The 288358-nt window shown below is 43.7% G+C and overlaps 7 protein-coding genes and 4 long non-coding RNA genes across 17 annotated transcripts in view; 4 read left to right on the plus strand and 7 right to left on the minus strand.

The window, feature by feature from the left end:
• Positions 1-1298: 1298 nt before the first annotated feature.
• Positions 1299-3927, minus strand: LOC309692077. The gene is made up of 5 exons (XR_014272200.1): positions 3587-3927; positions 2744-2890; positions 2534-2642; positions 1596-1720; positions 1299-1412 (listed from the first exon to the last, which is right to left on the minus strand). It is a non-coding gene; the product is annotated as an uncharacterized lncRNA (long non-coding RNA).
• LOC309692076 lies at positions 3086-8554 on the plus strand. The gene is made up of 3 exons (XR_014272199.1): positions 3086-3404; positions 5254-5355; positions 5967-8554. It is a non-coding gene; the product is annotated as an uncharacterized lncRNA (long non-coding RNA).
• A 1056-nt stretch (positions 8555-9610) lies between these two features.
• LOC309692637 lies at positions 9611-146734 on the minus strand. The gene is made up of 3 exons (XR_014272382.1): positions 146242-146734; positions 10237-10309; positions 9611-10092 (listed from the first exon to the last, which is right to left on the minus strand). It is a non-coding gene; the product is annotated as an uncharacterized lncRNA (long non-coding RNA).
• On the minus strand, positions 24318-32218 carry LOC309691947 (uncharacterized protein). Its single transcript, XM_082510027.1, has 5 exons — positions 31923-32218; positions 30378-30446; positions 30213-30261; positions 24980-25072; positions 24318-24707 (listed from the first exon to the last, which is right to left on the minus strand). Exons 1-5 carry the CDS (start codon positions 32060-32062, stop codon positions 24396-24398), a joined length of 663 nt encoding a protein of 220 aa, XP_082366153.1. The 5' UTR covers positions 32063-32218; the 3' UTR covers positions 24318-24395.
• Positions 94630-107734, plus strand: slc26a5 (solute carrier family 26 member 5). 2 transcript variants are annotated; one of them, XM_082511279.1, is made up of 18 exons: positions 94630-94864; positions 95819-96086; positions 97102-97241; positions 97432-97542; positions 100914-101095; positions 101261-101425; positions 101505-101740; positions 101842-101989; positions 102455-102568; positions 102680-102757; positions 102847-102942; positions 103197-103303; positions 103414-103483; positions 103558-103650; positions 105043-105147; positions 105313-105474; positions 105597-105651; positions 107006-107734. In XM_082511279.1, the coding sequence occupies exons 2-18, from the start codon at positions 95914-95916 to the stop codon at positions 107152-107154; spliced, it is 2184 nt and encodes a 727-aa protein (XP_082367405.1). In that variant the 5' UTR covers positions 94630-94864; positions 95819-95913; the 3' UTR covers positions 107155-107734. The 2 variants fall into 2 exon arrangements, with proteins under 2 accessions (XP_082367405.1, XP_082367404.1); XM_082511278.1 differs by having other exon boundaries at positions 94631-94864; positions 105274-105474.
• On the minus strand, positions 107682-111927 carry psmc2 (proteasome 26S subunit, ATPase 2). Its single transcript, XM_082511281.1, has 12 exons — positions 111758-111927; positions 111466-111503; positions 111294-111375; positions 110175-110274; positions 109864-109995; positions 109699-109771; positions 109523-109618; positions 109262-109426; positions 109085-109172; positions 108774-108976; positions 108597-108693; positions 107682-107941 (listed from the first exon to the last, which is right to left on the minus strand). Exons 1-12 carry the CDS (start codon positions 111825-111827, stop codon positions 107784-107786), a joined length of 1302 nt encoding a protein of 433 aa, XP_082367407.1. The 5' UTR covers positions 111828-111927; the 3' UTR covers positions 107682-107783.
• On the plus strand, positions 112025-120989 carry dnajc2 (DnaJ (Hsp40) homolog, subfamily C, member 2). Its single transcript, XM_082511280.1, has 16 exons — positions 112025-112374; positions 113638-113828; positions 115232-115307; positions 115399-115497; positions 115581-115803; positions 115891-115956; positions 116032-116123; positions 116251-116372; positions 116955-117104; positions 117188-117276; positions 117768-117837; positions 117932-118110; positions 118184-118284; positions 118376-118486; positions 120549-120709; positions 120833-120989. The coding sequence occupies exons 1-16, from the start codon at positions 112320-112322 to the stop codon at positions 120899-120901; spliced, it is 1854 nt and encodes a 617-aa protein (XP_082367406.1). The 5' UTR covers positions 112025-112319; the 3' UTR covers positions 120902-120989.
• pmpcb (peptidase, mitochondrial processing subunit beta) lies at positions 120928-129474 on the minus strand. The gene is made up of 13 exons (XM_082511283.1): positions 129345-129474; positions 128910-129047; positions 128604-128690; positions 128266-128395; positions 127969-128167; positions 127796-127875; positions 127530-127642; positions 122877-123020; positions 122556-122716; positions 122371-122456; positions 122211-122299; positions 121501-121576; positions 120928-121099 (listed from the first exon to the last, which is right to left on the minus strand). The coding sequence occupies exons 1-13, from the start codon at positions 129426-129428 to the stop codon at positions 121035-121037; spliced, it is 1452 nt and encodes a 483-aa protein (XP_082367409.1). The 5' UTR covers positions 129429-129474; the 3' UTR covers positions 120928-121034.
• Positions 129820-131767, plus strand: phax (phosphorylated adaptor for RNA export). The gene has a single exon (XM_082511282.1). The coding sequence runs from the start codon at positions 130174-130176 to the stop codon at positions 131401-131403; it is 1230 nt and encodes a 409-aa protein (XP_082367408.1). The 5' UTR covers positions 129820-130173; the 3' UTR covers positions 131404-131767.
• Positions 146735-149346: 2612 nt separating the features above from the next.
• LOC309692627 (uncharacterized protein) overlaps positions 149347-288358 on the minus strand; it is a 185167-nt gene continuing 46155 nt past the window's right edge. Inside the window, exons 1-7 of one of the 6 annotated variants that reach the window (XM_082511299.1) lie at positions 157544-157607; positions 157269-157356; positions 156527-156597; positions 153308-154042; positions 152532-152924; positions 151864-151980; positions 149347-151354 (exon numbers count right to left, since the gene is read on the minus strand). In XM_082511299.1, the coding sequence (XP_082367425.1) occupies positions 150278-151354; positions 151864-151980; positions 152532-152924; positions 153308-153811 (2091 nt within the window). In that variant the 5' untranslated portion in view covers positions 153812-154042; positions 156527-156597; positions 157269-157356; positions 157544-157607 and the 3' untranslated portion in view covers positions 149347-150277. The other 5 variants (XM_082511300.1, XM_082511301.1, XM_082511302.1 and 2 more) reach the window with 5 other exon arrangements.
• LOC309691964 lies at positions 159705-161309 on the minus strand. Its single transcript, XR_014272173.1, has 3 exons — positions 161196-161309; positions 160985-161080; positions 159705-160723 (listed from the first exon to the last, which is right to left on the minus strand). It is a non-coding gene; the product is annotated as an uncharacterized lncRNA (long non-coding RNA).

The following is a 288358-nucleotide window of genomic DNA, read 5'->3' on the forward strand; positions in this document are numbered from 1 at the left end:
CAGACTTATACTATAAACACACCACAATACCCAGCTCTTTAAATTTATAATATACTGGCTTTTATTAATACCAATACTTTATTAACATTAATTTCCACAGAAATGTTAACAAACTGATGATAAAACAGGAAAAATGTGATGTAGTTATCATTTTCTGATGCCCATTTTAAAGCCTTTTACTTCTGTCATGTCAGGACTGCCATCTTGACTCAACATGCAGGTATATTTGTTTTATTTTTTTATGATGACCACACAGTTTGTAAATGTAAAGTTGAAACTCACCTTCTAACTCACTTGTTTTACTGGCCGACTCTGGGCTGCTCCTCCCTTCTGTGGACAGATCCAGAATGATTGTTGAGTCACTTGAATCCATTTCTTCTACGTCACTTGGCTGATCAAGACGTCGCCTCTTGGCAGAGCTGCGAAGATTAGTCAGTTAATCAATTAGTTATCAACTATAAACTCAATCAATTCATATCTTTATTGTACAGCCATTTTCAAATATACAAAGTGTAACACAAAGTGCTTCTTCCTTTCATGCTAAAACAGGTGAGGAAACTAAAGGCAGGTCACCAAATACTTGATTAATCACATTGGATCACTTCTTTCTTTCCTTAATAAAATGCCCAAACATGATTTTAGCTTTTTTGTTTGTCCTCTATCGTTGAAATTAAAATTGTCAGGTTGTGGACAAAAGAAGACTTTTGGGGAAAAACTTTCACAACTTTCAAACATCGTACTGACTAAACAACTTATCAATTAATGAGGAAAATGAATAACAGAATTATCATAGTTAAAATTAAAATTAATTAGTTGCAGCCTTACCTCTTTGAATGTCTCCCATCTGGAGTGGCTTTTTGTGGGGATCTCACATTTTGCAGTCTTTTGTTTAGCTGTGTGTACACAGTAACCTGTATAGGACATTTAATACATTTTTCCAACCACTACTAAAATGTCCAACATGAAACACTTTGGTATTGAAGTGGATGCATTTCACTTACCCATGTATTCTTGATGCCTTGGTCCTGTAGCATAGGGTAGTACTGCACTATTCTCTTTGCCATTGCTGTAATTTCTGGTTTTGATGGGTATCTATGCGATTCTCCATCCCCTTTTGCCCTCAGGATTGCAATCATACTAGTCATGGTGTTTCGGATGAGCCGAGATCTGAGCTCCTTTGACATTTTGCAGCTGCGCTCTTCACCTTTCTTTGACAACTCAAAGTATTGTTGGCGGACTTGCTCAAGCTCAGTGTCAGTGTGCAATACATATTCTGGATAGAATAACTTCACAACCTTTTCAGGGCTTGTGCATTTTGCAGCAGTTGCATTTACAGTAGTGGATGTCTGTTGCTTGGGTGACTCATTAATGGAGGAGCTGGTTGAAGATTTTGAGTCATCTTGGCCAGATTCCTATAAAATAAATAATAATGAATAAAAGCAAAACGCAATTTTTGTGTGTGTGTGTGTGTGTGTGTGTGGAGAGGGGGGAATAGTGAAGAGCCATTCAACTCTGCCCGCGGTTAAACTAGTTGTAATCGGACAAAAACACGACGATGCCAATTTTAAGCGGTGGTGAGTGACTGAGAAACTGACCTCCAGTACATCCTGACAAGCACGTCAGACAGCTTTTCTCCGTAAAAAGTTCTCTGGGCCTGGGAAAAGATCCTGCAAGTCTTCACGAGACAGGGTGCCCATCATTCCCTCGCTGATGTTTGCAGCTATGAACACATTGGAAGAAAAACATAGCAAGATGAAATTATGCCCTACAAAGGAAACTGCATGAGAGATGAGACTATGAAAGTTGACACTTCATTAAAATTGTGTTGCTATTGCTAACTAGTTTAGTATAGAAATGTGGATACCTCATTGTCTGCTACTGTTTTTTGTATAGAGCTAATGATCAACATGCTAAAAAGACTGTACTTAAGTAAAAGTAGTGTTACTTCAAAATAAAATGAAGTAGAAGAAAAAAGTATTCTCCTCAAAAAAATTACTTAATTAAATTAAAAAATATATATCTGCTGGGCTAACTGCTGTGGAAAAATTCTGTTTACAGACAAATTGTCACACTACTTTAGTAGCATTGTTGACCTCATTTTTTATATATTGGACACTGAATTTTTATCCAGCTTTAGGTATTAATAAAGGAACTGAGCTTTTTGGAATGTAGTGGAGTACAGTTACTTCTTTACAAATCTACTCAAGTAAAAGTTTAAACTATAGTGCAGTAAAACTACTCTTAAGTACTTTTTTTCCCCAAAAGTTAATCAATTAAATGTAAATTGGTAAATGTTACTGAGAATTATCCACCTCTAAGGATGAATAAATACACTTGCATAAGTAAAACAAATAACTACAAATGTTCCTAAAATGAGGAAATGATCACATGAAATGGAAGGTAAAAAAAATTACTTAAACATCATCAACGACATTATTTATAAAATAATGTAATTTGCACACTTCCGTGTTCATACACCTATGTAAAACATAAGTCCATTTAATCTGTTTAAAAATAAATTTGCATACATTACCCTTTAAAACCGACACTGTGACCTCATCCAGTCCTTCCATGCTGTTTGCCTACTTAGCACACTAGTTAGCTTTTTTGGCGTTAGCTTGCCTCGTCCAGTCACTGTTCGGCTGCAACGTTACACAATATAAACACACCAAAACATTTAGAACTTTCGAAAGGAGTGTAATATGTACAAAAAATGAGCACTGTATAATACATTTTAACTTACTTCCAATGAAACGCGAATGCAAAGAACTCTGGGACAGTAGTGGCAGGCACGTGTCTACATGAACTTAAGATGTCCACCAGATCATTCACGACAGCCAGAAACGAAGTTCGTCTTCAATTTGCCTGACATTTCTTTGGCCCAAAAATCCTAAAAGGATGATTGATTGGTGTGCATTGCAAAATAACGTTAATTATTATAGGTTAATAAAATTTTTTTTTACTTTATCCCCCACATTTACGACAATTTAGCAGGCGCGTTTAACCATGGTAACGAGTTATTTTACGGCACAACTGCAGCCCGCGCTACCGAATGAAACATACTAGCTTCCAAAATGACTTGGCGTTGCTTTATATGCTACGTGTTTGTAGCATTGAGTCTGAGACAACTTTTGAGTCACATTAATACCATGCACAGCCGCAGCCCTGACTTTCGCGTGGTGTGTGGAATTGATGGCTGTCCGAGTGAGTACAGAGTATATAACTCTTTCTACTATCACGTAAAGCGGACACACGCGCGTCACCTTCTCGGAGTGGAAGCGGATGAGGAGGATGGATCAACCCGCCACGGTTTACCTGGAGCAGGTGAAAGGACGGCCCCAATCAACCAAACTAACGCCAGTTCTTCAGTAACTGACGAGGGCTCAAGCATCCCCGCACTAACGGTAAGTTATTTTAACAAAAGCCAGAGAAACGAGCTGCAGAAGCTGTAACATAATGTTAGCATTTACTTTGGCTGATCCAAGTACGTCCATTAAATGTGTTGTTTTTGACAGACTCATGTTGTACTTTTATTTTAACAGTGATGAGTGTCGAACTAGTTGTTTCGCTAAATTAAGTAACTCACCTGAAACGTAAATGAGAGCTGTGGCAGAAACGCAAAGCTGCAGTCTTGTCAGACTGTTTTTTTTTTTTCAGTCATCCGTTCGTTCGCTCCGGTGAATGCATCCAAACTTTGCAGAAAGTCCTATTAGTTTAAAAAAAGTTGATATATTGTTGAAATACGTGTTGAAATCAGCTGGTAAAAGCCAGTCAGCTAACTGAATAGGTCGCTATCATGTTTACATATGTGTTCAAGGTCAATTTAAGCCATGTCCACACGTACACGGGTATTTTTGAAAACGGAGATTTTCCGTTTTCGTTTTAAAAAATAATCCCGTCCACACGTAAAGGCAGAAATGAAGGAAAACACTGCTAGGAACATGCCAAAGCAACAGGTGGCGATATATTCCTAACCGTGCAGCAATGTTGGCCAATCAGAAGTCTAGAAGCCTCGGTGGGAAAAAGTAAACAAAGCTGGGGCATAGAAGCAGAAGCAAGTGGTATGTGTGGAGGGACAGTAACTGTGTGTGTATATGTAAGCATTTAAACAGTGCAGAGAGTAGAAGTAACAGTATTGTAGAAATTCATTTCACCGAAATAATAACGTGGCGCACAGTGTGACGTCAAAAAATGAGCACACCTTTGACACTGCGTTTTCTCCATTTTTATGTCCACACGTAAATGCAAAAACGGAGTTTTAGAAAATATCCACCCTGGCCGGAGTTTTTAAAAATCTCCGTTTTCAGTGACCAAAAACGCCGTTTACGTGTGGACGAAAGGTGCAAACGCATAGAAAAATCTGCGTTTTCAAAAATACCCGGGTACGTGTGGACGTAGCCTAAGAGAATGACTATTAGGCAAAGCAAACCAAAATTACATGATTTGTTCAGAGTTACTGTCAAAAAAAAATTCAAACACACAAAAAAATACTCATCTTCACATTAATAAGAGCATTAAAGTCAATATTACTTTTATTGTCAGTATTGGTCATTTTTTTTAAAGGTGAAATTACTAAATATAACAGATTTCAAATTGTCAGTAACTTGTCCAACAGTAAATAACTGACATAACTAATTAATAAAGTACAATAAAGTAAAGTAAAGTAAAGTACTTTCATACAAACCAATCAGTAAGTTATTTTGTATATTTTTTAAATGAGTAATCAGTTATAAATAACTATTTGCATTTCTGAAGTAACAGTAAGACTACTGACAACATTAACTGTTACTTTTTTTTCTAAAACTATCTTTTGTTTTTCTTTTCTTTACCTTTTTTCTTAGTAACTCAGGATGTTATGTTTTTGGTGGCATTTGTCTGACTGTTAGCAAAATAACTCAAAGTTATGGACAGATTTTAAATTTTCAGGAAATGTCACAAATGGGCCAATAAACAAGTAATTCAATTTTGGGGGTGATCAGGCATGATCAAGGAATTTAAATTATACTGTACTGAACTCTCCATGTGCTTTGCTAGTCTTATTAATCTATTATCAAGTACTGCTTTGTTTGTCATTTTAGTTGTCATTTTAAAAGCTCAAATTAAAGACATCAGTCAGTAAAAATACATCTACCTTGTACCTTATGGGCATGAATCTAGCTAACTAATGAATGCAATATTGTTTGGTGATTGCTACCTATCAATGCAATTATTTATTTCTGTTTTAATAGATATGTTTTTGTTATTCTGTTTCAGAGTGGATTTCAAGAAGATGGAGAGGGTCACCTGAATCTTGACATTTATAAACATGCAACTGCATTTCTTCTTCAAGCCAAGGAAACCCATCGACTGACACAGGTAATTTATGCCATTAATTTTCCATTGAATTGTATTTCATTGTTAGAGAACCTAAAAGCAATATGCTTAACTTATGCTTAACAGTGCTCAAGCTATAACTTGGGCACTGTTCAGACCTGGCATCTTGAATGATCTGATCATAAATGGACAGCTATAGGTATGTGAGTGAAACACCTGACATTCGAATGTGTCTCCATGTAATTCATGGGTGACCACTCAGATCTCACTCCCCCACTATATATGGAAATAGACATGTATGTTGCATCCAAAATCTGCCTATCACTATATTTCCTTAGCATGAGCTAAGAATAGAGACAACATAATACACACAACACAAATTTTCAATTTGCATTTCCACCTATGATCCGATTCCTCAAAATGCATTATAATTAAGTGAAAACAAGGTTTTAACGTTGCATAAGACAATATTATTCTTTACAAAAAAAATTGGGTGGTGGGGGTAACTTATTTTGCTCATTGCATCTCACTAACTTTATGTAACTGAAGGTTTCATTTTTCAAAAATTGTGTCTCTGTGAGTTTGCATGTTGACTGTGTTCTCATATGAATTTTGTAATTAAGGATTTTCCTTTGTTTTTTCCTCTTCCACAGAGAGCTGTTAACCACATCGTGAGTGGAATCCAGCAATATCAGGCCGTATTATTGGAGCACCTAAAACAACAAATGAGTGACATGATTGAGAGACATTCTGGGGACCTGGATCAACTAAAGAGTGATGCAGTGGGGGTATTTGACCAGTTTGTTGACCCTTTCACTCAAATTGCTTCCACCCATTTGCAGGACAAGACCATCAAAGAACTGTTAAAACCAGTTGAACCAGAGATTATTGTCACAAAACAAACAGTCTGTTATTCGAAGCGTGGAGACTCCAGAGTTCTTGCCATTAAAGACCATTGTTTTCATTACATACCGTTGGTGAAAAGTTTGGAGCAGCTGCTATCACATCCAAGAATGCTTGCAATGATTGATGAGAGGCCAAAGCCATGCAAGGATGGCTTTCTTCATGATTTCATTGATGGAGACATTTTTAAGTGGCACCCACTGTTTATTAAAGTCCCTACAGCATTACAGTTGATTTTATATACAGATGAAATTGAACTATGCAATCCTCTTGGATCTCGGGCAAACAAGAACAAGCTGTTATTGATTTATTACACCTTAGGTAACATCAGCCCTAAGTACAGATCAAGACTTCCTGCTATTCGTCTGCTTGCCATGGTAAAATCAAAAGATCTTTCCCGTTGTGGTATAGATGAGATATTTGAGAGGATTAACCGTGACTTAATTGAGCTGTGTGATGGTGTCCAAGTTGTCACTGCAAGTGGTGAGAGGACAATTCATGGGGCACTCATATCTGTGTGTGGAGACACTCTAGCTCAGCATGAAGTGGCTGGATTTAAGGAAGGAGTGGGTTTTGCCTACAGTAAATGCAGGCACTGCGAATGCCACTTTGAAGACATGCAGGAAAAATTTAATGAAGATTTTTTTGTTAAAAGGACCATGGCCAGTCATAACAGGCAATGTAATGACATTGAGAAGGCAAGTACGGACTTTCTGAAAGACAAACTAAAAATAACGTATGGTATAAACAGGAGAAGCAAGTTAACAGAATCTCCTCACGTTGATATAATCAATCAAACCCCACAAGACATCATGCATGTTATTCTTGAAGGCGTTGCCCCATATGAAATCAAATGTGTTTTAAAGAATCTTGTGCTTTCAGGGCAAATGAACTTAGATTCATTCAATAGTGCAATTTTGTGTTTCCCTTATTCTCCTGTTGATGTGAGGGATAAGCCTTGCCCCATATCTGTCAGTACGCTGTCATCAAATGACAATAAATTGAAACAGTCAGCTGGGCAGATGCTGGTTTTGTTGAAGATCCTTCCATTTCTTATGGACAAAATTGGAGAAAATCATTACACACAAATGCTATGTAACATGTTAGAGATCATAAAAATTCTGTTTTCACCTATTATTGCTGTCTCAACTCTCTCCAGATTGAAGCTTTTAATAGAGCAGCATTTAAAACATTTCAAACAACTGTTTCCAGATGAAAATATTATACCTAAACAGCATTATTTACTGCATCTTCCTTCTCAGATTAAGGCTCTTGGTCCTACAGTGAGGCATATGTGTATGCGTTTTGAGTCAAAACATTGTTTCTTCAAGCAGTGGGCTCTGAAAAGTAGTTTTAAGAATATTTGTAAATCTCTTGTGAAGCACAACCAACTTTATGAATGTAGTCAGAACGTGCATGAGAAACATCCCATTTTTTCAAGTGAAGTCGACATGGGTCCAGCCAAAGAGGTGAAAAATGTTCATTATGTAGAAGGCAAGATTAAAGACTTCATTGAGCAAGTTGAACATGTAGTTTCTGTACAGTGGATTATGCTACATGGAAATATACATTCATGTGAAAAATCTTTGGTTATTTCTGATGTCATAAATGATGCTCCAGAGTTTGCACTTGTTAAAAACATCTATATTGTAAATGCATCTGTGTATTGTTTTGAATGCCAGCCTCTCTCTACAGTTGGGTGGAATGATCAATATTTAGCTTATGAGGTAGAAGTTCCCTGTCTAGCTCAGGCAAATATTTTTGTGGATGCTGGAAATCTTGTTGATTATACAGCATACCACTATGTAAACTTTAATAACAGCAAGTACATTCCAGTGAAGTATGATCTAACTGACATCATCAAACATTATTCTTGAGTCTTTTGTGAATATGTGGGCTGAAATAAGGTTTTTAAAGACTGGCAAAAAAATTGTTCTATTTACTTTTTATTTTACTTTTGGCGCAATCTGTTCAGTGAGGGAAACAATTTCAGTGTTTTGCCTCTTTTTCAATGTCACATTGATATGGTTTGACTGGTATGTAAGAAAAATAAATACACTGTGCTTAAGATACTAAGACTCATAATAATGCAATGTTGGGCATGATATTAACCTGCAGTTCTCAATAAAGTAGATTTGATGTCCTGATTCAAGTTAGGTCTATTTCTTGAAACAAGATGATACATCTTTTACAAATAACACAGCAGCTTAAAACGTTTATGAAATGCCAAAAAAGCTTGTTTCGTGTGAGATATGACTCAAAACAATATGTTTTCAAGAGTTTTTCACTTAACAAGATATCCAAGATGCACTGTCTAAAAACAAGTTCCTATATCTCACTGAAATGTTACTCTTTAGCTGATTATGGCTTATTTTAAGTGTGATTAGATATTTTGACTTGAAATAAGACAAATATACTTGGTAAGATTTTGAGTTTTTGCAGTGTGATGTTTGATGTGTGTTGGCGCAGTAATAAATAGCTTGATCACAGCTCTTTCTGTGTTGCAGACTTTATTTTAAAAATTCCACGACCCCCCCCCCCCCCCCCCCCCACCCTCCCACTGTGAACATGAATTGAATATTCACTGCCAAATACAGGTGACACTTTCGCCTCTGCTGTTACTGCCCTAGAACAATACTTTTCACCCAAAGGTGAATGTTGTTGTGGAAAGACATGCTTTCAGACAGCGAACACAAGCTTCACACAAGACTGTTATCCAGTATGTGGCCAGCTTGTGTGACCTTGCTTCTAAATGTGAGTTTGATGACAGGACAGAAGAAATGATCCGTGATCAGCTAGTGGAACATGTGTCTAGCCCCAGCATAAGAGAAAGACTCTTGCTGGAACCTGATTTGACACTAGATAAAGCTGTTACACTGGCAACGCAAATGGAATCTGCAGTCCAACAAGCTAAATCCATAGCTGCAGACAGCAGTACCCCAGTCCAAGCTGTGCAGTCTCACTCACACTCCATGCAGAGGAAACATAAATACAATGCTCACCCTGCAAAGCCATCTCATGCAACAAAAACATCTAAGAACTGTTTTAGATGTGGTTCAAACAGTCATGAGGAGCTTCTTCCCGCAGGCGATACGGTCTCTCAATCACAAACACACCACCACACAGTACTGACCCACACATATAGTTCTTACACACACACTGGACATTCTGGACATTGTTTTCACTTCATCACTTAAATCACTGCTGCTGTTATTGTGTATATATTTATTTATACTTCTTGTGTATTTTGTTCATACATTCTTATATAGTTCTATATTGTGTATTTTGTTGTACAGTTATTTTATTTTCAATTTAATTTATATATTTTATCTTATTCTTTCCCTGTGTGTTGTACAGTTATTTCATTTTTAACCTTAATTTATATTTTATTCCTTCCTAGTTAAATTTACTCTTTTTAATTTTTCATATTTATTTCCTATCTTATTCATAGCCTTTTCCTTTTTTGTTTTCTTTAGGTCACGAGCAGTTGTCCAAGCATTTCACTACATATCGTACTGTGTATGACTGTGTACGTGACAAATAAAAATTTGAATTTGAATTTGAATTTGAAAAATGATTAATGCAATGCTTGTTATATGATTCTGGTGCAATAATAATGCTGATGCTGAAATAACAGTAAAACACCCCCTTTTTATCCCTTTTACTTCACATATAAACGTATATAAATGTATCTTTTACCAGCCTCTTTTAAAACTTATTTCCCCCCCATTTTTTCCCTCTGTGACCACAGCAGGGGAAACTTAGTTTTGCTTCAGCCATGAGTGCAGCTCACCTGATTCATCACTGAGCCCCACCGGCACTGGCGTCTGACGGGGTGGCACCGCATGCTTTTCCTTTAATGTAGCTATTTTCAATCTGTTAATTAGAGTGCTTAAACATGAAGTAGACTGCGTCCACAACAAGTCAATACAGCTGTAAATGTGGCTAATTATCAATCTATTACCAATCAATAATGAAAAATAGCTTTTATTTTATGCATGCTTTTAGTCAACCACTCACCCAGAGGATTTCCAATCCCAGAAATTTCCTTCTCCTCATTTAATGAGTCTGTCCTCCTTCCATGCCCTGGTAACTGGTCCATCCAGAGCCATATGATCATGAAATATACATAGAACAAGCCAAACCACACCTTGGTCACACCAACCTTTCTCCGCCCTAAAGATGCTCAACGCCATCTTAGTCTGGACTGTCAAAGGTAACTTTAATGCTCACTGCTCCGACAATCCATTTCATAACATTATCTGGTCAGATTTACCAACATCTGCACCAGGGTTTTAATAGTATTGCAATTTTCATTAGTTTATATTTTTATTTAGCTTCGACTTCAGATGTTCAATGTTATATCCGTTTCTAATTAGTTTTTACCAACTATTTGCTAGTTTAGTTTAGTTTTTATTATTTGATATTTTGAATCACAGCAGAGAGACGAATCTGGCATTGATATTTGACATCACAACAGAGAAGCGAGTCTGGCATTGATATTTGACATCACAACAGAGAGACTGGATGTGATGTCAGAAGGATGACTGTGATGTCAGAACCCTCTAAATGTTGTAATTTACAGATAGTAAATGGCCTGTAAAAAAAGAGGCAAAAATTAGTTCGTTTCTTTATTCAACTTTTGAACAGTGGTGCTAACCCTAAGCCTATGATCATAACTCAAAGACGCAATGATGCAGTCAAATCATTTGGAATTAAATATCTCTGTCAGGGCGCCCCAGGGTGGCTGTGGCTACAATGTAGCTTGCCGTCACCGGTGTGTGAATGGGTGGATGACTGGATGTGTAAGGTGCTTTGGGGTCCTTAGGGACTAGTAAAGCGCTATACAATTTATCATCTGTAAATTACAACATTTAGAGGGTTCTGACATCACAGTCATCTTTCTGACATCACATCCAGTCTCTCTGCTGTGATGTCAAATATCACTGCCAGACTCGCTTCTCTTTTATGATGTCAAATATCACTGCCAGATTCATCTCTGTTGTGATGTCAAATATTAATGCCAGACTCGACCTCTCTGTTGTGATGTCAAATATTAATGCCAGATTCAGGTACTCCACTCCTTCAGACGTACTCAGACTAGAACTTCTGTCCAAGGAGCTTTAGACCTTTATTTTATTGCTGCAGCCACCAGTGTCGTCCAGTTGGGTGGTCCTTTGCTCTTCTTTCTTCAACCTCAGGGGTTAGACAACCCTTCAGTCGTTGCACAGATCAGGGGATTATTCTGCCCCGATTTCAAACAACAATCTGTGTATCCTCCGGTCCGGTGTATCCTCCAGAAAAAGGAACAGGAACGTGTCCCCCTTTTGCCCAAGAGCCTCTCGAACCTATATTTATCCAAACAGATGGGACCAATAATGCTTCACTGAGTCAGAGACTTTAATGTCTCTTCTATGTAAGAATGTCTCGTGCTGATATACCTGCAAACTTGACAACAAAGGTTTTTCAGACTACATGTAGCTGTCCTCTATGTCAGCTAACACATTTACATTTATGTCACACTTATTTCTGCTTTCCCATTTTATAATTATTACTTACATTTTGATTAGATACCTTGAGTTTGTAAATGATCAGATTACATAATTGGAATACAATGTATCCAATTCAGGGTTGCGGGTGGATGAAGCCTATCCCAGCTGATACAGGACAAAGACAGGCTGCCAGTTTATCGCAGGGCTAACACAACATGTGTAACAGAAAATCCACTTAAATGTTTGATATTTCTTATAATAATCATAATTATGACTATTATTTAAAGGTTTCTTTATAAATACATTTTGATTTTTTTATAACCTCTAAAATATAAACCTGAGCTGTTTCAGATTCTGACCTCTGACCTCACTGCAGCTCCCTCTTGGAAGTATGTCTGCTTCTTGTCCCCAGTGTTGACCGCCTGCCCTTGATATCACGTACTGTACCTGAGGAACAAAAAAGGACAAACACTTGCCTTCATTTAAGAAGTACATTCATACAGAGGTAATCTATGGAAACACACTAGTTCAACCTTTGGGAGAAATCAGTTCCTGTGAAACATTTCTGTAAATGAACATCATGTGGAGAATGAATGAAATGAGTTCTTCAGGTGACTCAGCAGTCCTACACTGACAAATGAAATCTAGTTAAACTATTAAGCATATTTGCTCTTCTGAAATCCGTGTTAAACAACAACAAACATAAATTAGTAACAAAAATACAGCTGAGTAGAGGCTTTACAAACCACCAGCAGCCATAATGCTAAATTTTAATCTTCAAATGTTTCTGAGCCGTCTTCAACCTGCTTTTAACACATTAAAGTCCCACAGTCAATGCAGCCTGACTCAATCCTAGATGTTCAGCACACAGAGGTGCTGTTTAAAGTTTAGTGATAACCTGAGTCACTGATCATTTGCAGTATTACAGAGTCTGGCAGTCTTTGCATGATTTCCACGTCACTGTAAGTTTCTAGCTGACTCTCAGGTGTGACAGGTGTGCCAGCAGGAAAGAGTAATAATAACCAGCATCCTGAGGTTTGTCATACAGGATTAAATTTACAGTGGCTTTGTTCACACAGCTGGGATTGTATTTTACACTGACCCTGGGTCAGTATAAGTATCATACAGTTTAAACGAAGCAGTGAAACTTGCACATATTTATTACAGATGCACTGAAGCTAATCGAGATATTTGCTGTCAACCTCTTTTTTTATTAAAACCACCTTATAGAACATCACATCAGTTACAATGTAGAATCAATGTCATTTATAGTTTACAAATGACAAAATGTTTACACAAAATCATGACAGTGTTTACATGATATCACCCACTACTAACATTACTTTATTTACTGTATCTTTTGAAAAAATACAGCAATTTTAACAACACAAGACTTAAGAATATTTAACAGGAGCAGGTTTCATTTTTCCCTGGTTTTATTATCACACTGTTCACCAAACGCAGCAAACCTTCACCATCTTATCCAAAGCTACTTGTAAACTGTGTCATAAAATTGGACATTTTGCTTGTGTCTGCTGCTCATCCAAGACAAGAGATGTACGGGAAGTCCATTTGCCAAAACTCACAGTCCTTTACTTAACAGATCCTTCTCATGCATCAAAAGGATTGCAATGCAGCATAAATGTGAGCACACCTACGTCATCAGCTAAGGACATTGAACTGATTGTGGACACAGGTTCTGCAGTTTCTATCCTGCCTAACCACATCTACGAAGAGCACTTCAGTGGTACGCCACTAAAACCACCTGACCTTCAACTAGCTACTGACTGAGTACCACTGTTCAAAAGTTGAATAAAGAAACAAACTAATTTTTGCCTCTTTTTTTATTAAAACCACCTTATAGAACATCACATCAGTTTTATTATCACACTGTTCACCAAAACGCAGCAAACCTTCACCATCTTATCCAGGAGGGTCACCTCTTCACCCTCACATGGAAGAAGTAATCTGATTGGCATGGTGGTATGTTTGAAGCAGGTCCCTTGTGTAGCGCTGGAACCCAGTCATGATGTGTTTCACCCATTTCATAGGCTGGTTTACTACAATAATGCCAAATAATTAGCAACTCTATAAATAGAAGGTAGTTCTGCAAAATCACTCAGTAGGATGTTTGTTCTAATTTGCTATGAGCTCAGAGCGCATAGAAAATAAAACTAATAGGCTATAAAGAGTGATATGAACATATTTAGAACTTACCGGAATGAAAATGTCAGGAGCATCAACAGATATTTGGAGATGGAAGAGAACTCTTCACCTTTCCAAGCCCACCCCCGTGACATCACGCTCCAAAGCCCTATAACTGTGTCCAGGTGTTAAATTCATCCATGTGATTCAGCAACACTGTAAAATAATATTCATTTCTTCGGTAAGAAGTGTGTGTTTCTAAAAAAAGCTAAACAATTCTCAGTTATCGACTGGGAATGAAGAGATTATAAATATATTCGAGAATGCATATAGAGATGGACCCTATCAAAAAATCATTTACAAATTATATTGTTCACTGATCAATCTACGGGGTCATGATACAAGATATGTTAAAGGAAGATGGGAAACAGAGAGCAATCTATTCTTAACAGGAGAGGAATGGGATGGGATTTGTAGGCAGCAGTGGTCAGTAACAAGCTCCCCCTCGTGGAGGGAATTCAGCTGGAAGAATGTATTTCGTTATTTTATTACCCCAGCCCAAAAATCCAATTATTCTCAGAACACAACATGCTGGAGGCATTGTGGACATGCAACAGCAAATCATTTTCACATTTTTTGGGAAGGTCCCCGTGTGGTTCCATTTTGGAAGGAAATACATAAGGTCATGGAAACAATCTTCCAAAAGAAAATACAATTTCATTTTGCATTATTGTACCTAGGCAACCTAGAGAGTCTTAATCTATGCAAACCGGATAAGTATTTGTTCAGTGTGCTGTCGGTAGCTTGCAAAAAGGCCATAACTCGCCTTTGGATTAAAGAGGATATTCCTACCATAGATGAATGGATTGATGTGATATATAATATTTTTGTTATGGAAAGAATAACTTTTAGGCTAAAGTGCCAGGCGGACTCTTTTGAAGAATATTGGTTGAAATGGTTGAAATATGTACAAAATGGGAGGCCCGATTTTGTATAATGTCATTGTATTTCTTGGTTTGTTTATTCTTGTGTTTTGTTTGGTCTTGTTTTGGTCCGTTTGTCTCTTCTGTTGTTGTTCGGTTTGGTTTTGCTTTCCCCCTCACGGTGATTAAATTGAATTTGTTGTATATGTTGTTGTTGAATCGCTACCTTATCGTGGTGGAGGGGTTTGTGTGTCCCAGGGATCCCGGGGGCTATGTTGTCTGGGGGCTTTTGCCCCCTGGTAGGGTCTCCCATGGCAAATTGGTCCTGGGTGAGGGACCAGACAAAAAGTGATTCAGAAGACCCTTATGAAAAGGACATCGAGGGAACAGTTTACCCTGCCCGGGATAGGGTTACCGGGGCCCCGCCCTGGAGCCAGGCCCGGGGAGGGTGCTCGAGGGCGAGCGCCTGGTGGCCGGGCCTTAGTCCATGGGGCCCGGCCGGGCACAGCCCGAAGAGGAGACATGGGCCCATCCTCCCGCAGGCCCACCACCCGCAGGAGGCGCCATAGGGGTCGGGTGCATTGTGTGTCGGGTGGCGGCCAGGAGCGGAGGCCCTGGCGGACTGACCCCCGGCTGCCAAGACTGGCAATAGGGACATGGAATGTCACCTCTCTGGTGGGGAAGGAGCCTGAGTTAGTGCGTGAGGTTGAGAGGTACCGGCTAGATATAGTTGGGCTCACCTCTACGCATGGCTTGGGCTCTGGAACCAGTCTCCTGGAGAGGGGCTGGACTCTGTCTCAGTCTGGAGTTGCCCCTGGTGAGAGGCGGCGGGCTGGGGTGGGTATTCTAATATCCCCTCGGCTTGCTGCCGGTACGTTGGGGTTTTTCCCGGTGGACGAGAGGGTTTGTTCCCTGTGCCTTAGGGTCGGGGAACGGGTCCTGACTGTCATCTGCGCTTATGCGCCGAGTGGCAGTTCAGAGTACCCAGCCTTCTTAGAGTCCCTGGGGGGGGTGCTGGAAGGTGCTCCACCTGGAGACTCTGTTGTCCTGCTGGGAGACTTCAATGCTCACGTGGGTAACGACAGCGAGACCTGGAGGGGCGTGATTGGGAGGAACGGCCTCCCTGATCTGAACCCGAGCAGTGCTTTGTTATTGGACTTCTGTGCTAATCACAGTTTGTCCATAACGAACACCCTGTTCGAACATAAGAGTGTCCATAAGTGCACGTGGCACCAGGACGCTCTAGGCCGTAGGTCGATGATCGATTTTGTAATCGTATCAGCAGACCTGCGACCATATGTTCTGGACACTCGGGTAAAGAGAGGGGCTGAGCTGTCAACTGATCACCACCTGGTGGTGAGTTGGATCAGGTGGCGGGGGAGGACACTGGACAGACCTGGTACACCTAAATGCGTAGTGAGGGTGTGCTGGGAACGTCTAGCAGAGGCCCCAGTCCGTGAGATCTTCAACGCACACCTCCGGCAGAGCTTCAATAGCATTCCGAGGGAGACTGGGGACATTGAGTCCGAATGGACCATGTTCAGCGTCTCCATTGCCGAAGCTGCTGCATTGAGCTGCGGCCGCAGGGTGGTTGGTGCCTGCCGTGGTGGTAATCCCCGAACCAAATGGTGGACACCAGAGGTGAAGGGAGCCACCAGGCTGAAGAAGGAGTCCTATCTGGCTTGGTTAGCCTGTGGGACTCCGGAGGCAGCTGACAGGTATCGACAGGCCAAGCGGAATGTGGCTCGGGCAGTGGCTGAAGCAAAAACTCGGGTGTGGGAGGAGTTCGGAGAGGCCATGGAAAAAGACTTTCGGACTGCCTCGAAGAGATTCTGGCAAACCGTCAGGCGTCTCAGGAGGGGAAAGCGGTGCTCTACCTGCACTGTGTATAGTGCTGGTGGAGCGCTGTTGACGTCGACTGAGAAAATTGTCAGGCGGTGGAAGGAATACTTTGAGGACCTCCTTAATCCCACTGACACGTCTTCCGAGGAGGAAGCAGAGTCTGGGGATGAGGGGAATGACCCGCCAATTTCCGGGGGCGAGGTCACTGAGGCAGTTAAACAACTCCTTGGTGGCAGAGCCCCTGGTGTTGACGAGGTCCGTCCCGAGTTCCTGAAGGCTCTGGACGTTGTAGGGCTGTCCTGGTTGACACGCCTTTGCAATGTTGCGTGGAGATCAGGGGCAGTACCTGTGGACTGGCAGACCGGGGTGGTGGTCCCCATCTTTAAGAAGGGGGACCGGAGGGTGTGTTCCAACTACAGGGGGATCACACTCCTCAGCCTCCCTGGGAAAGTCTATGCCAGGGTGCTGGAAAGGAGAGTTCGTCCGCTAGTCGAACCTCGGATACAGGAGGAACAATGCGGTTTTCGTCCTGGTCGCGGAACACTGGACCAGCTCTTTATCCTCTCGAGGGTACTTGAGGGCGCATGGGAGTTTGCCCAACCAGTCTACATGTGTTTTGTGGACTTGGAGAAGGCATTCGACCGTGTCCCTCGGGGTGTCCTGTGGGAGGTGCTGCGGGAGTATGGGGTGTCTGGCCCATTGCTACGGGCCATTCGATCCCTATACAACCGTTGCAGGAGCTTGGTTCGCATTGCCGGCAATAAGTCGGACTCGTTCCCGGTGGGTGATGGGCTCCGCCAGGGCTGCCCTTTGTCTCCGGTTCTGTTCATAATTTTTATGGACAGGATTTCTAGGCGCAGCCAAGTGGCGGAGGGCTTTCGCTTTGGTGGCCTCAGAATCTCATCTCTGATTTTTGCGGATGATGTGGTTCTGTTGGCTTCATCAGATGAGGGCCTCCAGCTCGCACTGGAACGGTTCGCAGCCGAGTGTGAAGCAGCGAGAATGAGGATCAGCACCTCCAAATCTGAGGCCATGGTTCTCAGCCGGAAGAGGGTGGAGTGCCCTCTCCGGGTCGGGGATGAGTTCCTGCCCCAAGTGGAGGAGTTCAAGTATCTCGGGGTCTTGTTCGCGAGTGATGGGAGAAGGGAGCCGGATATTGACAGACGGATTGGGGCTGCAGCTGCTGTAATGCGGACGCTGCACCGGTCCGTCGTGGTGAAGAGGGAGCTGAGTGTAAAAGCGAAGCTCTCAATTTACCGGTCGATCTACGTCCCTACCCTCACCTATGGCCACGAGCTGTGGGTAGTGACCGAAAGAACGAGATCGCGGATACAAGCGGCGGAAATGAGCTTCCTCCGAAGGGTGGCTGGCCTCTCCCTTAGAGATAGGGTGAGAAGTTCAGCCATCCGGGAGGGGCTCAGAGTAGAGCCGCTGCTGCTCCACATCGAAAGGAGTCAGCTGAGGTGGTTCGGGCATCTGACAAGGATGCCCCCTGGGCGCCTCCTGGGTGAGGTGTTCCAGGCATGTCCCACCGGGAGGAGGCCCCGGGGAAGACCCAGGACACGCTGGAGAGATTATATCTCTCGGCTGGCCTGGGAACGCCTTGGTATTCCCCCGGATAAGCTGGAGGAGGTGGCTGGGGAGAGGGAGGTCTGGGCCTCTTTGCTTAGGCTGCTGCCCCCGCGACCCGGCCTCGGATAAGCGGTTGAAAATGGATGGATGGATGTATATGTTGTATAAATAAGAAAACTAATAAAACATAAATTAAAAAAAAAAAGTGTGTGTTTCTGTCGTCATTATTTTACGCGTCGGGAGTGAGAACGGGTTGATTTCACTCACATGTGCTGTACCAGTGTACCTGCACATGTGATGTGACAATAAGTGATTTGATTTGAGAGTTCAAACTCACTGCTGTAATAACTTATAATGATTAATATAGTAACTAGAATATTGGCCACATATATTTACACTGACTTTAGTCTCATGAACAACATTAGCTAATTGTTCAGGGCCCTAGAGTGCGACCAATATGGTCTTGTGATAATAACAGAAACAGATGCATCTATGTCATTATCTTTGAGCTTTTAAACTTAGCATAATTATAAAAACATGAGTATAAAAGGTGTTAAAACTCTGATGCCATCTTGGAATACTGCACTTTGTTCATGTCATTACTCATTACAACATTTCTCTCTTTCTAATCATACATCTAGATGTTATGTCAACACACATTTAATCTACATTATAAGAGTGCCTTTGTGATAAATGTGTCTTTCATTCTTGAATTAACTGGTTAAATATTTAATCTAACTAAACCATAAAGATGGAGTCAGAAGACAACAGTCACCTGAAGGGGCTGAAAATTGTAAAGACCCTACAGAACAATCAGTAAATGTGAGTAAATCTGTGATTCTGCCAGTAACACACTGGGTTCAGTTTGGAGGTTGAACTCTCACTCACCAGGATTGACAGCTGTCTGTGCCACAGTTAAACTCATGCAGTGCTAATTTAAAAACTCTCAAATGTTTTGGACAATTTATATTTTTCTATCACAAAAAATACACGTCTTCATTGAAATAAACACACAGAGCAATTAATATATATTTTTAAATATAATTTTTCTTTATTTTAATTAGCAAATTACAAATAAAAAAACAACCCACCTAACAAGCCCTGCTCAACCCCTCACTTGAATTTTTGATTTTCAGTTTAAGGCAATTAAATTGAATTCAAAAATCCAACCCCAACAATCAAGTGATTCCCTATGAGCAACGGTGGACAGGAAAAACTCCCTTTTAACAGGAAGAAACCTGTGACAGAACCAGGCTCGGTGTGGGGCAGTCTTCTGTCATGGCTGGTTGGGAGGTGAGGGCAAAATAAAACTTAACATAAATGAGAGCAGAGTATAGTTATTATGTTATAAGCAGCCAATCAAGGTGGACAGGTAAGCTGCACCGAAGATGGTGCCCGTTATGGCAAGACCTAGACCTAGACCTAGACCTAGGTTGCCAAGGGCACTCTGTGGTGCTTTCTCACGCCTCCTTTCACGCCTCTGTTCCTTTCTCAACTCCCATTCAAGGTTGTCCATCCTAGCACTAATCGTTCTATTTTCCTCTATGAGGAACTCTAAACACTGAGCTATTCTCTCCATTGGCTCACTTTGGAGCTGCTGCAGGGACAAGGTCCAAAACAGCGGTACCTGTTCCACGTCACGGGTTCTATTTATGGACTAACCTGGCAACTTTAGTGATGTCACTGCTGATGTTGTCACTGTTGGTGTGACCTCATGACTCATTCATGCTATCTGAATTGTGGTGTAATTATGAGGTCACAGGGGGACGTGAATTTATTCACAAAGTTGATAGAGAGTTTGGGTCATAACTCAAAGACGCAATGATGCAGTCAAATAATTTGGAATTAAATATCTCTGAATCTGGTGTCCTTAGGGACTAGTAAAGCGCTATACAAATACAGGCCATTTACCATCTGTAAATTACAACATTTAGAGGGTTCTGACATCACAGTCATCTTTGTGACATCACATCCAGTTTCTCTGTTGTGATGTCAAATATCAATGCCAGATTCGCTTCTCTGTTGACATCACAACAGAGAGGTCGAGTCTGGCATTGATATTTGACATCACAGCAGAGAGATGAATCTGGCATTGATATTTGACATCACAGCAGAGAGATGAATTTGGCATTGATATTTGACATCACAGCAGAGAGGTGAATCTGGCATTGATATTTGACATCACAGCAGAGAGATGAATCTGGCATTGATATTTGACATCACAGCAGAGAGATGAATCTGGCATTGATATTTGACATCACAGCAGAGAGATGAATCTGGTGTCCTTAGGGACTAGTAAAGCGCTATATAAATACAGGCCATTTACCATTTATACTGACCCAGGGTCAGTGTAAAATACAATCCCAGCTGTGTGAACAAAGCCACTGTAAATTTAATCCTGCATGACAAACCTCAGGATGCAGGTTATTATTACTCTTTCCTGCTGGCACACCTGTCACACCTGAGAGTCAGCTAGAAACTTACAGTGACGTGGACATCATGCAAAGACTGCCAGACTCTGTAATACTGCAAATGATCAGTGACTCAGGTTATCACTAAACTTTAAACAGCACCTCTGTGTCTCTGTGTGCTGAACATCTAGGATTGAGTCAGGCTGCATCAGCTGAAGCTGTTATTTGTATATATCAGTATTTTTTATTCAGGTGTGGGGAAAATACTGCAAAGACTGCAGTGAAGCGATGCACCAGATTAATCCCTGGCCAAAGGTATCGTACTTAAATCAGACTACTGATCCAGCCACATCAGCCTTTTGTGAGGTCTGTTTAAAGTTGACTAAAAGTGAACTGCAGGTTCCTGAGAGGTGGACTGTGAGCACAGAAACACATGTTCATACATACAGCTGCAGCAAACTTACATTAATTTTAAATAGATTTGTTACTCTGATGTCTGTCTCTGTGTTAGTCCTCTGACACACTGGTGACCTGTCCAGGTGTGCTCTACCTATGACTACTGGGACAGGCTCTAGCCTCTGTAAAAGAAATCGTCTGTTATTCTCATTTAAAGTATTTAAGTGCTTATGCATATGCTTAGTTGTGACACTGTTACTGTTCAGTGAAAGTTTCTAAAACTAGATGAACTTACTTCAGCGTCAGCAGTTTGAGAAAACAACTCCCTTTACAGGTGCTGATAAGGCCAAGGGCACCAAACAGCATAACCATTGATCCGTTAGGTTTCATAGCGAGACACGTGAAGTGTGGTAGGATCAGTTTGTAACTTCCTCCCTCTTCCTTGGAATGCATAAATGAGCAGGAGCACCACTTCTGTGGCAGCGCTGACTGTGAACTGTGATGTTTGATGTGTGTTGGCGCAGTAATAAATAGCTTGATCACAGCTCTTTCTGTGTTGCAGACTTTATTTTAAAAATTCCACGACCCCCCCCCCCCTCCCACTGTGAACATGAATTGAATATTCAGAAGACATTTGTTTAAATAGTTCTACAAATCTGAGCTGTTGGTGTGTCCTTGGATTGTGTGGTAATAATATTAGAGCCTGCAATCTTTCTTACTGAATCTCTACTATGAGTCATGTTACCTGAGATTAATTCTATGTTTACCTGTCAGCCTGGACGAATGTGCTGTGTGAAGGAAATTAAATTAAATCAGATCTGAACTGCGCACATTTAAGGAGCAAATCAAAGTTGGCATTCAGCGGTGAGTGAGAGGAAGGACGCTAGCATCAACTAGCTAGCCAGTCGTCACGGCAAAGCTACAAGAGCGTCTCTCAGCATGGGCCCGAAAAAAGTTCTGTCAGCCGAGGAAGGAGACGATATTAAGAAGTCGCTGGAGTTTATGACAGAGGAGATTTCTACTGTCAAACTGCAGCAGAAAGCCATCCTGGACCTGGTCGAGGAAGTTAAGGCTCTCCGCATCCAGAACCCCGAGAAGGATCGGCGGCTGGCGTTCCTGGAGAACAGAGTGGCGGATTTGGAGCAGTACACCCGGATGAACGATGTTATCATCACGGGGCTTCGCATCAAACCCCGGTCATACGCCCGGGCGGTCGCCACTGACAATGTAGGAGGGCCAGGAGAGGAAGATGTCAACTCCACGGAGCATCAAGTGGTTACCTTTCTACGGTCCAAAGGTGTGGAAGTGGATTATAACAACATTGAGGCTTGCCACCCTCTACCCCGAAAAAATGACAGTGACAAACCAGCCATCATTGTGAGATTTGCAAACAGAAAACAGAAAACAGCACTGTTAAAACAAGGAAAGAAACTGAAAGGATCCGATGTCTTCATGAACGAACATCTGATAAAAAGAAATGCGGACATTGCCAGGAAAGCACGTTACTTGAAGAAACAGGGAAAAATTCAAAATACATGGACCACCAACTGCAAAGTATTCATTAAACTCAATGGAACACCGGAACAAGCCAAAGTGTTGGTCATCAGAAATATGGAAGAGCTGGACAAATACTGAGGTCAACTTACTCTGGAGGTATGAATACACATGTGACGTGACACACAACACAACACATGGCACAGTCCAAAAGAACTTCATCTGCATCCGGCAACAATATCAACATAACTCATTGGAATTCTCTTTATGATAATCTGGAACTGAGAACATTTTGATACACAGACCATAATGTTCTAGACTTAGAAAAGGATATAGACCCGGAAAATAATTTCTTCTACAACATCAGCTGTAACTGCTGCTACTTCACTGATGAACAGTTTAAGCACACCATCAACACGGAAAATAAATTATCAATAATCCATTTTAATAGCAGAAGTCTGTATGCCAACTTCAACAATATAAAGGAATATCTAAATGAGTTGACAAATCCATTTGGAATTATTGCCATTTCTGAAACATGGATCAATGCGGAGAAAGGAATGGACTTTGGACTGGAGGGATATGAAGTGAATTTTGTAAATAGAAGGAACAAGAGTGGAGGGGGAGTAGCTGTGTATGTGGATAAAAACCTAAACTACAAGGTGGTAGAAAGTATGACAACTGTAATTGATAATTTACTAGAATGTATAACAATTGAAATTTATAAGGAAAAAGAAAAAAATGTAATAATTAGCTGTATATATACACTCAAAAAAATAATTCATTGGATGAACTTAATTTCATCTTGCCACCTATATTCCATCTAAACAAATCATGTTAAATCAATCCATCTTGATTGTGTTGTTTCAACACTAAATATGTTTGTAAGTGTAACATAATTTAAACATTAACATTCAGTTAATTTGATTTTTATTCAGTTAACATGTTTGTACCAAGTTAGTCTAATTAATTCAAATTCATGTTATATTGTTTAAACACTTTGGCACATCAAAAGTCAGTCTTGTTACATGAACTAGTAAAATATTTGTTTGTTACACCAATGTTAATCTTGTTGAATGAACAAATGTAATTTATGTCTGTAGTACTTACACCAATCATGTTTCAGTTAGTGTTTGTATTGCTTATGTAAACATTACTTTTAATTAAATTAATGAAACATACATAAATGATAACTTGCAAAACCATCTTTTATTTTGCTTGAACATTCTTAAAACAGTTGGCAGGATCCCAGTTCAGCCTAGCTTTCTCCCCTTTAACGATCTCATACCAAGACCACAGAACTTCCAGATCAAGACATGCTGACTGAAAGAAAAAATACAATAAAATAACCCTAACCCTAATAATAAAAATGAAATAAGTCTGTTGAATAGTTTGCAGACAAAAAATATTATCCCCAAAGCAACTTTCGTAAAATGTAGTAAAATATGCATTGCAAACAACAATATGAATTTTAACACAATTTACAGCTCAGACACAACATTCAACATTACTATAATATTACAACATTACTATGTTGCTTGCATACATTAGTCCTCCATTTAATAAGGCTGTATCCATTAATAGTGACTTTATGCTATTTAACGTGTGGAGAAAACATTAAATTTTGAGCATAACTGCTCCACTCAAACAATTTGTGAAAACCAGTGTGCATTTGCCTTTGTAACAATTGCCATCTGGCAAAAATCAGTGTTTACACTTCAAGTGTATAAGACTTTAAGTTATGGACGAACAATCTTTGTATAATAGCCACAGAGCAAACCACATAGTTTATATGAACATTTTATAACTTACAATTTTAAACTTTAAAACAGTAAACACATATTTGCATTGCAGAAACCTTGAAAAAAAAATATCTGGCTTGCATGAGTCCGTTTCAAGCTCATTCACCCCATTAGCTTGTTTTTTAGGAACTGTGCCTTGGATGACAACCTCTGTCCATCCAGCTTCATGATAATCTTTTGCAAGACTTCAAAAGTGCATTTGAGCTCCGGTGGGTAGCTTAGGTTCAGACAGTATATCAGTCCAAATAACAGAGCACAAGCAATTGCAATGCTCCTCAAACCAGTGAGAACCTCCACGCCTTCAATCAGGACACCGATGTTCTCTGGGTCATCTCCAGGCTCCGCACCCTCCTGATGTATGACATACACTCCCATCACAGTTTGTTCCATGGCTTCAGTGTTGGCCTCAGTGTTCTGTGACGTAAAATATAATAATACATTTGTTTGAGTCTAGATATGAAAAAAAAAAAAGGAATTCAGCAATCAGCGTGAATATGCTGATATATTTACTAAATTCTATGTCTCTGGTTTCACACCTCAGAAATTTGACATGAAACAAAACAAGGACCAATTGCAATATCTTTTATTCACACGTGGTGTCACATTTTACCATTTCATATATCGAAATTACCCATAACTCCTGGAGCAAATTACATAACACAGAACAACTTGTGAATGTAACTGACCGTATATTCCTTCACAAGTTTCTCATGGTCTTCATTCAGGTAGACACACAAGGACTTCAGGATGCATGCTCGTCTTGTATGTATTGTGTCATCCTAAGAAAAAAAGGGAATCCACAATGACAATATTTAGCTTTTAGGCAGCAGTTTGAAAAAGGAATACTTAGTTTGGAAGAGTCCAAAAGGCCACATGGTAAATAGACTGGTTCTTATATAGCGTTTTTCTACTCAGAGCACTCAAAGCTGCCTTTATACAACAATTCATTCACCCAATCACTTTTTCTAAACTGTTTAAATGGCCTGTATTTATATAGCGCTTTACTAGTCCCTAAGGACCCAAAAGCGCTTTACATATCCAGTCATCCACCCATTCACACACACATTCACACACTGGTGATGGTAAGCTACATTGTAGCCACAGCCACCCTGGGGCGCACTGACAGAGGTCGAGGCTGTCGAACACTGGCGCCACCGGGTTTAGTGCTTACTGTCTAACATTCATACACATTCACACTCCGATGAATGCATCGGTGAGCAACTTGGGGTTAGTATCTTACCCAAGGATATTTGGCATGCACACTGGAGAAGCTTGGGACCAAACCGCCAAGCTTCTGATTAGTAGCTGACCTGCTCTACCACCTGAGCTACAGCCACCTCGAAACATCTGTCTAAACCAAATCAGATACAAAATGAGGCAACTAAACACTAATGTTTTTTTTGGGGTTTTTTCCCCATTTTGATCAAAATTAACCATACGATTTTATCAATTACTTATTAATATAAGACTGATGCTTATATAATTTGTATAAAATATGAAAACGTCTTAGCACTTTTGCCTACCATATGTATAGATATCTTTGCTCATAAAATTGCCAGATTATGGGCATAAAAAGTTCTTAAGCACAGATCTAACCCACCTTGGAGATGGCCACCATGATGTGTCTCATTTTTCTGCCAGCCACCCCACCTTTGCCTCGAAAGAGCTCCATCATGCGTGGAGTGTACAAGTCTAGCTCATAAAAGAATCTAGATAGCAGCGGTACTGTCGATATGCGCAGGAATTCCTTGTCAATCTGAAAAACATGAACAATGCACTTATAATATGCACCAGAGGAAGGACATACCAGGAATTATTAGCTGTTTTATCACTGTGTTATGTCAATATTAGTGAAGCAAGAAATAACTGGTCAACCATAAACACACTCTAAAAGTTAGACATATAGGACATGCACCTCTTTCTCGGTGAACAGAGCTGGCCATCTGCTTTTAAAATCTGCAATGAAGGGCTGTCCTTGAATAACTTCTTGCCTTCTGTACGAAAAAGTCTTCTGCATTTTCATTGTCACTATATTGTCATTGTTTCTCTTCTGAACCTCTGAAAGCAGTGCAATTCTCTCTTTTTCCAGGCTGTCAGTGGTTTCTCCTTTTGGATACTGCGGACAGTAATTGACTTCTGCTCTTCTAGGCTTTTTCACATTCAATGCTGCCTTACTTTTGTCTTGGGCCTTGTTCTTTAGTGAATTTACCAACACCTCAGCACAGCCCAGGCCTCTCAGTTTGGTGCGGACATTGGCCATTTTATACTTGAGGCTAATTTTCCAACCATAACAGCCATTAAAGGATCCCTGCTCCCTCAGACAAGGATGCTGTTTGACAAGGGCTTCTGCAACTTCATTCAGGTCATTGTCAGTTGGATAGACTTTAAATTTTATTATTTCTTCAGCCAGCCTTTCTAAAAGGTGGGATTTCAGTTTTGGTGAGGGGGTCAAATGAGTTCCACCAGCAATGAACTCAGCATTGGCCTTTTCAAGTTGCAGTTCAGCCTCATAGCTGAAACGAGGGACTGTGAAGACACTTGGCCACACTGACAGTCGTGTAGACGGTGATGAACCTGACGATGAAACGGGCCTTGTATTGTCTGTGTCTGAAGAGCTTGAAAAGGAATGTGTTGGACTTCGCACTGGTTGACATGTCACTCCATCTTCTGTAAAACTTTGCAACTGCACACTATCCAAGTATACAACCTTTAAAGTTGCTTTATCATTAATTTCAGAGATCGCAGTCAGATTTACAAAACCATTTCCGAAATCAGGATCTTGATATTGAAGACGAAAATCCTGTTGCACTCCAAAATTTGTCTTTATTTCCTGACACAATTCCTCAATGGAGTCTGATATCCCAGCTGGTAAAATTAGTTTCCTGGCATCATCTTCTCCGAGAATGATCCTCAGTCTTATGGGCTGGGCCATCATGCTGACCTGGACAAATATCAAATATTTAAAAAATAAATAAAGATGTACTCATTGACTATTGTGCGAGTGTGTGTAACAAATTCTAATGTCAACGATAATTTGATGATGTCACCTTGGCCTCGAGGAATTTTTTTACTGGAGAAGTGAATAGTGCATTTTCCAGATTTGTCTTGCATTCTTCTAATTAATGACAATTCTTGCATAAGATGCTTAAAAGAAATCTACTCTCAATAAATTAAGTAGCAATTGGTCTTCAAAGTATGATGTATTATTTACTGTGCCAGGTGATATAGGGGGAAAATACTTACAAACATCACTCCTGTTTACCCTGCAAGTTAGTGTGTCTCTTCAGAGTAACCAGACGCAGGCCTCCCACTGAATAGGCAGCTAACGGGTAGTCATCGAGTAGTTCCCCATGCTCAATCAGAGACACCTCTCTCGCATGTGACATGTCAAGCTCAAAAGCTCTGAAGTGCTCTCGATACCAAGCAGAGAACTTTTTTACAAAAAAGTATATTCTGCCATGCAAAATAAAAATCTGCAGAATTTCTGCAAACTCTGGCAAACCAAATATTTGCCCATGAACAACTATCATTCCTGTGCTGTAGTTCATGCCATTGTATGACACGCTTTTTGTAATATGGACATCAGTTTCATCTGGTAATCTTTGCTTTATAGCTACTGCGATATCACTTTTCAGAACATCAATTGGTACTGATGAGCCAACATTTACCATTAAAGGTGTCTTAAGGTCAGAAGAGTGCAAGTCAGAGGCAATCACGAGCTGATGTTTTTTGGCAAGTGTAACAGGTATGTTCTTAAAACAGTTTGTATGGCGAGCAATTTGTTTAAAAAAACTATGTTTCGCCTCAAATCTCATTGTCCATTTGTGGACAAGAGGCCCAAAATGCCGAATCAGAGCAGGGTAGTGCTCCAAATAATGATGTTTAGGGAGAAGACTGTTGTTTGGAAAAAGTTCTTGGTATCTCTGGCGATGTTCACTGATTTTACACTCAAGGTATGAAATCGACTCATCAGACTGGACAGGGGCTACAACAAGCTCCACAATGTCCTTCAGATCCAAAACAATATGCCATGCAGGTTCATCCTCTGGAACAAGTGGACCAATAATTAGAGGCAACAAACGAAGCAGAGACCAATTTTCATGTGCATTTCCACCAATATTTTTTTTTAATGAGAAAGTCTGGGGAATTGCATGAGGCCGGTTGGTTTTATCTGCCCATTTACACTCAAAATTTTGGATCAAGTTGTTAAGTTTTTCTAAGGTGAAATACCTTTTAGAGATTAAAAAAGAAAAACAATGCGCAAGCTCCACTGGTATTATGCCCTCTAGCAGATCATGTGCTACATCTGGAGGGTAGCCTGCAGTGACATGAAAATGGCTCAGATTCTTACTCAAAATACAATCTCGCTTAACTCCACAACAAGCACTTGCTGTTTCTTGTGCACGCTTCAAATGGAATTCATGAAGTTCCGGTGTTCTACGCTCAAAATCACCAGCAGTCACTGACTTTATTTCAGATTTTTTAGCTGTACAGAATCTGCATATGTATTCAGCAGAAAAACTTTCCACAAAACCTGCCAGCCCATGGGCTCCTAGGTTGTCAGCTATGACGCAGCTCACAGTTCCTTTAATACACTCGTTCAACTGACTGATGAACACACCATGTTGCTCCAAAGTTACCAGATCTCTCAAAAGTGGATCAAAGACTTTTTCAAACCCAAATGTCCTCAAATCTTCACTCTTGCAAAGGATTGCCAAATAAATGGATGAAAGGGCTGAATGAGAACCAGGTGGTAAATTGCCCAAGACCCAATATACACCACAAAGCTTGTGCTTTTTCCGTGAGGTCCCAAGAGGATTACAAACCTCAAAATCATCAATATAAAGGTTAATAGAAATTCTCAACTTCTCACCATCTAGAAAGCTATTTCTTTTATAATGCTCCCCATCTCGAAAAGATCTGTAAACCCTCTGATCACCATTCAGATTCTCTCTATTTTCTTGAGCTATTTGTTCTTCAATCACTCTATCCAGCAATTTATTGTGACTCAATATTTCCTGCAATAACTGTAATAAAGGGATGTACTGAAATGACTTCCTTTGGTCTATCGATAAAAAATACTCAACAGGCTCTACAACCCTAAAATTTTGTATGTAGTATAGTTTTCTTTTATAAGGAGTGGCAAGAGGGCCACACTTTCCCAATATTTTAGCCACAGGGTTAGAAACACATACAGAATTTGCAAGCTCTTCAATAACAGCCTGACTAATATGGAGGTTATGGCTCTTAAAAATTTCTGTAATTGTACGTTTTGTCAGAGGTACACTAGCTGAACTCAACAGAAAAACTAACTCCTCTAAGAACTCATCTAATCCTTTTGCTGGAACATGAAATATGTGTTCCAATTTCAACAATATTACTGCTAATTTCCGTTCAATTAGTTCGGGCTGATTTTCAACAGCACTATTATCACATTCTGTCACTGACTCACTTTCAAATTCACCATAGGATACATCTTCAGAACAGCTTGCCCTTACGTTATCAGAGGACTCTATCACTTGAACTGGGTCCACACGTGTAACTACACTAGCTTTAAAATCTTTAAGTGTGTGTGGATGATGCTTCCTCTTTTTGTGTGTATAAAATGTATTGTAAATATTTGTCTTGAAAGGGCAACCAAGAAACACACAACTAACTGTCTCGTTACTTCGCAGATGTGTTCCAATATGGACAAAAAAATCTCTCTCAGAGAAGAGGTCACTGCAGTCACATAACTCACATTTAAAAGTTACTGAACTTGAAGCTGTCTGTGTAAACTGAGATGAATGAGCTTTATAGACATGAGTGTTCAGTCCACTCCAAGTCTTAAATGTGCACGGACAATTAACATATATGCACAGATAATGTTGACCTATTCCGTAATGATGATGTAGTTTATAATGTTGAAGTAATTTGTACCTGCTGCTCTCTCTGGTAACACAATGCTTGCACTGCCACATACACGTCACTGATAAAAAATGAAATATGCATTAGAAAACATCAAGGAGATTAAACTTCTGCATCATCCAAAAAAAATAAATAAATAACATAATAATAATAATAATAAGGCAAACATGAACTTACCATGTATTGTTGAGGAGGTGCATAAGAATCTCAGAGCATGGGAATGTGGCTTTATTTTGTGATGTATTTCTGGGGAGAGAAATTAATTAAAACAAAGTTATTACTCTGACAAATTTGTGTTAATATCTACATACTGTGAAATGTGAAGACTGTTACGGTGCGTACACACTGAACGCGATAGACGCGACCAGAGCTTCAGGTTTACATGTAAAGTCAATGGAGGAGCACGATGAAGCGCGACTGGGGGTCCAGCTAAACTTCGGAAGCAGAGTTGCATTGAGAAAACGCTTTTCTGCCTACTTCACACGACTGACGCCTTTGAAGCGCGAAGTAAAATACGCACTGCAGTTTGTGTGGTGCATTTTGTGCATTCGCGCTTATCACGTCTACCGCTCGAGCTGGTAAAATCTGCGGGACAGCAGCTCCTCAAACTCGGCAAGGGACAGAAGGTGGTACAGCTGAAAGCGGCCGTCATCCAGACGGAGCTTCTGGAGCAAGTGGTGAAACTCACCAAACTGCTCACGCTTGTGGAAGACCTGATGGACCCAGGTACAGTGAGGACGTCCTTTAGGCACTGCTCTGCTCTCCACAGCAAATAGAGAAGGGAGACTCTTTCTTCAAACGCTAGATTGACAGCTGCCATTTTAATAACATACCGTCTGGCACTACTTCCTCCCAGATCTCTTCTTCATACGCGTGAAAATTGCATATAAACCTCGACCAGTTCATGCTGGACGCGCTTCGAGGTGCAAATGTGCACGAGATCAGCTAGGGGCATCTATCGCGTTCGGTGTGAACGCACCGTTAGTCAGCCTTAATGCAGAGCACCAGAGAAACTATAACCCAAACAATTATCCACCTAAATCATTCTGAATTCAAAAACTAAGTGAATATATTACAAAAAAAAAAAAATGCACATGCAATTATTGTGACAGATTTTATCTTACTCCTTGTTATTAACTCCCCTAAACGCTGGTTTAGTTTGATTAAACCTTTCATCAATCCAGTTAATGCGGTTGCCCGCGACTAAACTCCACTGACAAAAACAGGAATTTTAGATAGAGCATCATAAAACACTCATAAAATCACCAAAACCATGTCGGTCAGTCTTACCACTACTACCAACAATCACCAACTCCGGTTAAGCAGAAAGTAACCCTTCATTCATGGAGCTATATGCGAAGACGTTACGGCTCTACGCGGCTTTCCCGCTCTTCAAAGTTAGCTAACTCCAGAGAAGAAAAACAGTCCTACCAACACAGATAACCATGAAACACACCTCATTCAAAGTCGACAGAAACAAAAACAAAAAAACGAACTTACCAAAATAACCGCATCAGTTTTTGCTCTGTTGCAACAATTAGCGACTCTGGTTAAGTTTTTAAAAAAACATTAAATTCACCGACTTACATTTGAAAAATGTTTGGGACTACAACCTCCCTGCTATATATAAATCTCCACACTACACAGGTAAAAAATTTTAACTGATAGTATTTATCTCTCACTCCACTAACCTAAATAAATATATCAAGAAATATTACTTACCTCACTATCAGGTATGCCAAAGAAGTAACTCCACGTGCGCTCGTTAACTTCTCAACGGACCTTTCCGCATCCGGTGGGCGTGGAGCATGCGCAATACATGACGCTATCAGAGCCTTTGGTTTGATGGACCTCATTCTCATTGGATTGCCATGAACGAATTTAACTCATCAAAGTTTTCTTTGATTTATATTCAACAAAAAAGAATGAATCATTTAATGAGCATAAAAATGATTTCTTCATGTGATGTAAACATATTACTACTTTGTTAATCAAACACATGCCCTAGTTGATTTTTTTGAGTGTAGAACACCTGGCTCTAGTATTCAAGTATTTAATGACTTCATAGAGGAAATATTCTCTAAAACAAATCAAAAAGTTATGTTTATCTGTGGTGATTTTAATATTGACCTGTTGAATCCAAAAAAGCATAAAATGACCGACGAATTCCTAAACACTATGTACAGTTTGAGTTTACATCCTAAAATAACCAGGCCTAGCAGAATTACACCACATTGTGCCACCTTACTTGACAATATTTTCACTAACAATATGGAAAACAACATTGTGAGCGGATTATTAATTAATGACATCAGTGATCACCTACCAGTTTTTGCAGTTTATGACACTAATTATAAGAAAAATCAGCATGAAGAACAACTGAGATACAGACGTGTAAGGACGGAAGAAACGATGACTGCATTTAAGAACGATCTATTAAATAAGGACTGGGACAATGTGTACAAAGAAGCTGATATTGATATTGCATATGGCATATTTTTAAGAATATTCATGGAGTTGTACGATAAAAACTGTCCAACAATAAAATACAACAGAAAGCACAAATATTCAGATAGACCATGGCTCACTAAGGGTTTACAAAATGCATGTAAAAAGAAAAATACACTCTATAGGGAATACCTAAAACAAAGAACAAAAGATGCTGAAAATAAATATAAAAAATACAAAAATAAGTTGACCAATATTATACGTGTATGTAGAAAGGAGTATTATAGTAAAATATTGAACAACAATAAACATAATATGAAAGGAATATGGGATGTTTTAAACGGTATCATTAAAAATAATTCTGGACAACAAAGTTATCCACAATACTTTATCGATAATGGCAATATTATGGAAAACACTGCTGATAAGGTCAACAGCTTTAATCATTATTTTGTAAATATTGGACCAAAACTGGCAGAACAAATTCCTGAGTCACTGCCATCAGTAGAATGTAGTGAAAACCTGATTGATAGGAACCCTAACTCAATGTTCCTCACATCAGTGGAGGAAAAAGAAATAATTGACATTGTACACATGTGTAAATATAAAACATCTACTGATTGTAATGATATTGACATGAAAATCGTCAAGAAGGTCATTGAAGGAATTGTAGGACCTCTAACATATATTTGCAACTTATCATTTCAGACGGGAAAAGTGCCAAACAAAATGAAAATAGCTAAAGTTGTGCCGCTGTATAAAACCGGGGATAGACGCCACTTCACAAATTACAGGCCTGTTTCTTTACTACCACAATTCTCCAAAATCCTAGAAAACCTGTTTAATAAACGATTAGACAAATTCTTAGATAAATATAAATTACTCTCTGACAGTCAATATGGATTCAGATCAAAAAGATCAACATCTCTGGCATTAATCGAATCAATTGAGGAGATTACGAATGCTATAGATCAGAAACAGTATGCAGCTAGAGTATTTCTGGATCTCAAGAAAGCATTCGACACAATCAATCATGACATATTAATTAATAAACTGGAACGGTATGGGATTAGGGGGGTTGTACTGCAATGGGTGAAAAATTATTTAAGTGACCGGAAACAATTTGTGAAGCTGGGTGTCCATTCCTCATCACGCTTGGACATTGCTTGTGGTGTTCCACAAGGCTCTGTACTGGGTCCAAAATTATTTATTATTTATATAAATGATATTTGTAAGGCATCTGATATATTAAAATTAGTATTATTTGCAGATGACACAAATATTTTTTGTTCTGGGGGGAATCTAAAGGAGCTGCTGGATACAATTACTTCAGAAATGTGCAAAATTAAAAAATGGTTTAACAGGAACAAACTATCGCTAAATCTAAGTAAAACTAAAATTATCTTATTTGGGAATTCCCTTAGAAATGCACAAGTGCAGATTCATATAGATGGTGTGGAAATTGAAAGAGTACTTGAACATAAGTTCCTTGGTGTGATTATAGATGATAAATTAAACTGGAAGTCTCATATAAATCATATACATAACAAAATTTCAAGAAGTGTCTCAATCTTGAGTAAAGTAAAACACATTCTGGACCACAAATCACTCCACATTCTCTATTGTTCCCTGATTGCACCGTATTTGAATTACTGTGCAGAGGTTTGGGGCAATACTTACAAATGTTCGCTATCATCAATCTTTATATTACAAAAAAGGGCCATAAGGATAATCCATAAAACTGGTTACAGAGATCATACAAATCCACTATTCTTAAAATCAAAAATTCTAAAATTCACAGATCTGGTTCATTTTCTCACAGCACAAATTATATATAAAGCAATAAATAACCTGCTTCCTGACAATATTCTAAAAATGTTTTCTAAAAGGGAACGGGGATACAATTTGAGGGGGGAATTAAATTTGAAACATCCTCGTATCCGTACAACATTAAAAAGTTTTTGCATCTCTGTGTGTGGAGTGAAGCTGTGGAACAGACTAAGTAAAGATATGAAGCAATGTCCAAGCATGGCGCAGTTTAAAAAGCGGTTTAAGGATATGGTTTTTACAGGGTACAGGGAAAAGGTAGAGATTTGATAGGGTGTTCTTGTCTAATATTTTCATGTGTGTGCGCATGCACGGGTTTGTTGGTATGGGTATATATATGTATGTATGTATATATATATATATATATATATAGGTTGTGTAGGTTGTGTATCCTTCAGGTGTTAATGGGGTTATTGAAAATGTGTATATGTGCGCATGTGTGTATATACGTAGGTATGGATAGATAGAAACATATATGTGTATATATAAAAAAAAAAATTACACATAACATATAATGTAATTGCAAGGAGGTATTTCTGTAGTCTATTGATACTAGATAGTGGAAAAGGGGTGGGATTAAATAAGCTTATGCTTCTTCCTGCTCCTTTTTGAACATGGACGTTATTTGGAGTTGTGGTTGCTCGTTTTCCTTTTGTTTGCTTTGTTCATTTGTCTCTTTTAATTCTATTTTTTTTATACTTTTTCAACATGTTCAAAATAAAGATTCAATCAATCAATCAATCAAGGTCTAGCAGGACAAGCACAGAGATGAGTCCACTGTCAGAGGCCATAAGAAGATCATTTGTAACCTTCACTAAAGCTGTTTCTGTGCTGTGATGAGCTCTGAAACCTGACTGAAACTCTTCAGATAAACCATTCCTCTGCAGATGATCTGTTAGCTGTTTGACAACTACTCTTTCAAGGATTTTTGATATGAAAGGAAGGTTGGAGATTGGCCTATAATTAGCTAAGACTGCTGGGTCTAGAGATGCTTTTTGAGTAAAGGTTTAACTACAGCCAGCTTGAAGGCCTGTGGTACATAGCCGATCATTAGAGATAGGTTGATCATATTTAACATCGAAGAATTAATTAATGGCAGGACTTCTTTGAGCAGTTTTGTAGGAATGGGGTCTAAAAGACACGTTGAAGGTTTGGAGGAAGTAATTATTGAAGTTAACTCAGAAAGATCAATTGGAGAAAAAGAGTCTAACTTAACATCAATGGTACTAAGAGTAGCTGTAGATAATATTACATCTGTGGGATGATTACTGGTAATTTTTTCTCTAATGATAAAAATTTTATTTGTGAAGAAGTTCATGAAGTCATTACTAGTTAACGTTAAAGGGATTGTTGGCTCACAAGAGCTCTGACTTTTTGTCAGCCTGGCTACAGTGCTGAAGAGAAACCTGGGGTTGTTCTTATTTTCTTCAATCAGTGATGAATAGTAAGATGTTCTGGCTTTGTGGAGGGCTTTCTTATAAAGCAGCAAACTATTTCTCCAGGCTAAATGATGATCCTCTAAATTTGTGACACGCCATTTCCTCTCCAGATTACGAGTCATCTGCTTTAGGCTACGTGTTTGAGAATTATACCACGGAGTCAAATACTTCTGATTAGAGACCTTAGTTTTCACAGGAGCTACAGTATCCAGAGTCGTATGTAGTGAGGAGGTGAAATTATTAACAAGATAATCGACCTCTGTTGGGGTAGCGTTCAGATAGCTGCTCTGCTCTGTGTTGGTACAGAGCATTGAAGATGATAACAGTGGGTGGATTATATTCTTAATCTTAGTTACAGCACTTTCAGAAAGACATCTACTTTGATAAAGTCTACTCTCCACCGCTGTGTAATCAATTATTGTAAATGTAAATGTTATCAGGAAATGATCAGACAGGAGAGGGTTTTCAGGAAACACTGTTAAATGTTCAGTTTCTATGCCATATGTTAAAACAAGATCTAGAGTGTGATTAAAGTGGTGGGTGGGTTCTTTTACATTTTGAGAGAAGCCAATTGAGTCTAATAACAGACTAAATGCCATGTTGAGGCTGTCATTTTTAGCATCTACATGGATGTTAAAATCACCCACAATAATTATTTTATCTGAGCTCAGAACTAAATTAGATATAAAGTCTGAGAAATCAGACAGAAACTCTGTGTAAGGTCCAGGTGGACGATAGATGATAACAAGTAAGACTGGTTTCTGAGTTTCACAGCTGGGGTGGACGAGGCTAAGCATCAGGCTTTCAAATGAATTAAAAGTCTGTCTTGGTCTTTCATTAATTAATAGGCTGGTGTGAAAAATTGCTGCCACACCGCCCCCTCGGCCTGTGCTTCGAGATTTCTGGTAGTTAGAATGACTCGGGGGTGTTGATTCATTTAAACTAACATAATCATCCTGCTGCAACCAGGTTTCTGTAAGGCAGAGTAAATCAATTTGTTGATCAATTATTAAGTCATGTACTAACAGAGACTTGGAGGAGAGAGACCTAATATTTAATAATCCACATTTCACTGTTTTACTCTTTGGTTCAGATGTGGATACTGTATTGTTCTTTCTTTGTAATTGTTTATGTTTAAGTCGTTTGTTGCTGGTTTTTAGTTTGTTTTTTGTCTGTTTGGGAGCTGACACAGTCTCTATGGAGATGGGTTTTTGGGGGGGTAGCAGGAGGAGAGAAGCTGCAGAGAGGCGTGTAAGACTGCAACTCTGCTTCCTGGTCCCAACTCTGGATAGTCATATTTTGGGGGGTTTAATAAATTTGTCCATATTTCTAGAAATGAGAGCTGCTCCATCCAAAGTGGGATGGATGCCGTCTCTCCTAACAAGACCAGGTTTCCTCCAGAAGGTTTGCCAATTATCTATGAAGCCCACATCGTTTCTGGGACACCACTCAGACAGCCAGCAATTTAAGGAGAACATGCGGCTAAACATGTCACTCCTGGTCTGATTGGGGAGGGGACCAGAGAAAACTACAGAGTCCGACATTGTTTTAGCAAAGTTGCACACCGATTCAATATTGATTTTAGTGACCTCCGATTGGCGTAACCGGGTGTCATTACTGCCGACGTGAATTATGATTTTACTGAATTTACGTTTACCCTTAGCCAGCAGTTTTAAATTTCCTTCAATGTCGCCTGCTCTGGCCCCTGGAAGACAATTGACTATGGTTGCCGGTGTCTCTAGCTTCACATGTCTGAGAACAGAATCACCAATTACCAGAGTTTGACCCCCGGCGGGTGTGTCACCGAGTGGGGAAAAACGGTTAGACACATGAACGGGTTGGTGGTGTACCTGGGGCTTCTGTTTAGGACTATGCTTCCTCCTCACCGTCACCCAGCCGCCCTCTTTCCCCAGCTGCTTTGGGTCTGCCGGGGAACAGCTAGCGGGGCCTATGCTATCTTCGGCTGCACCAGCTACAGGGGCCTGGCTAGCTACAAATCAAATCAAATCAAATCAAATCAAATCACATGTGCAGGCACACTGGCACAGCACATGCGAGTGAAATTCTTGTGTGCGAGCCCCACAAGCAACAGAGATATGCAAAACACAACAACACAAACGAGCAAAATACAAGAAAGAATCTGAAACTAATAAATATATGTACAATATATAATAGTGTATGCATTCCTGGATGTGTATACTAAATATTATCCTACGTGTGTGTGTGTGTGTATACACATTTTTACAAATTAAATAGTAAAAAATAAAAAAATAAAAAAATAAAATAAAATATAAATAAAATAAAATATATAAAAATATACAGAGTTGAATATGTGCAAAACAAGTGGCATTTATATACAGTGTGGAGTGCATAGTGTTGAAGTTCCAGTAGTGAAGCTGAGGTGTCTATGACATGTTCAGCAGTCTGATGGCCTGGTGGAAGAAGCTGTCTCTCAGTCTGCTGGTACGGGACCGGATGCTGCAGAACCTCCTTCCTGATGGAAGCAGTCTGAACAGTTTATGGCTGGGGTGACTGGAGTCCTTGATGATCCTCCCCGCTTTCCTCAGGCACCGCTTCCTGTAGATGTCTTGGAGGGAGGGAAGCTCACCTCCAATTATCCGTTCAGAGCACCGCACTACTCGCTGGAGAGCTTTGCGGTTGTAGGCGGTGCTGTTGCCATACCAGGTGGTGATGCATCCAGTGAGGATGCTCTCAATGGCACAGTGATAGAAGGTCCTGAGGATGCGGGGGCTCATGCCGAATCTTTTCAGTCTCCTGAGAAAGAAGAGGCGCTGCTGCGCCTTCTTCACTGTTTTGTTTATGTGTACTGACCACGTGAGATCCTCAGCCAGATGTACACCAAGGAAACGGAAGCTGCTCACTCTCTCCACAGCAGCGCCGTTGATGGTGATGGGGGTGTGTACTTCTCTGCACCTCCGGAAGTCCACTATCAACTCCTTTGTCTTTGCGACGTTGAGGGTGAGATGGTTGTCTTGACACCAGTGGGTCAGGGCGCTGACCTCCTCCCTGTAAGCCGTCTCATCACCGTTGGTGATAAGACCCACCACTGTAGTGTCGTCCGCAAACTTCACAATGATGTTGGAGTTGTTAGTGGCCGTGCAGTCGTAGGTGTAGAGTGAGTACAGGAGAGGGCTCAGTACACACCCCTGTGGAGCACCAGTGTTCAGTGTGATGGGGGATGAGGTGATGCTGCCCAGTCTGACCACTTGGCGTCTGTCAGACAGGAAGCTAAGGATCCAGCTGCAGAGGGAGCTGCTCAGTCCTAGATCCTGCAGTTTCCTGTCCAGCTTCGAGGGAACGATGGTATTGAATGCTGAGCTGTAATCTACAAACAGCATTCTCACATACGTGTCTCTCTTCTCCAGGTGTGACAGGGCAGTGTGTAGTGTCAGGGCTATGGCATCATCAGTGGACCTCTTGTGGCGGTATGCGAACTGTAGAGGGTCCAGTGAGTCGGGTAGTGCAGAGCGGATGAAGTCCCTGACCAGCTTCTCGAAGCATTTGCTCACGATGGGGGTCATGGCTACAGGTCGCCAGTCGTTCAATGAGGAGATGGTGGAGGATTTGGGTACAGGGACGATGGTGGCCATTTTGAAGCAGGCTGGGACTACAGACAGAGAGAGGGAAAGGTTGAAGATGTGCGTGAACACTCCAGCCAGCTGAGCCGCGCATGACTTGAGGACGCGGCCGGGAATCCCGTCCGGACCAGTAGCTTTGCGCGCGTTCACCTTCCTGAAGCACCTCCGCACATCCTCCTCAGACACAGTGTGCGCACTGACGTCATCCGCGGTGCGCACACTGTCCGGTCTCATGGTGTTCGCTGTGTCGAATCTAGCGTAGAATACGTTTAGATCCTCACACAGAGAGGCCGTGGTCTGCGGTGTGCTGGTTTTCCCTCTAAAGTCTGCGATCGTTTTTAGTCCCTGCCACATACTCCGAGGGTTGTCAAACTGTTGCTCCACCCTGTCCCTGTACTCACGTTTGGCTGCTTTGATCGTCTTCCGGAGTTGGTAATGTGCGTGTTTGTAGTCCGATGTGTTCGCGGAGGCAAAGGCGGTGCTCCGTGCCGCCAGTGCCGCACGAACATCTCCGTTAATCCAGGGTTTTTGATTTGGGAAGGATTTGACTGTTCTGGATGGGACGACATCTTCCACGCATTTCCTGATAAATCCACAGACTGAGTCTGTGTATTCATCAATGTCTTTAGCGGCCACGTTAAACACTTCCCAGTCCGCGTGATCAAAACAGTGCAGCGCAGACTCCGATTGGTCCGTCCAACAGTGCACCGCCCTCCGGGTTGGAGCTTCCTGTTTCAGCTTCTGCCTGTAGGCGGGTAGGAGCAGGATGGAGCAGTGATCCGATTGGCCGAATGGGGCGCGGGGGAGGGCTTTGTACGCATCCCGGAAGGAGGTGTAACAGTGGTCGAGAAGCCGGTCTCCACGTGTGTTAAAAAGAATGTGTTGATGGAGTTTTGGTGAGACTTTCTTCAGGTTTCCCTTATTAAAGTCTCCGGCTGTGATAAACGCTGCCTCTGGGTGTGCGGTTTCCTCGCTGCTGATCGCGCTGTACAGTTCCCTGAGTGCTCGGTCAGTGTCGGCTTGTGGGGGAATGTAAACAGCCGTAATAATCACTGCTGTAAATTCCCTCGGTAGCCAGAATGGCCGGCACTTAATCATCAGGTACTCCAGGTCCGGTGAGCAGAAGGATTTGACCGGGTGCACGTTCGCATAATCACACCAGCTGTTGTTGATCATGAAACATACACCACCGCCTCTGCTTTTCCCAGTAAGATCCTGTGACCTGTCCGCGCGGTGCACAGAGAACCCCGGTAGTTGTATTGCGGAGTCCGGTACTTTGTCCGATAGCCAGGTTTCTGTGAGGCAGATCACGCAGCAGTCCCGCATCTCTCACTGGAATGAGATCCGTGCCCGAAGCTCGCACAGCTTGTTCTCCAGAGACTGCACATTAGCCAGTAATAAACTGGGTAACGGTGGTCTGTAAGTGCGCCGTCTCAGTCGAACCAGAACGCCAGATCTTCTCCCTCTGCGTCGGCGTTTGCGGCCTCCAGGGACAGAGAACAAAGGCGTCTCAGGTGAGATGAATGGGGGGTCTGCAAATGGAGCGTCCGTGTTGCAAAACTTGAACTCCGGAAAGTTATAAGAAAGACCGTCTTTTATGTCCAGTAAGGTTTGTCGGTCGTACACAAGGAGACAAGTGCTGCTCGTGAAAAAATAAAGGAAAAGTAAAATTAAACACAGAAGAAAGCCGTTGCTTGGAGGAGCTCGCGACGAGGCTGCCATACTCGGCGCCATCTTGGGTCATGTCAGGTGAATGAAGGGTGCGAAGCCGAGTCTCCAATTCAGTAATCCTGGCCTCCAGAGCTGCAAATATGCTACATTTGTTACAGATATCATTACTGCTAAAGGAGGCCGAGGAGTAACTAAACATCTGACACAATGAGCAAGAAAGTGCAGGAGGGACAGGTGAAGTAGCCATGGTGCTAACGAGTCGGCTACGAGCTAAGCTAAGCTAGCGAAACAGTACAGAGACAGTGAGTGAATACTTTGGCTATAAATTAGGTAGTGAGTACAGAGAAAGTGTGCTTCGGATGAAGCACGTGAAAATTATACTATGAAAGAAGAATATATTTAAAAGTTGTTAATTAAATTGCTAAGCAAATAAGCTACTCAGAAACACCACTGTGTTTGAGCAGGAACAGGAAGTGATACTCTACCGCAGAGCGAGCGAACACCAAGTGACAGCGCCACCAAGAGTGCGCTGTCACTTGGTGTACACAATGTATTTTACAGCGCTTGAGGCCGAAATTCTGATGGCAGTATAGGGCTTTGGAGCGTGATGTCACGGGGGTGGGCGATAACATGCAAATTTTGCGGGACAAAAGTAACACAGCCTCAGCTGGAAAAGAAAGGGAGCATGCATGGCAAAACATAGCCAACAGAGTCAATGCGTGAGTGTTAATTTAAACACTGATCTAGGGATTTCCACCCATTTAACACGTTATTTTATTATATTTTATTTTATTTCATTTTTTATTTCATACATTCTATTTTGTGATGTGATGTGAGCGCAGGTGCAACCCAACAGGCCCCAAACGTTCCTGGCAGCAAGTAAAAATGAAATATAAAAATATAGTCCAAACAGGTAAGGTGTAATTGTATTATGAGCCATAGTGCTTGGTCTGTTTGTCCCATGTAAATCAATTGCAGTTAGAGGCTACATTAATTTCCCCTCTGTAAGCACTTATTGAAATTATCTGAGCACATTACAAGTACACATTTGCTTACTCTGTATGCTCAAATGTGACCCGTTATAGCCAACAGAAAAAAAAGCGGAGGCCTGAAAAACAGGTGGGGGTCCTCCTCCACCACCACTCACAGAGGCTGAGCAGTTGGCTTCCACATTTGTGATAATGTTGGCAGCATCACATATGATCTTCACAGTGCAGAGAACACAAATTAGCATCCATTACTATAATGAAATAATCTGTTAGTTTGAAATGCTACAGGGAACTATGTACCTGTACATTAATGCTGTGGAAAGACTTCCTGTTCACATAGTCTCCTTCATTTACTGAAGGAGCAATGATTGGAATGTGAGTGCCATCTATACAGCCAATCACGCCTGGGAACCGTGGGAATAAATGTAAAATTTAAGTAGTAGTTCAAATATCACCTCATCATGAATTGAGTTTTGTTCATCCTGATACCTGCAATTTTGTGGAATCCCTCTTTGATAAATCTTGTGGGTCTATGACCGGGGAACACCACAAACGAGTACAGGAGATGTTTCAGTGCAACTGTAACATTCCTGACTGCCCGACAGAAGGTAGCCTTGGAAACGTGCTCAGCGTCACCAATATTATACAGAAAGCTCCCGTTTGCAAAAAACCGAAGTGCAATACAAATAATATGTACAGAACTGAGAGGATGTCCGCGATGTGTCACATGAGCAATATTAGGCCTGAGGATGTTATTCAAATAACTTATAGATTGTGCTGAAAAATGGTAACGTTCACACAGGAAATCATCAGGAAATGATAAAATGTCCAAACGCGCTCTAATCACTCTCTCCCGGCGGAGAGCTCTGCGGAGAATTTGGGCTTCACGATCTACTGGCTCTTCAAGGAAGGAGCACGCCATGTCTGACACTTCCTACAGTCAGGTTTCCGACAAAGAGGCGGAGAAAGTTAGGGTTAGTTGAAGTAAACCTGCTAGGGGGCAGGTTAGCTTCACGGAGTGTGTCGTCATAGTAACTCACTCAGGATTAATCTAAACTCGCTTTGTGAAACCGAAAACCCAGAGTTTTCGTTAACTCAGGGTATACTTACTCAGAGTTTGCACTAAACCGGCTTCCTGAAATAGGGCCCTGGGGCCCGTTCTTCGTACCTCGCTAAGTAAGTTAGCCGGATTTGATTGTTGACGATTTCGCGTGATCTTGGATCGTTCGGTTCCCCGAAGCTCATCCGGAACTTGCTGTCATAGCAACAGAGCCGTAAGCGTAAACCTGCTCGGGAGCAGGTTTACTTTATGTAAACAGGATTAGATCGCGGCCACTCAGGTATGTCCGCTTCATTTATACGAAAGCAACAGCGATATTTTACCACTGTTTCACCATAAATAAATAACATCAATGTAACTAAAGATAATGCAGCACTTGATCCTTTTATTGATGTCACACAGATACATACAGGTCATTTCCTAAAAAAGGGAAATGTACTATTAACATTCTATTACATGTATGTGATTATTACAGATGTAATTCATATCTCAGAGTAGTAATTGCAAATTACTTCGTGTAATCAAGATGAGAGACCACGGCTATAAAAGCGAAGGTGGATTTGGGAAGTCTGTCGCAGCCATGTCCTGTCCGTATACGCGAGCCACCCATTGCGGAAGGTGCAAGATTGATAAGGAGAGTCCTCAGAATTCAGCGTATATTGCGGGACAGACAGGATCCGTTAGCTCAGCGCAACAGTGTGCTCATTGAGAGATATCGATTTTCCCGTGAGGGTATTATTCACTTAACCAACTTGTTGACAAGGGGGTGCAGGACCACCACCTGTCTTTTATTGCTCTGCCCTTTTCTTGGTTGCTGTTATAAACAAACAAACAAACAGATTATTTCAGGGTCTCTTTCCAAGAGACGAAAAGCAATATAAGTGATAAATATTACCATTCTGTAGAATGTTCTTATATCTCACTTTTACTTGTTCCCATGTTCTAGTGGGTCCTGTTGTGGCTCTAATGTGAAAGGGGATATAATATAACATATTATAATATAATGTAATATAATATTGGATAATATAGTGTGATATGATAAATCTACCCTACCACCTACTGGTGTTGGCCAGAGGGGCCGATGGCGCAATATGGCAGCCTCGCTTCTGTCAGTCTGCCCCAGGGCAGCTGTGGCTACAACCGTAGCTGCCTCCACCAGTGTGTGAATGTGAGAGTGACTGAATAGTGGCATTGTAAAGCGCTTTGGGTGCCTTGAAAAGCGCTATATAAATCCAATCCATTATTATTATTATTATTAAATTACTTACGAGTTTAATTTGTCAGCAACTTTCTGCCAGCCCTCTCTCCTTGCTTTTGCAGCCTTTGCAGTGTTCCCTTGCATTTTAATTAAACTCTGAAACTCCTGAAATCCCTCACTCAATAGTTCTTGCTCTGCTGCCGAAAAATACCGAGCGCTCTCCTTCAACATTTTCACCGACCAATCAAAGGGTTGCCGATCAATGTTTCGATGCGTAGCCCCTGTTGGGCCATCCAGTGATCTCACATTACTTCATCCAGCTATACTAATCGTCAACAACAGGTGTGTTCGGGGAACCGGAATAGCGAGCTCAGAGTTAGCGCGATGATTTGATCTTGGATGTGTCATTTGATCTTGAATGTAGTAAGCGACGTACGAAGAACGGGCCCCTGGATGTGAAAGTAAACTTTGAGCAGGAAGGAAACACCCAGAGAGACGTTTGAGGACAATCAGGAGCATTGGAACACTGTGCTGCGTTCAGGTGCACCTCGGAAACTCCAAACCTCTGGAAGGCTGTGATTTATTTCTGCTGGTTTTCCTGTTTGAAGCACAAATATCTGTCATCACTTTGTTGTTCTTCTTCCTGCAGCGTTTAAATATTTCAGCACTGAACTGATGTTTCTTCAAAGCTCATTTCAACCTATGAATGAAAGTGCAGACTGAGAGTGCATCACATGATGTCTAAGGTGTGTCATATGACATGTTCAGTATTGTCACACATGTCTAGATTGTCCCTGATATCATAACTGCTCAAACACTGATGATTATATTTGAAGAATTATTCCTGATGGCAGCAAAGTTTGAATGGAGCTCTCTGTCTATGCTGATTTGTCGCCCTCTGGAGGTCAAAGACTAATCAACGCTGCCCAAAGGACAATCGGCTGCCCTCTCCTCAAACTGAAAGACCTACACAGTTCCCGCTGCCTCAAAAGAGCCCATAACATCATAAAGGACACCTCACACCCTGGACACTCCATGTTCGAACTGCTGCCTTCAGGTAAACGGTATAGAACAACATACACAAGGACTAACAGACTCAAACTGTCATGGTCCTGAGTCTGAGGACTCAGTGTTTTGTGTTTCCTTATGCTTTTGTTCATTCCGAGTGTGTATTCTGTTGTGATTTTGCCATTTGTTAGGTTTCTGTTCTTTGCCTGCCTGCTCCCACTTCTCTGTGTTCCCTCTGTCTGTCCATGGTGTTATTGTGTCTGCCCATTATGTCTAAGTTCTCCCCGTGCTCTCTCTTCCCCCTGTGTGCCCTCTATGTATTTATGAGCCCTCGTCCCCTTTCGTGTTTATTCCATGTCTCCCCTGCCTGTTACGTTGGTGTTCTACTCGTGCTCTCTCTCCTCCTGTACTTCCTGTTTCACCTCTCCCGTCAGTGTTCAGTTCACCCCGCCCTGTCTCGTTATGATTATCAGTGTCACCTGTGTTCCCCGTGTGTTCCCACTTCCCTCGTTAACCCTCTGTGTATTTCTGTCTGCGTCTCCCTCTGTTCAGTGTGACGTCGTCCCTCTTGCTGTGTGGATCTCCCTGTGTGTCTCTCTGTGAGTTCTTAGTTTATGGTTTCCCAGTTTGGTTTAGTTTATATGTCTGTTCTGCCAGCGAATAAAGCTGAGTTTTGAGTTCATTCCCTCGTGCCTGTGAGTCCTGCATTTTGGGTCCTACTCCTGCCTGCCGCACAGCGCTCCGTGACAGTACGACGTCACCAGACATGGACCCAGCAGGCTCCTCCCGGGAAAGCGATTTGGCCCGCATCTTCGGCCTGTGGGAGCGAGTTTCCCACGCCTCGGACATTAAAGCCATGTCCATTGGGATAAACGCCATCGAGGCTATTCTCAAAGGGAATCCCCATCTCCACGAGCTCTCAGGATTTTCGGGCCTACTGTCCAACCTGCAGAAAGCCAAGGAGACAGTACAAATTCGCGAGCTCGTCATACCGCAACAGCGACCGCCACAATCAGGAAACGTTTCCACGCTGCTGCCACTGGACTCCTCTCCATCCACCCTCCACTCTGACTGTCACTCACCCGCTGCTTTTCTCGCAGCAATGTGGTCGGAGGATGAGGAGCCGGCCGCGATCTCTCCGTCGTTGCCGGTTTCCTCCATCACCGCACCTCCGGCTTCCCGAAGAAAACGGCATTCACGCCGCCGACGCGCCACCCCACAGCCGGACATTCAGCCTTCTAATTCACCTGTTGTGCTACCAGAAGCTCAGTCGGCTCCCTCGCAGCCCTTCACAGCTCCGTTAGCTCTCTCGCAGCCCTTCACAGCTCCGTTAGCTCCCTCGCAGCCCTTCACAGCTCCGTTAGCTCCCTCGCAGCCCTTCACAGCTCCGTTAGCTCCCTCGCAGTCCTTCACAGCTCCGTTAGCTCCCTCGCAGCCACCCTCAGTTCAGTCTCCTGTGTCCCCGTTAGCTCAGCCATTAACTCCACCACAAGCTCCATTTTCACCTCTACCATCGCTTCAGTCATCAGTTCGGTCTGCCACTCAGTCGCCCTTAGCTCCATCATCCACACTGCCACCTGTTTCTCTTCCACCACAACCGTCACTACACCCAGCCACTCAGGCTGCTACTCAGCCAGTCATTCAACCCATAGCCCTGCCGTTGCCATACCCTGTAGCTGAGCCACTAGCCGTCCGACCCACAGCCACTTCAGCCACTCCTTCACCCGTTACACCTCCACTACAACCATCAGTGCAGTCTCCGGTGTCCCCAGTGCAGTCTCCGGTGTCCCCAGTGCAGTCTCCGGTGTCCCCAGTGCAGCCTCCTTTAGCACAGTCACCCACTCAACCACCAGCACCACAACCGTCACTACCTCTAGTTCATTCCCCTGTGAAGTCATTAACTCCACCCTCACCACCACCGTTACTACAGACATCAGTTCAGTCCCCTGTGCAGTCATTTACTTCTCCACCGTTAGCAGCTCAGGTCCCCGTGTGTCCAGCAGCTCAGGTCCCCGTGTGTCCAGCAGCTCAGGTCCCCGTGTGTCCAGCAGCTCAGGTCCCCGTGTGTCCAGCAGCTCAGCTCGCACCTGAACCTTTGGCCCAGTTCCCCGTAGCAGTGCGGTTTTCTAGCCAGCTTAACATTGAGCCCGGGGTCCCAATCCTCTCTGGCTCTACTTCAGCTCCTGCTGGAAGCTCGGATGAGCTCATCCAGGACTCCGCGGCTCCCACGCCGCCATCTACCTCGTCCGCTGGGGGTTCCAGTGAGCCCGGCCAGCACCTCCCTGTCTCCGCTGGAGGGTCCGAGAGGCCCGTTCAGCCTCCTGTCTCCGCTGGAGGGTCCGAGAGGCCCGTTCAGCCTCCTGTCTCCGCTGGAGGGTCCGAGGGGCCCGTTCAGCCTCCTGTCTCCGCTGGAGGGTCCGAGGGGCCCGTTCAGCCTCCTGTCTCCGCTGGAGGGTCCGAGGGGCCCGTTCAGCCTCACGCCGCATCAGCTGGAGGGCCCGAGGAGCCTGTCCAGCCGCCATCTGCGACCGCCTCGTCATCACCTGGCCCGGCTACATCCGCCTGTGCTTCTGCTACGCCTGGCCCGGCCTCAGCCTCTGCAACCTCGCCTGGCCCGGCCTCAGCCTCTGCAACCTCGCCTGGCCCGGCCTCAGCCTCTGCAACCTCGCCTGGCCCGGCCTCAGCCTCTGCAACCTCGCCTGGCCCGGCCTCAGCCTCTGCAACCTCGCCTGGCCCGGCCTCAGCCTCCTCTTCAGAGCCTTCGTCTGCCGCAGCCTCCTCTTCAGAGCCTTCGTCTGCCGCAGCCTCCTCTTCAGAGCCTTCGTCTGCCGCAGCCTCCTCTTCAGAGCCTTCGTCTGCCGCAGCCTCCTCTTCAGAGCCTTCGTCTGCCGCAGCCTCCTCTTCAGAGCCTTCGTCTGCCGCAGCCTCCTCTTCAGAGCCTTCGTCTGCCGCAGCCTCCTCATCAGCTGCCTCGTCTGGTCCAGCATCCTCATCAGCTGCCTCGTCTGGTCCAGCATCCTCATCAGCTGCCTCGTCTGGTCCAGCATCCTCATCAGCTGCCTCGTCTGGCCCTGCGCCCACCGGGCCATGGCCGGCACGCCTGGGACTGGAGGGCCGCCGCTGCCTTCCGCGCGGCCGGCCCCCTGAACTGCGCCGTCATCGCCTGAGTGGCCGCCGTCGCCTTCCGCATGGCCGGCCCCCGGACCGCCTTCGCCTGAGTGGCCGCCGTCGCCTTCCGCACGGTCGGCCCCCGGACCAGCGCTGTCATCGTCGCCGCCGCCTCCCGCGCGGTCGGCCTCCTGAACTGCTCCGTCGTCTCCTTCACCGCCGCCGTTGCCTTGCGCACGGCCGGCCTCCTGAACTGTTTCCGCGTCGCCGCCGTTGCCTTGCGCACGGCCGGCCTCCTGAACTGTTTCCGCGTCGCCGCCGTTGCCTTGCGCACGGTCGGCCCCCTGAACTGCTCTGTGTTTGGGTTATTTTCTTGGGCTCCGGTGTTTGCTGTGCTCTTTTGTTTTCTGTTCCGGGCCCTCCGTCCTGGGCCCCCGCCGCCCGCCCTGGGTTGTTTTCTGTTTGGTTTTGTTTTTCTGTGTTTGGGCTGTCTGGAGCCAGCCCTTGAGGGGGGGGTACTGTCATGGTCCTGAGTCTGAGGACTCAGTGTTTTGTGTTTCCTTATGCTTTTGTTCATTCCGAGTGTGTATTCTGTTGTGATTTTGCCATTTGTTAGGTTTCTGTTCTTTGCCTGCCTGCTCCCACTTCTCTGTGTTCCCTCTGTCTGTCCATGGTGTTATTGTGTCTGCCCATTATGTCTAAGTTCTCCCCGTGCTCTCTCTTCCCCCTGTGTGCCCTCTATGTATTTATGAGCCCTCGTCCCCTTTCGTGTTTATTCCATGTCTCCCCTGCCTGTTACGTTGGTGTTCTACTCGTGCTCTCTCTCCTCCTGTACTTCCTGTTTCACCTCTCCCGTCAGTGTTCAGTTCACCCCGCCCTGTCTCGTTATGATTATCAGTGTCACCTGTGTTCCCCGTGTGTTCCCACTTCCCTCGTTAACCCTCTGTGTATTTCTGTCTGCGTCTCCCTCTGTTCAGTGTGACGTCGTCCCTCTTGCTGTGTGGATCTCCCTGTGTGTCTCTCTGTGAGTTCTTAGTTTATGGTTTCCCAGTTTGGTTTAGTTTATATGTCTGTTCTGCCAGCGAATAAAGCTGAGTTTTGAGTTCATTCCCTCGTGCCTGTGAGTCCTGCATTTTGGGTCCTACTCCTGCCTGCCGCACAGCGCTCCGTGACACAAACACAGTTTCTACCCAATTGCAATATCATGTCTCAATGCTACTAAAAGTAGATGACTTTCATTGCCCCTGTTGTCATTTGTGCCCTTGATGTTGGAATGCTTTCAGACATGTTTTGTTGGATGCGCTAACAAATTGACTGAGTGATTGATTGTTTGAGTGATATATCAACTAGGTCGTATGTTGAGTGTCTGTATGGGGCCTTAGGCCTGGATTGCTTGGGTGTATTTACTGTATGAGAATACTGTATTTTATATGTATTTCTATCTTTTATATCATATCTATTATAGTTTTTAAGTATTTATCTTTCGTGATGTTGCACTGACCGGAGACATCTTTCAATTTCATTGTACTTGTGACAATGACAATAAAGAATATTCATTCATTCAAACTGCATGATGTCACTGTAACCAACAACAACAACAACAATAACAATCTTTATTTATAGAGCACATTTAAAAACCAACGGCATGCCAAAGTGCTTAACATAAAACAAATTAACACAAGTATAGTCAAAGTCATGAAAACAAAAAAATAAAAGTGTAAAATTATGTTCACAGGAAAAAGCCACCAATAAAAAAAAGTATAACTATAGCACATAACTATAGCACAATATAACTATGCCATCAAAACACAATGGCGATATGACATGCACAGCGCAAATAAAAGCATGATAGGAAAATTAATAGAATAACTCACTGCAAACAAGGCCAGCATTTCACCGGTAGAAAAAGCAAGTTCAAACAGATATGTTTTAAGCCGTGATTTAAAAGATTGAATAGAGTCAGACGCCCGGATGCCAATCGGAAGGTTGTTCCACAACTCTGGTGCAGCCAGGGCAAACTCTCGATCACCTCTAGACTTCAGCCGAGATCTAGGCTGCACCAACAGTAACTGTGAGGATGATCTTAAAGCCCTAGCAGGAACATATGAGCTTAGGAGTTCCTTAAGATAGCTCGGTGCTATGTTGTTAGTGATTTTAAAAGTAAACAGCAGAATTTTAAATTGGATACGGTATTTCACAGGCAACCAATGCAAATCAGCTAGGACGGGAGTAATGTGGGCAAACTTCCTAGTTTTGGTTAGAATGCGTGCAGCAGCATTTTGGACTGTCTGTAATCTGTGAAGGAGGGCAGAGTGGAGACCAAAATAGAGTGAATTGCAGTAATCCAGTCTCGAAGTTACAAAGGCATGGATGAGCTTTTCCAGGTCTTTATGCGGGATATACTGCCTGGCCTTAGAAATAAGGCGGAGTTGGTAAAAACTGGATCTAACAACAGCAGACACTTGTTTATCAAGTTTAAAAGAGCTGTCAAGTAACACGCCCAGATTCCTAACAGTGTCGGAAAAGGAACTAGTGAGAAAACCAAAAGCATCACAAAGTTTGGCACGGAGAACGTTACTACCAAAGACCACAATTTCAGTTTTCTTATCATTGAGGATAAGAGAATTTGCCAGGAGCCATTGCTTGACCTCACACATGCACTCTCGAAAACAATTCAAGGACAAAGCTAGGTCATCATTTAACTCAAAGTAGATCTGAATGTCATCGGCATAATAATGAAAAGCGATGTGATATTTCTCAAAGATAGCGCTTAAAGGAAGCATGTACAATGAGAACAGAGTAGGGCCTAACACAGATCCCTGAGGGACACCACAGCAGACAGGTACAGCGGAGGAAGAGGAAGTGGCCAAGTGAACCGAGGAGAGCCGATTGGAGAGGTATGATTGATGCCTTGATCAATCATCAAGGCATCAATGAGCATCAATGCCTACAGTGAGCTCAAGTCTCGCCAATAGGATGTTATGATCAACCATATCGAATGCCGACGACCACCACAGTGACAGGAAGTGTTTTTATGACTGAAACACTGAAATGATGCTAACGGCTGTCGTTAAGCTCACTGACAGCAGTGCTGATGTGTTCATGTCAAACACTGGCTCAGGTCAGACTCCTTCATCCTTCTCCAGCGTGAGGCTGCCCTCAGACCCACAGGAGCACTGACCTTTGACCTCCTGACCCTAACCATTTTTTCTTGTTGCATCTTTAAATGCAAATCCATCCAAACTGTAGCCGAGCAAAAGAAGCTGGAAGTTGTTCTATGAATGCTGTTGTCGAAGGAGCTTGCAAAGAAAAGCGTCTGGACTTCTTTAAGTTGCTTGAAGACGTTTCACCTTCATCCGAGAAGCTTTTTCAGTTCGAAGGTCATATGGTGGAGAGTCCCAGATTTTAAGCCCTATGGGAGTGTCACCAAAGAGGGACATGGACACCTTAACGCCCACTCACATCCTGGGCCATTTGATCACAGGAAATCACATGATAGGGTGGGGCTAGATCTCACAATGGGTTCACCCAAAACCTTGGCTGATTGTGACCCACACCTGTTTTCACACCGTGGCTCGTGTGATTAGGTAGAGGATGTTGGATTATAATATTATTTTATGCCATGTTAGACCCCTAATTAAAGATTGTGAATTATTATGTAGTTTTAGTTTGCATTATTCTCCTGAATTAGAGGGGAGAACGTCACCTTGAACTCCTCCAGAAAATCGTCGTAATCGCAACCACGAATGGGGTGAGAGGTTAAATAAGCCTCAGCCCATGCTAAAGCTCGTCCCCGTAACAATAGAATAGAATAGAATAGAATAGCCTTTATTGTCATTGTACAGAGTACAACGAAATTGGAGTGCCACTCCCTTGGTGCAAGTTTCAATAATAAATATAAATGTAAAATATAAAAAGTACAAAAAAAACAATCGTAAGTAAAATGGCCTGGTAAATGGCCTGTATTTATATAGCGCTTTACTAGTCCCTAAGGACCCCAAAGCGCTTTACATATCCAGTCATCCACCCATTCACGCACACATTCACACACGCGCCACCAGGCCCTCTGACCACCACCAGTAGGCAACAGGTGAAGTGTCTTGCCCAAGGACACAACGACCGAGACTGTCCAAGCCGGGGCTCGAACCAGCAACCTTCCGATTACAAGGCGAACTCCCAACTCTTGAGCCACGATCTCCCAATACTCAAACAATAGTATGTACAATATATACAGGATAGCAGCATTAATATAATGACAGTATGAATAGCAGCATAATATAATGACAGTGACGGTATGGAATAGGTTCAATTGTTTTTGTGCTTATTTACTACGGTGATAGCTCTGGGAAAGAAGCTATCCCTGAATCTGTTTGTCCTGGTTTTATGTGACCTGTACCGTCAGCCTGACGGTAATAGTTCAAACAGTTGGTTGCTGGGGTGAGAGTGGTCCTTGATGATATTGCCAGCTCTGCTGAGGTACTGAGAGTTTGCAGTGACCTCCAGGCTGGGCAGAGAGCAGCCAGTGATCTTCTGGGCTGTGTTGATGACCCTCTGCAGTACTTTCCTGTCCGCAGCTGAGCACCCTGCATACCATGTTGTTATGCCGTACGTTAGGATGCTCTCTATGGTGGCTCTGTAAAATGTCACCAGCAGCCTCTCCTCCAGGTTGTTCCTCCTGAGCACTCTCAGAAAGTGGAGACGCTGCTGGGCCTTTTTAACCACCGCCGTGGTATTTGCAGTCCAGGAGAGGTCATCAGAGATCTGCATGCCCAGAAACCTCATGGAGCGTACCCTCTCCACACAGTTCCCGTGAATGTAAAGTGGGGCCGGGTCTGCTCTGCCCTTCCTGAAGTCCAAGATAAGTTCTTTAGTTTTCGTGGTGTTCAGCTGGAGGTTGTTAACTGAACACCACTCAGTCAGTCTGTTGACCTCATCTCTATAGTCCGACTCATCCCCCCTTGAGATGAGTCCAACCACTGTGGTGTCATCCGCGAACTTTATGATGGTGTTTGAGAGATGGGTAGGGGAGCAGTCGGATGTGTAGAGCGTAAACAGGAGGGGACTCAAAACACATCCGTGTGGAGACCCGGTGCTGAGTGTGATGGTGCTGGACCGGTGGGGGCCGAGTCTGACAGACTGTGGTCTATTTGTCAGGAAGTCCTTGATCCAGAGGCAGATGGGGGTGGAGAGTCCCAGGTGAGACAGTTTCTGGACCAGGATCTCCGGGATGATATGATTGAATGCTGAGCTGAAGTCCAGAAAGAGCATTCTCACATAGCTTCCTCGGTGCTCCAGGTGACTCAGCGCAGTGTGGAGCGCTATGGTGATAGCGTCCTCGGTGGATCGATTTGTCCTGTAGGCAAATTGGTGGGGGTCCAGAGTGGGAGGCAGACCGGCCCTGATGTGCTGACAGACCAGTCTCTCAAGCACTTCATCACTACAGGCGTAAGTGCAATAGGCCTGTAGTCATTTGGGCTGGCCACAGCTGTCTTCTTGGCGATGGGGATGATGGTGGAGGTTTTGAGGCAGGGCGGGACGGTGGTTGATGACAAGGAAAGGTTGAAGATTTTAGTGAAGACTCCGGTCAGTTCGTCAGCACATGCTCTGATAACCTTTCCATGTATTCCATCAGGACATGCTGCCTTCCTGGGATTCACTGACCTTAGAACACGCCTCACTTGATGCTCCCTGAGTGTTAGTGTGCCAGTGCTGGGGGCGGGTGGAAGTGGTGTGGCAGCTGAGGGCCTGGTCGTCTCAAAGTGGGCGAAGAAACAGTTTAGATCCTCAGCCAGTCAGGCATCAGTCCTAGATGTTGCCTGGTTATTGCTTCTGTAGTTGGTAATGTGATTGATCCCCTGCCACATTTTTCTGGGGTCGTTGTCAGCAAAGTGATCTTCAATCCTCCTCCTATAGGCAGCCTTAGCTTTCCTGATGCCTCTACTCAGGTCTGCCCTGGCCGCCCTATATGCAGCCCTGTCCCCTGACTTGAAGGCAGTGTTGCGGCTTTTTAGGAGGGATTGCACTTCGCTATTCATCCAGGGTTTTTGATTTGGAAACACCCTGACCCTTTTGTTGACGGTGACATTGTCAACACAGTTCCTGATGTACGAGAGTACAGTGTCCGTGTACTCCTGGAGGTTGTGGCTGGAGAATAAATCCCATACAGTTGTTGAGAAGCAGTCCTGCAGTTGAGAAAGGGCTCCTTTAGGCCAGGTTTTTATTGTCTTTGTCTGGGGCTTTGTTTTTCTCAGCAGGGGGGTGTAGGTGGGGGTGAGGGACATGCAGAGGTGGTCAGATCCAGCCAGGTGGGGGAGGGGACAAACCCAACCCCACAAAGTGGGAAATTTTAGCAGCATCCGTGGGGAAGGCGTGCGGCGTGCGGCTGAAGAATAAGGAGCATTGGAAAAGGAACCCCCAACACAGGTCTAACTCCCCGTGGAAGGGCTCCAGCGGCGGAGGTGAAACGCTGCGGTGCACAGGGTCGGGCTGCTTGGCTTGCAGCTGATCCTGAGTGTCACTAAGCTCCTGGTAACGGTCTTGGAGTGATTGGAGCTGCTGATCGTGGCGACCGAGAATAGCGCCCTGTTTGTTAATGACGGAGCGGAGTGGATCTGCTGGGTCCATACTGGCCAGTCCATACTGTCATGAACCGAAGTTCAGCGCACAAGCTGGACCCAGAAGCAGAGCCAACACACACAGGAGTACGAGAAAATAAACTTTATTTTAACTGAAGGTGTCCCGGGAGGGTAGAAGGAAAACACGCGTGAAACTAGAGAAACCAAGGGACCGGGAGATGAGTCGCCGAAAACGGGACTGTGGGAGGCTGCAACAGAAAAAGGAAAAGAATTATTGGGGCGCGGGGAAATAGCAGCATACGTGGGGGAAGAGTATGAGTCTTACGATGACAGCGGGGCCGTGGGAGCCGGAGGGAGGGGTGAGGGTCCGCGGGGGAGCTCCAGGAAAGTCGAGGTTGCGAGTACTGAAGGCGATCCAAATTCCAGACGGGCAGGTGGACAGGCAGGTGGCTCAAAAAACACGCCGAGTTGTTATCTGAGTGCACAGGACAGAATTAGCGCTAGTTCAGACAGATGAGTTTTCACAATCGCTTTCCTGCAGGTGTACGTTACCGCTGTGAGACGACTACGGACTGGCGTGGAGCAGCAGGCTGGGCTGGATCAAATAGTCCACCTGATGATCGCCTGGGATGGGGTGCAGGTGTGGAGTTAACAGCCACGCCCGTGGGCGTGGGCATCCCATCAGCACCTCGGACGCCGGGCCGCGGACCATGACACTGGGTCACCGACCCAGGAACCCTGACAACTTTTTATCCATGTCTCTGTTATAATTAATACATTTTTGTTTTTCTTTAACAAGTTCATCAATTTTTCTTTTTTATTATTAATTGACTAAAAATTGATCAACACCCAGCTTCCGTTATCCCCTGCATCGCATTCACTATCATCACCACTATTATCATCACGCGTGTCAGTGCTATTAGGTGTTGAGGGCTCATAGTCTTTATCTCTCTCTGTGTCATCAACACCACTCTCCTCATTTCCTTGATTACTTTCTTCCTCGTTGCCACCACCACTCCTTATTTCAGGAGCAGGCTGTTCTTCACGTGCTTGTGGAGCTAGCTTGTTCACCTTGTATCTGTAAATAAAACCAGTGAAGGTCAGGGGCCCGTTCTTCGTACGTCGCTTACTACATCCAAGATCAAATGACACATCCAAGATCAAATCATCGCGCTAACCGTGAGCTCGCTATTCCGGTTCCCCGAACACACCTGCTGTTGACGATTACTACAGCTGGACGCAGGAATGTGACATCACTGGGTGTCGTAAAAGGGGCTACGCATCGATAGTAGAAACATTGATCGGCAACCCGCTGATTGGTCGGCGAAAATGTCCAAGGGGCGTGCTCGGTATTTTCCGGCAGCAGAGCAAGAACTCATGAGTGAGGGATTTCAGGAGTTTCAGAGTTTAATTAAAACGCAAGAGAACACTGCAAAGGCTGCAAAAGCAAGGAGAGAGGGCTGGCAGAAAGTTGCTGACAAATCAAACTCGTAGGTAATTTAATAATAATAATAATGATAATGGATTGGGTTTATATAGCGCTTTCCAAGGCACCCAAAGCGCTTTACGATACCACTATTCATTCACTCCCACATTCACACACTGGTGGAGGCAGCTACGGTTGTAGCCAGGCTGCCATATCGCGCCATCGGCCCCTCTGGCCAACACCAGTAGGCGGTAGGGTAGATCTATCATATGACACTATATTGTCCAATATCATATGGCATTATATTATATTATAATATGTTATATTATATCCCCTTTCACATTAGAGCCACAACAGGACCCACAAGAACATGGGAACAAGTAAAAGTGGAATACAGGAGTATTCTACAGAATGGTAATATTTATCTCTTAGATTGCTTTGCGTCTCTTGGCAAGGTAATACTGGCCTGTAATACTCTGTTAGTTTGTTCATAACAGCAACCAAGAAAAGGGCAGAGGAAAAAAAGACAGGTGGTGGTCCTGCACCCCCTCGTCAACAAGTTGGTTAAGTAAATAATACTCTCACGGGAATATCGATATCTCTCTATGAGCACACTGTCGCGCTGAGCTAAAGGATCCTGTCTGTCCCGCAATATACGCTGAATTCTGAGGACTCTCCTTATCAATCTTGCACCTTCCGCAATGGGTTGGTCGCGTATACGGACAGGACATGGCTGCGACAGGCTTCCCAAATCCACCTTCGCTTTTATAGCCGTGGTCTCTCATCTTGATTACACGAAGTAATTTACAATTACTACTCTGAAATATGAATTACATCTGTAATAATCACATACATGTAATAGAATGTTAATAGTTCATTTCCCTTTTTTAGGAAATGACCTGTATGTATCTGTGTGACATCAATAAAAGGATCAAGTGCTGCATTATCTTTAGTTACATTGATAAAATTTATTTATGGTGAAACAGTGGAAAAATATCGCTGTTGCTTTCGTATAAATGAAGCGGACATACCTGCGTGGCTGCGTGGCTGCTCCCGAGCAGGTTTACGCTTACGGCTCTGTTGCTATGACAGCAAGTCCCGGATGAGCTTCGGGGAACCGACTGATCCAGGATCACGCGAAATCGTCAACAATCTAATCCGGCTAACCTACTTAGCGAGGTACGAAGAACGGGCCCCAGGTCAGTGTGATTTCAGCTGTAAGTGGTCACCAACAACAACAAACAACAAACAGGATTTACACTCATGCCAGATTTACCTAAAACATCTGGAATGCAATAAATTTACTAATGAAATCCTGCCCGACTGTGACATGATGTTATTTATAGTTTCCTTGGTGATCATTTATGGAGGACTTAGTAATTCAGAAGATGTTGATATAAGTTATTGCTCCAACTTGGTAGATTTGGTGTGATCATACCAAATTCTTTAAAGGATATGACTTTAATTCAGGCATTGTTAAGTTGTTCTACTGGTGTCCATTTGAGCAACTGGAGGCTTTAACTCTTGGTTAGTGAGCTTCAGGGTTTTAAACTGTGTCATATGTTGTCATATAACTCACTACAAACACAATTCAAAGGCAGTGACAGCAGTGAGCCAGGTGTGATTTGTAAACATAAGAAACATGGAATGGATCCCTGCCACATGTGTGTGGTGGAGTTTCACCTGTGACATAGACAAGCTTGTTTTCTTGGAGCCTGCTGAAAGGAGGCATACTGGATATTCTAAATTAATCTGTTTGCTAAGTTACATGTATTTTCACATTAAATTCTGCGGATGAGACACATTCTCCGTGTGTTTCAGTGTGTGAGATACGAACATGGTGACAGTGATGGTTGAGGTGTGAATTAGAGGGCACTAGAGCGAAGACACATTTTAAGATACTCAGGTTGATGTCTAGTGGGCCTTGTGGATTTTGTTCCTGGAGTGGTTTACCCACCTGTAGTTCGGACACGGCCCGGAAGTAACTAGGATAGCAACCTTGGGTGTGGAACCCCAAAAAAGCTTGTTCATGCTTGCGTCCCCCTGCTTGTGGATGCACAGGCAGGCCCAGCGGTTTCTGGTTAGCCAAGGTTGGCGACTTGAGAACTTAGGACTCGAATTAGCCTCAGTATAAACAAAGAGACTGCTGTGTAATCACGGGTTGATGTTTATTCCAGCGTAGAACAAGATACATATTATTAAAAAATCACAGGTTGAGTTCTACATTGGGTAAAAAGGTTGAATCACTTGCTTCAACGGTAAAAGTTGTTGATTGTTGTGTGCCTGTCCCCTGACGAATGTGTTTAAAACAAAATAAGAGAAAAGAAGAGACACAGAAAAGAGGGTAATTCGGAGCCACATAGAGACAGACTTAATTGGGTGAAATTCTCAGTTGTGTAAAAACAAAAGTGAAAGGTGAGTAGTGATGTGAAATATGTTGGGTTTTAAATCTGACGAGGAGAAAGGAGAAATAAAGGGAGAGTGGAGAACTATTGAGAAGCAGAGAGAGGAATGTTTTGTGAGACTGGTGTGCAGTTTGTGCTGTAAAGGTGGGCATGTTGCCTACTTGTCTATGAAGCAGTGATGAAAATGATATTAAATAAGTGTCTCAGTGTGTTAATACAGGCTATGGACCTGGATCAACCGTCCACCACGAGCACAGTGGCAAGAGCAAAATGATAGATTAACATAATGGGAACCACACCCAGCAAGAATCAGCAGCTGTGAAACGGACAGCAGCGAGGAGAGAATTAGAGGAAAAATTAAGGTTTTAAGAGCACACAGCTAGCAGAAAGCTAAGGCAGAGAGAAGCTTTGCTGGATCTGCAGCTCCACTGAACCCACATAAAATTAACCCGCCTACTAATGCACACACATGCAATGAAAATCAGCTTACACTCATGAACACGTGAAGATTTTTCAGCAATATTAAAGCAGGGAAAATTAACATATACTTGTTGTTAAATTCTAAGTTCATGCACTACTAACAAATGACATCTATGGGTTGCAGGACAACAGCTTAACTTTAAAAAAAAGAAAATAAAGAGACTGGTATGTAAACATGTACCTGTTGTCCTGGCAACTTGGTGGGCTATGAGTTGATTATGTTATTAAAAAATAAAAAGTGGGGCGAGAAGGCTGTCACAGGGCCCGGCCCAGCCTTTCTCCCCTATCCTTGTAACACAGCAAACACAACATCATTTTCCTGTTTGTACACTCCTGTCTGTTTTTTGTTTTGTTTTTTCTCTTTATGCTTGATTACAGACTGCTTTGCCGGCCCTGGAAGCCAAGGCTGACCTGGACTCCAGCGCTCCTCTCTACCATCTTTGATGTGACCCTGACCAAACGCTGCAGCAGCTGGACCCAAAACAACAACCTGAAAATGTCAACGGTGCTGCAGGAAAGGGATCTCATGCAGAGACGGAGGACGCTAAACCCAAGGCCTGTTTCATTACATGAGGGAAATTCCCAGACAGCTTCAGCTGACAGAGCAGACGCCCATTAAGCCCGGATAAAAAGTGAGGCTGAGCAACATAATGCTGACCTTGATAACTCTGCACTAACACTGTGCAGGGCAGTGATGGACCAACACGGATGATCGGGCAGCAAAGAAAAGGGCGTGACAGAGACAGAAGGAGCAACTGAGGTCAAAAGCCACCTCAGAATGGACAAAACACTGGGACGTGGCGTCTTTGGTACAGGGACGAGGCATGATGTCTTCCACATCACCGGGACCCTCTGCAGACTCAGACTCAGCATAAACAGTTTATGAAAGACTCCACACAGCTGGGGGGCACAGGTCTTGAGGATGAGGGGACTCACTCCGTCTGGTCCAGCAGACTTGCCTGAGTGAAGTCTCCTCATTTGCATCTCAACCTGGTATTGAGTGAAGGTGATGGGTGGGGGAGGGGTGTCAGGAATCTCACAGGAGGCAACATGTGAAGAGAGAGGCTGGCACAGTGGTGTGGCTCTGGATTCCAGGCTGACTACAGGTGAGGTTGTGGGGGTGGGAGCAGACACTGTGGTGTCGAATCTATTGAAAAACAGATTCAACTCGTCGGCTCTATTCTCACCTCCCTCAGCTCCCCTGCTGTTGGTTGGCCTGAATCCAGTGATGGTCTTCATGCCCCTCCACACCTCTCTCATGCTGTTCTGCTGGAGTTTCCACTCCAGCTTCCTCCTGTAATTGTCCTTAGCCTCTCTGATCTTGTCCTTTAGTAACACCTGGATCTTCCTCACCTCCTCTTTGTTGCCCCCTCTGAAAGCCCTCTTCTTGTTGTTGAGGAGGGCTTTGATGTCCTTAGTCACCCACGGCTTGTTATTTGGGTAGCAATGAACAGTCTGAGCTGGAACAATGGAGTCGGTGCAGAAAGTTATGTAGTCTGTGATACACTCAGTAAGCCCATTGATGTCCTCGGCGTGAGGCTCACAGAGTGTTTCCCAGTCGGTCACCTCGAAACAGCCCTGTAGTTCTGCTAAGGCCTCCTCTGACCACCTCCTGACAGTCCTGGTGGTCACAGGTTCCCTCCTCACAATTGGCACATAGCGGGGGGTGAGGTGAATCAGGTTATGATCTGACCTACCAAGTGGGGGGAGGGAGGAGGAGCTGTATGCATCCTTGACATTAGCATACAGTAAGTCTAAAGTTTTCTCTCCCCTGGTGGGACAGTCCACATATTGTCTGAATGTTGGTAGTGTATTGTCCAGTGATACATGGTTGAAGTCACCCGAGATCACAATACAGGCACTCGGGTGCTGAGTCTGTACCCGAGCTATGGCAGAGTGGATAGTGTCACATGCAGCTGTGGGGTTAGCAGAGGGGGGAACATAGACAGCCACCAAGATGACGTGAGAGAATTCCCTGGGTAAATAATACGGCCTGAGTCCAACAGCACACAGTTCAGTGTCCGGGCAACAAATCCTTTCTTTGATTGTTATGTTGGCAGGGTTACACCACCGGTTGTTAACTAAAACAGCAAGCCCACCTCCTTTCCGCTTACCGCTAGCGATGCTGTCCCTGTCCGCCCGAACAGTGTGGAAGCCTTCCACGGAAGCATTCTCATCGGGAATGTCCTGGTGCAGCCATGATTCGGTGAAACACATCAGGCTACACTCTCGGTATTCCCTCTGACTCCGTACCAGTGCTGAGAGCTCGTCGATTTTAATTGCCAACGATCGCACATTTCCCATCACGATAGACGGCAGACACGGTTTAAACCTCCTCCTTGCTTCGAGCCTCCGCTGTCTCACCGTCACCTTTTTTCTTCTCTTCTGTCCTTGACCTCTGCATCCCCAATGTGTTTTCCTCCAAATTTCAGCTGGTACTTCTGCGGGCCTGGCCAGCGAGCCGGCCGGCATCAGGGCGATCAGCTGATCTCTGGAGTAAACAGTCCGTGAGTGTAGGAGATGTGCCGCGGTCCCATTCCTTGATAAAAGTAAGAGTTCCACGGCCACCAGAAGAACAAAAACTCTCTCAATCCACATGATTGAGTAAGAGATAGAAAACGGAGGAAAATACAAGTCAGAAAAAAAAAGAATACATAAGAAAACAGAGCTAAACTAAGAGAAAAAGCAGGAGCGACTGTAACAGGCTGCACGCTGGTTGGCGCATGCGCATTACACACGCATTGAGATTTAATTTATGCAGGAACAAAAAGTGCTAGGGTACCAGAGGTTCTAATTTCCACACAATGTTGTTCCATGAGGAAGCATAAACTTCCTGTGAATTTTCTTTTGGTTGACTTGTGGGTTTTGGCTTAGAGGTAGGTTGATTTTATCAGTGAGGTTTGGGTTGTTTTCTTTCTCTAAGAGAGAGAGAGACAGTTTTACGCTTCTACATGTCTGGAACTGGCCCTAGTATTTGTTATGGTTATTATTATTTTATTGGTTACCTTTGTTTTTGCTTTTGTTACAGTGCATTGAGATAAGGAAATCTGAGAGGTGTGATCCACCGATGGTGATATTTTGTGAGTTCATGATTTAACAATCAGCTCTTTAAACCAGGCCTGAAAGATTTAAATTTATAAAATATTCTTACTTGAAAAAGTCGCAAAGTGTGCTTTTCCATGATTATAATGGGCTTGGGAGAAAATTCACTTATATGGGACATTGATCACATGAGATGGTAAGTCCTGAGTCTAAAAGGATTGCAGCGAGTCAATCCAGTCCAAAATCATAAAGAAGTGTCTTCTCATTGACATGACATAATATTGCTGTGAGTGAACACTCACAGCACACACGTGCGCGTGAGACTACATTATCAGCAATACCTGGTATGGATTGGTGTGAATGAATGCATGTGACTGGACTGTGATAGACTGACGATGTGGACTAAAAGTTTTAACTGACTTGATACTGAGACAAAGACTGCACCAACTTTAGGATTAGTAAATGTTGAGCAACAATTCACCCAGCCAGTAAGAAAAGGGTGGATGCTTTGATTTGTTTTTTGCAGGAGCAGGAGGATAAGAGAGACTGGAAGGGGAGGCTGTAGCTTCACATGAGAGTGTGGAACTACAGACTTAACCCTTGGCTGCTAATTTTGAGTTACTGATGTTTTCATTAAGAAAATTGTGTTATATTGGCTGTGTTTTCATTAAAGTATCACATTATATTGTTGGGAATGGCAAATGCAAGAGTGGAGGAAACTTTTGATATCACTCATGCCTGGAATATGTTACTATTAACCACAGCAGGTATGAGATTATAATATTATTTTATGCCATGTTAGACCCCTAATTAAAGATTGTGAATTATTATGTAGTCTTAGTTTGCATTATTCTCCTGAATTAGAAGAAGGTGATAACTATTGCATTCGTTAAACTGATTTGCATTACATCAGACTGCTGATTTATTGTGAATGAATGATATTGTTTTATGATGCATTATACTGCTGAGTTATAAGAGATACTGTTGGCAGAAAGTCATCGCCTTATTTGTCTGATTAGAAGAGAACAGGGCATGCTGGAGTTTTCTGCCCCATCTCAGCAGGAGCAGATAAACGAGGAGCCAAGGTCGTAGCTTAGGCGCCGTGTGAGAGAAAGGATGTGAATGTTTAGGCTTTTATGATAAGGTGGGGGCACCAGAGGCTATAAGAGGTTGATCAATGCTCCACCATTTTGAAATCTGATGCTGTCTGCGTACGGTGTCCATCTCCCACGCGTGTGACTATTAAAATCATTGTTTGACTTAACCCGGCCGGACCAGTGTTGTTATTATGGTTTTTTTCTCTTGTATCCATCCCCAATATTTGAATCCGTAACAAGGATCAACAGGGGGTCCGTGTCCCTGAATTTAAACTGAATCTAAACACAACTGCTGACTTCATGTGTTCTGCTCTGACAGCTGCCATGTGTCACAGCGTGGATAATAAAGCCATCAAACTTCACTCAGCTCCAATAACACCATCAGTGTTTGATCTCCAGAGGATTCAAGAGCTTTAACCACGATAAAAGCAGGAAGTTAAGATGAAGATGCACCAGGTTGTGACTGAAGCTGAAAACATACAGATGTGAACAGATTCAAGATTCAAAGATTCAAGATTCAAAGCGTTTATTGTCATATGTACAGAAGAAATAGCATACACAATGCCAAGTTAGATAAGGGTTAAAAGAACAAGATAAGAATAAATAAAAAGATAAAAATGATAAAAAATAATAATAATAAAAAGAAAAAGATAAATAACTGCAAATAAGTACAAATAAGTAACTGAAGACACATGTGGCCTGCAGATGTCGATGTACATGGATGTACAAAGGAGTTTAATGTGCAAAATGAACTTAGTGTGCAAAGTGACCTCTCTGCATTGAATCATATCTGTTATTAACCTCTGTCTCTCTTCCACAGCATGTCTTTATCCTGTCTTCCTTCTCTCACCCCAACCGGTCGCAGCAGATGGCCCCGCCCCTCCCTGAGCCTGGTTCTGCCGGAGGTTTGGCATAAAATTTAGTGTTAAATATATCACGAAGGAATCGGTTTTTGTTCCTATGTTCAATTATAAGAAAAATTATGCATAGTTAATTGTAATAAAATATAGATTGAGACCAACTTTATGCATTGTTCAATTAAAAAAAGTATATTTACTTTTTCTTTCGTTTCTTAGAAAGACAACATTTGCACAGTTTTCATATAGCAAAAATGTGAAATCTTACCTGCAGAAAGCTTGCTTTGCAGTCTTCAGAGCTCCACTTAAACGGCTACTCTGACTGTGGAGTGAATGACGTCACATGCCCTGCAAAAGTTTGAGAGCGTGCAGTGCAGGTGCGCAGGGGCAGTGTTGCCAACTTAGCGACTTTGTCGCTATATTTAGCGAGTTTTCAGACCCCCTTAGTGACTTTTTTCTAAAAAGCGACTAGCGACAAATCTGGCGACTTTTTCTGGTGTTATTGGAGACTTATTTATGACGACTTTTTGACGCGTAAGCGGGTATCGCTTTTACTCTCAACAAGCAGCGGGTGCTGCCGTGGGTACCTCGCCCGTTTCAAAGCGCTCACGGGCGGAGAATAGTCCTCCCCCCGCTGCTATCAGGGCAGAAGATGTTCACACCTATGCGTCCGAACTGCAAATGAATCACGCATGAGCGAAGCCGCTGCTCCCGCACTGACTATAACGCAGTCAGTTCTTCTTTTACTGTTATGCTGCTTTGTGGATCGCGAGGTTTAAAACTACTCATACACACACACACACACACACACACACACACACACACACACACACACACAGTAACTCCACCAGAGTGCCTATTTCGGGTCACTTTTGCCGGTCCAAGCCCGGATAAAGGAGCAGGGTTGGAATTGTGACATTAAAAAAAACCAATAATTGCTAAAATAAATTTAATTTGTAGTTCTAAATAAACTCTAAATGCATTTAGGACGTTTTTTACTCACTTTGTCTCTTCCATGATGTTATTTCTCTCTCCAACAACGTAGGTTACTATCCGGTTGTTCAGTCTGACGTCACTAGCCGTGTCTGGACCTACAGGGAGTGCAGAATTATTAGGCAAATGAGTATTTTGTCCACATCATCCTCTTCATGCATGTTGTCTTACTCCAAGCTGTATAGGCTCGAAAGCCTACTACCAATTAAGCATATTAGGTGATGTGCATCTCTGTAATGACAAGGGGTGTGGTCTAATGACATCAACACCCTATATCAGGTGTGCATAATTATTAGGCAACGTCCTTTCCTTTGGCAAAATGGGTCAAAAGAAAGACTTGACAGGCTCAGAAAAGTCAAAAATAGTGAGATATCTTGCAGAGGGATGCAGCAGTCTCAAAATTGCAAAGCTTCTGAAGCGTGATCATCGAACAATCAAGCGTTTCATTCAAAATAGTCAACAGGGTCGCAAGAAGCGTGTGGAAAAACCAAGGCGCAAAATAACTGCCCATGAACTGAGAAAAGTCAAGCGTGCAGCTGCCAAGATGCCACTTGCCACCAGTTTGGCCATATTTCAGAGCTGCAACATCACTGGAGTGCCCAAAAGCACAAGGTGTGCAATACTCAGAGACATGGCCAAGGTAAGAAAGGCTGAAAGACGAGCACCACTGAACAAGACACACAAGCTGAAACGTCAAGACTGGGCCAAGAAATATCTCAAGACTGGTTTTTCTAAGGTTTTATGGACTGATGAAATGAGAGTGAGTCTTGATGGGCCAGATGGATGGGCCCGTGGCTGGATTGGTAAAGGGCAGAGAGCTCCAGTCCCACTCAGACGCCAGCAAGGTGGAGGTGGAATACTGGTTTGGGCTGGTATCATCAAAGATGAGCTTGTGGGGCCTTTTCGGGTTGAGGATGGAGTCAAGCTCAACTCCTGCCAGTTTCTGGAAGACACCTTCTTCAAGCAGTGGTACAGGAAGAAGTCTGCATCCTTCAAGAAAAACATGATTTCCATGCAGGACAATGCTCCATCACACGCGTCCAAGTACTCCACAGCGTTGCTTGCAAGAAAGGCTATAAAAGAAGAAAAACTAATGACATGGCCTCCTTGTTCACCTGATCTGAACCCCATTGAGAACCTGTGGTCCATCATCAAATGTGAGATTTACAAGGAGGGAAAACAGTACAGCTCTCTGAACGGTGTCTGGGAGGCTGTGGTTGCTGCTGCACGCAATGTTGATGGTGAACAGATCAAAACACTGACAGAATCCATGGATGGCAGGCTTTTGAGTGTCCTTGCAAAGAAAGGTGGCTATATTGGTCGCTGATTTGTTTTTGTTTTGTTTTTGAATGTCAGAAATGTATATTTGTGAATGTGGACATGTTATATTGGTTTCACTGGTAAAAATAAATAATTGAAATGGGTATATATTTGTTTTTTGTTAAGTTGCCTAATAATTATGCACAGTAATAGTCACCTGCACACACAGATATCCCCCTAAAATAGCTAAAACTAAAAACAAACTAAAAACTACTTCCAAAAACATTCAGCTTTGATATTAATGAGTTTTTTGGGTTCATTGAGAACATGGTTGTTGCTCAATAATAACATTATTCCTCAAAAATACAACTTTCCTAATAATTCTGCACTCCCTGTACAGTATTCTGAAGAAGGTCTAAAATGTCACTGTGTGTGCATGTGTGTGTTTTATGTATATGGATTTTTAAATTATTACTCATGATATAACATTGTCCAGACATGGCTGGTAAGGACATGAGGAGGAAACAGTAGGAGCTGTGCGAGGCGACTAAAGGCAGTGGATCCCTCAGCAGCTGTATTACAAAGAGCACAGGTAACATTAACACATGTACCAGTTGTTGGAGAGGTATTCCAGTATAAACAAAAATAATAAGCACAACTGAAATGTTTTGCTTCTATAACATTTTTCTGTCATCATTTTATTATAGATTAAGTGTAAGAGTTGTTAAGTGTGGATAATTAAATAATAGTTTATTGCAATAGCAAGTTGTGTCTTGTTCTCAGATGGACAGCAAGTGGAGAGTGCGGAGCAGGGAAATTATTTTACTGCTATTGGTAAATAATCATCATTATTACTATTGCATTATTAATATAATCTGCAGCATTGATATTGCATTCAGAGGTTTAAACAGTGTGTGTGTCTTTCAGAAAGACTAAGTTGCAGTTGACAGGAAGTTGCAGGCTTTGCAGAACTGAAACCGAAAGTTATTCTGAGGAGCAAGTTAGACGAGGCTATTTGAATTACTAGGTTATTCAAATTGTCTGTTATAAATTTATATTATTTTATTAAGCTCTTAGTAGAGTTTCTTGATTAAAACATTTATTCAACATAGTACATGTAGTTTCAGTTAGGTTATTGCACATAAGGATGAGCCTCTGGTCTGGTAAAAGGTCAGAAGTGCAACGGGTGAGATGAGAGAGCATTTGAGGACGACACACACACACACACACACACACACACACACACACACTCAGTTAGAGAGAATCATTTATAGGTGGAAGTTTAATCATGTTCTGCTTGGGGTTGCAAAAAGAGCAGTTTGTCGCAGAACTGCTGCTGAGGTGTCAAGATGACAAGCGAGCATCCGGCAGTGAGAGGAAGTACCGACAATGAAGATAGAAGACAATGTTCTTTTAAACCGCGTTAAAAGTCATTTGATTTGGTTTTGATTTGATGCATGCATATATTCTGTCTGTGACGTATGAAGGGGCGTCATTAATTCAAACCCTGATGCTATAAAAATCTGTGTATGCTTTGATTAAGTCGAAGATCAATCCCTGTCGTTTTTTTTGTTTTGTTTTTGTTGCCTGTCCCGTTTGGCTCTTTTGCCATCAGAATTGTTGTCTAAAGGCGAAGAAAGATGCCCAACGGATTTACTTTACCAAATGGACCATCCCAGCCTTGCCGTAATGGTCCATTTGATTCACCTTTTATTGTTTATTTTATTTTCACTTGCTGAATACGGGACAGACTTGACTGGGGGAAAGAAGGGGAGAAAGAAAGAGGGAAAGAGAAACAGCTGAGAAGAGGGACGGGGGAGAAGGGCAAAAGACAAAAACCAACAGAACGGGCAGAGAAAAAAAATGCATATATCAATCACCTGGATCACCTGCTGAGAAAGAAAAAAGAAAACAAGCAGAAGAGAACAAGAGTAATAGAATAAACAACATCACAATGATATATGGGAATGTGACAGTAAATACTAAATATTAAACATTATTGTGCAGCACATACGATCAACAGAACACAGTGTGCTTTGAGGTAGGAGCCAAAAAGGGTGTAGTTTGTGGGTGTGATCACCCGTGTGTACACCTGTGAGCATGGACGCGCTTGTTTTTTGTTTTTTAAAAGGTTCCTTCATGTAATGATCTGCTAGAGGGTGTGGGGGGGCCACAGCCCCGTCCTCCAGGGCATGAAGCAGGTATGGAGGAGATCAAAACTCCAGACATCCAGAGGCCCCCAGAACACAAGAGACCAAGGAAGACCAACAGAGGGGCAGCCGCACCACTGTCCCAGAAAGAGCTGAGGAGAGTCCCAGATGAGGGCTCACTCAGCAGCCGCGGAGCAGAAGCCAGGGGGAGTTGCAGTGACGCGCCCGTGAGCTCCGCCGGCAGCCAGCTGTGCCTGAGTGACCGAGCCCCAGGCCGAGAGGCCGGGGGCACCCCACCTCCGAAGTGGCCCGAGCGAGCCCCAGGCTCCAGGCCCCGATAAGCGGCCGCCAAGGAGTGAGCCGGTGTGTACCTGGACACCCACCCCTGGACACAAAGAACCACCAACGCACCGAGGGCGTCTGCCACTGACAGGGGAAGTGGTGGTAGGGGGAGATAGGCCTCCAAACCCTGGAGGGCCTGAGGTGTCCCCAGAGAGGTGGTGCCTGACACCCAACCTGACATATAGACACAGACATACAGGCACACACAGACACAAACATCCATTCCCACCCTCATGCTCTCATATGCACTTACTCCACACTCAACCAACGTGGAGACAGACATAAAGAGACGCTGTACACACGATCACACTCCCCAAGCGTACTCTACAAACCGGGTCTAGGTACCCTTGCCCCTGGAGGGGGGAACTGCACCCAGGTGGTGTTACCCTTTTCCCTGCGGTGGGGAGAGGCAGACCGCCCCGACTCCGCAGCAGCAGGGAGGCCCCACACCCCAGACCGCAGTCGGACGGCCAACTCCTCCTCCTAGCCCCCTGCTCCAGCAGGCCACAGAGAACGGGGGTGAGAGAAGACTCCAAACCTCCCTCCACCCGCTCATTGTAGTGTTGATGCATGTGTGTTCTAAGGTGCATTTAAAACCCAGGAGGGCATGGAGCTACCTGCCAGAGAGCAGCAGGTAAGCGCATAGCCCCTCCTGCTAGCCCTCAATGTCTATGTGTATTTAAAATTGAGAGGTGGGCAACGACGCCAGGGGTGGGGTGTACACCCTGATGGTAATTTGGATTCTGTGTAGCGTGCCCACCCCCAAGATCCTATATGTATGTGTAATGAGAGTGTGAGTAATGTGAATGTCTAAGTTGTGGGATAAAATTGAGGCAGAGGCAGCCAGAAGGGGACAGAGGGGACGGGGGGGGGGGGGGGGGGGGGGGTTGGTAGCCTCCCCTGCACCCTGGTGACATACCCCTACTCCAAGGTCCTGCATGTGTGGGTGGTTGTGGTGGAGCGGGAAGAGGGAGGCAGCTGGAGATGGGGAGGGAAGGAAGGGAGGGGCAGGTGACCCCTCCCTGGGGCCAGCTCCCCTGCTGACCCCAGGAGGCACCCCCAGGGAAACCGCCAGGTAAAGGGGGCCCAGGCCCATCCAGACCAGGGCCCAGTGCAGCAGCACCTCCCAGCCCCACAGAGCCCGGGACAGTCCACCCAACCCCACCACAGAGAAAACTGCACCCACCCCACCATCCACTCATCTTCCAGACTACATAAGACGATAGACACCCAGGCTGAGATCTTCCTCCACCTCTCCTGTATCTCCCCCTCCTGCAGAGAGAGTTCCTGAAGAGAGGAAAGCTCCTGCAAGATGTGACAATCTCCCCCACCAGTTGAAGAGCCCCCCAGGTGGCTCGATGCACCGGCGGCACCCTGCGCCAGGGCCGGGCCCCCATGCACCCACCCGCCCACAACCCCGGCAACACACCAACCAGGACCCAAGCCCCCGAGGCCCGGTCCGGGTCCCAGCCCAGAGACGGAGCACCCCCAGAACCTCACGCCCATCCCGGACCCACCCAGGGGCAGCCAGGCTACCAGGTCAGTAACCCACGTCCGTCAGCACAGACCCTCCCCTAGCCCCGCTGCACGTAGCCACGAGGAAACAGTCACCTGAGAGCCAACAGAGCCCCCAACCGGACATGACCGCTACCCCGGGTTGAGCCCCCCAAGGAAGATGCCTCCGGGGAACCCCCCGACGCCCTAAGCCTGTCCCTACCCCCACACCAATCACAACAGTGAAGGCGGGACCAAACTATGACCCCCCACCCCCACTAGGTGATGGAGCTGATCAAAGGAGCCCAGAGCAATTGATCTGATGTGGTGGCAGAGGCTGTATCAAGACTAATGTAATCTAATAGATAATTTCTATATTGGTTAGAATTAAGATTGTTTTTATTTTTCCAGTTCATGAGGACTGTTTTCTTGGCTATGCATAGGGCAGTGAAAACCATATGGGCGATATTCTTTTCTGAAGTGACATTATCTAAGCTGCCCAACAAACACACTAAGGGGGAAGTTGGAATGTTACATTTCAGACACTTCGATAAGTCTTCACATATCTCGCGCCAAAACTTCTGAACTGGTGGACAGAACCAAAGAGCGTGGATATAATTGTCCGGTGAATTGGTTTGGCAGTGTGAGCGGTTGTTGGTAGACGTAAAGCCCATCTTGAACATCCGATAACCTGTATAGTGCACTCTATGTAATATTTTGTATTGAATTAATTGAAGACTGGGATTTCTGATTAGATGAAAGGTTTTTAAGCAAGTCTGAGACCAGAAGTTTAGGTCTAAGTTAACTGATAAATCCGCTTCCCATTTTGCAATAGGAAGTGATATTGATTCATCTGTTTTAGAAAGCATTCTGTATATTTTGGAAAGTAATTTTGGGGTTTTAAGAGTAAGAAATTGAACCACACTTGGTGGTGTTTGTAGTTCAACTTGACCCGGTTTAAATTTCTTTTTTACTGTGGATTTAATTTGTTGATATTCTAAAAATCTTTTCTTGTTGATCCCATATTGTGTAACTAGTCCGTCAAATGAAATAAATTCTGTTCCTTCTAGTATATGTTCTAAATATTTGATTCCTTTACCACTCCAATCTGAAAAGTTTATCATATTATTGTTTTGTAATATGTCAGGGTTGTTCCAGATAGGTGTACGTTTGCATGGGATTAATGAAGACGCCGTCAATTTTAGAAACTTCCACCATGCTGTCAGAGAAGAGCTGATGTTGATGCTTTTAAAGCATTCATGTCGTTGGATGTTTGAGCTGATAAATGGTAGGTCTGAGATCTCTAGATTATTGCAAAGTGCTTGTTCTACATCTAGCCAAGGTTCATCTAAGAGGGTATGTTTTAGCCATCCTGAGATAAACTGAAGCCTGTTGGCTAAGAAGTAGTGCTGAAAGTTAGGTAGTTCTAATCCTCCTCTATCCTTGGTCTTTTGTAGTGTTTTTAAGCTTATACGTGGGGGTTTATTTTTCCAAAGGAATTTGGACATACATGAATCTAGAGATCTGAACCAATCTTGTGGCGGTTTAGTTGGGATCATTGAGAATAAATAATTTATTTTTGGTAAGACCATCATTTTTATAGCGGCAACCCTTCCCATGAGTGATATGGGTAGACATTTCCATCTAGCCAGATCGTCTTCTACCTTCTTTAAAAGTGGGATATGGTTTAATTTAGTTAGATCTGCAAGCTTGGGAGAAACATTAATACCTAAATATTTTATATTTCCCGATTGCAGTGGTGTAGAAGAGGAATTATGGAGGGAGCAATTAATCGGTAGGACTGTAGATTTTGACCAGTTAATTGAGTAATCTGATATTCTTGCAAAAGAGTTTATCAATTCAATCACCCCAGAGATATTGGTTTGTGAATTTTGGAGAAAGAGTAACACATCATCCGCATAAAGGCTGATTTTATGTTCCACATTCTTGCATTTTATGCCCTTAATTACTGAATTCTGTCTAATTGCTGCTGCTAGTGGTTCAATAAAAATTGCAAACAGTGAAGGGGAGAGTGGGCATCCCTGCCTGGTGCCCCTCAAGAGACAGAAGCTGGAGGATGTCTGGTCATTTGTTCTGACACAAGCTGTTGGGGAATTATATAATATTTTTAACCAGTTTATGAAAGAGGATCCAAAACCAAATTTGTGTAAAGTTGCAAATAGAAATTTCCAGTTAACTCTGTCAAATGCTTTTTCTGCGTCTAAAGAGAATATTGTAGTTTCTAGGTTTTTACTGTATGAGTAGTCTATCAAATTAAGTAATCTACATGTATTTGTTGATGAGTGCCTACCTTTTATGAAACCAGTTTGGTCAGGATGAATTAAGAGGGGGGTTATTTTCTCCAGTCTCTTGAGAGAGCTTTGCAGATTATTTTAAGGTCTACATTTATAAGGGATATTGAACGATAGCTTGAGGGATATACAGGGTCTTTGCCTGGTTTTAGCAGGAGATTAATGTTTGCAGAATTCATATTTGATGGAAGTCTGCCCTTTTCTTTAATTTCCAACAACGTTCTGTAGAAAACTGGTGCTAGAATCGACCAGAATTCTTTGTAGAATTCTGCAGGAAAGCCGTCTGGACCTGGAGCCTTATTATTGGGCATACTTATCAGGGCTTCCTGGAGTTCACCTGGTGTCAGTGGTGAATCCAGTGCCATTGCTTGAGTGTCCAATAATTTTGGAAGAGTTATGTTGTCCAAAAACTGATCAATTTCTTTTTTAGATGGGTTTATTTGTGGTGAATACAACGTTTTATAGAAATCCCTGAAAATGTTGTTTATTTGTATCGGCCCCTTTAAAGGTCTCTGCATGGCTCTGCTTTGGGTAGTTCTGTGTCTCTCTCTCCTCCAAACCCAGATGGCCTCTGGTACTGAACCGGGTTCTGGTTCTGCTGGAGGTTTCTTCTTGTTAAAGGGGAGTTTTTCCTCTGCACTGTCACTTCATGCTGCTCAGTGTGAGGGATTGTTGAGGTTGAGTCCATATGTCCTGCGAACAACTGCTGGGCAATGACACCATGTAATCTTCTGGGATTCCTTGGATAGAAAACCTGTGAACTGCACTTGTCCTTGGTCTTCACAGCTCACCTTTTTACTGTTTATTGCATCAAAATGCTCCAGTGACATGGATTCTACATTGTAACTGATGTGATGTTCTATAAAGTGGTTTTAATAAAAAAAAAAGGCAAAAATTAGTTTGTTTCTTTATTCAACTTTTGAACAGCGGGACTCAGTCAGTACATATTCAGTAAATGCAAATTATTTACACGGCAGTGCACTACAGGCATAAATCTAGACCCCTAGATAAAACATGATGGCATTATAGCAGTGACGACTCCTCCACAGTAGCAGGTGGGATTTTTCTTTTTTGAGGACGGCTCCTTTTACCTGTCACTACAGATGGTCTGTGTATGTTTTGATCAAGAGCCTTTTTTGGGCAGCTGAAGAGGAGAAGTCTATCTTATGGCCAACCTCTGGCTGTATCTTGGTCACATTACCCAGCAAAACCCAGTATGCAGGTTCATCTGTAACAGTCCTTGTGCCACGATCAACACTGTTGCTTCTACTTTAAACAGAAGCGCAGTGACGTGGGTGCAGGTCTCTGCGACTCCGGCCATGCAGGTGCAGCGGGCGGCTTCAACCTTCCCTGTGATGCTCACAGTGACCCATGGCTGCAATGCTGGTTCATTCAGTCTTTGAGAGTGCAGGACCTGAAACACACACAAAGTTCTTGTCTTTAAATGAACTATGAGCCAAGGCCGACATGTTTTATCTACTTAATCATTAATGTAACAAAGTGTTTAGAAAGTTAGCACATACATGTAATTTTTCATTTCTTTATGTGTCCATCGCTGCAGGTTATAGTGTAAATCTGCCTGTTCTCTGTCAGAAACCTGCCTGCAGAAAATGAACCTAAAGTATGTAATGCAAGGATGTAGAGCTGGGCGATATATCGAGTTTTTAAAAAATATCGATATATTTTTATACGAGATATAAGATGTGACAATATCCTTTATATCGATATAGTCTATGTTACGTTATAATTATACTTGTGGAGCCACAAGTTTGCCTCTCTTTCGTCCACTTTCGCCTTTACGCAACGTTACTCGGCCTCGCCTCTCCTTCACTGAACACAACTCCCCCTCCTCCCCCATCGCTTCACCTGCAGGAAGCGACAAGATGGACACGGCAAATCTCCGTTAACGAGTTACTGGACGGCGTCAACGTGTTAGCTAGCTAACCATGCTAACGAGCTAACCACGCTAACGCCATGCAGCCCAGAGGTGCTGCACGGACTAAAATCCTTTCATTTTCTCAAATGTTGACAGCGCGCCTTATGTATGAATTCTGGTTGTGCTTGATGGCCGCGAACCGATCTTAGGTGGTACACAGCGCTCAGCAATCTGTCAAAAAATGTTTTAGTACGACTTTGGTAAGCTACGGAGCTGCACCGCTTGATGGATTGTCGGAGGATTACGGCTGAGCCTCGCGGAGTGATACGTACTGTGCTTCAACGTAATATTACCCTACTGTGTATAAGGACCATAAATGGCACCTGTTAAGAGACGTGGTTGCGAAGCGGATTTCAAACTCCAGGCTGTCAGTCACGCAGTACAAGTTGGGAACAGAGCAGCTGTGAAATCTGTCTTTGTTATTGTGCTCAGCGTCTTTTAGTTTACATTTTGACTGCACAATTGTGAGCTTTTTGTTATGCAGAAAAACAACATTGTTTTCTTTTATTTATGGAGCATTATTATTTAATAAATGCTCATAATTTATTTTTGAGTAAATCTTATGTACATCTGCTCTGTGTTAATAAAAGTGCCTGTGTGACATCTGGGACACAGCTTTGACTAAAAACTCTCTTTTTGTTCTTACTTTATGGCTTTAAAAAATATATCGAGATATATATCTTATATCGCCGTCCAGGTAAAAAATATCGAGATATGAATTTTGGGTCATATCGCCCAGCCCTACAAGGATGTCATCACTTTAGAGATGGAGAAAGCATAAAGTGACAATTATGAATCACTTAATATGATAAGGAGATTCTGCAGGTCATTAATCAATGTATAAAACTAAAATAAAATATATTTTTAGTGACACAAGATACAAATATGAAAGCAAGATGTATAATCGCTCAGTTTGGGGAAATTGTGGGAAATTGTGGGTAGCCTGCAAGGGCCTCAACTTCTCCATACCCACAATGTGCAACAATGGGCAAAACTTCCGGCGCCCCCCGTGTGCGGCAGCCTGTTACAGCAGCTCTGCTCATTCTGAGTTTCTTTCTTTCTTATCTTTTCTTCTCGTAATTTTTTATAACTAACGTATCAGTAATTAGACTCTGCAACCATGTTCTACCGTTTTGTGCTAGTTCTGGTCGTTTTTCTTAGTTTATTTCTACTTTTTTCACGCGTGTCTGGGGACCCAGAGCAGGGATCCTTTGTTTACAGTAAGGATCAGCTGTTAGCATCGGCCCCTACTGGTGTTGGCCAGAGGGGCCGATGGCGCGATATGGCAGCCTCGCTTCTGTCAGTCTGCCCCAGGGCAGCTGTGGCTACAACTGTAGCTTACCTCCACCAGTGTATGAATGTGAGAGTGAATGAATAGTGGCATTGTAAAGCGCTTTGGGTGCCTAGAAAAGCGCTATAGAAATCCAATCCATTATTATTATTAACCAAATTGTTTAACACAAGTTTGGAGAGTGAGGAATGAATAAGTGTACTGGTACCAGTTTTCAAGACCAAGGGTGATATGCAGAGCTGTAGTAACTACAGAGCGATAAAGCTGATGAGACACACCAAGAAAGAGTTGTTGAAGCTAGGTTAAGAAGAGAGGTGATGATCCATGAGCAGCAGTATGGCTTCTCACTGAAAAAGAGCAGTGCAGATGTGATGTTTGCTTTGAGTGTGTTGATGCAGAAGTTTAGTGAAGGTCAGAAAGAGTTGCACTGTGTCTTTGTGGATCTGGCAAAAGAATATGATGGGATGCTAAGAGAGAAACTGTGGTACTGCATGAGGTAAGTCAGGATGTGAGGGTGGTGCAGGATGTGTTCAAGGTGAGGGTGGGATTACATCAGGGATCTGGAGTCAGCAGGAGGGACAGGAAACAGAAATGAGTATACAAGAAGGACAGCTCATGCTGAATGGTATGGAGAGAAAGTTAGAGACAAGGCTGAGATGATTCGGACATATGCAGAAGAGGGATAGTGGAAATACTGGACAAAGGTAGGAGGAAACAGGATGACCTCAGAGGAGGTTTATGGATGCAGTGAAGAAGGACATGATGAGGGTTGGTGTGAAAAAGGAGAAAGCTGGGATCAGGGTTGACATAGAAGCAGGGCCTCTGGTGTTGTGACCCCTAAAGAGAGCATTTCTCTCTCTCTACAATATATTATATATAATAAAATATATAATAAATATATAATAAAATATATATATATATATAGGCAAGGGACGAAAACAGGGCGTTGTTGGAATGCTACTACGCAAGTAACCCCGGCGGAAGGGGCTACATGAATAGGATGAGGGGACCTATGGATTCTTCGATACCCAACATCCACAATGACGGCGAAACAACTAGTAGCTCAGTGTTCCAACATTCGAAAGAAGGGACTGCTCTCACAGCTAGAGATTGATGAGGTACAACACAAATGCCACGGCAAGGAGGAGTCAGGACGCCAGGTCAGGGGGGCGATATCATCACCCCCACCCGAGATTGGGTACATAGCCCCAAGTGCGATAGGAGAAGGATCGTTGAGTGCGAGAGGAACTGACCTGAAAAATAGGATCATGGCCAAGCTTGAAACCTGGATCCCCCGTAGCCGGTTACCAAGATTACGTGAAGTACCCTCAGAAGGTCTGCTAGATGTTAATGCAGCACTACGGGCAATACCTACAACCACGATTACCGACACTAACAAGCTGATCTACAATACGGCAGCAGTGATCAGTGAGATGCTTGGCTACAAGTTGAACAGCGACAAGGGGCAGTACCCTCCATGGAGAAGGAGGCTAGAGGGCAAGATCAAAGTAGCACGGAGGGAGGTTAGCCAACTAACGGAGTTGCAGAAAGGTGCGACAAATAAGGTGCCTAAGAAATACAGCAAGCTGTCCATACCTGATGTCCAAAAGAGCACAGTCCTGGGAACAGCTAAGATACTGCGCAGGACCTTCAAGCTCCCAGGCCTCCGGTAGAGGAACCGAGCTTGAAGGATAAAACCGCCCGCATGGGCGTGCTGGGTGTTGTTTTTGTTATATATATATATATATATATATATATATATATATATATATATATATATATATATATATAAAACACCCAGCATGCCCCTGCGGGCTTTATTTAGATTTATGCCTTCAAGCTCTGGTCCTCTACCAGAGGCCTGGGAGCTTGAGCGTCCTGCGCAGTATCTTAGCTGTTCCCAGGACTGCGCTCTTCTGGACAGAGATCTCCGATGCTGTTCCCGGGATCTGCTGGAGCCACTCGCCTAGCTTGGGAGTCACCGCACCTAGTGCTCCGATTACCACGGGGACCACCGTTACCTTCACCCTCCACATCCTCTCGAGCTCTTCTCTGAGCCCTTGGTATTTCTCCAGCTTCTCGTGTTCCTTCTTCCTGATATTGCTGTCATTCGGAACCGCTACATCGATCACTACGGCCGTCTTCTTCTGTTTGTCTACCACCACTATGTCCGGTTGGTTAGCCACCACCATTTTGTCCGTCTGTATCTGGAAGTCCCACAGGATCTTAGCTCGGTCATTCTCCACCACCCTTGGGGGCATCTCCCATTTTGACCTCGGGACTTCCAGGTTATACTCGGCACAGATGTTCCTGTTGTTAAGGTTCAAAATTGAGGAAGGAGAGTACACACCACCCATGGTCCAGAGGATCTTGGTCCAACAATGATTTTAATGAACACACGTGTGGGAAGACACTCTGTACGCAGACAGCCAGTAGTCCTCGACTTAATCAAAGCATGAACAGATATTTTATAGCATCAGGGTTTGATTTACTGACGCCCCTTCATGCGTCACAGATACATTTTATACATAGATCAGACTTTTAACCCAGAAGATCATCTTCTATTTTCATGGCTAGCCCTTCCTGTCTACCTTTCAGTTCTTGTCTTGTTCCTCTTTCTTGCCGAGACAACAAGGAACGGTTCCTCTTTTACCGAGACACTTTTGCAGTTACAACCAGACATGAGTAATCTCTCCTCTAAATAAATTTAACTCTATGTGTGTGTGTGTCACGACCTCACATGCTCTTTGTGTCACCTCTTCACCTACTGTCTGTGTCTCGTCCTCAAATGCTCTTTCTCAATTCACCTGTTGCACTTCTGACCTTTTACCAGACCAGAAGCTCACTGAGACTATGTGTATGTCTTCTACTAAATAAATGTTTTAACCAAGAACCTCTACTAAAACCTTAATATAAAATGATCTGATATATAAGTGTTTTGTAAGCATGTATTGCAATTCCTTCTATGTTCTAGTTTTCCCTCAGCATGTATCATCTAGACACTCTCACTAGATGAAGCTTAAGACCTTTAAAGAACCTGAACATCAACTCAAATAAGCACAGATATGCAATATGTATAAAATAGTTATAACTGCACCTGGAATACAAAGTTAATTTAATACCTGTGTGCATAAAACCTTAAAGCCTTCTTAAAGCTATCTGTTACATTGTTAAAGCCTCGTCTTAGCCTGCTGCTCAAAATAACTTCCTGCTTTCACTTCTGCATACAACTTCCTGTCAGCCTGCAACTCAGTCTTTCTGAAAGAGACACTGTTTAACCCCTGAATGCAATATAAACTCCAGATTATATTATTAATGCAATGGTAATGATGACAATTATTTAACAATAGCAGTAAAATAATTTCCCTGCTCCACACTGTACACTATGCCGGCCACTTGGTTATGGCGTTCCATGTATGCCTTGCCTGCTAGCATCTTGCACCCTGCTGTTATGTGCTGGATTGTCTCTGGGGCATCTTTACACAGCCTGCACCTGGGGTCTTGCCTGGTGTGATAGACCCCAGCCTCTATGGATCTTGTGCTCAGAGCTTGTTCTTGTGCTGCCATGATTAGTGCCGCTGTGCTGTCTTTCAGTCCAGCTTTGTCCAGCCACTGGTAGGATTTCTGGATATCAGCCACCTCCTCTATCTGCCGGTGGTACATACCGTGCAGGGGCCTGTCCTTCCATGATGGTTCCTCGTCTCCCTCCTCTTTCTTGGGTTTCTGCTGCCTGAGGTATTCACTGAGCACTCGGTCAGTTGGGGCCATCTTCCCAATGTATTCTTGGATGTTCGTTGTCTCATCCTGGACTGTGGTGCTGACACTCACCAGTCCCCGGCCCCCTTCCTTCCGCTTAGCGTACAGCCTCAGGGTGCTGGACTTGGGGTGAAACCCTCCATGCATGGTAAGGAGCTTTCTTGTCTTTATGTCAGTGGCTTCTATCTCCTCCTTTGGCCAGCCTATTACCCCAGCAGGGTACCTGATCACGGGCAGGGCGTACGTGTTGATGGCCCGGATCTTGTTCTTACCATTCAGCTGACTCCTCAGGACTTGCCTGACCCTCTGCAGGTACTTGGTGGTTGCAGCTTTTCTAGTGGCCTCTTCATGGTTCCCATTCGCCTGCGGGATCCCCAGGTACTTGTAACTGTCCTCTATGTCTGCAATGTTGCCTTCTGGTAGTTCAATCCCCTCAGTTCTGACTACCTTCCCTCTCTTAGTTACCATCCGACTACACTTCTCCAGTCCGAACGACATTCCAATGTCATTGCTGTATAGCCTGGTAGTGTGGATCAGTGAATCGATGTCTCGTTCACTCTCGGCATACAGCTTGATGTCATCCATGTACAGGAGGTGGCTGACAATTGCTCCGTTCCGTAGTCGGTATCCGTAGCCAGTCTTGTTAATGATCTCACTGAGGGGGTTCAGGCCTATGCAGAACAGCAGTGGGGACAGAGCATCTCCTTGGTAGATCCCGCACTTGATGGTGACTTGTGCTATGGGCTTGGAGTTGGCCTCTAGTGTTGTACGCCACATCCCCATTGAGTTCCTAATGAAGGCTCTTAGGGTCCCATTGATCTTGTACAATTCTAGGCATTCCAGTATCCAGCTGTGGGGCATTGAGTCATAGGCCTTCTTGTAATCAATCCAGGCAGTGCACAGGTTGGTCAGTCTGGTCTTGCAGTCTCGGCTGACTGTTCTGTCTACCAGTAGCTGGTGTTTTGCGCCTCTGGTATTCTTGCCAATTCCTTTCTGTGTCCCGCTCATGTATTGACCCATGTGCCTGTTCATCTTAGCCGATATGATGCCTGACAGGAGCTTCCATGTAGTGCTGAGGCAGGTTATTGGTCGGTAGTTGGAGGGGACCGGTCCCTTCTTGGGGTCCTTGGGGATCAGGACCGTTCGACCTTCGGTTAGCCATTCCGGGTGTCTCTCGTTAACTAGCAGCTGGTTCATTTGTGCTGCCAGACGCTCGTAGAGTGCAGTCAGCTTCTTTAGCCAGTAGGCGTGAACCATGTCGGGCCCTGGTACTGTCCAACTCTTCATACTGGAGACCCTTTCTTGGATATCTGCCACTGTGATGGTTACTGGACTCTGTTCAAGGAGGTCGCTATGGTCTGCCCTCAGATCCACTAGCCACTGAGCATTGCCGTTATGGGTTGCGTCCTTCCCCCATATGCTCTTCCAGTATTGCTCCGTCTCCAGCCTTGGTGGTGCTGTTCTCTTATTGTTCCCTTGCCTTTGCTGGTCTTGGGGAGAACAGCTGGTATATATATATATATATATATATATATATATATATATATATATATATATATATATATATATATATATATATCCATCCATCCGCAGGGGCGTGCTGGGTGTTTTTTTTTTATATATATATAAAAACAACACCCAGCACACCCCTGCGGGCGGTTTATCCTTCAAGCTCGGGTCCTCTACCAGAGGCCTGGGAGCTTGAGGGTCCTGCGCAGTATTTTAGCTGTTCCCAGGACTGCGCTCTTATGGACAGAGATCTCCGATGTTATTCCCGGGATCTGCTTGAGCCACTCGCCTAGCTTGGGAGTCACCGCACCTAGTGCTCCGATTACCACGGGGACCACCATTACCTTCACCCTCCACATCCTCTCGAGCTCTTCTCTGAGCCCTTGGTATTTCTCCAGCTTCTCGTGTTCCTTCTTCCTGATATTGCTGTCATTCGGAACCGCTACATCGATCACTACGGCCGTCTTCTTCTGTTTGTCTACCACCACTATATCCGGTTGGTTAGCCACCACCATTTTGTCCGTCTGTATCTGGAAGTCCCACAGGATCTTAGCTCGGTCATTCTCCACCACCCTTGGGGGCATCTCCCATTTTGACCTCGGGACTTCCAGGTTATACTCGGCACAGATGTTCCTGTACACTATGCCGGCCACTTGGTTATGGCGTTCCATGTATGCCTTGCCTGCTAGCATCTTGCACCCTGGCAAGATGCTAGCATGTATATATATACATATATATATGTATATATATATATATATATATATATATATATATATATATATATATAGAGAGAGAGAGAGAGAGAGAGAGAGAGAGAGAGAGAGAGGACCCCCAGAGCCCCAGCAGCCAGGGTCGATCACAGCCCCGGTGCAGAGAGCGCCCTCCGAGGAAACACTGGAGATAATTCAATTCAATTTTATTTATATAGCGCAAAATCACAACAAAAGCCGCCTCAAGGCGCTTCATATATACAGAGAAAAACCCAACAACCATATGACCCCCTATGAGCAAGCACTTTGGCGACAGTGGGAAGGAAAAACTCCCTTTTAACAGGAAGAAACCTCCGGCAGAACCAGGCTCAGGGAGGGGCGGGGCCATCTGCTGCGACCGGTTGGGGTGAGAGAAGGAAGACAGGATAAAGACATGCTGTGGAAGAGAGACAGAGGTTAATAACAGATATGATTCAATGCAGAGAGGTCTGTTAACACATAGTGAGTGAGAAAGGTGACTGGAAAGGAAAAACTCAATGCATCATGGGAATCCCCCGGCAGCCTACATCTATTGCAGCATAACTAGGGGAGGATTCAGGGTCACCTGGTCCAGCCCTAACTATATGCTTTAGCAAAAAGGAAAGTTTTAAGCCTAATCTTAAAAGTAGATAGATAGTAGATAGTGTCTGTCTCCCGAATCCAAACTGGAAGCTGGTTCCACAGAAGAGGGGCCTGAAAACTGAAGGCTCTGCCTCCCATTCTACTTTTAAATACTCTAGGAACAACAAGTAGGCCTGCAGAGCGAGAGCCAAGTGCTCTAATAGGGTGATATGGTACTACAAGGTCATCAAGATAAGATGGGGCCTGATTATTTAAGACCTTGTATGTGAGGAGCAGGATTTTGAATTCAATTCTGGATTTAACAGGAAGCCAATGAAGGGAAGCCAAAACAGGAGGAATCTGCTCTCTCTTTCTAGTCCCTGTCAGGACTCTTGCTGCAGCATTTTGGATTAGCTGAAGGCTTTTCAGGGAGTTTTTAGGACATCCTGATAATAATGAATTACAGTCGTCCAGCCTGGAAGTAATAAATGCATGAACTAGTTTTTCAGCGTCACTCTGAGACAGGATATTTCTAACTTTAGAGATGTTGCACAAATGGAAGAACGCAGTCTTAAATATTTGTTTAATATGTGCATTGAAGGACATGTCCTGGTCAAAAATGACTCCAAGGTTCCTCACAGTGTTACTGGAGGCCAAGGTAATGCCATCCAGAGTAAGAATCTGGTTGGATACCATATTTCTAAGATTTTCAAGGGCCGAGTACAATAACCTCAGTTTTATCTGAATTAAGAAGCAGAAAGTTAGCGGCCATCCAGGTCTTTATGTCTTTAAGACATTCCTGCAGTTTAACTCATTGGTGTGTGTTATCTGGCTTCATGGACAGATAGAGCTGGGTGTCATCTGCATAGCAGTGTAAATGTATGCTATGTCTTCTAATGATGCTGCCTAAGGGAAGCATGTATAATGTAAACAGAATTGGTCCTAGCACTGAACCCTGTGGAACTCCATAATTAACCTCAGTGTGTGAAGAGGACTCTCCATTTACATGCACAAACTGGAGTCTATTAGATAGATATGATACAAACCACTGCAGTGCAGTACCTGTAATACCTACAGCATGTTCTAATCGCTCTAATAGGATATTATGGTCGACAGTATCGAACGCTGCACTGAGGTCTAGCAGGACAAGCACAGAGATGAGTCCACTGTCAGAGGCCATAAGAAGATCATTTGTAACCTTCACTAAAGCTGTTTCTGTGCTGTGATGAGCTCTGAAACCTGACTGAAACTCTTCAAATAAACCATTCCTCTGCAGATGATCTGTTAGCTGTTCGACAACTACTCTTTCAAGGATGTTTGATATGAAAGGAAGGTTGGAGATTGGCCTATAATTAGCTAAGACTGCTGGGTCTAGAGATGGCTTTTTGAGTAAAGGTTTAACTACAGCCAGCTTGAAGGCCTGTGGTACATAGCCGATTATTAGAGATAGGTTGATCATATTTAACATCGAAGAATTAATTAATGGCAGGACTTCTTTGAGCAGTTTTGTAGGAATGGGGTCTAAAAGACACGTTGAAGGTTTGGAGGAAGTAATTATTGAAGTTAACTCAGAAAGATCAATTAGAGAAAAAGAGTCTAACTTAACATCAATGGTACTAAGAGTAGCTGTAGATAATATTACATCTGTGGGATGATTACTGGTAATTTTTTCTCTAATGATAAAAATTTTATTTGTGAAGAAGTTCATGAAGTCATTACTAGTTAATGTTAAAGGGATTGTTGGCTCACAAGAGCTCTGACTTTTTGTCAGCCTGGCTACAGTGCTGAAGAGAAACCTGGGGTTGTTCTTATTTTCTTCAATCAGTGATGAATAGTAAGATGTTCTGGCTTTGTGGAGGGCTTTCTTATAAAGCAGCAAACTATTTCTCCAGGCTAAATGATGATCCTCTAAATTTGTGACACGCCATTTCCTCTCCAGATTACGAGTCATCTGCTTTAGGCTACGTGTTTGAGAATTATACCACGGAGTCAAATACTTCTGATTAGAGACCTTAGTTTTCACAGGAGCTACAGTATCCAGAGTCGTACGTAGTGAGGAGGTGAAATTATTAACAAGATAATCGACCTCTTTTGGGGTAGCGTTCAGATAGCTGCTCTGCTCTGTGTTGGTACAGGGCATTGAAGATGATAACAGTGGGTGGATTATATTCTTAAACTTAGTTACAGCACTTTCAGAAAGACATCTACTTTGATAAAGTCTACTCTCCACCGCTGTGTAATCAATTATTGTAAATGTTATCAGGAAATGATCAGACAGGAGAGGGTTTTCAGGAAACACTGTTAAATGTTCAGTTTCTATGCCATATGTTAAAACAAGATCTAGAGTGTGATTAAAGTGGTGGGTGGGTTCTTTTACATTAGAGATATGACACAATAGGATATATACAGGGTAAAACGATAAAATAAATAAGAACGGGATACAATATAAATATAAATATTAATAGAGTAAGAAGAAAAAAATCAATAAGAGTAAAATCAATAAATATTAGGTAAAGCCTAAATTAATAATAGAATAACAGGATAGAATAAATAAGCATAAAATAAATAAACGCTAAGTAAAAGCTAAATTAAAAAGGTGGTCTTGAGCCTGTTCTTAAAAACATGTACGTTCTCTGCGGCCCTGAGCTCCTCCGGCAGGCTGTTCCACAGACAAGGACCATACCACTGAAAAGCTGCCTCTCCGTGAGCATGTGTCCTGACTTTAGGGACAATCAAAAGGCCAGTACCAGAGGACCTCAGGGTCCGCGAGGGTTCATATGGTAAAAGCAGATCTGAGAGATAAGAAGGCCCAAGACCATTAAGACATTTAAAAACCAATAAAAGAACTTTAAAATCGATCCTGAAACACACGGGGAGCCAATGCAGCGATTCTAAAACTGGTGTAATGTGGGCCCGCCCTCTGGTCTCCGTCAGCACACGAGCTGCCGAGTTTTGCAAGAGTTGTAAAGTTGAAATATTCTTCTTAGGAAGACCAGAGAGCAGGGCATTACAGTAATCAATGCGACTGGTAATAAAAGCATGCATCAGCATCTCCGTGTTGGCCCAAGAGAGAATAGGGCGGACTCTGGCTATATTTTTTAGATGATAAAATCCAATTTTGGTCACATGTTTAACATGTGGGATAAAACCAAGCTCAGAGTCAAAAATAACACCCAGGTTTTTCACTTGTAGTGAAGGACATAGTGAAAATGCCTCTAATTTAGACAAGAGTTTCTCTCTCTGAGCCTCGGGACCGATGATTAAAACTTCAGTCTTGTCCTGGTTAAGCTGTAAAAAGTTTTCTGCCATCCAAGATTGTATATCTAAGATACAGTTAAAAAGGGCATCCATTGGTCTGGTGTCATCAGGAGACACGGAGATGTACAGCTGCGTGTCATCGGCGTAACTGTGGAAGTTCACTCCATGCCTCCTGATGACACTGCCGAGAGGGAGCATATACAAATTAAAAAGTACAGGGCCTAGAACCGACCCTTGAGGCACACCACATGTCATTTCATGGATCTTAGAGGAGCATGTGTCCATACTCACCATAAAAGTTCTGTCAGAGAGACAGGAAGTGAACCAGTTGTGTACAGCACCAGAGAGGCCCACCATGTGTTTCAGTCTGTTTAAAAGAATAGCGTGGTCTACTGTATCAAAGGCTGCGCTTAGATCCAGTAGCACCAGGACTGAGAGCTTTTGGGCGTCCCAGTTATATCTAAGATCAGTTAAAACCTTTAGGAGAGCCGTCTCTGTGCTGTGGTTCACCCTAAATCCAGACTGGAATATCTCCAGGATCTGTCTATCATTCAGAAAATCAGTAATCTGAGTAAAAACAAGTTTTTCTAAGACTTTACTTAAAAATGGTAAGTTGGATACAGGTCTGTAGTTATTAAAATCATTACAATCCAAATTGCTCTTCTTCAGAAGGGGCCTCACCACCGCCGTTTTAAAGGCAGCAGGGAAGACACCCAACTGAAGAGAGCAATTCATCATGTATAAAAGCTCAGCCTCAAAAAATCCATAAAGTGTTTTAAAGAGTGAAGAAGGGGTTGGATCTAAAAGACATGTGGTGGGTCTCACTGTGGAGAGAACTTTCTGAAGGTTCTCAGCATTAACCAGGACAAAGCTGTCCAGTGTCTCCTCAGGTACAATCGAGCCCTCAGATGTGTTTACAAACTTATCGCGATTAGATAAAATATCAGATCTGATGGCGCTGACGTTTCCCCTGAAGTGGTCTGCAAACTGCTCACAGAGTGAGTCTGTGGGCTTCTTTGGGAGCTGTTAAAATCAGGGTTAAATTAATGATCTATGGTGGAAAAGAGGACCTTGGGATTATTTTTGTTATTACTGATTATTTTTGGCGAAGTATGAATTTCTTGACTTCCTTAATGTATTATTGTACATTTTAAGTTGCTCGCAAAATATTTGATGGTTGATAGTATTTTTATTTTTCCTCCATCTCCTTTCTGCTGCCCTGCAATTTCTTTTGAGTTTTTTGACTTCTTCGTTTCTCCAGGGTGATGCATGCTTTACGTTAATCTTTTTGGTGGTGAGTGGAGCAACGGAGTCAAGGCTTTTCTTCAGTTTGCTGATAAAATGATTAAAAATCAAATCGCAGGGTGCAGGTAAAATCACAAGGGTGCATTCGTCATTAGCAGTTTTTGATTAGCATTCTTGAACATGACACAATCTGATCATATCCAGATCTTAAATTAAAAACCAATGATTGATGCAAAACTCATTTGTTGCTTTGGGTTTGCTATTTTCAGGTTATTTAATCTAAACTTTTAGTTATGTAATTTTTTCTTCAAGTAATCATTCAAGACAAAGAGAAGGTAATAAGGCAAAGACCTGTTATTGGCCACTAGTGAAGTGTGTGATTGTCATGCTGCCAAACAAACCTCACGCCACACTTGTGGAGCTTCCTGGAAACTGTGACTGTAACAAAAGCAGAGATCAGATGTGGAAAGGGGTTGTTCAAATGTGACCGGTCCAAATTAGAGGAACAATTTGAAGGTAAATTATTATTACTAATCCTTGATAAACAAAGATCTTAATATTAATGTTTCTCTGAAACAGAAACTGAAACAGAAACTCTGTTGATATGATTTTGCTGTAGCAATTTTAAATTTTGTACCTCTCCATAACTGAGATGTAATATTTAATCACAGTTAACAAAGCAACAGAAGAAAACCTTTTCTGTCTTACTAAAAATGACATCACTGAGTTAATCCCTGAAGTTGGTCCAAAGGTAAGATTCAGACGCAGTCTTGGGCAGTTAAAGGTAAGTCTGTCACGGTTCTGGGTCTCTGTGACCCAGCATTTTAACTTCTTGTATTTTATATTGTGGTTCTGAGTCCTTGGTTTTGCTGTTTTGTGGGAAAACAGGAGGTGAATCACTCCTCCTGTTTTCCCACAGTGTTTACACTTCAGTCTGTTGTTGGTGACTTTTTTGTGGCAACTGTGACACTTAGTAGTAGAACTGACATACTACACTAACTATATACTCTTTTCTGAGGAGGCTGAGGAAATTTGATCAATTGATCGGTCAAGATCCTCAGCAGGTTCTACAGCTGCACTGTGGAGAGCACCCTGACCAGCTGCATCAATGCATGGTACGGCAGCACTATTGCTATGGACCGCAAACAGCTGCAGAGAGTGATAACAACTGCGGAGAAGATCATTTAAAGATGCAAAGAGACTAAAATGGTTAGGGTCAGGAGGTCAAAGGTCAGAGCTCCTGTGGGTCTGAGGGCGGCCTCACGTTGGAGAAGGATGAAGGAGTCTGACCTGAGCCAGTGTTTGACATGAACACATCAGCACTGCTGTCAGTGAGCCTAACGACAGCCGTTAGCATCATTTCAGTGTTTCAGTCATAAGAACACTTCCTGTCACTGTGGTGGTTACAGTGACATCATGCAGTTTGTGCTTTGACCTCCAGAGGGCGACAAATCAGCACAGACAGAGAGCTCCATTCAAACTTTGCTGCCATCAGTAATAATTCTTCAAATATAATCATCAGTGTTTGAGCAGTTATGATATCAGGGACAATCTAGACATGTGTGACAATACTGAACATATCACATGACACACCTTAGACATCATGTGATTCGCTTTTTAAGTTCTTATTTTCTGGCTATGTAATTACCAAACAAGTGCGCAGGTGAGATCATTTGGTTGTTCACTTGACTGGCTTGTTCTTATATCTTTATAGACATTGACAGACCACGTGACTTTCGCTCATTGCATGCCGTGAACTCGTGGCAAAACAATCCAAGTACCTGCATCAAATGCAAGCATTTGCAGCACCGCAAAACGTTCATTCTTCGGTTCCAATAAATTCTTGCTTTTTCTTTGCCCCCCAAAAAAGTTATGTACAAAACGAAGGAGAACAATGCCGGTCCGTACAAAGACAGACTTGATGAAAAGACAAAGAAAAGATACGAGGAAAAAATCAAAGGAGTGAAAGGGTCAGACCCTTACGAGCACACAGAGGGACAAAAGACATCAGCGTGCTGCCCAACTTCACCACGCTCATATTTATAATCATACGGTTCTTGGAGTGAGTGCATACACTCATGAAGTTTAGTAACTTCAGGTCACTGCAACAAGCCCAGGTACAGTTTACCGACGGATGGGTACAGGATCTTGAAATGCACCGTGTAGAAAGTAAAGACCATCGTACGTATCATAAGTTTACCAGTCTCACAAATTGTCTTCATAAATACACATTCGTTAACCGTTTATTAATAGGACCTTTGAGCTCAACGGTAATTAATTAGTAGTGGAAATAATCTCTGGTAGCATCACAGAAATGTAGCAGTGACAATAATACTGTATGCTGTAATCGTACTGGACAATTAGTGATACAAAAAACCTGTTTTATCCTGTGAATAAAAGTATGTTTTTGTCAGTGTACCATAATAACAGAAGCGAAACGCAATATTGTGTCAGGACAATTCACTATTTATGCACAATAAACAAAGGAGCATAGCGCGACAATTTCTGTTCAGCGCCAGACTTGCTTGTAACCTATATCACCAATTATGTTAAGAAAAATGACGCATTAACTACAACAGCAGACTGACCTTTGTGTAAATGCTTGGAGCAGACTAACCTGTGAGCTGCAGTGTTCTGGGACGTTATATTTGATCTTTGAATGGCTGCAATCCAGTCGCCTCTTTGTTACTTCGGAAACATGGCTCGAACAATTTCTCTTCAACGACGTAATCCGATAACAACCGATCTCTTTACCCGTCGGCTTCCCGTGGCTGTCATGCGACCGGCTATTGCAGTTAATAATACAACAGCTTCTTGACATTTTTTGGGTTTCTTTTTATCGCTGCGTGACTGATTTCAATTAAAAGCCTGCGTGCGCTAGTACCTCTTGCCACGAGTTCCCAGAATTCTTTGCGGTTTTACCCCTGAGTGACGTCACATTTTCAATCTCTATATTCTAGCTAGCCCATGGTCAAGAAATGGCCCGCCTGCTATTGCTTGTAATCTCCTTCCATCACCAACAGGGGATCACAATCTCAAAAAATTCCACATATTGATGCAGTTGAGAGACGTGTAGTCTTTTCTAAGGTAATTACAAGGTAGGGCACACTAGCGCCACCAAGGGAGGAGGGTGGGCAGCTTCAAGTGTAAAGCAAGGGTTGTCAAAAAGTGGACTGAATGTCATGGACATTCCCCATCTTTCAGTACCCAGTGAGAAAATATTGTATAATCTCTTCTATAATGTGGTTGCACATCATTCTTGCATCTAATGCTTAGTTTTCTTATCTCAGCTGTAGTTCTGTTACAATTTGGAGAACCATCCATGGAACCAGGTGGGTCAGCAGCCACGTCCCCTTTATGTTGTTTGTCCAGAAAAATAAAAAATAAGTAAACAAAAATAAATAACCTTTTCTATGCACATTGTGTTTAATCTGTGTGATGATGCTGCGCTGAATTTTTAGACATTCCTGTGAACAACAGTATATAACCTTAACGTGAGGAAAATGAAGGGCTCGCTCAGAGTCAGCGATCTGAGAGCCAGACCAGCCAAAAGCACTCCTGCACCGTGAGTAGGTGGGTTAAACCATACTGACTTGTTTCAGGTGTCAACGTCTTGAATCTTTCTTTGGCACAATGAAGATGATTTGGTTCAAGTTTTACAGAGTTAATCTTGGGTTTCATTCTTTTGGGGTCTTTTTGGGTGTTTCTGGTCTCTTGTCAGTTAGGTTCCTCTGTGTCATCCCCGTGTCTCCTGTGAGAGTCTGTCGCGTCCTCTGTGTTTGTTTCAGGCTTTGCTTCTCCTTTCTCTGTCTTTGTCAAGGTCTCTCTGTCATGTCTGCTCGAATCAAGTCCACACATCTTAGTCATAGTTTCAGTGTTTGTACATCTGTTTTATTTTGACTGTCTCTTGAGTTCGGTGCGTTCAGTTTTGCTTCCCCCGTCTCGTTACGTCTAATTTGTTCCTGCCATGTTCCCATGTGTTTCCACTTCGCTCTTCACCCCACAGTGTCATCTTTGTCTTCCTCAGTCCTTGGTCAGAGCATGTATTTCCGTGCACCGAGTTTCTAGTGTCTTTCCAGTTTAGGTTTTTTTCATTGGTTCATTGGTTTGGTTTTCTTGTTTCGTCTATGTTTGGTAATCAGCCTTTGTTATCGTTACTCCCTGCCTCTGTTTGTCTGTATTTGGGTTCTCCCTCTTTCCGCAGTTGATTTCTCATATAAGAGTTGAACATGATCCAAGTTCACATTTTTTGGTTCTCAGCCGGGGCCTGCCTGTCTTTGTTTTGTTGTCAGAAACTTTACATTTAATTCAGTAATCTGATATCACGTTTTCATGTACAAGATGCAAACAAGTATGGTTTCAGTGTCATACTGGAACCACTGAAAGCCAAGAGGTAAATGGTCTGTATTTGTATAGCGCTTTACTAGTCCCTAAGGACCCCAAAGCACTTTACACATGCAGTCATCCACCCATTCACACACTGGTGATGGCAGCTACATTGTAGCCACAGCCACCCTGGGGCGCACTGACAGAGGCGAGGCTGCTGGACACTGGCGCCACCGGGCCCTCTGACCACCACCAGTAGGCAATGGATGAACTGTCTTGCCCAAGGACACAACGACCGAGACTGTCCAAGCCGGGGCTCGAACCGGCAACCTTCTGATTACAAGGCGAACTCCCAACTCTCAAAGTAGCTGAAGATAAAACAGAGAAAAACATGAAGGTGATTTTCCTGGATTACAAGGAGACCTCCCAACTCTTGAGCCATGATCGCCTCGTAGGTTTTTACTGTATGATGGGCAGGTGTGTGGTCCAGTGGCTCACTGGAGGTTATCTTGGGATGAACACAGTTCTTTGTGTTAATGAGTCATTCAGCAGCTGCCATGTCCGTCGCCTGTGCTTGATTGAGAAGAATGATTCTCAAATCGTACACAGTGATCCTAAGTGGATCCTTTGTGAAGAAGATGGGTTTAAATTACATTGCCAGTCTCTCCAGAAAACCCATACTTGTAGTCCACATGTGGTTAGAAAAAACAAAACAAAAACCCCACACCGCACTGCAACTGACTGAAATGAAAGGCTTGGGTGGAGCTCTGACTGAGCTGTCTGTGAGGTGGAGATGGGAAGGCGGTGGGTTGCACGAATGAGAGTCTAAGTGGGAGAATGAGGAGACTGATTGGCTCAAAGAAGGCAGGCAAGAAGAAGATTGGACTAGAGCAGAGGTGTCCAACTCCAGGCCTCGAGGGCTGGTGTCCTGCAGGTTTTAGATCTCACCCTGGGTCAGCACACCTGAATCACATGATTAGTTCATTACCAGCCTCTGGAGAACTTCAGGACATGTTGAGGAGGTCATTTAGCCATTTAAATCGGCTCGATCCTGCAGGACAACGGCCCTTGAGGCCTGGAGTAATGGTTGAGAGTGAAAACGTGGGAAAGTGGTAGTGATGTGAAGAACAGATAAGCAGGCATATGAGTCATTACAGACCTTCCTTATTGAACTTACACATAAACTTCATTAGATTTTTTGTGTCTGCTAAACATTTAAGAACTTGTATAGAAATTTGACACCTAATCATTGCAGGGAACGTTGACCTCTTTCAGGTTAAACAAATATCCTGCTACAAAGCATCAAACTGATATTTAAACTGTCACTACGAAACCTTTACCTCAAACAAAATGAGTGTAGGCTGATTACAACGCTTTCTTTTGTGGATGGGAATGAGGGCAACCATGAAATGCTGGAAATGATCTTGTCAGAACAGGTTTTCAGAAGTAGTTAAAGTTGATTGGCGATTTTCACGACAGGTGAGGGTTATGCATGATTATTTATCTGTTGTTTGTTTTCTTCCCATATGCACCCCTCCCACAAATGCACACAAAAGTACCCACATTCAGTTGTATACACACTTACATGCAGTGTGTACGTTTCTGTGTATACATGTACATGTCACGTAGGACTTCCAGTGTGCCTTGTCTTGCTCTGTCTTGTCTCTGATTTAATCTTGTTGTGTATCTGTCTCTGTTGTCTCGGGACTAGTAAACAAAAGTATAGCACAGAATACACTCACAGGCCACTTTATTAGGTACACCTGTTCAACTGCTCACTCATGTGTATGTGTCAATCACATGGTAGCAACTCGGTATGCTTAGGCATGCAGACATGATCAGTCTGCTAAATTTGAGAGGAATACAGCCAGACTCCTTTGAGCTGATAGGAAGGCAACAGTAATTCAAGTAAAAACTACAGTTACAACCAAAGTAGTGTCTCTGAACACACAATACATGGACCCTTGAAGCAGATGGGCTGCAGCAGCAGAAGACTGCACCTGGTGGCAACAAGCTGAGACTACAGTTTATATGGGCTCAGCAAAATAGCAAAAAATTAGAAAAATGTTGCAAAGTCTGGTGAGTGTCAACTTGTGCTGCAACATTCACAGTAGAGTTATAATTATGCACAAATGACATGAAAATATGATCAGGGTGCTGCTGCTGTGGTATCAGGGATATTTGCTTGTTGCACTTCAGGTCTCTGAGCTTCTATACATATATATGCAACAATATTAATATGCATTACTTTTATTGTTCATAATTATACATTTAAATATAAAAATACACTTTTAAACATGAGTTAGTTCCATAATCCATGAGGGGAAAGTGGAAGCCAAACCAGCCACTCTAGCCATTTCACGTTGACCAATACCTGTTAAACCTGAGCAAGCACACCCCTGTGCAGAGGTTGTGCAGCAGAGGACAAACAAACTTTGCTTAACCTACTTTTTTTTGCATGACTGTTGGAGCTGGGATATTTGGTTATACTCAGACTGCTGTGTGACTTTCTGCTGTTGTTCATGAGATGTTTACCACCCAGAGTTCTTTCTCTCTGACTGCAGTCTTGTGATTTCACACAGACCATAAATAAACTTCAACTAAAGTCATTTTCCTCATTTACACGAGTGCTCACTCCAAAGCCGAATCCTGGCTTGCAGCACGTGTTGGTGACCAACACGGCACCGGGAGGAGGGGGCCAGGCCTGCCACACGTCAAACACTTTCTGCTTCATCATCCACCCCCTGTCCCCAAACACGAGAGCTCCCACTCTGACTCCAGTAGATGAGTGTCTACAGCGGTGTTGTGTGTCTGTAATAAATGTGCCTGCCATATTTGGTATTTGTCTTGAGAGAGAACAGGAAATGCCAGATTTGGAAAACCTTTTAGACAAAAACTGCTAAAATGTAAAGGTCTCCTTTCCTTTCTGTCTTCTAGCACTGATATTAAAGCATAGCAAGAACATAAAGTAGGCCTGCCCTTTGTTTTAGGACTACAAAGTGGGATGATAAAGACAACAACGCATGCGTGCAGAGCTACTCCCGTTCATGCGGACCGGAAGTTGCAAGAAAGTTTTACGCAGAGGGACTCATCCTGTCCGCACATTCTATCTGTGGTTTATCGTCAGCGTTTGGTGCTCTAGTTAAAGGACGTTGCCCTTGTTAAACTTCAACCGGGGAGGTCAGTTTATGTACTTGTGTTCTCCTTGAGCCGACAGCATCTTAGCAGCTGGAGGGAAACAAGGAGGATGGAGGTGAGCGAAGTGTCTTTGCTAGTATCTTTGAGTTAGCTTGTTTCCCTGTGAGGAGGTGAAAGCCTCTGTCACAGCCACGGGAGCTGCTGTAGTTGCGCTCGCCGTCGTACCTGTAGCACATATTGGCCCTTTAATTAAAATTTCGTGTCTCCGCTTTGAATTTATCAAAGCTGCTTTTTACAATGTGATGTGAGCGAGCTAGCAGAGGAGAGGAAATGGGAAGAAGCGCGAGGCGTTCAACTGTCGGCGCGAGAATGACTGAACAGGAGATTCTGCATGATAAATAAAACCTGTGACATAAGTCTGTTAATGCTCAGGACCTGTTCCACACACGGGGAAAAACAAGCAAGTGTTACTCATTTGCATATTATTATATATAAAATAATAAATATAGATTTAATAAATAATTAATGTAAATATCAAATACAGAACTGTCTTCTAACCTTTCTAACAGTCGCCTGCTATTCTCACAGTAGTTTCATTCACTATTTATCTGCATAGACAGAGATTTGATTTTTTTGTTTTTTTGGATTGACTTTGAAGGCACCATGTCGAGCTGTAATCCAAGTACTTAACCAGACCAGCTACGTGGTTCCTCTTTTATAAACGTTACCCACGTGCATGGCTTTGTTCCTCGATCGTGGTCCATGATGACGTGTGGTTGCAAGACTTCTGGGAGAGAGGTTTGCCTGTAGCTGTAAAACACTGCGCACCTACCCTGAGGAAACTCTATGCCGTATGATTTATTCAGCAAACCTTTCCCCCAGTACACCAGACTTAATGCAAGCCATTACATAAGCTGGTCAGAGACCAAATATTTACTCGAAAGTTGCAGCATTGCAAATCAAACTGAAATCTTTGTCGGCATAGCAAAGGGCTTTCTTATTATCGTCACCCATGCTTGTAGAAATCATAACTATCTTGTCATGTCTTGTCCTCGCTTGCTCTGAAAAGGTTTAAGGAATGAGGATATACCAGCCGAGAAGAAAAAGCGGGAGAGAATAAACTACACGGGACATAGATTCTCCGCCAGCCCTCCAGCCTCTACCATGGAGCAAGAAGAAGAAGAAGTGGTGGCTGCAGCAGCTCGAGAGGATGAAGACTCCCAGCTGATTTACAGGATCGAGCGTCCTGTCTACAATGAAACTCTGATCCAGGCACAGCTTCTTAAACGCAAAGAAGACACCACCACAAATTGTCAGAAGCTGGCAGAAAAGTTCCAGTAAGTCTTTCTCTGGACATTTCCTGTTAACATGTCGTTGAACAGATCAGCATCGACATAGATCCACACACAAGATCCCAGTGTGCTGTGTAAACTGAAGCCAGAAGCCAGTGGGAAATCTGTGGGAGTTGATGTGCAACCTTCGAATGTCCTTTATTTGAGTGGAAAAATAAGACGTTTAAACACATTACATTGCAAAAAAGCTCCAACACTGATCTTCAAATAGATTATGTTGCATTCTAACATTTAAAAACAAATGAAAAAGTTATTCAGAGCTAAACTGCACAAACCCGGGATCCTCTGTCCCTGCTTTCTATTTGGGAACTGATGCAGCTGGGCAAGCAAAAAGGGGGAGAAGTCGGGGGTTAAACAAGTCGCCCGAACAAGGCTGGGAAATGACATGTTGATGCCAGCTCACTGGCAATTTGGGACTGAGACAGGTGGGAGGGCTTACTGAGGGGAGCTGAGGAGGAGGAGGTCTTCATACAAAAGCAGAGATGTGCTTTGGAAGCGTACAGCGAGCAACCCGGGAGTTAGTGAAGAACGGGTCTGCACTCATAACCATCCACAGGACGCAGGGGGTGTGACAGAGCTCAGGGTGGGAACCGACACAGTGACACGTTAGAGTCATTTCTAGAGATGCTTTCTTGTCATCTTGCAGAGGGAACAACAAACGTGTCATAAAGTTGTAAAACATTGATGTTTCTTAAATAACTCTTGGCTGTAGTGCAGAGTGAGGGTGAATGTTGGGGCTTAAATCTGTAACAGCAGAACAAATATTGCTACATCACTGAAATGATATTTCTGTGGTGTAAGAATGAACAAATATCTGTTAACCAGTGTGAATCACGTGGTGCTGCTATTAAAGGTATAGGAGGGATATTGTGAAGCACGAGTCATACCAAAGTTCAGCTAACACGAGGGGGCTTCTTGAATCCTGCAGCATGAAAGTGACTCCAGAAAAACTTTGTCTGTGGAGGCTTTTAAAAATCTGCTTGGTGTTGAATATCCACAGGTGTTCTTCAGAGAAGGCCAAGGCAGCAGCTCTGAGCTTCATGCCTATTCTCTCATGGCTGCCGTCGTATCCAGTCAAGAAGTACCTCTTTTCAGACGTGGTCTCAGGTCTCAGCACGGGAGTCGTGCAGCTTCCACAAGGTCAGTGAACTGTGCAGCAGCGCCGTGTGAAGCACCGAGGCTGCGAGCAGGGCCGGCTGCGGCTCCAGAGGAGCAGTTTCTGCTTCATGCTGACTCTGTTTTGGCATCGCTGACACTTTGACACTGTGATGGAGTCACTGAACCTCCAGGATTGTTTATTTGGAAACGTGTTATCTTCCCTGCTCCACAGGACTAGCCTACGCTATGCTGGCTGCGGTGCCTCCTGTTTATGGTCTGTACTCCTCCTTCTACCCGGTCCTGCTGTACACCTTCTTTGGCACGTCCAGACACATATCAGTAGGTGAGAGAGCCGTCTCTGTCCTGACCTCATGGCCCTGTGTGACCGGCTCTGCCCACGTACAAGAAAACAGTTACAATATGCTCGTCATTGTTCCATAAGCTCCGCCCTCTTATGTACTCCCTGCCCCCAACACACACACAGCAGAAAATTTCATGTTCTGTACAGAGGAGAGAAATTAAAGGTGCCGTCGCCACAGTGATCCCCGACCTAAATATTTATCAAAATATTTATTTATTGTTTGAAATCGATCCAAACAGACACACCCTGACACGGTCTGACGTCTCCTTTCAGGTTAGTGTTAAATGTAAAGTTGGTGTTAAGGTTCTCGCCAAGAAAGAAGATTTTAAATAAGATGTATAAGAAGAAAATGATTGTATATGAAGGAAACTGCTGCTTCCTGGATGTGGCACTGATTGCTGGCTTCTTCATTTTCCAGCGTGATGTTCGTTTGGAATAAAGAAACCATGGAAGCAGCTCCTGTTTCACTGCAGCTGTGTGCTCGGCCACGGCTGCTTCCTCACGTCTAACAGTATTTCCAGTAATGCTTTGCTGCCTATTATGAGGATAGGAAACTATAGCTGATTTGTTTCCAGCCTGACTCTCCTGACATTGTCCAGAATTTGTCTCTCATTGGCTCCACCTCTGTTCCTCATGTCTGCTTTCAAAAGATGGTGACGTTCAGACGCACCGAGCTGTTTTCTTTTCTCGCTTGCTTTTTGAGAGAAAAGACAAATGTAGTTAAGATGATGTCATTTTTACATGGTTGAGCTTTTTATAGATTTCTTAATCCACATTAATGGTGTCACATCGAAGTCTTGCAGGCGACGAGTCACTTTCCACACAGCTGTGTCTGTAGTGACTGTGAGGTGCACTGGGTTACACAGTGATTCAGATTATGAGATGAAAGGTGTGGAGGAAATGTTTGGATGTGTGCTAACTGTGTGCTTAGCTTTCACGGGAGGATTGTGACATTTCAGCGACCTCACCCTGTGACAGCTTCCTTTCCTTGAAATGGGTCCAAGTCTCAAATGCCAGCTGTGACCTATGAGTCCCTCTGACTGTTGGACCCAATGAAGCACCTCGCAGACAGGAAGTGTTCCTGTAAAACTGTCACATGGTGAGGAAACAACACGTCACATTATGGCAGAGTAAGACACAGATGAGCCTGATGACAGCGCACACTTGATGAACAGCACCAAAGTGCTGCAGTGATGTTTGGTTTAGTGCAACTGTGTGTGGGAGAGGGTTTCCTGAAAAAGGACAGGTGCGATAAAAATATTACGTTTCATTTTGTTAAAGCCAACTGTGCTTTTATTGAACCTTCGTGGTCCTCTGCGTATGTGCGATGGTTTGGATATTTCTCTGTGAAGAACAGAAAGAGCTGAAAGAGCTCCGTGGTCCCACAGACTAAACCCAGCATCCTTTCAGACACAGTGCTTCATGTCTCTCACACTTTGCATAGTGAGATTCAGTTTCTGCCTTCCAGACGAAGGCTTCTGCTCCCACAGGGCAGATGATCCCGTCACAGCTGTGTTACTTTGTAGGTTACAGTTTGTCCTTCTGTTTGCAGTAGTGGTTCTGTCTGTGTGCACGCGAGGGTGGATGACTCTATCTACAGGTGCAGGTTCTTAAAGCAAATAAGAAAACCCCGTTATCACATGATAGACGAGGTGTGTGTGTGTGTGTGTGTGTGTGTGTGTGTGTGTGTGTGGAGTGACGTCATGTTAAGACTCCATTCATATTTGACTGACATCCACCGAGGTCTTCAAGCTCCACTAGTGATTTTATTGGTTAAAAACTGACAGAACCTTCTAACTTAAACTGTCATTCATACATGTGTGTTGATATTATACAGACAGTGCTGTATACATGCTGCTTTTCTTCTCACTGAGTGTTTATGGGGACTGTAAATATGACGTTATTACCTGATCTTCAAACGTTCCTAAAATGTTTTTAAAATTCTGATTAACATTGAGGAAGTGATGCTGGGGCTCACATCTGCATCCAAATGTCACCTTTGACCTCTACCTTTAAAGTAAATACTGCCCACAGAGGCTTAACCTTGTGCTCTGGTTTCAATCCAAGCAGGTTTAAATGTTTTTAGTCTCTTAGGCTGCGTTCACTCTGCAGGTCTTGATGCTCAATTCAGATTTTTTTGATCAAATCCGATTTTTTTGTCTGCTCGTTCACACTACAAATAAAATGTGACAGCAAACGCGCAAAAGAAGACGTCACACACAACGCGCTCTGTTTAGACCCAGAGCAACAGTATTGTTTTTTGCTTTAAGTTATTTTCTTATTTACATAATAATGTCGATAACCTAATAATGATCCTTGTTGCTGTTTTAGAGAGAAGTGGTGCTTCAAAGGATAGCTGCAGATTATACAGTACAAATAAAATGTTCACGTTTCTCCAACGTTGTCTTCCCAACAGTTTCACTGACATCTACACGGGATGGCCAGGAAGCGTTCACCATGTCTTCTCCGGCGCTGATAATTGGCGTCTGTCTCGTGTCAGTGACGTAAAAGACGGATTTAATGCGACATGACCATCAAACAGCAGTCGCTTTCTAAAACATCGGAGATGTATTGGATTCAGGACCACATATGAAAGTGACCCAGGTCGGATTTGAAAATATCAGATTTGTGCCGTTCACACTGTCACACCCTGATTGGATAGATGGTCGCATAGGGTCAGAAAAATCGGATATGATGCGCTTTCGCCTGCAGTGTGAACGTAGCCTGAATGATAATCAGCATGTACCCACATCATTTTTGTGAATTCGAAAGTTTAGTAAATGTAAAAACAAAACAGCAAAAACTGCAACATTATAACCCCTCAGAATGTGTCTCCTGTGGAAGGTTTTTAAAATCTGAGCTTGACAGATGTTGTAAAACTTCACTTTCTAACATCTTCCACAACTGGGATTGTAAAACTCGCTGCCTCTAACTATGTAAAGACTGACATAAGCAGCAGGACTGAGATTTCATTAAACCCAGCCTCAGTTGTCTCACCAATCTGGCTGCTTTCTTTTCTCCAACGCTGTCACGCTTGTCTCGATTGTCAGTTTAAATCCGTCCAACAAATGGGTCCAATAAACTAGACCTGCTCAACCCTTTGAAGCTGAGGAGCTAATCTGCAAAGATTGTAAATCACTGCTGGCCAAAATCTGGCCTGACATCAGGTTGCTGTGGGAATGATGACAGAGAACGAGAGGCAGGACGGCCTTTACCGTCACAGGGTGGTGAGAGGAAAGGCCGGTGCGAGCACAAGTCTGCAGTTTCTGTGCTGCGTTTGAGCGCTCGTTGTACTCGACATCAGCTTTGACCCCAGCCTATCATAGCGCTGCGTTTGTGTCGATGACCTGCAGGTACCTTTGCTGTCATAAGTCTGATGATTGGGGGCGTCGCTGTGAGGGAGGCACCAGACAGCATGTTTATGAATATCAATGCTACTGGATCCAACGCATCTGATGCCATCAACGTGGAGCTTCGTGATAAGAGCAGGGTCCAGGTGGCCGTGATGGTCACAACCCTGGCGGGACTCATCCAGGTCAGCCTCCCACCTGCAGAGCAGCCGTGGCTAATCTGTTTATCCAAAGCAGCAGCAGCATGTCTGAATCACTGTTGATGTATCAACTCGATTTTAACTGTTTCTGTATTAAACATTGTTTTTCAAAAACAGAATGACCCCCCTCTTCTTCTGCATTCCTTTCAGATTGTTTTAGGTCTTCTCAGGTTTGGCTTTGTAGCAATCTACCTCACCGAGCCCCTGGTGCGAGGCTTCACCACAGCAGCATCCATGCACGTCGTCATCTCCCAGCTGAAGTACTTGCTGGGGGTGGAAACGCAGCGTTATTCTGGGTTTCTCTCTGCTATTTATGTGAGTTTTGAGAGGCCCTGTCTTTCTCCTTCCCAGAATGGTCAATGAATCGCTAACACTCACCTTTCTGTCACTGCAGAGTGTCAAAGCAGTGCTCAGCAGAATCACCAGCACCAATATTGCCACTTTCCTTCTGGGGCTCGGGTGTATCATCTTCCTTTACGTGATCAAAGTTCTCAACGAGCGCTTCAAGAAGAAGCTGCCCATTCCCATTCCTGGAGAGATCATTGTGGTCATCGTGTCCACGGGCATCTCCTATGGTTTGTCGTTATCAAAGGAGTACAAGGTCCATGTGGTTGGGAACATACCAACAGGGTAGGCCGCACACTCTATTTGTTTAAGTGTCTTTTGGTTTAAGCTCGTGTTCTCTACACGTATGTCACAGAGGTCTACAGATGTTGTCTTATTGGTTACAGGCTTCGCCCTCCTGCTGCCCCAAACATCTCGCTGCTGCCCAATTTGGTCACAGATTCTTTTGCTATAGCGATTGTAGGATTCTCCATGGACGTCTCGCTGGCCAAGATCTTTGCCCTGAAACATGGCTACAGTGTGGATGGCAACCAGGTGAGTGTGTCCACGGGGTGAGCTGCCGATGAGCCTCTGGCCTGTGTGTGACTAAATGTTTGGTTAGGACACTTTGGGTCTTCTGGATGACGGGACGTCCTCTAGCTGTTTGCTGCAAATCTTGTAAAGTTATATTTTTATCCTGCGCGCTGATATTGGAAATGCTGCTCACAAAAAGGTTCATTGTTCCAGTTTGTTGGAACGTGTTCATTTCATTGAACACTGAGTTGTTTGGAGCGTTGTGTAGTTGCCTGACTGTACTATTCGTTGAAGACTGAGCAAAGCGTGTCCTCCAGTGACACATAGCTGACAAATAAATGCAGGTCACGCATTTAGCAAAGCACGACTGTGGAAAATATACGGGTCGCATTTTCCTGAAATTGTCCAAAGCTGACGTGTGAAAATGTTGTTGCAGAAGGACTTTCCTCTCTTTTTCACGGTTTTCCTCCACGTGTCCACTTTCAGGAGCTCATTGCACTCGGTCTGTGTAACTTCATCAGCTCCTTCTTTCAAACGTTTGCCGTCACCTGCTCCATGTCGAGGAGTCTGGTCCAGGAGAGCACAGGAGGCAAAACACAGGTGACACACACGAGCTGCAGGAGTGATTACACTATCTAAATTGGTGCTGTAAAGCTGTTGTTAGAGTGAGAGGTGTGTTGATGGAGTTATTGCTTTTTATGTGTGCTTTAGATTGCAGGGCTCCTGGCGTCGCTGCTGGTGCTGGTGGTGGTGGTGGCCGTCGGCTTTGTCTTCGAGCCGCTCCCTCAGGTGAGTTCCTGTTTGATGTTTGGGCGTGACCTGTGAGCCTGCACACACCTAAATGTCGTCTTTGGCTCTCGTTTGCTTGTGTTTCTCAGACTGCGCTGGCTGCCATCATCATGGTCAACCTCATAGGGATGTTCAAGCAGTTCAGAGACATTCCCAGTCTGTGGAGGACCAGCAAGATTGAACTGGTCAGTCTTTAAAACCAAGCTTAGCTGACTTAAAGTGCACCGTTGTTCTGAGAGGTGTGTATGTGAACCCGAGTGAATACACAGTGGAGAAGCTGAGGTTGCAGACAGAAGTGTGACTATAATGTGCAGGAGTGGAAACGATCAGATAAATGCACGTCGTCTGAAGACATTTGCTTATGTAAAAACTGCTTTGGTCTTGCAAAACGCTTCCTCTTCATGCTAGTTTCATGTTACTTTCTTTTTTGTCCTCTCAGGCCATCTGGGTGATCGCCTTTATCGCTTCTGTGCTGCTGGGACTGGACTACGGCCTCCTGGTGGCCGTCACATTCGCCATATTGACAGTCATATACAGGACACAGAGGTAATGATTCGAATATGTGTTTTTCCTTGAACTGAAGCTTAAAGGCAGCTGTGAGAGTTTTCAAAGAGCAGGTTTGATTTGTGCTCTGAGCTGTTTTCTTTCTCTTCCAGCCCTAAAACTTCCATCCTGGGTCACGTCGCTAACACGGGGCTCTACTGTGACGTCGACGAGTATGAAGAGGTAAATGTGTGAGGAGAGAAACCTGCTCCGTGTGAAACATCCACACTGACCAAGCCGGCTGTTTGTGTTCTCAGGCGGCTGAATATGAGGGGATTAAGATCTTCCACTCCAACTCTTCAGTCTACTTTGCTAACAGTGACCTGTATGTGAACAGCCTCAAGGAGAAGGTAGCAGTGTGTTTGAGTGTGTGGAAGCAAACAGAAACCCTTTTGTGGGGGAAATGTGTGAAGCACTTATTATCACCTGACTCGGTCTGAGAGGAGCAGCGTGAGCGTGTAATCATCTGGTGGTAGATGCGAGCAGAGCTCTACTTTGAGATGAGCAGGAATCCGTTTGCTTGTGTTTTCACTGTCTTGGCTACAAATGAAGGTTTGCAGTTGTAGCCTGTTCACGTTACAGCTGAAGCTTCAACAGTTCAGTGAAAACGTTTCTACGTTTGTCATTTCTGCTTTTTTGTGTGTTCAAATAACTAAGAGCAAAGAATACATTTTAACTTTACTGTGTGAATTAAAGGTTTATCCAGTATCTAAGCACCGTGTGGGAAATATTCCCAGCCTCTCCCAGTCTTAACCTAAGGAGTAACTGTGCCAGCTTTACCAGCAACACCTGATTCCTAGGGATCAGTCTCTGTTGCTACTGTGGTGGCATGTTGAGTCCTTAAAGGGGAAAAGAGTCCCGTTGTAAGACCATGGACTGAGCTCAGTGTTTACGAGTCACAGCCATGCCTGATCGCCTCAATAACACAAAGAGACGCTACAAGAGCTCAAAAAGCAACACGGTGCCACGACCAGCTGCAAAGGGTAACAGGGTCATTACGTTACTGCTTCAGAGCTTGGACAGTTGATGAAACTATGAATTCTGGGTAATTACGTTTTCACCTAGGTGCAGGTTTGGATAGCTTGTGTTGGTTAAACAATGAAATCACACGTTGAAAACTGCATTTTGCTTTTACTCAGGTTATCTTTGTGCAAGATTAACGCTTGTTTTGTGACAAATCAGGTGAAGCACAGATGTTACTGAAAGCAGTTGATCATGTGCTTCATGCTTATTGTGTTAAAGTAAAGACGTCGATATGTGTTTGTTTTGTAAACATTGTTTCAGTTCTCATTTTTGTTTTTCATATTCAATTCAGCTTTATTTACACAGCGCCAAATCACAACAACAGTCGCCTCAAGGTGCTTTATATTGTACAGTAGACCCTACAGTAATACAGAGAAAAACCCAACAATCATATGACCCCCTATGAGCAGCACTTTGGCGACAGTGGGAAGGAAAAACTCCCTTTTAACAGGAAGAAACCTCCAGCAGAACCAGGCTCAGGGAGGGGCGGGGCCATCTGCTGTGATTGGTTGGGGTGAGAGAAGGAAGACAGGATGAAGACATGCTGTGGAAGAGAGACAGAGATTAATAACAAGTGTATTATGTAATGTAATATGAATAATTATCAGAGAAAATGCCAAAATAAGAGGTGAGGTAATGGTAGAGGTAAACGAGTGAGGGAGAATGACGTGCTGAGTTGGATGTTAACAGCTCTGTTGTGATTATGTTGATCTTTACAGACGGGGCTAAACCCTGAACACTTACAAGCTGCTCGGAAAGCCCAAAAAAAAAGAAAGGAGAAGACGAACAGCAATCGGTCGTCTCCGCTGAAAATCTGTGCCAAGGTGGGTCGCTGTTTGTCTTTTGTCTATCCAAACTTTGAGCTTTGTCAACAGGTTAAATACACACTCATGTGACGGTCGTGTGTGTGTGTATATATAATATGTTTTGTGGTGCTGCTTTGTTTCTAGTACAAGGATGAGGCAGTGACTCATGACGTTTTGTCCCAGAGCCACGTGGCGGAGGATCAGAAGAACGGCCAGTTTGGCGACAGACATGGCGACTCAGAGGAGGCGGTCTTCCTTGAGCCTTTCAGCACAGTCCACTCCATCATCCTGGACTGGACGTCTGCAACTTTCATCGACTCAGTGGGAGCTAAAGCCATCAGACAGGTTCTGGCCCTTTCTCCAGCGCTGCACTGCACAGGAGCACCAGCTGCATATTTTCACTGAACTCCAGTCACTGTTTCATGGTGTAGAGCTCAAATACTAAAAACTATTATCTCTTTGTGCAGGTCATTAAAGAGTATGCCGCCGTAGATGTCCGGGTGGTCATAGCTGGCTGCAACAGTAAGTGACTATTAAGACTTTTCATTAGATCTGAAAATATCTGTGCACATGCTCTGTTTTATACGCACTACGTACAAAACGCAATTAAAACCCATCCATCCATCTATCCTCTTATCTTTACAAATTGCTGTGGGGACTATTTGTGGACCATGAACTGTTCATGAAACCAGTTAGAGGACTGGTGCTTTGTTACACATCGTCCTGCAGGAGTTGGTACACTGTGGTCAGAAAGGCATGGACGTGGAAATATCCCTCACACTGTAGCACCACTGATTCAATGCAGGAGGAATCCATGCTGTTATGATGTTTGTACCAAAGTCTGCTACAGAAAGCCTGTGCATACTGCAACCTCAGGTTTCTGTTTGTCGCTGGGCGATGTGGCGCCCTGTGGTCTGATGCTGCTGTAGCCCATCTGCTTTCCAACACGAGGTGCATTCAGAGAAGCTCTTTGGTGGTAACACATGGTTATTTGAGTCACTCTTACCTTCCTGTCACGCTCGACACATCTTCTCCCAGAGAACTGCTGCTCGCCTGTTACGTTCTCTTGTTCAGACCGTCCTCTGTAAACCTCAGAGATGATTGTGTTGGAAAGTCCCGGGAACTTCTAAAGCACACCTGATATCTAGTCATGCCATGTTCATTCTGATGCTCGCCTTGAACTCCAGCTGATGTCTGCATTGAGCTTCTGCCATGTGATTGGCTGATTTCGATGTTTGCATGAATGAGAACATAAGGTCTGTAAGTGGAGACCTATAATAAAGACAAATTCCACACACTGGGGTCATAATGTAAAGGATGGAAACAGGCAACAAGCGCTATGACAGAACTCTGTTGAAAGTTTTGGTTTGAATGATTAAGCCTGTGGGTCCTGACAGACCTGTGCAAACACAGCCTGTGGTTCACAGACTGAAGCCATTCCTGCAGTAACAAACAGGATGCTCCTGTTCTGCACATTTGGGATTGAAAATGAGAAGATATCATTTGGAACCAAATGGTAAACATGTCACACGATATATTTACAGTTCACTTTCAGTATATTGGCTCACGAGCGCGCAGGATGTTTTCAGAGTGGCAGCTAGCCAGAAGAAGGCAGGGATGAAGCTGCAGCGGCTCGTTTCACACTGTAACAAAGCTGCTGTCCAAGAAGTGAACACAGCAGGTTGCTTTAGTTGCTTTGTGTGCCCTGTAAATGGAACAAAGGTATCACTGCAGGAATGTCAGTGTCTGCACAGAACGTTTATTAGCCCCACTGCAGTGAGTCTTTCCTTCACTAAAGTCTGTTTGTGTTCAAATGGTTTGAAAGTGGTTGTTGTCATTGATGTAAATACTGAGCCTGCTGCATGCTTCTCTGCAGGAAACCTGCTGGCTGAACTGGACACCTTGAAGTTCTTCACTAAGGACCTGACCACAGACTTCCTGTTCCCCACCGTCCACGACGCCGTGCTCCACTGTCAGCACTCAAACTCTCACCCGTCTGTGGCTGCGGTCAGCGACACGACCTGAGAGGATGGGACGTGGTGGCGCTCTCACAACCTCACTGTGAACTTGTTTTCAGCTGAAATATCAGGAGTGTTTTTCAGTCTTGTTAAAGTTCCAAAGCAGCAAGAACATCGTTTTAATCAGAACCTTCAGGATGTGGCGTCCAGCCTGATTTCTCTGCAGTGTTGATGCTGCACTTTAGTCATGTTGTAGTTCTCACTGTTTGCTGAAGTACTTTTTAAAGCTGCAGCTTTGTCTACATGATGTTAGCAGGTACTGTTGGAGGCCTTGTTGTAAACATGTAATACTGACCACCTCATTATCACGCTGGTACCAAATTGTTACCTATAATCTGTCAATATGATTTTTGTTATTCTGATCTGGAATGACCTTTCCAGTCTGTTTGCAGTGTCATGTTGCCGTTACTGTACACTTGCATTGGTATGACTCATATATGAATGCAGTGGACAGCTTTAATTGTTCTGTTAGTGAACGACACAGGAGGCCTTTCAAGCTCCCTGTGCTTATTTTGTTAAACACTGAAACTGAAATCTGGAATAACTTTTATTTTTTAGTGAACAACAATAACAACAAAACAAAATCCTTTTGACTCTCTTTTTTTTGACAAAGCCAAATCAGACACAAGCACACACTCAGTTGTAGGTCATGTATCTGGGAGTGGCGCTGAACTTGGCGTATGATTTGATGACCTTGTTAACGGCTTCCAGGAAATCTTTCTCTGTGGCGATCTTCCTGCGGGCCCTGATGGCAAACATTCCTGCCTCGGTGCACACGCTGCGGATCTCGGCACCTGAAAGGAAGCACGATTTAAGAGAGTGCTCAGACTTTCAGAGAGCTATTAAACCTGTAGACGACCTTTATCCCACGCTGTCAAGCCATTCAAAACAGTTTGACTTGGCTGAAATACAGGATCGTGTTAAAGGACAGCCAAGACTCAGACTCTCATCTACTTTAACATAACATACTTCCAAGTTTATAAAGGGCAATAAGAAACCTTTCCAAGTAACAGGTTGCCCCCGTGTGGTCATACATCAGTACTACACTAAGAGGTCTGAACTCTTCTAAACTAACAAGAAGTCGATAAACAAATTGGAAAAATACTGGAAGTTTAGTGCAGCGGTCCCCAAGTTTTAATTTATCTCTGACAATATTTTCACAGACCGGCCTTTATGATGTCGCAGATCAGTAAAACAAAATAAAACCAGTACTGGTACCAAACACCGGGAAAACCAAACATTTCACACCCAAGCCTCAACTCTTACGGCTCGGTACCGGTCCGTGATTTGGGGACCGCTGGTTTAGTGTCTCTATGACAACGGCATTCTGAAGGAAAGGACAGCTGATGTATGCCACACCCACACGAGCAGGAAACACTAAAACAGATAAAGACGCAGCTGAGGGAGACTGTGACTCGACAGGAAGTAACGTCTGCTCTGCAGTCTTACCGGTGCTGTTGGGACAGAGGCGAGCCAGCAGCTCAAAGCGGATGTCTCTCTCCACACTCATAGAGCGGGCATGGATCTTGAAGATGTGGGTGCGACCCTGCAACGGCGGGTTTAAAGATGGTTGAATTGGACAGAGCTACATCGGAGAAGTGTAACACAGTCCAGTTTGAAACTCACCTCAAGGTCAGGCAGGCTGAACTCGATCTTCCTATCCAGACGTCCGGGCCTCATCAGGGCCGGGTCCAGCGTGTCCGGCCTGTTGGTGGCCATCAGCACTTTGATGTTGCCTCGAGGGTCGAAACCATCCAGCTGATTGATGAGCTCCAGCATGGTCCTTTGGACCTCGTTGTCTCCACCGGCGCCGTCATCAAAACGAGCACCTGGCAGGTTCAGAGGGTTACACGCTCAGAATGGATTTCTCTTCACGCTGGATTAAAAGGGCTGCTGCACGTCAGTGGATGTTTTTCTTTTTAAGTAATGAGACTAACCTCCAATAGCATCAATTTCATCAAAGAAGATCAGACAGGCCTTTTTGGTCCTGGCCATCTCAAAGAGCTCACGCACCATCCTGGCGCCCTGTGAACGAGTTCAGGAAAAGTCAGACGTTTACGAGAATCAACCTTCCTGATCTGAACTGCAGCTAATCTTTCTTTTCGTGAGCGCACCTCTCCCACGTATTTCTGCACCAGCTCGGAGCCGATGACTCTGATGAAGCAGGCGTCTGTTCTGTTGGCCACAGCCCGGGCACACAGGGTCTTTCCGGTTCCGGGGGGCCCGAATAGCAGCACACCTTTAGGAGGCTCAATTCCCAGATTGACAAACCTCTCAGGCTGGTGAGAAGAAAAAGACGACAAGTGAGCTCCCATGTGCAGAAGACAGTTGCTTCACTCGTGCCTCAGTGGTGGTTCTAACTTTGGAACACTCACATGGAGCAGCGGAGTTTCAACCACCTCTCTTAGCTTCTCAATCTGCTCCTTGCATCCACCAACATCACTGTAGGTCACATCAGGCTTCTCTTCCACCTAAAGCAAGTGGGCCAAGGAGTTATCACATGCAAGCAGACAGATAACCAAACAATCACAGAGTATCCTCGCCTCCCAACCTGCATCATGGTGACAGTGGGGTCGATTTTCGGAGGCAGAGGAATGTGGATCTGATACTTGTTTCTGTCAACCCTGGAAAAACAGAAAGGACACTAAACTTAGCTTACGGCTGACGGAACCTTCTGGAAACTATGTAACACCTCTAAATCATGTTTCTGCCTCACCCCACTCTCATGCCCTCCTCGATGTCAGTTGGAGCCACCTGGTCACTCAGGTCCACCACAAACTTGGCAAACTGTTTGACGTTGATGATGTATTTGGGATCCTCAGAGTCTGCATTGATGATCTTTGTGCATCTTTCAGAAAGAAATAAAGAATCATGAAGCTACATAATGGAAATGCTGTGGAAGGAAGTAGGAAAGCTAAGAATATTCCCGTCAGATTAACAGGAATGTCGCTCGAAACATCCCAAAGGGAAGATCAGCGATATAACACCACACTTTACATTTTGGTGATGTTAAAGTCGAACATTTACCTTGCTACCTGCAGCGGCTGCTCGCTCTGCAGTGTCTGCTTGTCAGCAGCTAGATCCCAGAGAGCCGGTGGAGCCAGGCCTGTGTCAGACTCCTTGATGCCTGTGTAATTAAAAAAAACAAATCAGACACACAGCATCTTGTGCAGCCCTCCAAAGTACCAAAACCGTCCATATATACTCCTCTGATAAAGCTGGACAACCGTTCCAAATTTAAGATGATCCATTTTCAACAACAATGCAGCCCTTTGCATTTTTTGGAGTTAAAGTCAACTAGACATGCCTTTTTAAAATCTAAACTGGCCCCATAGCTGTGGGTTGTGGTAGAAAAGGTGATCTCTCTTTGTGTGTTAAACTAGCCCAGAGTACAGGCTGGCACTGGGTGGCTGGGAAAGGCCAGCTAGACAGCTGCATCTGAAGTGACAGGCCGTGCAAGCACCAAATAATTAAATCAAGGAGTGAAAATACATGAGATTTAACTGGCACCTAATGAAACTAAAATGTCCAAATGTATTTGTGCAACAGTGTTATTGAGTCCTGTGCATGTTGCAGGATAATCAGTTAATATGCACAGGACCATGCAGCTGCAGTTATCATTGTGTCTGTAACTTGGGACGCACAATTTGCTAAACTTGCTGATTTTGTATCGTTTCTGGATGCGACAAAATTCATTCAGGATCAGGCTTTTTAGTTCAGAAGCCTTTTCTGATTTGCGTCTCCTGCTGGAATCAACGAGCGACCTTCCACTTGTCAGCCTAATGTGTAAACCACTTCTATGGAGCTACCAATACTTCCTGTACTACTGTTGGTTGTTAGAAATGAAACTGAGAATATCTGAATACATTTATAAGTTGTAATGGTGAATTCCAAGTAAAGAAAATCTAAGAAAGCCAGAGTAAAACCCCTGAGTTTGACCCAGTACTTGAAATCTGGTCAGACACAAGTGGCCTCCTAAGCTGGAATTTTTGAAGGTTTAGAAAGTTAGTTCGGCAAATGAGCTTTTCAAATAAATGCCGTTTTATTGCTTATGTCCGGTTTAATCACCAAGCCCAGTAAGAAGCTTACTGAGAACATCTTACTGCCCTGCTGTGGCACAAATGTACTTCTGAATTCGTCGCTCACCCGTCAGCTCGTTTATCTTCTTGAGCAGCTGCTGAATGTCATCTTCCACTTGTTTGATCTGCCTGGAATAGGTACTCTGACCCTGGTGGTGAACAGCAAGCAACACATTCACTCACTGTGGAATCATTTCCTTGACACTTGCTTGGTGTCGTGGTTTGAAAGCCATACTTACATATGTTTTGAGCAGAGCGATGTCCCCTTCATCCAAAGCTTTAAAAAAGAATCACAATCACATGAATGCGTTTGCACTCCGACACTGTTGTCGGACTGAGCGATGCAGTATACACAAGACTTTTTATTCCACCATCAACACATATTTATAACAACATGGTAACAAATACATTCAGCAGGAGCAAACTGTTTTCAACGAGCTAAGCTAACATTAGCAATGTTGCTAGCTGATATCGGCGCTTCCTTTCGGGAAATAATATCTTAGGGTTTAAAATAAACGATTTTAGATATACCTCTAATAGGGGAGTCACCCTTCTCCTCTTCCTTAATCTTCCTTTGGTCGTCTCCCAGATAGTCCGGCATGTCTAACGTGTGAACAAACTGTCTGGTCACGAACAATCAGGACTGCTAAACTCTACAATTACACAGCAGCTTTGGACTTCCGCCGCTATGCGCAACTTACCGGAACACACAAGCGGGAATTGTAGTGAGGATGTACCAGCTTTACGGGTTTAAAAAATATAATATTATCATGTTGTTCTGTTGGGGGCTACAGGAATCTTGTGCGTATCATTTTTACATCCTAATTATTAGAGAAACTGTATGACATGTTTAGCTAGCGGGGCCAGGTTTTAATCTACAGATAAATACCAAAACAAAAACGGCGGAACTACAAGTGACGAGGCGCGATGAGACACCCGGAGGTTTTAGCGGTGTGACAGCAGAGCTCGTTCTCGGATTGGCAGTGGCACAAGGAGGCCCATGTGGTAGAGAGCGGGCCACAGACTGTAGCACTTTCTAAAGGTCTCACTTGATCATTCGGGCATCTGAATGTTCGCGTAACCTGCTTTGAAAATGCTGCTGGAAGCGTTGGATGGGGACGAAACGGTTGTCTACAGAGCAGCTGCCGGTAAGCACTGAAGGAGGTCAGAGGGAGGCAGCTAGTTGAGCAGGCACTCTTACACACTGATTGCTGCTCTGCGTGTTAGCATGCAGCTAAACAGAGCACACAGCAGGCTAACATTGCCGGCTAATTTGAAGCTCGGTAAAGTCTCTGCGTTTGTATTAGTTAGCCGTGTTGTGTCTCGGGTTATCCAAACGGCGTTTGTCGCCGGGTTCACTCGCTGCCGCCAGAGCGTCTCACCAGCTTCACCGGTTAGTTGGCTTCTACTTATAATTATTATTATTAATGACAGACTAGTTTGGAATTTCACAGCCTTTCATGTGGAGCAGTACCTGGCTGTTACGTAAGGGCTGAACGACTGTGACAGGCGTGAAGGTGGACACACGCAGCGCTCCCTGTTACTGACTGACGGCCGTTAAACTGTGACTGTGTCGCCGCACAGCGTGTCACATGTCGGTGCTGCTCGGTGAGGGCTGATTCATCTCCAGTAATAATGCATTTTATACTTTTGTAGCTTTAAAATGACAAAGCAAGAGAGAGGCGACATGTTCAGTCAGTCACTGGGAGCGCTTCCTTTGGGACCTCTCAGCTGTGGGAGTTCTTGTTTGGAGGATCCTGAGTTCGCAGTGAGACTTTCCACCATGTTTGGGGCAGTGATGGTTGTGACACTCGCACTGTGCTTGCAGCTCTGCTTCAGTTCTTCAATAACCATAAGACTGTTCCCACCTCAAGCATATGACCCTGTCCTGTGTTCTCTGCATCGGCTCCATTTTTGCACTGATGATCAGCTGCATTCATGTATATACCAATCTGCTCAGCACTTTCAATTTTTATTTTATGTTTCAGTGTTTGTCTTACAGCATGTTTCACACCAAGTACCGCAGCAATTTCCTAATGTTGTAAACCTGCTCAACATTGGCAGTAAAACCCTTTCTGAGCATAGTCTGCTTAGTCTCTCTGAAGCTCTTTGCTGCCAAACAGCCTCTTAGTTTCCCAGCCGTCAATCATAGACTGTACATAAAAGACAGCCATAGCTGCCAGAGCCCTCCACCTTGGAGTCTTTCTAATGTAAAGCTTTGAAAAGTTGCAAACGCTTTAGCCCTAACATGCTAATTAACGCCTGAGGCTTTGCTAAAAATCTCTTGGCAGTGTTCAAGTTTAAGATAAGTAATGATTCGAAGTACTGAAACACTTAGTTTTACAGTGTCGTAGTAACAAAAAAGGGAGCAAAGATGCTTCATTTACCAAAATGTCTCTTCCTCCTCACAGCCTCTGCACAGGTTCAGGTGGAGCCCGTGGGTCGGTGGTTCGAGGCCTACATAAGGAGGAGAAACAGAAATGTGTCGTCTTCCTTCCAGGAGCTGGAGGAAGAGGAGGAGTCCTCAGAAGAGTCTGCAGATGAGGAGTTTCAGCTGGAGGAGTACTCCATGCTCCGAAAACTTGATCCTAAAGACTGGAAGGTATGTGACAATACATCTCAGCTGTTTGCAAAGAGATCCCTGCTTTCACATCGGTACTAAACGGTTCTTCTGTCTTAGAAGACAAACAAATATGGATGAAACATTTTTACTGAAATGTAACAAAAACTGAAATCATCAAAGTTCTGCTGTGATCCTGTTTATTAAAACATGATGGGGAGTTTGTTCAGCTGACCTGAGGGCATGCTCTGTAAGCAAAGTAGAATGTGTTGGGAATTTCAGAGTGAGGTTCCTGACAGCCCTCTCCACTTCCCTGTGATGTGTTTACAGTCTGGAAAAACTATTCAGTTGAACCGGTGATGGTGCGTGTTTTGCAGCACAGCCAGTTTTCCAAAGCCTTCGATACTCACTGTCTGTGGACGCTTATCTTTGGCCGTGTGTGTGTGTTTGATGGATGCACTGACACGCTGCACAGACGTGCTTTAATGATGCCTGAGTCGATGATAATTCACGTTAGCAACCGCTGCTTTGTTTGAATCAGTTAACGGTGTTGTGCTTTCCAAACAGAGGAAAATAATCCAGTTTGATGGATGAACTCTTTACTTTCTGCTGTTTCAGGGCTTTGGGTTTGTTGCACACCAGGCACATGCAGCACGTCATCAGGCCCCGTCAGGGCTGGACTTGCTTTTGCCTCGTTCTCTCAGCGGAGCGTGCATTTCCAGTGTCGTTCATTTAATTGTCTGAGATTAAAATGTGGTTCATCGTGAAGTCCTTTGAGTCATGTTTCTGAAACACACAATTATCCATTTCAAGCTTTTCTGGTTGTGCTTCTCAGTCTGACCTGACGTTTCAGTGGTTACGGTGCCGTGTGCTTACAGCGCAGTAGTGCATCTAATCTGTGAGTCACAGAACATTAGTTTAATGATCTCACGGTGAGGTGTTAACACCTGTGCCAGATCCTGCAGTCAGTGCCACTAAGACTTCGATTCACTGCATTAAGATGAAGCTGAAAAACCCAATCACAGGTGAGTTCTGAAATGCCTCGCAAACTTAAACGGTTTTGGTTCATCGCTACAAACGACAGTGAGCACTTCCTGTAGTGAAATGTATTCCACGTTAAAAATAAAGCGTTAGTTACAAGTAGACGGATACATGTGAAGGCGAGTTTTTTCTTTTGACTTTAGAGTTTATCTGGAACGAAAAGGCCGCACGTGGATTGTAGAAGACGGTGCAGATGTAATGTTTTAAAGTAAACCCATATTTACTGTACGGTGTTGGGACTAAGTGATTATTTGAAGCGGTGATCTGATAACAGGTGTAGCTGTTGGTGCTAACAGAGTCAGGGGAACAGGAACCCTGAGGGACTCCAAAGAGTTTAAGAGCTGCAATAATGTCGTTGAGCGTTACTGTCATGTGACACAGCATACTCTCCTGTAACCTGTCAGAATCAAGATCACTATGCTGTGCTTGGGCTCCCACACCTGAGGTACAAGGCGACACAGAAACAGATCAAAGCTGCCCGTGAGTATGTTCCCACCTACACGCGTGTTTCATGTCTCTGGTTTGTTGTAATGACGCAGTTTGATCCCAAGTCTCTGCCGTTTATCTGCAGACAAATCGATTGTGCTGAAGCACCATCCCGACAAAAGGAAAGCTGCAGGGGAGCAGATCGTGGAAGGAGACAATGACTACTTCACCTGCATCACTAAAGGTACGCAGTGCTGCAACTAATCGTCAACACAGACATTGTTTCTGGAATCTGCTGAACTAACTGACCCACCTGTTGAACCTCAGCTGTGGAAATCTTGTCCGACCCCGTGAAGAGGAGAGCCTTCGACAGTGTAGATCCTACCTTCGACAATTCTGTGCCTTCCAAGAGTGAAGGGAAAGAGAACTTTTTTGAGGGATTTGCTCCCGTTTTTGAGAGAAATGCCAGATGGTCTTCCAAGAAACATGTGCCCAAACTTGGAACCGCGGAGTCCTCTTTTGAAGAAGTGGATAATTTTTACTCTTTTTGGTAAGTGGAAGAGTGAGAGATGCTCCTTTGAATGAAAAAACGAGACAAACACAGGGTAAAGGTTCATTCTTTTCTCTTTGGTTAAAGGTACAACTTTGACTCCTGGAGGGAATTTTCATACTTGGATGAAGAAGAAAAGGAGAAGGCTGAATGGTAAGCTCCCGTCTGCCCTGATGAAGCAGGTGTTAGCCCTCTGTCGTCTAACGCGTCAACTCTCCCCCCGTGTAGTCGTGATGAGAGGAGATGGATTGAAAAGCAGAACCGAGCTTCGAGGGCTCAAAGGAAGAAGGAGGAGATGAACAGAATACGAACACTAGTTGGTACAGTCACACACTTCATTAGCAACACAAAGCCCTGAAGTATTGAGCAAATAGCTGCTGCACGTACAGAGATGGTCTGTAAAAAGAGGCTGCAGTGTGACTCATCGTCTGTCATGCTTCACTGTAGATACTGCCTACGGCTGCGACCCTAGAATAAAGAAATTCAAAGAAGAAGAAAAATCCAGGAAGGAGTCTGAGAAGAAAGCCAAAGCTGAGGCCAAGAAGAGAGAGCAGGAAGAGAAGGAGAGGGTAGGTGTCACTCACGGCGGGGAAGGTCGATTGGCCTAAAGGTGCGACTGTTACGTCCAACGGTAAAGCTAGCAGCATAGAATCATCTCATTGGGTTGGTGCTGTTAGCTGCGACGTTCGTGTTACATTAGCTGCTCCTCTAGTTAGACAAGGTGATTAAAACAATCCATGCTGAGTTTATTCCTGCCAGTGCAAACGTGACAAAGGGAAAATAAATCAATAAATGAAGGAGGGTTACTGCAGGACAAATGTTCACACAGCTTCCTGTCCTGGTTCAGGCGCTGTAATTCCTCCATCCTCTCTGTGACCTGGATCACGAAGGAGCAGCTTAACCTGGAGCTGTTATGAAATTTAAAGAGTGGATAGTGTTCGCTTCTGTTTACCAGAATCTGAGCAGTGGACAGTATTGGACAGTTTGGTTTTCTTATTGTCATGTTTGGACAAAAACACCACTCAGTGCTTCACACTGTGGGTAATACACATATTTCCAGTCAAAGAAGCTTCTTAAAGCTGCTCAGTTCATGCTGTGAGAAGATGCTGAGCTTCAGTTGGTCACAGGCTCAGGTTCTGCGTGTCTGACAGGCCCGGCGGGCGGAGCTGGAGGCAGCTCGGCTGGCAAAGGAGAAGGAGGAAGAGGAAGCCAAGCAGGCTGCCCAGCAGGCCAAGAAAGAGAAGGAGATCCAGAAGAAGGCCATCAAGAAGGAGAGGCAGAAACTCAGGACCATGTGCAAGGTAAGCGCCTACAGTGTCAGACGTGTTTGTGTGCTGCTGCTGCTTGGTGCATTTTCACTATCTGATGCTGTTCCTCTCCACAGAACTGGAACTACTTTGCAGACAACGAGGCTGACAGTGTGAAAATGATGGAGGAAGTGGAGAAACTCTGTGACCGCCTGGAACTAACAAGGTACGAGTCAGTTTTAGCCAAAGGGCCGCCGTCGCCAAAGGGCCGCCGTCGCCAAAGGGCCGCCGTCGCCAAAGGGCGTGATGCTTTTTGTTTTCTTGCTCGACTTTGAAGAAACAAACTGGATTCAGGTTTCCACCATGAGATGATCCTGGATGAGCGTAAAGCTGTTGATAATGTTGGTTACATTTAAACAGCTTACCATATAATGAAAGGAATGACCTGGGATATCATCTGTGAAACATCAGGTCAGGTTTGCTCATCTGCAGCTGAAAGCTTTCAGTGTTGGAGAGGAACCCTTTGCAGCTGCAGGCAGGAGCAGTTCTCTGGCACACAGAAGAGCCTGTGGTTTCATTACAAGTGTGAAGAACTTGGTGGTTTGACATGATGTGCCAAACTACAGGCTTGAATTAAGATTTAGTGTAATTATTATTTCATAAAGCTTCAGCAGTGCATTTGATGAGATGTGACGCATGTGTGTTGTTTCTTTCCAGCCTACAGTCCCTCAATGAAGAGTTGGCTTCGGGCTCTAAAGAGGAGAACAAGGCAGCAGTAGAAAAGCAGGTAGAGGAACTTTTTCTTTGTAGCGCCTCAGGTTTGAAGCCGGAGACCATCAGGAGCCAGCACGTCGACAAACAGGTTGCTGCTGTTTCCTCAGGTGCAGGAGGTGAATGCTCAGCTGCAGAAGGAGAGGGAGGCTGAGATCCAGGCCAGGCAGGCGGCTCGCAGCTCTGAGCAGGCCAGCGGGGGAGCAGGCGGGGGGAAGGGCTGGAACGAAGAGGACCTCCAGCTGCTCATAAAAGCAGTGAACCTGTTCCCTGCTGGAACCAACGCCAGGTGAGCGCTCGGAATTACAGCCGGCGTCAATCGGGGAACTGTGTGTCAATAAAGCTTGTTTCGTGTTTCCTAGGTGGGAGGTTATTGCTGACTATATGAACACGCACTCCACCAGCGGCATGAAGAGGACGGCCAAAGACGTCATTAACAAAGCCAAGAACCTGCAACGACTCGGTAAGCTCACAAAGAAACCTCAGCTTACCACGGTTTTATCTGTAGGCGCATGGATGCTTTGACCTGCTGCTGTTTACGGTCTCATCCACAGATCCGGTGCAGAAAGATGAAATAAATAGAAAAGCATTTGAAAAGTTCAAGAAGGAGCACACATCAGTGCCGCCCTCCATCGACAACGCTGTGCCCTCAGAGAGGTTTGATGGTAAGTGAGGCTGGGGTAGACACACACACCTGATCGATTCTGATTGGCTCCATCACCAAGCAGAATGTCAAAGACGTGCTGTGGATCAAATGTTATCAAGTACGTCTCCTCCCTGTGCTGATCGTGTCAGTAATAGATTACACGCACACGTCAGCGCTTCTGTGAAATGACTGAAACACATTAGCTCACTGCATAAGCACACAGGCTACCACACATCCCAGTGATGCTCGCTGTGATCAAACACGATGTTACAGTGTAACGAGTCGGTGATCTTACTAACATCCTTTGAACTTTAAATATGCCTGTACATTTTCCTGCACCATATCAGAGCCAATTTTACAATAGTTACGGGTCAAAGTATCTCTCAAGATTTTAAGAATAATAAATATCTCTTAAATTGTTTGCAATAATGAAGCATTTCAATATAATGTAGACAAAAACGAAAAATAACACGATAGTTACGGATCAGGACTCCCCGGTCCTTACTGCGCCTGTGCAAAGTTGGACCGTGCAGTACAGGGTACGAGGATACCGCCACCTGCTGACCGAGCGAATGAACCCTATTGTAAACTGAATTAGCGTCAAGCGCGTGTTAAATCTGATTTAGTGACAGTCGAGTGTGTTTATGCTCGTCTGTGAGGAGAGGATTGTTGGAATAGTGATGATGATGTGCGCTGTCACTGTCAGTTGTCAGTAAACACTTCATCTGGCTGATGAATCTTCACGTGACACATTACTAAGTCAGTATTATTAAGTCTGTAAGTAGGCGCCATTCTTTCTATTTTACGGCGCTGTTGCTCAATCGGGGGACGAGAAAAGCATGAATTTGTTTGTAAACGGATTCTCCATTGTTTAAATGTCCCGGGCAGTCGAAAAGCAGGCAGAGCTGCTGAGAAATGCTAAGAGCTAACTGGGCGCTAACCGTGTCACTTAAATACATTAACTCTCGCAATGTTGGCAACGAGAGGAAGTGACGGAAGATTTGCGCATGCGGAGTACTGATCAGGTTTCCGGTACGGATCCGGTAGTGACAGCGTCCAAATTCAGGAACCGCATCCTCCTGTGCCCGCATTTGTAGGCCGATTATGTTACAGCGACACGACAAAGGCTGCACAAATTCGAAGACTCTGACAAACGCGGCCTTCATTTCCCCAGATTTGAAGGATGGGTCAGGTGTATACTTCGTGGCCCACCTATCCCAGAATTCATAGCGTGGCCTTGCCAATTCCAGTTTCCAACAATGGCGGCAGCTAGTTAGTTTTAACTTTACTCTTATTATTCTTTCTGGGTCACAAAATAAACGTTTAACATATTTTCAGGCGAGAATGTAGCTGTGTAAACCTCAAATATCTGCTCAGTTTATCAGGACACCGCATATTTTCAAAAGCGCTCCGACGTCTTCGGAGACGTCTGTTACCCACTAGCTCGATAGCTAGCCGGGGGCTAGGCCCACTAGAGCCGTGAGAACACCGGACTCCCGGCAAATCGTCTTCAAATGTTATTGTTTGGCCTTTTTTCAGTATTTTATTTGTTCCTGAGTAAATCGGTTTGGCTGAGATTAAAGTTATAGTTTTTACACAGCTGAATAAACGTCAAGCAGACAGCTGATCATCAGAAGTGTGAGATGCTCCAGAATATACTCCGGTGTCCTGTTATATTTTAGATAGCAATGAGTTTATTAAACTTCACCGAAACAATCTGCAGATTTCATTAAAATTTAATAAACTATCATCTTGTCTTTATTTTTAGTTAGCACCTTAAACACTTAAAGCTGTAAGCTAATGATAGTTAAATAAGAGCAGATGCTGCTGGTGCAATAAGCTGTACGTTGTACGTCCAATGGATGATGATCTGATTAGTCGACTATCAAAGTAATAGTTTGTGGCGGCCCTAGACCACACCTACTGCAGCTGAGCTGGTCTCTATTTGGGGCACAGCTACTGTAGATGGCTCGTTTTTGTCCCAGTCGTTATTTAGTAGCTGATGTAATGAAAACATTCAGTCGTCAGCTGTGAGCTTTTGAGAGTTCCTGACGATTGTGTTGTCACGTGTGGCCCCTCAGCCTCAGGCAGTGATGGGAATGCTGCCCCCTGGACCACAGAGGAGCAGAAACTTCTAGAACAAGCCCTGAAGACCTACCCGGTCAACACGCCTGAGCGCTGGGAGAAGATCGCAGCTGCTGTGCGTGGACGAAGCAAGAAGGACTGTATGAAGAGGTATAAGGTATGCTGCTGCCGTGGTCTGTGCTCAGAAGGCTCGTGTTTTGCATTAAAGTGTTTTTACTGCAGCGTGAAACTCTGCAGCGACAAACTGAGGAACTAACACGTTTCCTTTTTCCTCTGACAGGAACTGGTGGAGATGGTCAAAGCCAAGAAAGCTGCTCAGGAACAAGTGGCAGCCAAAAATAAAAAATGACAAGAACCACGCGTTAATAGAATCTGTTATTTTAACATTATTGTGTTGGTCTTTATTTTATAATAAAAAGAAGGAAAAAATAACGTGACACGACTTAAATTTTGCATTTGTCCACTTCCTCAGCGTGTCCTGCTCAGCTTCTCATCCAGAACATCCCACTGCGGATCTGGTTGTAGTCGGGCAGCTGTTCGATTGGACCTGAGAACAAACAAACTTATTGCTTATCTGCTTTAACATCAGGCAGAAACACGAGTTTGAACACAGACTGAGTTCCAGAGACGCTCTGATCTTTGACTGACTGCATCGTCACACTTGAAGCTACGCTCACTTCCTGTTTTGGCTCAAGATTTAAACCCAGAGTTCTGATAAACCATTCTTTTCTTTACAGGCGACAGAAAACTGATTAAAATTGTAAATCAGGGCTAAAAGCTAAAACATCAGTCTGCATAGTTCAGCCGTCACAGTGACGATCACTTGCATCACCAGCAGAGTTCAAACTGGGATTCACTCCCCACACTGAGCCGCCGGCTTCCTTTTATCGTACACTCCGAGTTTCGTTAGGTTCAGCCTCTGCAGGCGTCCCGTGTTTGAAAACGTACCGACAGCTGCGATGGCAGGAGCTCTGTTGTAGATGTATTTGGTGCACACGTCCTTTATGGTGCTGGCGTCGATGGCCTGTGGAGAGCCAGAGACAAACATGGTGGAGGATCAGGGCAAAAAGAGCTTTTCAAACATTATTTCAGGTCGTGCTTAAAGACACCGGCTGGGACGTTACCAGATTTACATTGAGGTTTTCTCAGCCTCACACAGTTTATCACTGTGACTCTGTTATTGTTCTGGTCTTACTGCTTTAAATGTAAAGAAACCTGGCCTTATGAAAAAATATACTCTTATGATGCATTTTAACTTTAAATATGGAAGCAGCAAATAAGCACACGTGACGAGTGCCAGAAAGCTCAACGTTCCTGGGATCTCACTTCCTCCTCTGGTTGCAGTTTTTCTACGTTCAACAGTCACAAAGGTGGAATTCAGCTGCGACGTTCTGCGACACCACGCGCTAAGGACGCATCAACGTGGAGGTGTTGGAGACGCGACGCAGTCTCACCACTATAATCTGTCTAAACAGGTTACCATGGTTACCAGGTAAATAAAAAGTGAAGTACAGGCCTCAGTTTGAGCTGCAATAACAGAGCCAACCGTAGCTGCTGGATACTAAGAGTACACAGAGTTATGAACTTGTACAAAACGCAGCCCTCAGTTGGATTTCCGGTAACAGTTACTGACAGAGCAGAAGAACCTGTCGACTCACATCAATGCGGGCTTCCAGCTCATGCAGAGGGATCCTGCGACTGTAGCACAGCATCTGTCTGCCGATGTCCTCGCAGATTGGGGTGGATCCTGGAGGAAGCAGATCAACACGTGAAACCAGGCGCCGCACGACTGCACGCTCTACAGTCACGCTGCCTTACCGTCCAGATGCAGCAGCATGTTGGTCTTGAGCAGGTTCTTGGCCCGAGCTACCTCGCTCTCCGTCACACTGGTACAAAGAGAAATCCTGACAGGAAGCAGCGACACACAAGCGTTAAACACGTTCAGTCAGCAGGTTTAACCTTCTTTAAAACTTTGACGACTAAACTGATCTGAGCGCGCTCACCATTCCATTTGAGTAAAGTGCATCATGTCGTTGATGGTGCCGGGTTCACACACCATGTAGAGTCCCCAGAGGCCTGTGTCTGTGTAGCAGGTGTTGAAGGACTGGAAGCTATGGCACAGGTTCCCCTGACAGGCCATCTGAGCCAGCTTACTGGATAGATTCTAAACTCAGAGGACATAGAAACAAACGGTTCGCTGAATAAATGCTGAGCACGTATGTGTGGTCAGTTTTTATTTAAAGATGGCGAAGAAGAGGAAGAGCATTTAGCAGCAGCACAGAGAAAACAACACGTGCCACATCCAAGGTTTCCTCAGTACTCACCACGCCTCCACCAAACGAGCGGTCCCAGTTTCCAATGAGCGTGTTGGCTACCATGAGTGGGATTGTGTCGGGGTGAGACCATCCGACAGCCTCCACGGCGATGGCGATGTGAGCGAGTGGCATTTTGTCGTCACGGACTCTGATCTGAAACCGTAACAGAGTCCTGAAGCATTCACCAAATTAAAGCTTTTTTTAATAACTTGAAATGAAACTGCACCAGTTTCACAGTCAACGAATGATAGAAAGCACACAAATACTTAACTGAGGTCTACTGGAAGTAGAGCAGGGCGATATGGCCAAAAATATTTATCACGATATATATTTGAAACTTTGCGATAACGATATAACTGACGATATAATTGATGCGAGACAAAATACACCTCCACAACATTACTAGCACAAAAAGACAACCTTCCATTTATTTTTACGTAAACAAGAAGCTGGTTTTTATGTACATTAAAGCTTTATAAAAATGTAACCGTGCAAATGCAAATTCCTTGCTGAAAGTTTAACCAAAAGGCATTTCCAGTAGAAATGGGCTGACATATCCTGAGCATAACCATGTATAATATCCACTGAAGTTAAAAAGAGGTGCTTTGCAACATTAAACTGCAGTGTGCAGTACGTATTTTTTGGACCATAAGGTGCACGGGATTATAAGGCACATTAAGCGAAACAAAGCAGTCAGATAAATCAAATTTTATTAAACTCATTCTTCTTGCTTCCTCCACTTCTGTACCATTGATTCATTAATGTTGAATTCTCTGCAGCTGCTCTATTCCCATGTTGTTGCAGTATATTAATGACTAACCTCGTATTGTGGATGGATTATCTCAGTTGTTCTCCTGACTGAAGTTTGGTCCGTTTACAGCATCCTGCCATGCGATTGCATTTGTTTCTAACCATGAAGAACCTTCACGTTAACTTTTATAAGTGGAAAAGTGTTAGCGTTCGTCCTCCAGCTTCACTGTTTATGTTATGCTAACATAGCTGTGTCGCTAGCGATCACGTAGCACATCATTATATACCAGCTAGCCCAACTTCAGTAACCCTACAAACGTCACTGCTGTTTAGTTTCCTGTCTTCATTTATGTTGGAAGTGATAGCAGAGCTGTACGTTTGATTTTTTTCAGAAATCTCTCAGTCAGAACATGCTATATCATGCTTAGGTAACTAGCGAAACTAGCGAGCTAACTTCCGCTAGCTTCCTGCTAACTTCTAACTCCGTTAAATGTAATACATTTTGTTTTCATGGATGCCTGGAAGTTAAACTTCATAGTTTCACCTGGTAAAGCAGCAATGCTGATCGTTTTATTAAAGATGAAAGAATTTAGACAGTTTTTAAACTCTCAGTGATGCTGCAGTGTCGTTTGACCTGAAGCATACGGAGTTTAGGACCCAGATTACTCCCAGATTTAAGAGTAGGGATGGGTATCGTTTAGGTTTTATCCGATACCGGTGCCAAATCGGTACTTTTGAAACGGTGCCGGTGCTTAAACGGTGCTCGAACCGGTGCTTAAAGAATGGAGAACACAAACTTTGTCCAAAAACCTCTCATGTTCAGCTGTTTTTTTTTTTTGTAAAAAGATAACAATGTTAGCCTTTTCTGCAGCTATGGGGCATATATGGTATATACTCTTGGCTGGAAGCAGTGCTTAAACAATGGAAAAAACACAAACTTTGTCCAAAAACCTCTCATGTTCAGCTGTTTCCCACTTTTTCTTTGGTCATTTTAGCCTTTTTGGCCAGGGTGAAGGGAGCATCTGCCATCAAACAAGAAGACAGCCGCATGTAGCTATGATGATGTTTGCTAGTTCACCTTACATGCATTAATGTAATAACGTGGTTAGCCTACTCAACGTAAATTACACACGAACAACATGAAGCTACTCACGCAGAGAAGAACGGCTGCTGCTGCATCATCATCCTCATCATTTCTGCTACACTGGCAGGGCTAGGGGCCAGGACTCTATTCTTCGGGTTTTTGGGGGATGTTGCTCCGGGTCCGATAACTGGCAACCCACCCAACGTGCACAGTGTGAGGTCTCGCAGCAAGCTATCAAATACAGCGCATTTCTCGGCTTTAAAAAAAAACACTATGCGTCGCCAGGTGTTTCATCGGATTTGAGGAGTTACCTCCTTTGACAGTATCACAGTATCAGCTTAAAGCACTTGTTGCTGCTGAGTTTGCATATTTTGCTGTGAAGTACAGCCAGACTTTTGACCGCTTCGCCTTGGACATTTTTAATCTGTAGCTCTGCTCTAACTGAACGTACGTACCTGGCCCCGCCTACTATCCTGGGAAACGTAAAATGATTGGCTAGAAGTCTATCACAGCTCAGGGAAAAAAAGCACCGAAATAAAGCACCGAAATGTGCGCTGCTTTTCGGTCTGGTTACTACCGTTTGTCAGAACCGGTGCCATCATGGCACCGGACACCGGTACCCATCCCTATTTAAGAGCATCTTAGTCCGACAAATACGACAATAACGACGGCCGCTTGCATGTTCTGCAAAAAAATGTGCTTTGTCGTGTATCTGACGGACAAACACCAAACCAGTTTCACATCACTGAAGCTGCACCATTTTTACAAACCAATTCTGGTTCATCTGTTTCACTCAACAATCGGCCATGTGCGTATGAAAACAAAGGCACCGCGCATGCGCGTTTTACTCATATTCTATCGCGATATTTCATTTTCCTATCGTTGCCTAACATTATACCAGTATTACCGTGAACGGTATAATATGGCCCAGCCCTAACTGGAAGTATCTACAGTTCTCAGTGCTGTGATACAGGCCGGCAGGAGTTAGTGGGGAACTGTCAACGCTTTTGTTTTGAAGGCAGAGCTGGGTTAAAGAGCAAATCTAATCTGTGAGACGAGCAGCAGACGACAGGATGCATATGTGTATATAGAAACTGAATTCATGACTGTTTTTACACGTCTTTTAAACCACTTTAAATACAACTTGAAAGCAAACTTGTTCTGGTTACTCCTCTAAACGATATCTCACCGTCTCCCCGAGCATGTCCAGCTGCAGTATAATCGTTCATTTCAGGGAATATCCGACACATCTATCGCCTTCTTCATCTAAAAGGTTTCCATTAATGAAAGCCTGATGCCGTGTGAACTAGAAAGCACAGCCTGCATGAACCTGCATGATGCAGTCACACTGGATGATCCAAGTCCGACTGAAAATCTAAACCGTGTGCAGAGGCTTTCCCAGTCTGAATTCATTTGCCTGACTATTGATCTTATTGATCTTAGTCTTTGGCGCCAAAGAAAAACGATTACAGGTCACCAGAGAACTTCAATCTATACATCTAAAAACCACAAACCAGGCGAGAAATTTGGGTGTAGTGATGGATGCAGACCTAAACTTAGAAAAACACATTAAGACAATAACAAAGTCAGCTTACTATCACCTCAAGAATATATCAAGGATAAAAGATCTGATGTCTCAACAGGACCTGGAAAAACTAGTCCATGCATTCATCTTTAGTAGGCTTGATTACTGTAACAGCATCTTTACAGGTCTACCTAAAAAATCAGTCAGACAACTACAGCTCATTCAGAACTCTGCTGCTCGAGTCCTCACTAAGACCAAAAAAGTGGACCACATCAGTCCAGCTCTGAGGTCCTTACACTGGCTGCCTGTCCGTCAGAGGATAGACTTTAAAGTTCTGATGCTGGTCTATAAAGCTCTGAATGGTTTAGGACCAAAATACATCAATGACCTCCTGACCCAGTATGAACCATCCAGATCCCTCAGGTCATCTGGATCCGGTCTTTTATCAGTTCCCAGAGTCAGAACCAGACACGGAGAAGCTGCATTCAGCTTTTATGCTCCTTATATCTGGAACAAACTCCCAGAAAGCCTCAGATCAGCTGAAACACTCAGTTTATTTAAATCCAGGTTGAAGACTCACCTGTTCTCAGCTGCATTTGAATAAAGCACCAAATCCACACTTTAAGCTTAAATTTCAAAACTTACATTTAACTACTGATTTTATCTACTGTTCTGATTTTATCTGTTTTGATTTTATATACTGTTGTTTGTTGTTTGTTTGTTAATTAGTTAGTTTGTTTGTTTGCTTGTGTTAATCAATTTTAAATCATGCTTTTTATTTGTTTTTGTTTCTAATGTCTCTGTAAAGCACTTTGAATCACCTTGTTGTTGAATTGTGCTATACAAATAAACTTGCCTTGCCTTGCCTTGCCTTACTGTGATTTGCTTTGATTCCTGGAGAGGTTGTGGTTTGTATGTGCCTCAGAATCTTGTATTGCCTGAGCTAAGTTCTGTTCTGGTTCTTGTGTACTTGTTCTTTTTGTCATTGTCTGTTACTATGAACAAAATCCTAATAAAAATATATTAAAAAAAAATGTGCAGAAACTCGCGTACCATCTGACTAAAGTCATATTCACTTGTAGACCCATCTGAACTAGATTTAAGGCATCTCAAGTAATATGTGTGTTTTAAACATTTTCCAAGACGTGGACATGTCTGAGCCATCACCCTTCATTTGCATCCACCTTAGAGACAACCGTGTTACTCTGATACACTCGATCTCATTCTTTAAATAACACAGTAGCTGCTCTGTGCTGATGTGACGCCCCGTTATGCAGTAGTGAGAAACTAAAGTTAGCCTTACCTCACTTCCTGTGAAATGGCACGGAGGAAGAGCCGGGGCTTCGTCTTGATGTCTGCTGGGAAGTTTTCCAAAGTGATACTTGGCCAAATCGATGAGCTCGTCATGACAGACACCTGATCAGAGAGGGAGCGAGTCCTGGAGATCAGATCAACTTTACTCTGGTTCAGAATTTATTGCATACTTTGAGCAGTGCTCATGCATCAGTGACTGTTTGTTGCAGGTTTACAGAAAATGTTAACGAAACGTGAGCAGAAAACAGCTCTAACCTCCAGCAGCAGCCAACACTATTCTGGGTCCTTTATAGTGAGCGGTGATATACTCCACCAGGTCTCCTCTGTTGATGGTCCTGCGTCACAAACACACAGCAGGAAGCTAAGCTGTGCAGGATGCTTTCAGCAAACCTCAGAGTACTTTGTGTTTTTTAGGTGTTTGGTCTCACTTGATGTTCTCAGTGGGGCCCAGGATGGTTCTTCCCAGCGCTGTGGACTGGTACGCTGTAGCATGCAGATAATCAAAGACCACCTCTTGCAGATTGGTCTCCACTTCCTGCATCTCTCGAAGGATCACCCCTCGCTCCCTCTCGATCTCCGCCTCTCCCAGCGTGCTGTTCTGGATGATGTCAGCCAGAATCTCCACAGCTTTGACACAGAGAGATATTTTATTGTGCTTTAACACATTCCAGGTTTTTCGTTTGAGATGTTGCCATGTAACATTCAGCCCCTCTGCCCTCCCGTACCTCTCGGAAGATCCTTGGAGAAAGCTTTGGCATAGTAAACAGTCTGCTCGCGGGATGTGTAGGCATTGAGGTGAGCCCCCATGTTCTCGATCTCCAACTCCAGATCAAGCTGAGAGCGTTTCCTGGTGCCCTGTCACACATTTATACAGACAAAGTGAACAAAGTCTTGAATGTTACTTTCATTTATAAAGAAACTCTGAATTTTTACATTTATGTCATTATTTTGTTATTATACTGCTGTGAACTATTAGAATGCATTCTTCCCTCTCTGCATAGGCCAGATACATTCAAATAAAGACCACTGCTTTAAAAACTTTGCTGCGTAGCTGCCATCTCACCTTAAATGCCATGTGCTCCAGAAAGTGCGCTGTGCCGTTATTTCTCTCGTTCTCATAGCGACTCCCGGCATCTATCCACAAGCCCACCTGGAACAAAGCAGGAATTAATATACGCTTCCACAAACTGCTGCTACTGTACCACAACCCCACATCTCAGCCTGTAGTGGCAAAGCTAGCAGATGCTAACATTTTTTGTCATGCCTATTACATTTGGCTGGCTGCTTCACAATGGTTATGGTATTTTAACAACATATTTACGTGCATGTATTAAAGCAGCCTGTTTTAAACTGTTTACTTCCAGCTTACTGTGCAGGTGGGGAGCCCCGAGTCCTCAGATGCCACCCGGAGTCCGTTCTCTAAAGCAGTCACCTTGGTTTCAGGAACATTTAGCGCCACCTGGTGAGCAGCTTGGGTAACCAAGAGTCTGTGCGGTCCAGCAGTGAACTACGGGAGAAGGACAGCCAGTCACCATGACGCTTCAAAACTTAGAGCGTTACGTTTGCTGCTACCAGTCAGCGATAATGAATGAATCTGCCCCATTGGCGGTTCTGTTACACAGGGACATCCAAACATCACAGTAAGAGTTGATCACGTGATAGCTAAGCTAGCTTAAATAGCTGTTCGCAAACAAGCCGGCCATGCGCAGAGCTTTTCCTCTATGACACTGAGCACTGGCAGCTGTCACGGGCATATCAATTAAATGAGAAACTCCAAACATGACTATGAATCAATTCTTCTTACCCTGCTTATCGAATTCTTCTTCAGTAAATGTCTTTGTAAGAAAAATCTCCCAGCAGACGTGAGGCACTGTACGGACATTGCCATATTGTTTATCTGTAACGGTGCCGTTCTGCTGACGCAACATCCGCCGGAGATGACGACTTACTTTTTTCATAGTAGGGAAAAAATATCACAGGATTTGATGACAACCGCACAAAGAAATCTATTCTTACACTCTCCTTAAACCAATAAAAAACAGAGATAAACACACCTGAACAAATAACTTTATATTTCAGACATTGATCAACCTGTTATATGGAAATATGAAAATTGCTGCCACACGACTAACTGCCTATGTGACCTATTGGTTTGCACGTTAGCTGTAAATAAAGTATTGAAGTAATATATATTTACATTTAGGATACTTCTCAACCATATTTGACGTGGTTCGTTTATAACGAACGTTCTAACGTTTAATCGCTTTTGTTTATTTTGAAAGGGTGTCAGAATTTGAAGGCGGAAGTGTCGGTTTAGCCTAGCGCGGATTTTTTTTCTGTGAGTTTCAAGTTGGTCTGTCAGCTTCTTCCTAGCAGTTCAGTGTGTGACTGAAATAGTAGAGCAAGGCTGAAGTCCAGCTGTATACAGAGCAGAAGGCCTGCTGCTGTAGCCTGCACTGGAGGTATTTCCTCTGTAACCCGGACTTAATTAATTCTCTGTTGGGTTCAACGGTGTCGTTAGCCGCTAACGGTGCAGCGTTAGCTGTTCACGCTAATTAGTGGCCTCAACTTTAGCCGATGTAATAAAACAGGAGTGTACGGCCATTAGCTTCGGTGTGGCTTTCAGACAAGAAATGGCGGGAGGCAGAGATCTCATGGACGGTGACCTGGAAGATGGAGAGATCTCTGGGTCCAGCTCGGATACTGAGATGGGACCAGCCACAGCAGCACAAGAAGCTCGACCCCAGGTTCCCCCGGCTTTCTGCGGCCAGTCTTTCCAGAACAGAGCCTATGCTCAGACACTTCCAGCCGCAGCTTATCGCAGCACAGGTAGGACGGCAGAGTCTAGTGACAGTGACCCGGAGTCCTCTGACGAGGAGGCGGCTGTTTGGCGCCGGAAACGCCAGAAAGTGTCCAGTGCTCCACAGCCGCCTGCATGCAGCGCCCGGCTAGGGCCGACCCCTGTGCCCGCCCAGGGGACGACGGGTGGCCGCAAGGTGAATAACATTTGGGGCTCTGTAGTACAAGAGCAGTGCCAGGACGCTATCACTGCAGAACTTGGCATATTTGGCATGGATGGTGTTGGCATGTCCACCAGGAATGTGGAGACTTATAATTTCGTCCTAGCTCGGAAGATAATGGAGAAGGAGAGGGAGATGGAGGCACAGTCAAAGGAAGGAGGAGAAGTGAGCATGCTGGATGCTGAGCTGGAGGAGTACATGAAGGGTAGGGGGTCAGAGGAGAACACAGGAGGTGATGCAAAGAGAAAGAGACCTGCAAAGGAGCGGCTGGGCCCCAGAGCAGAGATGGACATCAAGGGCCGCTATGAGATCACAGAAGGTGACCCAGATGATAAGGTGATAGAGGAGATTGCGTTCAGGCTGCAGGAGCCCAAAAAGGAGCTGATCACTCGAGTTGTCAAAGTAGTTGGCAAGAAAAAAGCCATAGAACTTCTCGGAGAGACTGCCACCCTGGAGGAGAGTGGCGGTGTGTACACCATGGACGGCAGCAGGCGTCGGACACCGGGTGGGGTGTATCTCAACCTGCTGAAGAACACCCCCAGTATCACCAAGGCCCAGATCAAGCAGATATTCTTTGAGGAACAGGTGAAGGAGTACAAGAGCAAGAAGGCTGCCCAGAAGAGGAGGCGACATTTGGTGGCCAAAAAGATGAAGCAGGCCATCGGCACCCTAAACCTGCAGGAGCATGATGACGTCTCCAGAGAGACTTTTGCCAGTGATACCAACGAGGCTTTGGAGTCTCTGGAGGAAGCTGCAGAAGACGAGGAGGCTCAAGAGGAAGCTGCTGTGGGCACTGAGGAGACAGCAGTGGTCTACAACGCTGCAGACCTGGAGGTGTTTTGAAAATAGCCTGCTGTCTGAACAACGATGTTAATGAAACACTGAAAGCACTGAATATGTGATTGATTCAAAATCCACACTGGTGTCCTTTTTTGTTTTTTTGTTTGAAACCTTAGCAATAAAAGCAGCGCTTCTGTTAACAAATAGTTACAGCATGAACATGTTGATTGGAGCTTTTGCCGTTCAAATGTTGTTTTGCCTTTTAAAACCAGTCCTTCTCAACAAAATGATGTTGTGAGAGTCAAATTCATAACCATTTGTTGCTGTAAGTGTCATTATACAAACAGGTCTTGAGTTATTACTTTCATGGATGCACCTCGGTCTGGAAAATAATAAAAGTGGTGACTCAGGTAAAAGAATTAAAAAACTGTAGGGTTCTTTTTTTGTGCACTCACTTCCAAACACAAAATAACATAAATGTTATATAAGGTGAGTTTTAGTATCATCAGATCAGGATTCCTGTACTGACATTCATACCAAGTGGGGCTTCTCAAAGAAAACAAAGGCATTGAATGGCTGATGTAAAAGTGCTGAAGTGTCCACTAGATGGCAGCCATGTTCCAACTTCTGCAAGAGTGGAGAGCCCTTTTAGTCCAAGGCTGTATAGAAAGAACCCTTAACCGTTCCGTACAGCATATATAAAAACGTATAATATAAAAGAATAACTCAAGAATTAAACTGAAAAATGCAAAACTGCATGCATATGAAGTGCTGCCTGCTATAGTAAAGGTTAAACTACCAGGTCACAGGTGTCCTGTTTAATTTGTATAACTCTGGTACAAATGTACACAGTCTGCCTGGCTCAGGCGTGTCAAACATATGGCCTGAGGGCGAGAATCAGGCACACGTGATTATGAAAATGTAAAGGAGAAATTCTGTTTTTACAATGAAAAATAAATATATTCATCCATTGAGCACCACAAATGATAAACGTCCACCACGTTAGACCTTTCACATTTGTCATTCTTTATGCAGGTGGTTAGGACAGAGTGTACTCGTAAATGACATCCTCATCTCCAACTTAAACATCTCTGCACTGATGAAAATGTCAGTTCCTGCTTTTGTTTGGGGTTTTTTTTTGCGACACCACTACTCAACGAGTGGTGTCTTAAACAGGAATCCTAAATGTCAGCTGAAGAATGATGATTTCTACAAGAAAATCCTGAAAAACCATCGGCTCACGCCCTGAAGCTGAAGCACATTTAGGTCATGCATCAGTACAATGATCACACGTCAGCAATTAGTTTTTCACATAAGACCAGGTGGGTTTGGATAGCATTTTTTTCTTTAATACATGAATACACCATTTACAAACTGCACTTTATATTTACTCAGGTTATCTTTGTCTAGTATTAAAATTAGTTTGACAGTTATGCAAAAACCAAACACGTTTGATTCAGAGGAATCAAATATATGTTTGTTTTTTTAGAATTTGTGAAACCTGTGCTGTGCTTTCAACATCTGCAAAGGCCCAAAACCTGAAATCTGAAGACACAAATCTTCGTTGAGGTTCACTAACATTTTGTTTTACAAAGTCTCGCTTCTAAGTGTGAATGGTTGTCTGTCTCTGTGTGTTAGCCCAGGGTGTACCCCGCCTCCTGCCCTAAGACAGCTGGGATAGGCTCCAGCCCCCCTATATATATGTACAAAAAAAACAAGCTCAAGCTCCCAGGCCTCTGGTAGAGGACCCGAGCTTGAGGGTCCTGCAGTATCTTAGCTGTTCCCAGGACTGCGCTCTTCTGGACAGAGATCTGCGATGTTGTTCCCGGGATCTGCTGGAGCCACTCGCCTAGCTTGGGAGTCACCGCACCTAGTGCTCCGATTACCACGGGGACCACCGTTACCTTCACCCTCCACATCCTCTCGAGCTCTTCTCTGAGCCCTTGGTATTTCTCCAGCTTCTCGTGTTCCTTCTTCCTGATATTGCTGTCATTCGGAACCGCTACATCGATCACTACGGCCGTCTTCTTCTGTTTGTCTACCACCACTATGTCCGGTTGGTTAGCCACCACCATTTTGTCCGTCTGTATCTGGAAGTCCCACAGGATCTTAGCTCGGTCATTCTCCACCACCCTTGGGGGCATCTCCCATTTTGACCTCAGGACTTCCAGGTTATACTCGGCACAGATGTTCCTGTACACTATGCCGGCCACTCTGTTATGGCGTTCCATGTATGCCTTGCCTGCTAGCATCTTGCACCCTGCTGTTATGTGCTGGATTGTCTCTGGGGCATCTTTACACAGTCTGCACCTGGGGTCTTGCCTGGTGTGATAGACCCCGGCCTCTATGGATCTTGTGCTCAGAGCTTGTTCTTGTGCTGCCATATATATACATATATATATATACATATATATAGGGTTTTGGAGTTGACGTCACGCCGCAGTGCACTGTGGGATCGCGGCGCCACGTCAGTAGGCCAGGAAGCAGAACAAGCGCACAGTGTTGGAGTGTTGGAATCGGGACTGCCAGAACCATGCTCAAAATCAGCGCAAAAGACTGGGGCTGTAAGGGGCTGTATCGCGACCGATTGTGTCCAGACGCCAAGAGACGGTACTTTGAAAAAATTGCGTGCATCCGTAATGTGGACCCGTATGAAATAAGGAAGTGTAGTGGAAACCCAGACGACCACTGTGACCGCGTTGTGTGGACACAGAGAGACCTTGCTGTGATATGCATCTTCCCTGATGTGGATTTCTGGGAACCGCGCTTAAAGCAAGCACAAGACTTCTTTCGTAAAGTGTGCCTTCCTGAACTTGTTGGGAAATACTTCTCCAAACAACGTGCTGCTCTAAATAACCTGTAATGTTTCATTTTGTGGTTCAAGATTAATGCCAGCTGTGTGTTACCATGTAAATAGTTTGCATTTCATTTTTATGTGATTGCTAAGTACATGTGAACAGATCAAGAATAAAACAAACAAACAAATATACTATTCTTTTTTGTTTTATTAAAACAACTTCACACAAAGTACAACTATTTACAATGTACTGTACATCCAAAAAAACAGCTTTAAGAATACTCAACAGGAGCAAGTGTCATTTGGCCCTGGTTTGACAACAACACTGGGGCACATATTCACCAAAACACAGCAAACCTTAACGATCTTATCAAGAAGTGTTGTCTTCAGCCTCACATGATAAGAGTAATCGGATTGGCATTGTAGTGTGTAACATTTTGAACTTGTTGCGCTAACTACCTATTACTCGCTCAACATGAATTCTCAGGTGGGCAATTGCTCTTGTTTGTTCAACGTCCCTTGCATCAAGTGTCAGTAGCCTTTTGTGAAAGCTGGAATCTTGACCTCCGCACACATCATTCCTACAGCATTTCTGATGTCAAAGCCTCTGTCAGCCAATACTACGTCCCCTGGTAACAGCTTTTGAAGAATGCCACATCTCTCTGTGATGTGTTTATCTGATGCACGACCCCCCATCCCCTGGAAATGAAAGAAATAGCTCCATGGGGTGTAATCCCGATGAGGTATTTATGGTGTGTGTACCCTTGTAATGAGAGTATGTTTGTGCACGTGCCTTTAAATTAGATGGTCTTTCTGTTCGAATCTCAAAACAGTCAACAATGATGGCTACTCGTTTTCCAAAAGTTTCAGTAAACTGTGGAGGCATTGTCGCCTGCAGACAGTGCCTCTCAGGCCAGTGCACCAGTGCTCCTAAGCGGGCATACAAAACATCAATGGTATCGGTGAAGACAAAAGACAGTGTTTTGTGGGACACATCGAATGGATGACAAAGATGCTGGACTGGAAGATCAAGTCTCAGACGCATTAGTGTGAGTAAGAGCATTTGGAAACCTGTCAGTTTCTTCGATATTGGCAGGAAATCTTTGACAGTGTTGAAGAGGGACATTAAGACAGCACAACAATGTAGTCCAGTGTAATATCTTACTTTTTCAGTATCATCCTTTAAGAAACTTTCATTCAGCTCTGTCTTTTGCAACTGTGATTGAAGCAGTCTGTTCTCCTCTAGCAGCCGGTTTATTTCTGCTCTGCCCTGTTCATTGCACACACAATCCTTCGTATATATATATATATATATATATATATATATATATATATATATATATATATATATATATATATATATATCTGCCAAAGGTGCTACTGATGGGTCAAAGATCAGAGTACACTTTGGCCTATAAATTGATTCCATGGTTTCTATTTTAATGCCAACTGCTTATTTGTACTATGCTTTCATTTCAGAGTGCAATTAAAATAACAAATTTCCCACGTGTGGGACTAATAAAGGTTATCTTATCTTATCTTATCTTAATTAGACATTAAAATGCACCATTTTCAATTTGAAAAAAGTGGAAAAATTGAGGATTTCTAAAAGTTTTGAGTAGTGTAGCTTTTCAGTGAGAACTTCCTTTTTCATGACTGTAGCTGCTGAGTGAGGAGTCTTGCTTTCTTAACACTTGTGCTTAAATGTTAGTACTCATTCATTCAAAGTCATGATCAATCTTAGTCTTTCCTGTTTATCTTTCCTGTTTTTTCAAAGCAATTCCCAGATTCTTTGGAGGATTTTCCAGCTAATTAAATTTTTGACAGCACACGGGATTTTCATTGGAATGAAAAAATAGGTGGCTGAAAGCAAAAATGTGAAAAACCAAAACAATAAGATAAAAGAGTCTAAAAGGTTCCATAGTACTGTGTATATGTGTACAGAATATATGCTTAATAAAGCAGGTGTTTCACCTACAGAAGGAGCAGTAAACTAGCGTACAGTTCCAATATTTGCCTAACAAATCCGAGTTCTTACTTGACATAAACATGCCTGAGGAAACAAATGGCCCCCGCTAAAGCAGCTGCATCTAAATCAAAGTAAAAGTATACAGTCTCCCCACACAGCTCTGGGCAAGAATGAAAGCCTTTAATGGTGGTGGTGGATTTGTCAGCTGAAGCTCTTGGAAATGATCATTATCTCTGCTTGTGGCTGCCACATTAAAGGCCCAGTGTGTTGGCAGAAACATGTTTGATAATCCCACCACTTATGGCTGTTTTCATATTTGCTGGCAGATATATCTCCTCTGATAAGCTGTCACTGCGAACATCACGATTCCATGTGGCAATTAGGCAAGCAGATAAGGGTTCACAGAAGGTGCAGAGATCAGTTTCCTGCCATTGACTTTTACTGCCACTTCTTCTGCTCGCAGGCAGGCCGGAGCATGTGAATGCATCGTTTGGTTTAATGGGTAAAGCTGATCAAAGCATGATTTTCAAAGCCTTACTCATATGGAATTGTTACATGCAGTCTCTGGTCTCGGGACCTCTGTATCTGTCACCTGGCAACAAACTTGTTGCCTGGATACAACACGCTGTTTCCACTGGATTAAACAGGACGGGGATTGAAAGACCTGTATCTCACGACAGGCTGGGGTGGAAGTGCTGTGTGATGTTAGCACTGTCACTCCAGCAAATGAAATGTTGAGTGCTGCATATTAGCATGTCTTTGAGATCCACCCACAATCATCCAGCTGTGCTATGAATGAATGGCTCCCTGCCTGCTATGCAAAGACTTTCTTTAATCACTTGACCAGAAGTAAAATGCAGTCTGTGTTTATCAGAGCTAATTTTGGACACGCTGATGGAGAGGCAGAAATGCCACAACCACAATTACACCATGGATCTGCCATCATCCGTCCCATTCCTCTGTTGGACATTCTCAGTCTAACAGACAGTGGCTACAATTTTCACCTTCACTCTTTAACAGTTGCTCAGGGGTATATCAGGTGCCCGTTCAGTGGATTCGAACCCCCAACCTTCCGATCATGGGCCGACCACGCTACCTACTGAGCTATCCAAACCTTTAATTAACGACAGTAAATTAGATAACGTGATCAGAGTGGCTCAACACTTTGGCTGAAGCAAAGGTGAAGAGACAATGGATCACATTCCTACATGTGTATATCAGCTTTGAGGATGGCTTCTCTCCAAATATGATTCTGTTTTCCTCTTTGATTACTGAGAAATATTCTGCACATGGTTTATTACTAGTTTATTTTCTATTCATACCTCATGCGGGGTTCACAGTAACTGGCAACGATTTTCAGATTTTCTATTCTCACGTGCTTTCTAGCAACTTGCAACTTGGGGTTATATGTTGCCTGGAGCAGCTGGGGACTGGACCACCAACCTTCTGACGAGCAGATGAGCTGTTCTACAGAAGCTTAACCTGCCATGCACCTCCTTATTAAAAACCTCATCCAGTGCCACATCAGGGGCCCTGACGTGAAACCCAAACCTCGTCCATCCAAGACTTTGCTCAACCTACATGAAACCTGCCTCCCTCTAAATGTGAATTTTATTTTGAAAATCCAGTCTGTAATCTTAACTATGATCCATCTGTATGTCCACCTGTCTGTCTGCAGTTAAACTCCTACACAGAGCTGTATTTATAGGGAGGCATGTTAGTATCAGAGAGTCCTGACTGTACAGGACAAGGTGGATTTGTCACCAAAATTACATTTCCGTGTTTTTATCTGAAGTGCTGTAAAATTAGTGTTGATGTATCAAACCAATGAAAGTATAAGTTTGAAAAGCATCATTTAGTTCAGTTCAGTTTTATTTATATAGTGCCAAATTGCAGCAACAGTTTTCTCAAAGCACTTTATATTTTACAATAATACAGAAAACAACAACAACAATCCAATGATCCACCTGAGCAAGCTCTTGGAAACGGGGCGATATCTGTCAGCTCATAGCAAGAGGGTTTCTGACTTTTCTGTGTGAAATTTGAAATTTCTTCCTGGTCTCCTTTGGGTTCTCTGATTTCCTCTCACAGTAACCTAACACGCACATTAGGTTACGTGGTGATCCCAAACTGGCCACAGATACCAGGCATACAACCACTTCAGGCACCGTATGAATGTAGTTGTGGCCTGTAGTCTAAAGCAGCGGTCCCCAACCTTTTTTGCACCATGGACCGGTTTATGCCCGACAATATTTTCACGGACCGGCCTTTAAGGTGTCGCGGATAAATACAACAAAATAAAACTAGTACCGGTACCGAAAAAAAGAAGATTTATTCATAACACACTGAAAAGACCCAGGAAAACCGAGTTAACGATAAAAACGATAACAAAATAACGCTGAAAACCGATAAAAACCCTGAAAACTATACATTTCACACCTGAGCCTCAACTCTCGCGGCCGGTACCAAACGACTCACGGACCGGTCCGAGGCCCGGGGGTTGGGGACCGCTGCTCTAAAGCATGTTCAGTCAATAGTGAGATTGGAAAAGCTGCCGGTTCATTCCACCACACATTTGACATCATAACTTTACAAAATACATTCAAAATAATAGAAGAAGACAATTGGAAACATTTCCTGATGCTGTTTGAGTAAATGACACGAACTAATCTGGATCCAGTCTCATCCATGTGGATCCACTGACTCAGCTGATGGGTAGTGTGGAGTGAAGTCTTGGTCAGCCTGCAGTGTCAGACACTTAGTAGTCAGGTTTCAGTGGTCAGCTGACTGCAGACTCCATATACCATCACAGTTTAGCGGTTAGTTTAGAACAGAGAGACTATTGGACTCATCAGCTCTCATGCTGCGATACCTTTAGAGTATACAACCAGTGTTGGGGAGTAACGGAATACATGTACCGCCGTTACGTATTTAAAATACAAAATATGAGTAACTGTATTCCGTTACAGTTACCGTTTAAAAAGGTGGTATTCAGAATACAGTTACTTTGTTGAAATAAATGGATTACACTGCGGTACTTTCCTGTTTCATATTGTCGCGGGTCAGGACTGTTTGGGTTTGTTTGACAGCTACGTTCTGTTGTTCCAGGCGGCAGCATTACGGTTGCCATGGTTACAGGGCGACGCTCTCTCTCTCTCTCTGCGACTGCGTGTTTCCTGGGTGAGAGAGCGCCATTTCGTTGTTGTTGTTGTTGTGCTAAGCTAACAGGCAGAATGCTACAAGCATAGCTCTAAAGAATGCAGCATCATGGGTAGTGTAGTCCGTGTTGCAGGGAGAATGGACTGCCATACACGTTATGGGTCTGTGAGCGCGAGGAGGGAGAAAAAGGGGAGTGGAAAGGTACGAGTTGTCATCGAGGAAAAACGGGAGCTGGAAGCATGTAAATATAATAATAACCACTGCAGCCAAGAAGAGTGCCTGACGAGCCCAGCTGTAAGTAAGCTGTTAGGACTCGACTGTACACCGTGTTCGTGTTTTCCTCTGAAAACAATAAGTTCCGTTGGAGCAGCCTTTCAACGCCTCTCTCTGTCTCTCGCAAGAAAAGTTGACCCACACAACAAAGTAAAGCTATTTTTCGGCTACGAGCCGACAGGGACCCCGCCGTATTAGTCAGAGGTCCCTTTACTACAGTTCGGAGTCGCGGACCTTCAGTAATAGTAATAAATCACACAGCAATAGTACATTCACGTTGTTGTAAAAAGCATGATAATATATTAAGTAATCCAAAGTATTCAGAATACGTTACTGTCATTGAGTAACGTAACGGAATACGTTACAGAATACATTTTGGGGCATGTAATCTGTATTCTGTAATGGAATACATTTTAAAAGTAACCTTCCCAACACTGTATACAACCAATCATGTGCATACAGAAATATTCAATATGATCTTTGCAGTGTTATCCTTTTATCTCTGCAAACATCTCTGTGAAAAAGCAGATGCTTCACACTCGCGCTCCTTATTTCTCAATAATCTTTAGTTATTGTCACAAGCATTTTTAAGTGTATTTAAGCATTTTTGGGGGGTCATAAGTGAATTTGACCAGTTTTGTAGGTTGATTGAGCTGGCCACAGTGAGTGAGTGTCTGTTTTTGGATCAGCAGTAACCAGCAAAAAACTAAAGAGGATCACTTTTCATATAATTTTAATAATAATAATAATGCTGCCTGAGAACACATTTTTGAGCGAGTACAAAGCCGCTTTGTGTGGATATAACTCCAGTGTCACTGATGCAGAGGTGTGGACTCGAGTCACATGACTTGGACTCGAGTCAGACTCGAGTCATTAATTTTATGACTTTAGACTTGACTTGAAAAAATGTTCTAAGACTTGTGACTTGACTTGGACTTTTACACCAATGACTTGGGACTTGAATTGGACTTGAACCGGTTTACTTGAAAAGACTTGATATTTTACCCCAAATATAAAATTTAACATACATATTATATAGAGATTGAAAATGTGACGTCATTCACGGGTAGAACCGCAAAGGATTCTGGGAACTCATGGCAAGCGGTACTAGCGCACGCAGGCTTTCAATTGAAATCAGTTATACAGCGATAAAAAGAAACACAAAAATGTCAAGAAGCCGTTGTATTATTAACTGCAATAGCCGGTCGCATGACAGCCACGGGAAGCCGACAGGTAAAGAGATCGGTTGTTATCGGATTACGTCGTTGAAGAGAAATTGTTCGAGCCATGTTTCCGAAGTAACAAAGAGGCGACTGGATTGCAGCCATTCAAAGAGCAAATATAACGTCCCAGAACACTCCAGCTCACAGGTTAGTCTGCTCCAAGCATTTACACGAAGGTCAGTCTGCTGTTGTAGTTAATACGTCATTTTCATAACATAATTGGTGATATAGGTTACAAGCAAGTCTGGTGCTGAACAGAAATTGTCGCGCTATGCTCCTTTATTTATTGTGCATAAATAGTGAATTGTCCTGACACAATATTGTGTTTCGCTTCTGTTATTATGGTACATTGACAAAAACATATACTTTTATTCACAGGATAAAACAGGTTTTTTGTATCACTAATTGCCCAGTACGATTACAACATACAATATTATTGTCACTGCTACATTTCTGTGATGCTACCAGAAATTATTTCCACTGCTAATTAATTACCGCTGAGCTCAAAGGTCCTATTAATAAACGGTTAACGAATCTGTATTTATGAAGACGATTTGTGAGACTGGTAAACTTATGATGTGTACGATGGTCTTTACTTTCTACACGGTGCATTTCAAGGTCCTCCACCCATCCGTCGGTAAACTGTACCTGGGCTTGTTGCAGTGACCTGAAGTTACTAAACTTCATGAGTGTGTGCACTCACTCCAAGAACCGTATGATTATAAATATGCATATAAATATGCTACGATGAGATAGCTGACTTCATCTAACTAGCAAATGTTGTCCAGGCTACGTTGGTGATACAGTTTTTTTTAATGTGTATGATATTTTTGTCATGCGATTTTAAAGCCGGTCCTACAACCGCATCCAAGAATAACATGCAGCGTATCTCAGAACTGTCGGTGAAAATTATTCTTGGAGCTAGGTTTAATTGAGCTGCATTTTAAAGAGGTGCAATTTCACAATTTGTGTATATTTTCTAAGTTCACTATTTTGTCATGTGTTGAGAAAAACACAGATTTTAAAATTACATGGTCTAATATTTACATTTAGCATAACTGCAACATGCTTTTTTTCGTTTTTTTTTTTTAAAGACTCGAAAGGACTTGAAATTCAAAGTTTCAGACTTGTGACTTGACTCGGACTTTTACACCAGTGACTTGAGACTCGACTCTGACTTGTCTGACATTACTTGAGACTTGACTTGAGACTTGAGGATAAAGACTTGAGACTTACTTGAGACTTGCAAAACAATGACTTGGTCCCACCTCTGCACTGATGTCCTTTCATGCAGCCATTGATCAGCTGTTACTGGCATCTTCTGATGCATTTCCTTTCAGTGATGTTCCTCAGGGGTGACGTGGGAGGCCTCTTTTAAGCAGCCAACTATATCAGTGCTATTTATGACTGTCTCATTACAAAGCTTCAAACATGTGCGACATAACTGCGATCAAAGGCTTGACTTGAATACTCAGACATACAGTGGGTCAACACTTCTGCTGTGTCATGGGAAGACCTAAATTACAATTACACAAGACAAAAATATCTCTCTTGATTTGTGTAAGAAAGGAAATCTGAGTTGGTGGTTTTGGGCGGGTGTCGCTCAGTTGGAAGAACACAGCCGACACAGCCGAGGTCAGCAGTTTGATTACAGCTGCAGCTTCGTATTCAGATATGAGTGGAGGTATATTAGTGGGCACTGAGTGTGAATGGGTCTGATGTGTGAGTGAAATTCCCACAGTTAACTAAAGATCAGTGGCTATTATGGAACTGTACCTCACACACAAGCAGTCCCGTGTGAGAGACCAGGCACATGGACTGTAGCACAGGACAGTCACTTAGAGATAGGGTGAGAAGTTTGGCCATCCGGGAGGGGCTCAGAGTAGAGCAGCTGCTGCTCCACATGGAAAGGAGCCAGCTGAGGTGGTTCGGGCATCTGACAAGGATGCCCCCTGGGCGCCTCCTGGGTGAGGTGTTCCAGGCATGTCCCACCGGGAGGAGGCCCTGGGGCAGACCCAGGACACGCTGGAGAGATTATATCTCTCGGCTGGCCTGGGAACGCCTTGGTGTTCCCCGGATAAGCTGGAGGAGGTGGCTGGGGAGAGGGAGGTCTGGGCCTCTTTGCTTAGGCTGCTGCCCCCGCGACCCGGCCCCGGACAAAGCGGATGAAGATGGATGGATGGATGGATGGATGGATGGATGGATTTGATTCTGATTCACAAGGTCCTGAATCGATTTGATCCACAATTCGATTTGATTCAATTCGATTCGATTCGATTCGAATCTGGGAAATTTTGCCTCAAACAGTCAGAAATATTATAATTCAGATCATGCATCAGTACATTTCCATATTTTTGTATCTATAGAAACAAAGCTGACACTTGTGGTGAGACTTTATCAAAGGTGTGAGCATCACAGCAGATGCCTTTGTGTCAAAGTAGCTGAAGATAAAACAGAAAAACATGAAGGTGATTTTCCTGGCCTGGATTTTATAAAAAGATTCTGCATTAGATCAAAAAAGAAAGAAAACCATGAATCAACACATGAACATTACCTGATGCTGCTGAAGTGAAGCAGAGCAAAGTTACAGAGGTTTGATTAGAGACACAGCTGAGAGTTTTGCAATTATGCATAATTTAAAAAGTTTACATTTGATCAGTAGCCTATTGAACAGCAGAAATTAGGGTTTGTTGGAAGTAAGTAAAAGGAAAAAAACAGCGGCCGACAGCCTGTAAACAACGGCAGACTTGTGTAACAAGCAAGTTAATAATGCAGAAAACAGATTTTTAGACGGGAAACTGTTCTTGAAGTACACTGAGTGTCATGATTCGGCTGTGTGCAGGCTGGATGAGGACCCAATCGCAAACTCACGGAGGCAGGAATTAACTCAAAATTCACAGCTTTATTGTTGGAGAGCAAAACCATACAAACTAAACTGGGAAACTATAACGTAATAGACGGAGAAACACACGGCCATGAATGAGGGAGAACGCGACACAGAACAGAGGGAGACGCGGACATAAATACACAGAGGGTTAACGAGGGAAGTGGGAGCACGGCTGACACAGATAATCGTAACGAGACAGGGCAGGAGTGAACGCAACATGACGCATACTGACGAGAGAGAAAGTAAAACAGGAAGTACACAGAGGTTCAGACAGGAGGAGAGAGAGCACAGACATAACGGGCTGGGGAAAACATTGAATAAAACACAAGGAGGGGAGACGAGGGCTCACAGATACACAGAGGGGCACACAGGGGGTAAAAGTCACAAGGGGAAGTCAAATAAGGAACAACTTAACAGAACAACCTAGAAACCAGGACATAAATAAAGAACAAAACACAAAACACACAAAAACTAAGAATACTGTGCCAACATGGCCCAGGATCATGACACTGAGAGAGAGAGAGAGCTGTGCATGAAGTGTAATTTTATTGTGGTGGAAGCAAAACAGAAAAGTCAGAGGGAATAGTGATGGGATTTCCAGCTCTTTTTAGAGAACCGGCTCTTCAGGTTGTTTTGTTGCTTTAATTAATTTATTATTAACAATAATTTTAAATTATGCACAAAAGGAATTACTAATGTAAAAAAGTGGTTTTATTTATATATGTTTATATATAAATATATGCGGTGGCCCCTAGAGACAAAACACGTACAAACTACAAAACACATTTCTAGCGTTAACTGAACTTCAAAACAGAGCTACTAGATCACTTAAATTACACAATTGAAAGCATATGTGTATTGTTTGTGTATTTATACACAAGCATTCATATATATTCAAATAATTTAAAAAAATGTTCATTTACCTGTTATTACCACACACCAAATCCGGTCGTTGGTACTTCCTGGCTTGTGTAGCCACGAGGTAACAAAAGCTCAACACTGCCCCCTAGCATCCTGGAGCATTTCTGTTGTGTTTTGTACGTGTTTTGTCTGTAGGAGCCACCGTAAATATACTTTTATTTATTCACTCCACATAAAATCTAATAAATAAATCATATAATACAAAAACCAACTATTCACATTTCAACTTTTAACTATTTAAATTTTCAGCTCTTTCCTTTTAAACAAATTTAAAGTGAAACAACACAAAACACTGCAAACCACAACACAATTAAATATAAACTAAAATATGAAAACAAAAAGAACATGCATGTTCTCTGTCATATGGGCCTGCATGAATAAACTTTCTGAATCCTTTATCATCCGCAACTGAAAATAGCTGTGGATGATTACTATAGAGATTGACAGACCACGTGACTTTCGCTCATTGCATGCCGTGAACTCGTGGCAAAACAATCCAAGTACCTGCATCAAATGCAAGCATTTGCAGCACCGCAAAACGTTCATTCTTCGGTTCCAATAAATTCTTGCTTTTTCTTTGCCGCCCAAAAAGTTATGTACAAAACGAAGGAGAACAATGCCGGTCCGTACAAAGACAGACTTGATGAAAGTCAAAGAAAAGATACGAGGAAAAAAAATCAAACCAGTGAAAGTGTTAGACCCTTACGAGCACACAGAGGGACAAAATACGTTAGCGTGCTGCCCAACTTTCACCAGCTCATATTTATAATTATACGGTTCTTGGAGTGAGTGCATACACTCATGAAGTTTAGTAACTTCAGGTCACTGCAACAAGCCCAGGTACAGTTTACCGACGGATGGGTGCAGGACCTTGAAATGCACCGTGTAGAAAGTAAAGACCATCGTACACATCATAAGTTTACCAGTCTCACAAATCGTCGTCATAAATACAGATTCGTTAACCGTTTATTAATAGGACCTTTGAGCTCAGCGGTAATTAATTAGCAGTGGAAATAATTTCTGGTAGCATCACAGAAATGTAGCAGTGACAATAATACTGTATGCTGTAATCGTACTGGGCAATTAGTGATACAAAAAACCTGTTTTATCCTGTGAATAAAAGTATATGTTTTTGTCAATGTACCATAATAACAGAAGCGAAACACAATATTGTGTCAGGACAATTCACTATTTATGCACAATAAACAAAGGAGCGACAATTTCTGTTCAGCGCCAGACTTGCTTGTAACCTATATCACCAATTATGTTAAGAAAAATGACGCATTAACTACAACAGCAGACTGACCTTCGTGTAAATGCTTGGAGCAGACTAACCTGTGAGCTGCAGTGTTCTGGGACGTTATATTTGGTCTTTGAATGGCTGCAATCCAGTCGCCTCTTTGTTACTTCGGAAACATGGCTCGAACAATTTCTCTTCAACAACGTAATCCGATAACAACCGATCTCTTTACCCGTCGGCTTCCCGTGGCTGTCATGCGACCGGCTATTGCAGTTAATAATACAACGGCTTCTTGACATTTTTGTGTTTCTTTTTATCGCTGTGTGACTGATTTCAATTAAAAGCCTGCGTGCGCTAGTACCTCTTGCCACGAGTTCCCAGAATTCTTTGCGGTTTTACCCCTGAGTGACGTCACATTTTCAATCTCTATACCTTTCTAATGTGACGTTGTTGTCCCTGGCTCTTTCTCTCTCTCTCCCTCCCGCTCTGTTCCTGTGCTACTGCCAGTGTAACTACCGCCCCTCCCCCCTCTGCCCAGCAAAGCACAAGACTGCGTGAGGAGTGAAGCGGGAAAAAAGTGCGAGAGAGAGGGTGAGAACCCCCCCACGGCTCCCAATAAGGAGTTGGCATCGTTCACTTCAAAGAGTCAGAACTAAGAGCCGTTTCGTTCGCAACAGACACATCACTACTATCACTAAGAGTGAGTTCATGATGATGTTTATGTGAAGCGTAGTTTGGATCTTCTTTTGCTGCTGGTTCCATTTGGAGAGAGATCAAACTAACAGCTTTAGAATCAGCAAAAAAACACAGGCGTAAACACAAAACCGCCGAAACATCAGAATCAGCGAGCTGTCGGCTTTCAGCCCCGACTGTGTCCGTGCCGTCGGTGAGAAAGGCGACATCTCACTGATCCTGATCTGTCGGCGGGTCCGAGCTTTGTGTTTACGTCTCCGTGCAGAATCCGTGTTCCTGCTCTCTTTTACTGTTTTAGCTGTTTGGTGGTTGTTGACATCAGAGGCGGAGCCAGACATTTGAAACACCCGGGGCTTAGCCCTAAAGGGTAGTATGCATGTGGGATTTATTTTTTTTTTTTTGGGGGGGGGGTAGAAATGACTGAAAGATTAATTGGCTCTGTTTTGAGTTTTGTTCAAAAAAGAATGACTTCATATAGGGAAAAATCTATATCACATGTGCAGGACACCTTAGACTAGTTTTTTAATTAAGCAGCAAGGCAGAACAAAGTCGGGGCTGCATCAAGACACGAGGACTAAACCCCAATTCAACCAGGCCCAGAACTGATCCGGAATTAACACAGGACTGCAACAGTTCAAAATCAGGACTACTGAGGACTTAACCAAGACAGAACCAGAATCAGAACTAGATGATAGTAGCACTAAAAATCATCATAGACCTGCACTACACTTATTTTTTAATTCTACCAAAGTCCACTATTTAGATTGAGAAACGTTTATATAATTATTTAGCCTTGTTGTGCAAACAAGCCTGCATAACTTACGGAGCCCCCCAGGGGACATGGGAGAAAAAAAAATTAGGGAGGGAAAAAAAAAAAGAATTAGGGAGAAAAAAAAAATTAAGACGGACTTTTGCGAGATCTCGCAAAAGTATTGCGAGCGCTCGCAAAAGTATTGCGAGATCTCGCAAAAGTATTGCGAGCGCTCGCAAAAGTATTGCCACAAAGCGTACTCTGACCTGGCCGTCTTGGTTGAATTTATAGACAACCAATTGCAGTACTCTGGGCAGCTTCACGGATACCGATGGATGTACGCTAAATGCAGGGAACATGGACTACGCGTGAGGAAAGAGGATGTGCGCTTGGTTTTGAAGGAGCTGGATCCCCGAGGCGTCGCACTGAGGCAAGCAGTACGTTTCAGGCGGAGGAACTATTTTTCAAAAGGGCCGAATTTCATCTGGCACATGGACTCCTACGACAAACTGAAGCCATATGGCATCTGTATCAATGGTAGTATTGACGGTTTCTCGAGAAAAATAATCTGGCTTAATGCATACACAACAAATAGTAATCCGAAAGTGATCGGGGGGTATTACATAGAAGCGGTGCAGCGTTTAAAGGGCTGCCCTAGAGTTGTGAGGGGCGATCTTGGAACTGAAAATGGCCATGTTAGAGGCTTTCAGCGTTTCCTTGTGCCCGTGGCTCCTAACGACACCCCTGAGAGTTACTTGGAGGGAGCAAGTACCGCCAATCAAAGGATTGAATACTGGTGGCGTTTTCTTCGCAGCCAGTGTCTGGAGTTCTGGTTATCCTTATTTGCAGACATCAGAGACAACGGGTACTTTGATGGTGGGTTTCTGGACAAAAACCTCCTTCAGTTTTGTTGCATGGGACTCATCCAGGTGAGTTAATAAAATATGTTTTGTTGCGTGCCTGGATGCATGCGTGTGTGAGTGAGAGATAAAGGAAACTGAGGAAGTGAAACGTCTCCTGTACTCGTTTGTGGTGTTCCCATTATCACAAATGTGGAAGCCAACTGCTCAGCCTCTGTGTGGTGGTGGTGGTGGAGGACCCCCATCTTTTTTTTCGGGCCTCCGCTTTTTTTCTAGTGGCCATAACGGGTCACATTTGAGCATACAGAGTAAGCAAATATGTACTTGTAATGTGCTCAGATAATTTCAATAAGTGCTTACAGAAAGACAATTAATGTAGCCTCTAACTGCAATTGATTTACATCGGACAAACAGACCAAGCACTATGGCCCATGATACAATTACACCTTACCTGTTTGGACTATATTTTTATATTTCATTTTTACTTGCTGCCAGGAACGTTTGGGGCCTGTTGGGTTGCACCTGCGCTCACATCACATCACAAAATAAAATGTATAAAATATAAAATAAAATATAATAAATAACGTGTTAAATGGGTGGAAATCCCTAGATCAATGTTTAAATTAACACTCACGCATTTAGTTTTTTAATGTTGGTTAAACAAAACTGAAAAAATAAAGAACTAAATAGAGACCTTTTGAACTCTTAGAATTTCTAATAGATATAAACATTCTTTTTTTGTCACTGAATTTATCTGAAGCTTATTTTATCAGCTGAATAACAAATTCTTTGCACCCACCTGTTCTGTTGATGAACAGCAATTTCATTCGAATGCTATTTTTGCAAAACTCACCACTTCTGAAAGGATGATATGTGTTGTTGAACTACCGGACAAATAAACTGAAATCTAATCAATTTCTAATTATTTTTGGACTATGTAGTACAGACAACTAAAAAATTGCAAATGACAAAAGCATATCGACAACATCTGTGTATTGACTGCCTGTGTTCCCAGGCACTTTAATTTCAGAGAAGGGTAGACAGAAGTGCATAATCTGTCAAAAATGTAGCAATACTTTATAATTAACCATATATACTATTTAATCTAATTAGAAATCCTGGCCTACAATCTTGTTTATCCTAGAAACTGTTAAATCTGATTATCATTGCTTGTTAATTTGTAATTATATAAGACAGTATAAAGAATTGTGAATCATCTGTATGTCACATTATGGCAAAGTCCTTTCAAAAAAAAAAAAAACTTGTGATGGCAATATGATTTTTAACAAAACAACTAGTAAACATTTTGGAAGCTAATCAAGGGAAAATAGGACTTATTGTTACAAGATGATGTTTATAGGCCACATCAGCTTTAAGAATTTGTAAACAGGGTCTTATCATTAACTTTCAATAACTTCTTTCGCAACCATAGTGACATTCTTTACTAACATTAATGGACTTTTCACCCTAAAATCAAATTTACAAATTTTTCTGTTCGCTAGCTGTAGTATTCCTTAATCCACACTGTTTTAGTGTGAGTTGCCCAATTTTAGAGATATTGACTGTACAAGCCTACCCCTCTCTTGTTTCACATGGTACTTAATGCTTAGTAGCAAAGTCCTTATGTAGCTTCATGTTGTTTTTCAACAAGGAAGAGATCTCTACAGCTAATATCTCCCAAAACTAGGCAACTCACGACAAAACATTCTAGATGGATAAACAGCAAGCCAATGTGTGTCACTGCGGGGTATGCAGGTGTGTTGAGAGAACGTACCCAAAAGCAGACAAGGAGAGAGAGAGGACAATCAACTTAAAACAAAAGCGAGCCTTTATTCTGGCTGATGGCTGGAGTAAAAGAAAATAATGACAATGTGTACAGCAAATTTTGATGTGATCTGTCCCTCTAACGCTAAACACAAACCTTGTTTTCAACAGAAGTTAAAGATGTGGTCATTTTCAAAGAATTTTAAACAATAAAGAGTCCTTGTGAAATCTGACCTAACATACAACTAAACCATCAGAAAATTAAATTTGTGACTGCTTGTTATACGGCTGAATATATCAAATGCTTCAATGACAAAATGAAACAAGACAGAATTTATGAACTCAAGGATAATCATACAAATAAAAATTACAGCTCTAACCATTAGTACACTCATCAAGTTCAAATGATGTCCATTTCAAAGTAATTGCTGGAAAGGACATTGTCGAACTCTGTGCGAAATTCAGGATAAGAACTGTAAGTGCATGGCACTTCAAGGGTAGCTCCACAGGTGTGAGCAACAGGCCTTCTGTTGAGCCCAGTTTCAGCATTAAAGCACACCAAAATTTTGTCAACACATATCACGGAAGATCCTGTGCAGAAGCGCAGGATTTTTTCAGCTTTGGTTTCATCAGCGTTTTTAACATAACGCTGAAGATGGTTAAACGTTGTTTGTTCTCCGTGAGACAGCATGATTTTTGTTGCTTCAAATAGCTGCACTAGTCTTTTGCCTGTGGCCTTCTTTGTCTCATACAGAGATAACACACTTTCCTTGTCTGCCAGTTTCAGCTGCAGATGTGCCATGGGTGTGGAGAAGCAATCCATTATATACTTAGGCTCTTGGAGAATGGCCTTATGAGCCATTGTTTCAATGGCAGGCTGCATGTTGTTCTTAGGTGGTAGGAAGTGGGAACCCATCCTTGTAAAAAGGTCAAGCAGGTCCTCTTCATCATTTTCATCCATTGTGCCTTGGAGAGCCTTCTCAACAGCTGATCTCTCAACAGGAGGCAGATAGTTGAGAAACGATGCAATCAGAATGTCTACATCAACTGAGTCCATTCCGTGGATGCAGGCTAAAATGAAAGCCCTTGACAGCCTCACTGGAAAGACACCATGGTCTAGTAAGCCTTTCACCCATATCTGCCCAACTGCTTGCCATTCAGCCTCACTAAAGTCTGGCCTCAGCCTTGGAACTTGTTCATTTTCACCTTCACACTGTTCCAAAAATTGCTCCCAAAATGCAGTGTAAACCTCCCTTGACACCCCAGCATCATCAACAGCATTTTCATTTACAAAGTTCATCTTTAAAGTCACATTCAGAATGCGACTGTCTATAAATACAGCCAAAAGATCATCAACAACTTTTATCCTGCGAATTGATACATGTAGGGGGCTCTGTGGGTCTCCTGAATTTGATGGGGAAAGTTGGTTGCTTGAATCTAAACGCAAACCTTGTGCAATGAAATTCAGTCCATGGTCCTGAGTAAAAGACAAAACATGCACATTCCATAAGAAATGCAAATGAATTGTACAGATTACACAATATCAATGTTCTGAAAAAGTTTGAAATTTATTTGTCTAATTTTAGTGGGCTGTACATTCCCAAACCATGGTTGCACTGACAATTTATATATAACATTAACATTGTGGCCTGATGGATGTCCTTGTATGCCTCACAGAAAATTATACAAGTGTTCTTTACATGTATGAGAAGACTCACTTATGTGCAAAATAGGTAGAGAACACAATAGTGACACCAAAACAATGTCTCACTGCTGTGTTATGTAAATAACTTGATTTCAAGACTAAATTTCCTGTTTAATCTTATGTTAATGTAAAACACTGGAATTGTCTCTCAACTGACAATATCCTTTTAATTCAAATAGACCCACAAACTGCCATATCCTCAGAAAATAGCATGACATTTTTGGCATCTCTACAGTATGTAAAGGTAGGTGTTTATGGTTGCCTGAATTGATCCATCTTACCTGTGCAATCTGGGGTGCTTCCTCTTGTATTGACTGCATATGGGGTGTGGGCAAGCCATTAGCTGAAGACAATGGTAGCAGGAAACCATCCATAGGTAATCCATTTGTGTCGGCATTCTGAGAAGGAAGTATTGCATTAATTGACAACAGACACCTTAACCCTTCAAGATTAGAAGACTCTTCTTCAATCTTCTACCTTGGCCTATTCTAAGTCATGAATGTTCTTAAAAAGTCTGCAAAATATGTCAATAGGTATTAAGAAATAGAACAAAAATACACCACTTTATTTTCAGCCTACATGTCTCACTTACAAGAGTAAAAAGACATATTACAGTGGAATCCCACAGGTTTTTATCAGATCTTGATGTACTTATTGCTACTTAAAATGTTGTATTACTGCTGCAAAAAAATCAAGTTTTAAACAAACAAGAGATGAATTCTGATTAATAGAAATTGAGCAATTCTTTCACAGTACTGTGAGTTATTTCTTTTAAGATCCAAAAGAATATTACAGAAAATAACACACATGCTTAAATTTTGTCCAAGCAGGAATGCATGATCAGCTTTTTTAAAATCAGAACTATGCAAGTTACTGAATTTGATTATTAATAAATTTCCATATTTTGTCACACTTGAACCATATCAACCACAACTGTCCATGGTCTTACCTGTCTGAGATCCTCACTGTTGACATAATTCAGGGTTATCACGACTGTGTCATCACCATCTGCTCTGACAAGATCCTCTTCAGGATTCCATACAACCGTATCCGCTTCGTCTATGTGTGGAAAACGACATTCCAAATCTTCTGGAAGTTTGTCCCAGGACTCTAGTTTGAAGGATTTGTTAGGAACTATACTGGTCAGATCAATAATTTCAGAGCAGTGGTCAGGGAAATCATGATCACTTGAGTCAGTCTGCTGCCGCTGTCCCACGACAGTGTTTTTAATGTCTGTTGGGGTTGAATGCATATGATGGGATTTTTCTGGACTTTGTGTTGTCACTGCCTCACAGAGTGATTTCAGTTTTTTTGGATTGGGTTCCATCTGGAAATTGTGAATCTGTGAACCAGAAAACAAACACAAGACACAAACGAAAATAATTCAATTATTTTTTCAGCAGCCAGTCATTTTGTACATGTTAATGAATAAAAAGCTGTAAGTCTTTCACAGATGTATTAAATGTACCTTACCACACAAGTCAACAACAAATTCCTGGAATAATTTCATCCTTCAGAAGTGCAAATATTCGTAGATGTACATAAAGCACTTGAATAAGACAACTCTTTATTGCAGTTGCACAGTCAAACCTAGTACAATAGTACAATAGTACAACAAAATTAGAAAATGTCGCATGTTACCACCGAGCACTACTAAACACAACAAAATACAGTAACTTTAAAGTGATCATTATTTTTAATAATAACTTTCTTATTTTAACAAACCTGTTTGCCAGTGTCACTGTCAGATGAATCCCCATGTTCAAGTAGATCTGGGACAAAATCATCTGTCTCACTGTCAAATCCAAGTAATGTCACCGGTGAATCTTCTTCAGTTATGCTGACAGAAAAATCCTCTTCAGATGAGGACTGAACTGTTAACAATGTTTCATCTTTCGTGCAAATGTAAAATCTCAGGATCTTCAATTTGGTTTGTTCATAAAGTTTGCCAACAGTGTCATCTAAAGCAATCGGATTTCTTTTAAAATCACAGATATCAATGACAAAGTCTTCAACTCTCCCTTTTGGCGAGTACCCATCTGAAAAAAACAGGTCCTTTCCCATTTCCAAAATCTTAGCTACAGTTGTAGTTTTTTCCACAGTTGCATGTCTTGTTCCTCCACCATTTCTGGTTCTCACTTGACGGTATTCATTACTGCTTAAATGAAGCCATCCGATTTCTATTTTTCTGCAGGTCTTCTCTGCTGCAGTATTTCTCTGTCTTGCCATCCCTTCACTTTGCTTTTGGAACACACCTGATGAACCACACAGCACTCCTTTGGTTTTTGATCTTACTTTCCGTGCCGCAATTTTATCTCTTAGGTTCTGCAGAACAGTCTCTTTATCCGTGCTTTACTTAGTTTGTTGACAGAAGGACTGGACAGCTAGTCTGTCACCATATGTCCTTATGTATTTTGCCATTTGTCCATCAGTCATGACGGACAGCACTGCCTTATCCACCTGCAGACATAAAACATTAGAGAAATGGTATTAATATACTTTTACTCTAGGAAGCCACACTAGCACACATGGAATACTAACTGTATTAGAATAGAGTTCTTAATCACTGTTCATGATCATTATCAAAAGTTACTCTGTCAACTTCTGTCTTATTACTTTACTGTTGCTGTGTTAGTATTAGTATAGTAATAGTAGTAGATATTTATATATGTTGGGAGAAAACCCTGCAAAATAAACCCAGGAGGAATAGAGACACAATGAGACAAAGTTACTTTTTTATGCTTAACGTGTACACGGGTGAGCTGCTGGAAACAACCCACAACCATGGACAGTGGCTTGGCATTTTTATTGGCACAAATCACAGAGACAGTGAGAACAGGATAAGAAAATAATAAACAGATAAAATAAACAACTCCATATATGGTGCTAGTCTCGTCAGCTGAGAGCTGGGAGAGATAAAACAATATGTCCCCGAAACAATATGTCTTTGCTGGGAAAGTCTAAAAAGACACTTCTAAACTAATCTAACCACAGACAAAGGGCATCTTTGTACATTTAAAAGAAGGTAAAGAAACATAGAATCATTTTTCCTGTAGCAATATACTACGTTACTAAAAAATATTTTGCTAGTAAGGTATAAGTAAGGTAAGTTCCACCAAGTATTTTGTGCCATGCTGTCCATGTTACCATGGTAATGGCACAGCCAGATAACAACATCCAAATTCATGGGCTGCAACCTCTTTTTTTTTTTTTAAACTGTATTTATCACATTGTCCAAATTCATGGGCTGCATCCTCCTGAGGACGCTTTTGTAGACCGATTATGTCACAGCGATGCACCGAAGGCTATCCAATTTCGTAGACTCCTCTTTTTTTATTTGCACAGAAATGTACAACAATTCTGGCAATCTCTACAAAGATTCTATTTTAAATTCGTAAACTCCTCCGAATGCAGCAGACAAATGCGTCCTCCTTTTCACCTATTTTTTTTTTAATTATTGAACTTTATTAAGAAACAGTATACAGAACATGTATACAACCAGAACAAAATTAACATATGCCAGGGGGTGTAATACAAAGAATTACATTCACTTTTCACCGAATTTGAAGGATGGGTCCGGTGTGTGCTTCGTGGCCCATATCCCAGAATTCAAAGTGCGGCCCAGCCAAACTCCAGTTTCCGGTAATGGCGGCCGTTAATAAGTTTTAAAATGACCGTTATTAATCTTTCTGGGTCACAAAATTTTTTTAAACATATTTCAGGGGAGAACGTGGGTGTATAAACTTGAAATATCTTCTCGGTTTATCAAGATATCGCATATTTGCAAAAGTGCTTCGACGTTTTCCTTGATGTCTGTTACCCACCAGCTCGATAGGTAGCCGAGAGCTCAAGGGTCACTAAAGCCGCCAAGAACGGCACAACTCCCGGCATATTATTTTCAGATCACCGCGGACTTTAGCTACTCAGGCTAAACTTAATATATAAAACACTTAGACAACCTAAAAATGTTAATGTTTGGCTTTTTTCAGTGTTTCATTTGTTCGTGAGTAAAACGGTTTGGCTGAGATTAAAGTTATTAGATTAAATTCGATAAAATAAAACTTTATTAATCCCCCGGGTGGGTTCCACATTGGTTTTACAGCGCTTAATCAACGTCACACAGAAAACTGATTAAACAGAAGTGCGAGATGGTCGAGAATTTACTCCAGTGTCGTCTTATATTTTAGATAGAAAGGAGCAGACGGACGAGCTTATTACACTCCACCGAGACAGCGGTGACGCTAATCAGAAGGCTAGACGTCCAATTTCCCCAGCCGTTCTGAGAACCCGGCCCACGTAGACCACGAAGCCCGAGTCCTCGGGAGGATGCAGCCCATGAATTTGGACACGATTTGAAATTTCAAAACATATGTGCACTTAACGAGTTATGTTTAATGAACCTGAACATATTTACAAGAATTAACATTAAAGGCCTGCATATACGACCTCGGTTTTTCAACAAGTTACTCGCCTTTTGAACCGCGGTGTTTAATGCTTTGTTGTTTATACGTACTTTGTCTTGTTGCATGTGCATGATGTCGTCGTGTGGGACCTCTCTTGACCGCAAGAAATGTTCTAAATCCTCCTCCATGTCCGCACCGTATGGAGCCCCGTACCGTAGCACCGCACCCTTCAACTGAAACGCTATCAAAAAGCAGCGGGATCTTTTGCGAGATCTCGCAATACTTTTGCGAGCGCTCGCAATACTTTTGCGAGATCTCGCAAAAGTCCGTCTTAATTTTTTTTTTTCTCCCTAATTTTTTTTTTTCCCCTCCCTAATTTTTTTTTCTCCCATGTCCCCTGGGGGGCTCCGTAATAACTTAATAAATGTAGAATTTGAAAAATAACAAACCTAAAAAGAAACACTAGGTACGAGATACATGAGGACCTGTGATACGGTGATACTTCTGGTAAACAACCATTTGACTAACATGTGTGTCTCACCTGCTCTTGTTCATCTCTGTTCTGTCCTCATTCTCCATCTCCCTCTCTGTTCCTCTCTCTCCCTCTTTGTGCTGACAATCATTAAATATACAGTTGAAACCACATATTAATGTACTCTTCAGATCAAAACACAAACACTTTTTTAATTGTAACATCAAATCAGACTAAATGTTTATTTTTTAGATAAATATAAAAACATATTTGTTAACTTTAAAGTAAAGAGAGAAACTATCTGTATTTCTTAATTGTAAATGGCACCAAATTGTATTCAAACTGAGCCACACTTATGGAGCTCCACAGTTCTGTTCCTGGTGTTTTGGTTGACATCTCTTGATGTTCCCATGTCACAGAAACAGGCTCTGTGTTTTGTCTTATATGCATCCACAGCTGTGCCACCAGTTTACTCACATGGACTCTACTAACCAATCAGAAGCTTCTTCAGCTCAGAATGGAATCCTCTGGAGTTTTCTTATTAATTAACAAACTTAGTGTACATGTGCTCCTAAATTTGATGAAAGTGATAAAAAATAGAAGCTCTGTCTCTCTTTATTCTGACATTTAACTAATTCAAAAGATATTTCAATATTTATCTAAAACAAATTGATGTTGTACAGTAAAAATGTTTTCTCCCTAAAGTGTAAATATCTGGTTACAAATGTGAATATCCTGCTGTGTACCCTCTTGTTTTGCATAGAAATATACTGAACAACATACAAAGCATAATATATAAAATAACATTTACCTGAGTTTTTTCTTTGAAAGAAGCCTCGAATGTCCATTCTTATATTTCAGTACATAACTGAAACCGATTTAGTCGGGGAGGGTAAGAACTGAAAATATGAAATAAACACACGTAAGCTAAGACTCTAAAAAAATAGCATTTGTTCGGCTTTTCATTTCGCCATTTGTTGATTCACTTGAAGAGCGAGTAACGTAATATTGGTCAAGTGATCAGTTTGATATCAATCTTTCGTGATTCACCGTCATTTGTACGGTACGAATGATTTGCTTTGGTACCTGGTCAAACTTAAGCTCTCCTTAGTATGGCTGGCTACGTTTCTCCAACAGCGCACTCACAGGCACAAGAGCACCTGGCTGCAGCCCCGCCCCCTCGCTCAGTCGCTTAGTGCCGGAGCTTGGATCATACCAATATCAGGGGGGATTCACGCACAGTCGTAAATTCCCACAGTGTGCATTATGTGCTTCGAATATTGTGTGTACTTTTTGTTTTATACAGTTGTCAGCCAGGCATCTAACTATGAAAAAATTACACTCCAAAAGACCCCGGGCTTCTGACAAAACAACCCGGGCTTAAGCCCAGTAAGCCACCCCCACGCTCCGCCCCTGGTTGACATTTTGTGAGGTTTAACCTGAGATTCTGGCGTTTTGGGCAAAATAAATTTATATTAAAAAATCGATTCAGGATTTTAATGAATCGATATCACGTTATCCAAGCCAGAATTGATTTTAATTGATAAATCGATAATCAAAACCCACCCCTAGTCACAACCTGTGGTGACTATGCTCATAGACGAAACCAGCATACCTCACGTTATTCTTCCAGAAGAAGAGTTACTCTTTCAAACAGCCCCAGCAACAAATGTCAACTCAGTCATTGTCTGGGATCAGCCTAAGCCAAACCCTTTGCTATTAGAATAACCTTTGGTTTTAAATGATTATTCTCCAGAGTCTTGGCAATCAGGGAACAAAGAAAATAATCATCCTTTGTCACACGCAGAGACGGATCACAGTGTGTGTGTGAACAGCGATGAGCTGTTTGGCTCAAAGAATGTGAGCAGATAGATAAAGAAAAGCAGCTGCTTCTTTCCTGATGGGAGCCCCAATGCCTTTTTTTTGATGCTCCTCAACAAAAACATTTAAATATTAATCACAGTTTGGCTAAATAGAAGGAGCCGCCTTGCATCAGTCACATGATGAGCATTAACCAATACTCACCCTTGACAGCAGAGAGCGCTGGTTACGAGCTTGCAAAGAGAACGCACATTTTTTGCCACCTGGGGAAAAAATGTGTGGGAAACACAAAAAGTAACTGGGAGATGCAGACTGATGCAAAGGAAACCAGTCAGTTTACAGCGTACACTGTACGCTACAGCACACTCTACACTCTAAGAACTAAAACTGATAATTACTTAAATATTTTGGTGCAACACTTTTACACTCAAAAATAATGAGTAAATGCAAAAACAATCACATCTCTTAAATACACCTTATTAATTGAGTAAATCCAACTAAAATGGAATAAGTTGTTATGAACAATTAAAGATGTTACAGTAACATACAAAATTGAGTAAGTACAATTGAAAATGTAAGTTAAAACTGTCATGGTCCTGGGCCATGTTGGCCCAGTATTCTTAGTTTTCTTGTATGTTTGTATTTTGTTCCCTATTTAGGCCATGTTTCCTGAGTTGCCCTGTTGTGTTGTTCCCTAAGTGTTTTCCCTTCGTGGCTTTTATCCCCTGTGTGCCCCTTTGTGTATCTGTGAACCCTCGTCTCTCCTTATGTTCTATTCCATGTTTCCCCAGCCCGTATGTCTGTGTTTTCCCCGTGCTCTCCCTCCTCCTGTCTGAACCTCTGTACTTCCTGTTTGACTCTGCCCGTCTCCCGTCAGTGTTATGTTCACCCCGCCCTGTCTCGTTATGGTTATCTGTGTCAGCTGTGTTCCCCGTGTGTTCCCACTTTCCTCGTTAACCCTCTGTGTATTTCTGTCTGCGTCTCCCTCTGTTCGGCGTCGCGTTCTCCCTCATGCTGTGTGTGGTTCTCCCCGTGTCTTCTGGTATATGTTACAATTAGCTTTTCCCAGTGTAGTTTAGTTTTGTATTGCTTTGGTATCACTGCTTTCGTTTGTCACCTGTCAGCAATAAAGCTGCATTTTGAGTTTATCCCCTGAGTCCGTGAGTTTGCATTTTGGGTCCTCATCCTGCCTGCCACACAGCGACCATGACAAAAACAACAGTAACCAAAAGTTCAAACTACATAAAATATTAATTAGGAAATGCTGAAATGCTTGGCACATTTAACCTACACCATTACAATTATTTGTTTTTAAATAATGGTTCAATTTACTTAATATTTTTAAGTTAACTTAAGCAAAAACGTTAATTACAATTAAGTGGTTATTTTATTTATACACACACACAGGAAAAAAGAACCACGTCAGTTCAACATTGTTCACAATGATTTATTTTAAACAGCTTTTTTGTGAATCACACATTTAGCAGATTCCTTCTCTGAACACAGTGAGCTGAAATCTGTTCTACATTCAGTGGATAAAACTTGGATAAAATTTCAGTCACAACAGCCTTATTTAATAAAATTGCATCCAAATTGGCATGCTTGATAAAACTCTGTAAAACTGGCATATTGATGCTAACAACAAGAAAAATGTACCTGCCATACAAAGAATAAAAGTGGCTCAAGTGAACGCAGTGCTTTACCTTTTCAGAAAAGGTCAAATGACAAAAATAAAATTAAGATCCCAAAAAAATATAAATCCTGAAAAAAAAAAAAACATTTGCACTGTGACATAGTTTTTGAACATCTTATTTTGATTCCAAAAAATTGGGAAGATTATAACTAAAGAGTGACCAAAAAACATCCATAATTTAAATAAAAAGGTTTCAAAAAGGATTGCACTAAAAAAAAAAAAAAAAAAAAAAAAAAAAAAAACATACAGAAGATACTCTCCCATTTACACCTTAATGTGAATCTGGAAAGTTAATACAAAAACAGTTTATGGTACAAACATTATTTATGAACAGGAATGTCAACACAATGTAATGCCGCAACTGAACCTTTTGATGAGCATTACATGTCACTTAACAAGTCTAACACTTTAAGAACAGCCCTGTGAAATTTTGTCTACAATGAACAGAGGTCATTTTTCAGTCTTTGAACCTTGACAGAAAGGTTTCCTGGATCCAGCTCCATGAACACTTTTTGAAATGCTTCAAATGTGCATTTGAAATTCTTGGGGTATTTCAGATCCAGAGCATAGCACAGTCCCAAAAGATAGCAACAGGCTTTGCTCAGATTCCCAAGTTTGCCCAGAACAGTAACGCCTTCAATAACAATACCCACATCAGTAGGTTCGCCTGACCTGTCTTGATTCTGCAGCAGGTAAATCTTCATCACCTCCTCAGCCAAAGCCTCTTCAACAAAGACAGCATCAGCACCGTCCTTTAAAAAGAGAAACAACTGTTTTAAGCGCACATATTTCCAAACATTGAAACAAAAAGTTTCATTTGTATGACATCACCGGTACTCATAATATGTGGACACTGTGCTCCAAAATCTTATAGCAATAGCAAATGCAAATGCTATTCTTTTGTATGCTTTGAAGTGTTTTTTTTTCTTTAGAACAGTATCTTAAAACTTTTCTATGATCTCACAAGCTAAAATAAACTACTAATATTCCTAAAACAGATTTATTGCACCAACCTCAAAGGTTTTGATTAAGGCACTTGGATCCTCTCCCAGATGGTCAATGAGACATCTGATGATGACTTCTCTTTTTTTCTCGATGGAATTTCCACTCTGTAAAACAGGAAGTCTCAACTGAGGCAAAATTTGCACATTTAAAACATGACTTACCATTTCTAGCTTAAACATAACTATTTTTTTTCTGTTGTTGACCTGTTTTCACACCCACCATCAAGGTAAGAACATCTGTGGAGCTAAGATATTGAACAGAAACCTAAGAAAAGCCGTTTTTAGTGGAAGGGCCTCTACAGAGGTGGAGGCGGAGCCAGGTTGCCCTCTGAACCATCGTCTGCCAGGCAGCGATGCGAGAGGAACACACTGCTGAAGTGGCGCACATTTTCAGAATCGCGTCAGCGGCTTTACAGAGAAAACCTTTCAGCTCCTCTGGCAGCTCTGCTTCCTCCACCTTCCTGGAGATGACAAACGCTAGCAAGGCAGTGTTGTTAGTCACTGCAGCTGACTGAACAGTGCATTGATGTGCGCGATCATTGAACTCTTTTTTTTATTTTTTAAAATAGCTGGTGACCTGCAGAATCACCGCTCTCATAATCAAAGGCAATTACTTTTACACAGTGCACAGAAGCACTGTGACGTCAGACACATTCACACTCACTTTTTAATCTGTGTAAATAAATCACATGGCTGATGATATGTGCCATGGTGATCCATAGGCATGATCACAAGTTTATTTAACTATTTTTCAACCCAACAAAACAAATAACAAAAACATGATGCTGATGCTATGAACACTCTACACACATGAGTCAAGATGCAGGAAAACTGCTCACGGAAACTCTGCACACTCCAGTTATCACAGTTATCATAGTTCTGTTTCCCTCTCTTTGAGGAGTTCTCAGCCAGATCTCGATCTGATGATGTGTAGCTTGCTCATCAGCTCAGAAGAGACCGCAACGCAACTTCACAGTGGTCGCGTGCTTTGCCCCACAGTGGCAAAGTCTTGCACTTTCATATTCAATTCAGCTTCTCCATCATGTACCTTTAGATGTTTCATACAGGGTTCAACATATTAGTTGTTTTCACAGGTGTGCTCTATATCTCGACCATGGCTCATAATACGACGACAGTCTTTCAAACAGGTCAAATGCCTCTATGCACATCATTAGTTTAAATATTTACCTATTTTACTTCATCTCACATGTCATTATACTGAATTTGAGCAACCCTAAGCTCAATGCAGATTTCTATTTACAACTGGTTAAATTAATGGTCTGGAGCACCGGCTGTTGTTGATCAGGGCAATCTAAAGAATCTGCATTTTGTTGTTTTGTTTTGGGTTTTTTTTGTTGCTTTTTGTGGATTTCTCCACCTATTTGCACTTATTTTACCTGCTCCGGTTTGTTGTTTTTCTAACCATTCCTCATCAGCTGTTAATTTTACTTGTTTATCACCCAATTTCAAAGATTTTGCTGGGCCGTCGCTGGCACGCTTGACTTCAGAGTGGTTTACTGATACGGCCTTCAACTTCACCCTAACGGTGAAGTGGTATCAGTTTTATGAGATGAAACTCAACCGTTCTCCTTTGTCACCAGTACGTGAGCCTCAGCAAAGAAAACAAAAATGGAAGTAGTTCAGCAGCGTATTGTGCTGTAAAATCAACTTACTTCCAGACACACACACACATATAGACATTTGCGCGCTTTTACAATTTGTCACGAAGTAATTTCGGCTACCTCTAAAACCTAAGTCTAATTCAGCTCCTTTCGGCGAACCCAACCTAATTTATCACGTTACTTTAAACCTTTGCGGCCGTTTTATATTTGTTTTTATTTACTTAAACATATTTTAATTTGTCACGAGATAATTTCAGCTACCTCTAAAACTGGTCGAAACACAGTTCCTTTTTTATCACATTTCTTTAAACCTTTGCGGCCGTCTTATATACCAAAATAGTATTTCTCACTCTCCGACGTCTCACTGGTGGTTCAGATCATCGGACTGAATCCCACTGCCGTGGACCAGATTATAACACCGGCCCAGACCCGAATTTAACGTCCTGGGGCTCTCTCCTCGTCCAAGAGGGCTGTGCACAGGCTTCGGTGCTGGCTCCCCACGGCGTCAGGAATCAGTGCTGGATCCTGGAACAGAGTCACAGATAACAGTTCTGATATTTTCTGATCCAGCTACGAAGGACCAAATAATGTGAAGAAATATATTCTAAAACACTTCTTCAGTAAAGACTCAGAGAAGAGAAACACACAGAACTTCTTGCTAGCAAGGGCAGCCTCCAGACTGAGAGACTCGCACTGAGAAACTGCCCCGGTCTTTATTTATACTTCAGTGAGCGTTTGTTCCTTACATTGGAATGTGGAGGTGTGTGTGTGTGTGTGTGTGTGTGTGTGTGTGGGGTCAGAGTGTGGCCCCATAAACGACTTCCCTTAACCTGCTGGTCTGGAAAATCCAACAGTTCATCTATATGTAAAGAAGCACTTAAACTAAAACTGACATAGCTACGTTAATCCTACCGTAAAACAATAAGACAAGGTACGACCTCTCTCATGCTCTTAGGATGTGGGGGTGAACACCCTAGAATGTTACAGACCTCCTAGGATGAGACATTCTTTCAATATGCCACCAACTATATACTTCTACACACAAATAATTACATGCAGCATTCTACCATATGCAAACTTATATCATTAAAAGATTATACTGACTACTAAGTACAATTTTCCTATTAACATACCCTGTGACAAAATGGAAATATTTTAATTTCCCTGTTAATGGACAACCTTTCTTCACACCACAAAAATGAACCGAGGAGGAATTTTCCTTTATGGTTTGGACATGTAGATCATAGTTCTCTTTTGTTCTTGGTGGAAAAGCTCCTGAACGAACTTCTTTTTGCTGAAAGTCCGAATGGTCTCCAAGGCAAAATCTACAGATGTAATGTCCAGAAAAGCTTTCTACGAGTCCACTAAGAGAATGAGCGCCAAGATTGTCAGCACAAACACAAAAAACAGTGCCCCTGATATATCTACCAAGCTGTGAACAAAAAATCCCGTCTCTCTCTAATGTTATGAGATCCTTTAAAAGTGGCTCGAGAACAGTTTCATAGCTAAAAGTTTTAACATCACTTGCCTTACACAGGAGAGCCAATTGAATTGATGTTAGCTGTGATCTCAGTTCAGTTGGTATATCAGCAAGTACCCAGTACACAGCTGTGACTTTGTGTTTTTTTTCTTGAAGTCCCAAGTGGATTACAAATTTCAAAGTCATCCACATAGAGAACAAGGGAAATACTTAAGTCCTCAATAGCACAAAGTTGGTTTTGCTTGAAATATTGTCCATCGTGGAAAGAGGATAACTGTGAAGTGTTCAAATGTCTAGTTAATATACTGTTAACATCTTCTTTACTCAGTAACAGCTGCAAGGACTGAAGAATAGGCACATACTGAAAAGTGGAATTCTTTTCTGGATCCAAACAGTATTCTACTGGTTCAATAACACAGAAGTTTTCCTTGAAATATTTCTGTCTCTTATATCTTGAAGCAAAGGGACCATCAGGACTAAGGGCTGCACATAAAGGACTACAGTGACATATTTTTTCAGTCAATTCACTGACAAAAGACTCATCAATATTACAGTTATTCTTAATAAGAATATCACTTATCGACTTTGGAATATACTGAAGTGATAATGTGCAGATATAACTGAGCTGTTCCACCAAGTCATCCACACATTTACCAGAAACATTATAGATGCTTTCCAGTTTTAACAAGAGCACACCAATATTTTTCAAAATTTCATTTGTTGTTTCCCTTTCACAACCAAGTTCAATGGTGACATCCAAGTCCTCGTGATCTTTCAATTCCAGTGCTGGTAAGAAGATTTCATTAGATGTACTGACAGTTTGCTTTGAAATCAAGCTAGTTTTAAAGTGCTTCCATGAACAAAATCTGTGCTTTCGACTTCTGTGAGTCGCATAAGTCCCACAAATGTTTGTCTTAAACTCTCAACCATCAAAAACACACTCTATGGTTTCATGGCTTTTCAAATGGGAATTTATATGTTGAAAATAGTCTTTTGTGTTTGGGTAAAAAGAGTCACAGATTTTACATCTAATAGTTGGAAGGACCTCACACTCTTCCGTTTCATGCAAACTGTGAGACCTAGACAAGTGTGAGCGTAAGGCACCCCATGTCTTAAAAGATCAAGGACAATTCAAATGAAGACAGGGTATGGAATAGCCAGTGTTGGGACTAACGCGTTATTAAGTAACGCGTTACAGTAACTACGTTATTATTGTGGTAACGAGCACGGTAACTAGTTATTATGCCAAAATGAGGAACGCGTTAGTCGTTACTGGGATTTAGATAGGGTCGTTACTCGTTACTTCGTGTGGTGGCTATCGCGGAGCTTCCACAGATTCAGTAACATTAGCAAGTGGTGGAGGCCAGCAGGTGGAGGAGGGAAAGGGGCGCAGAAGGAAAAGAGACCCGAGGCAGCCGCCGGTCCAAGTGTGAACTGAACTTCAGGTAAGAAGTTATGACCTGCAGTCTATCTGGGTCAGATATGAACCAAGTTTAGGTGGAGTTTATTTTCGTTATTCTGACTTTTTCCGTACTGCGTGCTAGCTAGCATGACGGAGTTTCTATACAGCTGGGTGGGTGCTATGATGTTACTGATGTTGAACTTTATTTTGTTCATAAGTTATTAGAGTTGCCAACCGTCCTGTCTGGTATTCAGAGAAAATATTACGCGTTTCTTATTGAGCTGAAAAGGAACAGTTTGTCCCGTAATTCAGCTACAATGAAAAAGACACAAAGCTGGAGTTATTCTGTGTCTTTGCTGCACAGCTGCCTCTTCTTCTCTCATTCTCCCCCCCTCCCTCTCCCGTTTCTACTTCAATCATGAAACTGATCAATGATCAGCTGATCGTCTTTTCTCTCTTGTTTGTTTATCGTCCACTTTGTGCCAGAAAGAGGAAACCAGCGGATGTCGCGCTAAACAACAGCAGCACGTTAAAGCTTGATCAGCTGTTGTTAGAATTTATTTAATATTAATTTCTACTATCAGCTGATGTTTGCTGGAGCCACAGCTGTAAAGCTGCTGGTCATGATGTCGGTTTGGTTATCTGGTGAGAGGGAAACATGAAGATGAAACCAGGAGATGTCCTTACTGAATCATCAGAGCTGAACAGGTGATGGAGAAACAGGTTTACCTTTTAGGTGACATGAATGAGTTGAAGTTATGAGCTGTTTCTGAGAGACAAATAACACCAGGATCCTTTTCTAAGTAGCTGACAGCTGGTAACTGTGCAGGGGCGGGTCTAGCAAAGTGTTGCCAGGGGGGCATGTAGGGCATTAACAGGGAGAGGGGGGCACAAAGAAATACTTTTCTTTCTTATTCTCATTTAAAATGTCTCGCTTTTAAAAAATAATTATCTGAATCTTACAACAAACGATTGATAGATTGATGCATATATACCATCAAAACAGTGAACATCACTGTCACAACAGTGTTTATTTTCATTCAAAGGCTTTATGATTTTTCCTATAATGGTGGGCCAGTCTCTAGTCAAAATACCCGGGCCAATTTTCTGTCCCAGTCCAGCCCTGTATGCAGCTCATCTGCAGTGTGGTGTTACCTACATCTTCCTGTTCAGAAGGCAGAATTTCTGAGTTCTGAGTACAATCGAAAGCACCACGACTGCAGTTTTTGTGTTGGATGTAAAAGGCGCACATGACGCTGTGACGTAGGCTAGAATCATGGCAGCAGTCAATGACGGTCCAGGCGTGGGATTTCTCTCGTGGAAATATGCACATTATCTTTTCCTTTCTATTGGTAGGTGGCACAGTGCACTGTGGCAAGTAAGCAAGCTAGAAGACTGGCAAAGTTATGGGAGCAACACATTAACAAGAGAATTCTGAGTAAAACCAAAGTTACTTTCCCTAGTAACTAGTTACTTTGAAAGTAACGAGTAACTTGAAGTAACTGAGTTACTTTTGAGAGAAGTAACTAGTAATGTAACTAAGTTACTATTTTAAAGTAACTTACCCAACACTGGGAATAGCCATGACCAAATGTACCATGTTTCACTCGATAATGTTTGAGTAGTGACACTTTTGATGACTCCTCATGTTTGCAGAGTTTACACTGCCATCTCATCACCTGTGACCTAAAAAATTGTGAGAAAATATGTCTCACAGTATGAAGATGACAGAATGGTGTATAACCATATTTACACAGTTTTTGTATGATTAACTGATTGAATAACCAATACTCACTACCAATTCAGGTGGAGGATACAACTTACAAATAAGTCAACATGGAACAAAGTACAATACTTAACCACATTGAAATAATCTGAATCACATCACCATGCTGTATAAATAAAAAGATTGTATGGTGACACTGGATGACAGACCATGAACTCATCAATATATTTACCGAACTGAAAAATTCTCAAAATTTAGATTTGGCATTTGTATGACTAAAATAACCCACCACAAAACCAGTATAAATATTTAGGTGGTATCACCATCCACTACTCAGCTTGTATAAAACAATATCATATCATTCCAAAATTTAACACATCAAGTCCTCTGTGTAAAATTACCTGCTTTACTTTGTAGTTGATGCAGATTTTTTTCTCCTGGTGGTGAAGATGGTGCTGAAAAAATACAAATCAAAACTTTATCATTACAAAACATGTCACTGAGTAATCTGCCACAACATCTCTTATAATAAATTTTAGCTTGGATTGAAATAAACATTTATTTATGTAAATTGGGAGTAACTAGGCAAGGCAAGGCAAATTTATTTGTATAGCACAATTCAACAACAAGGTGATTCAAAGTGCTTCACAGAGACATTAGAAACAAAGACAAATAAAAAGCACGATTTAAAATTGATTAAAGCAAGCAAAAAAACAAACTAACAAACAAACAAAACAGTATATAAAATCAAAATAGATAAAATCAGTAGTTAAATGTAAGTTTTGAAATTTAAGCTTAAAAGTGTGGATTTGGTGCTTTATTCAAATGCAGCTGAGAATAGGTGAGTCTTCAACCTGGATTTAAATAAACTGAGTGTTTCTGGAACTATACTATACTAACTAACTATATATTAACTATACTGGAAATGATGGTACTTTTGGCTTGACCCAAAGGACCAAAGCTTTTTTTTTTTCATTATTTTCTGGGATCTGAAAGGAAGTAGGGCCCCGAGTCTAAATTTAGACTAAAGGCCCCATAGTACTTTGGACCGGCCCTGGATGAGGTAATCTGCTGACCCGGGCGGTCCTCTCAGCGTTCTCTCAAAAACTGGCTCTGTTCGGGACAAAGCTGAAAGCAGCGTCTTATATGCTCTGAAAGACCCCACATAGAACAAGAAAGCTAAGCAGCATGGTTGCTGCTATGAACTGTTCCGCGGGCAGGTCTTCTTAGTTACCAAAGCCATTGATGACGTCTGTTCATCTCCTGACAGAGTGAGTCAGGCCGCGTGACTACCGCAGCTCCCGCACCGCGACTCAACAGGGCCATTTTCTAGAAATGTCTGAGCACACCTGCTTTCACGTGGTTCCTAAAATGCCCCCGATTAAACGGTCAGGTCGCTGGTACCGGGACATTCCGGTCAAATTACCCGGAACGCAGATAGCGACTCAGAACGTAAAAGGATAAAAGGGCGCGGTTTCTCGCCGCCTTGACTGGAAGACGGGTTGAAAACTTAAATTAACATGCACAAACACGCTGCGAAAAGTGAGCCACCATGACAAACGCTTTCTTCAGAACATGTTATAAAAGAACGGTGTGGATAAAGACAGCTAATGTAAGAATTGGTCACTTACCTGAAAACGTTACCAAGTCTGCAGTGGATGTGTGTCTGTCTCGTTCAACGTGCAGAAAATCTCCCATGAGGCCATGCTCCTCGCGCGCGGTACATGCCAAAGGTCATTAGTCTTACTCGAAGTTTTAAGTTAGTATTGGGGGACAAAATTATATTGATTTTGAACCATTAATAATTAAAGTTAAAGACAATGATAAGTATGAATACCAGTGTCTCAGTTATTATGAGTACTTTCTATGAGATATATTGAGTAGATTTAAATAATGCACCCTGTGTTTCAAATACAGAATTTTTTCTTTTAAATAAACTTGAACAAAAGAGCTCAGTTCAACTCAAAAACTGGTGTTGAAAATTTAAGCATTCTTTTCAGTATTTTCAACTCAAGATAACACTTTTGTGATTTTCAAAGATTTAATCAAGGTCATCTAACTTAGAATTATAATGATATTTACTAAGCCCCTGAATAATTTTTTAGGGTGTATAGACAATATAGTCTATCTTGTCTTACTTCTCTCACCCCAACCAATCACAGCAGATGGCCCCGCCCCTCCCTGAGCCTGGTTCTGCTGGAGGTTTCTTCCTGTTAAAAGGGAGTTTTTCCTCCCCACTGTCACCAAAGTGCTTGCTCATAGGGGGTCATATAATTGTTGGGTTTTTCTCTGCATGTATTATTGTAGGGTCTACTGTACAATATAAAGTGCCTTGAGGTGACTGTTGTTGTGATTAGGCGCTATATAAAATAAAATTGAATTGAAAGTTACTCAGGACAGAAACAAAGATGGATGTACTTGAAAAGCTTTTTGGGCTGCTCAGAATTTCAGAAGCAGAATGCAGAACTGGAGCTAACAGAACTTTCTGAAGTGGTAAACTCCTATAAGGAAGAGTTTCAAATGAATCTCTAACCATGAGATAAACGAGTCTGCTTATTTGATCTTTAAGTCTTACAAACTGGTTTTAGAGTGCATTCTCAAACATAGCAGTAGCTTTATCTATCGATCTAGGTTTTTAAACTATAAAACCTTTTGAAAGTGTTTTTGTCTGCCATTAGTCTGTTGACGTCTCTCTTTCCTCTCTGCTCTCTGATAAATGTTTGTGCTTGGACCAGAGGGTAGTGTCCTCAAACTGGATGGCAATCTCATTAATCTGCTGGGCCACTTTGCCCTCCCCTGTCATTCCTCTCTGGCCCTCTGATAATGGGTTTCTATTATGTGGACCAGTGTGTAATCGCCCAGACTCACAGAATTGCTTTGGGTCCATCATGGTTTGTGTAATGCTCTGGGCAGTGCACATGCCTCACATTTGTCTCCTGCATTAGTGAGAATATAGGTCGCCTGTGATGCATGCTGTGAGATGGCACAGAAAGTAAACTTCATGGTTTCCATTTCCAGTGTGTCTGACCTATAAAATGATGACTTTTTATTGGTGTTGTCTCTTTTTTCCCAGTAATGTTTGTTTGTAAGGTGGCAGCATTAAAAGACCACAGAGGGATCACTTTGCTTTTAAATCCACAGCCGAAGAAGACTAACTGAAATTTTATCTGGTCTGGCTCCAGACAAACAAGAACCACCCATAGTTTAGCTGTTAAGTTCAAAGCTGGTTTTGTATTCACTAATGGCACGTTTATGCGGTATGAAAAGATGACATGATGATGATGATTTTTTTTCCCTTTGAGTTTTGTAGATTTTTTTTTCTATGCCTACCAGGGTCCATCTGTCTTATCTGACCGTTTTTACCTATGTGGTGAGTTTCCTTTCAAGATCACTTCCTTCATTTAGCATGATCGGGGACCAAATTCCAAGTGATTAACAAATATGTGAAAGGACACTGTCCACCTCCTCAGGTAAGCTCTGCAAGAGGCTTTCAAAAGCACACGTGTGCATGAAAAGAGACAGAGGGGGACAGCACACGAGAAACAAGTTGAGTCGGTCAGACAAAAGCATATAGTCATAAATAAAAGCTGGAACTAGCAACTCTGATGTGACACTGAATTCTAACTAGTCAACGTCACTGAGACAAAAACATGCAAACTGATTCCTTAAAAACGTGGAATATGAACTGTATGTTATACTAACAAAGGATTTTTTGTGGGTTTTTTGTAAACACAAGTTTAAGTACAAGATAAAACTGTATAGAGGACTTATTTTAAGTTAGATGTACTACTGTCTTAGTTAAGACTGCTCAGAATGACAGTTTTATATGGCTTACATGAAAGCTCCAGAAACATAATTTCTTAGTTGCATTTTTATTTACTTATCACATCCATCCACTTTCTTCTACTTATCAGAGTTGCAGCCTATCTCAGCTATCACAGGGCAAGAAGCACCAGTCAAATGGATAACCATTCATATTCACACCTAGGGGCAACTACCCTAACCCCACTGACTTCATGTCTTTAGACTGTGGGAGGAAGCCAGAGTACCCAGAGAGAACCCACCCTGGTGGTGAAACTCAACTCAGGACCTTCTTCCTGTGAGGCAGCTGCGCCAACCACTGTTGCACCATACCACCCTTAAGCATGGTGCCCTCACTAGTAGTAATAAGCACATTTTAGTTCTCTCTTTTTTAAAACAACTAAAATTGCTCACCTGAAACTGTAATTTACACCAGTGGATGTATCAGTAGGAGGCCAGTGTGCAATTTGCAGATGACATCCAAATAACAGAAAACGGGTTTAAGTCTGCAAAGCTGGCACTGTTTATTAGGGCTGCCACGATTAGTCGACTAGTCACGATTACGTCGACTATCAAAATTGTCGATGACTGATTTAATAGTCGACGCCTCGTTTGAAGCTTTGTAAGATCACAAAAGACGCAGGAATAAGTAGTAGGATTTAAGAGTGTAACTTGGCAGTGTTGTAACTCTTGTTATGTTGTCATCATATTTTTTTCTTTCATATATATATATATATATATATATATTAGGGATGGACCGATCCGATATTACGTATCGGTCCGATACTGACGTAAATTACTGGATCGGAGAGAAATAAAAAATGTAATCCGATCCATTAAATATCAAAAAAGCACCTCACAAAACTTGCAACACGGCGTAACTCGGCTCATAACCGTAGCACGTGGGAGCAGTGTGGTCACGTGATAGAGCGGCTGTGTGTATTTGTAGCCTCACCAGCATTTCATCTCTGAGGAAGTGATCCCAGAGAGAAGTAAAGCAAGTGTGTAAGTTCATCTCTGAATGTTTGTAAATCATTCCAGCGTTAAGCCTAACAACCGATATATGGAGCGACTGCGTCTCTCTCTCTCTCTCTCCTGCTGCTACTTCAATCATGAAACTGATCAATGATCAGCTGATCGGCTTTTCTGTCGCGAGTCCGTCTGTCTTGTTTGTTTTTGGCCCACTTTGCACCAGAAAGAGGAAACCAGCGGCTGAACAACAGCAGCACGTTTAAGCTTGATCATATATATATATATATATACACAGTGGGGCAAAAAAGTATTTAGTCAGCCACCGATTGTGCAAGTTCCCCCACTTAAAATGATGACAGAGGTCAGTAATTTGCACCAGAGGTACACTTCAACTGTGAGAGACAGAATGTGAAAAAAAAATCCATGAATCCACATGGTAGGATTTGTAAAGAATTTATTCATAAATCAGGGTGGAAAATAAGTATTTGGTCAATAACAAAAATACAACTCAATACTTTGTAACATAACCTTTGTTGGCAATAACAGAGGTCAAACGTTTACTATAGGTCTTTACCAGGTTTGCACACACAGTAGCTGGTATTTTGGCCCATTCCTCCATGCAGATCTTCTCGAGAGCAGTGATGTTTTGGGGCTGTCGCCGAGCAACACGGACTTTCAACTCCTGCCACAGATTTTCTATGGGGTTGAGGTCTGGAGACTGGCTAGGCCACTCCAGGACTTTCAAATGCTTCTTACGGAGCCACTCCTTTGTTGCCCAGGCGGTGTGTTTTGGATCATTGTCATGTTGGAAGACCCAGCCTCGTTTCATCTTCAAAGTTCTCACTGATGGAAGGAGGTTTTGGCTCAGAATCTCACGATACATGGCCCCATTCATTCTGTCCTTAACACGGATCAGTCGTCCTGTCCCCTTGGCAGAAAAACAGCCCCATAGCATGATTTTTCCACCCCCATGCTTCACAGTAGGTATGGTGTTCTTGGGATGCAACTCAGTATTCTTCTTCCTCCAAACACGACGAGTTGAGTTTATACCAAAAAGTTCTACTTTGGTTTCATCTGACCACATGACATTCTCCCAATCCTCTGCTGTATCATCCATGTGCTCTCTGGCAAACTTCAGACGGGCCTGGACATGCACTGGCTTCAGCAGCGGAACACGTCTGGCACTTTGGAACAGAGGAATCGCAAGTTCGATTCCTGCCTGGGGCGTCTGTATCCATTAAGGGTCCTAAGGCTAGACCCCCTATGCTAAGTGAGCCTACCGCAGACATGAGCGAGACAGATAAATATGAAGGCATGCCGGCTCGGACGTCGCCCGGATCAACAAGGTCCGCGTCAGGTGTTGAGGAACCAGGGCACCCTGACGAAAGTGGGCTACTGGAACAAGAAGGCATCGGTGGGCAAGAGACGAAAACAGGGTGTTGTTGGAATGCTACTACGCAAGTAACCCCGGCAGCAGGGGCTACATGAATAGGATGCGGGACCTATGGATTCTTCGATATCCAACATCCACAATGACGGCGAAACAACTAGTAGCTCAGTGTTCCAACATTCGAAAGAAGGGACTGCTCTCACAGCTAGAGATTGACGAGGTACAACACAAATGCTATGGCAAGGAGGAGTCAGGACGCCAGGTCAGGGGGGAGATATCATCACCCCCACCCGAGATTGGGTACATAGCCCCAAGTGCGATAGGAGAAGGATCGTTGAGTGCGAGAGGAACTGACCTGAAAAATAGGATCATGGCCAAGCTTGAAACCTGTATCCCCCGTAGCCGGTTACCAAGATTACGTGAAGTACCCTCAAAAGGTCTGCTAGATGATGTTAATGCAGCACTACGGACAATACCTACAACCACGATTACCGACACTAACAATAAATCTTTACAGGTCCTCTGGGTCTGGGATTCGGTTCCCTCTGGCACAGCTGGCTGCCGGCAGAGCCCACGGGCACGCCACTGCAGCCCCCTCTGGCTTCTGCTCCATGGCTGCTGGGTGACCCTTCGTCTGGGGCTCACCTCAGCCCTTCCCAGGAGGGTGGCACGGATGCCCCTCCAGTGGTCCTCCTTGGGCTCTCGCACTCTGGGGCCTCTGGATGTCCTCCATGCCTGCTTCATGCCCTGGGGGACGGGGCTATGGCTCTCTACACCCTCTAGCAGATCGTTACATGGAGAAACCTTTGGAATACAAGCGCGCTGATGCACACAGGTGTGCACACAAGAGTTCACAGACCCAAACTACACCTTTCTTAGTTGCTACCTCAAAGCGCTGTCGGTCCTGCGTGCTGCACAACAACATTCAATATTTAGTATTTACTGTTAGTTACATTTATTTAGGTTATTGCAATGATTTTGTGTGTAATATGTTGCTCTCTTTTTTTGATTTTTTTTTCTCTCAACAGGTGATCGCGCAGATTTGTTTTTTAAATTCTCTCGCTCCCTCTCCCCCCCCCTTTCCGATACCCCAGTCATGTCTGTCCCGTCTGTAATACCTTAAAATAAATAAATAATAATAACAAAGGTGAATCAAATGGACCGATACGGCAAGGCCGTGATGATCCACTTGGTAAAGTGAATCCGTTGGGTATCTTTGTTGGCCTTCATTAAACAATTCTGACGGCTAAAGAACCAAACGGTACAGGCAAAAGAATTACAACGTCCAAATCTTTTTCTCTAAATATAAATATATTATTTATGGAATTCATTTTGTACTCACATTTTTGTACAGGGCTCTGGACTAACTTTTTGCCACGCACCCATATTTTTCTACCGCATTGCTTAAAAACGCAGGTTTACCTGTGCACTTTTTGGGGTGGAAGATTGCTGTCCATAAAGACAATATTGATTTGTAAATGATTAACTAACAATCTTGTGAACACAAAGTTTTTTATTTGGAGCACATTTCTACAAGGAAGTCAAGTTACTGAAAAAGTGCTTGTGCTAAAAGTGCTTTGCACTCTTTGGTAATATTGTAGACAATGTTAAACTTAATCATTACATCAGCCTCCTCTGACGACCTGTTTGCTGCTGCCTGCTGCTGAAAGGCAGTGGGGAGAGGGGACACTTGGGCAGTGCATTTATAGCAGCATATAATAATAATAATGGATTGGATTTATATAGCGCTTTTCTAGGCACCCAAAGCGCTTTACAATGCCACTATTCATTCACTCTCACAAACTGGTGGAGGCAGCTACAGTTGTAGCCACAGCTTCCCTGGGGCAGACTGACAGAAGCCAGGCTGCCATATTGCGCCATCGGCTCCTCTGACCAACACCAGTAGGCAAAGTGTCTTGCCCAAGGACACAACGACCAGGACAGAGAGCCCAGGGATTGAACCGGCGACCTTCCGGTTACAGATGCGATTCCCAGGCCCCTGAGCCACGGTCGCCCCGTAATGCGTTTTCTGGATACACTGCTGCTTTTTCAGCGTTCAGCGATTGATGGCACCATGTCAGAGCTGGCTATGAATTTCAGACAGATCAGGCCTTAACTTAACAAATAATGTATCAATCGTTCTTTTCATCTTTTCTCATTACCCACAGCTACATCCACTTCTGTCAAGTGGACCCGAGCTTGAAGGATAAACCGCCCGCAGGGGCGTGCTGGGTGTTTTTTATACATATGTGTATATATATATATATATATATATGTGTGTGTATATATATATATATATATATATATATATATACATACATACATATATATATATGTACTACGGGCAATACCTACAACCACGATTACCGACACTAACAAGCTGATCTACAATACGGCAGCAGTGATCAGTGAGATGCTTGGCTACAAGTTGAACAGCCACAAGGGGCAGTACCCTCCATGGAGAAGGAGGCTAGAGGGCAAGATCAAAGTAGCACGGAGGGAGGTTAGCCAACTAACGGAGTTGCAGAAAGGTGCGACAAAGAAGGTGCATAAGAAATACAGCAAGCTGTCCATACCTGAGGCCTTGGAAACTGCCAAGCAAAGACTCACAGCCTTGGCCAGCCGCTTGAGGAGGTACACCAGAGAGATAGAAGGCAGGAGAATAAACCAGCTGTTCTCCACAGAACCAGCAAAGGTGTACTCTCAGTGGCAAGGGAACAATAAGAGAACAGCACCACCAAGGCTGGAGACGGAGCAATACTGGAAGCGCATATGGGAGAAGGATGCAACCCATAACGGCAATGCTCAGTGGCTAGAGGATCTGAGGGCAGACCACAGCAACCTCCCTGAACAGGGTCCAGTAACCATCACAGTGGCAGATATCCAAGAAAGGGTCTCCAGTATGAAGAGTTGGACAGCACCAGGGCCCGACATGGTTCACGCCTACTGGCTAAAGAAGCTGACTGCACTCCACGAGCGTCTGGCAGCACAAATGAACCAGCTGCTAGTTAACGAGAGACACCCAGAATGGCTAACCGAAGGTCGGACGGTCCTGATCCCCAAGGACCCCAAGAAGGGACCGGTCCCCTCCAACTACCGACCAATAACCTGCCTCAGTACTACATGGAAGCTCCTGTCAGGCATCATATCGGCTAAGATGAACAGGCACATGGGTCAATACATGAGCGGGACACAGAAAGGAATTGGCAAGAATACCAGAGGCGCAAAACACCAGCTACTGGTAGACAGAACAATCAGCCGAGACTGCAAGACCAGACTGACCAACCTGTGCACTGCCTGGATTGATTACAAGAAGGCCTATGACTCAATGCCACACAGCTGGATACTGGAATGCCTAGAATTGTACAAGATCAATGGGACCCTAAGAGCCTTCATCAGGAACTCAATGGGGATGTGGCGTACAACACTAGAGGCCAACTCCAAGCCCATAGCACAAGTCACCATCAAGTGCGGGATCTACCAAGGAGATGCTCTGTCCCCACTGCTGTTCTGCATAGGCCTGAACCCCCTCAGTGAGATCATTAACAAGACTGGCTACGGATACCGACTACGGAACGGAGCAGTTGTCAGCCACCTCCTGTACATGGATGACATCAAGCTGTATGCCAAGAGTGAACGAGACATCGATTCACTGATCCACACTACCAGGCTATACAGCAATGACATTGGAATGTCGTTCGGACTGGAGAAGTGTAGTCGGATGGTATCAAAGAGAGGGAAGGTAGTCAGAACTGAGGGGATTGAACTACCAGAAGGCAACATTGCAGACATAGAGGACAGTTACAAGTACCTGGGGATCCCGCAGGCAAATGGGAACCATGAAGAGGCCGCTAGAAAAGCTGCAACCACCAAGTACCTGCAGAGGGTCAGGCAAGTCCTGAGGAGTCAGCTGAATGGTAAGAACAAGATCCGGGCCATCAACACGTACGCCCTGCCCGTGATCAGGTACCCTGCTGGGGTAATAGGCTGGCCAAAGGAGCAGATAGAAGCCACTGACATAAAGACAAGAAAGCTCCTTACCATGCATGGAGGGTTTCACCCCAAGTCCAGCACCCTGAGGCTGTACGCTAAGCGGAAGGAAGGGGGCCGGGGACTGGTGAGTGTCAGCACCACAGTCCAGGATGAGACAACGAACATCCAAGAATACATTGGGAAGATGGCCCCAACTGACCGAGTGCTCAGTGAATACCTCAGGCAGCAGAAACCCAAGAAAGAGGAGGAAGACGAGGAACCATCATGGAAGGACAGGCCCCTGCACGGTATGTACCACCGGCAGATAGAGGAGGTGGCTGATATCCAGAAATCCTACCAGTGGCTGGACAAAGCTGGACTGAAAGACAGCACAGAGGCACTAATCATGGCAGCACAAGAACAAGCTCTGAGTACAAGATCCATAGAGGCTGGGGTCTATCACACCAGGCAAGACCCCAGGTGCAGGCTGTGTAAAGATGCCCCAGAGACAATCCAGCACATAACAGCAGGGTGCAAGATGCTAGCAGGCAAGGCATACATGGAACGCCATAACCAAGTGGCCGGCATAGTGTACAGGAACATCTGTGCCGAGTATAACCTGGAAGTCCCGAGGTCAAAGTGGGAGATGCCCCCAAGGGTGGTGGAGAATGACCGAGCTAAGATCCTGTGGGACTTCCAGATACAGACGGACAAAATGGTGGTGGCTAACCAACCGGACATAGTGGTGGTAGACAAACAGAAGAAAACGGCCGTAGTGATCGATGTAGCGGTTCCGAATGACAGCAATATCAGGAAGAAGAGCTTGAAGGATAAACCGCCCGCAGAGGCGTGTTGGGTGTTTTTTTTATATATATGTATATATATATGTATATATATATACATATATATATATGGTAAATGGCCTGCATTTGTATAGCGCTTTTCTAGTCCATAGGACCCCAAAGCGCTTTACACTACATTCAGTCATTCACCCATTCACACACACATTCACACACTGGCAATGGCAAGCTACATTGTAGCCACAGCTGCCCTGGGGCGCACTGACAGAGGCGAGGCTGCCGGACACAGGCGCCACCAGGCCCTCTGACCACCACCAGTAGGCAAACATGGGGTTAGTATCTTGCCCAAGGATATTTGACATGCAGCCAGGATGCCGCCTGGGATTGAACCACCGACCTTCTGATTAGTGGCTGACCTGCTCTGCCACCTGAGCTACAGCTCATGTACATATGTATAGATATATGTATATATATCTATACATATATATATATATACATATATATATGTAAAAACACCCAGCACGCCCCTGCGGGCGGTTTATCCTTCAAGCTCGGGTCCTCTACCAGAGGCCTGGGAGCTTGAGGGTCCTGCGCAGTATCTTAGCTGTTCCCAGGACTGCGCTCTTCTGGACAGAGATCTCCGATGTTATTCCCGGGATCTGCTGGAGCCACTCGCCTAGCTTGGGAGTCACCGCACCTAGTGCTCCGATTACCACGGGGACCACCGTTACCTTCACCCTCCACATCCTCTCGAGCTCTTCTCTGAGCCCTTGGTATTTCTCCAGCTTCTCGTGTTCCTTCTTCCTGATATTGCTGTCATTCGGAACCGCTACATCGATCACTACGGCCGTCTTCTTCTGTTTGTCTACCACCACTATGTCCGGTTGGTTAGCCACCACCATTTTGTCCGTCTGTATCTGGAAGTCCCACAGGATCTTAGCTCGGTCATTCTCCACCACCCTTGGGGGCATCTCCCACTTTGACCTCGGGACTTCCAGGTTATACTCGGCACAGATGTTCCTGTACACTATGCCGGCCACTTGGTTATGGCGTTCCATGTATGCCTTGCCTGCTAGCATCTTGCACCCTGCTGTTATGTGCTGGATTGTCTCTGGGGCATCTTTACACAGCCTGCACCTGGGGTCTTGCCTGGTGTGATAGACCCCAGCCTCTATGGATCTTGTATTCAGAGCTTGTTCTTGTGCTGCCATGATTAGTGCCTCTGTGCTGTCTTTCAGTCCAGCTTTGTCCAGCCACTGGTAGGATTTCTGAATATCAGCCACCTCCTCTATCTGCCGGTGGTACATACCGTGCAGGGGCCTGTCCTTCCATGATGGTTCCTCGTCTTCCTCCTCTTTCTTGGGTTTCTGCTGCCTGAGGTATTCACTGAGCACTCGGTCAGTTGGGGCCATCTTCCCAATGTATTCTTGGATGTTCGTTGTCTCATCCTGGACTGTGGTGCTGACACTCACCAGTCCCCGGCCCCCTTCCTTCCGCTTAGCGTACAGCCTCAGGGTGCTGGACTTGGGGTGAAACCCTCCATGCATGGTAAGGAGCTTTCTTGTCTTTATGTCAGTGGCTTCTATCTGCTCCTTTGGCCAGCCTATTACCCCAGCAGGGTACCTGATCACGGGCAGGGCGTACGTGTTGATGGCCCGGATCTTGTTCTTACCATTCAGCTGACTCCTCAGGACTTGCCTGACCCTCTGCAGGTACTTGGTGGTTGCAGCTTTTCTAGCGGCCTCTTCATGGTTCCCATTGGCCTGCGGGATCCCCAGGTACTTGTAACTGTCCTCTATGTCTGCAATGTTGCCTTCTGGTAGTTCAATCCCCTCAGTTCTGACTACACTTCTCCAGTCCGAACGACATTCCAATGTCATTGCTGTATAGCCTGGTAGTGTGGATCAGTGAATCGATGTCTCGTTCACTCTTGGCATACAGCTTGATGTCATCCATGTACAGGAGGTGGCTGACAACTGCTCCGTTCCGTAGTCGGTATCCGTAGCCAGTCTTGTTAATGATCTCACTGAGGGGGTTCAGGCCTATGCAGAACAGCAGTGGGGACAGAGCATCTCCTTGGTAGATCCCGCACTTGATGGTGACTTGTGCTATGGGCTTGGAGTTGGCCTCTAGTGTTGTACGCCACATCCCCATTGAGTTCCTGATGAAGGCTCTTAGGGTCCCATTGATCTTGTACAATTCTAGGCATTCCAGTATCCAGCTGTGTGGCATTGAGTCATAGGCCTTCTTGTAATCAATCCAGGCAGTGCACAGGTTGGTCAGTCTGGTCTTGCAGTCTCGGCTGATTGTTCTGTCTACCAGTAGCTGGTGTTTTGCGCCTCTGGTATTCTTGCCAATTCCTTTCTGTGTCCCGCTCATGTATTGACCCATGTGCCTGTTCATCTTAGCCGATATGATGCCTGACAGGAGCTTCCATGTAGTACTGAGGCAGGTTATTGGTCGGTAGTTGGAGGGGACCGGTCCCTTCTTGGGGTCCTTGGGGATCAGGACCGTCCGACCTTCGGTTAGCCATTCTGGGTGTCTCTCGTTAACTAGCAGCTGGTTCATTTGTGCTGCCAGACGCTCGTGGAGTGCAGTCAGCTTCTTTAGCCAGTAGGCGTGAACCATGTCGGGCCCTGGTGCTGTCCAACTCTTCATACTGGAGACCCTTTCTTGGATATCTGCCACTGTGATGGTTACTGGACCCTGTTCAGGGAGGTTGCTGTGGTCTGCCCTCAGATCCTCTAGCCACTGAGCATTGCCGTTATGGGTTGCATCCTTCTCCCATATGCGCTTCCAGTATTGCTCCGTCTCCAGCCTTGGTGGTGCTGTTCTCTTATTGTTCCCTTGCCACTGAGAGTACACCTTTGCTGGTTCTGTGGAGAACAGCTGGTTTATTCTCCTGCCTTCTATCTCTCTGGTGTACCTCCTCAAGCGGCTGGCCAAGGCTGTGAGTCTTTGCTTGGCAGTTTCCAAGGCCTCAGGTATGGACAGCTTGCTGTATTTCTTATGCACCTTCTTTGTCGCACCTTTCTGCAACTCCGTTAGTTGGCTAACCTCCCTCCGTGCTACTTTGATCTTGCCCTCTAGCCTCCTTCTCCATGGAGGGTACTGCCCCTTGTGGCTGTTCAACTTGTAGCCAAGCATCTCACTGATCACTGCTGCCGTATTGTAGATCAGCTTGTTAGTGTCGGTAATCGTGGTTGTAGGTATTGCCCGTAGTACATATATATATATGTATGTATATATATATATATATATATATATATATATATATATATACACATATATATATATATATATATATACACATATGTATAAAAAACACCCAGCACGCCCCTGCGGGCGGTTTATCCTTCAAGCTCGGGTCCACTTGACAGAAGTGGATGTAGCTGTGGGTAATGAGAAAAGATGAAAAGAACGATTGATACATTATTTGTTAAGTTAAGGCCTGATCTGTCTGAAATTCATAGCCAGCTCTGACATGGTGCCATCAATCGCTGAACGCTGAAAAAGCAGCAGTGTATCCAGAAAACGCATTACGGGGCGACCGTGGCTCAGGGGCCTGGGAATCGCATCTGTAACCGGAAGGTCGCCGGTTCAATCCCTGGGCTCTCTGTCCTGGTCGTTGTGTCCTTGGGCAAGACACTTTGCCTACTGGTGTTGGTCAGAGGAGCCGATGGCGCAATATGGCAGCCTGGCTTCTGTCAGTCTGCCCCAGGGAAGCTGTGGCTACAACTGTAGCTGCCTCCACCAGTTTGTGAGAGTGAATGAATAGTGGCATTGTAAAGCGCTTTGGGTGCCTAGAAAAGCGCTATATAAATCCAATCCATTATTATTATTATATGCTGCTATAAATGCACTGCCCAAGTGTCCCCTCTCCCCACTGCCTTTCAGCAGCAGGCAGCAGCAAACAGGTCGTCAGAGGAGGCTGATGTAATGATTAAGTTTAACATTGTCTACAATATTACCAAAGAGTGCAAAGCACTTTTAGCACAAGCACTTTTTCAGTAACTTGACTTCCTTGTAGAAATGTGCTCCAAATAAAAAACTTTGTGTTCACAAGATTGTTAGTTAATCATTTACAAATCAATATTGTCTTTATGGACAGCAATCTTCCACCCCAAAAAGTGCACAGGTAAACCTGCGTTTTTAAGCAATGCGGTAGAAAAATATGGGTGCGTGGCAAAAAGTTAGTCCAGAGCCCTGTACAAAAATGTGAGTACAAAATGAATTCCATAAATAATATATTTATATTTAGAGAAAAAGATTTGGACGTTGTAATTCTTTTGCCTGTACCGTTTGGTTCTTTAGCCGTCAGAATTGTTTAATGAAGGCCAACAAAGATACCCAACGGATTCACTTTACCAAGTGGATCATCACGGCCTTGCCGTATCGGTCCATTTGATTCACCTTTGTTATTATTATTTATTTATTTTAAGGTATTACAGACGGGACAGACATGACTGGGGTATCGGAAAGGGGGGGGGAGAGGGAGCGAGAGAATTTAAAAAACAAATCTGCGCGATCACCTGTTGAGAGAAAAAAAAATCAAAAAAAGAGAGCAACATATTACACACAAAATCATTGCAATAACCTAAATAAATGTAACTAACAGTAAATACTAAATATTGAATGTTGTTGTGCAGCACGCAGGACCGACAGCGCTTTGAGGTAGCAACTAAGAAAGGTGTAGTTTGGGTCTGTGAACTCTTGTGTGCACACCTGTGTGCATCAGCGCGCTTGTATTCCAAAGGTTTCTCCATGTAACGATCTGCTAGAGGGTGTAGAGAGCCATAGCCCCGTCCCCCAGGGCATGAAGCAGGCATGGAGGACATCCAGAGGCCCCAGAGTGCGAGAATCCAAGGAGGACCACTGGAGGGGCATCCGTGCCACCCTCCTGGGAAGGGCTGAGGTGAGCCCCAGACGAAGGGTCACCCAGCAGCCATGGAGCAGAAGCCAGAGGGGGCTGCAGTGGCGTGCCCGCGGGCTCTGCCGGCAGCCAGCTGTGCCAGAGGGAACCGAATCCCAGACCCAGAGGACCTGTAAAGATTTATTTTCTGCTCTCTGTATTAAGCCTTTAGTTATATTTGCAAACCGAGTTTTGCATTTCTTGGTTTAAATTTGTCTTTTTTTCCCCATCTTATATCATTAAGCTCCTTGTAATATACACTATGTGTTAAAACAAGAGCTACATTTTCTTTTATCACAATCTGTTTATGTTCCGTTTCTTAGTAACAATATTCCAACATTGGGATTTCAGCAACTTTGACCAGTAGCTGAGACATCCCATAAGCTCAGTCAGCATGTTTTTCTTACTTATGTAGAAGCACTGCCAGGAAATATAATCTTTTCCTCGTTTAGAGCATAAACCTTTATATCGAAAAGATATAAAACATCCAAAGAAGTTTGACTGTAATGGAAGAATGGAGCGTGTACAGGATATCTACATGTTCAACACAATTAAGGAATCATTTATATGAATTGCCCCTAATCTGTTCGAGTTCTCTGTTTAACATTAATTGGCTCATTAAGTCAGTGCCAGCAGGCTAACACCAGTGTGAGATTAATAAGCTGTGATGTGAAGAAATCCTCACGGCTTCAATGGAGCTGCAGTTTGGCCGTTGATGAAGAATGCAGGTAAGAACGCCTCCCAATTAAACTTTACAGCGCACTCATCCTCAGTTAATCTGAATTAGAAGTGTGAGGTCAAAGAAATATTGAGAAATATTATTCTTTTATTCACCAATGAATCATTGTGCTGGGCTAAAAATAGTCTGTAGAGCAAGCATATTAGTCTGGAAGAAAGACGGATTATGTGCTATATTAGTCATTGGTTCCCACTACAGTCCCACAAGTACCGCTGATTGCTTTTGTTTCCTCCCCCAGAAAATTACTAAAAGCCCAAAACACTGAGTGGGAATACTGTAAGACTTTACAGAGCTGCACAACGTGACTTGGAGAGGACGCTGAGCTTCACTGTATTAAACTGTCATTCTTTTCATGCAAAGGATAAAATACTAATTTCATGACATTAAGTTTTACAGCTCTGTCAGACAGCACTGGGAAACATGGGAATTATAATATCAGGTCAGATACTAATGTTGGACACAAGGCCAGTCAGGTTCTTCCATACTTGCTCATCCATGTCTTTATGGACCTTGTGTTGTGCAGTTGTGACCAAGTGGTCGGTGGGGTTGGATAAAAACTAATAAAAATGGCAACGCCACCTAGGGGAATTTCACCCCCAGGAAATATATATTTAAGAAAAATAGATAAACGCAAATAAAAGAGGCCGCACAGATTCAAGGATGCACACCGAGGCAGGCTGGCTCCAATATTAATACAGTTTTATTTATAGCTGAAGAAATAACGAGTAAAATATTAAGAAAAAGAAATGTAGTGTTGTTGTTGACAGTGTCCGAAAGGTACAATAAAACAATCATGGAACTTTGGCTTACCAGCAGCCATGGACCCAAAAGAAAAACCACAGAAAAAGAAAATCACTACAGCCGGCACCCAGTGCTGTAAACTGGGTGCCGGCTGTAGTGTGAAAACGACCCACCACCTGAGGTTCCAGGGCTGCTGGCACGTCTTCCGTTCACTGAAATAAAACACAGAACAACACGTTAAAAGAATAAAAGGTCACTGAGCGTCAAGCTTGCTACATAAAAAAAAAAAAAAAAAAACTAAATAAAAACCTAACACTTCAATCTTTAATAGCTTGTCATGGATTGCTGTGTGGCAGGCAGGAGGAGGACCCAAAATGCAAAAACTCACAGACACGGGGATGAACTCAAAAATCACAGCTTTAATGCTGGAACGGCAGAACGTAGGAAATACAAAACTAAACTGGGAAAAGTAAACTAACACTCGCAGAGACACAGGGAAATCCACGCAGCATGAGGGAGAACGCGACACAGAACTGAGGGAGACGCAGACATAAATACACAGAGGGTTAACGAGGGAAGTGGGAGCACACGGGGAACACACGTGACACTGATAATCATAACAAGACATGGCAGGAGTGAACACAACACTAACGGGAGACGGGCAAAGTAAAACAGGAAGTACAGAGGTTCAGACAGGAGGAGAGAGAGCACGGGGAGAACACAGACATAACGGGCTGGGGAAAACATAGAATAAAACACAAAGAGAGACGAGGGCTCATAAATACACAGAGGGGCACACAGGGGGTAAAAGCCACGAAGGGAAAACACTTAGGGAACAACACAACAGGGCAACTCAGGAAACATGGCCTAAATAGGGAACAAAATGCAAACATACAAGAAAACTAAGAACACTGGGCCAACATGGCCCAGGACCATGACAGTACCCCCCCCCCCCCCCCCCCCCCCCCCACAAGGGCTGGCTCCCGACAGCCAAAACCCGAGAACCAAGACAAACAGAAAACAACCCACCCAGGGCGGGAGGCGGGGGACCAGGACGGAGGGACCAGAACAGGAAACAAAAAACGAACAACAGAAAACACAGGAGCACAAGACCATAGTTCAAATAAAGTTCAGGGGGCCGACCCAGAGCCCACCGCCACAAAAGTTCACGGGTCACACGGTCGGGGGGCCGACCAGGCGGGTGGCACAGGTGACAGAGCTGGTCCGGAGGCCGACCGCGCGGAAGGCAGCGGCGGCGACGACGGAGCAGTTCAGGGGGCCCGCCGCGCGGAAGGCAGCGGCGGCTCTCCAGTGTCAGGCGTACTGGCCGAGGCCCGGTGGGCACAGGACCAGTCGAGGCGGGGCCAGACGAGGACGAAGACTCTGAGGCGGGGCCAGACGAGGACGAAGACTCGGAGGCTGGGCCAGACGAGGACGAAGACTCGGAGGCTGAAGAGGCTGAGGCTGGGCCAGACGAGGACGAAGACTCGGAGGCTGCAGAGGCTGAGGCTGGACCAGGCGGAGCTGCAGAGGCTGAGGCTGGACCAGGCGGAGCTGCAGAGGCTGATGGAGGCTGAACGGGCCCCTCGGACCCTCCAGCGGAGACGAGGAGGTGCTGGCCGGGCTGAGCAGAGCCGCCAGCGGAGACGAGGAGGTGCTGGCCGGGCTGGGCAGAGCCGCCAGCGGAGACGAGGAGCTGCTGGAGGGGTCCTCCTGAACCCCCAACTGAGACGGATGCAGAGCCAGCGGGTGCGGGGTCCTCTGGCACTGCGGGCGCTGACTGTAGCGGCACAGGGCACGCAGCCGGCTTAGGATGCGACGGCTGGGGCTGTGTAGGGCAAACAGTCAGTTTAAAGTGTGTCAGCACCGCGTAATCCTCAGCTGGTGAAGAAAGCTCACAAAGGCTTCCAGCTGAGGTGGGCAGTGACTGAACGGGTTGCTGGGCTAAGCACTGAGCTGGTGACAGAGACAATAACTGAGCTGACAAACTAACAGGCAATGAGGCAAAGGACTGAGGCGGTAACGGAGCGGATGACTGAGCAGACTGTGGAGCTGATGGCTGCGCTAAAGACAGGGGTGCATGTCGCAGTGATGGCGAAACAGCAGGTAGAGGAACCGATGACTGAACAGGAGATGGAGCTGCTAACTGTGCTAAAGCCTGGACTGGTGACAAAACAAGAAACTGCGTAAACAACTGAGCTACAGACTGTGTTATGGATAGTAAAGCCAGTTGAAGTGGTAGTTGCGCTTGTGGTTGAGCAGGTGTCTGACTCTGGGTTGCTCTCCTTCTGGGAACAGGAACAGGTGCTAGGCCTGGCCGAACACCAGCCATCCCCACCCGAGGAACAGATACGGGTGTAGGGACGAGCTGGGCTCTGGCTGCCTTTACCCTGGGGGCCGGTGTAGGTGCAGGAGCTAGCTGGACCTCTGTCGCTCCCACCCGAGGAACTGAGACGGGTGCAGGAGTCGGCAGGGTCACGGCTGACCTCACCCGGGGAACCGGAACAGGAGCAGGCAAAGGCAGGGTGTCCATCAACCCCACCTGAGGAACAGGTACGGGTGCCGGGATGAACGGCGCCTCTGCCAGGCTGGGGACAGAAGCAGGGACCAGCTGGACCTCAGCCACCCTCTCTCGAGGAACTGGTACGGGAGCAAGGGAAAGCTGGGCCCGCGCTGCCCTGGTTACAGGAACTGGAGGCGGAGAGCGAAGCACAGGAACAGAAACAGACACAGGGAAAATCGAGTTAGTGGTAAAATGGTAAATGGCCTGTATTTATATAGCGCTTTACTAGTCCCTAAGGACCTCAAAGCGCTTTACATATCCAGTCATCCACCCATTCACGCACACATTCACACACTGGTGATGGCAAGCTACATTGTAGCCACAGCCACCCTGGGGCGCACTGACAGAGGCGAGGCTGCCGGACACTGGCGCCACCGGGCCCTCTGACCACCACCAGTAGGCAACGGGTGAGGTGTCTTGCCCAAGGACACAACGACCGAGACTGTCCAAGCCGGGGCTCGAACCGGCAACCTTCCGATTACAAGGCGAACTCCCAACTCTTGAGCCACGATCGCCCCGATGTGGAGCTAAAAGCAGTGTTAGCGAACAGAGAGTCATGGCGAGTCACTCCTGGCAACTCTGTAGGCCTTAAGCTGTCCATGTTAGGAGTAGCAGTCTCTAAAACAGTCATAGCACAGGAAGATCCAGGTTTAGCAGAGTCAGAGTCAGTAATACCGAGCACAAAGGGATCCGTTGCGGACACAGGAGCATTCACACAGACCGTTTCTAAATATACAGGTTGGAGAGCAGCATAGTTCAGGACTGAAGAAACACCATCCACAGTCTTATACATAGGAGGTACAGGAGTTGGGGAGTTAACGCAGGCGGTGTCCAAGGCAACTTGGTGAGAAACTAACTCAGGAATAGTCAACCTGAGCTCCCCTAGCAGTTTACACATGACGGACGGTAACTTGTTGCACTTAACCTTAACAGTTGTGATTGAATGCACAGTCTTAGTGTTCTCAAAACCTGAGTTAACAGACTTCGCATCAGCTAGTGTTAACACGAGAGGAGCAACATTCTTTGTCCCTGGAGAAACAGAGTCAGAGCTAACAGACAAGGCAGGAAAAGCTAAATGTGGCAGAGGGTCACAAGCAACCTGAGAAACAGAAAGTGTAGCCTTTGGAGGTTGGCAGACACACTGTTCATTTTCCAGGGGGTCCCCTCTGGTTTCAGCAGGAAGAGGAACCTCAGGACAGTTTGTTTTAACACTTAGTTCACAAGTATGCAACTCAAAAATAGTCTTTTTCTTTTCTAAAGTGGGATTATCAGTCTGTGTGTCAATTACTGCTGACCCGGGAGGAGCAAAGGAAAAACAGTCATTCTCAAACATGGGTGTGAGGGTAGGTAATGCAGACTCTGGATTAACTGACCCAGAATTACCAGACACAGAGTTAACGGTCTCTGGGATGACGCACACAGAGTCTACAGTGCCAGAGTTTTTTAAGTCAGCCTGAACAGCAGTCTCTAGGGGGGCAATGAACTCAGTCTCATGCTTAATAGGTGCAGAGGTGAACTTAGAAATGTTATGAGGCCTGGAAACACAGTCATTTTCAAACTTACTGTTCATCTCTGATGAGTTACAGACGTGAAAAACTGCGGACTCAGGAACAGAATATTGTCCGAGTTGGTCCGACTTGGAAGTGGCATGGAAGAAACAGTTAGTGTCACTCACCACCGGAGTTTGCTCAGAAACTTTAGGGCGGCGGCGGCATGAGCGCCGTTTTCGCCGAGAGGGGGGAGGAGATGAGCCGGGCCGCGAATCCTCCAGCGGACCGGGCTGAACGTCCTCCGACCCCTCACACTGGAGAGGCAGCTCCGGGCGGACGCCTACGGTGGAAACAAGGAAGTCCCGGATGTGGGGGTGCAGCGCGCCGAACAGCTACGGGAGTCCGGACACCATCCGCTGTAGACGGACGGCTACGACCTCCCGGTGTTCGTCTCCTGGCAGCGCCTCCCACTCCTGACAGTGGTACTCCACCGTATAGATCAAATCCTCCCGGAGCTCAGCGGAGGGGTTGTGAGTTGCTGGGTCCATGTCGTGGTCGCGTTCTTCTGTCATGGATCGCTGTGTGGCAGGCAGGAGGAGGACCCAAAATGCAAAAACTCACAGACACGGGGATGAACTCAAAAATCACAGCTTTAATGCTGGAACGGCAGAACGTAGGAAATACAAAACTAAACTGGGAAAAGTAAACTAACACTCGCAGAGACACAGGGAAATCCACACAGCATGAGGGAGAACGCGACACAGAACGCAGACATAAATACACAGAGGGTTAACGAGGGAAGTGGGAGCACACGGGGAACACACGTGACACTGATAATCATAACAAGACATGGCAGGAGTGAACACAACACTAACGGGAGACGGGCAAAGTAAAACAGGAAGTACAGAGGTTCAGACAGGAGGAGAGAGAGCACGGGGAGAACACAGACATAACGGGCTGGGGAAAACATAGAATAAAACACAAAGAGAGACGAGGGCTCATAAATACACAGAGGGGCACACAGGGGGTAAAAGCCACGAAGGGAAAACACTTAGGGAACAACACAACAGGGCAACTCAGGAAACATGGCCTAAATAGGGAACAAAATACAAACATACAAGAAAACTAAGAACACTGGGCCAACATGGCCCAGGACCATGACATAGCTTTAATAAAAGAAACTACGCACACACACATAATGCAAACTGGAGACTGGCACCCCTTAAATCAAACCTAGAGCTGGGCGATATGAGATTTTTTCATATCACGATATGTTTTTTTCATTTCAGGCGATAACGATATCTATCACGATATCAGCCAAATAACTATATTTGTAAGATTTAAATGTGCCGTTGCTCACAAGTAAAATGTGAAATAATCAGCAGCTTGTTTTTAAATATTTATTTCCCATAATAAGTTCAACAGGGTAGATGTACTTAAGGAACACAAGACTTTTTCAGATAAATAAAGGCAAATATTGCAAACTACACAAAAGGCAGCCGCTAAAGCGTTTAAGTTTCAAAATAGAACAAACGAAACAGACTAAACTGTCAATTCCACTTAGAAACAAAATATTAATTCTAAAAATAAATCTTAGTTTGTTTTACAGAAGAACAGACAAAACTGACTAACTTTTGTCAATATCAAATAAACTGAGAACTAAAAGGAAATTCTCAATCTCTCCTTGTTGTATAGCTGAGCTTTTCAAACAGTTTTAACAGTTACTTTAGTCTGACAAAAGCCGAATGACGAATTAGCGCTTCCAGTCAGAGACTGAGGCTACGTCCACACGTACACGGGTATTTTTGAAAACGGAGATTTTCCGTTTTCGTTTTAAAAAATAATCCCGTCCACACATAAAGGCAGAAATGAAGGAAAACGCTGCTATGAACATGCCAAAGCAGCAGGTGGCGCTAGATTCCTAACCGTGCAGAAATGTTGGCCAATCAGAAGTCTAGAAGCCTCGGTGGGAAAAAGTAAACAAAGCTGGGGCATAGAAGCAGAACCGAGTCGTATGTGTGGAGGGACAGTAACTGTGTGTATATGTAAGCATTTAAACACTGCAGAGAGTAGAATTAACAGTATTGTAGAAATTCATTTCACCGAAACAATAACGTGGCGCACAGTGTGACGCATGCACCAGTTTATTGTATTTCCAGACTTGCTTTCGGCACAATTTACAGTGCACGCTACTCTGTTTTTTGTCAGACTTGAAATAGCCGAAATACCTTCACACTACGGAACTTCTATGGCTCTTCCGTTCGACAATCTCTCCGGCATTGGAACCGTCATCTGTTTTCTCTTCGGTCACGCTCGGTTGATTTTTCTAGTCGGCACACTCATTTCCTCCATTACCCGCTGGCTGCTTCCCAAACAAACACACGTGCGGCTTGGCACTTGTGCTGTACGTAACAAGTCACGCGACGTGACGCGGCGGCTGTGATTGGTTCGGCTCTGCGCTACTTAATTTAGATTGGTTGACCTTTTTTTTTTTTTTTTTTTTTTAAGAGGACAAGAGCGGCGAGGTCTAAGATAAGATAAGATAAGATAAGATAAGATAAGATAAGATAGAACTTTATTAATCCCTCGGGTGGGTTCCTCTGGGAAATTCGACTTCCAAAAAAAAGCACAGCAACGACCAAAGTTACAGTTACAGAATTGTTATATATATATATATATATATATACACACACACACACACACACACACACACACACACACATATAAATACAGAGACAAATATAAATAAAATATACAAAGGGGATAAATAGAATAAATAGGAATAAAAAATAAAAATACAAGTGAATTGCACATTTCAAGTATTGAGTCTATTGCACTGTTGACTATTTACAAAAAGTATTGCACAGTGAGGTGCAGAGGCACTACAGCTTAGTTGTTCCCCCCTCCTTTGTCCTCCTGTTTCCCCTCCCTCTCCCCTCCAGAGAGGAGTTAAACAGTCTGATGGCGTGTGGGACAAAGGAGTTTTTAAGTCTGTTAGTTCTTGTCTTGGGGAGAAGCAACCTGTCACTGAACAGACTCTTCTGATTGTTTATGGCCGTGTGCAGAGGATGCCCGGCATTGTCCATAATGTCCATCAGTTTCTTTAATGTCCTTTTCTCTGCCACTGTCACCAGAGTGTCCAGCTTCATGCCGACCACAGAGCTAGCCTTCCTGATCAGTTTCTCCAGCCTGCATGAGTCCTTCTTTGCTGTGCTGCTCCCCCAGCACACCACAGCATAGAAAAGTACTCCAGCAACCACTGACTGGTAAAACATCCTCAGGAGCTTCCTGCAGATGTTAAAAGACCTCAGCCTCCTGAGGAAGTACAGTCGGCTTTGGGCTTTTTTATACAGGTGCTCTGTGTTGCATGACCAGTCCAGTTTATTGTCCACCCACAGCCCGAGGTACTTGTACTTGTTGACCACCTCCACCTCCTCCCCCTCTATCTGAACCGGCAGTGGACCTTCTCTGGACCTCCCGAAGTCCACAACCAGTTCCTTAGTCTTTGAGGTGTTGAGTTGCAGGTGGTTTGTGTGACTCCATGCGACAAAGTTCCTCACCAGACTTCTGTACTCCTCTTCCTGATCATCCCAGATACACCCCACGATGGCCGTGTCATCTGCAAACTTCTGAATATGGCATAATTCAGAGTTGTAGCAGAAGTCAGAGGTGTACAGGATGAAGAGAAGAGGGGACAGCACAGTTCCCTGTGGTGCTCCTGTGCTGCTGACCACAGTGTCAGACGTGATGTCCTTCAGCCTGACGTACTGTGGTCTGTCGGTGAGGTAGTCGGAGATCCAAGCCACCAGGCAGGGGTCCACCTCCATCCTGTTCAGTTTTTCCTGAAGCATACAGGGCCGGATGGTATTAAAGGCACTGGAAAAGTCAAGAAACAGGATCCTGACCGTGCCTTTTCCCCCATCCAGGTGTGAGTGGGCTCTGTGCAGGAGGTACAGGATGGCATCCTCCACTCCGACACCCGCCTTGTATGCAAACTGTAGTGGGTCCTGGGCATGTTGTACCTGTGGTCGGAGGAGGTTGAGGAAGAGCCGCTCTAGAGTCTTCATAAGATGTGACGTCAGTGCCACCGGTCGGAAGTCATTCAGCTCATTGGGCCGGTTCCTTTTAGGGACCGGGACGATGCAGGATGTCTTCCATAGGGCGGGCACTCTCCCCAGTCGCAGACTGAGGTTGAAGATTCGTTGTAGCGGCTCCCCAAGTTCAGCAGCACACGCCTTTAGCATCCTAGGACACACCTTGTCTGGGCCTGCTGCCTTTCTGGGGCGAAGCTTCCTGAGTTGCCTCCTGACCTGATCCACTGTGACACTGGGAGATGTTTGGGAGGAGGGGAGGGGGGGAGATGTCTTGCTGCTGAGAGAGGGATTGGAGGAGGGGGGTGTCATGGTGTCAGGAAGGGGGGGAAGCGAGGGAGGCAGGAGAGTGGGGAGAGGACTCTGTAGTGAAGGTGAGGGTGAGGGTGGGGGGGTTGTGGGCTGGTCAAACCTGTTGAAGAAGTTGTTGAGTTCGTTTGCCTTCTCCACAGTCCCCCCCACTGTGCTTTTCTTGGTGTTGTGGCCTGTGATGGTTTTCACACCATTCCAGACCTCCCTCATATTGTTCCTCTCCAACTTCTGCTCCACCTTCCTCCTGTAGGTGTCCTTTGCTTCCCTCAGGCAGCGTTTCACCTCCCGCTGTGCTGCTTTCATCTCCTATCGCGATAGTTTAATTTCTCTATCGAGTAAAAGTTATATCGCGATACATATCGTTATCGTTCTATCGCCCAGCTCTAATCAAACCACAGCTTTTGCTGGCTATAATTGTCCAAGCCTGGATGAGTCCGGTGTAGTTCCCCGCAAACTGGGAGAAGCCAGCGGAGGCAATATTTGAAGATCACTCTAGCCAGCCACAGAAGCAGGGGTGCAGACAATAGTCCAGAATGGACTAAATAAAACCAGGCAAACCAAGAAAGGTAAGCCCTAAACAACAATTAAAAAAAAAAAAAATCCAACGAGGCAAGGCAAAAACAGCAGGAGCAAAATAACACAACAGTTCACCCGGCAATTAACAAAACTGGAAACAAGACAAGACAGCAGCTCCACTGAGGAGGAGCCCTCAAACAGTGACTAGGCAGGCGTCTCAATTCTCCAATAAAAGGTCGGGCGATTCGCCACGGAGAGGTGAAGGTGGCAATCAAACCCTAAAACAAAGGATAAATATAACCTCAGCCTCCTCTAATTGTGAGTGCTAATAAAAATAGTTTGAACAGCTTACCCCAGGACCGGAGGCGCTATACTGCACCGGCGGAAATCATTCGAGCAGCTCTCTCTGCGACAGTGGAGTGAAAAAGAAACGGCCGCGCTACAACGGGGCCGGTTTTCTGACAAACCATCCTACTTTGGCAAAACGTCCTACCATAGGTAGTTTCTGCACATTTCTGCTGTCACAGAGTAATTCCAGCACAAATTAAAGTAGGTATGATGGTTTGCCACTTAACGTTGCCCATCAGAGTATGCTTGTAGCTCATATTCTTAAAGCCAGGATGGTTTGGCACTTAATTTCACCCGTCAGAGTATGCTTCTAGCTCAGATTAACAAAGGTAGGACAATTTGCCACTAAATTTTAGTTGTTAAAGTATGCTTGTAGGTCACATTCACAAAGGTAGGACGGTTCGCCACTATATTACTATAAACTCCGACACTCTGAGGTCAAGCGAGAGCCTACCTGTTAGTGATGTGTGGATCGATCCTGAAATATCGATTCCTCCGATACCACTCATTTATGTTCTAGAATCGATTCTCACATTAAAATATCGATATTTTAGTAATTTAGAGTAAATCTGTAGTTAATCATTAACAGGAACACAGTGGAAAGAAACTATAACATTCGGATTGTTTACATTCAAAGGAACTACTTCCTCTTCCGCCTTTCATAGTCATGTGCGAAATACAGCTGTATAAATGTGTCGCAGCTGCTGGCGTGCGCACTCACAACAATGGCTGAGCGTAATTGGAGTCATGTGCGGACTTATTTTACCTCCACAAACAGCTGAGACATGGTTTGCGATACATGTGGCAAAAAAGTGCTCCAAGAGTGAGGTGTTGTGGCCATACCAAATTCAAATTTTATTTGTCACACACACACAACCATACACAGTATGACATGGGGGTGAAATGCTTGTAGCTGTACAATGCCCGACCATTAAATGACAGAAGAAAAGTTTTACAATATTTACAATTTACAGTTTACTACAAAAATTTACAAATTAACTTAGGAATTTACAGTAAAGAATGTGCAAATAGCAGAAGAGATTATAAAGATAAGGATTATAAATTATAGGAATTATAGGATTATAGGAAATGTGTGGTGGTGACGTGTGTGAGAGTCCAGTCTTATAGTGACGTGTTTGGGAGAGTCCAGTCCTACACCTGGTTCAGGCCCCGAATAGCCTGGGGGAAGAAGCTCCTCCTCATTCTCTCTGTTTTGGCCTTAAGGGAGCGGAAGCGCTTCCCAGACCTCAACAGTGAGAAGAGTCCATTGTTGGGATGGGAGAGGTCCATCATAATCTTCCTAGCTTTGGACTTGCACCGCTTGGTGTAGATGGACAGCAGGTCAGGGAGCTCTGATTGAATGATGCGTTAGGGAGACATTCAAAAGGGCTGTTGGGGGCGGGGGGCGGGGGGTAAATACATTTTACAGGGTTTATTTATCGGATAAAATACGTTAAATGTCACCGTTATTATTGGCCGGCCCGGAAACAGCGGGGGTGTCCAAATTCAGAGGCTGCTTCCACCTGAGGACGCGGCCTTCGCGGTCTAAAGCCGGGTGGTACGTCATGTGCTTCCTCGGTGGAGTCAAACTCTGCCGTCTGCTCATTGCTATCTAAAATATAACCGGGCGCTGACGTAAACTCTTCTGTTTAATCATTTTCTGTTTGATGTTTATTCAGCTGTGTGACAACCCGGAGGAACCCTCCTGAGGGATTAATAAAGTTTAATTTGATCTAATCTAATAACTTTAATCTCAGCCAAACCGATTTACTCATGAACAAATAAAACACTGAAAAAGCCAAACAATAACATTTTTAAGTTATCAAAGTGACTTATATATCATGTTTAACCCGAGTAGTGAAAGACCGTGGGGGTTTGAAGACGATGTGTCGGCTCAGATGTTTGAAGTTCACACAGCTACATTCTCACCTAAAAATATGTTAAAAGTTTTTTTGTGACCCAGGAAGAGAAATAAGAGTGATATTAAAACTAAGTAGCTGCCGCCGTTGTTGGAAACTGGAATTGGCTGGGCTGAGCCGCGCTATGAATTCTGCAACATGGTTTTTCAATTTTGTTGTCCTGGAAAATCGGGAGAAATTCGGGAGAATGGTGGCTCCGGGAGATTTTCAGGAGGGGCACTGAAATTCGGGATTCTCCCGGAAAATCGGGAGGGTTGGCATGTATGGTTGTGGCAACATCACTAACCTTGTCAAACACCTCAGAGTAAATCATATCACAGAATATGACGAGCGTATGTATTGTATTGTATTGTATTGTATTGTATCTTTATTTGTTTCAGGCATATAAAACAAAAACCAATATATACACACTACATATATTTTCATTTACAGATACGAATATATATGTAGATATACACACACACACGTATGTGTTCAGATAAACAAAAAATATATAATGAAATAAAACAAAATCGTCTGACATAATGTAACAATGTTTGGTCTGAAAAGGAGTAGGAAGAAGTATGAACATACTTATTAATTCCTACCCCTGCTCAACATCTTATTGATCCCACATAATTCACCTAATTCCCATCATCACATACTCCACACGATACACGAGGAGAACCTATATAAACTTGGCTACCGTGATTGATATAATTTGGATATAATTTGATATTTTTATACATACAATGGGTGATCATCTTTATCGGTATCATATTCTTCCAAAATCAGTTTTCGAAGTATTTTCATGAACTTACTAATTCCTGAGCATTGCTGTAGATCTATAGTAAAACTATTCCACAGTTTTACCCCATAAATAGTGACACAAAAGGTTTTAACCTTTGACCGTGCTTTAAGAATCCTTAGATTCAATTTCCCCCTCAATTCATAGTCTCCTTCTCTGTCATAGAACATCCTCTGTATATTTCCTGGTAACATATTGTATCTGGCCTTGTACATAATTTTTGCAGTTTTATATTTTATAAGATCCATAAACTTCAGTATTTTTAATTTCAAAAACATGATGTTAGTATGGTCTCTAAATCCTGCTTTATTAATCATCCTGATTGCTTTTTTTTAAATTTTACATATTGGTTGAAGTGCAGTTTTATATGTGTTTCCCCAAATTTCCACACAGTATTCCAAATATGGCAATATAAGTGAACAATAAAGTACCCGGAGTGATTTGGAAGGCAAAAAATATTTAACTTTACTTAGTACGGAGATGCTTCTTGACAGTTTGGCTTGTATATGCTTTATGTGAGGTTTCCAGCAGATTTTGTTATCTATTATCACACCCAGAAATTTTGTATCCGAAACTTGCTCTATTTCAACATTGTTTACTAATAATTTTGCTCCTGCATCTTTTTTACAATTTCCGAATAACATAAATGTAGTTTTTTCCAAATTTAATGATAGCTTATTTCTATCAAACCATGTTTTCAGTTTAATCATTTCTTGTGTGACAATTTCCAAAAGCTGCTGTAAGTTCTCTCCAGTACAAAAAATATTTGTATCATCTGCAAATAGAATAAACTGTAGTATATCTGATGTTCTGCATATATCATTGATATAGAGGATAAACAGCTTTGGTCCCAATACTGACCCCTGCGGAACTCCACAAACAATGTCCATACACTCTGATTGATATTCCCCAATTTTCACAAATTGCTGCCTGTCTCTCAAATAACTCTTTACCCATTCTAACACCACTCCTCTAATGCCGTAGTACTCCAGTTTATCAAGTAATATGTCATGATTAATTGTGTCAAAAGCTTTTTTTAGGTCAATGAATACACTAACTATACATTGTCTTTTATCTATATTGTTGGTGATATTTTCGATCAGTTCCATTAATGCCAATGATGTTGATCTATTTGATCTGAAACCATACTGACTATCCATTATTATTTTGTGTTTATCTATAAATTTGTCAAGTCTATTACTAAAGACTTTTTCCAGTATTTTTGAAAATTGAGAAAGTAGAGAGACAGGCCTATAATTTGTGAATTGATGTCTGTCACCATTTTTAAACAGTGGTGTTACTTTAGCTGTTTTCATTTGTTTTGGGAATGTACCAGTTTGTAAGGACAAATTGCAAATGTGTGTTAAGGGTTTGGAAATGCCCTCTATCACTCTCTTGACTATTTCCATATCTATGTCATCAGAGTCTGTAGAGTTTTTTGTTTGTAATTTCCCAACAATATCAATGATTTCCTTTTCTTCTACTGCCGTTAAGAACATTGAATGAGGATTGCGATCAATGAGTCTAGTTTCTTTCTCTACAGAATCTGTTATATCAGGAATTGTTTCAGCCAAGTCTGGCCCAACACTTACAAAGAATTTATTGAACTCATTTACCACATCGCTCATATTAGTAATATTTCTATCATTATTTGCGAAATACGAAGGATAGTCTGCCTGCCCCGAGCCCTTTTTGATGATGGTATTTAATGTTTTCCAGATCCCTTTAATATTATTTTTATTCATAATCAGTAATTTTTCATAGTATTCCTTTTTACATGACCTTAAAATACTCGTTAATTTATTTTTATATTTCTTGTATTTATTTTCAGCTTCTGTACTTCTGTTCATTATAAATTCTCTGTATAAGGTATTTTTCTTCTTACATGCATTTTGCAATCCTTTTGTAATCCATGGGCACTCTGCATATTTTTGTTTTTTACTATATTTCTTTACTGGGCAATGACTATTATATAACAGTTTAAATTTTCCTAAAAAAATCTCATAAGCTTTATCAATATTTTTTTCCTTATACAGCATCTCCCATTCTTGCTTGAGTAAATCACTTTTGAATGCGTTTATTGACTCTTCTGTTCTCACTCGTTTGTATTTTATTGTGTTTTGCTGTTTAACCTTCCTGTAATTGCTGTTATGCACTATAAAAACAGGTAGATGATCACTGATGTCATTAATTAGGAGACCACTTATGGTTCTATTTTCTATTTCATTAGTAAATATATTGTCTATTAGGGTTGCCGACTGTGCTGTAATCCTGCTGGGCTTATGTTGAGACGAACTGAAGAGGAGGAGAGGGACAGGTGCTGCTAGGGCGAGACAGACATCTCTCACGGAGTCCTTTAGAGCTGCAGGCAGGCAACGTGTTCAAATAGCACAACTTCAGTTTTTTATTTCTATATGATGAACTCTGCATTATTAAGTGATAAGAACAAGTAATCTGATGTCCTGTATCAGTATGGGATCAGTATCGTCGATACCACCCTAAATATTACTTGGTATCGGATCGGAAAGAAAATCAGTGGTATCGCACATCACTACTACCCGTAGCTGTCATGCAATCTGCTCACTTACTGATCGATCTGCAGCCATGTGCTAGCATTAACTGCTACTTTTCGCCAGACGCACGGGAGGAATAATCCAAGAGAACGCCAGCTTCTTTTTATACGGACTGACCCTGCAATCAATGGTCGTGTCCAAATTCATGGGCTGCATCCTCCTGAGGACCCGGCCTTCGCGGTCTACGTGGGCCGGGTCCTCAGAAGGTTGGGTAGGCTGGGGAAATTGGACGATCCAGCCTTCAGATTTGCGTCACCGCTGTCTCGGTGGAGTTTAATAAACTCAGCCGTCTGCTCCTTGCTATCTAAAATATAACAGGACACTGGAGTAAACTTTCGACCGTCTCACACTTCTGTTTAATCAGTTTTCTGTTTGACGTTTATTCAGCTGTGTGAAAATCCCGGAGGAACACACCCGGGGGATTAATAAAGTTTTATTTAATCTAATCTAATCTAATAACTTTAATCTCAGCCAAACCTAGGGGCCACCGTACATATTTATAGGATCATTATTAGGCCAAATGTAAATAACAAAATAACTTAAAGCAAAATTGGGAAACGTAAAGTCCGAAATCTTTATATTAAGGCCATCAGTCAAACAACACTGTTTGCTCTGGGTCTAAACAGAGCGCGTTGTGTGTGACGTCTTCTTTTGCGCATGCGGCCGCTTTGAGCGTTCACACTAGAGCGCGTTTGCTGTCGCATTTTATTTGTAGTGTGAACAAGCAGACAAAAAATCGGATTTGATCAAAAAATCTGAATTGAGCATCAAGACCTGCAGAGTGAACGCAGCCTTAGTGACATGTCATCTATGTAGATGAAAATAGTAGCATTGGCATGAAAATCGTCACAGTGATGTGGTGATGATGACGATGATGATGAGATGATGAGATGGCCTTTATTTGTCAGTTTTAGGTCTTTTGCCCACAACTGAGATGACAGACCTTGCCGACCGTACATACAATACACAAACATCACATTGGGGAGACGGGTCAGGCTAGGTAGCGAGGAAAAGAAAAACATCGAAATGTGTAACACAACAGGATAATACAGGAATGCACAGATATCAACACACCATAGCACAATAAACACAGACAGCAACATGGGAAAGAGCTCCAGTCCTGCAATCTTTCGACTGCGCCTCCAACTGACCCGATGTCCACATCATGGGGGAGGTAAGCGTTGGAGGTGGCGTTGGATCCGGGGTAGGGAGGGTGATGTGTCAGTGAGTGCTTATCAGTATGTGTATGTGTGTGCGTGTCCATAGTTCAGCTGAGACAGTGTCCTTCGCCCTGCCAGGCTAAGTAAACAGTCTTCCAGCCAACCCAGGTGGCCTTGCATGGGATGGGAAGAATAGTCTAAACACAGTCGTTATCAGGGAGTTTTTGTTCAGCTCCAGCCTTGAGCCCACAGCTGGCGCCGAAGGGGTAGCCGGATTATGATGGTAATTTTTCTTTCTTTGCGACAACTCATGAGAATTTCAAGCTGTTCCTTAACACTCCGACACTGGTCTCTCAATCTCCTGTTGGAGAACCGTGAGCTTCCCGATGATGGTATCAAACTTGCTGGTGTTTTCATTCTTTTGCCCAAACAGCCAATTCTGAGAACTCAAAAGACCACAGACCCATCCTGGATGGATTTGAAACATTTAAATACTTTGAAGGAATTTTTAGTGTTTTTAAAGTAAAAACTATAAAGACTAAAATTTGTCTTGTGACTCAAAGAATAATCAGGCTGTGATTGTGAAAGTCATGGTCGCTCCTACAGCAAAGACTAGCAGCATCATTCTCTCTCCACGTATGACCTGAATGGTAACAGCTTGCATGTTGCCTCTGGACACACAAAGTTGCTCAAGCAGTTAAATCCTCTTGATATTAAATGAAGTAAGGGAAATGAAAGTGTAAATATCAAAAACAGTCTGTTTGATAGAATGACTGAACACGTGGAGGCAGGCAAACTTACAAGATTCACAACAAACAAAGCCGTGAAGAACAGCTGTTTCTCTGTTTGAGGCCTCTCCATCTTACAAGTAAAATGCAGATGTGGTCAACTCGAACTCAGAAGTGAATAAATTGTGACCGCCTGCCCCAAATCGTACATCATGTAGCCATACGGTAACTTTTGACCTGTGGTTTCTGAGGTGGGTACGATGTGATTTCAGAGCGCTATGTCTCCAGTCATCACCTACAAACAGAATGAAGATGAAAAGGCTCCTCAGGAGGTAGAGCTGGTCACCTACTGATCGGAAGGTTGGTGGTTCGATCCTTGGCTTCTCCAGTCTGCATGTCAAGTATCCTTGGGCAAGATACTAACCCCAACTTGCTCTCTGATGCATCCATCGGAGTATGAATGTGTGTGTACTTAGAAAGCACTACGTATAGATAATGGGTGTGATTGTGTGAATGAGGCACGTTGTATGCAGCGCTTTGAGTACTCCGGGAGAGTAGAAAAGCGCTGTATAAGAATCAGTGCATTTACCATTCCTGTGGAGATGACACGGCTGCTGACGCTGGAGCCGCTGGCATCGTGGTTGCTGCAATTGGACGTGCCTCCTTAAACCTGCTTCGGTAACGTAGCTCCTTAGTCTCAAGGAGCAGGGTGGAAAACCCAAAGTGACTGGAATTATGTAAAATAACTACTGGCTTTTTATAGAAAAGCACCGCCTCCGGTTGGCATGGTAACGGGGCGCCATCATTGGCCCCCAGATTCTCCCTTCATTGTCTTGCATGTGCTGTTGGTGGGGACAGAGAGGTGAGTGGATTGAGCAGGCTAATCACACACACACACACAGCTGCCCTTATCCTGTCTATCAGCAGCACTACGAGCCTGTTTTCATGCTGCTTTAGCATTTGCCTGCTTGTCTGATGGCATCAGCTGCCTTGAAATTCACTTTCTTATCTTCCGCTGACATGTTTGTTTTTTTCATCACATCTCCAACCAGCACACATGCAGAGAGTGCAAACAGTCTGAGTTTTTCCATCATGTGTGACTCAGGTCTGTGGTGTTTTTTCTAAGCAGCACGAGCTGCTCAGGAAAGCGTCTGTGTGTCGACGTGGGCCACTGGGATCTGGGAAATCCTCGTGTCGAAGCATGTGACCTACATGCAACTTGTATTTTTAACACTCTGTTGCGATTTGTCAGCGTTGCCATGGTGATAAGTAAATCATTATTCACCTGAGACAGTTGTAGTAATTTTGCCTCATGGAAGAAAATGAGGAACAAGAATGGCGTGAAAGACAAATTCTGATTCAGCTGGTGTTTAGGGAGGTGCAGTAAAATGACATGAATGAGATGTGATGTATTTGTTAAAGCCACCTCTATCCTCTTATTCTGCTGTCGCATAAAACAGGAAGTATTTATGAATAGAGTATGAAAGCAGTTGTATCCATGTTTATCCCACCTTCCATCTGTGTCTGATTAAAACGCTTTAAAATAAGGTGCAAAATCTGGGACAAGGGCATAAAGGGCTTCAGTCAGCCCTCTCCTGGTCTGCCTGCTTCTGGCAGACTTGCACATACTGTCTTTATAGCCAGCCTGTCACATGACCTTGCTGTTCATTGTCAGTGGTCCTGATGTTATGTGGTCTGAGATTTAATTATGGTCAATAATGTGGTGATGGCAAATAATGTTTGATTAGTATTTGTTATTACAAATCCTTTAAACAGTGATGTTTGATTATGAATCACTTGACCAAGATGAATAACAGGCATCTGTTCTCAGTGAGAAGCTCTGTGTTTCTGTGATTACCGTTCAGGACTTCTTCAGTGTTAATGCAGCTGCTGCTGCGTTTTAGATGAAGCTCAGCGATCGCCAGAGTCATTTAGAGGTTAGCAGAGACGGGGTCATCGCAGCCGACGAGCGCGCCGCTCATCAACTGGGAGACATCAAAGGCAGAAATGAAGAGTGTTGACAAGCTGCTCGTGTTCCTTTAGACTCGCGTTCCTGATTTGGAGGAGAGTTAAGAACACTGACTGGGATTTTTATCAGCATGTCTGCTCGTACAGACTATAAATTATTCCCACTCCAGCTCCAACTAAACAGACAGAGCTCTTGGAAATTCTTTTAGCTTTTAGCAGCTAGATAAGATTTTAAAGCATTTTTATTATTTATTTAGCCTAATGGTAACTCTTGTATGTTTTTTTTTTTACATGGCAGCCCAGTTGCTAGGGAACATCTAAATAGATTTTTGACCTTGTGCATGACTCTCTTGCTACAGGCATGGCTTATATGAATTATCCAAAATGTCTGCTTATGTTATGCTATTCTAAAAGGCAACTGCCCTGGGTTCACTATGGGAGAGGTGGTCATTATATCTGTGGCAAAATATGAATCATTAAAATGTAATATCACTCGAAATGGCCAAAAGCAGGCCTCGTGGGGCTTGTTCTATCCTGCCCAACCTGCTACCAGGTAGGGGTGGGGGAAAAAATCGATACTGTGTAGTATCGTGATATTTTGTTTGCTAATAATGTATCGATACAGGGACAGCAGAAATCGATATTTTGTTACAAACAATTTTTTCGTGGACTGGAACATGCTCTGACTTCAGAGCATGTTGATCCTTTTTCTGAGCAAGAATCCTGACATTCCTTCACTGTCCAAATGTGTTTAACGGTTTTTTTGGCAGCAATAAACATGACAGTTTACTTATTTTAATATAAGACATGTTTTATTTTAATTAAGTTTAAAACTTTTTTATTTATTGTAAAATTATTTTGTTTTAATTTACTTTCAAATTCTTCAGTTGCTGAATGGGCTGCATAGTTTTCATAAATTGCATAGTTCAGAATAGCTGTAATTGTACCAGATGGTTGCATTCAGTTAAGTTGGACTAGACTGTAATACAAACCGTTCAGTTTGTCAACAATAAAACTGACTGACATGAGAGAAAGACTGAGTGTGAGACTTTGATATTAGATAAAATGAATATTGATCAAGTTTACCTTTATGTACAGAATCTGAATATCGCAAAATATTTTTAAATATTGCAATAATATCGTATTGTGCGTTAGAGGTGGGCGATATAAACGATATACAATAGAAATGTTATAAATTTGGCCAACAATAGAGATTTAGACTATATCGCTCTATCGCGATAGTGCATGATGTCATCAAGCTGCGCCTGTTTTGGTCGAAAGCATTGCAGCGGCTAAAACCATTATCATCTGCAAATTATGGCGACAGTCATAGCAAAGAGATGAAGCACTTTTGAAATATGGGGGAAGCCAAAAACTGCGCTTCCTCCACCTCGGTAACATTGATTCATTAATGTTTAATTCTCTCGCAGCTGCTCTATTCCCATGTTGTTGCAGTATATGAATGACTAACCTCATATTGTGGATGAATAATCTCAGTTGTTCTCCTGACTGAAGTTTGGCCCGTGTACAGCATCCTGCTATGCGACTGCATTTGTCCCTGACCACCAGAATCCCTCACGTTAACTTTTATCGAGTGGAAAAAAAGTTGGCGTTCATCCTCCAGGTTCACTGTGCTAATGTTATGTTAACATAGCTGTGTCGCTAGCAATCACGTAGCACATCATTATATGCCAGGTAGTCCAACTTCAGTAACCCTGCAAACGCCACTGCTGTTTAGTTTTCTGTCTTCATTTATGTTGGAAGTGGCAGCAGAGCTGTACGTTTGAATTAGTTTCAAAAATCTCTGTCAGAACATGCTATGAAATGTTTAGGTGGAAACTAGCGAGCTAACTTCCTGCTAACTTCTAACTCCGTTAAATGTAATAAATTCTGTTTTCATGGATGCCTGGATGTTAAACTTAATTGTTACACCTGGTAGAGCAGAACGCTGATGATTTAATTAAAGATGAAATAATTTAGACCGTTTTTAACTCTCAGTGTTCGTTTGACTTTGGGACCTGAAACGGACGAAGTTTTGGACCCAGATTACTCCGCGAAGTTCCTCACCACAGCAGCCGTAATGCTCTGACAATCCATCAAGCAGTGTGGCTTACCAAAGTTGTACTAAAACATTTTTAACAAATTTCTGCACGCCAAAATCGGTTCGAGGTCAGTAAGCACAACCAGAATTCATACATAAGGCACACTCTCGATTTTTGAGAATATTAGAGGATTTTAAGTGCGCCTTATAGTGTGGAAAATACGTTATACAGAAGAAAAGAATATATCGTGATATATATCGTTACCGCACATGCTTCAAATTATATCATGATATGAATTTTAGGCCATATCGCCCAGCCCTATCGTGCGTTAATGTAACAGAGTCATAAATCACATTCTTACAATTACACAAAATGTGTTCTAAACCCCCAAACTGCTCCTTTTATACCTGACTTTTAGGACCTCCAAGCCTGTAGTTGTGTTCATTATCAGTTAGAGCCCCTCCTCATTCTTTTCTTCTTCTTCTTTGGTGCAATACTATAAATACAGTGTACCCCTTTTGCCTCTCCCCTTTTCCTACAATTCCCCTGTGGGAGAGGTGGGTGTCATTTCTTTCCAACACCCTGAAACACACATAATTCATATTTAGCCACCCTGATGTTTATGATTGCGATGTTAGTTCAGTTATTGTCATTATTAAGCCTGTTTTTGTAAGATGTTATAAGTGTGTAGTATGTGTGTATCATAAATGTGTTTTAGGCGCCATAAATACTGGCATGAATATATACTCCTTGCTAGCTTGGGAGCTGTGGTGGGTTGAGCTAACCCTCTTCCCCACTGTTTGTATTTGGTCGTAGGAGCTGGAGTGGGCAAATTATTTACTTGGAGGTCTTTCTTTCTTTTACCTTTTTTATCAGGTATGTCGGATTTCATGTTGTTGTTTTTGTTTTATCTTATGTCAAATATGTTACGTGTAAATGCATATTTTATGTTTAATGTAAAAATAAATGCCAGCCCGCCTTTTCCTACAATTCCCCTGTGGGAGAGGAGCTGGAGTGGGCAAATTATTTACTTGGAGGTCTTTCTTTCTTTTACCTTTTTTATCAGACACAACGCAGAATCACACCGGTTACATTAAGTATTGTGATAATATCGTATCGTGGGATGTATGGTGATTCCCACCTCTACTACCAGGCAGAACAAGACTACCAGTCAGCGGGGCCTGTACATATTCTGTAATACGTTCATTATAGGTATTATTAAGTAATAAAGGATCCACCTATTTGTCAAGTTTGTTTGTATTTTTGATTAGGAAAATATCCAAAGCTGTTATGAAAGCAAAAAATGGCGGTGCTTCAAACTGCAGTCATGGTAAACAGAAAGGACACCGTATTCTCTTGTACGTAGTATCAGAATATACCCTTACAGGTGTTATAGACAGTGTTATTGTTAATGTATGTTTGGGGGCGTTGCACCCCGGAACCTTCAGAGGATTTTCAGGGTTCTCCCTGCCGGAGTTTTCCTGTAAGTGTGCGACTAGCTGTGGTTGTTTCTAAAAGTGGTCAGTAAACGTCCTAAAACTGGCACGTGAGTTTCCGAGCATTTTTATCCTGAGGTTATAACAACAGGGATAATCAGTAAATCGGACTCTCTCTGTAACAACAGTTTTCTGATCTGGACGTGTTTTGACGTGTTAACACAATCCCAAGGACAAAACATTAGCAGTGATTTCAGAAAATCAATTTGGGCCATTTCCAAACAATTTAAAGTCCATCTTCCAATAATGAGAAGGATTATTCACAAGTGGGAAACAATCTTTCCAGGGGTTCCAACAAATTCACCCCAAGGACAGAACATGTAATGTCCAGGGAAACAGGAAAAACCCAGCGACCAGGTCATATGTCAACCCATAGCTGGACTGGCCATTGGGCATACCGGGCATTTGCCTGGTGGGTCGATGGGTTTCTTTTGTTTTTTTGTAACGGTATAAACAGTGAAAGGTTGTGCATTGGCCAGATGCTGGCAGATGTGTAAAAATAACTCATTTGTTTGGTGGAGGCTATGGCGGAGCTTCCACAGATTCAGTAACATTAGCAAGTGGTGGAGGCCAGCAGGTGGATGAGGCAGGAGGAGAGACCCGAGGCGGCCGCCGGTCCGAGTGTCAGGTGAACTGAACTTCAGGTAAGAAGTTATGACCTGCAGTCTATCTGGGTCAGATATGAACCAAGTTTAGGTGGAGATTATTTTCATTGTGCTGACTTTTTACAGTCAGTTACAATAACTCGTACTGCGTGCTAGCTAGCATGACTGGGTGGGTGCTATGATGTTGCTGATAGTGAACTTGATTTATTCATAAGGTTAGTTAGTAGAGTTGCCAACCGTCCTGTAAAAAATGGAATCGTCTGGTATTCAGAGAAAATATTACGCGTTGCGTATTGAGCTGAAAAGGAACAGTTTGTCCCGGACTTCAGCTACAATGAAAAAGACACAAAGCTGGAGTTATTCTGTGTCTTTGCTGCACAGCTGCCTCTTCTTCTCTCATCCTCTCACCCTCTCTCTCCTGTTTCTACTTCAATCATGAAACTGATCAATGATCAGCTGATCGGCTTTTCTCTCTTGTTTGTTTATCGCCACTTTGCGCCAGAAAGAGGAAACCAGTGGTTGTCGCGTTAAACAACAGCAGCACGTTTAAGCTTGATCAGCTATTGTCAGAATTTATTTAACATTAATTTCTACTATCAGCTGATGTTTGCTGGAGCCACAGCTGTAAAGCTGCTGGTCATGATGTCGGTTTGGTTATGTGGTGAGAGGGAAACATGAAGATGAAACCAGGAGATGTCCTTACTGGATCATCAGAGCTGAACAGGTGATGGAGAAACAGGTTTACCTTTTAGGTGACATGAATGAGTTGAAGTTATGAACTGTTTCTGAGAGACAAATAACACCAGGATCCTTTTCTCAGTAGCTGACAGCTGGTAACTGTGCAGGGGCGGGTCTAGCAAAGTGTTGCCAGGGGGGCAGGTAGGGCATTAACAGGGAAAGGGGGGGACAAGGAAATACTTTTCTTTCTTATTCTCATTTAAAATATCTAGCTTTTATTAAATAATTATCTGAATCTTACAACCAAAGTTTTTATCTGATGTAAAATGTATAGAGTTCAGACATGTACCAACAAGACAGTACATCACTGTCACAACAGCGTTTGTTTTCATTCAAAGGCTTTATGGCTTTTCCTGTAATACCTGGTGGGCTGGTCTCTAGTCAAAATGCCCGGGCCCATTTTTTGTCCCAGTCCAGTGTCAACCACGCTCACACTGCTAGCAAAAGTCACTCACCTGCAAGCGAAGAAAACTTTATTTTGGGTCCCACACACCGCACTATAGCCTATCAGCACAAATCCATCATACCAACTGCCAAACATGGGGGAGGAGGGGTGATGAGTTGGGCTTGTTTCACAGTTATTTAATGATATACTGGAGTAATGTTTATAGAGGATGCAGTTGTCAATTGAACTTGATCTAATCCAATCTGGTCTAATCTAATCTGATCTGATCTATAAGGAAAGATTTTGGAAGCCCATTTCCACCACAAAAAAAAGGATCCATTGGCGCTGCCAATCAGTATTCTACGTGAATGATGTAATTTCTTTGTTACCCAGAAGCTGAAGCCCTCAGCTACAAATGCTACAGCTAAGCTACCAGTAATACAGCCAGTCATGAATGCACAAATTGCTGAGTATTTTCAGCATGGCTTCACAAATGCTGAAATCCATGTGTTGCTAGCTGAATCACATGGCGTTACTTTCAACAAACGTACTCTCCATTTCGTTGCTGTACATTGGTAGCTCACGATCCGGTTTTGAGTGTGCATTCCCCTGCGCCATATCCTTCCAGTAACAAGTAAATTACGTCATTCACATAGATTACTGATTAGCAGCGCTAACTCGAAATTTCAAGTTACTTTTCTCGAAATTTTGAGTTAATAAGTTGAAATTTCGAGAAAAATAACTTTAAATTTTGAATTATGGATACTTTTTTTTTAAAATAGTGGAAACGGGCTTCTAAAAAAGACTGTTCCAGAGTTTCAGAGCTGCAATGACGCAACCTCGTCAGCTGTTTAATTCGGAAATACTAAAAGTTATTGGCTGACTGACTGAAGATGCTGATATGCTAAGCTTTGTTTATATGCATCCGTGTGCCTGTGCAGTGTTCTACCTTGGGAAAAGAAAGAAATATTACTCACTTTTATCTTTAGCATTGGCTGTGGCTCAGGAGGTAGAGCAGGTCATCTTCTAATCAGAAATTTGGTGGTTTAATCATTTAGAGGTAGAAACAAAAGTGAATGTGGCATGTTGTATAAAGCGCTTTGAGTGGTTGAATACAAAAAGTGCTACTTGAGAACCAATTCTTTAAATATTACTTTATGCATCTGATAAAAATAATCAGACTTTTAGACTCATTGTTTTATTAAACTCCACCCAGAACAGAAACAATTATCTGAGCATACATGAGCACATGGTAGGGTGATGACTTGACTCCCCGTCCCTCCTCCTCAGTCCTCTTCCCTTCACATTGTTTACGTCCTATCAGCACCTTGCAAAACTCTGTAGTAATCTCTGCTCCCTTCATTTTCTATTGAGCTTGAAGGCTGCTGTGGCATGACTGATGAATGCTGACTGGAAGCAAACAATAGAGATGCATGATGCAAATGACACTGCTCCCGTGTAGTGCAGTGATGTCTTTACCTCACGGCACTTTCCATCCTGTCATTTATCCTTCCTGTGTGCAGTAGCTTATTCACAGGGTTTTAAAATGATGATCAGGAAAATAGCCATCATTTGTATGATTATATAGTCGACCTTGTAGAAAATAGTAAATCCACCACAGGGTTCACAGGCAGCTGCCTCATAGACATAGTCACGATTACTGTGATGCTGTCCCAATATGACAGTTAGTCACAATAGTGCTAGATCTATTATCTCTGTATATTTATATACTGCAAATATCCACATAACCATGTTGGAGGTGCTTGTGTGCCTTAGTGATTCAAATCAGTTCAATCTTATTTATTTATGGAGTTAAGTAGAATCTCAAAGGCCATTTATTTCTGGAAGAGGCCATATGAGGAGCAAAAGAAGGGTTAGGGAAAGAAGGTTACTGAGGCCCCACTGGTGGCTGGTCCTTAGTTCATGGGGCCTTGGTGGGAGCAAACTGAGAGGCAACAGAGTCCCGTCCTATTGTGGACCCACCACGTGCAGCAGGTGTCCTAAGGGTTCAATTCTCTGTGGGAGCGAAGCCAAGTGGACAGTGCTGTGGATTTGTGCACTTGTGAGCGGTGATGCACTGCACAAATGCTGGTCTGTTATGGTAAAGATAACACAGAATGTAAATGGGGTGGTCTCTCTGTGACAGACAGGGTGACGGTGTCCTCCCCGTGTGGTCCTCCAGATCATTTCTTCAATATTCTAAGCTACTTCATTTGAGTTTTAAGTTTTAAGACCTTTTTCTTCAATGCCTATGTTCTTTTGTTTTTTGAAGTGAATAAACCTAGACTGGATTCCACTGCACACAACCACAACCTGAGGCAAACTCCAGGTGGAAAACCACATCAGGCAAGTGCAAAAGCCAGAATATTAAGGATGGTGGTGCACACTATTAAACACTCTTTATATAAAAGCTTTTATATCATTTTGTACTCAATAGAGTGTCTCTTTCCCATTTATTTAGTCAGGTAGACTTCTGTGGATGGAAAGAAATGCTTATTCCAAGGTTACAAAATTTTATAACTGACTACAACAAAATCAGACAGCAAACAAATAAGTTCCTGTTAAAAGGGAGTTTTTCCTTCTCACTGTCGCCAAAGTCCTTGTTCATGGGGGTCATATGATTGTTGGGCTTTCTCTGTATGTATTATTGTAGGGTCTACCTTACAATATACAGTGCCTTGAGGCACCTGTTGTTGTGATTTGGCGATGTATAAATACAGGGAGTGCAGAGTTATTAGGCAAGTTGTATTTTTGAGGAATAATGTTATTATTGAACAACAACCATGTTCTCAATGAACCCAAAAAACTCATTAATATCAAAGCTGAATGTTTTTGGAAGTAGTTTTTAGTTTGTTTTTAGTTTTAGCTATTTTAGGGGGATATCTGTGTGTGCAGGTGACTATTACTGTGCATAATTATTAGGCAACTTAACAAAAAACAAATATATACCCATTTCAATTATTTATTTTTACCAGTGAAACCAATATAACATCTCCACATTCACAAATATACATTTCTGACATTCAAAAACAAAACAAAAACAAATCAGCGACCAATATAGCCACCTTTCTTTGCAAGGACACTCAAAAGCCTGCCATCCATGGATTCTGTCAGTGTTTTGATCTGTTCACCATCAACATTGCGTGCAGCAGCAACCACAGCCTCCCAGACACTGTTCAGAGAGGTGTACTGTTTTCCCTCCTTGTAAATCTCACATTTGATGATGGACCACAGGTTCTCAATGGGGTTCAGATCAGGTGAACAAGGAGGCCATGTCATTAGTTTTTCTTCTTTTATACCCTTTCTAGCCAGCCACGCTGTGGAGTACTTGGACGCGTCTGATGGAGCATTGTCCTGCATGAAAATCATGTTTTTCTTGAAGGATGCAGACTTCTTCCTGTACCACTGCTTGAAGAAGGTGTCTTCCAGAAACTGGCAGTAGGACTGGGAGTTGAGCTTGACTCCATCCTCAACCCGAAAAGGCCCCACAAGCTCATCTTTGATGATACCAGCCCAAACCAGTACTCCACCTCCACCTTGCTGGCGTCTGAGTGGGACTGGAGCTCTCTGCCCTTTACCAATCCAGCCACGGGCCCATCCATCTGGCCCATCAAGACTCACTCTCATTTCATCAGTCCATAAAACCTTAGAAAAACCAGTCTTGAGATATTTCTTGGCCCAGTCTTGACGTTTCAGCTTGTGTGTCTTGTTCAGTGGTGGTCGTCTTTCAGCCTTTCTTACCTTGGCCATGTCTCTGAGTATTGCACACCTTGTGCTTTTGGGCACTCCAGTGATGTTGCAGCTCTGAAATATGGCCAAACTGGTGGCAAGTGGCATCTTGGCAGCTGCACGCTTGACTTTTCTCAGTTCATGGGCAGTTATTTTGCGCCTTGGTTTTTCCACACGCTTCTTGCGACCCTGTTGACTATTTTGAATGAAACGCTTGATTGTTCGATGATCACGCTTCAGAAGCTTTGCAATTTTGAGACTGCTGCATCCCTCTGCAAGATATCTCACTATTTTTGACTTTTCTGAGCCTGTCAAGTCCTTCTTTTGACCCATTTTGCCAAAGGAAAGGACGTTGGCTAATAATTATGCACACCTGATATAGGGTGTTGATGTTATTAGACCACACCCCTTCTCATTACAGAGATGCACATCACCTAATATACTTAATTGGTAGTAGGCTTTCGAGCCTATACAGCTTGGAGTAAGACAACATGCATGAAGAGGATGATGTGGACAAAATACTCATTTGCCTAATAATTCTGCACTCCCTGTAAAATTAAATTGAATTGAACTGAAGCTGTCACAGCAATAAAACCCCATATTGCTCTCCGATCCATCGGAGTGTGAATATGTATGAATGTTAGACAATAAGCACTTAATAGTTTAGAAAAAGTGATTAGGTGAATGATTAGTTGTATAAAGCGCTTTGAGTGCTCAGATAGAGAAGAAACGCCCTATAAAAGAACCAGTCCATTTCACTATGAAAAATGTGTTCCAGTCTTTTTGGAATATTACATGTTATATTTACCAGACCTGCAGCATAACAAGAGTCCTGCTGTCCTCCCGCTGCAGTGCTCCAGCTGTAATGACAAAAACATAAGAGGCGTAATAGCAGAATCAGCCACTGGAACACAGCGGCTGTTAAATGTTGTGAAACGAACTGTTGGGGACTTGACTCGGGTCTTCACATGGACGCTACAATTAATGAAGGGGAAAAATTTAAAGAAGACCTTGAGATGACTTCCACAGCAGGAGACTGTAATGGAGCTAGATTACACAATCAAACTAAAGGCTATGCAGTGACAGGGAGGGTGTGGATAAATGTGTGTGTGTTTATTGTTCTTCATGATAATAGCAGCTACAACATCCATCAAAATGTTGATATTTATCACGAGGGTTACAATTGTTGTTAAACTATGCACAAAAAAATTGAAGGTGTCTCTTAATGTGCGTTCATATGCAGGCAATAAAGATAAGCAGTGATGAGATATTTATAATATCATGTGCATATTCATCAAAGCACTGGAATATATATTAGGAAGCAGTGGGTGTTAAGATGAAAGTTACTTACAGGTGAAATTTCCTCATAATTTTTGGTGATTCAAATTAATGAGCCATAATGTGATAAACCAAGTGCTCCCCAATGCTCTGGGGTTGTCACGGAAAAGAGGGACCCAGGCGCGGTTCTTGCTCACAGAAACACAGTGCGTTTATTTACAGTGAAACAGACAAGTCCAACAATCCATTCAAAAGTGCAATTTTCCAATCGTGCTTGTCCCTTGCTCCCAGTGCGTTCCGTGTAGTAACTCCCTTCGTGTGTGTGCTCCCCAACTCGCTTCTCCGCTCGCCCCTCCTGGAGGAAGAAGGAAAATCCAGCGTTAGCCACACGCTAGCCGAATAACACACTCACACTGCTCGCACAGACTGTACCAGTTCGGAGTAATAATCCCACGTCGACTGTCGCCGTGAGTCCAGGTTAAATACCCCTTTCTAGCCTGGAGGAATGATTACCAACCACTGGTCAGGTAATCAGCTGCAGGTGGGCCGGCAACAGCGAAGGGGGACTCCCAATGACGACAGTCGCCAGGACACGCCTCTCCCACGGCGCGCACTTCCGTAAACAACCCCGAGGGCCAGGGAGGGAGAAGCAAACACATATACAGAAAACATAAACACAAGCAGGGTCGTCCGGAAAGGGCCGTCCGACCGTGACAGGGGTTGCAAACACTTTTGAGTCTAAATTCAGAAAAGTATAATTTCCAAAACCCCAGAGCAGCAATTTTAATCATGATTAGCAGTGTAAAAGTTTATTTTTTGATCCTTACTTTCACTGACTATAATTACAGCTGTTGCAGGCGAATTTACCCAGCTGCAGCTCACTAACAATCCTGTGAGTTGGCAAAACAGAAAAATCTCTGTTGCTTTGTTATTTTCCCAAGTGCTTTTTTTTTTAACAGAGAAAGGGATTTTCAATATATAATTTCTAAACACAGTTTAGAAGTTAGTTTTATTTAGAAAGCATAAATTATTGTTTTGCACAGAATAAAAAAAATTTGCCTATGATGATTAGCCTCCCGAATAACTGACCTTTTTCTTGAGCCATATCACAAATCTTCGAATTTCCATTATAAAAGCTTCAGCAAGGGTTTGAATTGCCACTTGAAAAAGCATCACGCCAAAAAAAATCAGTTTAGACTTCTTTAAAAGAAGCATAAGATGGATAACAAACGATTTATATATAAAATGTTCACAGGGTTTTCAAGTGTTCCAGGGTTTAAGAACAGGAGTAAGAAGTGGAAAGAACTCGTGGTTACCGTGGTTGACACCCGGTTACGCCAATCGGAGGTCACTAAAATCAATATTGAATCGGTGTGCAACTTTGCCAAAACAATGTGGGACTCTGTAGTTTTCTCTGGTCCCCTCCCCAATCAGACCAGGAGTATTTATTGAGAAGGTCTCCTCCACAAGGGCTCAGATCTCTCCTCGTGCTCACAGAGGTGATGGTTTTTGGTAGCCCCGCTGAGACCCCCAATATTTAGATTCCTTTGCCCAGCATGTTAAACCAGCTGTCACAAACCTGGGGTCAAAGTGGACTGTGAACTGAAGTTTGACAGTCAGATTAGGGCAGTGGTAAAATCTAGCTTCTTTCAGCTCAGGCAGCTGCAAAAATAAAGCCAATTCTTTCACGGCAGCACTTTGAGACAGCGATCCACGCCTTTGTTAGCACTCGGCTGGATTACTGTAATGACCTTTATATAGGGATCAGTGCTTCATACATTACTAATTTACTGAGGGTGCAAAATGCCGCAACTCGTCTTTTAAGTGGCACTTGAAAGTTTGAGCACATTTCCCCTATTTTAGCTTCACATCACTGGCTGCCCATTTCTTTTAGGATTCATTTTAAAATTCTTTTATTTGCTTTTAAAGCTCTCCATGGCCTAGCCCCATCTTATCTCTCTGAGCTGCTACAGCCTTATACACCCACCCGCTCTCTCAGGTCAGCTGATCAGCTGCTCCCGAAGATACCCAGGACTGGGCGTAAACTTAGAGGAGATCGTGCTTTTGCTCTAGCAGCTTCGAAACTGTGGAACGAGCTTCCTTTAGAGATCAGACAGGCCAGTTCTTTACCTGTTTTTAAGTCACTCCTGAAAACCCACCTCTTTACCCTGGCCTTTGACACCACGTGAGATGATGGTTTTTATTTTTTTGTTTTATTTTAGTTGTTTTTAGTTCTATGCTGTTTTATCTTGTTTTGTTTTTTTAAATATAGGGCTGTTTTAATTTTTATGTACTGTGTGTTTTATTTATTTATTTTTGCTGGGTTTTTTAAAATTCTATTGTTTTTAACTTATTTTCGGCACAGCACTTTGGGCCTGTGCTGGGTATTTTGAAGTGCTTTACAAATAAAATTGGATTGTCTACCCTGTGTGGTATGTTAACACTATTGGAAGTAAAAATAACAACCTCTGACTTGTATTATGAGTCTGTGGTCTGGGAGCGAGTCCTGTAACTCTGTCAGCAAAATACAGTATATGATGACCAACAGTGTTGGGGAGTAACGGAATACATGTACCGCTGTTACGCATTTAAAATACAAAATATGAGTAACTGTATTCCGTTACAGTTACCGTTTAAAAAGGTGGTATTCAGAATACAGTTACTTTGTTGAAATAAATGGATTACACTGCGGTACTTTCCTGTTTCATATTGTCGCGGGTCAGGACTGTTTGGGTTTTGTTTGACAGCTACGTTCTGTTGTTCCAGGCGGCAGCGTTACGGTTGCCATGGTTACAGGGCGATGCTCTCTCTCTCTCTGCGACTGTGTGTTTCCTGGGTGAGAGAGCGCCTTTTCGTTGTTGTTGTTGTTGTTGTGCTAAGCTAACAGGCAGAATGCTACAAGCATAGCTCTAAAGAATGTAGCATCATGGGTAGTGTAGTCCGTGCTGCAGGGAGAATGGACTGCCATACACGTTATGGGTCTGTGAGCGAGGAGGGAGAAAAAGGGGAGTGGAAAGGTACGAGTTGTCATCGAGGAAAAACGGGAGCTGGAAGCATGTAAATATAATAATAACCACTGCAGCCAAGAAGAGTGCCTGACGAGCCCAGTTGTAAGTAAGCTATTAAGACTCGACTGTACACCGTGTTCCTGTTTTCCTCTGAAAACAATAAGTTCCGTTGGAGCAGTCTTTCAACGCCTCTCTCTGTCTCTCGCAAGAAAAGTTGACCCACACAACAAAGTAAAGCTATTTTTCGGCTACGAGCCGACAGGGACCCCGCCGTATTAGTCAGAGGTCCCTTTACTACAGTTCGGAGTCGCGGACCTTCAGTAATAGTAATAAATCACACAGCAATAGTACATTCATGTTGTTGTAAAAAGCATGATAATATATTAAGTAATCCAAAGTATTCAGAATACGTTACTGTCATTGAGTAACGTAATGGAATACGTTACAGAATACATTTTGGGGCATGTATTCTGTAATCTGTAATGGAATACATTTTAAAAGTAACCTTCCCAACACTGATGACCAATGTTGGGCAATTAATTATATAGTTACTTCTTCAGAAAAGTTTTTTGCCGCTATTTACCTAAAAATGCAGCCAAGGCGGTTTTATAAAGAAACATTTAAAACTATTTACAGAACAATCAGCTGTTCTGAATCAAATTTCAAAACTACTGACTACACTACACAAGATTTGCGCTAAACGTCGCAAATCTCTCACATCTCAAAACATCGCCGTCACTCCTAAAACTTCCCCCTCCCTAAACAACTAAATGCCATGTTGCCATATCATTAGTTGGGGGGGCTGTCCTGGAGGTTGACAGCACAGCAGTTCATAGTTCAATGGGTCAGGGGGCTGACCACGTGGAAGGTGGCGAAGCAGGTATGGCTGGCCACACTCGGGCGGCTTGGCAAGCGGCTGGCGGCGATGTGGGCGAGACCCATCGGGCCACTGCTTAACAGATGCAAAATTCAGATTCTACCTATAAATTTATCAAAGGCTAACTTCATGCATTCAAAACACCAAAGTCTTCTGGTGCCACGATTACATACAAAGATGTCATTTCACACAATGTGAATACAAGAGCTGACAATACTTCAGTTTCAGCAAAAAAATCCACTTGACTCTGTGTCATAAAACCTCTTGCTGTCGATTGGCTCACACTTTTTTTGATGCCATTGGCAAATCAGAAATAAAGGTGCTTATTGCTGCTGTCTGTGAGTAATTTCAGTTCAATTAATTTTTTTTAATATATTGCCCATTCACAAAAACAGTTGCCTCAAGGCACTTTTTATTGTAAAGACCTTACAATAATGCAGAGAAAATCGCAACAGTCAAATGACCCCCTATGAGCAAGCACTCAGTGACAGCGGGAAAGAAAAACTCCCTTTTAACAGGAAGAAATCTCCGGTAGAACTAGCCTGACGGAGGGGGGAGCCATCTCACCGGTTAGTGGTGAGGGGAGGGAGACAAGAAAAAAGACACAGTGGACGAGAGGCCGAGATTAATAAAACCAATGATTAAATGTGGAGTGTACAAACACACCGTAAGAGAAAAAAGGGGAGCGAAGTAAAAACAGTCAGTGTACCATGGGAGCCCCCAGCAGCCTTGACCTACCACAGTGAAACTAAGGAAAGGATGAGGATCACGTGATCCAGCCCTAACCATAAGCTTTATCAAAAGGACAAAGTCTACCAAGCATTCAGTCTATTTGTCATGAAACGCTGTGTGGCAGGCAGGAGATGAGGACTCAAAGTGCAGGACTCACAGACTCAAGGGATGAACTCAAAACCACAGCTTTATTTGCTGGTCACAGAAAAACTGGCATACAAAGTAAACTAAACTGGGACACAACAAACTAAAACTCACAGGGAGCTCCACACAGCAAGAGGGACAACGCAACGCTGACTGAGAGAAACACAGGGTTTAAATACACTGGGAAGTAACGAGGGGAATGAGACACAGAAGGAGAGCACAGCTGGGGGAAATCAGAACTGACGAGACAAGGAAGCGTAAACTGAACACACTGAGATCAGACACAGAACTTCAAAATAAAACAGGAAACACACACGCAAAGACACAGACTCAGAGACGCGGGCTTAACACAGAGACCTGACTACAGTAGAGGAGATGCACAGGCAGGGACGACGGAAAACAGAGGGAGCACAGAATAAACACTGGGAAACCAAAACACAAACTGTCATAATTCATAATATCAAAAATAAGAGTACAAAGATCAAAAACACTGGGTCACCGACCCAGAACCATGACACTATGTGACCATTTGGTTCCTTGAACTAACAACATCAGCCTTAAAAATATAAAATTCAAGTCTAATATATCTGCATTTACCAGACAAACTTTATCAAGATCATTACTAAATACAAAAAGCTGTTTTACTCTCCTCCTCAAATTTTATTATAAGTTCATTTCATGGTGCGTTTTGTTAGGAGTAGGTGTTGCTTTTAAAAATTGTTCTACTAACCTTGTAGAGTACTCATCTCGCTGACTGGAGCAGAGTGGAAAGCAGCTTTCATTATCACGACCCACACATGCATCTGGCATCACTGTCTCCATAAACTGAGTCATCAACAAAAGCAATTATGCAGCATCTTTTTCTTGATCCCTGTCCTTTCTTTGTACAACAGAACTTAGACTTCCATGCTTATTGGCTTTGCTCCATCCACTTATTTACTTCTTTCATCCCTTTCATCCCACCTCAGTTTCTCAGTTTCAGCTATCCACTCATCATGACTTGGTCATTCATTCTCTGCCCCCTCCCGTCCTCCTCCATCACCAACAACACTGATTTATCCTCTTCCTTCCTGCTCATATCTTCATGCAGGTGTTGTTGCTTTGACCTTGACAAAAATCAGTATTCATCATAAGCGGAGACCTATCAAAATGTAAATGATGACAGGTAGAGAAGAGTCGGTAGGTGCATCATGTGCCAAATGAGCTGTGCCTCTAGGGGCCAGCCAAATCGATCTGATGAAAGGACTACAAAAGCCTTCGAGAAGGCAATTGGTTGATTGGTCCTATAATGTCTCTCCTATCTTCTCTCTGTGGCTGGCGTGGTTACCAGCTCACACACAGTGGATCACACTGGGAGGATTTAATGGAGATAATGGTTTTGTAGCTCTGATACTGTCATCAGTCTGTACTTTTCATTTCCCCCATCCTTTGTGGGAAAAAGCAAGCAATCCTGTTTTCCTTATTAGATATCATTGTATTACAATGGGGTCGTGGACAACTGACCTTTCTGTCCATCTAGTCCACGTCAGAACCTGAAGCAATCTGTCTGTCAGCAGCACAGATAACTCGAAAGAAGCAAAAGCAGACAGCCTTCACCTGGCTGACTGAAAGCAGAAACTAAGTGGACAAAAATAGGTTTCATGCAGACTCAACAGCATCACCTTTAAAGTTCCTGATAAGATGTTAGCTTAATGTTTCATGGACTTTATCCACTTCTTTGTCCAACAAACATATGACCCCCTATGAACAAGCACTTTGGCAAAAGTGGGAAGGAAAAAGAGGAAGAAACCTCCGGCAGAACCAGGCTCAGGCAGGGGCGGGGCCATCTGCTGCAACCGGTTGGGGTGAAAGAAGGAAGACAGGATAAAGACATGCTGTGGAAGAGTGACGGAGATTAATAACAGGTATGATTCAGTGCATAGAGGTCTATTAACACATAGTGAGTGAAGAAGAAACACCTTCAGCTTCGCCTTCGGCTTCAGCTTCGCCTGGTCTGCCTTCACCTGGTCCGGCTTCAGCCACGCATGGTCCGGCTTTGCTTCTGCTCGTCTCGCCTGCCAAGCCACGTCCACGTCCAGCATGGCTGTTTCCAGGGCCTGTCAAAACATCCGGTCCACGGAAACCCACCAAACCACCTGAAGGGTCACGTCCACGTCGCCGACGGGCGCCAGCAAAGCCGCCCGACGGGTCTCGTCCACGTCGCCGCCGGCCGCCAGCCAAGCCGCCCGACGGGTCTCGCCCACGTCGCCGACGGCCGCCAGCCAAGCCACCCGCTTGCCAAGCCGCTCGAGTGTGGCCAGCCATACCTGCTTCGCCACCTTCCACGTGGTCAGCCCCCTGACCCATTGAACTATGAAGTGCTGTGCTGTCAACCTCCAGGACGGCCCCCCCAACTAATGATATGGCAACATGGCATTTAGTTGTTTAGGGAGGGGGAAGTTTTAGGAGTGACGGCGGTGTTTTGAGATGTGAAAGATTTGCGACGTTTAGCGCAAATCTTGTGTAGTTAGTGTGTAGTTAGTGTGTAGTTAGTGTGTAGTTAGTGTGTAGTCAGTGTGTAGTTAGTGTGTAGTTAGTGTGTAGTGTAGTCAGTAGTGTTGTGTGTGTCAGAACAATGAGGCGACTGCTGAGTGTTACAGGTGTTACAGCAGTGACACATCTGCTGCTGTCAGGCCTGCAGGTATCAGGCTGTTGTTCTCCTTCATCTCATAGTGGACAGAAATTATTTTTTGGAGTGGCACAAATAATTTGAGTGGCATCAGATTTGATGCAGAACAGCTGATTGTTCTGTAAATAGTTTGAAGTGTTTATTTAAAAACACCTTGGCTGCATTTTTAGGTAAATAGCGGCAAAAAACTTTGTTGTTTGCAAAACCCAGTAACTTTTTTTGAAGAAGTAGCTATATAATTAATTGCCCAACATTAAAATCAAAAATCAAACCGAAATTTATTTATATAGTACATTTAAAAACAACAGTTTTGATCAAAGTTTTTCACAATTTAGGAAATAAATAAAATAAGACAAATTTACCAAACAGCAACACAAGACAAGACAAACTTAGAAGCCAACCAAATGATAGTCAAACTATCTTAAGTCAGCGCCAAAGTGAAAAGATGAGTCTTTAAGTGAGATTTAAAAGACTGAATAGACTCAGAAGAGCGAATGGCAATAGGGAGATTGTTCCACAGTCTAGGTGCTGCAATAGCAAAGGCACGATCACCTCCTGTTTTCAGCCTAGACTTGGGTTGCATTAAGAGCATCTGGTTTGAAGATCTTAGTGCTTTTTTAGGATTATACAAATGAAGAAGTTCTGTTAAATAGCTAGGGGCAGTGTTGTTTAAGATTTTATAAGTGAGTAAAAGAATTTTAAAATCAATGCAAAATTTCACAGGAAGCCAGTGTAAGGCAGCTAAAACCGGAGTCATATGATCATGCATTCTGGCACCCGATAAAGGCGTGCAGCAGCGTTCTGTACTAATGCAAACGGTAGAGAGAGGAGTGAGGGAGGTCTAAATAAAGGGAGTTACAATGGTCCAGTCTAGAGGTAATGAATGTATGAATAAGCTTTTCAAGGTCCTTGGGGGAGAGAAAAGGCTTAGCTTTAGAAATCTGATGTAGCTGATAGAAGCTAGATTTAACCACAGTAGATCAGAATCAGAATCAGAATACTTTATTGATCCCTGGGGGAAATTATTTATTATACTTGTTTCTCTAATTTGGTTTCCGTGCCTGCCCGGCCAGCCCCACAAGGCTGCATGTGTTTGTTTGGTTTTCTCCCCTCTCTCTCTCTCTCTCTCTCTCTCTCTCTCTCTCTCTCCCTCCCTCCCTGGGCGGAGCTCACTGTGGGCTCCCGCCATTGGCTCACACACCTGACAACAATCAGCTGTCATCACCTGGAGCACTATTTGAGGCTGGTACACAGATCCTCTCGTCGCTGGATGATTGTACTACAGACGTCAGTGATTCTCCCAGCTCCTGTGAACCTGTGCCTAGTATTCTTGTGATTAGTGAGTGACTTCCCTTTCAGACTTTCCTCCCCGGACCTGTGACCTCCCTGCCGTGTGAGCGTGTGTAAGTTTGGGCAAGAAGACGTGAGCGAGTGTGAGAGAGCTTCCCCGTGATTCCCTGGAGTTTGGATTTCCCTTCACTGTATATATCGTGCACTGGTGCTGTAAATAGTTTTTGGAGACGTCAAACCGCTCTTCTCTTGAGTCCCTACTACAAGTTTGTGACAGCTACGTCCAGATGAACAGAATCAATGTTTGGAAATTTGAATGTCATTGGCATAGCAATGGCAAGAAATATTATATCTTTGGAAAATAGATCTCAAGGGCAACATGTACAGAGAGAATAACATAGGGCCCAAAACAGACCCCTGGGGCACAGAGAAAAGGAGCAGAGGAGGAGGAGTATTGCCCCATAGTGATAGAGAATGAGCTCTCTGAAAGATAAGATTTAAACCATGATAAGGCTGTGCCCTTAAGACCAGCTATTTGATCTAACCTTGATAATAGAATGTTATGATCTACTGTGTCAAACGCAGAAGTCAGATCCAGTAGACTAAAACTACAGCGCAACCTGAATCAGTGGATAAAAGGACATCATTAAAAACTCTTAACAGAGCTGTCTCAGTACTATGTTGAGGCTTGAAGCCAGACTGGAACTTTTCAGTAATACCTTTGGTATCTAAGAAGGTCTGAAGTTGTTTACAGACCACTTTTTCCAGAAATCAACATATAATTTGAAAGAACACTGGAGTCAAGATTAGTTTTTCTTAATAACGGGTTGAACAACAGCATGCTTGAAGGCAGTCAGTACACAGCCTGAGGACAGTAATGCATTCAATATTAATAAAATATAAGACCCAATAGTATTCAGCGCTTCCTTAAAAATACGGGCAGGAAGAATAACATGTGAGTTGGAGATTGTTAAGTGGTCAATTATTTCCTTTACATCCGAAAGAGACACAGGCTCAAACTGCTGAAAGACAGCAGAGCATTTAGAAACTGGAACTTGATGTGAGACTACTGATAAAAATGGGGCCCTTAAAGTAGTGATTTTATCAATAAAATTCCTTAAAAAACTTTCACAGAGGGCTAGAGAAGCCTCCTTTTATGCAATGGCACAAGGATTAATCACAGGGTTAAAATGTTAAAAAGGGCATGGGCTTGTGGCAATTAGTCAAAATAAGACCTGATAGGAAGGCAGATTTAGCAGCTTTCACAGTCATTGGTCATCATATACTGTATTTTGCAGACAGAGTTACAGGACTCTCTCCCAGACCACATACTCATACTGATAATACAAGTCAGAGCTTTATAGAAAAAAAAAAAAAAAAAAAAGAGTTGTGTTTTCAAAACTGGAGTTCAAGTTTTTTTTTCTTCCAATAGTGTTAACATACTACACAGGTCATGAACAAGATTTTTTATTTTCATTGTAAGTGGGGTAAAGCACTTAAATAAAAGTAGTCTTTGTGGAGGTATGTAAAGACGACAGGAGAGGTCTCAATATGTCTCACTCCAACTTCTTTATTAACGGCTTCACAACAGGGTGCTCCTGGGGGGAAAACCAGAGTCAGTTAACCCCGTGGAAGGAGGGCGGCCACAGCGAGGGGCCTGGGTTCTCGGGCAAGAATTCCTCAGGCACACAGAGGGGCTGACCAAAAACCAGTTCAGCTGGGGACGCGCCAAGATGCTCCTTAACCACAGAGCGCAGCCCAAGGAAAGCCCATGGGAGGCAGTCAACCCAATTACCATCCTTTAAGGAAGCATGAAAAGCAGCCTTAAGCGACCTGTGGAACCGCTCACACATCCCATTGGCTTCCGGGTTGTACGCAGTTGTGCAGTGGACCTTAACCTCCAGTCGGTCAGCCATAGCGGACCGAAGCTCTGACACAAACTGGGGACCTCTGTCTGAGGTAATGTCCGTGGGGGGGCCGAAACGCGAAACCCAAGTCAACAAAAATGCCTTGGCCACCACTGCTGCTGTAGTGGATGCCAGGGGGACTGCCTCCAGCCACCGGGTGGTGCAGTCGATAATAGTCAAACGGTGCGTAAAACCTTGTGACTGCAGCAGGGGACCCACCAGATCAACATGCACATGATCAAAACATTTGCCGGGGATGAGGAACTGCTCCAGTGGTGCCTTGGTGTGTTTATAAACCTTTGCACGCTGGCAAGGAATGCACGCCGCCGCCCATTCCTTCACCGATTTGCAAAGGCCTGGCCAAACAAACTTAGAGCTGACCAGTTTGACAGAGGCCCGGACCTCCGGATAAGATAGAGACGGCACCATGAAACGGGAACTACCGGGTGATGGCGGCAGGAGGAAACGTCACAGACCAGTAGAGTACCGCCATCCTGCACCGGTCTATCCTCCAGCATGAGAAACCAGCGCATGGGACAAACAGTCAGACGTGATTGGACTTACCAGCCACGTGCTGAATGTCTGTGGTAAACTCAGAAATGGCTGCAGAAACTGGCGCTGCTGGGTCAGAAACTTTGGACATTGCAAACATCAAGGGTTTGTGGTCTACGTACGTGGTAAAGTAGCGATATTTGAAAAGGAAGGAAGGAAAAAAGGAAATGACAGGTCGCCAGGTGGAGAGCTAGTAGCTCCCTGTCAAAAACGCTGCAATTGCGCTCGCTGTCTCGTAGTGTACAGCTGAAAAAGGCGAGTGGTTGCCAGACACCTGAGATTCGCTGTTCCAGCACCGCACCCATCAGTGGTCAACGTGAACTGTTCCAACGGGGATGGGTGGGCCAGAGGGGCAGCATTAGCTAACGCCGACTTAGCATCAGAAAACGCTTGGATGCGTTCCGGAAACCAGTCAACACAGTCATTAGCCTTCTTACCTTTCAACGCCCCGTAAAGGGGCTGCAGCAGATGCGCCGCTCTGGGGAGAAAACTGTTGTAAAAATTCACCATCTTCAAAAATTCCTGCAGTGCCTTAACAGATGTGGGACACGGAAAGTCTGAAACAAATCGGACTTTGTCAGGCAACACAACCGCGCCCTCGGTGGAAATACGGTGCCCCAGAAAGTCAAGAAACGGCAACCCAAACTGGCATTTAGATGGATTAATGATCAGTCCATGCTCTGCCAAACGCTGAAAAACCTGACGCAGATGGAACATGTATTGCTCTTTTGAGCTGCTGGCCACCAGTATACCAAGCCCATCAACCACTGGAAGGTTTGGGTGGCACCTTTCAGGCCGAAAGGCATGTGCAGAAACTCGAAAAGGCCAAAAGGTGTAATGACGGCGGTTTAGGGGACTTCCTCAGTGCGCTTGGGAACCTGGTGATATCCCCGTACCAAATCAATCTTCGAAAAAAACCGAGGTCCCCGCAAGATGGGCGGAAAAATCTTGGATGTGGTGAATGGGATAACGATCATTTTCTGTGACATTATTGAGATGGCGGAAATCCCCACAAGGTCGCCATCAACCATCAGATTTGGGCACCATGTGTAACGGGGAAGCCCAGGCAGGGTCAAGGCGGCACGTGCATGCGAACACCGGGGGCCCTATTGTAGTTATGTAATGCTCCACCCCGTGCTTCGTCACAGTGCTCAAGAAAGTGGGGACAGTCAGTGAGGGAAACTCAGAAAGCAAACACTGAAAAGCGTTACCCGAAGCTAGTGAGTTAGCATGCACAATGGGCTGAGTACGCCGAGTCAAACAGGGTAATGAAGACGCGTCAATTAAATGTCTGTTAGCAACATCAACCAGCAGTCCGTGAGCACAAAGCCTATTATAGGCACAGAGTTGGCAGCAACTACAAAGTTCCACTGAAATTCCCTGTCATGAAAACAAACAGTCACCAACCTTTCACCGAAGGTTTTGATGGGGGAGCCATTAGCAGCAGTTAGCAGTGGCTTGCAGCCCTCGGCTACCCTGTCCAAGCCAGGCGGGGGAAGAAGGCTCTTCTGTGAGCCGGAGTCCACCAAAAAACATTTCTCTGAGGGTGAGTCCTCTATGAAAAGCAGCCTTTCCTTGTTGCCAGCAGTCGCGGCCGCTACAGAACGCTGGCGGGCCCGTTTCCCTGGGTCTTAAAACTGCAAGGTGGCAGAAAGTGCCATGCCTTTGCTCCAAAACGCTGCTGATAAAAACACAGCCCTTTTCCACGGTGCTGCCATGCAGCGATCCCAGCCACCATCGACGAGTTGAAGGGGCCCTGGAGTATCCATGGGGGGCGGGGGAAGCCGCTGGTGAGTCCGGAACAATCGCCTGGACACCAAAGCTCCTGGTAGCCAGGAGGATGCGATCCGCCTCTTCCGCAAGGGACCGGTAATCCTTCGTGGCCAATAGCGGGGAGTTTGCAAGGCCAGTGCGCACCGGAGCCCGCAGCTGTTGGAGGAAGAGGTGGATGAAGAGGAATCCTCCGTTTTCCATGCCCAGTAAGGACAGCATGCACTCCATGACCTCGAGAGAGGTACCATCACCCAGGCCCGCAAGAGAGAGAAGTTTCTCTGCCCGCTCAGCGTCAGAGAGGGAGTAACGCCACAGCAGCGCCTTGAGGGCGGTGTATTTGCAGGGGGGTCCCAGAGGAGAGTCATCACAGGTGGACAGCAGATCAAGCGAGGCCACCACATAGTGGTATTTTATATCGTTGGCTGAAACTCCACGAAGAGCAAAGTGAGCTTCTATGTCCACAAACCATGAAGAGGGTTGTGAAGCCAGAAATCCAGCAGCTTAAGCGCCACAGGAAACGCAGCCATAGGCGGAGGTGGAAGTCCGGTGGCAGCTGATGCTCCCTGGCTTCGTCTTCGAACCTTAGCATGTTTGCCACAGGGGTCACCAATGCGGAGGTATGTAAAGACGACAAGTCTCAATATGTCTCATTTCAACTTCTTTATTAACGGCTTCACAACAACTCCACATACAAAAAGTGCCAAAACTCCACTCTTCCCTTAACCCTGGGTGTGAGTGGAGCCACCTAGTGGTCTGCCACAGTCTAATATAAATGTAATTGGTCTGTGAAGGTTCTCAGTCATCCAGGTCATCGTAGTCAAAGGAGCTTTCAAAGAAAAGCGTCTGGACTTCTTTAGGTTGCTTGAAGACGTTTCACCTCTCATCCGAGAAGCTTCTTCAGTTCTAAGGTCAAATGGTGGAGAGTCCCAGATATAAACCTAGTGGGAGTAACCCCCCACAGAGGGACAAAAGGACCCCCTGATGATCCTCTAATCACTTGAGCCAAGGTGTGAAACTGGGCGTGGGTCCCAATCAGCCAGGGTTTCGGGTGAGCTCATTGTGAAACCTGGCCCCACCCTATCATGCGAATTCCTGAGGTCGGATGGCCCAGGATGTGAGTGGGCGTTAAGTAGTGATGGGACGTTCTGTATCGAGGCTTCGGAGCGTGTGTCGAGTAATGGAGGGGGCGTTTCCGCGAAGCGCGTATCGAGGCTTGCTTCATTTATGGGAGGAGCTGAAAATGATGACGTCCGAAGCCTCGCTGCCCGGCTGTACCACGTGACTGGTTCATGAAGCGGTTCGAACTTTGCCGCAAATAATCATTTTCCATACTGCCAGCATAAATATACACAGTATACTGCCATCACTACACTATAGGTGTTTTACACACTCCTTTTGTTGTTGACATTTACAGGCTGTGTGCAAAATGCCACACTCTTCAAATTCATGCCAGCTATTATTTTTACGTCCAGTAGGTGTCCTGCTAGAGCAAATGAAGCTTCATGAAGCTTCGCGTTGGGGTGAACCAATTGGATGAAAAGCTTCAGTGCTTCATGGGGCTTCATCTGCCCATCACTAGCGTTAAGGCGTCTGGGGAGGGATCTCAAAACTGGATTATAGATGCCAGAAAGAGTCAAGAGCCTTCCTTTACACTTCCTCCATGTAAAGGTTGGCTACAAAGGTGACACGGGGGAGCCCATAGCAAATGTAATTTGATTATTTTAATAAACAATGTAACTTGGATGGATTCGACGCTGGCGTGAACCACAGTGCACACGTCTAATGTTGCTTAGAGTGTCAAGTGAAGGCTGTGTGCAGGCAGGAGTGGTGGTAAGGAGGACCCAAAGTGCAGACTCCGGAGACAAACGTGAACTCAAAAAAAGAGCTTTAATGTTCAAGTCAAAGTAACAAACTTCAAAAATACAAAGGCAGGTGGGCAGGCAGGCCTGCCTTCCTGTGTGGCAGACCACACAGCATGAATGAGGGTAGATTGCAACACAGACACAGAGAAACACGGGGCTTAAATACACAGAGGGAGCAATCAGGGAATGGAAAACAGAAGGGAAACACAGCTGGGGCAAATCAGGCCTAACGAGACAGGAGAAGCAAAACCAGACACATTAACATAAGACATGGACCTTCAAAGTAAAACAGGAAACATAACACAGAGAAGCAGACTAGACACGGGGAGACAGCAACTATCGAACACAGAACAGAAAACAGAAGGCACAACTCTGACAAAGAAACCAAAAGACTAGAAATGATAAAGGCAAAATCAAAGTACAATAATAATGAAAACTCAAAAGCCTGGGTCAACGACCCAGGCACCCCAACATACAGTGGTCCAAGGGACTGCTCAGGGAGTTTGTGTTTGCTCAGACACATGAAAAATTGGTGATGACGCTCATGGAAGCAGACAACAAACTTACAAATCTTTAATATTGTTTTATTTTGTTTTTGGTAAAGTCAGCATATCTGCGTACTGGAAGGTATTTCTATGGTTTTAATCTAACGTGGTAATAGATTCAGCTACAGGTGTTCAAAGTGATTTAGTACTAACTCTACTGAATGCTTTAGACCCACTAACATCAACAAAACAAAACAACAACAAATTCATTTGCTGTAAACGCATCAGCTGCTTTCTCATTGTGTTTTTTAGTATAATCTTTACTTTTGAAAAACCCCTTTAGACAACTGTTACTGTATAAATAAAATGCAACTGCCAATTGGTCTTTTTGTTTTTTGTACTATGTGACACTTGAAAATACATGTCATTAATTAGTTGAGTAACTTCTGTGGATGACTCTGCATTAGAATAATGATAAAAAAAAATTAGTTTGCTTGTAAATGATGTTTGGTTTTTTTTAAAAATTACATTTATTTATTTTTGTTAAAGCTGACAGAAAACAATTCCCCAGGCCAATGTTGGGATAAAGTTTGACCCGCTCATTAACAAATATCCAAAACATCATGTTTTGAATGATTTGTATGAATGACGACATCATCAGTAAATGCTTCAGAGAGAGCTCTCCAAATGTTAAGCACTAATGTACAGGCACTTTTCATCAGTTAGCACACACAGGCATATACTAATATATTAGCTGCATAGTCTCTCAGGTGCTCCACGTTGGTTTATGTGTTTTATTCTGCTGTTGCATCCGCCGCTGCTGTTTAATCATTTATCATTCCCTGTTGGCCTTAATCATGAGACCCGCAATTATGTTTGTCAGGAGTGAATTTTAATACCAAACACACTTTCATCTAAATTTCTCTTACATAACCCTTTTCATATCCTCTGTTGCTTTGTCCTAAGAGTGTGCCCTGTTGCCATGGTGATCTATGAGGGGATGGATGCTGTTTGAAGGGCAAATGGTGAGGAAAGGCCCACCAAATTGCCTGAATTAGGAACACAGCTGACTATATGCCTGTAGAGATTGACCCTGCAGCTCTCCTTCTGTCCTCCTCTTCCTCCCTCTCAGTTTCTCACACACTGAGTTGATGAAAACTACTAGTCCTAAAATAGACACGTATTTGAGAGGTGGAGAAACAAAAAGGGAAGCAGGTTTTCAAAGAAGATGAATAGTCTCACTTTTTGTAAAAACAGAGCTGTAGAGCAGAGGTAAGCCTGGTCATTCCCAGCCCTCCCTGCTCTCTCCTCTGTCTGCTTCCAAATTAACTGAGTGAGTGTGTGTGTGTGTGTGTGTGTGTGTGTGTGTGTGTGTGTGTGTGTGTGTATATATATATATATATGTGTATATATATGTGTATATATACACATATATATACACATATATATACACACACACATATATATATATATATATATATATATATATATATATATATATATATATATATGTGTATATATATGTGTATATATACAACACCCAGCACGCCCCTGCGGGCGGTCTATCTTTCAAGCTCGGGTCCTCTACCAGAGGCCTGGGAGCTTGAGGGTCCTGCGCAGTATCTTAGCTGTTCCCAGGACTGCGCTCTTCTGGACAGAGATCTCCGATGTTATTCCCGGGATCTGCTGGAGCCACTCGCCTAGCTTGGGAGTCACCGCACCTAGTGCTCCGATTACCACGGGGACCACCGTTACCTTCACCCTCCACATCCTCTCGAGCTCTTCTCTGAGCCCTTGGTATTTCTCCAGCTTCTCGTGTTCCTTCTTCCTGATATTGCTGTCATTCGGAACCGCTACATCGATCACTACGGCCGTCTTCTTCTGTTTGTCTACCACCACTATATCCGGTTGGTTAGCCACCACCATTTTGTCCGTCTGTATCTGGAAGTCCCACAGGATCTTAGCTCGGTCATTCTCCACCACCCTTGGGGGCATCTCCCATTTTGACCTCGGGACTTCTAGGTTATACTCGGCACAGATGTTCCTGTACACTATGCCGGCCACTTGGTTATGGCGTTCCATGTATGCCTTGCCTGCTAGCATCTTGCACCCTGCTGTTATGTGCTGGATTGTCTCTGGGGCATCTTTACACAGCCTGCACCTGGGGTCTTGCCTGGTGTGATAGACCCCAGCCTCTATGGATCTTGTACTCAGAGCTTGTTCTTGTGCTGCCATGATTAGTGCCTCTGTGCTGTCTTTCAGTCCAGCTTTGTCCAGCCACTGGTAGGATTTCTGGATATCAGCCACCTCCTCTATCTGCCGGTGGTACATACCGTGCAGGGGCCTGTCCTTCCATGATGGTTCCTCGTCTCCCTCCTCTTTCTTGGGTTTCTGCTGCCTGAGGTATTCACTGAGCACTCGGTCAGTTGGGGCCATCTTCCCAATGTATTCTTGGATGTTCCTTGTCTCATCCTGGACTGTGGTGCTGACACTCACCAGTCCCCAGCCCCCTTCCTTCCGCTTAGCGTACAGCCTCAGGGTGCTGGACTTGGGGTGAAACCCTCCATGCATGGTCAGGAGCTTTCTTGTCTTTATGTCAGTGGCTTCTATCTCCTCCTTTGGCCAGCCTATTACCCCAGCAGGGTACCTGATCACGGGCAGGGCGTATGTGTTGATGGCCCGGATCTTGTTCTTACCATTCAGCTGACTCCTCAGGACTTGCCTGACCCTCTGCAGGTACTTGGTGGTTGCAGCTTTTCTAGCGGCCTCTTCATGGTTCCCATTGGCCTGCGGGATCCCCAGGTACTTGTAACTGTCCTCTATGTCTGCAATGTTGCCTTCTGGTAGTTCAATCCCCTCAGTTCTGACTACCTTCCCTCTCTTTGTTACCATCCGACTACACTTCTCCAGTCTGAACGACATTCCAATGTCATTGCTGTATAGCCTGGTAGTGTGGATCAGTGAATCGATGTCTCGTTCACTCTTGGCATACAGCTTGATGTCATCCATGTACAGGAGGTGGCTGACAACTGCTCCGTTCCGTAGTCGGTATCCGTAGCCAGTCTTGTTAATGATCTCACTGAGGGGGTTCAGGCCTATGCAGAACAGCAGTGGGGACAGAGCATCTCCTTGGTAGATCCCGCACTTGATGGTAACTTGTGCTATGGGCTTGGAGTTGGCCTCTAGTGTTGTACGCCACATCCCCATTGAGTTCCTGATGAAGGCTCTTAGGGTCCCATTGATCTTGTACAATTCTAGGCATTCCAGTATCCAGCTGTGTGGCATTGAGTCATAGGCCTTCTTGTAATCAATCCAGGCAGTGCACAGGTTGGTCAGTCTGGTCTTGCAGTCTCGGCTGATTGTTCTGTCTACCAGTAGCTGGTGTTTTGCACCTCTGGTATTCTTGCCAATTCCTTTCTGTGTCCCGCTCATGTATTGACCCATGTGCCTGTTCATCTTAGCCGATATGATGCCTGACAGGAGCTTCCATGTAGTACTGAGGCAGGTTATTGGTCGGTAGTTGGAGGGGACCGGTCCCTTCTTGGGGTCCTTGGGGATCAGGACCGTCCGACCTTCAGTTAGCCATTCCGGGTGTCTCTCGTTAACTAGCAGCTGGTTCATTTGTGCTGCCAGACGCTCGTGGAGTGCAGTCAGCTTCTTCAGCCAGTAGGCGTGAACCATGTCGGGCCCTGGTGCTGTCCAACTCTTCATACTGGAGACCCTTTCTTGGATATCTGCCACTGTGATGGTTACTGGACCCTGTTCAGGGAGGTCGCTGTGGTCTGCCCTCAGATCCTCTAGCCACTGAGCATTGCCGTTATGGGTTGCATCCTTCTCCCATATGCTCTTCCAGTATTGCTCCGTCTCCAGCCTTGGTGGTGCTGTTCTCTTATTGTTCCCTTGCCACTGAGAGTACACCTTTGCTGGTTCTGTGGAGAACAGCTGGTTTATTCTCCTGCCTTCTATCTCTCTGGTGTACCTCCTCAAGCGGCTGGCCAAGGCTGTGAGTCTTTGCTTGGCAGTTTCCAAGGCCTCAGGTATGGACAGCTTGCTGTATTTCTTAGGCACCTTATTTGTCGCACCTTTCTGCAACTCTGTTAGTTGGCTAACCTCCCTCCGTGCTACTTTGATCTTGCCCTCTAGCCTCCTTCTCCATGGAGGGTACTGCCCCTTGTGGCTGTTCAACTTGTAGCCAAGCATCTCACTGATCACTGCTGCCGTATTGTAGATCAGCTTGTTAGTGTCGGTAATCGTGGTTGTAGGTATTATATATATATATACATATATATATATACAGAAACTCTTTCTTCAACTCAGGCTGGCTGTTAATTTTTTCTCTCCTCTTTTGTTCCTCTACTGACAGGTTCCCCTTTGCTATTTTAGCCTGAAATGTACCATTTGGTAATTACTATAATTTTTCTGAAGCATATGCATTTATACAGATTAAGAATGAATATTCACAACACAATTATGTATTAAGCAATAGAGATGCTGTTAAGTCTGATGTCATTAGCCATTTCCAGGTCCAAACTCCGCTGCAGATCCCAAAGTCAAAGGAACTCTGCGGCATCACTGAGAGTTACAAATTGTCTAAATTCTTTCATCTTTAATAAAATGATCAGTGTGGCTGCTCTACCAGGTGTCCATGAAAACAGAATACATGAAATTTAACAGAGTTAGAAGTTAGATTGCTTGTTTCCACCTAAACATGATACACCAGCTCTGCTACCACTTCCAACATAAATAGAGACAGAACACTAAACAGCAGTGATGTTTGTAGGGTTACTGAAGTTGTGTTGTGTCGCTAGCGACACAGCTATGTTAGCATAACATAAACACAGTGAAGCTGGAGGATGAATGCTAACTTTTTTCCACTTGATAAAGGTTAACGTGAGGGTTCCTGATGATTAGGCTGACAGTGATCACTGGCTGTTTTTTTAGGGGCTTGTTCAGATGTAATAGAACAAGATAAAAAAAAAACATTAAAACATTTTAGCAGCACAACAGGCTTAATAAACACAGAATAGTTTAGGCACTGAAGCAGGATTAATACATCATCACTTAAAGAACAGCTCTCGGGCACAGCTAGCTCAGTAGATGCCACATGATCGGAAGGTTGGGTGTTCAAATCCAACGAACAGCGGCTATCCTGGATTGGTAGCTGCCCACTGCATCACTGAGTGAATGGGTCAAATGCAGAGGACTAAGCATTACAGGATTAATAATGTATACATAAACAATGAGATTCAAGATAAGGCAAATTCGATAATATTTGACACATCTGTGAAGCAGAAATATCAGTAAAATACACAGGAAGTAATATATCTGAAATATTAGTAAAAAATAACTTAATGTAATTGATGAATAGCACACTTTTGTGGCATTTGTCAACACCATTTGAAAAAGGTTCAACACCGTCAGACAAAAATCCTGATGGTGTTGACATCTGGTGGTGTTGACAAAATACCCGACTTTCTCTCATAACACATGTTTTTCTGACAGAAGCCATCTTGTTTTTCATCAGTTGCTTATGGCCTCTACAATCTACCTAAATGAAGCTCTTTTTACAAGAAAAAATAATTAAATCTTGGATTACATCGACTGTGGTGTTGACGCACTATGGTTGTGACACAGAGTTTTATCAGAAAGGTGTGCAATAAATGAAATAAAAATAAAACACAGTGACCTCATGGCATGTGTAGCAAACAGGAAGTGGTAAAGGGGTCCTCAGAGTGTAAGCTGCCCACAAAAATGCCTGATTTTTTTGTACTTTTAAAAAAATCTGATGGTGTTCACAAAAACTCTGGACACGATTTTAATCACTTAAAAATATTTAAAAATAAATTTTCAATTGCATATTTTGATATTATATAAGGTATTGACTTAAATACTTAGTGGTGAGAGCCATATTGTTTAATTTTATATTATTTTTAATTTTTTTCCTGTATTTTAATATTATCACACCTGCTTGTGGACAGCAGATTTTTAAGGTAATGGTAATGTATTGTACCATTTAAAATAAATATATATGTATAAAAAATGCTAAATCATACTTTTGTTGTATAAACATTGCCTTGGTTTGTCTTTTAGGCAGTTGGGTAACACTTGTATGCACATTTTTAACCACAAAATTGGGTTTTATCTGCCGGACATGTTTTGTCCCTTATCTGAAGAATCACTGACAATTGTGCTAAAACACTAGAACAATGAGCATTTCCAATTTCTTTTATGAAATGACATTAGGATGAAAGGAAAAATGAGTTGATCCGTGGACTGTCAGATGATAAATGATATTTCTTTCTTTTCAATGACAAATTATGAGAAATGACACCGTTTCTCTGACTGAGCAGGTCAGGTCAAATGTTTGACTGCCTAATTTGTCATTTCCATCAGAGGATGAGAACGGACATTTGTCCTTTGTCTTATTCCAATCTCTACATCCTCTATGAAATCTACTGGCTTCAAAATACTTCATATGTTTGCAGGGTGGAGGATTGGAAGGAGCTGCATTCAGTAGCTCAGCAGAAAGCGATTTCTATGAGTGAAGCTTCGCTCAAAGCTCCAAGGACAACTCTTTTTGTTGTGAGAGAAAATCTTGGCACCTCTAAGTAAAGGTTAACAACTCAAATTCAGTATTTCATGGTCTCCATGGATACAAGTGAAAAGTCTTTTATTGAAGTTACACAGTAACTTCGGTGTGGGCACATATGCTTTTAAAGTGTTTTTTTCATTCATTGTTCAATTGAGTTGAAAAGAATTCAAATACCTCGCATTTGAAGGTTTTTGCATTTTAATTCCTTCAATAAAAATAATCCAAATACCTGATTTGGAAAGCAAAAAATCACAGACTTCAAAGGAAAGGAGTGCAGAGTATTTCAGCATATTTAGATTTGGACATTTTTGAAAACATATCTACTTTAACTAAAAAACAAGAAATCATTTTTAAAAAACAAGAAATCAAGGAACCAAAGATTTGTATTTGTGCTGTAAAACTATCTTAACAGTTCACAGTACTGAGGCTGGAGTTATATGGCCTGAGATTAAGTCTTGTTATTTCACACAAACCTGGTCAATTTGTAAGCAACACGAATTGATGAGATCAGTTCTTGGGGAGCATTCAGACAGTAAATGTGGGTAGATTTTTGTGTTGGGTGAGAAAATGTTCCAAGGACACCGACCACACTGGAGGATCATTGTACCAACATTGTCTTGTAATAAAAATGGTTAATGGACATCCTGCATCTGTCCACTGCTGCCACCCAACATTTTGTTGGGTTGTTGAGGTTGAACGGAGACAGCCAAAGGAAAAAAGTCGAGTCATGCTTGGATTGTCCTTTTTTTTTCTCTTAAATTAAGTTTATAGTAATTCATTAATAATGATTATATCATTGTTTGGTGAAATGATAGCCCTATTATTGATGACCACTTTCCAAACGAAATGAATTACTGTATACAACCACAGACAGATCACATTTCAAAACCAAGAAAATAAGAAGATCGCACTCGCAGATATTTCCCAAGACTCTTCATTTGACTCAACACAATGTGGTGTTCAAATTTGTTGCAGGTGTCGTGACTACAACTTATATAATCAGTTTTGATTCATTGTTCTTTCACACAGTCAGAAACACCACTGGTGGCGGTGGCCATGTTGGCAGGCTGTATTGTTGTCTACAGTTGGTCATAGCACCTTTTCACAATTGCTTAACTGCTTAGTACGTTCTTCAGCTGCAAACTCTATTTGCTCAGTTCACAGTTCACTGAAAACATTTGAATGCATTCATGCACACAACACTGTCCAGTCAGTCAGCCAGCACAGAGCTTCCAAAATGCCTCCAACCTGTAGCATGCTTTATTCTGTTATGTGTGTCATCACATGTGACTAGTAGCACGTATCTATTAAGACATTCAGTCAGAGTGCTTTATGCACATGGCAAACAGTGTGCATGGACAGTGCAGAGAAAATACACAATCTTCGATATTCCAACAAATTCATTCAGGCTTTAAAGCCCTCAGCTAACATGTTAAATCTTAAAATTCATGACAATACAATTAGAAAAAGACTAAACAGGCCTTCCAAACATCTTGGAAAGGTTGCCAGGAGAAAGCCACACTGTCAGGGCTCTGTGTGCGGGCAGTCGGAGATGAGGATCCAAACGCAGGACTCGGAGACTGAATTGCAACAGAAAACCTCGGCTTTATTGCTGGCGATGAGCAACACATGAACTGAACAATGACACTGAGCACAGAAACACACATACAAAATCTGAGGGTACGACATGACAGAGAGCAAAGGCAAACACAGGGCTTATATACACAGGGGAATAATCAGGGAATGGAAAACAGGAGGGAGACACAACTGGGAGAGATTAGGGCTAACGAGACAGGGGAGCGAAGCTAGACACGCTGACATAAGACAAACCTTCACAATAAAACAGGAAACAAGAAACAGACTTAATACTGAACTAAACCTATACTAAACATGAGACGCAAACCTAAGAACTAATCCCTCACCAAGAATAACTGAAACATACTAAATCATCATCATCATCATCATCATCATCATCATCATCATCATCATCAAAGCTTGACAAGAGATCAAGAAAAAAAAATACAAAATCAAACCAAAAAAAAAGAGACTCAAAACACTGGGTCAAAATAACCCAGAAGTGTGACACACACTGGCTTCAGGACCTGGACACAATCACTGAGTCAGCCTTAAACATGTACACCAAATATGAGGCCCTCTGTCTGACTGCCAAACTTTGACTGAAATTATGTCAGGAAACAGGACAAGGATCCCAAGGTAACCAACAGATCTACAATAGATTCGCTGAAAAAACATCGATATGAAAAGCAATCATGGTCAGCATCCAGAGCACAGGACAGCAGTGCACAAACAAATGCCTACAAACGGCAAACGAAACGTAAAGAAAAGTTGGTCAGATTTCATCAAGGATTACGTGTGAGACTGATAAAGCAATACAGAAAATGATCATGATCTGCTAGTAAAGGTTGTACTAGTTACAGTATCATGGGTGCATTTTCTTTTTCTTTGATTTACGTTCTGTACGCTGCTTTTCAGTCCAGTAATACCCAAACGTCTTAACCAGAAGAGAGAACAGGATGCTGAAGATGCCCGGGCACAGTGTGAGAGAGATTTTCAGTGCAGTCGTTCAGTGTTTTGGTTAAACAGCTGAGTCACTCATCGGTAGTTTGGTTGAATCTGCTGTGAAAACTACAAACCGTGGTGACATCAGCAGCTGCTTGTATTTCCATCATTATCTTTTTCCTTTGTCTTCTAGACCCTTTACAGCATAGTGCTTATTGTACACAGAAAAGTTGCTCTTCTGCTTTTCAAATGCCACCATTTTAGCACTGAAATTCACCTCTGTGCCTGTTGCCAAGCAACTCCTGACCTGACAGGCTGTGTTTTTCAAAAATCTGAGGAGACAAAAATAAGAAAGCAGCGAATGAGTAGACTTTTATTCTACTTGTTTTTAATGCCTTCTTCAGTGTTTGTTCCAATCCTACAAACATCAGATTGTGTTTAGCTGGGTCTCTTTCTTTCTTTTACTTTTTTAAAACTTCTTATTTTGAATTTTCATTGTGACAGAAATATGACAAAAAACTAAAGCAAACAAAAAAAAACAAACAACAAAAGTGAAAGAGGCACAAAACGGGTCACTGTGTTGTATAGAGCGCTTTGAGTACTCCGGGAGAGTAGAAAAGCGCTATATAAGAATCAGTCCATTTACCATTTACTGTTCCAGGCATCATACAAACAGAGAGATAAGCAAAATTAAGTGACAGAACCTTCAAGACGTTGCTTATATTTATGCCATTTAATCCAACGTTGTTGAAGACGATGATCTTTTAGTCATAGAAAGAAAGTCAGTCTCTCCATAAGATGTATTTCCTCTATAATCTCTAGCACTTGCTCTAGTCTGGGAGGATCTGTCTTAAGCCAATTCCTTGTTATGACCTTTTTAGATGCGATCAACAGGATTTTAAAAATATATCTGTCCTTTTTTAGAATCGAATCTCTGGGTAGCAAGCCCAGTAAGAAGATCCTGGGATCCTTAGGGATGGCATAGGGCATGATGTCATCTGTTAACTTGGATATACTGTCCCAAAAGGAAGTCTGTTGTGTACTTGTCCAAAAGATATGAGAGTGATTGGTGTTCAGGTGGCCACACTGTCTCCAACACTGCTGCTGGTGCCCTTGAAATTTGTTAGTAATATGTGGAGTAATAAAGAATCTAATTGGAGTTCGTGGCGGAGGTGTGGTCCTGGGCTCGGCTGCAGGGGAGGAGTCGTGCAGTGAGCTCAACGGGGCGGTGCTGGGGAGGCAGGTGAGAACACAACTGGTGGCGTTTGGTCTGATGACAGTTTCTTCCCCTTTTTAAGTGAGAGGAGCGGAGGAGAGCTTGGAACCGCTGAGACCGGAGCTGACCAGACTGTGAACTGTCACAACAAGCAAAAACCAGAAATAAACGTGACATCTCGCTCTAACGAACTGTGTTTGTGTGAAGTGCATTTCACAGAGGTTTCCACCTGAATTCCCTCCACCTTTTGGAGCTAGTTGATGTTTGTTGTGTGGTGCACATTGAGAGCGAATCACCCTCTGACAATCCGATTTTCAACTCAGCTTCCCATTTTGACTTCACATATAGTGTGTTGTTGCCATTTTGCTTTTGTAGCCCTTTGTAGAGTTTAGACATGTTTTTGGTGGGCAGACATTTGTAAAAACCTTGACAAGGTTAATTTCTGGGGAGGAGGGGCCCTTTATTTCTGTACTGAAAAAATGACGAATCTGCAGATATATGAACAGATCCGTATTTTCCAGGTTAAATTCTGTTTTCATTTATTTAAATGATGTAAAGGCAGATACAGAGCTGTTAAACCTTATTTAATCCAACATGAGAATGTTGGATCTAACCTTCCAGGTAGGAAGTAGGAAGGCCATGACAAAATTTTAATATTGCTCCCCAGATTGTATTTGTTAACAACTTCATGCCAAGTTAAAAGAGTGTTTTCCACTATATGGTTATTTAAGTTACTTATCCTTGATTTTTCTACCAATCGTGTTTGGGGAGGAGACTTGCCCATGCTCAACCCAATTTGTTTCCATTGGCCCTCGACTGCCGGGAAACACTGGGCACTCCTCTGGATACTCGTACACCAGAGAAGAGCTCCTTAACTACAGGACTACAACGCCTGTGGATTTATTTCCAATATTTGTCGCATCTGCGGCAGATTTACTGCTGACTCTGACCAGGAAAGCGAGACGCAGAAAGAGAGGGAAGCGAGCCGGCGCACTCGTGCGTTTGAGGAGACGCGGACTGCGAACTGCTCTTCCTGGGATCTTCCTTTCTAATGTACGCTCACTCGGCAATAAGATTGACGAACTGGCCCTGATGAGAAGCATGAACAGAGACTTTGCCTCCTCCTGTGTCTTATGTTTTACGGAGTCGTGGCTCAGTGAGAACATCCCAGACTGCGCGCTCAAGCTGGAGGGCTTCCATCTGCTGCGCGCGGACCGGCAGGCCGCTCTCTCCGGTAAGTCCAAAGGTGGAGGTCTCTGCTTCTACACCAATAGTGGCTGGTGCACAGATGTGACAGTGATTGCTCAGCACTGCTCTTCCTCTCTGGAATATCTTTTTATCCACTGCAAACCGTTTTATTCACCGCGGGAGTTTGCTTCATTCATCCTGGCCGCTGTTTACATCCCGCCAGACGCAGATGCGCAGGCAGCTCAGTGCGCACTCGCGGAGCAGATTCTCCACACGGAGCGGACATTCCCGGACTCTCTCATCATTGCTCTTGGGGACTTTAACAAAGCCAATCTGAGCCATGAGCTTCCAAAATATAAGCAGTATATTAAATGCCCGACCAGAGAGGAGAGGACATTAGACCGCTGTTACAGCACGATCAGCGGGGCCTATCGCGCGGTGCCCCGCGCTTCACTCGGACTTTCTGACCACGTCATGATCCACCTAATCCCCGCGTACAGACAGAGGCTGAAGCTCTCCAAACCCGTCGTGAGGACTAAAAAACTGTGGAGCAACGAGGCTGTGGAGGAGCTTCGCACGTGTTTGGAGACCACAGACTGGGACACAATGAAGGCTGCTTCTAACAGCTTGGACGAGTTTACGGACACTGTCACCTCCTATATCCACTTCTGTGAGGACAGCATTGTGCCATCACGCACCAGGGTGAGTTATAACAATGACAAACCCTGGTTTACTCCTAAACTCAAAAAGCTGTGGCTGGAAAAGAGAAAGGCGTTCAGAAGCGGAGACAGGGACTGCTACAGAGAGGCCAAGTACAGGTTCACTAAAGAAGTGGACGTTGCTAAACATCAGCACTCTGAGAAGATGCAGCAGCAGATCTCAGAGAATGACTCGGCCTCTGTGTGGAAAGGTTTTAGAAATATCACAAACTACAAGCCTAAAACCCCCCACTCCACTGACGACTTGCTCTTAGCCAACACCCTTAACGACTTCTACTGCCGTTTTGACGAGCCATCAGGCAGCCTTCACACCTCCAACGGCCCCAACAATAGAGACACTTTGGACACTAATTCCCCCACCTCTCCCCCCTACATAGAGCCATCACCACCTTCAAACCGTTCACCTACAACACCCCCCTCCTCACCCCACACAAAAGAGGATTTCACACCACCTCCTCCCACCACAACTCTTCATATTCATGAAGCAGATGTGAGGAAGCAGTTTAAGAGTCTGAATGCTCGGAAAGCTCCTGGCCCAGACGGTGTGTCTCCTGCCACCCTCAGACACTGTGCAAACGAGCTGGCCCCAGTGTTTTCTGGCATTTTCAACTCCTCACTGCAGGCATGTCATGTGCCTGCCTGCTTCAAGTCCTCTACCATAATCCCTGTCCCCAAGAAACCTAGGATCACTGGACTAAATGACTACAGACCCGTGGCTCTGACGTCTGTGGTCATGAAGTCATTTGAGCGCCTAGTTCTCTCCCATCTCAGGACCCTCACGGCCCCCCTCCTGGACCCCCTGCAGTTTGCATATAGAGCCAACAGGTCTGTAGATGACGCCATCAACATGGCCCTACACTTCATCCTGCAGCATCTGGACTCCCCAGGAACCTACGCCAGGATCCTGTTTGTGGACTTCAGCTCTGCCTTCAACACCATCCTTCCAGACCATCTCCGAGGCAAGCTTTCCCAGATGAATGTGCCTGATCCCATCTGCCGGTGGATCACTGACTTCCTGACGGACAGGAAGCAGCACGTGAGGCTGGGAAAGAATGTCTCGGACTCCCGGACCATCAGCACCGGCTCCCCTCAGGGCTGTGTTCTTTCTCCTCTGCTCTTCTCCCTGTACACCAACTGCTGCACCTCCACCCACCAGTCTGTCAAGCTAATCAAGTTTGCAGATGACACCACCGTTATTGGACTCATCTCGGACGGGGACGAGTCTGCCTACAGGAGGGAGGTTGAACGTCTGGTGTCCTGGTGCAGCCACAACAACCTGGTGCTGAATGCCCAGAAAACAGTGGAGATTATTGTGGACTTCAGGAAGCACACAGCCCCACTCCCCCCCATCATCCTGACTGACACCCCCATCACCTCTGTGGACTCATTCCGCTTCCTGGGTACCACCATCACCCAGGACCTGAAGTGGGAGCCCACCATCACCTCCGTCATCAAGAAAGCCCAGCAGAGGATGTACTTCCTGAGGCAGCTGAAGAAATTCAACCTGCCAACACGGACGATGATGCAATTCTACACTGCAATCATCGAGTCCATCCTCACCTCCTCCATCACCGTGTGGTACGCTGGAGCCACTATCAGGGACAAACAGAGACTGCAGCGTGTTGTGCGCTCTGCTGAGAAGGTGATTGGCTGCAGACTCCCATCTCTGCAGGACCTGTACACCTCCAGGACACTGCGGCGTGCAGCCCGGATCTCAGCTGACCCTTCTCACCCTGGACACAGTCTGTTTGACCTGCTCCCCTCAGGCAGGAGGCTCCGGTCCATTCGCACCAGAACCTCTCGCCATAAGAACAGTTTCTTCCCCTCTGCTGTTGGACACATGAACAATAACCGTATGACTGTTCCCACCACTAACACATGACCCTACGCTGTGTTCACTGCATCATTCCATGTTTGGCACTGATCACCACCTGCACTCATGTATATATCATGTATATATCATGTATATATCTATCTACTTAGCACTTTTAATTCTTATTCTTATTTTTATTTTCATGTCTATTTAAGCTTAATTTATAACAGTATGTTTGCACTGAAGCACCGCAGCAATTTCCTAATGTTGTAAACCCGCTCAACATTTGGCAATAAAACCCTTTCTGATTTCTGATTATTATTATGACAGGCGGAAGAGGAAGTAGTTCCTTTGAATGCAGACAATCCGAATGATATAGTTTCTTTCCACTGTGTTCCTGTTAACGATAAACTACAAATTTACCCTAAATTACTAAAATATCGATATTTTAATGTGAGAAGCGATTCTAGAACATAAATGACTGGTATCAAAGGAATCGATATTTCAGTATCGATCTGCACATCACTAGCATTTGCACAAATTAGAAACAACCTGTCTTAACCTACAGGAAATAATTCATGTATTTATGATTTCCAGTGTGGACTATTGTGATTCATTACCAGGCTGTTGTACAAACCCTAGAAAATATTTCAGTTGATCTGAAAAACTGGAGTGAGATTAATGTCACAAGATTACTTCATTGGCTCCCTCTTTAATTCAGAATCAAATTTAAAATCCTTTCTTCACGTAAAAGGTCTTGAATAATCTAAAGGTCCTCATATGATCATATCACCCCAAACCTTTCCACAGTTTGTCTTTTGTCCTGTCTCCCTCCCCCAACCCCAACTTTTGCACATCAGCATGAGCATTTGTTAGCAAAGCATTCTTCATTGCATTAGAATGTGTGTGTGCGTGCATCACTCTTCATCGCATGAGCTTGTGCATGTGTATTTTGTTTGTGGATCATGTCAGAGTTTTACCCTGATACTGCTGGATAAACAGAAGCTCACTCACACAGAGCTCAAGTTTTCACTCGCGAGAGGGAAGCACTTGTCTCCAACCCACTTCAACTTGCTTTTATTGGTTACACACATGAATATTCATAAAGCTTGTTGCTGTATTACCTATGAGAAATTACTATAACTGGTTATAAAGTGTGATTGTGCTGTGCAAGCATGATTATACATTGTGTGTGGTTATATGGTAAATGGCCTGTATTTGTAGAGCGCTTTTACTAGTCCCCCCTAGGGACCCCAAAGCACTTTACACACCCAGTCATCCACCCATTCACACACACATTTACACACTGGTGGAAGCAGCTACAGTTGTAGCCACAGCTGCCCTGGGGCAGACTGACAGAAGCGAGGCTGCCATATCGCACCATCGGCCCTTCTGGCCAACACCAGGCGGTGGGTGAAGTGTCTTGCCCAAGGACACAACGACCGAGACAGTCCGAGCCGGGGCTCGAACCGGCAACCTTCCGATTACAAGACGAACTCCCAACTCTTGAGCCACGATCGCCCCGGATGGGAGTGCAGCTCTCCCAGATTGTTGTTGGTAGAATCTGTTCTTCTCAAGGCTGCTTGTTCCCCTTATCAATGTCATGCACGTAGTCATATGCGTAGGTTACCTAGATAGCAAACAGATGAATTCTAGCTTTCTAAATGGCATTGTGTAGCTTTTCAAATGGCAACCTACAACACATACATTACCTAACAGATCACTTCTCAGTGGATCAGCATTTCGATTTAGGTGTGTGTGTCACTTCTCACTCAATCAACGAGTGCACATGTGTTTGTGTTGTGTTGTATGTATATATCACTTCATACTAAGTCAGTCTGTGTGTAGATGTGTGTGTTCATCACTTTCCTGTTCTGGTGTCTTGGGTAATCCACGGCCTGAAGCGTGCCCTGGGGTCCTGCCCTCCTCCTTTTCAGTCTGTTTGTGACCATTGCTGCTGCTGCTCACAGTTCTGTGATTCTGACCCCCATTGGGGCAGTCCTTTCTCCAGTGTCCATGCTTGCCGCAGGTGAAACCTGCATCTTCTTCTGTGTCTTGTCTGTTCTGAGGTGGCTTCTGACCTCAGTTGCTCCTTATGTCTCTGTTGCGCCCTGCTCTCTGCTGCCCGATCATCTATGTTGGTCCGTCACTTCCCTGCACTGTGTTAATACAAAGTTATCAAGGTCAGCATTCTTTTGCTCGGCCTCACTTTTCATCCAGGCTTAATGGGCGTCTCGGCACAGCTCTGTCCGCTGAAGTTATCTGGGAATTTCCTCCGTGTAGTGAAACGGGCTTTGGCACCCTCCTTCTCTGCTGCATAAAATCCCTTTCCTGCAGCACTGTCGACATTTTCAGGTTTTTGTTGTGGGTCCAGCTGCTACAGCATTTGGTCAGGGTCACGTCGAAGATGGTAGAGGGGAGAGCAGGAGTCCAGGTCAGCCTCGGCTTTCAGGGCCTGCAAAGCAGCTTGTAATCAAGCATAAAGAGGAAAACAAAAACAAAACAAAACAAAAACAGACAGGAGTGTACGAACAGGAAAATGATTTTGTTTGCTGTGTTACATGGAGAAGGGAGAAACGCTGGGCCGAGCCCTGTGTCAGCCCTCTCTCCTCCTTGTTTTTTTAAAAATAATATAATCAACTCATAGCTCGCCAAGATGACAGGACAACAGAAATGCATATTACCATATTACCACAAAATAGAATTTTCTTCATACAGTAATCACTTTTGTTGCTCAATCAGCAGAAAACATCTTACAATTTGACTCTTAACCACTAAATGTATTGTTTCGTCACTGGCTAGTCATTCCAGTCTCTTTCTTTTTTAAAGTTAAGCTGTTGTCCAGCAACCCGGAGAGTTTGTTTTGTCAGTAGTGGATAAACTCAGCATTTAACAACAAGTGTGTGTTAGGTTTCCCTGCTTTAATATTGCTGAAAAGTATTTGACATGTTTATGAGTGTAAGCTGATTTTCATTCCATGTGTGGGTTAGTGGGCAGTTCAATGTATGTGTATGGCGTGGAGCTGTGGACTCAAACTTCTCTACAAAAAGCATTTCATGTCTCCCTGTTTGAGTGTGTGTATGTTCTCTTTTTACCATTTTATTGCGATAGTCTGGACCAGGGGTCGGCAACCTCTCTGATGACGAGTGCATCTAAAATTTCCTCAGAAGTCAGTGTGCCATATGACTGCATTAGCAATAAATTGAATAACGCTCTATAGTAACAGTTACTCACTATATAGAACAACTTTATAGAATTATATTTGTTCACAGATGTTGGCAGCTATCAGCGAATAGTTATCAGCTATTTGCAAACAAAAAAAGACTTTTTATCCACAACAGCAAATGAACTGTACAACAGATAGTGCAAATGCTATTTATGGTCTCCTCACAACAATGATAAGAAAAATAAACTGGGCCAATATGGCATGTTTGTTAATACAGAGACACACATGTTAATGTGATCACTGGTCTCCACTCAGAGACACAGGTCTCCGAGTGTCCAGCATTCAGACCTGAGGACTCATGTGAGAGAAAATCTGCTCACACAGACATGTAGAGCCAAACACAATAAGGCCTCTGCAATGTTCTGAAGACAGTTAAACTTGTCAGGTAGTGACGTCCAGCAGGTGAACATGCAGCTCCATGAACACGCACAGCTGTGGATTTCAGCTGCGTTCATAGTTCTGCAAACTTTGACCCCACAGAGTCGAGCTTTTCAGTTCAAGCAGCTGCATTTTGATGTCACATTAACTGGCATTAACTCAGCCAGTTAATGTGAGACAAATCCAGCTGCTCATTAAAGCTTTCTGGTTTGATCAGAAAAGAAAACATTGGTCCAAACACCTGAAAGTCCAGAAAATCCATTGTGAATTCTGTCTCGAGTCTACGGATGTATCCGTGTGTTTCCGTGGTGCTGATGCAGCGCTGAGCGGACAGCTGCTGAATCTTTTGAAGTGTCGGAATGTGGAAATTTCAACATCGCTTGATGCTAGCAACGTCCCTCTCACCGGTAGGCTAAGTGATTTTTAGCCAATTACAAGTTGAATCTGGTAGTTGGGGTTGTTAGCTAAGATACTGTCATTAAGAAGAGGCACAATGTGTCTATGCGAGCTAATTTGCAATGTGCACCGCTGGCCCGGCCATTTATTTTTTAATGCACCCTCTCACATTAACTCACTGCGTGTTTTTCCCAGGGCTGGACTGGGACAAAATAATCGGCCCAGGCATTTTGACTAGAGACCGGCCCCCCAGGTGTTAAAGCCATGAAGCCTTATTTCCTTGTGCCCACCTCTCCCTGTTAATGCCCTACCTGCCCCCCTGGCAACACTTTGCTAGACCCGCCCCTGCACAGTTACCAGCTGTCAGCTACTTAGAAAAGGATCCTGGTGTTATTTGTCTCTCAGAAACAGTTCATAACTTCAACTCATTCATGTCACCTAAAAGGTGAACCTGTTTCTCCGTCACCTGTTCAGCTCTGATGATTCAGTAAGGACATCTCCTGGTTTCATCTTCATGTTTCCCTCTCACCACATATCCAAACCATCATGACCAGCAGCTTTACAGCTGTGGCTCCAGCAAACATCAGCTGATACTAGAAATTAATATTAAATAAATTCTAACAACAGCTGATCAAACGTGCTGCTGTTGTTTAGCGCGACATCCGCTGGTTTCCTCTTTCTGGCGCAAAGGTTGGCAATTCTACTAACTAACCTTATGAATAAAATAAAGTTCAGTAACATCATAGCATCACCCAGCTGTATAGAAACTCCATCATGCTAGCTAGTACACAGTACGAGTTATTGTAACTGACTGTAAAAAGTCAGCACAATGAAAATAAACTCCACCTAAACTTGGTTTATACAGTGGGGCAAAAAAGTATTTAGTGAGCCACCGATTGTGCAAGTTCCCCCACTTAAAATGATGACAGAGGTCAGTAATTTGCACCAGAGGTACACTTCAACGTTGAGAGACAGAATATGAAAAAAAAAATCCATGAATTCACATGGTAGGATTTGTAAAGAATTTATTCGTAAATCAGGGTGGAAAATAAGTATTTGGTCACCTCAAACAAGGAAAATCTCTGGCTCTCACAGACCTGTAACGTCTTCTGTAAGAAGCTTTTCTGTCCCCCACTCGTTACCTGTATGAATGGCACCTGTTTGAACTCATCATCTGTATAAAAGACACCTGTCCACAGCCTCAAACAATCAGACTCCAAACTCCGCCATGGCCAAGACCAAAGAGCTTTTGAAGGACACCAGGAAAAGTATTGTAGACCTGCACCAGACTGGGAAGAGTGAATCTACAATAGGCAAGCAGCTTGGTGTGAAAAAATCAACTGTGGGAGCAATCATCAGAAAATGGAAGACATACAAGACCACTGATAATCTCCCTCGATCTGGGGCTCCACGCAAGATCTCATCCCGTGGGGTCAAAATGATCATGAGAACGGTGAGCAAAGATCCCAGAACCACACGGGGGGACCTGGTGAATGACCTGCAGAGAGCTGGGACCAAAGTAACAAAGGTCACCATCAGTAACACACTACAACGGCAGGGAATCAAATCCCGCAGTGCCAGACGTGTTCCGCTGCTGAAGCCAGTGCATGTCCAGGCCCGTCTGAAGTTTGCCAGAGAGCACATGGATGATACAGCAGAGGATTGGGAGAATGTCATGTGGTCAGATGAAACCAAAGTAGAACTTTTTGGTATAAACTCAACTCGTCGTGTTTGGAGGAAGAAGAATACTGAGTTGCATCCCAAGAACACCATACCTACTGTGAAGCATGGGGGTGGAAACATCATGCTATGGGGCTGTTTTTCTGCCAAGGGGACAGGACGACTGATCCGTGTTAAGGACAGAATGAATGGGGCCATGTATCGTGAGATTTTGAGCCAGAACCTCCTTCCATCAGTGAGAACTTTGAAGATGAAACGAGGCTGGGTCTTCCAACATGACAATGATCCAAAACACACCGCCCGGGCAACAAAGGAGTGGCTCCGTAAGAAGCATTTGAAAGTCCTGGAGTGGCCTAGCCAGTCTCCAGACCTCAACCCCATAGAAAATCTGTGGCGGGAGTTGAAAGTCCGTGTTGCTCGGCGACAGCCCCAAAACATCACTGCTCTCGAGAAGATCTGCATGGAGGAATGGGCCAAAATACCAGCTACTGTGTGTGCAAACCTGGTAAAGACCTATAGTAAACGTTTGACCTCTGTTATTGCCAACAAAGGTTATGTTACAAAGTATTGAGTTGTATTTTTGTTATTGACCAAATACTTATTTTCCACCCTGATTTATGAATAAATTCTTTACAAATCCTACCATGTGGATTCATGGATTTTTTTTTTCACATTCTGTCTCTCACAGTTGAAGTGTACCTCTGGTGCAAATTACTGACCTCTGTCATCATTTTAGGTGGGGGAACTTGCACAATCGGTGGCTGACTAAATACTTTTTTGCCCCACTGTATCTGACCCAGATAGACTGCAGGTCATAACTTCTTACCTGAAGTTCAGTTCACCTGACACTTGGACCGGCGGCCGCCTCGGGTAAAATAACCTTTATCTGATTTGATGGTTTTGTTACAGACTTTTCAAAGAAGTGTTTTGCTTTTCTTTCACAAATGTGGGATTAAATTGTGTTAAAATGTACAAATCAGTGATGTCATGTTTTGAGACGAGGACCCAGGCACAGGGAGACTTGATGAATTTAAGAATCTTATGATTTAATAAAGAAATTTGCAGACTTTCACAGAGATGGTAAAATTATGATGACTGATAACAGAGACGAGGACAGGGAGGAACAGGGGTTTAAATGCACCAAGGAGACAGTCAGAGGGAACTCGGGACTACTGGAGGCATTTAAGGATGCAGGGACTGACAGAGACGGGGAAGAAGTCTCATCGTGATGAGTAAAGTTTATCTTGCCTGGATGGGCAGCTCTCTGGGTGCTCAGCACCCCCAAAGCTCTGATTCTAGAATCGCCCCTGTCCTTGGGGTGGACCAATTTTTGGCGCAGCGTGTTTTGGGGTTTAAAAGCCACAGAGATGCGGTGTTTAGAAAAAATGTGACTCAACTGTGAGTGACTCCTGACATGTACGGGATCACTACAGGTTTTCGCTTAGTCTCCTGGATCAGCTGGAACTTTCTTTATGTGCCTTCCCAGCTTTGACAAATGTCCAGCTGGGATAACCACATTTACTCAGGGCCTTCTTGATGTTCTTCTGCTTCCCTGGCTGCTGTGTCAGTGGGGCTGGTGTTCGCTCTTTGTTGTAGCGTCCTGAACATCAATATTAAATGCTTGCTCTAAATCCAGAGTTAAATTCAAAATCCTGCTCCTCACATACAAGGTCTTAAATAATCAGGCCCCATCTTATCTTAATGACCTTGTAGTACCATATCACCCTATTAGAGTACTTCGCTCTTGCTCTGCAGGCCTACTTGTTGTTCCTAGAGTATTTAAAAGTAGAATGGGAGGCAGAGCCTTCAGTTTTCAGGCCCCTCTTCTGTGGAACCAGCTTCCAGTTTGGATTCAGGAGACAGACACTATCTCTACTTTCAGGATTAGGCTTCAAACTTTCCTTTTTGCTAAAGCATATAGTTAGGGCTGGACCAGGTGACCCTGAATCCTCCAAATTCAAATTCAAATTCAAATTTTATTTGTCACATACACAGTCATACACAGTACGATATGTAGTGAAATGCTTACACAACTGCTCGTGACCTAAAGAAAAAAAGAAAAGGCTATGAATAAGATAGGAAATAAATATGAAAAATAAAAAGGGTCAATTTAACTAGGAAGGAATAAAATAAAATGTAAAAATTAAAGTTAAAAATGAAATAACTGTACAACACAAATTAGAATGAAGGGTAAATTTAACTGGGAAAGAATAAGATAAAATATATAAATTAAAGTTGAAAATAAAATAACTGTACAACAAAATACACAATATAGAACTATATAAGAATATATGAAGAAATATAAATAAATATATACACAATAACAGCAGCTGTACAAGTATTAACTGGAAATGAAGAATATAGTGACCAGTGTTGTGCAATCCACATTATGTCTTGTGCAGTGCAAATATGCTTAAAGTGATTAAGTGATGAAGTGAAAACAATGTCCAGTGTGTGTGTAAGAACTGTATGTGTGGGTCAGTACTGTGTGGTGGTGTGATTGAGAGACCGTATCGCCTGCGGGAAGAAGCTCCTCCTCAGTCTCTCTGTGTTGGTCTTCAGGGAGCGGAATCGCTTTCCTGACCTCAGCAGAGAGAACAGTCTGTTGTTGGGATGGCTGAGGTCCTTCACGATCTTCCTGGCCTTGGTCCAACACCGCCTGCTGTAGATTGAGTGCAGGTCAGGGAGCTCGGAGCGGATGGTGCGCTCAGCTGACCGCACAACCCTCTGTAGAGCTCGTCTGTCCTGCATGGTGCTGTTCCCGAACCAGGTTAAGATGTTTCCCGTCAGGATGCTCTCTATGGTGCACGAGTAAAAGTTCCTGAGCACCTTGGAGGGCAGTTGGAAGTCTCTCAAGCGTCTGAGGTGGTAGAGACGCTGTCGGGCCTTTTTCACCACGGTGTTGATGTGACAGGACCATGACAGGTCCTGCGTGATGTGAACTCCCTTAGTTATGCTGCAGTAGACGTAGGCTGTCGGGGGATTCCCATGATCAGAGGTGGGTCGAGTATCCAAAAATTGTACTCAAGTAAGAGTAGCATTACTTTAAAACATTATTACTCAAGTAAAAGTGAAAAGTAGTCGTCAAAAAAGTTACTCAAGAGTAAAAAAGTACTTGGCGAAAAGACTACTCATGTAGCGAGTAACTGTTTGAAATGTCCGATTTATTTTTTTAAATAAATGCTATCAGACAAACAAAAATAAATAAATACACAAATTTTAGTATTTTCAAAAGGAATATATGTAAAAACAACAAAATAAGGCACAACAATTCTAATTTCCAGGTTTCAGTTTTTCACAACATAAAGCTTTTTTCACCAATACCTGCAGTAAATAATATAAATATATAAACAGTGCAAACAATTTCCAGTGACAAGATATGCTGTAAACTTTATATTCATCTTTGCTCCAAATGGCACAGCAGCCTCAGAGAAAACAGAACGAGGCAGCTTCAACGTATGTTCATACAAGGCAGCTCAGTTTACCATAAGTTGTATGGGTGTGCATCTATTTCTGCATATTCAGCAAAAATGTGCCATTTCTTCACTCAGTGAGGTGATGGTTAAGCTTCAGCAGCAGTTTGCTCTCAAGGTTCTTTCTGTGAAGCTGTGACTGTTCAGCAGTGAACAGGAGTCCTGCATGACTGAGATTCCTTCACAAGCTCCAGATGCAGGAAGAGCTGTACTGACTTTGATCGCAGCTTCTTGATGTGAGGAACGCCATGCAATAGAGCCACACCTCCAGTGAATGGACATGAAAGGTACCTCTCCAGCCCTGCTTCTGGCTTTCCTGACCCCATGGATCCATCATCTTCGTTGGTTAGGCTGCTGTTTGTGCTGGTCTCATCCAGCTCTGTGTCTATGTGATGTCTGATGAAGTGGAGACCTGTGGAAAGATGTAAGGTTTTCAAAAGAATCAGGTCTGATCATTATAGTGCTGTATACACTGCCAAGCTGTGGATGTTTGCTTGGAGCTAGCCTCCAAAAGCTGCCCATACACTGTGTGATTTTTGGCCCATTTTGAGCCGATTTTTCAGTCGCGCAACCGTTTTGGGGATCGGCCGTGTTTTGCCTTAATCGTGTGTGCATCGTGTCGTATACATGGGGTAACGAAAAGCAGTTAACGACCAGCTCCCAATCATCAATCGTTTGGTCGCATGATAATCAAACCTGTTTGAAATCCTGTCGCCCCTCAACGCAGCCTCTCACACTGCGCACGCACAAACACAGAAATGAAAGAAAAGGAGGAGCAGCACAGCAGTGCAGCGTGTGATCTGCACAGAAGAGATGGAGGCACAACTTGTAGGATGAAGCAAGCTCATCTGAGTACGTAAGTGTAGAGCTGCCACCCAGGCAAAAGAAAAATAGAGCTATGTCACGTTATAACGTGAAACGTTTATTGTTCTAACAATATACTTTTCATGTTCATGCAATATACCTTTCACGTTTGAACAACGTTAAAAGGGAGTTTTTCCTTCCCACTGTCGCCAAAGTGCTTGCTCATAGGGGATCATATGATTGTTGAGTTTTTCTCTGTATGTGTTATTGTAGGGTCTACCTTACCATATTAAGCGCCTTGAGGCTACTGTTGTTGTGATTTGGCGCTGTATAAATAAAATTCAATTGAATTAATGCTGACGAAACAGCCAGCTCGCCACACTCGCCGCTGCCAGCCATACACATCACCACCTCCAAGAACAACACAGAACAGAGCACATGTTGATTGTAGTTGAATCCATCTCACCCTGCACGGCATCACAGACCACGCCCTGCCACAATAATAAAGCATTTTTTTATTTAATTATAAACTTTGTCCGAATCATTTCCTAGGTTTTAACTATTTAATAATAAAAAGGAAACATCACAAAAAACACTTAAGGTTATGAAAATTAATAGAGATTTAGCAATTCAATGAAGCAGCCACCTTAAGTAAATTGTGACTTTCCCCAGTTAATATGGGCGCGCTTCCTAAATGATCAGCAGGTGCTAAATGCCTGACGGAGTGAACAGGATGAACAGGTAAACTCGAGATTGGATCGAGATGATTGGTGGTGTTCTGGGGAAAAGAAACAAAATATATATGTTTTTAATTAAAGTAGCTTTATTGTTGTCTGAAGATAATGTTGATATGTAAGCTATATGTATTTGCAGGAGCTGGAGATGTATTTTTTATTGACATCTTTAATCTTGTCAAACTACATGATGCACTGGCAGATTAAAAGGAGCAAATATATATCTGGAACACAGAGAGTGTAAACAAATCTAACTAGTTAACTTACACACTTGTTCATCTGAAACAGCAGATATACTTCATGTATTTCCAGTGGCTTACCCTTGCAGACAGACTGACATAACGACAATGTCCAAACTGGAGGCTTTAGTGACAGACTGATCATATTTAAAATTGAAGCATTAATTAATGGTAGGGCTCGATTAGAGACATGGGCGTGGGCTTCTGTTTAGGACTACATTTCCCCTTCCCTTGTGTATTTTAGCCCTGTGTTTTGCCCTGCCTGTTGTTGCGTGCCTTGTAAATTCCTCGTTCTAGTTTTCCCAGTTTCAGTTCCATGATCCTAGTTTTCAGAGTTTTGGTTAGCGCTTATTTGTTTGCATTGTTTGCTAGAGCAATAAAGCTGCCTCCCTGAGTTCACTCCTTGATTTTTCGAGTCCTGCATTTGGGTCCTTCATCCTGCCTGCCTCACATCTAACTATGACAAACAGTGGCTAAGTGACCTTTCCCCACTCTGACTGCGGGGGCCTGGCTAGTTACACAATGAGGGAATACTGTGAATATTATTAGCAACTGATTCAGCAGAGAGTGTGCTTTGGATAAAACATGTGAAACATATACTACGAAATAAATCATTATCTAAAGGTTTTTAATTAAACACAACAGATAACTACATAAACACCTCTGTGCATTATAACAGGAATAGGAAGAGATATAAATGGTAAATGGTAAATGGTAAATGGCCTGTATTTATATAGCGCTTTACTTAGTTCCTAAGGACCCCAAAGCGCTTTACACGTTCAGTCATCCACCCATTCACACACACATTCACACACTGGTGATGGCAGCTACATTGTAGCCACAGCCACCCTGGGGCGCACTGACAGAGGCGAGGCTGCCGGACACTGGCGTCACCGGGCCCTCTGACCACCTCCAATAGGCAGACATGGGGTTAGTATCTTGCCCAAGGACACAACGACCGAGATATCGCAGCACATTTGGTAGGAAGGCTGCTGTCACAGATACATATTCTAATATTTCCTGATATATAAAACCGTGTCGTGCCAGGGTCCATGAAAACAAAGCAAACGGAATTTACCAGAAATGCTTCATTTCATATTCTTTATGTAGAAATGCAGCAATTTATTAAAACAGGCAGACATAAGCAGAATATTTTCAATACATAGTGGACCAATTATTTGTATTTAATAGCAAAGTGAAAACCACAAAAGTTAAGCATACATGCTTTTAAGTGAGCTCAAATCATCCCTAAAAGTATGTTTCGCATCGAGCCATTACCCCAACGTGTCCATTCAGTCAGAAGACTGAAGTGCTCATCAACCCCACCGTAATCCTTTGTTAAAATGATTAATAATCTATATTAGTAAAGTGAGCCCTTATACCACCAGTCCCAACTAGATGGAAACACAACTGAAAAGGTCGTGTCCCTGTGGAAGATTGTTATGTCAGAGGTTAAGTCAGAGCTGACAGAATGTATTTAGAGTTTCTTTGCACAAATGAGGCTTGAAGGTAAATTGGCCCACCAGACAAACATGCAGAGGTGACCTGATCAAATCTACTTTTAGATTATTTTGTTAGAAATATTCTCAGTAAGATGAAACTGCGGTCAAGAGTAAGCATCAACTCGACACATTCTGTCAGGGATTGTTAACTCTGTGCGATTCTATAGTTTGTACAGTTTCACTCTTCCTCCGCCTCTGCCAGGTACCTCCAGCATGACGTTGGAATAAAACCTCACCAACTTCCCAAGTGTTTGTTTTTCCCCCAGTGCTCACCTCAGAATTCATTATAGGAGTGGAGGTCAAGGAGAACAGAGACACACCTCAAATGAAACATGTGTTGTCATCCAATGAGGCTGTCAGCAGTACTTCAGCTCTCCCAGCTCTTTTCCAGCCAGGAAGGAGAAGTCCCGGTAACTCAAACAAAAAAAGATGTATTAATATAACAAAAAATAGAACTTTGACCTTGCAGTGTTAATATGTGTGCATGCCATATAAACACTGGAAGGTGTGATGAAGAAATAAATTTAATAAAGAAACAATATTGGACAATAAGTAGAATATATTTAAAGCAGCTAGTGGTGAGGTGTGGCGCTTACCCTGTGTGGCTTGCCATCACATACTAAAAACAAATGCCAGTCGTTATTGTTGGGTCGGGGCTTCCCACAGGCCCTGCTGGTTTAGAAACTTATTCCCATTAACGACAAGGAAGCAAGGCAATCAGCGATCGATCGATTTTACTTGCGTAAGGGAGGCCCCAGTTGGTGTCTCAGGAAAGCACTCTGAATCCAACCTTGCTGCCTTCTGTTGAAAACAGTTACAGTACCTGGCAGGTAGCTCCATGCCCTCCTGGGTTTTAAATGCACCTTAGAACACACATGCATCAACACTACAATGAGCGGGTGGAGGGAGATTTGGAGTCTTCTCTCACCCCCATTCTCTGCGACCTGCTGGAGCGGGGGGGCTAGGAGGAGGAGTTGGCCGTCTGACTGCGGTCTGGAGTGTGGGGCCTCCCTGCTGCTGCGGAGTCGGGGCGGTCTGCCTCCCCCCACCGCAGGGAAAAGGGTAACACTACCTGGGTCTTAGTGCAGTTTCTCCCTCCGGGGGCAAGGGTACCTAGACCCGGTTCGTAGAGTACGCTTGGGGAGTGTGATCGTGTGTACAACGTCTCTTTATGTCTGTCTCCACGTTGGTTGAGTGTGGAGTAAGTGCATATGAGAGCATGAGGGTGGGAATGGATGTTTGTGTCTGTGTGTGCCTGTATGTCTGTGTCTATATGTCAGGTTGGGTGTCAGGCGCCACCTCTCTGGGGACATCTCAGGCCCTCCAAGGTTTGGAGGCCTATCTCCCCCTACCACCACTTCCCCTGCCGGTGGCGGACTCCCTCAGACATCGGTGCGTTGGTGGTTCTTTGTGTCTGGGGGTGGGCGTCCAGGTACACACCGGCTCACTCCTTGGCGGCCGCTTATCGGGGCCTGGAGCCTGGGGCTCGCTCGGGCCACTTCGGAGGTGGGGTGCCCCCGGCCTCTCGGCCTGGGGCTCGGTCACTCAGGCGCAGCTGGGGGCCGGCGGAGCTCACGGGCGCGTCACTGCAACTCCCCCTGGCTTCTGCTCCGCGGCTGCTGAGTGAGCCCTCATCTGGGACTCTCCTCAGCTCTTTCTGGGACAGTGGCGCAGCTGCCCCTCTGTTGGTCTTCCTTGGTCTCTTGTGTTCTGGGGGCCTCTGGATGTCTGGAGTTTTGATCTCCTCCACACCTGCTTCATGCCCTGGAGGACGGGGCTGTGGCCCCCCCCCCCCCCACACCCTCTAGCAGATCATTACATGAAGGAACCTTTTAAAAAAAACAAGCGCGTCCATGCTCACAGGTGTACACACGGGTGATCACACCCACAAACTACACCCTTTTTGGCTCCTACCTCAAAGCACACTGTGCGCTGTTGATCTTATGTGCTGCACAATAATGTTTAATATTTAGTATTTACTGTCATATTCCCATATATCATTGTGATGCTGTTTATTCTATTACTCTTGTTCTCTTCTGCTTGTTTTCTTTTTTCTTTCTCAGCAGGTGATCCAGGTGATTGATATATGCATTTTTTTTCTCTGCCCGTTCTGTTGGTTTTTGTCTTTTGCCCTTCTCCCCCGTCCCTCTTCTCAGCTGTTTCTCTTTCCCTCTTTCTTTCTCCCCTTCTTTCCCCCAGTCAAGTCTGTCCCGTATTCAGTAAGTGAAAATAAAATAAACAATAAAAGGTGAATCAAATGGACCATTACGGCAAGGCTGGGATGGTCAGTTTGGTAAAGTAAATCCGTTGGGCATCTTTCTTTGCCTTTAGACAACAATTCTGATGCAAAAGAGCCAAACAGGACAGGCAAAAGAAAAGAAAAAAAAAAAAGAAAACAGTTACAGTACACACAAGCACCACCCATTGTAAAACCCCCCTATGGTTCTAAAAGATAAAGTTCTATGTGTGTATGTGTGTGCACGTGTAAACACGTGTGTGTATGTGAGTGTGTGTATGCATGTGCGAGAATGTGTGTGTGTATGTGTGCATGGGAGTGTGTGTTTGTGTTTGGGGGTGCGTTTGTGTGACCTCCTGCCCACAAAAGGGTCATAAAGGCAGGAAGTTTACTAAACAAGAAAACAGAACCCTCACATAGGATGTGCCTATAATAAAACACTACAGCCTCCCACACCAACAGACTGGCTGGGGAGGGCAATAGAAACAAAAGAATGTCTTTGATCATGCTGTTTGAACTAAGAATTGTAAATTTAAGTAACACAATGACAACATTTAACAATTTGACTCCAACAGTTATAGCAAAAATAGTCTGATGGCAGCTGGAGAATATACCAGCAACAGAAAGCAAATATAAGATTATTCAGCATATTACACAGGAAAAACACGGGATAAAACATGTCCCCTCTTTAGTTGAAGTGTCCATTTTCATATTTTTGGTAAAATAATACATTAACCTTCAGTTTGGCATTTTCTCATTAATCTTATAAGACGCAGTCATATTTGGGTAGACAAGTATATTAAAACATGCATATATCAAGATCAGTGTAAATGATGGATCAGTGTTGTTACAAAGTGCCCTAAACCACTAGATTTGTGCTTTTATGTTGTCTCTCTGTTAGCCCCTTGTATGCTTTGACTGCTTTAACTGGCCATGTAGTGCCATTTGTAGATGTTGCATTGCAGCTAGGCCAAAGGTGAGCCAGTTTCTGCTGTGGTTCAACCGATCACATCAATGAGGACACCTTTATCTTTCTTTTCATCCAGATCTCCAGCAACTTTTGAAGGATCCTTTAAAGTTTTGCATGCCAGATGGGTGGTGTGAGCCCTCTGGTGTTCTTGATCTGAAGCACCTGCCTGTAAAAAGCGGTGGAGCATTTCTCAAGGAGGTTTCATCACAAACCCAAACCACCTCAAGTGAATCCTTTCAGAACTGGATCTATCCACCTAAATGTCAGAACAGCTACACTGCACTCGAATAGCCCAGATACAGTGAACCCCCCCCCCCCCCCCTTTTTTTTTTTGCTTTAAAGACTGAGCATACCAGCTTCCCCTCCAGTACCAGCATGATGTTTCATGTACCTGAGATATTCCAAAGTCAGATTCCTACCACTATCATCCAACTCACACACAGACTGATGCTTTCAGCTGTGAGCACAATGCCAAAGATACTCAGTGCTCAGACACCGCTAATCAAATGATGGTAATAAAAGAAACGGGTCTGCAGCGCCTCGGGTCCGCCGTCGGCCCTCTTCAGCTGATAACACAACCAATCACTTCATGGCAATTTAAGCAGCCCTGCAGCCGCAGGCAGGAAAGGAAGTAGACAAAAGATTTCACTTTTATGTGTCCAATAGATAGCCACCTGTTTATTTTCTATTGTGTTACTGGAGACTTGTAAAGGTAAAGAAACTAAATCAGAAACTCAGGTTAAACTACAAGATGGAGATGATCTATTAAAGCGCTCTCATTACAGCTGCTGTTTTGGATGTTTAGTTTTGACTTGCACAGTGGCATGACCGGTCCCAGACCTCTCAGACGATCTGTGACGGTTCATCGTGCAGCAACACAACTAGATAGCACTTTGAAACGCATGTTTGCTTAATATTTGCAGGGAATCTAAGCCTGCAGAAGTAGCTGCAGCTAAATTGGGAAAATCAGTTATGTAACTCTTTTTCTTTTTTTATCTATCTTCGTCCCATTACCATCTAGGTGTCATATTGAAATTACAAAAAGTTAAAAAGGTGTCAGTTTGTCAACTGTTTAAAATGAACTACTAGCAAAAGAACAATCACAAAGTTAATTCTTCTTAAACATTAACTACTCCTCACGCTACAGTAGCTAAGAGGCAACATTTGCAAGTACGTATGTGTCAAATACTGCATTTTATCTCTTAATATTATCATTTTATAGTGTGTTTTATAGTGTGTGTGTGTGTGTGTGTGTGTGTGTGTGTGCTCTCATGTTCTGCGAGCACAGGCAGCAGTCTAAAAAACCTCCCAGCAGAAACTCATGTGACAAATCCAGTAAGAGCTTTGAAGCTGCAAAAGCAACAACAGCAGGAGTGTTAACCAGATTACCACCAGCTGACAACCATGAGATGTGTAAGACTGCAGGTGTTAAGACCTGGGTTCAGTCTGAGCCAAACATACAGTGCTCTGAGAAAGTATTCGCATTTCTTATTTTGGGTGCATATTTATCACATTTGCATGTTTCAAGTCGTACGTTTTTAGTATTTGGCAAAAACCAACCCCAGAAAATAAAAATTACAGTTCTTAAATGATCAATTAGGTTATTAAGTGAAAAAAGCTATCGAAACCCACCTGCTCCTGTGAGAAAAGGTAAGTGTCTCCTAAATCTAATGGTTGGTTGTGCCATCCTAGACAGCAGAAATGAAGCTTATGCGTTATAATAATAATGGATTGCATTTATATAGCGCTTTCGAGACCCTCAACTCAAATGGCAGCCTCGATATGGCGAGGCTGCCTTATCGTGCCATCAGCCCCTCTGGCTATCACCAGCAGGTGAAGTGTCTTGCCCAAGGACACGACAACCAAGACAGACAGAAGAGGGGACCGAACCGGCAACCTTCCGGTTACAAGATGAGCTTCCCAACCCCCTGAACCAACCAACCCTCTGTAGTCACCAATCTGTCTGCTCCCCAAGTGTTGGCAGCTAATCTACGAATCACATCACTTCCACTTTCTCACGCTGTCAAGCTGATTGTAACATCACGGTCGGGTTCAATCAGCTTTCTGCCAGGCTTTTTCATGCCAATCAGCCTTCATTCTGCGTACTTTAAATCTCACTGCGCATCTGTCATTCTTCAAACTACAAGCTGGGGGGGTTGTAGATTACCTGACAGGAGGACCAGAATATGTGCATCTTCAACAGTATGTGTCTAACAAGGGGGTCAGCAACACAGGCCCACCACAAGGGGCTATCTTCTCCCCCTTCCTCTTCACCCTCTACAACACAGACTTCAGCCACTACACAGAGACCTGCCATCACAGAAGTTTTCGGATGACTCTCCTGTGGGTGGATGCATCAGTGAAGGTGTTAAGATGGATCACCAGGCTGGTCTCCTTTATCATGTGGTGTGAGTAGAATCATCTACAGTTATACATAACAAATAAGAAACAAGGAAATGCTGACAAATGAATCCACTGACCCCTGTTCCAATCCAGGGAGTTGATGTGGAGACAGTGGAGGACTATAAATACCTCAGAGTACACATGGACAATAAACTGGACTGGGTTAAAACACCACTGCACTGTACAGGAAGGGCCAGAATCATCTGTATCTTCTAAGGAGGCTGAGGTCTTTCAACATCTGTTGGATGATGCTCAGGATGGTCTGCGACTCTGTTGTGGGCAGTGTCATACTCTATGCTGCTGCATGCTGGAGCAGCAGGTTGATGCCAACAAGATCCACAAGATCCACAATTGATCCACGAGGCCAGTAACATTATGGCAATGGAACTGGACTGTCTGAAGGTCATGTCAGAGAGGCAGATATTCTCCAAGAAAATGAAGATGCTGGATAATACCTGCGACCCACTCCATGAAGTGCGGGCCAGCCCCAGGAGCAGGCTCAGTGAGAGACTGAGATTACAAAAAAGAACCACTGAACAACACAGGAGGTGATTCCTGCCTGATGCTATCTGGCTATTCCTCCATCTCAAAACAGTGCACGCATAATATCTGCAAATCCACTACAGAGAAAATAACTATTAGTAAGATAAGAGGGGTGCATTATTTCAATTTTATTTATATTTTCATTGCTAAATATTAGAGCTATTTTGTAATGTATTATAGTATTTAATATGGTACTTTAACTTGTTTAACTTGTCTACTCACCTACTGTCTACTTACCGTCTTGGAGCAACTGTGACCACATCATTTCCTCTGGGATTAATAAAATATTCTGATGACAAGTGTGCAAAACAAAACAAACAAGCAAAATAATCAGGAAGGTAGCAAATGCCTTTTCACACCTCTGTATGTACGACTTCTATTATTGCTGCAGCGGAGCAGTGACTGATGATACAAGGTTCAAACATTTAGCTTCCACCGGACAGAACCATCTCGGGCCACAAACAGCAGAACTCTCTGCCTGGGAGGGATGTGAGATGGGCAAATGAACTGAATCATTTCTTCAACAGATTTGATTCAGCCATGAGGCAGTCTGCAACATCGGCTGCAGACTCACCCACCCCCACTGCTGCTGTTCCACCTCAGACACTTCACACCTCCTCTATTCACCCTGCTCACTCCCCCCCACCCCCAACTGCAGCATCCAATACACACTCAACACAAGGCTCCAGCCTGTCTCTCTCAACCACCCAGGTTAGGAGGGAACTGAGGAGGATTAATGGCAAGAAGGCAGCGGGTCCAGATGGCATCAGCTCGAGGGTCGTCAGGTCCTGCGCGGACCAACTGTGTGGGGTGATGGAGCACCTCTTCAACCTGAGCCTGAGGTTGGGAAGAGTCCCACAGCTCTGGAAAACCTCCTGTGTTGTACCAGTGCCAAAGACTTCACGCCCCAAGGACCTCAACAGCTACAGGCCGGTGGCTCTGACATCCCACCTGATGAAGACCCTGGAGCGGTTGGTCCTGGCTCAGCTTCGGCGCCTAATAAGCTCATCACTGGACCCACTTCAGTTTGCCTACCAGCCTGGCATTGGAGCGGATGATGCCGTCATTCACCTCCTACATCGTTCCCTCGCTCACCTGGAGACCGCTGGAAGCACTGTGAGAATCATGTTCTTTGATTTCTCCAGTGCCTTCAACACTATTCTTCCCTCGGTTCTAAAGGACAAGCTGGTGAACTCTGGAGTGGACCATCACCTCACTACCTGGATCCTGGAGTACCTCACCGACCGACCACAGTATGTGAGGACTCAGGGCTGTGTGTCGGACAGGGTCGTCTGCAGTACGGGGGCCCCACAGGGAACGGTTCTGGCTCCGTTCCTCTTCACCATCTACACTGCAGACTTCTCCCACAATTCCACCCAGTGCTTCCTGCAGAAGTTCTCTGATGACTCTGCAATAGTCGGCCTCATCACTGATGGGGACGACAAGGAGTACAGAGGTCTGACCCAAGACTTTGTGGACTGGTGCCAGCTGAACTACCTCCAGATCAACGCCAGTAAAACCAAGGAACTGGTGGTAGACTTCCGCAGGCACAAGCATTCTCCACTGCAACCACTGAACATCCAAGGTATGGACATTGAGGCTGTGGACAGCTACAGGTACCTTGGTGTTCATCTGAACAATAGACTGGACTGGACTCATAACTCAGACGCCCTCTACAGGAAAGGGCAGAGCAGGCTGTACCTGCTGCAGAGACTCAGGTCGTTTGGAGTGGAGGGCCCACTCCTGAAGACCTTCTATGACTCTGTTGTGGCTTCTGCTATCTTTTATGGCGTGGTCTGCTGGGGCGGCAGCATCTCTGCTGGGGACAGGAAGAGACTGAACAGGGTGATCCGAAGGGCCAGCTCTGTTCTAGGATGCCCTCTGGACCCAGTGGAGGTGGTGAGTGACAGGAGAACGGCGGCTAAGCTGTCATCCCTGATGGACAACATCTCCCACCCCATGCAGCAGACTGTGACAGCACTGAGCAGCTCCTTCAGTGGGAGACTGCGGCACCCACGGTGTGGGACGGAGAGATTTCGCAGGTCTTTCCTCCCCACTGCTGTCAGACTCCATAATAAAGACTTTAACTGATCAAACACACACATCCATACATGTGCAATAACACTAAGTGCAATAATCCTTTCTGTCATCGTTGTATTTTTACTCAGTTGTATATAGTATTTGTATTTGTATTCTATTTTTATCTTATTGTATATTTATTTTATTTTATTCTACTGTATGTAGTATTTTATTTTATTCTATTCTGTACAGTTGTGTACTGTATTTATTCTTATTGTATTCTAATTTTTGCCTCATAACTTTTGCACTGTCCACTTCCTGCTGTGACAAAACAAATTTCCCACGTGTGGGACTAATAAAGGTTATCTTATCTTATCTTATCTTATCTTATCTTATCTTATCTTATCTTATCTTACATAAAAATGTAGGGTTTGTCCTACATGGAGGAATGTTTGGGGGCCACTCTACCAGCTGTACCCAGCAAAGGTGAAGATCATGAGCATCAAATAACAGCATTTGAGAGCAGTCAGCCGTCCCGTCATCCAACTATGTTAAGGTGTTTTGGTTGTGACTCAGTCTGACTTTTATACTGTTCATGGTTGTAATGAAACTACGGCAGTGTCAGGCAGGAATGGTGGACCCAAAGTGTAGACTACCGGTAGGCAAAGCTGCACTCAAAAACAGCTTTATTGCTGAACATGTCATGGTCCTGGGTCGTTGACCCAGCGTTTTGTGTTTATTCTGATTTGTATTAGTTTAGGGGTTAACCTGAAGTTTGGTGTATTGTCAGCCCTACCTGTGTCTGTCCTTGGTGCTCTGTTCCTGTTCCCGTGTTGTGTTGTAAATCAGTCTGTGTTCCCTGCTTTACTTTGAAGGCTCGTGTCCTAGATTTCCTGTTCTATTCTGAAGGTCTGTGTCTGTTGTCATTGTGTTCAGCTTTCTACGTAGCACTCATAATTCTTATTCTCATGTATATATCTCATGTATATCTCATGCACATATCTTTCTTTCTACATAGCACTTTAATTCTTATTGTCTGCACTGAAGCACCGCAGCAATTTCCTAATGTTGTAAACCTCAACATCTGGCAATAAACCCATTCTGATTCTGATTCTGATTCTGATTGTGTCCTCCAGTCATCATGTGTATTCAGATCAGCTGTTCTTCCCTCCTGTGTGCGATTACCCGATTACCTTGTGTGTGTGTGTGTATATATAGTGGGTGTCGGTCTGTGTTCGTTGTCGGCTCGTCTGTGTTTCTTGGTATCCTGTTCCTTAGTCTGCGTCTCTCTGCTCCGCTCTCCGTTTTGTAGATTTTAGGTTTGCTCTTTAGTTTCTCCCAGTTTAGGTTTGTCATTACTCATGCTTCATTGCCTGTTTTTGCCACTGCCACCGTGTAAATAAACGTCACTCGTATCATCAGTTTGCTGCATCTTGGGTCCTCCTTTTCCTCCACACCACACGGCTCACTCCGCCAGCCGTGACAGTACGAGCCAACCAGGCATGGACCCAGCGGCATCCGCACCTCCCGAGGAGCTCCGGGAGGAACTAATTGACTCTGTTTCCAGGTTGGTCAACCTATGGCTCGAGCATGAGGGGGAAATGGTAAATGGTAAATGGCCTGCATTTGTATAGCACTTTTCTAGTCCATAGGACCCCAAAGCGCTTTACACTACATTCAGTCATCCACCCATTCACTCTGGACCCCTGGAGGTTAAGAAGCCAGCTGTCGCTGTCGCTGCCTGAGCTGAGTCACTGCTCTGTGCAGCTGCAGTCTGCTTTGTGTTTGCCAGAGGCCCGTGCGCCTGCTGGTTCCGACCTGTTCCTGCCAGAGGCCCGTGTGCCTACTGGTTCTGATCTGTTCCTGCCAGAGGCCCGTGCGCCTGCTGGTTCTGAACTGTGCCTGCCGGAGGCCCGTGCGCCTGCTGGCTCTGGACTGTGCCTGCCGGAGGCCCGTGCGCCTGCTGGCTCTGAACTGTGCCTGCCGGAGGCCCGTGCGCCTGCTGGCTCTGAACTGTGCCTGCCGGAGGCCCGTGCGCCTACTGGTTCTGACCTGTGTGTTCCAGGGGCCCCGGTGCCCACTGGTCCAGAGACTGTTTTCGCTGGGGGGCCCGAGGAGCCCGTCCAGCCTCCTGCTTCGCCTGCTGGGGGGCCCGAGGAGCCCGTCCAGCCCCATGACTCGTCAGCTGGAGGGCCCGAGGAGCCCGTCCAGCCCCCTGCTGCAGCATCATCATCTGCCTCGCCTGGCCCGGCTGCAGCATCATCGTCTGCCTCGCCTGGTCCAGTCTCCTCATCGGCTTCAGCTTCACCTGGTCCGGCTTCCGCTTCAGCTTCGCCTGGTCTGGCCCGGCTTCAGCATCATCATCTGCCTCGCCTGGTCCAGTCTCCTCATCGGCTTCAGCTTCGCCTGGTCCGGCTTCCGCTTCAGCTTCGTCTGGTCTGGCTTCAGCTTCAGCTTCGCCTGGTCCAGCCTCCGCTTCAGCTTCAGCTTCGCCTGGTCCAGCCTCTGCTTCAGCCGCGCCTGGTCCAGCCTCTGCTTCGGTCTCGTCTGGTGCTGCGAAGGCCACGCCACCTTCGGGTCCTGAACTGCCGCCTCGACATCGGCGGTCATCTGCCAGGCCGCTGGTGGAGCGTCATTGTCAACATGGACGACCTCCTAGACGCCGCCGCTGCCTTCCGCGCGGTCGGCCTCCAGACTTGTGTCATCGCCGCCGTTGCTGTCCGCACAGTCGGCCGCCTGAACGATTTCCTCGTCGCCGCCGTTGCTGTCCGCACGGTCGGCCGCCTGAACGGTTTCCTCGTCGCCGCCGTTGCTGTCCGCACGGTTGGCCCCCTGAACTGCCTCCGCTCCACCACCGCTGCCTTCCGCTCGGTCGGCTTTCGGAGCTGTGTCGCCGACGTGGCCGGCCTCAGAAGATGAAGTGTCCTGGACTTCTGAGCTGTCAGCCTCTGGGCCGGCCTCCTGAACTGTGTTGTTGTTCTTGTGCTCCAGCGTGTGTTTTGTTTTGGTCAATTCCCTCGGTTCGCTGGAGCTTGTTCTGTTCGGTGTTGGTCTCTCCGTCCTGGGCCCCCGCCGCCCGCCCTGGGTTGGTCGTTTGTTTTTGTTTTGGGCTGTCTGGAGCCGGCCCTTGGAGGGTGGGTACTGTCATGGTCCTGGGTCGTTGACCCAGCGTTTTGTGTTTATTCTGATTTGTATTAGTTTAAGGGTTAACCTGAAGTTTGGTGTATTGTCAGCCCTACCTGTGTCTGTCCTTGGTGCTCTGTTCCTGTTCCCGTGTTGTGTTGTAAATCAGTCTGTGTTCCCTGCTTTACTTTGAAGGCTCGTGTCCTAGATTTCCTGTTCTATTCTGAAGGTCTGTGTCTGTTGTCATTGTGTTCAGCTTGTGTGCTCCAGTCATCATGTGTATTCAGATCAGCTGTTCTTCCCTCCTGTGTGCGATTACCCGATTACCTTGTGTGTGTGTGTGTATATATAGTGGGTGTCGGTCTGTGTTCGTTGTCGGCTCGTCTGTGTTTCTTGGTATCCTGTTCCTTAGTCTGCGTCTCTCTGCTCCGCTCTCCGTTTTGTAGATTTTAGGTTTGCTCTTTAGTTTCTCCCAGTTTAGGTTTGTCATTACTCATGCTTCATTGCCTGTTTTTGCCACTGCCACCGTGTAAATAAACGTCACTCGTATCATCAGTTTGCTGCATCTTGGGTCCTCCTTTTCCTCCACACCACACGGCTCACTCCGCCAGCCGTGACAGAACATGAAAACTAACTAAACTGAAACTACAAATAACCTAAACAGGCTCGGCAGATGGAACACACAGTACAGGATTAGGGAGCTCAAAACACAGACCAAAGAAAACACAGGGCTTAAATACAGAGAGGGAGCAATCAGGGAATGGGAAACAGGAGGGAAAAACACCTGGGACAAATCAGGACTAAATTCAAATTCAAATTCAAAAAAATTCAAATTCAAATTCAAAACAACTAACGACTAACAAGAAAAGAGAAGCAAAACCAGATACATTAAGACGAGACACGGACTTTCAAAGTAAAACAGGAAACATAACACAGACAGGCGGGCTTGTCAAGGGGATACAGTTGACAGGGGAGACAGAGCAACCATGGAACACAGAGACAGAAACCAGAAGACCAAGGACTCTAACAAAGAAACCAAAAGACTAGAAATGATAACTAATGTCAAAATCAAAGTTCAATAATAATGTAAAACAAAAAAAAAAACTCTGGGTCAACAACCCAGGCACCCTAATGGACAGCCCAGTCCACATGTTCATGCTTTTCTGCATCTAACACACTTTATTAGCGGTTGCTGTTACACGTGACTGCGACTTTCCAGTCGCCAGCTGAACATACACACCAAAAACTGCAAACACGAGACCCTACACAGATTTTAAGCTGTCGAGGCATGATTGCGGTGCCACGGTGTCCGTCTTCCCTGCTGCTGCACCACAGCCCATGCACCACTACAATGGCCTAAGAATACATTCTCTATTACTCTCAGTAATTGTAGTAATTGGTTACAATCCAGAATTTCTTGGTGGTTTAATCAGGAGTATATGACAGGGTTGCCAGGGCTCCATGTGTCAGTCATGAGTTAGTGACACATTTCCTTGCATTGTGATAAGTTCTACATTTCAGCATTAGCACAGGTCCAAATGGTACACCCCTGGGATCTGAGGAGCTAAGAACCTGGTGGATTAATTCCATTTCCAGTTATCCAAACTATTTCTTGTTCCGAGAGCAATTGGTGGAGAGTCCAGTCTGACCACTGGTGGTGGTCAGAGGGCCCGGTGGCGCCAGTGTCCGGCAGCCTCGCCTCTGTCAGTGCGCCCCAGGGTGGCTGTGGCTACAATGTAACTGCCATCACCAGTGTGTGAATGTGTGTGTGTGAATGGGTGGATGACTGAATGTAGTGTGAAGCGCTTTGGGGTCCTTAGGGACTAGAAAAGCGCTATACAAATGCAGGCCATTTACGATGACCTGGAATGAGAGCCTTCTCAGACAGTCAAAATTAATACTTGACGAGCAGAACCACTAGGATAAACAGCAATCAGAATGATGATAACAAAGAGAGGGAAGGTAGTCAGAACTGAGGGGATTGAACTACCAGAAGGCAACATTGCAGACATAGAGGACAGTTACAAGTACCTGGGGATTCCGCAGGTGAATGGGAACCATGAAGAGGCCGCTAGAAAAGCTGCAACCACCAAGTACCTCCAGAGGGTCAGGCAAGTCCTGAGGAGTCAGCTGAACAGTAAGAACAAGATCCAGGCTATCTACACCCTGCCCGTGATCAGGTACCCTGCTGGGATAATAAGCTGGCCAAAGGAGGAGATAGAAGCCACTGACATCCACACAAGAAAGCTCCTGACCATGCATGGAGGGTTTCACCCCAAGTCCAGCACCCTGAGGCTGTATGCTAAGTGGAAGGAAGGAGGCCGGGGACTGGTGAGCGTCAGCACAACAGTCCAGGATGAGACAAGGAACATCCACGAATACATCACGAAGATGGCCCCAACTGACCGAGTGCTCAGTGAATACCTCAGGCAGCAGAAACCCAAGAAAGAGGAGGGAGACGAGGAACCATCATGGAAGGACAGGCCCCTGCACGGTATGTACCACCGGCAGATAGAGGAGGTGGCTGATATCCAGAAATCCTACCAGTGGCTGGACAAAGCTGGACTGAAAGACAGCACAGAGGCACTAATCATGGCAGCACAAGAACAAGCTCTGAGTACAAGATCCATAGAGGCTGGGGTCTATCACACCAGGCAAGACCCCAGGTGCAGGCTGTGTAAAGATGCCCCAGAGACAATCCAGCACATAACAGCAGGGTGCAAGATGCTAGCAGGCAGGGCATACATGGAACGCCATAACCAAGTGGCCGGCATAGTGTACAGGAACATCTGTGCCGAGTATAACCTGGAAGTCCCGAGGTCAAAATGGGAGACGCCCCCAAGGGTGGTGGAGAATGACCGAGCTAAGATCCTGTGGGACTTCCAGATACAGATGGACAAAATGGTGGTGGCTAACCAACCGGACATAGTGGTGGTAGACAAACAGAAGAAGATGGCTGTAGTGATCGATGTAGTGATACTGAATGACAGCAACATCAGAAGGAAGGAACACGAGGAGCTGGAGAAATACCAAGGGCTCAGAGAAGAGCTCGGGAGGATGTGGAGGGTGAAGGTGACGGTGGTCCCCGTGGTAATCGGAGCACTAGGTGCGGTGACTCCCAAGCTAGGCGAGTGGCTCCAGCAGATCCTGGGAATAACATTGGAGATCTCTGTCCAGAAGAGCGCAGTCCTGGGAACAGCTAAGATACTGCGCAGGACCCTCAAGCTCCCAGGCCTCTGGTAGAGGACCCGAGCTTGAAGGATAAACCGCCTGCAGGGGCGAGGGGGGAATTGTTTTTTTAAAATTATTTTTTATTTAAAAGGAGATTGATCTAATGTAACTTTGCTTACGGAAAGAGAAACTTCAATTTAGGTGACCCAGTTGGACTGTTCCTTGAATTGAGCCAAAATATAGGGTCATGCTCACTGGTTGATAACTGGACAGGCAATATTATCTTTGTACAGTAGGACCTTGGAGGTCCTCAGTGCTTAATTACATGTGGATTAAAAAACTGACAACCTTAATGAATCCTGACTGTCTAAGCAGGTGAAAATGGGCTAATGGAAGTAATTTCTTTGCCTGATTGGTCTGTTAGAGGTGAAGCTGGTTTTAATTCGGACAATTAAACAAGGGATATAACTTGTGGTGAGGATTGGAAATCAAATTTGTCATTTGTAAAACATCATCCACGTGGACACATTAACTGGATGGATAAGTGAGGATTTATGAACTACAGAATGGGGGACACCCAATTTGACTTTGAAAACAACAAAGCACTGCCATGCTTGAATGCTGTTTGCATGACCCTACACAACAGATAGAGAAAAACACCAACACATGCATACATTACACATTTAAATAAAGTCTTGACCCATCTGTTTGTCAATGACCTATCCTATGACCGATACCAACCCTACAGGGGCTGCATAATTGGGTGGTCTGGTAGATTTACTCAGTGTGTCACTGGCTACAAATGCTCAACCTAATGTGTATGTGTACAGGTCGCTGTGCAATTCAACACTGACTTTCCTTGAGGATGCATGTCCTTCACTGCCCTTCAGTCTGTAACCAAAACAGATGGCTGTAGCTCTTCTAATTTCTAACATGAAGTCACAGGGGATTAAGCGACTATATTCATTGGTTGACTGATATTTGAAATATGTGAGTGGGTGACAACTTAACACCTTCAGCAGAAGAGGTAGCAAAAACGAGCATTAGTGCCTGAACAAACTGAAACCTGCAGTTTGGGTATTAGCCATGCATCATGCATAAAGGACAAACACATAGCAGTGCAGCTAGTTGCAGGCTCTGAGCTTCAAAGCATGCAGTACATACCTTTTGAAATCAAAATTAAAGCCTAAGTAACCAATGGGTGTGAATTGGTAGATTGGTAGATGTTGCAAGCATCCTCAGAATTGGTGTTGTTTTAAAGTAACTGCGCAGCTACACAAAGTGTCTGAGAGCACAAGTATGCTTTTACTCAAACTGGTGACATTATGGTTTATGAATTACTAATTACTAATCGTATACAGTACTGTGCAAAAGTCTAAAGCCTCTCCTCAAACTAGGTGCAGTTATTTTTGAAATGTGAAAGCATAATATGGTACAGAAGACAAAAGAAGACTTTGTATCATTCTAATAAGCTTGAAAATCAACATTTTGTTTGACCACCTTTATTCTTTCTCTCTTTTTTTGACATTTAAGTTTTTTATTGATTTTGCAACATATAATTAAACCTGTATAAGAGGGAGAAAAACAAAAAAACAAGCAACAAAAAACAAACAAAGAAACCTCCAACAATTAAATGTAGCTGAGATCTGCCCATTTTCATAAGCTTTATACACTTTTTGTAGGACCAGAGCAAGAATGTCAATAAATGTTTTTTAATACTCAGCTGTTAGGCCATCGTTACCCAGTGATTTCCCTGATTTCATCAAGAAACTTTCTTTCTTCTTTATAGAAGCATATGCTAGATATTGCAAACAATCATCATCACACCTTCAATCCGTGCCTGAACACATATTATTCTTCCCTCTGCATCTTTAAATTCCTTTACCAGTACAAAGTTAATATTTCTTCTGATGAGGATGATAACCCCATTGAGAAGGACTTGCACTTGAGAAGGAGCTGTAGAAAATGTGACCTGCCCACCCAGTTTTTAATTTTGACTTCACCTTGCTTTAAATGTGTCTCCTGTAGAAATACTACGTCCGCTTGTGTTGTTTTTAAATAAGACCATATTTTACGTCATGTTATTATTCTAATAAATTTTCCTGTCATTTTGCGAGAAAATTTGCAGTAATTTGGAACCAGTGCTCCTGCATTTTGGAGTGATCATTCTCCCTTCCCAACTGACTAACCCCAGAAATTGCCACCAGCCAAAACCCCTGAACAGAGAAAACATTTTTATAAACTTGAAATGGGAAAGAAAGAAAGAAAGAAAGAAAGAAAGAAAGAAAGAAAGAAAGAAAGAAAGAAAGAAAGAAAGAAAGAAAGAAAACCTTAGTTTGCTGCAAGGCAGCGATATAAAACAGAAAACAAAAAACAAAACCTTATCGGGTCCGTGAGTGATGCAGACCAGCTTCGTAGCTTTGTCCCAGATGACAGGCGGCACAGAGCCCTCTCCCACCGACTTATCAACTACACGACATCTGGTTCGTAGCTAAAGTTAAGAGCCCCTCCCTTCCTTCCCTCCCCATCTCCAGCTGCCTCCCTCTACCCGCTCCACCACAATCACCCACACATGCAGGGCCTTGGGGTAAAGGTGTGTCACCAGGGTGTAGGGGAGGCATCCCCCCCTGTCCCCTTCTGGCTGCCTGTGCCTCAATTTTATCTCACAACTTAGACATTCACATTACTCACACTCTCATAACACATACATATAGGATCTTGGGGGTGGGCACGATACACGGAGTCCAAAGTACCATCAGGGTGTACAACCTCACCCCTGGCGTCGGGTATCAGACGCCACCTCTCTGGGGACATCTCAGGCCCTCTAAGGTATGGAGGCCTATCTCCCCCCACCACTTCCCCTGCCAGTGGCAGACGCCCTCAGACATCGGTCATCGGTGCATTGGTGGTTCTTGGTGTCCGGGGGTGGGCGTCCAGATACGCACCGGCTCACTCCTGGTGGCTGCTTTTCGGGGCCTGGAGCCTGGGGCTCGCTTGGGGCCCTTCGGGGGGTGGGGTGCCCTCAGCCTCTGGGCCTGGGGCTCGGTCACTCTGGCACAGCTGGCGGCCGGCGGAGCTCACGGGCGCGTCACTGCAACTCCCCCTGGCTTCTGCTCCGCGGCTGCTGAGTGAGCCCTCATCTGGGGCTCTCCTCAGCTCTTTCTGGGACAGTGGCACGGCTGCCCCTCTGTTGGTCTTCCTTGGTCTCTTGTGCTCTGAGAGCCTCTGGATGTCTGGAGCCTGGATCTCCTCCATACCTGCTTCATGCCCTGGAGGACGGGGCTGTGGCTCCTGTTAGTACAAGAAAACATAATTAGAATATAATGTGCTTAAAGCTGCTTAGATGAGAGGGTACAGCAGTAGATCAGAGGAATAGGGAAGGATTTGTCTGTGTCTTTCAGTTTGGTTTAGCTATAGGCCTGAGAGTGTGTGTAATTGTGTAGAGGGAGGGGAATTTATGGACACTGGGGGTCAGCCTGTCATATAAGGAGACAGGAAGCTACATTTGGGGGATGCTGATGTTAATGCTTGTACCTGAATGTAATAAAAGCTCATAATTATCATTATTTAGAAGTAGGTTTGCAGGAGACTCTCCACATGCTTACCTGTAAAAGTAAGACAACAAGAGGCCAATGGCCCAGTGGATGCAGAGTGGGGGTCTCAGTGCTTGTAATCTGTTAACTATGTTTTGTAGAGGAATTTGGCGTAGCTTGGGTGAGGGGAGATGGCCCTCTTTATGACCGACGTTCACAATGAGTTTACAACACACCATGTGGGTTTTACGATGGGGTCGCTTCTATAAAACTGTGACAAACAAAGAAGTAAAGATCTGCAGAGGGACACTGGCCATGCACGTCTCCCCTTCTAGAAGGTCCATGCATAACTGAAAATGAATAAAGGTTTTATGAAATGACTACTGAGTCCGGTGCCGTCTCTGGATGCCCGAGGAATAAAAAAGAACTGGGATGAAACTGCTTTACATAACACTCCCCACACCCTCTAGCAGATCATTACATGAAGCAACCTTTTGAATAAAAGCGCGCTCATGCTCACAGTCACAAACTACACCCTTTTTGGCTCCTACCTCAAAGCACACTGTGCGCTTTCAATCTTATGTGCTGCACAATAATGTTTAATATTTAGTATTCACTGTTATACTCACATATATCCTCGCAATGATGTTGTTTATTGTATTGCTCTCTTTTTTTGCTTGTTTTATCTTTTTCTTTCTCAACAGGGGATCCAGGTGATTGATATATGTATTTTTTGTCTGTTTGTTTTGTTTGTTTTTGTTTTTTGCCCTTTATCACCGTTCCTCTTCCCTGCTGTTTTTCTTTCCCTCTTTCTTTCTCCCTTTTCTTTCCCCCAGTCATGTCTTTCCTGTGTGTAGCAAGCGAAAATAAAAATAAAATAAACAATAAGGCAAAGGTGAATCAAATAGACCAAAACGGCAAGGCCAGCATGGTCCATTTGGTAAAGTAAATCCGTTGGGCATCTTTCTTGGCCTTTAGACAATAATTCTGATGGCAAAAGAACCAAACGGGACAGGCGAAAAAAACAAAAGGAATTGATCGATGTACTAGCATGAAAATTAAGCTACTCCGATATTTTGAAAATATTTCATAAAGATGTTTTTATAAATAAAAGATGAGACTGAAAATATCTTGCAGAGCTTTAGCAGTTCAGCTTAAAGTTCCTCAGAGGCTGCAAAATTAGTGTCTGAACAGAACACTGAGAGGTGGGATTTATTTCAAAACGCTGCTTTGGAAAAGACGTGTAACAAGATAAAAAGACTGAATAAAGCTGTTTTAAAAACCCTGAAAAAAAAAAGGGAGCAGATGGCTGAATTTATTAAACTCCACCGAGACAGCTGGTGACGCAAATCTGAAGGCTAAACCGTTGTCCCATTTCACAACCGCTCACTACCGGCTAACCCGGCCTTTGCGGTGTACATGAGCTTGGTCCACCGAAGGCCAGGTCGGTCCTCAGGAGGATGCTGCTTATAAATTTGGACACCCCTTGATAGTCCCAGTCCAATGTGCAGTTAATTAATGGATCAATCCCCGCAAGGCGGCAGGACCAGACAACATCCCGGGACGGGCTCTTAAAGCATGTGCCAATGAGCTGGCGGAGGTTCTGACCTCCATCTTCAACCTCTCCCTCAGCCAGAACACTGTCCCCACATGCTTCAAGACCACAACCATCATCCCTCTCCCCAAGAAAAGCCCAGCCACCTGCCTGAATGACTATAGACCAGTTGCACTCACACCAATCATTGCGAAGTGTTTTGAGAGAGTGGTGCTGTCCTACATCCAGAGCAACATCACAGACACTCTGGACCCCCTGCAGTATGCCTACCGATCCAATAGGCCCACGTCAGACACCATTGCCGCTGCCCTTCACAGGTTCTACAGCTGCATTGTGGGGAGCACCCTGACCAGCTGCATCACTGCATGGTACAGCAGCACTACTGCTGTGGACCACAAACGAATGCAGAGAGTGATAACAACCACTGAGAAGATCATCAGAACTCCGCTGCCCTCTCTGCAAAGCATCTACCATCGCGGAGTCCAGAGGAGAGCTGCCTCCATCCTCAAAGACCCCACACACCCCCAATACGGACTGCTCACACTTCTGCCCTCAAGACGAAGGTTCAGAAATGTGAAATCCAGAACATCGAGACTCACTAACTCCTTCTTCCCCACTGCCATCAGACTCTTGAATAGCTGACCCAGCCCGAAAAAAGGACATGGGCCTATCTCCCTGCACGCCCACCACCCGCAGGAGGCGCTGTAGGGTAGGGTGCATTGTGAGCCGGGCGGGGACCAGGAGGATCCCCGACTACCAAGACTGGCAATTGGGACATGGAATGTCACCTCTCTGGTGGGGTAAGAGCCTGAGTTGGTGCATGAGGCTGAGAGATGCCGGCTAGATATAGGCGGGCTCACCTCAAAGCCCAGCTTGGGCTCTGGAACCAGCCTCCTGGAGAGGGGCTGAACTCTGTGTTAGTATGGAGTTGCCCCTGGTGAGAGGTGGTGGGCTGAGGAGGGTGTCTTGGTATCCCCTCATCTTGCTGTCGGTATGTTGGGGTTTCTCAGAGAGGACGATAGGGTTTGTTCCCCGTGCCTCCAGGTTGGGGAATGGGTCCTTACCGTCGGTTGCACTTATGCAACGAGTGACAGTTCAGAGTACCCAGCCTTTTTGGAGTCCCTGGGTGGGGTACTGGAGGGTGTTCTGCCTGGGGACTCTGTTGTCCTACTGGGAGACTTCAACGCTCATGTGGGCAACAACAGCGAGACCTGGAGAGGCGTGATTGAGAGGAACGGCCTCCCAGATCTGAACCTGAGCAGTGTTTTGTTATTGGACTACGGACCACAGTTTGGCCATAATGAACACCATGTTTGAACATGAGAGTGTCCATAAGTGCACGTGGCACCCTAGGCCGCAGGTCGATGATCGATTTTGTAATCGTATCACAGAGTTGAGGCCGTATGTTCGGGACACTCGGATAAAGAGAGCGGCTGGTGAGTTGGATCAAGTGGTGGGGGGAAATGCTGGACAGACCTGGCGCGCCTAAAAATATAGTGAGGGTGTGCTGGGAATGTCTAGCATAGGCCCTGGTCCACGAGATCTTCAACGCACACCTCCAGCAGAGCTTCAACAGCATTCCGAGGGAGACTGGGAACATGGAGTCCGCATGGACATCTCCATTGTTGAAGCCGTTGCATTGAGCTGTGACCGCAAGGTGGTTGGTGCCTGTTTGGTGGTAACCGCCAAACCAAATGGTGGACACCAAAGGTGAAAGGAGCCACAAGGCTGAAGAAGGAGTCCAACCAGTCTTGGTTAGCCTGTGGGACTTTGGAGGCAGCTGATATGTACAGACAGGCCTAGCAGAACGCAGCTTGGGCAGTGGCTGAAGCAAAAACTCGGGTGTGGGAGGAGTTCGGAGAGGCCATGGAAAAAGACTTTCAGACTGCCTTGAAGAGATTCTAGCAAACCGTCAGGTGACTCAGGAGGGGAACGCGGTGTTTTGCCTGTACTGCGTATAGTGTGAATAGAGCACTGCTGACTTAGACTGAGAAAATTGTCGGGCGGTGGAAGGAATACTTCGAGGCCCTTCTTAATTCCACTGGCATGTCTTCCATGAAGAAAACAGTCTGGGGACAAAGGGGAGGAGCCGCCAATCCTGGGGGAGGTAACTGACGCAGTTAAAAAAAACTCCTTGGTGGCAGAGCCCCTGAGGTGGATGAGGTCCACCCTGGATGTTGTAGGACTGTCTTGGTTGACATGCCTCTACAATGTTGTGTGGAGATCAGGGGCAGTAACCCTGGATTGGCAAACCTGGGTGGTGGTCCCCATCTTTAAGAAAGGGGACCGGAGGGTGTGTTCCAACTATAGGGGAATCACACTCCTCAGCGTCCCTGGAAAGGTTTGGCTAAACCTAGAAATTCTGTCCATAAAATTATGAACAGAATCTGTGATGAAGAGCAGACCTGGTGGAGCCATTATCCACCAGGAACTATGCGGACCAAACTCTTGTAACAGCTCTCAGTGAGAGAGTAATACTACAAAAAAGCACCACTGCTAAACGACACAGGAAATCATTCCTGCCCATGGCCATCTCCCTGTACAACTCCTCCATCTAACACACTGTAAATACTGCAATAGTTACATCCTGTTAGGATGCCTGGGTCGTTGACCCAGGGTTTTGAGTTTATTATATTATTTATCATTTCTAGTGTTTGGTTTCTTTGTTAGAGTTCTTTCTTATGGTTTATGTCTCTGTGTTGTCCTTAGTTGCTGTCTCCCCTGTCTGCTATATCCCCGTGTCCAGTCAGTGTCTGTCTGCCCTGGTCCCACGTCTCTGTTCCCTCTGTTGTAGTGCCTGCCTGTGAGTCTGTGTCTGTAAGTTCAGTCTGTGTTATGTTTCCTGTTTTATTTTAAAGGTCCTTGTCTTATGTTAATGTATCTGGTTTTGCTTCCCCAGTTTCGTTAGGCCTGATTTGCCCCAGCTGTGTTTCCCTCCTGTTGCCCATTCCCTGATTGCGCCCTCTATGTATTTAAGCCCTGTGTTTTAGTTTGTTGGTGTTGCAATCTACCGTTTTCTATGCTGTGTGTTCTGTCTGCTTGCCTGAGTTTATTTGGACTCTCAGTTTTGTTACCTTTTTTGAGTTCAGCATTAAAGCTGTTTTGAATTTACATTGTGCCTCCGACTGTCTGCACTTTGGGTCCTTTTCCTGCCTGCACACAGCCTTCACATAACACATCCTTTTTGCACATGCTCTACAGTAAAATAACAAATGACAAAGTTCACTGGTTAGAGTTAAATGTCAATAATATATATTTCACCTCTGTAATATTCTTGATATTTATAATTGAGCGATTTGTATATATTACTGCCATTTCTTAAATCTGTAAACTTTGTAACATATTCCATTATTTAAATAGCTTAGTCTGTTACTGTTACTGTCTTGGAGCATCTGTACCCCACATAACTTTCTTAGGGATTATTAAAGTATTCTAATTCTGATCTATCAACCTCCCCATCACTACTACACCTGTGGTAATATCACCTTAAACCTATTTGTCACTGCTATTACACACCTCACCACAGTCTTGCTGCCCACCTAAATCTCCTGCACCACTCGCCAATACTTCTCGGTGCAGATAGGAGGGCAGACAGGTGGTGATAAGTCCGAGAGCAGTTAATCGCAAGGGAGATCCGAAAAATGGTGACCAGCATCCAAGAAGTGAGTGAGCTGCTGTCAGAGCAAGTGGTGGATCCAGAGACTACAAGGGCACTAGTGGAGTATGGTAAGTTAAACATAGAAAACACATAACACAACGAGTAAAAATGGCTTGTTACAAACTTGAGGTAGCTGACAAACTAACGAAGAAACGATGGTCTTAAATACCACCTGTAGATTAACCAGGATCTTCCACAGGTGACTGTGGCAGGTGCACTGATGAATGCTTCACCTAGGGGTGGAAACAGCAACATCACAGAAAAACACTGGTTACTCGGCCCATGACACTGTTGGCACCCTGTCATATTCTTTCTCTGGATTACCACAGTATCTGGAGAAAATCAATACCATACACTTCTTCTCCATTCCTCAGGGCTCTTATAATTTTTCAAGATTGTTTAACACAATCTGGTTACATAGTCCACTGTCCTCTTTCCTAGACTTCTCCATAGGCTTTTTCACTCTCCATCCTCTTCATAGTTGCCCTCACTTCCTCCTTACTAATCCTTACACGTTACTGTCCTCCATTTGTCCTCCTCTCACGCTCATCTCCTCCATTAGCTCCTCAAAGTACTTCTTTAATGTTCTCAACACTTGTCTGTCCAGAACACACACTAAACACCTTCTTGGCAATATAGCAGCACTACAGATGTACTTTTCTCTTCCATAGCATCCACAGTCTGTTTAAACTCTTCCCTGAACTCTGTGCAACACCTCTCCTTTTTTTAAAACTTTTACCATTCGGTTCTTGCCTCTACTCACCTCCTCTCCTTAACATCAATAACCATTGTACAGCCATCCATCCAATACTGCCTTGCTGCATTTTCCCTCTCACTAACTTAAGTAGAGTTTATGGTCCAGCAGATGTAGCTCAGTCAATATCCACTCCACTCCACGGACTGCTTGTCTGCCTGAAAAGAGCTCTGTTGCCAGATAAAGGCAGGGTGAAAAGTATGTGGTACCACCAGTCTGTGGACCACTCTTGCTTGTGCTGTTGTTGGTCCGTGAGCCAGCTGCAAAGAAGAGTAAAGTTACAACATACAAGGAGCTGAAGTGAAACTGAGAAACACCTTCTCATTTAATGTTCATCTAGATGTAGCGTGTTCAAGAAAAAAAACGCTACATCTAGCTGCAAATTGTTTGATTGATCGGTGATTTACTTACCTGGATGATTAGGCATGCATCAAGACCTTCTCATTTAATGGTTTTTCCTTTATTTTCATGACTATTGTCATGGCTGGCTGTGTGGGAGCCAGGAGTAGAATCCAAACACAGGACCCAAACAAAAAGGTTAAGTGAAAGAGGCAGCTTTATTGGCTTTGCAGAAAACCCAAACAGTAAATATATAAAAACAGGGAACTCAGTTCCCAGTTTCCCAATTCCAACTAAGAATAGCAAGGGAAATGAGGAGCACAGGAAAACACAAAGCACCATGGAGGACATGACAGCAAGCAGAGTAAGACAGAGGATTTAACTACACAGAGAATAATGAGGGGATGGGAAACAGGAAGGGAACATGGCTGGAACTAATCAGAGACAACGAGACAGGGAGGAAGCAAAACAGAACAGAATGCATGAAAGACAGAAGACGTAGAATAAAACAGGAAACACACACACACTAAAACACAGACTGACTAAACATGAAATATGGTCAGGCAAGCAAACAGAACCATTAATTACACTAAATCAACGAATCAATTAAAACAGAAAACACATCAACACTGGCAATGTAAAGAACTATTTACAGCCTGGAGGTGTGTTTGGGGTCATTGTGCTGTTGAAAAATAAATGATGGGATGGCATGTTGCTGCAGGATGCTGTGGTAGCCATGCTGGGTCAGTGTGCCTTCAGTTTTGAACAAATCCCCAACAGTGTCACCAGCAAACCCCCCCCCCCCACACCATCACACCTCCTCCTCCATGCTTCACAGTGCGAACCATGCATGTAGAGACCATCGTTCACCTTTTCAGCACAAAGACACAGCAGGTGGAATCAAAGAGCTCACATTTGGATTTATCAGCCCAAAGCACAGATTCCCACTGGTCTAATGTCCATTCTTGTGTTTCTTTAAATCTCTTCTGCTTGTTGCTTTTCTTTATTTGTGGTTTCTTAGCAGCTATTTGACCATAAAGGCCTGATTCACACAGTCTCCTCTGAACAGTTGATGTACAGATGTGTCTGCTACTGGAGCTCTGTGTGGCATCTATCTGGGCTCTAATCTGAGCTGCTGTTTATGTTCTGAGGCTGGTGACTAGGATGAATGTATTCTCAGCAGCAGAGGGGACTCTTGGTCTTTCTTTCCTGGGCTGGTCCTCATGTGAGACAGTTTCATTGTAGTGCTTGATGGTTTTTGCGACTGCTCTTAGGGACACATTCAACATTATAAAAGGTTTTTGGACTGACTTACCTTCAGTTCTTAAAGTAATGATGAACTGTTGTTTCACCTTTACTTACTTAAGCTGATTGGTTCTTCCTGTAATATAAACTCTTAACAGTTGTCAAAAAGAGCTGTCAGCTGTGTACCAGCCTGACTGCTGCACAACTGATGGTCCCAACCCCATTAAGAAGGAAAGAAATTCCAAAAATGAGCCCTGACAGGTCCACCTGTGAAGTGAAACCATTTCAGGTGACTACATCATGAAGCGCACTGAGAGAAGGCTGAGGGGTCGCAGCGCTGTTAACAAAGCTACTTACAGGAATCTATAAACAGTGTTGGGATTTTTTTTAAACCTGTTTCGGTCTGGTTTTCAAAAGAAACATCTTACTAAAACTGTTCCTTTGAAGGCCTGTACTAATCTGTGATTGCTCCTGACGCCCATGATGACATATCACTGCATATGCTTAATGTTCTGACTGTGATCTCTGCCTCTGTGTTACATTGGTTTTCTTATTTATCTAATAGGACCTTCACTGTTAGAGCAAATACATGCTCTCTAGCAATTACCTTGTTAAAATACCATCAAGACTGAGACCATGGTCATTGTTTCTCCTAAAACCAGTCAGGGTCTTACCTCCTTTTATTTAACTGCTAAGTTAAAATCGGTGCTTTATATTGATTCCTTGCTAGTTTCTGTTTCACGTGTAAAATATAGTTCTTGTTCCTGTTTCCTTCGATTAAGGGACATTTATAAGTTGTGACATATGGTCTTTTTGGCTTAACTGTAGATAATAATTCATGCATTTGTGTCATTGTGCTTAGATTAGTGTAATGCCTTATTTAATGGCTTATATAAATCATCTCTTTCGTGCCTCCAAGCGATACAAAGGCTGTGGCCCGACTACGAACATGATCTAATGAGTGAGCTCACATTACTCCTATTTTATATTCGTTATGCTGGTTCCCAGTAGATTTTAGGATTTGTTTTAAAATACACACAGAGCACTAAATGTGCTAAACACTCTGCAGCCTGCAGTCTTTGATCACAGGCTCAGAATTTGATCTTCTTTGTACAAGATTAAAGAGTAGAGGAGGCAGAGCCCTTCAGTCTGTGACACCGAGACTGTGGAACAGTTTCTCACTGTAATTATGCTTAGCTGACTGTGGATTTACAAATAGTTAACAGGTCTTTTTTTAATGTAACCAGGCTTTCTGTTGATTGCCTGTTCACTTAATTTTGTGTCTTAATCTTTTATTACAGCAGTTTATTTTCTTGTTGAATTGACTCTGTTTTATTGTATCTATGTATGTATCTGTGAAAAGTGTTTAATAAAGAAGCTTGTTTATTTTACTCCCCAACAACATGAGCTCCATTTGCACTTGTTAGCAGGCTAATGACTAATTATATGTGTCATCCAAGTGGTTGTTGAAGTCTGAGTTGCATAGCAGTAAATGTAATGTAAGGCTCTTTGCCTTCTTTCAGCTCCTTTTCTCTGTGTTTCTAATGGATTGTTATCAGGGACCAAGCCGCCAAGAACATACAGGCACAGGTATAATCTTCACAAAATGGGGTTTTATACCCCAAAAAGACAAAACTATTAGAAAAATTCAAAATGACAGAAACAAACTGTTTTAAGAACCAAGTGGGCTCATGAAAGAGGTCAACTTAACAAACATTTAACAAACCTTGGCTGTGTCCCAATTCAGCGACCGCAGGCTTCGTAGTGCGCATTTGGAGACCGATTACGTCACAGCGATGCGACGAAGGGTGTCCCAAGTGTACTCCAAATGCTGTCGAGAAATGCACCATCGATTTCCAAAATTTGAAGTGTGGTCTTGTGTAGACTTCATGGCCCCACATATCCCAGGATTCATAGCGCGGTGGTGGGTGTGGATATTTTTTTCTGAAAAAAACGGCGGATGCCTGAAGCGGGGCGGCCGAAGAGTAAACTTTTAAAAGTAAGTACTGAATAAGGAGCTTGCAAAGAAAAGCGTCTGGACTTCTTTAAGTTGCTTGAAGACGTTTCACCTCTCATCCGAGAAGCTTCTTCAGTTCTAAGGTCAAATGGTGGAGAGTCCCAGATATAAACCTAGTGGGAGAAACCCCCCACAGAGGGACAAAAGGACCCCCTGATGATCCTCTAATTGCCTGAGCCAAGGTGTGAAACTGGGTGTGGGTCCCAATCAGCCAGAGTTTCAGGTGAGCTCATTGTGAAACCTGGCCCCACCTTATCATGCGAATTCCTGAGATCAGATGGCCCAGGATGTGAGTGGGCGTTAAGGCGTCTGGGGAGGGATCTCAAAACTGGATTATAGATGGCAGAAAGAGCCAAGAGCCTTCCTTTCCTTCCCCCTAACCCTTTACACAGACAGTTGGCCGCCTCTGTTCAAAGATGGTCGCTCACAGTGGACATAGATGCTTCTTTCACTCCTCTTTCAAACCATCTGTCCTCTCTGTCCAAAATGTGAACATTGGCATCCTCGAAAGAGTGTCCTTTATCCTTTAGATGCAGATGGACTGCTGAGTCTTGTCCTGTGGAGGTGGCTCTTCTGTGTTGTGCCATGCGCTTGTGAAGTGGCTGTTTGGTCTCTCCAATGTAGAGGTCTGAGCATTCCTCGCTGCACTGTACAGCATACACCACATTGTTAAGTTTGTGTTTTGGCGTTTTGTCTTTCGGGTGAACCAGTTTCTGTCTGAGTGTGTTGCTGGGTCTGAAATACACTGGGATGTCGTGCTTGGAGAAAACTCTCCTGAGTTTCTCTGATACACCGGCTACATAGGGGATGACAATGTTGTTGCGTCTGTCCTTCTTATCCTCCCTCGCTGGTGTCTGATCTTCTTTTCTGTGCCTCTTTGCTGACTTTAAGAACGCCCATTTAGGATAACCACATGTTTTAAGTGCTTCTGTTACACCACTCCAGGACAACTTGGTGTAAACAGCAGAACCGAGTTTATTTGGGTACTTCAGAACCGTGGCTTTCACATACAGAGCCCAAGAATACACTCTTCTTCTTTTTTTTTTCCGAACATTGTTTTTCTTTTTCCGTGACTGCCCCCTACTGGTGGAAAAACATGTAGCAACCAAAAATCCAAACATATAGTTGAATAACACAAATACCAACAGATTCGTGCAATGTTTTGGACATATTTTAGCTTTACACTTTACCAAGTGCTACATTCCTCCCCTGCTAAATAAATGTTGTCCCAACATTGAGAAAACATGACAATAAGAAACAAAAATAAACAACTATACTTCTCTTTTCCTTGTGACAACGTAGAGATGGCGTAAGTCGGCATAGGGTTTAGCAGTGCTCTAAGATCACTTTCACGATGCACTATTGGACCTCAGGTGACAGAATCACATGTTACTCTCTTACCAGATAAGCATCGGCTTACAACAGTGCTGAGTTGTTTCCGACAGTCCACATACAAATATTACCCTCCAAGACGTTACTATCACTTTACCACGTGCTCCGGAGCTTGTCAACTTAGATAGTAACCATTTAATCACAATTTACCTCATCAAACATAACGATCCAAACGCATCATAAGTCAATATTTTCCGTGGACATCTCTCCCTCTGAGATCTTCTCGGCTGCGGTTCCGACAGTTCTGGGTTCATTTCACTGGGCTGACCTGGCGAAGCAACAGTGTCTGGTGATGCTGAGGTGTCATGTTTAGCGTTACCTTGTCCATTCACCATATCTACTTGAAACTCTTCAGCATCCACTCTAAGCGCCGTGCTCTTTCGCTGAAGGTCCTGGTCCAGTTCAGTAGCAGGTGCAGACACCATTAAATCCCCTTGAGGCTGACAGTGGTGGTGCCTCACTCTCTGAGACCAATACTGTTCTTCATCATCTGAGCTCTCTATATGGTTCGATGCGTCTTGTAGGTCTCTTTGTTTTTGTGTCTGTGTAGTGTGGCTTCGTTCAGTTCTTGTTATTGTGGGAAGCGGTAATGCATTACAGGGCATTAACATGTTGCGGTGGAGGATACGGCCTCGCCCAGCACCACGCTCCGGCTTAACCTCATAGACAGGGCTGTTTTCCCCCTTTTGAGAGATCACTATGTGAACTTGATCCTCCCAATAGGAGCGTAACTTTCCCGGGCCTCCCCTCTCTGACATGTTCCTGACAAGTACCCTGTCCCCAGGTGAGAGTACAGCACTTTGTCTCTTCAGGTCATAATGTGATTTCCCTCTTGCCAGAGTCTTTTTAATGTTTCTGGATGCAATGTCATATGCTTATTTCATTTGTTGTTGCCATTTGTGAGCATAATCCTCATATGATTTGCATTTGTTTGTCTCACTCAGTCCAAAAATTACATCAATAGGGAGACGTGGATGTCTACCAAAGAGTAAATAAAAGGGCGAATATCCTGTCGAGTCACTAGTTGTGCAATTATAGGCATGCACAACTTTGTTTACATAGTCACTCCAGTTTCCTTTCTTTTCCTCATCCAGGGTCCGCAGCATTGACAGCAAAGTGCGATTAAACCTTTCCACCGGGTTCCCCTGTGGATGGTAGGGTGTAGTCTTTGAATTGGCTATTCCTGTGTACTTCTGCAGCTGTTTGAATAAATGGTTTTCAAATTCTCTGCCTTGATCGTGATGTAATTTACCAGGAAAACCAAATTTCAAGGAAAAGTCATTAAAAATTTTATCTGCTGCTGTTTTGCCAGATTTGTTGCGTGTAGGGTAGGCTTGAACAAACTTGGTGAAGTTGTCCTGTAACACTAAAATATACTCATACCCTCCCCTGCTCTTTTCGAGATGGACATAGTCTATTGAGACCATTTCAAAGGGTGCAGTAGCCGGCACATGACACATGGGGGCCCTACACTGAACTGTAGGTTTTTTCTGAATATTAAATTTGCACACCTGTGTAATGAAAAACTCAATATCTTTGTACATATTCGGCCAATAAAACCTACTCCTTGCCAAATTCATCACACGGTCCACCCCCAAGTGACCCATTTCGCAGTGAAGGTGTTTGTACACCAGTTCTTTGTGCGATTCCGGAATCACAATCTGAGTGTAAGTCACAGTCTTTCGTATCAGCAACCCGTCATCTGAGATAAACAGCTTTTTCCACTCATGTAGTAGCTGTTTTCCTTTAGGGGTTTTGAGCGCTGATGTCTTGTCAAAACTCGCACCAGTACTCTTTAAGTTGAGGACATAAGCTATGGCAGGGTCCTGCTTTTGAGCTTGCAATAGCTCCTGCGTTGTGATCCTCACATCTGGCGGATTTTCTGTAAGTATTTTGCTTACTTCTGGATTGCACGTTATGGCTGATATCCAATCCAGTTGTTTGTCTTCCTGTGTTTCAATGGCGTTCAGTACTGCACTTAACACTTCAGGCGAACACAGCTCAGTACATTCTGACATGTATGAATCCATACTAGAAGGTGTTCTGGACAAAAAGTCTGCATCAACGTTACTTTTTCCGGGTCGGTATTTCAGTGTTATGTTAAAATCAGCCAGCTCGGAAACCCATCTGTGTCCTGTTGCATTCAGTTTAGCTGTGCCTAAAACATAGGTTAAAGGGTTGTTATCACTGTACACTGTCACTGAGGGAGCATAGAACAAATAGTCTCTAAAGCGCTCAGTCACAGCCCATTTTAGTGCCAAAAACTCAAGTTTCCCTGAGTGCCACCTGTAATTCCTCTCAGCTTGTGTTAATGTTCTTGACCCATATCCAATGACTCTTAATTTACTGTCCTGCCTCTGATACAAGACTGCACCAAGGCCTTCTTCTGAAGCATCGATGTGCAGAATGAAGGGTTCCTCAAACTTAGGATAAGCCATCACAGGTGGATTAGTCAAAACATCCACCAAATAGTCTAGTGCTTTTTGGGTGGCTGTCACTCCATATGATTTTTTGGGTGGGTGCAGCATGCCGCGCTTTGGCTGACCGCGCTGGTGTTTGGGTGTGGTCAACTGAGAGTAAATCATATAGGCACTTTGCATGTCTTGAAAAATCTTGTACATAGCTTCGGTAGTATCCTAAAAATCCTAAAAGCTTTCTCAGCTCTTTAATGTTTGTTGGTGGGTTGTCCTTCAAAGCTCGTACTGCTTGTACCTCTTTGTCATCCATTTTGTAGCCGTCTGCTGAAATGATTTTGCCCACATAGCGGACCTCATTTTTAAACAAGTCACATTTATCAGGTCTTAGTTTTACTCCCCAAGCCCGCTGACGTTTGAGAACTGATCTCAAATCTTCAATATGCTGTTCAAATGTTTGACTGTACACCAAAACATCATCTAAATATGGAGTGCATATTTTGTCCCTCAAGCCCTCCAAACTTTCCTCCATGCTCCGCTGGAAAGCTGCAGGTGCATTGGTGAATCCAAATGGGATTCTATTCCATTCATACAGCCCCCAGGGTGTTGTGAAGGCGGTATATTTTTTTGAGTCTTCGCTGATTTCACCTTGATAGTACGCTTTGCCTTGGTCAAGCACACTAAACCACCTATTGCCGCCAAGTCCATCAAGGATTTCCTGTATTCGTGGAATAGGGTGTCTGTCTGGAATGGTCTTTTTATTGAGGCCCCTATAATCAACACACAGTCTCAGGCCTCCATCCCGCCTCCTCACACACACTATTGGAGAGGCATATGGTGAGGTTGATTTGTGAATAAAGTCTTTTTTTAACAAGTCCTGAATGTGACTTTTTACTTCATCATAGAGAGCACGTGGGACCGCATTATAGGATTTGGCTACAGGAATCTGATCAGTGAGTTTGATATCCATTTTTAAATTTTTTATGTAACCAACTTCCTCTTTGTGTTTAGCAAATGCGCCTGACTCCTCCCTTAACATTTCCAAGACAACTGCCTGTTGTTCTGTGTTAAGGTGGCCCAAATTGACAGGTGGTTCCCAAGGCTCTTCTGCTGAGCTAGGTGGGTTCTGATTGTCTTTTTCTACAATCGAGCCTATCTGAGCTTCTTTGAGATTTACAGGATAACTATGTGTTACCCTCTCTATGTTACCTAGAAGGGTTTTAGGTGGCAGCACAATGTCATGTTTGGTAGCATTAGTAACATAGATATTGACTTTGCGGGTACTGCCTGATATAGACAGCAACTGGCAGTTAGATTTCAGACCCTCATCTAAAGATAAGTTTTCATCTGGCTCAAAAAGCATTTCACTTTTTACCTTTAGGTCTGTTTTGATGGAACAACTAACGCCGTACATTTGTCCACTCGGTACGACAATAGCTTTGCGTCCTGATCTGATAGGATAAAATTCAAATTCAAATTTTATTTGTCACGTACACAGTCATACACAGTACGATATGTAGTGAAATGCTTGGACAACTGCTCGTGACCTAAAGGAAACAAAAAAGGAAAAGGCTATGAATAAGATAGGAAATAAATATGAAAAATTAAAAAGGGTAAATTTAACTAGGAAGGAATAAAATATAAATTAAGGTTAAAAATGAAATAACTGTACAACACAAATTAGAATGAAGGGTAAATTTAACTGGGAAGAATAAGATAAAGATAAATATATAAATTAAAGTTGAAAATAAAATAACTGTACAACAAAATACACAATATAGAACTATATAAGAATGTATGAAGAAATCTAAATATAAATAAATATATACACAATAACAGCAGCTGTACAAGTATTAACCGGAAATGAAGAATATAGTGACCAGTGTTGTGCAAAACCAAAGTCCAGAAAGTCCAGTGTGTGTGTAAGAACCATATGTGTGGGTCAGTA

This window comes from Aulonocara stuartgranti (genome assembly GCF_965226115.1).
Source record: "Aulonocara stuartgranti genome assembly, chromosome: 17".
Classification (NCBI taxonomy): domain Eukaryota; kingdom Metazoa; phylum Chordata; class Actinopteri; order Cichliformes; family Cichlidae; genus Aulonocara; species Aulonocara stuartgranti.

Excerpts from the sequence above, each read along its gene's own strand:
- LOC309691947 (XM_082510027.1), bottom strand. The coding sequence starts at position 32,062 with ATGAGAATGAGGTCCATCAAACCAAAGGCTCTGATAGCGTCATGTATT. Across the intron at positions 30,447-31,922 it reads TTGGCATACCTGATAGTGAG|AAATACATCACAAAATAAAG; the intron begins GTAAGTAATATT and ends TTCTCTCCCCAG. Across the intron at positions 24,708-24,979 it reads AACTTGTGAAGGAATATACG|AACACTGAGGCCAACACTGA; the intron begins GTCAGTTACATT and ends TTTACGTCACAG.
- slc26a5 (XM_082511278.1), top strand. The coding sequence starts at position 95,914 with ATGGAGCAAGAAGAAGAAGAAGTGGTGGCTGCAGCAGCTCGAGAGGAT. Across the intron at positions 96,087-97,101 it reads AAGCTGGCAGAAAAGTTCCA|GTGTTCTTCAGAGAAGGCCA; the intron begins GTAAGTCTTTCT and ends GAATATCCACAG. Across the intron at positions 103,304-103,413 it reads GTCATATACAGGACACAGAG|CCCTAAAACTTCCATCCTGG; the intron begins GTAATGATTCGA and ends TTTCTCTTCCAG.
- psmc2 (XM_082511281.1), bottom strand. The coding sequence starts at position 111,827 with ATGCCGGACTATCTGGGAGACGACCAAAGGAAGATTAAGGAAGAGGAG. Across the intron at positions 110,275-111,293 it reads GAAGATAAACGAGCTGACGG|GCATCAAGGAGTCTGACACA; the intron begins GTGAGCGACGAA and ends TTAATTACACAG. Across the intron at positions 109,772-109,863 it reads GAGGAGGGCATGAGAGTGGG|GGTTGACAGAAACAAGTATC; the intron begins GTGAGGCAGAAA and ends CTGTTTTTCCAG.
- dnajc2 (XM_082511280.1), top strand. The coding sequence starts at position 112,320 with ATGCTGCTGGAAGCGTTGGATGGGGACGAAACGGTTGTCTACAGAGCA. Across the intron at positions 113,829-115,231 it reads TTGATCCTAAAGACTGGAAG|AATCAAGATCACTATGCTGT; the intron begins GTATGTGACAAT and ends GTAACCTGTCAG. Across the intron at positions 115,498-115,580 it reads CTTCACCTGCATCACTAAAG|CTGTGGAAATCTTGTCCGAC; the intron begins GTACGCAGTGCT and ends GTTGAACCTCAG.
- pmpcb (XM_082511283.1), bottom strand. The coding sequence starts at position 129,428 with ATGGCAATGTCCGTACAGTGCCTCACGTCTGCTGGGAGATTTTTCTTA. Across the intron at positions 129,048-129,344 it reads AGAAGAATTCGATAAGCAGG|TTCACTGCTGGACCGCACAG; the intron begins GTAAGAAGAATT and ends CTTCTCCCGTAG. Across the intron at positions 122,717-122,876 it reads GCTCGTTTGGTGGAGGCGTG|AATCTATCCAGTAAGCTGGC; the intron begins GTGAGTACTGAG and ends CTCTGAGTTTAG.
- phax (XM_082511282.1), top strand. The coding sequence starts at position 130,174 with ATGGCGGGAGGCAGAGATCTCATGGACGGTGACCTGGAAGATGGAGAG.